General features: G+C 45.0%; 1 long non-coding RNA gene across 1 annotated transcript; it reads left to right on the top strand.

The window, feature by feature from the left end:
- Nucleotides 1–2,378: 2,378 nt before the first annotated feature.
- Nucleotides 2,379–123,288, top strand: LOC138249202 (uncharacterized). The gene is made up of 3 exons (XR_011194778.1): nucleotides 2,379–2,529; nucleotides 119,387–119,484; nucleotides 122,670–123,288. It is a non-coding gene; the product is annotated as an uncharacterized lncRNA (long non-coding RNA).
- The last annotated feature ends 165,070 nt before the right edge of the window (nucleotides 123,289–288,358 follow it).

Below are 288,358 nucleotides of genomic sequence, written 5' to 3' on the forward strand. Positions count from 1 at the left end.
GGTTGTTGAGGGCTGTCCCTTTCAGTGCAAAATGCAGGCCTTGCGTTGTTGGTCTTTGCCTATGGTCACTGTCAGTGCAAAGAGCAGATTAACCTGGAGTTTTTTGCGTTTGGGATTTGTGTTAATTTCTCAACATTAAGTGGTCACAATATGGTTGCACGGAGCCCAAAACAAAAACCTTTTCCTCAGGAGGAATCCACTCTCATGCCACCCAAGAATCAAAGGCCGGGGGGGTGCACCTCTTGGGATTAGGACTCACTCCACCCGGAGGCAGCAGTAGGGCGCAGGCAGGTCTATGCAGGTCCAGTTACCACTGATCAGCTGGACAGTTGCAGGGAGGCATCTGGAAGCTTGCTGTGTTACTGTATCTCAAATAGAAGGCCTGCGGACTGGCCCTTGGAGTCACTCTGGAGAGCCTAGGTACAAGGCAAGCAGGTCCAATCTTACTTCTGCAGACAACAGACAGTCATTTTTCTGAATCTTCCATTCATCCATGAGTGTTCTGATGATAGATTCTGAAGGTTCTGTTGTTATACCTGGTGCCAGCCTTTTTGTGGGAGGATCCCCTAACCTACTCCCAAAGCTGGTTCTGGTCAGTTCATCCCATTCTCCTGGTCCTGGTTCCAAACTGTCCAGGGTGACAAAGGCAAGGGAAGGCCTGGTGTCAGGTTACTTTATGTATACTGTAGGCAAGGCCCTTTGGAGTTCAATCAGGGAAGAGGACAACTTCTCTACAGACATCCTGCCAGGAAGACCCATTCCCCTCACGCCTAGAGCTTCCCAGTTTCCCATGTCTGGAAGCAATACACAACTCTCAACAGCAGAGACATTCATAGCCATGTTACCCAGGACACAGAGCGAAAGGTACAGTTGGTTTGTGCAGATAAATGCCAGCTTTCTAAAAGTGCCATTTTTAGAATAGTAGCATAAATCTGACTTTAATATTAAAGATAATGTTAAATTACAATTCATTTGGGTGTAAACAGCATTTTTCGATCTGGTCCCAAACTGAAGTTGGCACGTATTAGGTATAATGGGGTAACCCAGGTTAGTTCATTGAAGAGATTACAACTGTGAGAAGGGACTTTAGGAGTTTTTCACAGTCAAGATAAGTAAAACTTGAGTACACAAGTCCTACTTTTTAAATACTATGGACCCTGTCTTATGAGTGGTTAGGGCCATCCTTAGGGATGACTTAAAAGTATTAAAAAGAAAGATTTAGATCTAGCAAAAGGCCTATTTTGCCAGGTCAAAACAGCAGTTTAAACCTGCAATAATGGCTGACATGTTTTGAAAGGCTACTTTAGAGGGTGGCACAATGAGTGCTGCTGCTACTAGCATTAAATGTACAGGCCCTGGGTACATGTGCCATTTACTAGTGACCTATAAATAAACAAAATGTTCCTATTTGGTATATGCCAACATTGCTATGTTTAGAGAAGAAAACACAAGCACTTTGCCATTGGTTAGCAGAAGGGAAGTGCACAGAGTCCTAATGCCAACACATCCAGAATAATCCTCAGGGAATGAAGGCAAAAAGTCAAGGACAATACCACACCAAGGACATCAGCTTTAACAATAGGCTTTTCTGGATGCTTACTTCACTCACTCCTCCTAAGTACAAAACAGTTTTACAGGAATCAGTTTACAAAACTGGGCTTTATAAGTGGTGTTATTTATTGATTTGCTGTGTCTTGTAATTATCAGCCAGGTACACTGGACTCCATTCAAAAAGTTATTTTTCCAATCGTAAATGTGACTAATTGCTAATTTCATCAACAAATAAAAAGTCCAAGTTAGTCACATCCACTCACATAAGACGTTTTAAGGCCTACTAAGCCATTCAAGTTCACTTTTCAAAGTGTATCAAAAGCTATAGAAGTAGATGTTTTAAGTATCTACGAGGGCCTATGTTGTTGATGGATATCCAACTTACAGAACTGTTTTACCTTATGAGGAAAGTCTTGAGTGAGTGATGCATGAATTAATTACTATGTAGAATTAACATGAGTCCTAACTCACTTTCTTTTTACCAAGATCAGGAGTGAACAAAGTACAAAAAGGTATAAGACCAAAATGTTTGCTTTTCTCACAATCCAATAGGTTCACGGATAGTGAAGTCCATCATCTTGTATTTTTTTGTTGTTGTGCATTTTGGTATTATAGAATGTGCCTCTGGGCCTCCTCTGTTATTTGGAATGCAGAGGTGCCAAGGACTGGTTGGTCATATCAAGTAGAGCATTCCTTTCAATGCATATGAGAAAATGTATATTCCCTAACACAAATTCATATTACATAATTTAATCATGTTGTAAAACATTCTGGGCTACATTTTCCAATTAAATTACAGGATCTCTCCCTTTTTTGTGTGACAGCTAGCTTCTCTGAACCGCCGGTTTCCCGTCTTCCTAGTTGCCTGTGTCTCTCTTAGTTCTCATGTGCAACTCTGAGGGTTTCACTGAAGCATGAGATACTTTAATCTGTCCATGAACACCCTCCAGCATGCCACTGAGGTGTCAGCATAATGAGGTGAGAAGCCTGGAAGTCTTCCTACTTTTCTCGTTCCATGTTCCTTATTTCCCTTACCCTAACCCATTTTTTGAAATAATTAGCTTTTTTACTCAGATAATCCACGGATTGTGTTCCCGGATTGCCAAAGCCATTAACTGACCTGAGGAGCAGAATAATCTCAGAACAGTGCATGGTATAATTGAGGAACAGGAGCACATATATTAGTTGAATTAGGAAATCCAAGATTTTCCACGAATTTCTATACTTGCTTATGGGTGTCAATGTACCATCAATGTTTCTGTGGGTGGGTGTGTTGGGCAAATTAAAGAGTCATTGGTTGTATTAATAGATGAATTAGCATGGATTGATGAATAGGCAGATTTGGTACTAGATTTTTTAGAAAACTGTATACAGACTGGGGTTCCAACAGTATAACAACACATTAAAGCATATTAAACGTGGAAGGGAGCCTGTCTAGGGACAGAAAATGGGCTGAAAGACAAACCAGGCCATATGGCCATCGGTTTATAACATTGGTCAGTGGAGGCAAAATTAGTGGGATGCCCCGTTATGACTCATAATAAATAATGAATCAGAAAAGAAAGATGGGGTGGATTGGAATGAGGGCACGGTGTTGCCACAATGCCCTGCCTGGTGATGGAAATTGAGTCAAGGACATTACCTTGAAAGTAACATTGTTCATATTGGTGTTCAATAATTAGTTTGCTGTGTCCTGCTTTCCCCGATAACCCCTTCTCAGGTTGTGCAGACTGTTGGACAATATCAAGGTACAGTGCCTCATGAAATTCAGCTCTCACTCAAAAGAGAACCTAACCTGCGGTGTAGCACAGTGAAAAATAGCCTTCTCCCTCCACGCTTATATTCTTGGATCCCAAGTTCGTGCTGTTCCTGCCCAGTGATGGTAGCTAGTTATCCTTTTGTTAGTACCGCCGATTAGTGACATAACACTAGAGTCAATAAACGTTTAGGGAGACAGGCCAGTTCAATTTAGATCAGTGATTTTCGAAAAAGGATATTCTTAGCTTAATTAAAACACTTGCACACAGTAAGTCTTAATAAAGAGAGAGTGAGCTGTACGTGCTTTTGATTAGCTAAGAATCTCATTTTATGAAAGTTACTGATCCATATTAATATTTCCGTACATCTTAATCGGCAATTCGAAAATGTACCACCCCAAAATAGTCAAGATCTAAAGTAATTTCTGGGGTTTCTGTGTGTGGGCTGAAAATGAATCAAATCTCCACATGGCTTGCCATGTCTCCCCAATTAATTCATTTTGTTGTGAAGCCCAAAAAATCCACATAGTGATTAGTGACTTAACCAGAAATCTGTTTTGGTCGAATGCCACGTTTCTACTGTAAACAGCTTGTTGGCCCATATCTTCTGAATAGTCAAAAAGGATTCTTGTTTCACGCAGTGTTGGTGAACATGTGTGCCAGAAGCTCCTGAATCCAGAACCGGACGAAGGTGCAGGAACATACAGAATACAAGCTAAGCGAATGAGAATATGCAAATAAATAGGGTGCTAGAACCAGCAGAATAATTAATACTACATTGTTTAAAGTAGCCATTGCATGTTAACTTAAAATCTCTCTTTGAAGTGCTTTGTAGATGCAACCCCCATGCAACACATTTTGTTATTGCTTTATAAAAAGGAGATATAGCCTGCCAGAACCCCCACTTCAGGGTGTCACGAGGCACACATGGGATACTGGGCCCATCATGGAGGTTGAGGCCCTTTTCTCCTGATATCCTTGGGCTCACCTTTTAATGGATTCTGAGTAAATGGGCCAAGTACCCCTTCAACACTTGGCCCCATGGTTGCATGGTCCAACAAATCTAAGGCTCCCCTAAGGGGAAGTGTGTAGCCACATTAGCCAGCACTGGTTCATAACTCAAAATGTGTGCAGCAGCAGCCATAAATCATTGTCCAGGCAAATACTCACTTTTACAAGAAAAGAGAAGTATTTTATTCCTAATGCTTTCCACACAAAGGAAGAATATTACATACTCACACAGTTTACACAATCTTCCCCAGAGGTCAGGCTGTAGTGTCCCTCTGGCAGTTCCCTGTCCTACTCATTCCTCACATTAGAGATCGTGGTTATTCGCCGTTCACTACTAGCAACATCCAAGTTATGCCCTACTGGTAGTTTGAGTATCAAGAATCCATTACAACTTGGATTTAAAACTAATACTGTTCCAGGACACCAACAATCAATTTTAGCAGGAAGCTTCAGTCTCTGACTGAAGTGAAGTGTTTGGAGTCATGAAGTGGCCCCGTCCACGAGTGCCCTCAGCAGCTCCAGTCCCAATCACACGAGTAGCTTGCACACGGACGCAGCAGCGGCACTTGGCGGGCGCAGGCTCTCTCCTTTGTGGTAACCCTTCCAAATCGATTGAGGTTTCCTACAGCTTTTCCTGTGGGATAAGTGTTGATAAGCTCCAGATGGAGGGGGAGGGTATGAGCATTCTGTTCTTGGTCCCACTTGGGTGACGTTGCTCCCAAAGCATCCTCACTCATCCAACAGGGTCAAACCAATCACATACTGTTGTCACCCCTCTTTGTTTACAGGCTCCGGAGCAATCAACACAGCAGTTTTCCATGGAAGTAACTCCTGACATACGGTGTGGCTGAACCTCAAAAGGCTTCAGTCCTTACCACAGTGACCCCTCCTGGCATATGGGGTTGCTATACCTCTACTATGCAAAGCTTCAGCTCTTATCGCAAGGCAGTCTTTACCCCAGCAATCTTCACAGTGGCCCTCTCCCGGCATACGAGGGTCACCTTCTCAGTCTTGCACTGGGGTAACAACCCGATCAATTCAGCAGCTGTCTCCTGACCTTCGAACAGGGAGCCCACTTGGCAGGGCTCCCCACTAGACCTCGCTCCCTCCAAGGCTCTCCTCTGCCTCACAGGGCATCTGGTCTCAGCAAGTAGGTAGATGCTGTTTCTCCAGGCTCGGAGCAGGTGGTCTTGGATTCCCTGTGTGATGTCCCCTCACCAAGCAAGGAGACTAGCCAGCCTTGGCCCTCAGTCCTGGGCATAGGCAGAAGCCTTGCAGAGCATCCCCTCCTCACACAACTTCTTGGCAGATTAAATTCTTTGGGTTCTCAACCTCCCCGTTCTTATAGTCTGTATCCAGACACCCAATTTGATTTAGGGTCTGAGTCTCTCAAGTTTTATGTTGGGGTTCTTCTTCTTTTGAAATGCAAACTCCTCTACTCCATCTTCCTCTTGAAAAGCATTCTGTCACAGCAGAGTTGTCTCCAAAACTGATAGTCTCACAACACAGGCCATGGAAGTGACTAGATTTCACACCTGAAGTCAGCCACAGTGATGTACGCATCAAAAGGTTAGCTCAGGGCTCCCAGCCCTACTGTCTATGATTCTCTTATCAGCTCCATCTTCTTCCTGAGATGTGTGCAGGACCCTTCCTTGTTACCTGTCACTGAATCAAAGAGCACACTTTGAATTGTACAGGTGAGGCTTGGTCCTCCCCTCCCCAGTATTTGTTCAACCCAGCTTACAGGAATGCAGCAATTCACAAATCTGTCTGGTGGGATGTCTTTACTTCCACTCCATGTTTCATCATGCAGGCCCGGGTCTCCTATAATGGAATCGAAGGCCCTCCATGCATTGTACCATCCACAGGCACACAGACAGCCAGTGCATGTATACACCATACACACACTGTACAGTACTGTATCATCCATGTAGTGTACCATTCAGAGGCACACATTCATCCAGCGCTTGCATTTAACATGCACACACTGCATCGTATCTTTTATGTGCTGTACCACTCTAAGGCACATCCACCTCCAGCATATGCATGCACCATGCATTGACTACTCAGTATTGCATTGTCACTCTATGATACAGATACACCCAGTGCAGATACATTGCTTCTGCGCTGCACAGCACTTCACACCATTATGATGTAGCCAAGGATGAGATAAGCCGTCGGCAGTGAACCTTTAAAAAGTGAGTGACCCAGTCGGCCTTACTTCATTAGGACCTGTTCACTCCTAATGGTCACTACACGGTTACTGCCACTGCTGCGCTCGTGCTGCTCAGCTCTTGTTGAAAGCAGTAGCCTTCCACCACTAAGGGAGTAGTACGTTGGGAGCCCCTCCTGGTCCAACAAGACCACGGTCTGTGAAACAGACCTTTGTCATGGTGCATACGCAAGATCCTTGTTTGCCTATGACAACAAAATCAGCATAGTTTTAGGGACCCTGACATCAGCTCAGTTGGGGACTCAGGGCAGGAGTGCACGTCCATTACCATGCAGAGGTCTTTTTTGTCCCAACACAGCCTGACAGTTCCTGTATGTATAGGCATTTCATTAGAAACAGAGTCTGAAGCAATTGATGAGTTGAATGTCTGAGCAATTGCTGATTAGGATTGCATTATATTGGACTTGGCCCTTGCTGCAGGGTCGTGTTCAAACGTTTTCCCTTTACCCTCCACATTTGTGCTGAGTTCCTTTTTGCTGGACTTAGGACTCTGCCCACTTCACCACTGCTAACCAGTGCTAAAATGCTTCAACTCTTGCCTCTACACATGGTTGAATTAGCGTACACCTAATAAGCATATTTAATTTACTTACAAGTTCCTAGTAAAGAGGTTCTACATGTACCCAGGGCCTAGTAATTAAATACTACTGGTGGGCCTGCAGCACTTGTAGTGCCACTCACTTAAGTAGCCTTGCAAACCTGTCTAAGGCCTGCAATTACAGCCTGTGTGTGCTGTTTTATATTGCCATTTCAACCTGGCAAAATAAACACTTTGCAGGCTCAAACCTTACTTTTAATACATGTATGTCACCCCTGGAGTAGGCCCTAAGCTGCCCACACAGCAAGGTGCACTGTATTAAAGTGGTAGGCCATTTAATTGTAAGTTTTAAATGTCCTGATAGTGAAAAACTCTTAGTTGTTCACTGCTGCAAGGCATCCTTCTCCCATAGGATAACGCTGGAGTTATCTTATTACATTTAATAAGCTGTAAGTTCCAAATTAGAACAGGTATACAATTGATGTCTTTGGAATTGTAATGAAAAACCCTCTTTCATGGTGAAGTCTGATTTTTGAATACAGTTTTAAAAATGCCACTTTTAGAAAGTTGGAATTTAGTGCCATTTGTTGCTACATGAGAAGGACTACTGTGCTGCTTTGCTGCCAGAAAGACTGCCAGACTGCCAGACTGCTGCCCTGCTAATCTGCTGCCCTGTTTGCTGAGAAGGAAGATTGGACGTATACCCTTCATCCCAGACTGAAGTCAGTCAGTCAAAGATCTTTATTTGGCAATTGCCATAAAAGTACAGACAAAATCACATATCTTAAAAACAGGACTACAGGATGAAAAGCAATTTAAAAACACAACTCAGATACCATAACATATATAAATTACCTAAACAACCCAAATTCATCTAATCCAAATTCTCCTTTCACAAACAGGAAAGAGATATACTAAGTATGATTTTGATGCCACTTAGAAATGTACAAATTTACAATAATCCTTATCAAAATGTTACTAATATCATAAAACAATAAAATGTAATACCAACATTTTTGAATAACCTAAAAATGTAATAAAATCCTCACTCCATATAAAATCACAAAACTGTCAAACACAACATATAAAATTTAAACAAAAATATGGGAGATAACGTAAATAATTTACAGAGTGTTAATACCGATTCCTGATAGCAATAGAGGATCTAATCAAATTTAATACATGATAACAAATTTGAATTTCTGGCAATTTCTGAAAATATATTAGAGCTTCCTTATAGTGGATGGATCTTAATTTACGTAAATAGGTAATATAAAAACATTTCTAGGGGTAGCATAAAGAGAACAGAAAAGAAAAAAACGAGAAGTACTCGTACTCATACTTGTACTAATAGATCTTTTTGCCAAATACACTGATTAGGAAAGGCCACCTTCAAATGAATCAAATTCAATCTAAATAAAGTTAAAAGAAAATATATTTTTGGACATGAGAACCAAGTCAAATAGGGTTCCATGTATAAGGCCGTAACAATCTGAGTATAGGAATCAAAAGATTTCAATTTCAGAGAACTATGAAGTCTTAGATCTGAAATATACTCAGAGTGACCTAATTTCAACAGAGACCTTGCATTTGTGGTTAGCAATTGTGGTTCTTCAAACATATACCTAAGCCCCAGCTTTCAAAGGATGTTCGCAAATACGAAAGCCAGGGAATCCTATTTGAATTGGCCAACTGTAAACATTCAGTAATACATTCCTGCACAAGACTTGCCGCTGGATTAGTCCAACATCTAATCCACAGCAAGAGAGGGGCAATAGAGACCGTATCCTCTAAAAAGCATTGGCCCACCTCCTCATGTCTAATGATTTTTGCTATATACTTGGGTACCATCAATAACCTACGCATTAATTTATTTTCATCACGTTGGAGAGTGGGTACTTTGACGTAGCCCCAAACACCTGCCCCATATAGGGCTGCTGAAATACACTTGGAGTTATAGAGCATTATAATCTGAGAAGAAGGTCTATGGCCTAATTTATGAGTAAAACGGAAAATCGCTTCGCTATTCCTTGCCATTTGCTGGGTCTTAAAATTAAGGTGAGTATTCCATAACATGGAAGAGCTCACATGCATACCTAAATAACAACAATTCTTCACCTTATTAATAATATTGCCCCCATAGTAAATTGTTTAGGTTTAGCATTTCGAGGGCCACATGTCATAACAAATGTCTTAGAATAGTAAACTTTCAAATCAAGGTCCAGCATAAAATTTAAAAAAAGGTCCAACAGGCCTTGTAAACCATTTGCAGTGCGAGCAATTAGTACAGCATCATCTGCATATAATAAAACTGGAAGCAATCTCTGGCCCATCTTTGGTACATCCTTCCCATATTTTCTAAAAAAAATCATAAAGCCCATTTATATATATCAAAAAAAGAAAAGGGGCTAAAATAAAAATACATCCCTGTCTTACTCCCCTAGTTGAGGAAATGGGGGAGGATCTCTGACCAGATGGGCCAAACTGAACTGACACCTTTAAATCCGTGTGTAGGCGCTTTATGAGCTCAAGTAGGGTTGCATCACACCCCAGGGTTCCCATAATTTGCCATAACTTCTCTCTATTTACCAAATCAAATGCACTGGTTAAATCAATAAATGCCATATGAATGGACTTCTTTTTGGCAGTTACGTATTTACTAAGAATAAGGTGCAAGTTTAATACTTGCGCAACTGTGCCTAAACCAGGTCTAAAACCAAATTGCATTGGAGATAAAATCTGTGCCTCTGTCGCCCAATCCTCCAGTCGAGATAAAATCACACTGCCCAGAATCGTGGCAGTAGAATCAATAAGAGATATTGGTCTATAATAAGAAGGATCTTGTGTATTGCCCTTTTTGAATATAGAAATAATAGTAGCCAATTTCCATGAGGAGGGTATATTACTTTTAACAACGCTTCTCAGCACATTTGTGACTAAGGGGCCCCAAAGATCAGGCATAGATTTAAAGATATCAACAGGAACTCCATCAGGGCCAAGAGCTTCCCCTGCCTTGATCGATTAATGGCTCCAAGGACCTCGTGAAGATCAAATGAAATATCTAGGCTGAAGTCACTCCAAGGGTCAGACAGCTAACCTCCTGTTCTGAGCTACAGGGACATAACAAGCACCTGAGGTTCCCTGCAACTGCCCAGCTGACCTGCTGCATAGACCTGCAACTGGACCTGCCAGGGTGCTGCCGAATGCTGCTGGAGTATGCTCCTGACCCCCAAGTGGTGCGTCTCAGGTCCAGGACATTTGTTGTAGCCTCATCTGAGCTCCATTCAAGTTTTTGGATTCTTTGCAAACACAAAAGGCACTGATGGGGCCAAAAGCTTGCTATTGCGCCCACCGCCAACATGAAGTTGCAGAGAACCATCTCTTCGTGCTACAGCATCAACTACTCACGGGGATCACCAACGCAAAGCACCAGCAAGGACAGTCCACGATGCCAACAGGAATTTCATGCTATAGCAAAGACCATCGGTGATGGAAAGCCTGTTGTTGGTGTTCCTTCAATGGCTATCCGCGACGCTCTCCCTTCTCCTCAAGGCCCCTTCCACTGCAAACAGAACTCGTTGCACTGGACGTAGAGGTAACTCTTTCAGCCGGAGTAAACTGGTCTCTGTGTCCAGCCTGTGCTCCATCATTGTTGGCCTGAACGTTTGACTTTCACCCAGTCTCACAAGACCAGATAACCAAGAGTGGCCATGTGTGCCTTTTGGGCTCTATTTTCACTTAAATCTTTAAAACTGCATGTCTCTGGTTCTACTAGCTGGATTTTTTCATTTTGGTGTCAAGTTGTTTAATAATTTTCACTCTATTTTTGTAAATTGATGTGGGGTTTTTCTTGTGTTGTGTTTTTCGTTTATTGCTGTTTGCAGTGCCTCTAAATTAATCCTGACTGCTCTCTGCCAAGTTACCAGAAGGCTGAGCACAACGTAATAAAAAAAAAAGAGGATGGGACCACATTGCCTCACATCCCAGCATTCAGTTCACTCCAAAGCGTCATGGTAAATGCAGTGTATGATAACACTTACTTCAGTGACAGTCTTTAATTTTTCACCCTTGTTGGTACAGCCAGTGCTGTGTATCTCTAGACATGTTTCAGGATAGTTGCCCTTCTTCAGCATAGAGCGGCACATTATGTTGAAGGTGCTGGAAAAGCTGCCCAAAGTCTTCCCAGGACTCTGTAGCACTTACTGGGCACAGGTGCAGCAGCCAGAGCTTGTCAGCTGATTAGCTCAAGACACACACTGCCTCACATCCCAGCATGCTGGTTGCCCCAATGTCTCACGATAAATGCAGTGCATGATAACACTTTCTTCAGTGGTACCCTTTAGTTTGTACCCTTGTAGGTGCAGCCAGTGCTGTATATCTCTATATTCTTAGCACATCCATCCTGACTGAGGCTAGAAGTACTCAATAAAGGTTTTGGATTAGTACCCACCCCCTACTTGACACTTTTGAGCTCAGATACGATTTAGCACATTTTGTCAGAAGATCTGTTTGAGAGAGTTCTTTCAAACCAAGACAGACATATGAGTACTAACACTGACACAAACACAGGAGTGAGGACAAAATCCACCATCCTCCTCCATACCCACACAAGTATGTTTGAGAAGTCAGTTACCCAATAAATAGAGTCTATTGACATGAAGAGAGGAGAACATTTCAATAACGTCTCGAAGAATTAACAAAATGCTTTGAAAGACCTGAAAGATAACCAGACAATAGTAATAAAACCTGCTGCCAAGTAAGGGACAATTATAGTGATGGATAGAGATCTTTATGAAGCTAAATGCATCTGACTTCTATCTGAGGACAACAGCTATGACGTTTTTAGCATTGACCTCACTAGAAGACTGAAGAATATGAAATGTTAGCCTTAGTGTGGATCACAAAACATGACATTGATTTTTCGTTGCAAAAGAACCTCACTTAGCTCAATTCTACATTATCCCCCAAAAAGCACAAAAATAGATTTCTACCACATGGAAGAGCAATAGTATTTGGGATTAGCTCAATATTAGAAGCCCTTTCATAGTTTTGTGCTTGTTTTCTCTGACCATTGGACACAAAAATGCCACCATTCCTTAAGGACACTAAAGATGTTCTGATCCAACTCAGAGACCTAAACATTGACAGTATCATCACACTTCTTATTACTATGGACATTGAAATCCTCTACACCAGCATCCATTAGGAGCACACATTAGAGGTGATAGAGGCTATTGTAAGATCAGCAGAAACCCCTATTGAAATTATAATGGAACATGTGAGAATTTCTTTCAGTGCAATTACACTATCTACCACCAAATACAAGGGACGTCTGTGGGCGATACATTTTTTGGCCTGCCAATATGTACATCAGTACAAGAGCTACTGCTTTCATGGGTGATATGGCTTGAATTTAATACTGTACTTAAGGGATAACTGGACAGGTCTTTCCGACCCCTCTCCCGCACTGTGGACACCTCTAATGCTGAGGCACCAACAAACTGGCTACAACTATGGCATTGGACCGATGTTTGTTGCAGACACAACAGACAAATGGGGTGTACTCATTTCACTCTCATGCCCATGACTTACATGTACCAATACACTTCGTGGTCACCATGGTGGATATAGTACCCCATCTCATGCACATTGACTATCTGGGCAAGCCACACTTGGACCACAACCAACAACACTCACATTTCTTACGGGACCATGGACCTTACACCATCCCTACATGGCACCTTCAGGCAGCTGCCGTAGAAGACCCACCAGTTAGGGCTTCCCTTGTCAGTTGTATCTTCAAATACTTCAACGTCAACACAGACACCACCTCTTCCTGCTTCATGGAGTGGGAGACACTTAAGTTAACAATTAGGGGACATTGCTTGTGGAATGCCTTGAACATGTGACGTCAGATAGACAAAGAGGTCTCGAGGGTAGAACAGAGGTTGCTCCAACTCAAAGGGCAGGCACAGACGACCTTAGCTAGAAGGGAACATTTGGGACAGGCATGGAGTGATCATGCAAAACTACTTGAGCAACTGTTCTGCCTTAAATATGCAGCCCATACTACTAAGATGCACTCTGACTCTGACAAGGCAGGTGTGCTTCTCGCCTGTGGGATACATCAGGAGCAGCCACTGCACCCCATACTCTCCATACGCTTGGGCTTGAAACCCACATATACTTGCAGAGCGTCATACATGAGACGACCTGTGTTAAAATGGCCAGGGTTAAAAATGGATGGTTTATATCAATTCACAGGGGCATTCAGCAGGGTTGCCCGTTGTACCCACTGCTGTTCTCATTAGCAATAGAGCCACTGGACCATACCCTTAGGGGGCAAGACAAATGGTGCAGGATACCCCTGAGTGATGGGCAACATGCTGTGTCACTATACACAGATGACATGCTCTTGTATCTTTGGGACCTAAAGATGTTCCAGACATTATAGCACATACGTTGGACAGGTTTGCAGTCATCTCCGGTATTAGGGCAAAATCATACCTCTTCTCTTTTGTGGCTAGCACAGTAGACCCTGCCCTACAAATCAACAGAATTTTCCTACTGTGGCAATCAATCAATCAATCAATTTGTAAAGCGCGCTACATACCTGTGAGGGTTTCAAGGCGCTGGGGGGGGGAGGGTGCTGCTACTGCTCGAAGAGCCAAGTCTTGAGGAGTTTTCTGAAGGAAAGATGGTCCTGGATCTGTCGTAGATCTAGCGGGAGGGTGTTCCAGGTCTTGGCGGTGAGGTACAAGAATAATCTGCCGCCGGAAGATTTGCGTCGGATGCGGGGGATGGAGGCGAGGTTAGCGGAGCGGAGATGCCGGGTGGGGGTGTAGAAGCTGAGTCTGTTGTTCAGGTATGATGGTCTGGTGTTGTGGAGTGCCTTGTGTGCGTGGGTGTGGAGCTTGAAGGTGATCCTCTTGTTGACTGGGAGCCAGTGAAGGTCTCTTAGGTGAGGGGGGATGTGGCAGTGGCGAGGGATGTTGAGGATGTCGGGCGGAGGCGTTTTGGATGCGTTGGAGGCGTTGGAGGAGTTTGGATGAGATACCGGTGTAGAGGGTGTTGCCGTAGTCCAGTCTGCTGCTGACGAGGGCCTGGGTTACTGTTTTTCTTGTTTCTGTTGGGATCCATTTGTAGACTCTGCGAAGCATGCAGAGGGTGTTGTAGAAGGAGGAGGAGATGGCGCTGATCTGCTTTGACATGGAGAGTGAGGAGTCGAGGGTGAAGCTCTGTTTTGTCCGAGTTCAGTTTTAGCCGGCTGTATCTCATCCAGTCGGCAATGGCTTTTAGTCCCTCGTGGAGGTTGGCTTTGGTGGTGTGCGGGTCCTTGGTGAGGGAGAGGATGAGTTGGGTGTCGTCGGCGTAGGAGATGATGTTGAGGTTGTGCTGGCGGGCCACTTGTGCGAGGGGGGCCATGTAGATGTTGAACATCGTCAGGCTGAGGGATGAGCCCTTCGGTACGCCGCAGATGATGTTGAAGGCTTTGGGTTGGTATGGGGGGAGGCGGACTCTTTGGGTTCTGCCGGTGAGGAAGGAAGTGGTCCATTCGAGGGCTTGGTCCTGGATTCCTGCTGCGTGGAGGTGGGATTTTAGGGTGTGGTGACAGACGGTGTCAAAGGCGGCTGATAGGTCTAGGAGGATGAGGACTGATGTCTCTCCATTGTCGGGGTGGCTTCTGATGTCATCTGTGGCGGCGAGGAGGGTGGTTTTGGTGCTGTGGTTGCTTCTGAAGCCGGACTGGGGGGGGTCGAGGATGTTGTTGTCTTCGAGGTACCGAGTGAGCTGAGTGTTGACGATTTTTTCAATGACCTTCGCTGGGAAAGGGAGCTGAGAGATGGGCCGGAAGTGTTTCAGGTCCTTGGGGTCTGCCCTTAGTTTTTTGAGAAGGGCATTGATTTTGGCGTGTTTCCAGCTTTCCGGGAATCTTGCAGTTTCAAAGGAGATGTTGATGGCTTTCCGTTGGTGTGGTGCGATGGCTGTGTCTGCTTTGTTGAAGATGTGGTGTGGGCAGGGGTCTGATGGTGATCCGGAGTGGATGGAGTTCATGGTCTTGCGGGTATCGTCGTCGCTGATGTTGGTCCAGGAGGTCAGTCGGCTGGAGTGGGTGGAGTTCATGGTGGGTGGGGTAGGAGTGTCCGGAGTGTGAGGGGAGTTGAAGCTGTCGTGGATGTCCGTGATTTTTTGGTGGAAGGTGGTTGCTAGGGCGTCGCATAGTTCTTGGGAGGGGGTGATGTCGTTGACGGTGGCGTTTTGGTTGTTCCACTACCTGGTCATCTGCGTTTATCGCACCCTGTTGATCTCCTGCATGGTAATCTGGTCTGAGTGGTAACTTTTATATTGCCACAGATGGTGTTTTGATGGACTCTGCCACTTTGAGTAGCTGGCTGCGTAGCCCTCACCACAGTGGTTGTGCTGCTGTATCTCGTATACTACTTTGCCACTTGCCCCTATACATTACAAGCCCATCTTCCAATCCCTTGAGCAACTAACTGGGGATTTTATTTGTATTGCAGGGTGGCCCTTACTAAACCCTACCTCTCCCTGGATCAGGGTGGCCTGGGCATGCCAAACTTCAAACATTTCTTCCTGGCTCCCAGGTTCACTTGTTGGCCAGGCGGCTGGTGGGCCATCAACTAGAGAACACCATCTGCTAGAGGTTATTAAGTTTGGAAGAGACGTTGAGAATCTTGAGGGACTTGGCTTTCTCTTATTACTTGCATACAGACTGAGCACCATTTGGAATAAGGGTTTTCACCTTATCTGTGGTTGTTGTTAATGCGAACTAGGCTACCCGTGAAGTGTATGATATAGGGTCAGTGTTGTGCATAACCCATGCTTGCTACACTCAAGGGAGTTGTAGCTGTGATGGCATTAATTATGCTTTACATTATTATGAGCTATTTAGTACTTACTATCATGCCCCTAATGCCATACTAGTTTAGAGGCAATGTGTGCAAAGGAAGCTTAAATGATGTCATCAGTGATTTCATAAATGATGTCATAGACATGGCATGAGTAATGTAATATGTGAGGTCATAAGCAGTCCATGGCGGGGGGCAGGTTATAGTGAGCTGTGCTAACTATAACAGGCGAACTTCTGTGGTTTTTTTGTTCAAAATGTTAATGTGTTAATGTTGTCACTGACATATTCATCTGACAATAACGTTACTTTAACCTTTGTTTTTTTCAGTGTACTTATATATGTATATATTTTTATCACACTTAACTATAACGTTGTTTTTTTCAGTTAGTTAATATAGAATTGCCTTTATTGTTGGAAACTAGGGCAATTTTCACAATATGTATAAAGTTTGCGAAAATGATTTTGCTGCTCAACACCTAGACAGATTTGTTACCTTATATCATGTCTGGTATATAAATTAATCATAAGTGCCAATTGCACCATCATGTGCAACACCTGCATTCCAACCAAGACCACTTTGCATACAAGATGTTTTTAAATCCATATTTAAAATAGTGAAAATATGACTGGTGGTTAAAACGCCAGTTCTGAATGAATGTTTTAAAAATCAGAAGGATTCAGCTGGCATTCATGAAAACATAAAAAGCCAAGAAAAATTATATGATTGCAGAGATGTCACAGGCAACAACTCGCACACTCATCCTGCCACATTTGCATGAAATTGAAATGTTGGGCCAAATGTAATTTTCAATAACAGTGCACTGCACTAAATGAAAATGTTGGATCTCTGCTGTAAAATTTCATGCACATTCTCCAGGTTTCAGGTTCTGATAGAAGTGAGATAACCCAGTGGGTTGGACATTAGCTCAGTGGGCTGAGAGAGAGGTAGATAGAGGTAGATAGAGGAAGGGAGAAAAAGAGAGAGAGAGAGAGAGAGAGGGAGGGAGAGAGAGAGAGAGAGAGAGAGAGAGAGAGAGATGCCAGATAACCACAGCATTCTCACAAGTGAGAGCCACTTAAGAGCTATGTGGTTGTCTTCAATGCCTATTCAACATTTTATGTAAAAAAATGTTCACCCTACCTTTCAGGAACAGTGACCCTTAGATTCCACTTGCTCAATGTTCTTAAATCTTAACACTACATTTCCAAAAATAGACTTGTAGAAATATTTCCTAAGCCCCTTTGACTTAGTATTTCAATAATAGAAAGTTTTAACCCAGTGTTCTGATAAAACCACTTTGGGGCATATGCACGAGCTCTGTTGCATTGCTCTTGCACCACAAAATGTGGAGCAAGAGCAATGCTAGCCCGTAATGACATTTAGAAAGTCACGCATGGCTACCTTGCATGGCCCTGAGTGGCTTCATAAATCTTGAGTGAAGCAATGCAGCATAAAACGCTCTGTTGCTTTACTCTACCTACTCTCCTTACTCTCACACAACATCCATGATTTTGATGCATTCTCTGATTTACCAGAAGTTGTAGATCTAGGAGTGTGCCAAAAACCTACACCTCCCCAGGTGAGGCATAACGAGGAAGCATACCTTTATTTCTCCTCATTACTTTCGCATTACTTTCGCATTCTGCAGCACACACAGAAATAGGAATATGCCTCAGGGGATTGTTTTTGTGCAGGAAGGTGTCCCTTCCTGCCCAAACAAATCCTCCTTATAAGGAGGCAGCTCTGCACTGTGGTGCAAGAGTGCCTGCGTTGGTGCTAGGCAGCTCACTGTTCTCCAGTGCTGGGAACGGCCAGGAATGAGCCGCATTGATATCAATATTGTGCATTCCTGCCTTTGCCCTGTGATGCAGCATAGCACAGCAAGGTGACTTGCTGCACTGTGCCACTTGGCCATATATATGTTTCACTATGTACTTAAAATTTCTTCTGGAAGGACCCCCAGAAGCACTTGAGTGGTATGTCATATAACACTTAGTATTACACTTTTGCCATTCTTAGATTGTGTAAATAACAGATGTTGTGATTTCGAAACTTATTGTCACTGGGAGTTTCAAAGGCTAAGTTAGACTTGCAGGGTTCAAACTCAGGTCTAGTGGGTCACACAGATAAGTCAGCAGCACATGTTTAACACACTGAGCCATTTTGCCAGATTTGAAAAGCTTTAATTCTTTCATGAGTCATTCAACCATCTCCCACAGCTAGCTGTGCTTAGACTCTATTGAAAGTTCACGCTTTGGAAGAAGGCTCTGAGGAAATGCAAACAAAGTACCTCACCTTAGTGCCAAAATAACTGAAGATGACTGTGCAGAGTTAAATGAGATAAAGCAGGTAATGCAGTTATTCTGATATGGATCTTTGGCAGTCACCAGATAATGTGGCCACAAGCAAGTCAGTAGTAGTCAGGCTGCATATTAAATACATCACCTTTGCAAGGCCAGTAGTAAGTTGCACAAGGCAAAGGTAAACTGAAGCAGAAGTGAAATAAGACGTTTTCCCACCCACTGCACCTGGAACATGAGGACCAAACAAAGATAAGTCATAAGTTGTTTAGTCAGTGTGGGTAAAGATGACTTGAGGATGTGTTTATATATCTGGTATTTCTAATCTCTAGGTACACAAGTCTGTAGGTGTGTAATTCTGGATATGTTTCATTGTTCTGTGTTTGTTAATTGCTGGTTATTTATGATCCACAATTGTGTATTTATCTGTGTGTAGTGTGTGTGTGTGTGTGAGTGTACAAATGAAAGGATTTAAGAGCCAGATATATCAAGCTCCCGGTTTGCATTTCTTAAATAGCGAATTTTAAGAAATCACTATTTAAGAAATGCACAATGGGATGCATAAAAATTGCGAGTCGTAAATAGCGATTTCTTAAAATGTGCAAACGCAATTTGCGAGTTGCCAATACTGAATCACAAAAAATAGCGAATCGGTATTTGAAATTGCAAAAAACTGCAAACCGGAACAGTCTGATGACATCACAACCAGGAAGTGAGTCAGCCCATTTTGTTTCCAGGAGCCACACCCACAGGAGCAGGCAGAGAGACAAGCCCAGCACCAAGGAGGCAGCCTTGTGAGCCAGCCAGGACCAAACAGCAACATGGCCACTGTTGGTAATGTGAAGGAGAAAGGTGACAAGAAGCGCAAGCTCAAATTCAGTGAGCAGGAATTGGAGGTGCTCACTGAGGAGGTGGTCAGGGACCACAACAAACCTTTTGGGAAGAACTCACTCGAGGTACCTGAAAGTGAGAAGAGGAAACTGTGGTCAGACATCCAGACCAAAATATGCGCAGTGGGTGTTACGCAGCACTCCGTGGAGGAGATATGCAGGTGATGGTACGACTTGCATTCCCGGGCCAAAGAGAGGATAGCCAGCAGGCTAAAGGAGGCAAGGAGCACCAGAGGAGGACCACCCACCCAGACACCATCCACACCAATGGAAGGAATGATGGAGTCCACACTGCTTCCTGAAGCTGTCAGTGATGTCACTAACATTCACACCTCAGGGACACCCAGCACCAGCAAAGGTAAGGGCAGTAATGATGTGTTTCCCCATATGTGCATATACAAATGCCCCCTAGAAAATAGCTATTAGCATGATGCAGTGTGATAAGTAGTCCATGCCACGTCTTGCATACAACGCAACAATGCCTTATGGGAGTGGTATTCCACACCCCTAAAGTGCAACTACCACATAAATAGCAAGATAGTGTTCAGCCAAATAGAGAAACAACACAAAAGACTCGTAGTGATACCATGTCAATGTACATTTAATACTATTATGCAACTATTTGTGAAATTATTGAAAATGACATGCTGCACATTGTGTTATGCCGCGGCGCTCGCCGCGGCCGCGGGCTCAGGTTGCCGCGGCGCGCCACGTTAATTCTGCCGCAGCCGGCGCCCGGGTCTCGGAGAGCGCCGCGGCCGGCACTCGGGTCGCGGTAAGCGCCGCGGCCGACGCTCAGGTCGCGGGGGTTGCCGCGGCTCGAGCGAGAGCCATTGAGGCTCCAAGGAGCCGGTCTAGGGGTCGCGGCACTCGCTGCTTCCCTTATTTCACGTACTGCCATAAAGGCAGACGCGGCAGAGCCTGAGACCCCGAGGGGGTTTCAGGCATGGCCGCATACAGCGCATTATGCGCTTAACATTTATTTTTCTTGCATGTCCATTACCTGCCCACCACTTACCGATGTTCCTAGAAACAAACCGAACCCTTGCACTTGGGATCCTTTATACTTGCCTTTTTCTCTTCCCAGCATGCTGACTGCTTCCTCTCTGCCCAGCATGCATTGTTTAACGCACATACCTAATTCACTATTGTTTTCTTTTCCCCAATCCAAGATGGTGGTGTTCTACTTCCTGTTTCCTATTTCCTGTCCAGGGGTATATAAGGGGATTCCAACTGCTTGTCCATTGCGTTGCAACACTCCTTGGTGGTAGTCACGCTCTGATTGATTTCCTTCTGCGAATCTTGTGTGTTCCAGACCTGTCCTGTTTTCCAGCCTTCCTGATCTTCGGTCCTAACGCCCTGGTGTTCTCCTTTCGTTTCAGGGAGTTCTTGTGGAGGTTTTTTACCCTACTGGGGTTTTTCCTCTGGGACTCCTTCTGGAGGGCACGGACTGTAGTGGTTCGCTCATACCAAACAGCGCCGTGGCTACCGGAAGGGGTCGCCCCTACCTCGGCCAGAGCAGAACCCGCCGGAACAAGGGCCGTTCCCCTACACCTCTCAGCTGCGACGGTAAGACCATTGAAAACCGTGACAGATTGCAACGCCCAAAATTCCAGTTGCAGTCCGGTACTATGGATAACCCAGTGGCAAACACGGAACCTACTAACCAGGACCTGCTGGCGACGATACAACAACAGGCTCAAGAACTCCAGCAGTTACGTACTGAGAATACTGTTTATCGACAAGCCTTTGCCTCCAGGACCACCGATGTCCCCGCAGTAGCCGCCACTACACCTCGTTTTTCCGGAGATCCTACCAAATTAAAAGAATTCCTGGATGCCTTGACGGTGTACTTTGCCTTTCGTCCCTCGCAATTCGTACAAGAGAAGACTAAGGTGGGGTATTTGATTAGTGCCTTATCAGGGCCAGCCTTGGCTTGGGCCACACCTCTAGTAACCAGAAACGATCCCTGTCTATCTAATTATTCCACCTTTATCACTACTTTTAAACAGATGTTTGAACGCCCTGGACTCGAGGCGTCAGCAGAAGAGGCTCTTTGCGAAGTCCAACAAGGGAGTCAAGATGTATTACAATACATCACCCGTTTCAGACAATTAGCAGCAGAAACAACCTGGGTGGAACGTACCTTGGTGACACTCTTCCATAGAGGTCTCAGAGAGGACATTAAAGATGAATTTGTGCACTCTGCTAGAATAGAAAACCTCAAAGGATTGATGGACCAGGCACTAACGATAGAATATCGGTTGAATGAACGAAGAATGGAGAAAAAGAAGAGTTGTTTGCCATCTCACTCAGTACCATCTCGCTCCTTCGCCCATCGTACCGAGGAAATCCGTCCTGAACCCAAAGGGAATACCGAGGAAGAGCCCATGCAGATTGACACGGCTCGAGGACCTTTATCCGCCAGTGAAAGGGAACATAGACGAAGGAAGGGGCTTTGTCTATATTGTGGTGCAGCTGGTCACCTAATTCGCGCTTGCCCCATTCGTCCAACCAACCCCTTGGGAAACGCCAACTCCCGTCCTCAGTAAGAAGGGTGAGGACGGGATATCGTGATATACCTTCTATTTGCTCTTCCAGGGAGGAAGGAACTGCCCTTTTTCTCTTACCAGTTACCCTCCATTTAACTGATGGTCGGGAAGAAAGAACTTTGGCCTTATTAGACTGCGGAGCCAGTGGCCTCTATTTAGATGAAACCTGGGCCAAAGAACGACAGATAACACAAATACCCAAGGAAGTACCAGAACAGGTACATACCGTTGATGGGTCGCTCTTGGCCTCTGGACCTGTACAATATACCACCCCTACCTTCTGTTTACAGTTTGGAAAACACCAGGAAATTCTTTCATTTGACTTAATTTCATCACCACACCACGTCATGATCCTGGGAATTCCATGGCTTACACGGCACAATCCTTACATCAACTGGGAAACAAAAACCATTTCGTTGTCCTCCCATTTTTGTCAACACCACTGCTATCCCGCCGGGGATTATTGGTCCCCAAAAAGCCTCTCAACAGCACCTTCTCAGGTGGGAGGATCCATTAATGTCCTACAGGGAGTTCCCAGACATTACCAGGACTATGTCGATGTATTCCAGAAGCCAGAAAAGCCTGAACTGCCACCCCACAGAGAATACGACTGTGCCATCCCTTTAGAACCAGACACAGTGGTTCCTTTTGGGCGGATGTACTCTCTCACAGAACCAGAGAAACTAATTTTGAAGGAGTACCTAGATGAGAACCTACAAAGTGGGTTGATTACTCCCTCCTCTTCACCCGCCGGGGCTCCTCTTTTCTTTGTACCAAAGAAAACCAAAGATTTGCGTCCCTGTATCGATTTCAGAGGGTTAAACAGGATCACTATTAAAGACCGGTATCCGTTACCCCTCATAAAGGACATCTTAGAAGCAGTCAGAGGAGCCAAGAGATTCACCAAGCTGGATCTCCGAGGAGCCTATCATCTACTAAGAATAAGAGAAGGTGATGAGTGGAAGACTGCCTTTAGAACACCTTTTGGTCACTACGAATATAGAGTAATGCCATTCGGACTCGCTAATGCCCCGTCCATCTTTCAAAGATTCATGGACTCTATCTTCTCTGATCTTTTGCAACAGACAGTGGTGTTGTATCTTGACGATATCCTAATCTATTCGGTTCATCCAGAGGAACATTCCAAGCACGTTCGCCAAGTCTTAGAGAGACTCCGACAACATCATTTGTTCTGCAAGCCTGAAAAATGCGAGTTTGATCAGACAGAAGTAAAATACTTGGGATACTGTATAAACCAAACCGGAGTTGCCATGGACTCAGACAAAGTACAGGCTATATTGAATTGGCCATCTCCTTCTTCCATCAAGGAGACTCAATGTTTTCTGGGACTAGCCAACTTCTACCGACAGTTCATAGCAGACTTTGCCCAGAGAACCAGCTTCATTACTCAAACCCTCAAAAAGGAACATCTAAAGAAAGGTTTTTGTTGGACACCAGGCGCAGAGTCAGCCTTTCAGGATTTAAAGAAAGCCTTTATTCAAGCCCCTATTCTTCGACACCCAGACACCAGCAAACAATTCATTGTTGTCACAGACGCCTCAGAAAGAGCCATTGGGGCTGCCTTGTTACAAAAACAAGACGATGCTGACCTAGAACACCCTGTATTTTATCTATCACACATTCTATCTGATTCTGAGCGAAACTATTCCGTGCTAGAACGCGAATTACTCGCCTTAAAAGTCGCGTGCACCGAATGGAGACACTTTTTGATGGGATCAAAGGAACCCTTTGAAGCCCGGACCGATCACAGAAACCTACAGTGCTTAAGAAACTTTCAGTGCCAAAATAGCCGGCAGGCTCGATGGGCCTTCTTCTTCAGCCAATATGACTTCTATATCACCTACATCCCTGGTTCTCAGAACATCTTGGCGGATGCCCTGTCCCGACGTTATCCTGGGTGCGGTGATTCCGCTGTTCAAAACTTATTTGACAACAATAAAATTATAGGGGTAGCACAGACTTTTTTAGATCAAGTCAAATCCGAATATGCCCGTCTACACGAAACAGAACTAAAAAAGTTACGCCCGCAGCTGCACACAGATCATGACTATTATTATCATGATAAGGCCCTGTTTTTACCCACTAACGCAGTGCAAATCGAAGCTTTACGCATGTGCCATGATTCCCCCATCGCAGGTCATCGAGGAATGAAAGCTACTCAAGATCTTTTGCTTCGCTCTTTCTGGTGGCCAACTCTCAAGGCTGACACTGAGGCATATGTGTTATCCTGTCCTACATGTGCTCAAGCCAAGACACCCCGAACCAGACCTGTGGGGTTACTTCGCCCATTACCTGTTCCCCCAGGCCCATGGCATACCATATCCACCGATTTTATGTGCGCATTACCTTCCTCAATGGGAAACCACGTCATAATGGTAACTGTGGACTCCTTCACCAAGATGGCCCACTTCACGGCCTTAAGAAAGTTACCAACGGCAAAGGAGTTAAGTCAGATCTTTACTCAAGAAATCTTCAGGCTACATGGGTTACCCCAAGTCATCATATCGGACAGGGGTCCTCAATATATCTCCCGATTCTGGAATCAATTCTGTAAGACCTTGGGAATCAAGGTGGCCTTATCATCCGGGTTCCACCCTCAAACCAATGGACAAACAGAACGACTCAATCAGGGTCTCGAACAGTACTTACGTAGCTTCTGTAATGCTACACAAAGTAATTGGGCTCCCTACTTACTGCTTGCAGAATTCTCCTGTAACAATTCCCTACACAGTGCCTCTAAGGTCTCTCCTTTCTATGGATCCTACGGTTTCCATCCCAGGGCTTTCCCAACTCCCCTGACAGATAACTCCAATCTTCCTGCCATCTCCTCCTACGTTCGACAGCTACGGGGTATACAACGAATTATTCATTCCAACCTTGTATCCACCAAGTCCCGCATGAAGAAAATAGCAGATAGGAGACGCTGTGCGGCTCCTCCATATCAGGTCCATGATAAAGTCTGTCTCTCCTCTAGATTCCTACCTCTCCGACTCACCCAAAACAAATTTAAACCCCGCTTTTATGGTCCCTTTCTAATTCTCAAGAAAATCAACCCAGTGTCTGTGCGTCTTCGCCTACCTCGGACGTGGAAGATCCACCCGGTATTCCATGTCTCGCAACTGAAACCTTACCGTCCTGATCTTTTTCATAGGCAGTTGCCCTGTCCCCCTCCTCTGTTGGTTGACAATGTGCCTGAGTACGAAGTTCAGGAGGTCTGTGACTCTCGGATTTTCCATGGGCACCTCCAATACCTTATTCATTGGAAGGGATACCCTTTGAGTGAGTGTTCCTGGGAGGATGCCTCTTCGGTCCATGCTCCTCTTTTGATCCGCCGCTTTTTTCGTCTCTTCCCTCACAAACCCGGGGCCTCGGGGGGGGGCATACTGTTATGCCGCGGCACTTGCCGCGGCGCTCGCCGCGGTTGCGGGCTCAGGTTGCCGCGGCGTGGCACGTTAATTCTGCCGAAGCCGGCGCCCGGGTCGCGGAGAGCGCTGCGGCCGGCACTCGGGTCGCGGTAAGCACCGCAGCCGACGCTCAGGTCGCGGGGGTTGCCACGGCTCGAGCGAGAGCCATGGAGGCTCCAAGGAGCCGGTCTAGGGGTCGCGGCACTCGCCGCTTCCCTTATTTCACGTACTGCCATAAAGGCAGACGCGGCAGAGCCTGAGACCCCGAGGGGGTTTCAGGCATGGCCGCATACAGCGCATTATGCGCTTAACATTTATTTTTCTTGCATGTCCATTACCTGCCCACCACTTACCGATGTTCCTAGAAACAAACCGAACCCTTGCACTTGGGATCCTTTATACTTGCCTTTTTCTCTTCCCAACATGCTGACTGCTTCCTCTCTGCCCAGCATGCATTGTTTAACGCACATACCTAATTCACTATTGTTTTCTTTTCCCCAATCCAAGAGGGTCGTGTTCTACTTCCTGTTTCCTATTTCCTGTCCAGGGGTATATAAGGGGATTCCAACTGCTTGTCCATTGCGTTGCAACACTCCTTGGTGGTAGTAACGCTCTGATTGATTTCCTTCTGCGAATCTTGTGTGTTCCTGACCTGTCCTGTTTTCCAGCCTTCCTGATCTTCGGTCCTAACGCCCTGGTGTTCTCCTTTCGTTTCAGGGAGTTCCTGTGGAGGTTTTTTACCCTACTGGGGTTTTTCCTCTGGGACTCCTTCTGGAGGGCACGGACTGTAGTGGTTCGCTCATACCAAACAGCACCGTGGCTACCGGAAGGGGTCGCCCCTACCTCGGCTAGAGCAGAACCCGCCGGAACAAGGGCCGTTCCCCTACGCCTCTCAGCTGCGACGGTAAGACAATTGAAAACCATGACACATTGTCGTTGTAGATGTTCTGGGCCCTGACGCAGCAGAAGGTGGAAATGTGAGGGATAGCGAAACACAGCCACAGTCCGACTCAAACACCAGTGAGTCCTTCATTAATGCACCAACTAGACGCAGGGCAAGAGTGTTTCCTCTCCCAGAGTATAACCTGGACTCCGATGAAATGCCACATGAAGTACCCACACCACCCCCAGAGGCTAGAATCACAGTAAGACAGCAGTCCCTGCGTCAGTCCACTCCCCTCATGAGGCATCACGATGCAGGCAGACAGTGCACTGATGAAGGAGAGGGACCCTCACTCTTTGGCTGCCTTGAAGCTTCCATGCTGAAAGTGCAGTGCCTGTAATGTAAACACATGAGGTCAATGCACAGGCAGTTGGTGTCAATTGATCATAACATGGGCGCGACGCACAGGCAGTTTGAGTCTCACAATGACAACATGGGAGTAATGCACAAGCTGTTAGAGTCTCTTAATGAAAGCATGTCAGCCAGCACGTAAGAAGCATGTCAGCCACCGAAGATGCCATCACCAATTGATGGGCAGGTTGGATGGGTTCTGAAGATCTGTCAATCGCCTCTCTACCTCAACTGCCTTGATATCACGACGTGCTGTGGGCATACAAGTGGAGATGGCACATTGCAGTCGGGATGTTGCACAAGGATTGGTGCAAATAACCAATGTTTTTGAGACAATGCAGACAGCACGGAGTGCTACAAACAGCGAACAGGGTGGTGGGGATAGTGAGGAGCTCTCTAGCCTCAGCAGTCTCACAGCCCCTGTGATGGATCCTAGGCGTCGCAGTACCAGACACAGTACTGTCTTTTAACCCACTACAAGAGGCTCCACCGTGGCCACTGAGCACTCAAGTGGAGTGCTTGGACGTAGGAAGTAATGATGAGGGGTGTAGGGGACTAGCTTAACATGTAGCAAAACAGTTATACTATGATGCTAATAGTGTGACACTGTTACTCGCACCTGTTTGTGTATAGTGCATAGCTATGTCCTAATCACACAAATATTACCTGAAGTCAAGGCAATAAGGATGCTACATACAGCAATACATATAATAGACTTAGTATTATCATTACTTACATCAGAAATGGTTGCGCGTGATGTTAGCACATTTTTGTCTGCCCTCTGCTGCACTGCTTCTGTCTACTGGGTGAAGGGGTGGCAAGGGATCACCATCCTCATCTGAGTCCGGCTCAGTGGGTTCCACAGGTATGCCCCTTGTTGTAGCAATGTTGTGCAACATAGCACATGTAGCCACGATTTTGCACGTTGTTTCAGGGCTATATTGTAGTGCACCACCACTCTTGTGGGTGCATCTGAAGCAGCTCTTCAGCAGGCCAAAGGTCCTCTCCACAACATTGCGGGTTGTCCTGTGAGCAGCATTATACCTCCTTTCGGCCTGCGTTGCAGGACTCAGGTAGAGCGTCAGTACGAATGACCGCACGGCGTAGGCACTGTCTCCTGGAATGAAAGGAGAGTAAAATGAGTACTTGTTATACGTGACATCACATTTACATCAATGCGACATTGTCAACTATTGCATTACCCAGTAGATATACTTCGCCAAACTCCCCAGCTAGTTGTATCGTGTAAATTCCACTGGGCCAAAAGTTGTAGGAGTCATGTGTGCTACCTGGATATCTGGCCACGAGATTGGCTATAATGTTGAAGGCGTTGCTAATTACTTGTCTGTTCATGGAATGTGATTTTTTTCAGTTCCGAAAAGCATACTATGTGGCCGATGGTGGACAGATAGCTACATGTGTCCCATCAATGGTGTCTATTACATGTGGGAATCAGGCAATCCGGTAGAAATCAAATTTTGTCTGTAGTAATTCCTGTATGGTGTTGGGGAATCTTATGTACTGTTGAATTTTGCTCTGCATGGCATTGAGAAATGCATTGAAAAATCATGAGAGAGCACTCTGGGAGACCCCTCCAGCTGCTGCTATAACCCCTTGATAGCTCCCTGAGGCTAATAGGTGCAGGAGGAATAATGCCTACACATGGGTGGGTATACTTTTGGTCCTGTGTGTGGTGCTATCAGGTAAAGTATCATGGCTGAGCTTACCCTGTACTTCTCATATATTTCCTCCTTTGTCTGGTCAAAAAGAGTTATGCGCACTCTGAAAATGCGCTCCTGTCTCCTCCTCTCTCTCCTCAAACCTGCCAGGATCCTCATCCTCCTCGCCATCACGTAGAGTGCAGCTATTGTGGAAAAGGGGCTGAGTCATTCTGGGCCTCTTTATATAGGTTGCACCTGGTTACCACCTGATTTCACTTTGTGGTAAATTGCACATGCAAAAGGCCATTCTGCAAATAATCGCTATTTGTGAATTTTTTATGCATAGCATTGCGAGACGGTATTTGCGTATCACATGCTGCATATTGCAAAAAGCAACATGATTTTGTGGATCGCAATCCGCTATTCGCAAATCTAGTCACAATTTGCATTACGCAGATTGCGATTCGCTAAATCATGTCGCTATTTTCAATACACAGAATACGACACACAAATTTATGTCTCAGTTGCAAGGAATCGCTTTTTTAGCGATTCCTTATATTTGCACCGCGCATGCCTTTCATACATCGTGAAAGGCATTTTTGCATTCGCAAACAGCCGAATTTTGCGATTCACACAGTTTGGAAATGCAAAAAAGTTTGATGCATCTGGCCTCAAGTCTGAACAGAAATATGGAGAGGGATCTTTGCTTTTGTAGTCACGTATGTTGATTCCTTAGTGTGTTTTTAATAGTGTTAATTTGTTAATTTCTTAATTGTGAATGTCTCTATGTCTATGAATGTGTGTAGCGGTAAAGAGAAAATGACAAGGGATTGATGCATGTAATTATTTGTATGTTGAAGGTGTTTTTGTAAAATAACATGCTATTTTTGAAGCTGTGCTGTTTTGTTTGTTGAACTGAGCACACGTATGATATATCAATATGTTTACATTTTCACGTTGTTCCTTTTGTAGAAAGTGCTAGACTCCTCTATATGAATCTCAATGATAGGCCAAGATTGTGTAAATGACACACATAGACTGATCATCCCACACATAGACAAACAGACATGCACACAGACTCTCTCTTTCTCTCACTCTCACTCACACTCTATCACTATCTTTTTCTCTCTCTCTCTCTCTCTCTCTCTCTCTCTGTCTCTCTCTCACGGACACACACAAACACACACATTTTACTAATGTTTCTTTGAGGCCCACTGTTCATTGTGTGTGTGGAGGGATTGGGGTCTTGAATGTAAGCGTTGATTCCAGGATGATTTTGTAATTGTATGTGTCTGAGACATACAAGTAAATCCTCTAACAGTTTCACAGATCTTATCGTCTTAGAAATTAAGGTGCTCATTATGACATCGGCGGTAAAAAATGCCTACCGCTGTAGTGATGGCCCTCAAAATACCGCCACTGCGACTACCATCCATCCGCCATAATATGAGCACTGCTGGACTTCTGCCACAAGAAGAATGGAAATCCTGCAGTGTTCATGGTGGTGGACAGTAGCAAGGTGGCGCTGCTACCACCAGCACCTCCACACCAGTAGAACGCCGCCAGCAGTATTATGACAATTCATACGGCCTGGTGGTGTTCTGCTGGTGGGGTGCTTCTAGCGGTAGCAGCGCCCCTTCCTGTTCCCTGCTGGAAGACCTCCTCACTCAAGGTATGTCGGTAGGGTAGGGGTGTTGTGTGTGTGTGTCTGACTGTGTGCATGAATGAGTGAGTGAGTGTGTGAATGCGTCTGTGTGTGTTGTGTTGTTTGCGTGGTTGTACGCATGTGAGTGAATGCGTGTAAAAATAGTGAAGTGAGTGCATGTCTGCATGTCAGTGTGATCATTGTAAGAATGTGTGTGAGCATGTCTGGATGTATGCATGTATAAATGCGTGTATGCCAATTTGTGTATGAATGCGTGTATGCCGGTGTGAGTGATTGGGTGTATGCGTGGTGTGTGTCTGCGGGTATGTGCGTCTATGGGGGTGGGAGTGTGTGTCTGAGGATTGGAGGGGTGGGAGGGTGTTTGGATGGAGGGGGGTGGGGGTGTCAGGTGACTGTTGAGGGGGTGGGGGAGCCACCTACCGGTGACAGGGAAGGAATTCCCTGTCACCGGTAGGGCCTACCACCATGTTTTTTGTGGTGTTGCTAATGCCAAGAAAACCATGGTGGTAGGCAGGCTCATAATGCCGCCAGTGCTACTATGCCGGCCGCCTGGCTGGAGATACACATCTCCAGCCCGGCTGTATGAGTGGAGAAGTGGCGGATTGGCTGCAGCCAACCTGCCAATCTCATAATGTGGTGGTGTGTACCACCAGCCTGTTGGCGGTCATACCGCCACATTAACACTCACCGCCGGGATCATAATGAGCCCCTAAGTGTATTTTTTTCACTTACCTTTGGAAAGAGTGTGGAACAATTTGAGTGGAAAGAGACTGAGTCGTCTTCTGTGTCTGCAACAGACAAATTGACCAATCATCTTTGTAGTATGTATTTGTTGAGTTTTGGACTAAAATGGCAGTTGGTCATAATTTTCTGACTGAGCGTAACTGGTCATGATGAAAAACATGGTTGAAGTACGAATGGCTATATGGCAAATGGTAATAATGTTCTATCTGATCAAAATGGGAACTGTTTATGATGTGTTGTCTGTGAATACTGGAGACAAGCCATGATGTTCAAGGTGTGCATAATGGGAAAGTCAAATTTGTTCATGTTTTAGATTAGAACACACAAAAGTTGATATTGAAGCGCTTGTTGGGTATAGTGGGAAATAACCATGCTCTGCTAAACTAATTGGACATAATGGAAACACAATACTATGCTAACACTGTATAAAGGAAGATGGCTACCAAACAGGCTACAATTTGCTACAAAATTGCATAGTTATGATTGTATAATGAAACAACGCTTGCGTGAACCACGCATGCCTGAACAGCATGGTCGGAACAACTGCATTGTTACCACAAATTACTTTAGCAGGCATGCCTTTACAACAATTTTTCATTGTAAAAGCATGCCTAGTAAAGGCATGTGTGGGAATGGCATGCATGGTTCTAGCATGCCACCGCCTCCACCCGCCCTAAAAACAACTTCCCCGACCTCCACACCCGCCCTAAAAACAACTGAACCCCACCCCAAAAATAAAACTTCCCTCCCCTAAAACAAAATTACCTCCACCCCACCCCTAAAAACCAAACTACCCCGACCCCCACCACACCCTAAAAACAAAATTACCCCGACCCACCACCCCTAAAAACAAAACTACATCGACCTCCCCACCCCACCCCTAAAAACAAAACGACCCCAACCCCCCACCCCTGCCCTAAATACCAAACTACCTCGATCCCCCACCGCTAAAAATAAACCTACCCCAGCCCCCCTCCCTTGCCCCTAAAAACAACTTCCCGATACCCCGACCTACCCTGAGCCCTAAAACCTTCCCTAACCTCCCCCCGCCCTAAAAGCAACTGACCCCCACTCCCAAAAATAAAACTACCCCATCCCTCACCTTGCCCCTAAAAACAAAATTACCCCATCCCCCTACCCTTAAAAACCAAACTACCCCACCCTAAAAACAAAATGACCCGACCCCGCACCCCTAAAAAAATAAATAACCCAACCTCCCCCACCCCTAAAAACTGCCCCCAACCCTCCCCAGCCCAACTTACCTGAACAGTCCTCTCGCGATACACTCTCTTTTTCTCTGCCTTAACCACGCATATCTGTTGTTCAGCACATGCGTGGTTAAGGCAGAGAAAAAGGGAGTCGTTGTTTACGCAAGCGTGGTTACACTTGCGATGTCAACGTAATCGACGTTTCCCCATAGTACCGCCTTTTCTAATATTTGCTTATGATGGGCACTTTCATAATTGCTGTGCAATTGTAGATATTGTATGGGTTTTTTGAAACACTGGATTACTTGGCCATGCTTCAAGCTGGTGAGAAAAGTGCAGTTGCAACATGTTGAGAATGTTGTAACCTTACTTAGGCATGTTTGAATGAGGAGGGGGGAAGACATATTCCTTTTGGATTTTTTGAATATAATATAACATTTTGGGGTAGATTTAATAATGTTCTCTTTCATTTATATTGGTTTTCTGTGAAACGTGGTTTACAGGTTCACTACATTTCCCTCCAGTGATGGGCACAAGGCAGAAGAGAGTGTTTACCTACACATGAATATATTCTTAAGGAGTATTTCATCTTTTGCTCAGGTCTTTTGATAATGCTGAGGTCGGAGCCGCGGCAAGTATAGCACTGCAGCTCCTGGTTAGTTCTGGCACTCACATGGGATCTAGATAGTTTGTTGTTACCACGATGTATGCCGCTGCATTATTTATATTCACATAATAATAAACGTATGTTTAGAATCATAATAACACTATGCACATAGCGATTGCCACACCTCATTTTAGCACTAGTGTACATAACACTTTTTATGTAGATTATATTTTATAGTATTTTATATAGTTTATATTATGTATATTATACTTTATATTATTCTTAAAATGTACAGTATTATTAATTTACTATTGTAATCTTGTGTAATGATTGGAATGTGTGCTATGCATAAAAACAAGAACATTTAAACAGGTAATAAAATGAAAATAATCATAACAAGTTTTATGTACCAGGCAGCTTAAACCTACCTTTAGCAGCACAGCAGTAATTTACCTTTACCACTGCTTTGGTGTTTTTGGTTCAGTATCGTGGCTCTACTCTGCAGGTATGCTATTTCGACGGGTGGTCTTTTTCTGTCACCGAGCAGTGTTCTCGTCTGGTGAATGGGGAAGCTTTTGACGGGAAGTGCAAATTGACATTTTCCTGGCATCTATTACTACTTTTTCAAAATTCTAATCTGCAAAGGAGGCTATATCCCAGTGTAGACTGTTCCACTGCAGTGCAGTCTCTTCCGCCCTGAGTCAGGATCTGCCAACCCAACACAGGTTGAGTAAAGAGATGGGAATCACAAACTAGCTTCCGGGCAGATTTATTGTGGTTAAGAATGATTAAGAAAGTGTTCAATATATTTCTCCAATGCGCTGTCAGTAATGGGCGATTCAAAAGCAATTGCACCAATTAGGCCTTCTAATTGGCAGCGGTGCCTTTCTGACCTTCGCGTTGCAGCTATAAATTAACACAATTGTTTGTTTATAGTTTGGAAGAAAAGCAAGAGGCTAAAAAATTTTAGATTTTAGTTATTTATACTTTAGCTGCTACTGCTAATGTCTTAATACATTTTTTCTTTATTTCGGACCTATTTATAGCACTTGTGTGACCACATAAAGAGCAGAGCGTTTAACAAATAACACTAGGAATTACTGAAGCACATAGAAACAATATGCTCTGCAAACATGTGGCAAAAATGGGTGACTGAGAGGAGAAGCAGCAAAGGACGTAATATTTGAAAACATGGAGTTCGAGCACTTCTAAGAACAAGTACAGTGATGTAGGTCAGTTTTAAATTTCCTTCTCTGTATCTTTTCTGCTTTCCATTCATTTCTGACATAATTAAGCTTTCCCTCTGTGCCCTTTAATATGAAGGCGGACATTCAAACCAATACATATCTGACTCAATTGAAATGCAGTAATAGCTCATAACTAAATTCCAATAATGGGGCCTAGTAACAAACTGCATTTTGTAGTATGTTTAATAGCAGTACATGAGTACTACTCATGTACTACAAAATGCAGTTTACAAACCTACATGCAGAAGTCTCCACCTTCACTATGCCTACTTTTCTGTGCTGAGAACTCTGCCCGACTGCAGAGATTTCCACACATGTACACCTACGTTTTGGAAGTGAATAGGCGGAGTAGGTGGAAAATGGACAATACTTACTACTAAAAGGGCAGTGGTTTCGAGGGGAGTAATGTTTGGTTAAGGAAAAGCTAAAAAAAGAGTTTAGGGAGAGACAGGCACCCAACCACAGAAGAGTGAGACCAATGCTATTCCTAAATTGCTCTCCTAAATATATTACAGGTAAAAAGGACCCAAAATAGCAGTAAATGTAATCCAGCTCAGACCTGGAGAAAGCCCGGCACCACAGATGGCCAACCACGTGTATGGCAACACCCTCCCCCAGAAAATAATGGAAGCTGGCACTTGAAATAGTGCCCAATAGAAAATAATGTTAAAATACATTAATTTATTTTTACTTCTTATAAATATATATCCATTTTCCTAAAAATGCATGCATGAAAGTTAGTTATCATTCTATTTTGAATACATTGAATAATCATTTTTAAGTTAAAACTACATTTATATTTTTAAATGTATTACATTAATTTAAATAAATTTCATATGTGATTTTTCATACTTTTTAATATATAATAAATATAAACATTTCACTCAAGGCTGTTTTTGTTGATAAATACTTGACAATAGTTTTAATTTTACTTATTATATTTAAATATTTTAATTGTGTTAATCATTTAAATTAAATATATAACCTTAATGTACATTAAAAGTTATCTTAAAAATATTTTACTACTTTTTACAAAATGTAAGAAACCTTAAACATTTAGCCATACTTTTCCATAGGGAGTTCTTAGTCCAAATGGCAGAGATTCTGCCTACATGTGAAAGGTTACAACAGAGTAACTTTAAATTCTTACCTTTAGGCTCCAATCCCTGGTGAATAGCCTAAAGTAGTACATCTACTACAAAGTGTAAGAGTAAACTTACACATGCAGATTTATTCACATATAAGACTACCTTTGTGAATAGCTCCCTTAATATTTTATGGTGAGACCAGATGGTCATAGTACACTTTCCAATCTCGCTGCACTTTAACAACCACAGTAAAACAAAAAACGTAACTTCTCAGAGGTTTTTATATTACAGCTAAAAGACTGGAAAAACAAACATACCAGATTACACTCTATATTAGACTCCTTATCAACAATAAATTCCAGTGTTATTTAGAGTTTTGTGGATGCAGGGCATCTACCAAATATCCCTTTTGCCATATTTAGAGTGTATGCCCTTGTATACATGCTATGAAGGGTGGATGGGACATCTGCCAACTTCGGCAAATGTCTTGCAATCAACAAACTCTAAATAATACCCTTTTGGCAACTTGCATGTGTTTCCATTGCAATACATTCTGTGCATTTGACTAGCACTGATGAAGCTACATAGTGCTGCTTGAACAATTTTTCAGAGTGGTGGTGCTGGCCAGTGACACCACCTGACTACAGTTACAAATGAGCAAAAGTGGCATTACCAACCAAGCAAGCATAGCAAAAGCTCAACCCATCTGTTGCTTATCTCTTACATTTTTGAAAAATTCAATGTAATGTGCTTTTTAAAGCACATTTTCTCATAATATGAGAACAGTATGGTTTGGTATGCTCTTTGATAGTTACACATTCTTAATCTGAATGGCTACTTGAGGCTGTAAACTCAGCATAAACAACCTCTGGAAAATGATCTCAGACTTACTGAGTTAATTTTCAGATTCTAATTACGTCTCACAATTCAGATAAGATCTTGCTTCTTTTAAAGATAGGCCTGAAAGTTACTTATGAGGCCATCCAGACTCACCAAATGCTCTGTTCTAAATCTCTAGAGCATTCCAGAACTGTACTCCCGTTAATAACAGTCATGCCTATTAACTCTAGCCATGATAATGCCCTGCTTACTTATTGGTAATCCTCATTACTCTTTGTCCTACTTGTCCTCGACCTAGTCATAAAAACATGAGGTAGTATCTAGACATTGTTGGACCTTGCCCTTTTTGCAGGGTCATCCCCAAACTTGTTGCCTCCTTCCTCCTATTTTTTCTGACCAGTTTTGTTGGCTTTGGGACTCTGGGCACATTACCACTGCTAATCAGTGATAATGTGAATATGATCTCTGTCTAAATTGTATTGGTAATTAGTTTCCCATAACAGGCACATGTGATTTACTGGTAAGTCCCTAATAAAGTGCACTATGTGTGCCCAGGACCTGAAAATCAAATGGTACTAGTAGGCCTGCAGCACTGATTGTGCCATCCACATGAGTAGCCCTTTAAACATGTCTCAGACCTGCCACTGCAGTGTCTGTGTGTGCAGTTTTAAACTGCGAGTTCGACATGGCAAGTGTACTATCCCCCAAATCCTGCCTTAACCCCACTTTCTTAAATCCTACCCACCCCTAAAAAATAAACTACCCTGCCCTCACCCTAAAACAATCCCAACCCCCACCCCTCCCTAAAAAATAAACTACTCAGTCCTCCACCCACCCTAAGCCCTAAAAACTAAACCCCTGCCCCTAAAAAAAAAAACAACAACCCAAACCCCCCACCCCAAGCCCTTAATCCACCCCTCACCCCTAAAAACTACTCCCAAAATCATCATCCCCCCTCGGGCACTGGTGTCTGTTGACACCACCAGAGAAGGATGCAGATGGAGAAGACGCAGAGTCCAGCCCACCCCAGCAGGAAGCGAACAATGGCTAAAGACACCGGTATCACCACTGCCAAACTGGAACGGACACAACACAATAAGGCGAAGCTGCTACAGGAAGGGACGGAGGTACAACCTGGCCGATATTAACGTGACGACAGAGGCTGGCAGAGGACATAGAGACTACCGCAGGTATTGCAGATGCTGGACCATGGCAGGAACAAGTTCCAGGGAACAGAGCCAAATCTTGCACCCATGAAGGTCCTCTGTATTAAAGGTTGGAGATGGCAGTCTGGAACAAACAAGAGAAAACTCAGAGTCTATAAGTAAGGAGAAGGCCAAATGTAGCTGCATCACCGGTACAGATGAACCCGCAGCAACCAGTCATCCAGGCAAGGAAATATGGAGATCCCCAAAGAGGAAAGCAAGTCGACCCTAGAGGCACTATCACAGAGCTGTAGACACTGGCTAGGACTGTATGTTGAATGATGGTACATAATACTGTCAATGATGATCCCTCAGAAAGAATCGCAGACACTGTCGGAACCCCAGTGCCATGAGAACCAGGTGCTAGACGTGCATGCAACCCAATGTAGACATCACAAACCCTGCCTGAAGCAAGGGATTGATCTGGTACAGGGTCACCAGGTAGAAAAGTAATTGATCAGGGACTTGAGGGCGATCACAAATCTGAAACCCCATGTCATTACTGGAAGTAAGAACTTCATCAAAGAAACACTCTCCACCAAAGCCACTGGAAAGAACTGCTACCGTCAGGAGGAGCAAAGGAAATCCGTTCATCAGTGAGTACCCTGAGAGTGGACTATCGGAAAAGAGAGTCATGAAATGCAACTGATTATGGGGGAAAGAAAAGAACCTGATCAGGTAACCCCTTCCAGAAACCAACCCCCACTCTCCTAAAATGGTGTGACACCAATGTACCAAGAGAAGTAATGACACTTGCCAACCTATGGTATCTCGCCAACTGGGCCACTGTGGGGTATAGTCAGGAACGCTGAGTAAAGTACTCTGGGTGCCGCCGGGAAGCGCGCTTGATCTTGTCTTGAAAACCGTGTCCCTGGAATTCGGTCCACTCATCATAGTTCTTTGCCCACACAAAGGGAGATAAACAGACATTGCGGAGGAGAAGAGTATCTGCTCATTGTGCTGCTGTTCAGGAAAGGGAAAGAACGGTTCATTACAGAGTACCACATATGTATCAAGCCCACCAAGTCGACACAAAGAGAAATGGACCCATAATTGGCAACCTCAATGCCTTGGAAAGGTAATCAAAAGCCAACACTGAAAACATAATCAGTTCACCCCCTAAGTGAACCCAAGAACACCAGATAATGCTCAGCTTCTAGATTAGGAAACAACAAAGTCAGGCAACAATGATTATATCCACCAGAGTGAACTGCCAGGGGGAGCCTGCAAAAGTTTTTTTTTTTTTTTGCAAAACCACTTGTCCACCCACTTCAAAGATACAGCCTGCAGCCATTGATGGGTGCCCCACCAGACAAAGTCCCACAGAAGCCAGAGGGACAGACTCTGGGCGTGTATCCACCAGGTCTCCAAATGGATGGAAATGGCCCTGCAGCACGGAAGAAGAAAGCGGTCTGGCTCCACTCACCCAAACTGAAAAACATCCACACCAAACTGATGAAATGGGCATGGCTAAGACACATGCTTCCCCTGGTGAAAACACAATGCCAACAGAAGCACCCTCCAGGTCCGCACACCCAGAGCCCCACACCTGCTGGACGGGATGGGGGGTTGCATACTGTAGGAAAGTACCATCTTGCCTGGCATGTTACCCCCATTTTTCACTGTATATATGTTGTTTTAGTTGTATGTGTCACTGGGACCCTGGTAACCCAGGGCCCCAGTGCTCATAAGTGTGCCTGAATGTGTTACCTGTGTAGTGACTAACTGTCTCACTGAGGCTCTGCTAATCAGAACCTCAGTGGTTATGCTCTCTCATTTCTTTCCAAATTGTCACTAACAGGCTAGTGACCATTTTTACCAATTTACATTGGCTTACTGGAACACCCTTATAATTCCCTAGTATATGGTACTGAGGTACCCAGGGTATTGGGGTTCCAGGAGATCCCTAGGGGCTGCAGCATTTCTTTTGCCACCCATAGGGAGCTCTGACAATCCTTACACAGGCCTGCCACTGCAGCCTGAGTGAAATAACGTCCACGTTATTTCACAGCCATTTTACACTGCACTTAAGTAACTTATAAGTCACCTATATGTCTAACCTTTACCTGGTAAAGGTTAGGTGCAAAGTTACTTAGTGTGAGGGCACCCTGGCACTAGCCAAGGTGCCCCCACATTGTTCAGAGCCAATTCCCTGAACTTTGTGAGTGCGGGGACACCATTACACGCGTGCACTACATATAGGTCACTACCTATATGTAGCTTCACCATGGTAACTCCGAATATGGCCATGTAACATGTCTATGATCATGGAATTGCCCCCTCTATACCATCCTGGCATGGTTGGCACAATCCCATGATCCCAGTGGTCTGTAGCACAGACCCTGGTACTGCCAAACTGCCCTTCCTGGGGTTTCACTGCAGCTGCTGCTGCTGCCAACCCCTCAGACAGGCAGCTGCCCTCCTGGGGTCCAGCCAGGCCTGGCCCAGGATGGCAGAACAAAGAACTTCCTCTGAGAGAGGGTGTGACACCCTCTCCCTTTGGAAAATGGTGTGAAGGCAGGGGAGGAGTAGCCTCCCCCAGCCTCTGGAAATGCTTTGTTGGGCACAGATGTGCCCAATTCTGCATAAGCCAGTCTACACCGGTTCAGGGACCCCTTAGCCCCTGCTCTGGCGCGAAACTGGACAAAGGAAAGGGGAGTGACCACTCCCCTGACCTGCACCTCCCCTGGGAGGTGTCCAGAGCTCCTCCAGTGTGCTCCAGACCTCTGCCATCTTGGAAACAGAGGTGCTGCTGGCACACTGGACTGCTCTGAGTGGCCAGTGCCACCAGGTGACGTCAGAGACTCCTGCTGATAGGCTCCTTCAGGTGTTAGTAGCCTATCCTCTCTCCTAAGTAGCCAAACCCTCTTTTCTGGCTATTTAGGGTCTCTGTCTCTGGGGAAACTTTAGATAACGAATGCATGAGCTCAGCCGAGTTCCTCTGCATCTCTCTCTTCACCTTCTGATAAGGAATCGACTGCTGACCGCGCTGGAAGCCTGCAAACCTGCAACATAGTAGCAAAGACGACTACTGCAACTCTGTAACGCTGATCCTGCCGCCTTCTCGACTGTTTTCCTGCTTGTGCATGCTGTGGGGGTAGTCTGCCTCCTCTCTGCACCAGAAGCTCCGAAGAAATCTCCCGTGGGTCGATGGAATCTTCCCCCTGCAACCGCAGGCACCAAAAAGCTGCATTACCGGTCCCTTGGGTCTCCTCTCAGCATGACGAGCGAGGTCCCTCGAATCCAGCATCTCTGTCCAAGTGACCCCCACAGTCCAGTGACTCTTCAGTCCAAGTTTGGTGGAGGTAAGTCCTTGCCTCACCTCGCTGGGCTGCATTGCTGGGAACCGCGACTTTGCAGCTACTCCGGCCCCTATGCACTTCCGGCGGAAATCCTTTGTGCACAGCCAAGCCTGGGTCCACGGCACTCTAACCTGCATTGCACGACTTTCCAAGTTGGTCTCCGGCGACGTGGGACTCCTTTGTGCAACTTCGGCAAGCACCGTTTCACGCATCCTCGTAGTGCCTGTTTCTGGCACTTCTCCGGGTGCTACCTGCTTCAGTGAGGGCTCTTTGTCTTGCTCGACATCCCCTCTCTCTTCAGGTCCAATTGGCGACCTCCTGGTCCCTCCTGGGCCCCAGCAGCGTCCAAATACGCCAAACGCACGATTTGCGACTAGCAAGGCTTGTTGGCGTCCTTCCGGCGGGAAAACACCTCTGCACGACTCTCCAAGGCGAGAGGGATCCGTCCACCAAAGGGGAAGTCTCTAGCCCTTTTCGTTCCTGCAGAAACCTCAGCTTCTTCTGTCCAGTAGAAGCTTCTTTGCACCCGCAGCTGGCATTTCCTGGGCATCTGCCCATCTCCGACTTGCTTGTGACTTTTGGACTTGGTCCCCTTGTTCCACAGGTACCCTAGATTGGAAATCCACAGTTGTTGCATTGCTGGTTTGTGTCTTTCCTGCATTATTCCTCTAACACGACTCCTTTGTCCTTAGGGGAACTTTAGTGCACTTTGCACTCACTTTTCAGGGTCTTGGGGAGGGTTATTTTTCTAACTCTCACTATTTTCTAATAGTCCCAGCGACCCTCTACAAGGTCACATAGGTTTGGGGTCCATTCGTGGTTCGCATTCCACTTTTGGAGTATATGGTTTGTGTTGCCCCTGTCCCTATGTTTCCCCATTGCATCCTATTGTAACTATACATTGTTTGCACTGTTTTCTAAGACTATACTGCATATTTTTGCTATTGTGTATATATATCTTGTGTATATTTCCTATCCTCTCACTGAGGGTATACTCTAAGATACTTTGGCATATTGTCATAAAAATAAAGTACCTTTATTTTTAGTATAACTGTGTATTGTGTTTTCTTATGATATTGTGCATATGACACTAAGTGGTACTGTAGTAGCTTCACACGTCTCCTAGTTCAGCCTAAGCTGCTCTGCTAAGCTACCATTATCTATCAGCCTAAGCTGCTAGACACCCTATACACTAATAAGGGATAACTGGGCCTGGTGCAAGGTGCAAGTACCCCTTGGTACTCACCACAAGCCAGTCCAGCCTCCTACTTTGGTTGTGCAGTGGTGGGATAAGTGCTTGAGACTACTTACCACTCTTGTCATTGTACTTTTCATAAGAGAAAAATATACAAAACAAGGTCAGTGTATATACACATAGCCAAAAAGTTTTGCATTTCCTCTTTTCACTCTTTTCTAAGTGCTGAAAAGTACTGCTAAACTTTCAAAAAGTTCTTAAAAGTTTAAAAAGTTTTTTTTTCTGTCTTTCCAAAAAGTTCTGAAAACTTTTTTCTCTTTTTCTATCACTTTAACTCTCTCTAAAAATGTCTGGCACAGGCCAAAATGTTGATCTGTCCAAACTTGCATATGACAACCTTAGCTGGAAAAGAGCAAGGAGTCTCTGTATAGAGAGAGGTTTGAGTGTAGGGAAGAATCCTTCCTTGGAACTGTTACTTAACATGCTTAGAGAACAGGATAAGGCCATAGGTGCCTCATCTGTTGAAAAAGTACCTAATAGTTCTCAATCTGATTCAGGGACTCCTCCAGGAAAAGATTCAGGAAAGAAACTTCCTAGCCTGCCCATTACTAGACAATCTAGCATAGATGGTAATGATGATGAGCCACACCATATAAATAGTGTTGTCTCACATCATAGCAAAAGCATTTATTCTCACCATACTGGTAGTAATGTTTCTGTTAACCAAGCTGTTAGGGTGGCTTCTGTAAGGGACAGGTCTCCTTCTGTTCATTCCCATCATAGCTCTGTTTCTAGGAATGTCCCTCCCACCAACCCTGATGACAGAATGTTAGAGAGGGAACTCAATAAGTTGAGGGTGGAACAAACCAGACTGAAGCTTAAAAAGCAACAGCTGGATTTGGATAGACAGTCTTTTGAATTAGAGAAGGAAAGACAGAAGTTGGGTTTAGATACCCATGGTGGCAGCAGCAGTATTCCCCATAGTCATCCTGCAAAAGAGCATGATTCCAGGAATCTGCACAAGATAGATCCCCCTTATAAGGAGGGGGATGACATTAACAAGTGGTTTGCTGCACTTGAGAGGGCCTGTGTTGTACAGGATGTCCCTCAAAGGCAGTGGGCTGCTATCCTATGGCTATCATTTAGTGGAAAAGGTAGGGATAGGCTCCTTACTGTGAAAGAAAATGATGCTAATAATTTCCAAGTTCTTAAGAATGCACTCCTGGATGGTTATGGCTTAACCACTGAACAGTACAGGATAAAGTTCAGAGAGACCAAAAAGGAGTCTTCACAAGACTGGGTTGATTTTATTGACCATTCAGTGAAGGCCTTGGAGGGGTGGTTACATGGCAGTAAAGTTACTGATTATGACAGCCTGTATAACTTAATCCTGAGAGAGCATATTCTTAATAATTGTGTGTCTGATTTGTTGCACCAGTACTTGGTGGACTCTGATCTGACCTCTCCCCAAGAATTGGGAAAGAAGGCAGACAAATGGGTCAGAACAAGAGTGAACAGAAAAGTTCATACAGGGGGTGACAAAGATGGCAACAAAAAGAAGGATGGTAAGTCTTCTGACAAGGGTGGGGACAAATCTAAAAATGAGTCTTCATCAGGCCCACAAAAACACTCTGGTGGGGGTGGTGGGTCCAAATCCTCCTTTAATCAGAACAAGGAAAAGAAACCATGGTGCTATTTATGTAAAATAAAAGGCCATTGGACAACAGATCCCAGTTGTCCAAAGAAAGGCACCACTGCTCCTACCACTACAACCCCTACTGCTACACCTAGTGTCCCTACTAATAGCAGTGGTGGTGGGAGCAAACCTACTAATAGCCAATCCAAGGGAGTAGCTGGGCTCACTATTGGTAACTTAGTTGGGGTTGGTCTGATTAGGGAGACCACAGAGGCTACTTTAGTCTCTGAAGGGGCTATTGATTTAGCCACTTTGGTTGCTTGCCCCCATAACTTGGAGAAGTACAAGCAACTACCCCTAATAAATGGTGTTGAGGTCCAGGCCTACAGGGACACAGGTGCCAGTGTCACAATGGTGATTGAGAAACTGGTGTACCCTGAACAACACATACTTGGACACCAGTACCAAGTAACCGATGCTCACAACATAACACAAAGCCACCCCATGGCTGTTGTAAATCTCAACTGGGGGGGGGGGTAACTGGTCCAAAGAAAGTTGTGGTAGCTTCAGAATTACCTGTAGACTGTCTACTAGGGAATGATTTGGAGACATCAGCTTGGTCAGATGTGGAGTTGGAGGCCCATGCAGCAATGCTGGGCATCCCAGGGCATATTTTTGCTTTGACAAGGGCTCAGGCCAAAAAGCAAAAAGGACAGGGAAGCTTGGATCCTGGAACAATGGACCAAGTGCTCCCTAAAGCTAGGGCTAGTAGAAGCAAACCACTTCCTACTATCCCTCCCTCTACAGTGGATTCTACTTCTGAGGAAGAAGAATTCCCTCCCTGTGCAGAACCTACACCAGAGGAGCTGGAAGCAGACACTGCTGAGCTTTTGGGTGAAGGGGGGCCTGCCAGAGAGGAGCTGAGTGTGGCACAGCAAACCTGTCCCACATTAGAGGGTCTCAGACAGCAAGCTGTCAAACAGGCTAATGGGGATGTCAGTGACTCTCACCGAGTTTACTGGGAGGACAACCTCTTGTACACTGAGCATAGGGATCCTAAACCTGGAGCTGCCAGGAGATTAGTGATTCCTCAGGAGTACAGAAAGTTCCTCCTAACACTGGCACATGACATTCCCTTAGCTGGGCATCTAGGACAAATGAAAACTTGGGACAGGCTTGTTCCCCTGTTTCATTGGCCTAGGATGTCTGAGGACACAAAGGAATTTTGTAAGTCCTGTGAAACCTGTCAAGCCAGTGGCAAGACAGGTGGCACCCCAAAGGCACTCCTTATCCCACTGCCTGTGGTTGGGGTTCCCTTTGAAAGGGTAGGGGTTGACATAGTTGGCCCCCTTGACCCTCCTACTGCTTCAGGCAATAGGTTTATCTTAGTGGTAGTGGACCATGCCACAAGATATCCTGAAGCTATTCCTTTAAGGACCACTACAGCACCTGCAGTGGCAAAGGCCCTCCTGGGAATATTTTCCAGGGTGGGCTTCCCAAAGGAAGTGGTATCAGACAGGGGAAGCAATTTCATGTCTGCATACTTAAAGGCCATGTGGAAGGAGTGTGGTGTAACGTACAAGTTCACAACACCCTATCATCCACAAACAAATGGACTGGTGGAGAGATTTAATAAAACTCTCAAAGGCATGATTATGGGTCTCCCTGAAAAACTCCGCAGGAGATGGGATATCCTTCTACCATGCCTCCTTTTTGCCTACAGGGAGGTACCCCAGAAAGGAGTGGGCTTCAGCCCCTTTGAACTTCTTTTTGGACACCCTGTTAGGGGTCCACTCACACTTGTAAAGGAGGGTTGGGAACAACCTTTAAAAGCTCCTAAGCAGGATATTGTGGATTATGTACTTGGCCTCAGATCAAGGATGGCTGAGTACATGAAAAAGGCCAGTAAAAACCTTCAGGCCAGCCAAGAGCTCCAGAAGCAATGGCATGATCAGAAGGCTGTTTTGGTTCAGTACCAACCAGGGCAGAAAGTGTGGGTCTTGGAGCCTGTGGCCCCAAGAGCACTCCAAGATAAATGGAGTGGTCCCCACACAATTGTTGAAAAGAAGGGAGAAGTCACCTATTTAGTTGACTTAGGCACTGCCAGGAGTCCCCTTAGGGTGCTCCATGTCAACCGCCTGAAACCCTACTATGACAGGGCTGATCTCACCCTGCTCATGGCAACTGATGAGGGACAGGAAGAAGACAGTGATCCTCTACCTGATCTCTTCTCTTCCACAGAACAAGATGCTCTTGTGGAAGGTGTAGTTTTGGCTGATTGTCTTACTGCTGAGCAAAAAGACAATTGCATAAATCTCCTAGATCAATTCTCTGAACTCTTCTCTACTGTGCCAGGTACCACTTCTTGGTGTGAGCACACTATAGATACTGGAGACAGTTTACCTGTCAAAAGTAAGATCTATAGGCAGCCTGACCATGTCAGGGACTGCATAAAGCAAGAGGTCCAGAAAATGTTAGAACTAGGAGTGGTTGAGCACTCTGACAGTCCATGGGCTTCTCCTGTGGTACTGGTACCAAAACCCCATTCCAAAGATGGAAAGAAGGAAATGCGTTTTGTGTAGACTATAGAGGTCTCAACTTGGTAACCAAAACTGATGCTCACCCTATACCCAGGGCAGATGAGCTCATAGATACACTGGCATCTGCCAAGTATCTAAGCACTTTTGACTTGACTGCAGGGTATTGGCAGATCAAATTATCAGAAGATGCTAAACCTAAGACTGCATTTTCTACCATTGGAGGACATTACCAGTTTACTGTAATGCCTTTTGGTTTGAAAAATGCACCTGCCACTTTTCAGAGGTTGGTGAACACAGTCCTGCAAGGGCTGGAAGCTTTCAGTGCAGCATATTTGGACGATATAGCTGTCTTTAGCTCCAGCTGGGATGATCACCTGGTCCACCTATGGAAAGTTTTGGAGGCCCTGCAAAAGGCAGGCCTCACTATCAAGGCTTCAAAGTGCCAGATAGGGCAGGGTAAGGTGGTTTATCTGTTGGTGGGGAACAGATTGCACCACTTCAGGGGAAAATCCAAACAATTATTGATTGGGTTCCCCCTACCACTCAGACTCAGGTGAGAGCCTTCCTAGGCCTCACTGGGTATTACAGGAGGTTCATTAAGAACTATGGCTCCATTGCAGCCCCTCTTAATGACCTCACATCCAATAAAATGCCTAAAAAGGTATTATGGACAGCAAACTGTCAGAAAGCTTTTGAGGAGCTGAAGCAGGCCATGTGCTCTGCACCTGTCCTGAAAAGCCCTTGTTACTCTAAAAACTTCTATGTCCAGACTGATGCATCTGAATGAGGAGTAGGGGCAGTCCTATCACAACTTAATTCTGAGGGCCAGGATCAACCTGTTGCTTTTATTAGTAGGAGGTTGACCCCTAGAGAAAAGCGTTGGTCTGCCATTGAGAGGGAGGCCTTTGCTGTGGTCTGGGCTCTGAAGAAGTTGAGGCCATACCTGTTTGGCACTCACTTCATTGTTCAGACAGACCACAAACCTCTACTTTGGCTAAAACAAATGAAAGGTGAAAATCCTAAATTGTTAAGGTGGTCCATATCCCTACAGGGAATGGACTATACAGTGGAACATAGACCTGGGAGTAGCCACTCCAATGCAGATGGACTCTCCAGATATTTCCACTTAGACAATGAAGACTCATCAGGTCATAGCTAGTCTTATTGTCCTTCGTTTGGGGCGGGGGGTTGTGTAGGAAAGTACCATCTTGCCTTGCATGTTACCCCTATTTTTCACTGTATATATGTTGTTTTAGTTGTATGTGTCACTGGGACCCTGGTAACCCAGGGCCCCAGTGCTCATAAGTGTGCCTGAATGTGTTACCTGTGTAGTGACTAACTGTCTCACTGAGGCTCTGCTAATCAGAACCTCAGTGGTTATGCTCTCACATTTCTTTCCAAATTGTCACTAACAGGCTAGTGACCATTTTTACCAATTTGCATTGGCTTACTGGAACACCCTTATAATTCCCTAGTATATGGTACTGAGGTACCCAGGGTATTGGGGTTCCAGGAGATCCCTAGGGGCTGCAGCATTTCTTTTGCCACCCATAGGGAGCTCTGACAATCCTTACACAGGCCTGCCACTGCAGCCTGAGTGAAATAACGTCCACGTTATTTCACAGCCATTTTACACTGCACTTAAGTAACTTATAAGTCACCTATATGTCTAACCTTTACCTGGTAAAGGTTAGGTGCAAAGTTACTTAGTGTGAGGGCACCCTGGCACTAGCCAAGGTGCCCCCACATTGTTCAGAGCCAATTCCCTGAACTTTGTGAGTGCGGGGACACCATTACACGAGTGCACTACATATAGGTCACTACCTATATGTAGCTTCACCATGGTAACTCCGAATATGGCCATGTAACATGTCTATGATCATGGAATTGTCCCCTCTATACCATCCTGGCATGGTTGGCACAATCCCATGATCCCAGTGGTCTGTAGCACAGACCCTGGTACTGCCAAACTGCCCTTCCTGGGGTTTCACTGCAGCTGCTGCTGCTGCCAACCCCTCAGACAGGCAGCTGCCCTCCTGGGGTCCAGCCAGGCCTGGCCCAGGATGGCAGAACAAAGAACTTCCTCTGAGAGAGGGTGTGACACCCTCTCCCTTTGGAAAATGGTGTGAAGGCAGGGGAGGAGTAGCCTCCCCCAGCCTCTGGAAATGCTTTGTTGGGCACAGATGTGCCCAATTCTGCATAAGCCAGTCTACACCGGTTCAGGGACCCCTTAGCCCCTGCTCTGGCGCGAAACTGGACAAAGGAAAGGGGAGTGACCACTCCCCTGACCTGCACCTCCCCTGGGAGGTGTCCAGAGCTCCTCCAGTGTGCTCCCGACCTCTGCCATCTTGGAAACAGAGGTGCTGCTGGCACACTGGACTGCTCTGAGTGGCCAGTGCCACCAGGTGACGTCAGAGACTCCTGCTGATAGGCTCCTTCAGGTGTTAGTAGCCTATCCTCTCTCCTAAGTAGCCAAACCCTCTTTTCTGGCTATTTAGGGTCTCTGTCTCTGGGGAAACTTTAGATAACGAATGCATGAGCTCAGCCGAGTTCCTCTGCATCTCTCTCTTCACCTTCTGATAAGGAATCGACTGCTGACCGCGCTGGAAGCCTGCAAACCTGCAACATAGTAGCAAAGACGACTACTGCAACTCTGTAACGCTGATCCTGCCGCCTTCTCGACTGTTTTCCTGCTTGTGCATGCTGTGGGGGTAGTCTGCCTCCTCTCTGCACCAGAAGCTCCGAAGAAATCTCCCGTGGGTCGACGGAATCTTCCCCCTGCAACCGCAGGCACCAAAAAGCTGCATTACCGGTCCCTTGGGTCTTCTCTCAGCACGACGAGCGAGGTCCCTCGAATCCAGCAACTCTGTCCAAGTGACCCCCCCAGTCCAGTGACTCTTCAGTCCAAGTTTGGTGGAGGTAAGTCCTTGCCTCACCTCGCTGGGCTGCATTGCTGGGAACCGCGACTTTGCAGCTACTCCGGCCCCTGTGCACTTCCGGCGGAAATCCTTTGTGCACAGCCAAACCTGGGTCCACGGCACTCTAACCTGCATTGCACGACTTTCTAAGTTGGTCTCCGGCGACGTGGGACTCCTTTGTGCAACTTCGGCGAGCACCGTTTCACGCATCCTCGTAGTGCCTGTTTCTGGCACTTCTCCGGGTGCTACCTGCTTCAGTGAGGGCTCTTTGTCTTGCTCGACGTCCCCTCTCTCTTCAGGTCCAATTTGCGACCTCCTGGTCCCTCCTGGGCCCCAGCAGCGTCCAAATACGCCAAACGCACGATTTGCGACTAGCAAGGCTTGTTGGCGTCCTTCCGGTGGGAAAACACTTCTGCACGACTCTCCAAGGCGAGAGGGATCCGTCCACCAAAGGGGAAGTCTCTAGCCCTTTTTGTTCCTGCAGAAACCTCAGCTTCTTCTGTCCAGTAGAAGCTTCTTTGCACCCGCAGCTGGCATTTTTTGGGCATCTGCCCATCTCCGACTTGCTTGTGACTTTTGGACTTGGTCCCCTTGTTCCACAGGTACCCTAGATTGGAAATCCACAGTTGTTGCATTGCTGGTTTGTGTCTTTCCTGCATTATTCCTCTAACACGACTCCTTTGTCCTTAGGGGAACTTTAGTGCACTTTGCACTCACTTTTCAGGGTCTTGGGGAGGGTTATTTTTCTAACTCTCACTATTTTCTAATAGTCCCAGCGACCCTCTACAAGGTCACATAGGTTTGGGGTCCATTCGTGGTTCGCATTCCACTTTTGGAGTATATGGTTTGTGTTGCCCCTGTCCCTATGTTTCCCCATTGCATCCTATTGTAACTATACATTGTTTGCACTGTTTTCTAAGACTATACTGCATATTTTTGCTATTGTGTATATATATCTTGTGTATATTTCCTATCCTCTCACTGAGGGTATACTCTAAGATACTTTGGCATATTGTCATAAAAATAAAGTACCTTTATTTTTAGTATAACTGTGTATTGTGTTTTCTTATGATATTGTGCATATGACACTAAGTGGTACTGTAGTAGCTTCACACGTCTCCTAGTTCAGCCTAAGCTGCTCTGCTAAGCTACCATTATCTATCAGCCTAAGCTGCTAGACACCCTATACACTAATAAGGGATAACTGGGCCTGGTGCAAGGTGCAAGTACCCCTTGGTACTCACCACAAGCCAGTCCAGCCTCCTACACATACCCATCTCAGACGACCTTCGCATGATGGGAATTCCCTCATAGTGTCGCGTAGGCTCTCATTATCCTAATGAGACTACTGGATTTAGGTGGCAGAATCACCTGAGCTGTGGAAGACTGAGTTTGAACCCACTGCAGGTAACACCTGTCAGCCTAATCCGGGTTTTGCTCAGCTGACTAGCAGTGCCTCATCTCCACCCAAGAGCAGGGATGATTGGCCATCCAAGTGCATGACACAATTGACTCCTCAGGGAAATCGTGGTCACTCAGATCCCATCTGTTTCTCTCAGTTACATTAGTCTCACGTATACAAGGACAATCAGAGGCAGAGTATAGTTCAATTAGGTTTTATTGAAGTAACTGCATCTTAGATAATAAAGTATGTAATTCAATAACTGGGACGATGAAGCATGACGGGATTAAAATTATGACAAGGAGAGTGAAACATAAAAATAACGCTATCATATTGTCACTATGATCATTAAGAATAGCTCCTACTTAGGATATATTGGAGCACAGCACGTTAAGTTCTAATTCTGCCCTTCAGGTTACCCTGGGGAGACATCATCCCTCATACCTGAGCAAGAGGCATGTAGTCTACATAAGCAGCTGCAGTGAAGCACTCAGCAATCAGCATACAGTCGTGGTCATCTGGCTGGTGTCACCCTCTAACGTACAAGTGTCAAAGTAGTGTCTTTATGACAAAACATCTGATGTTCCAAGAAATGATCCCCACGTAAAAGTGTGTATGTTTCTGTGAACATTAGAGGCAAAGCATACCACGTTTGCTGGGAACCTATCTTACTTCAGCCTTGAAAAAATCACAGAGTGAAAGAAGTGTTTTGTTTAAGAACGCAGTGCTGGCCTAGGCAAAGAACAACTAGATAAAGAAAATATAACAAGACCTAAAATGTGGCTATTGTTAAAATAATAAAAACGAAGCGGAATAAAACATGTCAAGGTTAAAGTGCACAGCGGCAGGCCTAGGTTGCTAAAATTACGTGTATGCCTGTCCTGTACGTGTCCTGCCTAGAAAAACCATGGCACTTGCCAAGAGTACTAGGACCTGAACCTACAGCCCACTGAGTGACAGTCCAAGAGCTTTAGCAGTAGTTCACAAGTGATACTTTCCTCATGCAGCAAAGCACCAGTGCAGGACTCAAGGCGCTAATTAGTTTGGCACAGGTTGAATAAGTTGAGTTCTCCAGAAGCACAGGAGGTTGAGTTGAGGGTGAGACTTGAACCTGGTTCCCCTTCTCCAAAGTCAGCAGCTGATGCCGCTATGCCACATGTGCGTTCCTCGAAGGGGGCAGGCACAGGTTCAGAACTCCATTAAAGCTCACGGTGAAGATGATGGTGGTGGAACTAGGCCACCTCTTCCCAGTATGCAAACTCCAACCAGTAAAGCACCAGACACCACTGAAAAATAAACTGAAAGTGAGATTCAAACTGCAGTTCACCTGAACGGATATGTGAATGACAGCTCAGGAACTGACATTCACTGTGCGACCTGAATGGCATGTGGAGGTGAAGACCGGCAATGAAACATGCCTGCATGCATTAGTACAAGCTGTCCACACTTTCAATCCAATTCCTCTAGTTGACTACAGCAAACACGATGATTCAGCCACCACAGACGGAATGTGTAGCATCATCGCCATACGCAGTCATCAAATTCGACCCTCACACCCCCTGGCAAATGCCTGTAGTGCGGGGAGAATACCTTCCTGCTATGGGAGAATAAGCACCTCACTGAGCAGGAACACGGACACCCCCATGCTCCAAGACATAGCCAGAACTCACAGAACAGCGTGTTGTGGAGCTCCATTATCAATGAGGCACGCTGCATGTGGAACAATACGAGTCCGGCAGGCAGTTCTTCTGGAGGCACGTTGGCATGGAAAATACTCCACAGAGAATTTTGCCACATACCTTGAGACTCAGGACACTGACTCCCAGTGTTACCATGACGGTTACAGGTGCCCCAGAAGCCCAGCAGAAGGCGAAAGCCTGCAATAACATTGTTGGAGGTGAACGCCTGGCAGTCTCCTCAGTGTCCCCCGTATCCCATCGGAGACAGGAAACAAAACAGGAAGTGCTAGGTATGGATGGCTTGTTATAGCCCTTAGCAGGAGTGTGGGTGGGGTCAGTAAGCATACCCTATTTTGTTTCCTCTCTGTGATTGGATACTACTGCATGTTTTTATGACTGGGTCGAGGACGAGGGACATAGATGTAATGGATATATTCTTTCATCTGTAAGCATTTGATAAGACACAGAATCACACAAAGGTCACTCCTGACTGTAACCCACAACTCCAATAGAGCACTATTAGTGAAAACACTCAGAATTATTCACCCATATTGAACAACTTGATAGAGCATAGAATCACTTGGATGTTTCCTCTTGATAATTCCCAACTTGTTATTTTGTGATAGTTTCATATGACGCTCCACAATGACACAGAGTTCAGCAAATACCAATCTGCAAACTCAATGTCTATCAGAAACATTGTGCGGACACTTAGAGCATTGCACGTGCAATATAAGAATGTTGATTAACAGCAGAAATGAAGTAAAACTAAAACACTGAGCAAGAACAGGTGTAATATCCATCATACAAATTATGTAAGGAAAAATAGCAGCTACGAGGGACGATGCTACTCAGTAGCAGTGATGTCCATGGTAGGGTGTCCCTAAACATATTATTCAGTTGAACAGTAACCTCAAATTATCATCCACAGTCCATTTCTACTAAAAGCATGCTATATAATATGGCTTCAGAGGAATAAAGTACATTGCTGTATATTCAGCATTCTATTAACATGCTTTACAAATCACTCCAGCTCATCCCATTGGTCGGGAAGCATGTAGACTAATGTTTAAGACTGGCAGATGATGTTCAATAAAGAGTATTTTGAAACCCTTCCATAACATTTTTTTACACTCAGGGCCATTAAATGACTTTGAAATGATCTACATAGCATATATGGCCTCATTACGAGTGTCACGCTCTTCACACTGCCACACTCATGGTGGCGGTCTGGACTGCCGCTGTTGATTAAAAGACTGGCAGTTAGACTGCCAGGGAAGCACCAGCAATGCTAGGATCCATGATCGGTGGCAGTGATCGTATTCTGCCAGGGCAGCGCTGCATGCAGCTCTGCCTATCGGATTATGACCTTGTTCTCTGCCAGCCTTTTCATGGCGGTAACACCACCATGAACATGCTGGTGGAGAACAGGTGCAGGACGCCACAGGGGGGCCTCTGCACTGACCATGCACCTGGCATGGGCAGTGCAGGGGCCCTCCTGCCCAGCACCCTTGCAATGTTCTCTGTCTGCTATAGCATTGCCACCGGCTCGATTATGAGCCGGAGGCAATGCTGTAGCCTGTTTCCTGCTAGGCCAGCGGGTGGGAACTGAGGTTCTTACCCGCCAACCTAGCGAGAAACTCTTAATTACTTCAGCGGGGTGGTCGCCACGAAGGCAGCGGCCACCCTGTCGGGAGTTGGGTGGATGGGCTTTCCCATCTGCGAAACTCTTAAATAGGCACTATGGGGGTGATTCTAACTTCGGCGGGTGGCGGAGGCCGCCCGCCAAAGTTCCCCCACCAAAATACCGCTCCGCGGTCGAAAGACCGCTGAGGGTATTTTGGGATTTGCCCTGGGCTGGCGGGCAGCCGCCAAAAGGCCGCCCGCCAGCCCAGGGCAAATCAACCTTCCCACGAGGACGCCGGCTCAGAATTGAGCCGGCGTAGTGGGAAGGTGCGACGGGTGCAGTGGCACCCGTCGCGTATTTCAGTGTCTGCATAGCAGACACTGAAATACTTTGTGGGGCCCTCTTACGGGGGCCCCGCGGCACCCCCTACCGCCATCCTGTTCCTGGCGGGAGACCCGCCAGGAACAGGATGGTGGTAGGGGGTGTCAGAATCCCCATGGCGGCGGAGCGCGCTCCGCCGCCATGGAGGATTCTGCAGGGCAGCGGGAAACCGGCGGGAAACCGCCGGTTTCCCGCATCTGACCGCGGCCGAACCGCCGACCCTGGCCCCGGCGGTCTCTGACCGCCGGGGTCAGAATGACCCCCATAATGTTCTATAGTTCTTGTTTTAGTTGTTACAATGGTTCAATCATTAGAATATTTTGATATTCTCGGAACTCTGCTCTAGATAATGCAGCTACACATCCATCTTTTCTTGACCATAACAGGATAAACTCAGTGATGGCATTTTTACTTTGGGCATTGTTCCTGATAATATTCAGAGTTACCCAGAACTATGATCTTGAAAATTCACAGCTTCACTGAGAGATATGTTCCTAAAACTTAAAGTCACTAAAATTTGTGATCCCAAAAATATGAGAATCATTACCAATTCAGATCCTTGCAACATCTCAAAACACTCAGTGCATTTCTGTTGATAACGTGCAGATTGGCTCAGAGTCACTAATTAAGATACATAGGCCCTCATTACGAAGCCGCGAGAGCCAGCATGCCGCCAGTGCTGGCGGTATGGCTGGCCCCCTATTATGACTTTTCCTCTGGGCCAGCGGAAAAGTCACATCAACATTGAAGCCTGCTCATAATAGAGTTGGGGGCAATGTTGATGTGCAGTGGGTGCAGCAGCACCCGTCATTCATTTCACTGCTCGAAATTCGGGCAGTGAAATGGAGAAGGGGCTGTTCCTGGGGGCCCCTGCACTGCCCATGCCGAGTGCATGGGCAGTGCAGGGGCCCCCAGGGGCACCCCGAGTCCCCCTCACCACCAGCTTTTCCATGGCGGTGTTTACCACCATGGAAAGGCTGGCGGTTGGGGATTATGATCGCCTGGTGGAAGCCTGACGGTATAGTGGAGGGTGGTGGTATGGCCGTGGCTAATGCGCCATGGTCATAATACACTGGCGGAACACCGCCAGCCTGTTGGAGGTGTTATCGCCAGTGTTCTGCCGGCCGCCAGGGTCGTAATGAGGCCCATAATATTCATATATATATAGCTGCTCTGCAAATGTTTTCATAGAGTAAAATTATGCAGAGCTCTGCTTTTTGCCAATGCCCAGGATAAATCAGTGGCCTAAGGTTAACCTCTCATAGACTTACTAAAGCATCTTCACCTGATAATACACAGAGCCACAAGCTCTGTTTTTTTACAATATCTACATGCAATACAAGTAGGAATTAAATCACTGTTCTTTGTTTTTTTCATGTGTTAGATGATTCCCCATCATGTTACTTATGTACTTATGTTACTTTGCAAAACTCTATATTCTGATACTAACAGCATTCTCATGATTTATTCGGTAAAGGGGAGGATGTATAATTGAATTAAGCAATTGCATACTTGTTATCAAACAGGCTTATATGTGGTGATCTTTCAATACTTTCTTGAGATTTCGTGGCAATGTGGATATTCAAGCTTGATAGGTGAAAGCCAGCTTACAATTAGTGAGTGGTTGACTGGTTTAAGCCTAAGCCTTTCCTGGTCAGTACCATAAAATGAAAGTGACTAACGTTGTTATATTGATGGTTTATGAATAGTTGGAGACTGAGGTGTTAAATTGTCCCCTGGCAGCACTCAGTTTTTCGAGGCATGTGGTCCTCGCACCGGGACAAGGAGAAGAAAAGAAAAAACACCAGTGTGTGTGGGTGAATGAGAGGGGTTTGGAGGCAATAGGGGCACAGCTGCAGTGGTAAAAAGATGTGGATTACATGATTACCGCAGCCCTCTGAGAGAAGAACCAGGAGTCCTAAAATGCATTGGGGCTAGAGTTTTAAATATGTATTTTAAAATCAGTAGACATGTGTAAGGAATCAGGCTTTTTGCCCGTCTCCCCTCACTTTTTGCTCTCATTTGGATTATTAGCTGCTGGTGTTTCAACTCTGTGAGTGCACTGAGGCCTGATGTCCAGACCTCAGTGGCAGTGTTCAGTACCTTACAAAGGTTATGCTGAAGTGGGTGTCCTCAATGGGCAAGTACTGACTTACTTATAAGCCCATAGTATATGGTACCCAGGGCATATAAGGCAGTGTCCACACAAGGCTTCAGCACTGGTTGTGCCACCCTCTGTGTGAGAAAGTGAAAACTTGGCTCCTAGCCTGCCACTGCAGACTGGAAAGGCAATGTCACACTGTCAGTTCACCTTTGCCATTCTCATTAATGGCAAAGTAACCAAGTCCCTTAATAGTTTTTGGGTCGCGGCCACTCACTTGAAAACCAGGCTGTCTGCAAGCGAGATGACTATTCTCCCAACCTCCTGAGGCACCTCTCGGTGCTGCTGATTGCACCAGGAGCCCCGGCGGGTGCCCCAAAAATGAAGGGGATTTGGAAAAAGAGAGAAAGAAACACTGCACTCTTTTTCACCAGGTCCAGCCTGGTGTGGTTCTTTATGTTATGGAGGACTGTCAGTGGAGCCCATGGAAGTTGCCTTTCTGTGACAAATTATGGTATTGGTGAAGCTATGTGCTATTAAGAGACAGTTTCACAACATTCAATAAAGCATGCACTGGTCTCAATAAAAAGCATTCAAAAAGTCATGCACTGACCTCATTACATTTTTCTAATTTGGTTATCACAGCACATTCACCTAGTAGTAGCAGCAACTTGGCTCTCTCTCTCTTCTCACGGATTAATATATACAAAAGGTGACGAAATCTGAATGTCTCTAAACAAATTAGGAAGTTCTGCAAGTCTCCTTCATGGATCTGCACTTTCACATTAGGTATTCTATTGTAAAACGACAACATAAAACGAGTTGCAATACCAAAAGCAAGAAAACTCACATATAGAGTATTCCTAGCTCTGAATTGCATAATCACTATTAACATAAAATGAATTGCAAAACCAAACGCAAGTAAACTGACACATAAAGTAATCCTAGCACTCAGGCTCAGTTTTCAGATTTCACCAAAAAACAAAGCAACCATAATAAAATTCTACACAGATTCCAGACAGCTTGCTCCACTTAGCTGACAGCAGTATGTTCTTTTCAGAAGATCTCTGCTGAGGCTCTTTGCTGCCAGCCAAGTCAAGAATTCCAGAGTGCAGAGAGCTTTCCTTGCCAGACAGGAAGAAAGCCAAGCAGAGTCATGTGCACAGCAAGAGTATTTATAGCCAGCATGACTCATGTCTTTGGAAACAGGAGGCAGCTGCTCCCTTGAGACCTTGAGGGTTTGGTGGTTGCCTGGCAACCAATGAACAAGTGAACCTGACACATTTAGAAGCACAGGGACTTGGCACTGTCACATGTGTTCAACAAGCATTGGTGACAACAACTATATAGTGGAACAAGCATTGGTAACATCAAGTACATGTCAAACATTGGCAATATCTATCCTGAAATGCAGACAGTACAATGACTTTACAAGCAACCCAGTGATGATACACGCACATGATTAAAACAACACCCCTGAGGATGTTGACAAATTAGGCAGAGTTGTTGGGTGCTGACAATAGTATATGTACGTCTCCTCTGATAAAGGCATAGCAAGTCCTATGGCAAGGAAGTATATATTATTAAGCAAGACATATACCTTCCCACATGTGTTAACAGCAAACCCTAAAAAATTGTTGTTTTTCTGAGGAAAGTTAATATCCCCATTGACTAACACAGGGTTATTGGCTGGCATCCCAGTCTAGCAAATGCCTGAATAGAACGACCTAACGGGGTACTGTAAGGTATTAAATTAATCATGGCAGTAAATGCAACTCGATGGTCAAGTTGATATTTATGCCACTTTTAAAGCTAAGAAAGTTTTAGAAAGTTGCCACTCTGTGCCCTAGCCAGTCCAGTGGCCTCACAAAGTTCTGGCACTCAGACAGCTTTCTGCTCACTTGGGGAGACATGTGAATGACTCCTAGGCTCAGGAACAAAGGCAGTTGCCGCAGTGTGAGGTGTGACCTACTCCCTCAGGATGGCCATTCGGGTGTTAGCTCATAAGGCGAGCTTCAAAGGGGAAGCTGCCTTTGAAGGGCAAATGGTGATAGCACTCCTGAGCAGATTGACTTTTGTTCCTGTAGACAAGGTGAGGAAAGGGACAGAGAGTGCAACCCAGTGCCAGAACTGGTTTTTCCATGGGAATGTATCCCTTAGGTAGCCACACCACTTGAGTGAGCTACCAAGCTCCTGATGACCGAGGAAGGATCAGGCCATCTTGAAAGGAGAAGAAAATTGCACTTTGGGATAGCCAGATGCCACACATAACAAGCACTTCATTACTCAAGAGGCGGTGACTTACTAGCCCATTGGCTAGTGATCGCATTGTCCCCTCAGGACCCTTTCCTGGGATAAATATGGCTCCCCGGCCAGCCTACCCCCGGGTATACCATGGATTTTGAGAAAGGACAGAAGGAGGACCATCCTAGAGGTGCAGAAAGTGCACAAAGAAAGACTGCATCATTGAAAGGACTGCACCTGCTGCACTTTGGGCTAGTAAAGTTTGGATCATGTTCATGCTCCTGGGTCAGGGAAAAGTTGATTCTCAGACCCCAGACCTAAGAAGTGACTCCAATGGTCAGTCAGCTGACCCCCTGGAACAGCACCAGGAACATTAAAGCTGGAGAGCACAAAACACCAAATAGGTAGTCACAGTAGAAGTTTTGACTCTTCCCACCTTAGGGCACTTCAAGACACTTATCCAAGATAGCCAAAAGTTGCACCCATGTCTGCTGGATCCATGGGTGTGGCCTGCCCTCAGATTCATCACCCAAGAGGGACTTTAGCTACTAACCAAAGGTTTGCAGTCTGACCGCTGTGTCGTGAGAACCAAAGATCTGCTACAGCTGCCCTTCTTCCATCAAAATATGACTTTGTGGGACCCTAAGTTCAGTGGACAATGTCACAACACCTCACGTGTGGACCAAAAAATCACCTGGAATGTACTACCCATCGACTGCACAGCATCAGGACTATCTTTAAACATTCATCAGGATCACTCCATTGTCGCTGATGGTGCTTGTTTCCAAAAGGCTACAACTGGACTAGAAAAAGCTCTGGTGGCCATGTAACTGTCCAAAGTATCCTTACTGACCTCCCTCTGTCCTGTCGGAATTAGTTGCCCAATTTGGGTCAAAGTTGCCAAACAAACTTTTTCAAACATTCCAAAAGTTTACTAACTTTTAGTTGACCAATGCTTGTTTGCGGTTGAATTAAAAAGTTATTTAGTGATCAGGGACTCTAAAAATTCATAAAAATATGCTTTATGTCTATAAATTGATGTGGTGCGCCTTTCATGTTGGGTGACTTTCTTTTTTCCTTGTTTGATGCTGTTAAATGCTTTACAATAAATTATTTTGGCAAACCTTACCTCTCATTGCCACAGCTGCCCAGGGTTGAGCCTAAGGTTGAGTAAACCAGCCTGACTGGACCTAAGATGGTATTTGAAAGCGTAGTGCACAATGAGGCCCCGCAGCGATATCATATAGAACACAAAAATCCTCGCAACATGCATTGATGAATTTAAAGAGGTTATTACAAGAAACCATTAATAAAGAAGATGCTATTCTACACCCTGTGATAATTTTTTTACAAAAATATAACCCAAGTAAATAAGCTTGTAAGACAATATGGCCCTCATTCTGACCTTGGCGGGCGGCGGAGGCCGCCCGCCAAAGTCCCGCCGTCAGGTTACCGTTCCGCGGTCGAAAGACCGCGGCGGTAATTCTGACATTCCCGCTGGGCTGGCGGGCGGCCGCCTTCAGGCCGCCCGCCAGCCCAGCGGGAAAGAGGCTTCCACGATGAAGCCGGCTCGGAATCGAGCCGGCGGAGTGGAAGCTGTGCGACGGGTGCAGTTGCACCCGTCGCGTATTTCACTGTCTGCACACCAGACAGTGAAATACATTTAGGGGCCCTCTTACGGGGGCCCCTGCAGTGCCCATGCCAGTGGCATGGGCACTGCAGGGGCCCCCAGGGGCCCCGCGACCCCCCCTACCGCCATCCGGTTCCCGGCGGTCGGACCGCCGGGATCTGGATGGCGGTAGGGGGGTCGGAATCCCCTCGGCGGCGCAGCAAGCTGCGCCGCCTTGGAGGATTCAATGGGGCGGCGGGACACTGGCGGGAGACCGCCAGTGTTGCCGGTCCGACCGCGGCTTTACCGCCGCGGTCGGAATCCCCATTGGAGCACCGCCGGCCTGTCGGCGGTGCTCCCGCGGTCCTCCGCCCTGGCGGTCTTTGACCGCCAGGGTCAGAATGACCGCCTATATCTGTGCTCTAGGATTTACTCCAGAAGTTGCTTGAGAGCTTTGTTTGATGCTTCACCTGATCATTGGTTGGGCTCCTACTCATGGTATGCATTAGTGGATAAATCTAAACAAACTGTATACACTGTAAGTGGGGCGCTTTCCATGTGGCCTTTTAAATGAATCTATTAGCACTGATGATGCCTTTTCATCATTCAAACTCATGATGTGCAGATCACATTAATGTTAGTAATGAGTGCTTAACCTGGAGAGCCATATTACATGCTAGCTGTGAAATATGTCTGGCAATTGACTTGTGGCATTAGTACATTTACAGTATGATTGGGAACTTATAAACATCCAATACCTGTGTGGTGGCAGAGCTTCCTCAGCAAGAGTATATTTTAAAACAGCAGTTCTTTGAATGTTCTATAACTACATATGAAATTTGAGGTAATCATTTTTCTAATTAGGTGTCCCCCAACAACATGCCATATCAGATAACTCTGGTTGTCTAAATTCAATTGAAGCCTATAAAAATAAGGACATGTGTGCTTACGTTTTAAATATCCTGAAAGTGAAAACCTCCGGAAAGGTGTTTTCACTAAAGCAAGGCTAGCTCACCCATAGACTAACATTGGGTTAACTTATTACATTTAATTACTGAGAACATCAGTTTGGGTACAGAAATGTTTCTTACACTCATTTGAATTGTAATTTAAACTCAGATTTTAAATTATTATTCTGCAAGTGCCACTTTTCAGAAAGCTGGCATTTTTCTGCCTAAATCAAATGTGCCATTTTGCCAGTGTCAACAGTCACATGAATGGTAAAGGCTCTCCTTTGGTATGGTATGTATACCTTCCAGATGGGACAAAAGGGCTTTGGGTTAGGGGAGAGTGTTCATCACCTGAACAGGATAGTCTGTGAGGTTTATGCATAGCCCCTTCACTTCTTCTGAAGATTATTGCAAATGTAGCCTACACCTGGGCCCGTCTGCACTTTGTTCCCCAAGACAGATTGGGGCCAAACCTAGGGAAAAGGGAAGAACTGACCAAAACCAGTATAGGATTATGAAAGGGGGTGTCCTCCACACACAGGATGGCACTGGGTATAAATATGGCACCCTCAGAACTTCTCATCAGAACACTCCTGGACCAGGGGAGACTCAGAAGAAGGACTGCCCTGCTTTTGAAGCCTGAAGGAAGGCTGGACCAGCTTGCCTAGACACAACAAGCTTCTAGAGGCCTTTCACTGCAGCTGCCCAGCTGACCAGTACCAACTGGACCTGCGTGAGCCCTGAGGATAGCCCCAGGTTGTGGACTCTTGGCTAGTGTTAGAGTATACCATTCCAACCCTAAAACTGCAAGAACTATACCCCAGGTGAAAAAACAGAGTTTCTGGCCACTTTGCAATGAAAACAACCAAATCTAGTCTCCATGCGAATGTGAGTGGACTTTACTGAGACCAATTTATTTTCCTGCTTCCAACTGCTGGCGTGGCCTTCCTGGACACAGATCCCAGACTTTACCTCCTGGAGCTCTTCACGTTGACAACAACTGACCCCCGTTTCCCATCAATGTGAAGTTCCAATCATTGACCAGCTCTTCATTCTGCTGACAACAGCACCACCAATGAAAAGTTCTGACTGAGGCCTAGAACTTCAGCAATGCGCCGTCAACAAACCCTCTCCAGAACCAGCCTGTAGCCCGACTGACAGCCTAACACCTCGATGAAGAGGGCTTATAACATGACGCTGGACTAAGTTATAAGATAAACATTCCACCAGGAGGAAGCTAGTTCCTGTATCCGACCCATGCTTGAATATGGTCAGGTTTAGCTTTTGACATTGACCCATTCTAGCGCGACCAGATAACAGTGATTGCTGCTTTGTGCTTTTATGTGCTATTTTAAAGGAAAATTATAAAAATTCATATTTCTGGTTCCACTTATACATTTTGTATTGTTTTTATGTTTTTTTTTAAACACATTTTTATTAGTTTGAATTATGATACATTCCAATTGAAACATCCTTTAACAATACCACAACAGTTAAATCATACTTATTAAGAAGACTCCCAATATTTGGCAGTCTTGGTATATACAGGCCCCCAACATATCTTAAAGCTTGTCAATAGCCCTATTCTCAGTACTCCTCCTCTTCTCACATATTAATTTTCAAATGCTAATGGCTGAAATTGTGAGCTAGGATGGTGGGGTGCTGCCTTGTGTTAGTTATGGCTGTTGTGTCCCTTATCTAAACCCCCCCTATTTCCTCCCTGTCTTCCCCTCCCTGCGCCTGACCAAGTATAGTTTGCAATCCTTCCTTTATCCTCCCCGCTGTCTCATCTGTCCACCATGGTAGAACAATCTGGTGTATCTCTTGTTTTGATCAGTGATCCTCTCAGGTCCATTGGTGGGCCACGTCCTATCAATCAATGGGTGTGTGTCCTAGTCCCGCCTCTCCTGTTGACGCGGGGTCCGGCTCCCCCGTAGCTTGTTGAGAAGCCGATCCCACGCCTCCTTCAATTCTGGGGACCCCCCACTCCTCCTGAGGTCTATGTGCATGGTCATACTCTCACTCACTGACCACCTCTGAAGCTCCCTCCTCCAGCTAGGAAGGCGGGGTCCAGCCCCGCTCTTCCAGTTCTTTGTCAATTCCTGTTTGGCCAATATGAATGTTAGATCTTGGAACCTACTTGTTGCTCGATTTTTTGGGGTATGGGGAAACCAGTGCAAAAGGCAGTGCGTGGCGTCGATAGGGATCTCACGGTCTATGACCGCTGCTACTTCGTTCACCACTGAACTCCAGTATGTCCCCAACTTGGGGCAAGACCAAAGCATATGGAAGAATTCAGTTGCCTCTGCCCCGGAGCGAGGACACCTTGCATCTAAGATCTGAAAGTGGTCTCGGAGTCTTCTCGGGGTGAGGTACGCTCTGTGTATGATGTAAAATTGGATGAGTTGAAATCGTGAGTTCCTAGATATCTTTGGGACCCTCCAGAGGAACCGCTCCCAGTCGTCATCTGAGATCTGGGTCTCCCCTTGCCCCAGATAAATGCCGTAAGCATGGAATCCAGATCCCTAAACATTGCCACTGTGATCCAGACCGGCAGGGATGCAAAATAATAGAGCAGGCGGGGGAGTGCCACCATCTTAAGGACTGCCACTCTTCCAGCTACCAAGATCGGGAGCGTGCTCCACAAAGCCATACTGGATCTCAAGGCTCTTATGGCGCTGCCAATATTACCATCCAATAGGTCGGATCTGGAGTGGTATATTTTAACCCCCAGGTATGCCATACATCGGGGCTCCCACGGCACACTTCCCAGCCCTTCCGGTGGGTCGACTCTTGCAGTCAAGGGAAACAGGAACAACTTCTGCCAGTTTACCTTTAATCCTGTCAACCGGCTGAATAATGTTAATAGAGATTGGGCTCCCGTCAATTCTCCACCAGTATTCTGTAGGAAGAGCAGTAGGTCATCTGCATATAGTGCAATAGTATGTCTCCTTGTGCCCTGCTGTAGTCCTTGATACCAGGCCCCAGTCCTAGCTTGGGCCGCCAATGTCTACATCACCAGCGCGAATGACAGCGAGAAAGGGGACATCCCTGCCTAGTACCCCTCTCCACTGGGTATTGCTCTGATATAGTAACCCCCGTTCTAACTCTTGCCTTTGGGTTTGTGTATAGTAGCCTTGTCCAACAGACAAAGCCTTCACCCAACCCCATACGGAGAAGGACTGCATAAAGGTACTCCCACTCAAGACTGTCAAATGTCTTCTTGATGTCCACTGTCAACACAGCAGACTCTGGCATCAGCGGGGCGATGGTGTCCATGAGATCTATGACTCTCCTGATGTTCTGAGCTGTGTTCCTGGAAGGGATAAATCCTGCCTGATCGGGATGTACTATGCGGGTCATGTATGGGAGCAACCTGGCTGCTAGAACTTTACTCAATATCTTGTGATCAGTGTTTAACATAGATATGGGTCTACAGGGAGTGCAGAATTATTAGGCAAATGAGTATTTTGACCACATCATCCTCTTTATGCATGTTGTCTTACTCCAAGCTGTATAGGCTCGAAAGCCTACTACCAATTAAGCATATTAGGTGATGTGCATCTCTGTAATGAGAAGGGGTGTGGTCTAATGACATCAACACCCTATATCAGGTGTGCATAATTATTAGGCAACTTCCTTTCCTTTGGCAAAATGGGTCAAAAGAAGGACTTGACAGGCTCAGAAAAGTCAAAAATAGTGAGATATCTTGCAGAGGGATGCAGCACTCTTAAAATTGCAAAGCTTCTGAAGCGTGATCATCGAACAATCAAGCATTTCATTCAAAATAGTCAACAGGGTCGCAAGAAGCGTGTGGAAAAACCAAGGCGCAAAATAACTGCCCATGAACTGAGAAAAGTCAAGCGTGCAGCTGCCACGATGCCACTTGCCACCAGTTTGGCCATATTTCAGAGCTGCAACATCACTGGAGTGCCCAAAAGCACAAGGTGTGCAATACTCAGAGACATGGCCAAGGTAAGAAAGGCTGAAAGACGACCACCACTGAACAAGACACACAAGCTGAAACGTCAAGACTGGGCCAATAAATATCTCAAGACTGATTTTTCTAAGGTTTTATGGACTGATGAAATGAGAGTGAGTCTTGATGGGCCAGATGGATGGGCCCGTGGCTGGATTGGTAAAGGGCAGAGAGCTCCAGTCCGACTCAGACGCCAGCAAGGTGGAGGTGGAGTACTGGTTTGGGCTGGTATCATCAAAGATGAGCTTGTGGGGCCTTTTCGGGTTGAGGATGGAGTCAAGCTCAACTCCCAGTCCTACTGCCAGTTCCTGGAAGACACCTTCTTCAAGCAGTGGTACAGGAAGAAGTCTGCATCCTTCAAGAAAAACATGATTTTCATGCAGGACAATGCTCCATCACACGCGTCCAAGTACTCCACAGCGTGGCTGGCAAGAAAGGGTATAAAAGAAGGAAATCTAATGACATGGCCTCCTTGTTCACCTGATCTGAACCCCATTGAGAACCTGTGGTCCATCATCAAATGTGAGATTTACAAGGAGGGAAAACAGTACACCTCTCTGAACAGTGTCTGGGAGGCTGTGGTTGCTGCTGCACGCAATGTTGATGGTGAACAGATCAAAACACTGACAGAATCCATGGATGGCAGGCTTTTGAGTGTCCTTGCAAAGAAAGGTGGCTATATTGGTCACTGATTTGTTTTTGTTTTGTTTTTGAATGTCAGAAATGTATATTTGTGAATGTTGAGATGTTATATTGGTTTCACTGGTAATAATAAATAATTGAAATGGGTATATATTTTTTTTTTGTTAAGTTGCCTAATAATTATGCACAGTAATAGTCACCTGCACACACAGATATCCCCCTAACATAGCTAAAACTAAAAACAAACTAAAAACTACTTCCAAAAATATTCAGCTTTGATATTAATGAGTTTTTTGGGTTCATTGAGAACATGGTTGTTGTTCAATAATAAAATTAATCCTCAAAAATACAACTTGCCTAATAATTCTGCACTCCCTGTATATGCCCTGCTGTCAATGGGGGTCTTGCCGGGCTTAAGTAGTGGGACGATCATGGCTTCCCCGGTGGACTGTGGGAGGCACTCTGCTGCCAGCGCAGCACTAAACAGCCGCTCCAGTCTGGGAGTCAATTCTCACTCATATGTGGCATAGAACTCAGTCGGTAGGCTGTTTGTCCCAGGCGTTTTCCCCCGGGCTAGACCTCTTATGGCCACACTGATTTCCAGGGCTCTTATTTCGCCCCCAGCACCTCTCTCTCTTCTACGCTTACAGTTGGGCACGGGAGTGCATCCAAAAAGGTCGCCAGTTCTTCCCCCCTCCTCTCAGAGTGCTAGCATACAAAGTGCTATAGTACTCAAGAAAGCGTCGATTAATATCATCTTGTCGGTGGAGCCTAACATCTCCTTGGACTCTAATTTCCGTGATAAGGGAGCCCCGTCGAGCCAGATTAATTATCCACGCCAAAAGAGCTCCTGACTTGTCTCTCTCCGCGTGAGCCCTGGCCATATTTCGTTTGTAATCAAAGCAAAGAAGTTTCTCCGTATTCTCGGCCACTAGCTCTCTGGTTGCTCGGAGCTCATCCCATAATCTGGGGTCCCCGGGGACCTGTGCTTCCAGTCCGCGTAGTTCATCCTCAGTCCTCTCTACTTCCCTTAGTAGGGTTTTCCTAACCCCCGAAGATTCAGCTATGCAACGCCCACAAATCACTACCTTGAATGCCTCCCAAAGTGTGTGAGGGGATGGTGCCGTTGGTTCATTATTCTCAAAGAATTGCATGATGTGCTCTCTAATTTGGTTGCGATATGCTGGGTCTTCGAGTGAATCTGGTTTAAATCGCCATGTCAGAATGCTAGTGATAGCTCTTGTCCATGCTATTTTGTGCATCACGCGGGGCAATGGTCCGAGAGGGTCCTCCCTAGGTATTCTATACTACGTATCTGAGCATGCATGTCTGGTGTACTTAGGAAAGTGTTGAGCCTTACATGCAGGTTGTGTACTACCGAGTAGTAGGAGTATTCCCGGGTTCGTGGGTTGAGGGTCCTCCAAGAATTCAACAACTGCCACCTTGTCTGCCACTCAAGGAACCTCTTAGCCAGAGTGTTCACCACAGAGTCGATAATTGATCTAGAAAGGCGCCCTGTTCTACATTATGTGCATATGCATTTACCAGGGTGACATCACGCCCTCCCAGCCTGCCAGTAACCTATACATAGCACCCCTTTGGGTCTACCAGTGTGTGAGTCATCTGAAATGGAATTCCTGCACGTATCCAAATAAGGGTAACCCTAGCAAATGCCGAGTAGGCTGTATAATAAGTTTGACCTGTCCACGTTTTCTGCAGCGCCACCCCCTCTGCGTCTGTAAGGTGAGTCTCCTGCAATAGCGCTATGTGAGTCCCTCTTCCTCATAAGTATGAATGACCTTTATATCGTTTGGCCATAGTATGCATCCCCTTACATTCCAGGAAATCATTCTATATTCTTGGTGGTCACCCATTGAGATAATGTCGAAACTAATTGTCTCTGCACCCCCTCAAAGGGTGGGGAAACACCAGGGTAGCGGCGGGTAGAAGGGCGCTTCCTTTCATTGTCAGGGGTAGGGCAGGGTCCCAAAACTCGAAGTAGATCTAAAACTTCCCCAACTCCCCAACCCCAGGACTGGTATCCATACAATTTCCCATCCAAACTTGATCAAAACTAAAAGTCAATGCCTGTGCAGCGGTTAATCGAAAAGTACAAAGGCTTCAACTGATTAAGTCCACCGATCCCAGGTGCCCCCAGTCTAATATTTTTCACCTTACCAGTTTACATCTGGCCAGGGCATGATAGGTCAGTTTCCCCAGAGCCTTTATTCGTGTTCATATGGTTGAGCCCTGAAATGGATTCAGATGATGTCCTCGGAGGTACCCGGTGTCACCACTGGCATCTCAATGCTCGGGGCCATGGAACTTTCCGACCCCGCATCGGTGTTGGATCCTTGGTCCTCTCCGCGTGGTCCCAAGGGTCTTGGGCTTGATTCCCCTCCCCTCAGGGCCGCGACTGCCACTGTTGCCCGCTGTCTTTCCGCTCTGATCTCATCTGCTGTGGGTGCTGCTTTCCTTCACCTCGATCTCCGCAACCCTGGCCGCCCATCTCTGGGCCCCGCTCCCCGGCAGGCCCCATAATGTGTAGAGCCTTCTCGAAGATCCAGCCAGTCCCTGGCTTCCTGGGACGTCCGGAAGAATTTGGGGCCAGATGTATCATCACGGCCCTTTGAGATTCAGAAATAGCGATTTTTAAGAAAACGCTATTTCCAAATCGCAAAGTGCCATGTATCACATTTGCGATTCTGTAATAACGATTTCTTAAAAATCGCAAATGCTATTACCGAATCGCAAATTGAGATACCGGCCCCATTCGCATACCTGCAACTTTTAGCATTTCCAAAATTGCGATTTCTGAACCAGAAATCACAATTTTGGAAATGCAAAACCCCAGGGTGCTGGGGGCTAAGGCCCCCTCTGCTGCACCCCAAAGAATGTTTTGGGGACATGTAAGGTGCATACATGCCAAAAGGGCATGTGTGCTTTACATGTACAATTTAAAAATGCATTTTAAATGCATTTTTTAATTTTGCACATGGTTACCACCAAGTTCAACGTGGTGGTAATTAGCGATTCCTAAATGCCAAAATCGCATTTAGGAATTGCTTCATACATGTGCTCAGAAATCGCAAATAAGGAATCCTTATTTGCGATTTCTAATTTAGAGAGTCGCAATTTGCGACTCTCTAAACAGGATCGCAATTTTAAGGAATCGCTATTTTAGCGATTCCTTAAAATTGCATTCAGAATGTGTTTTATACATTCTGAACTGGCATTTTGCATTCGCAAATGGGCATTCGCACCGTTTGCGAATGCAAAATGCTTTCATACATCTGGCCCCTAGTTCCTCCGTCATCTGTCACTCGAAGCATGGATGGAAATTGCATTGCGTACTGGATATTTAAGGTTCGTACGATGCCCTTTGGCGCTGGACCTCGTAAAAAATCCAGGAAAATTCAGACCTGTGCATTCTCTATTTTCAGTTCTCCAGCTTTCCTGGCCTGCGCTAATATATGATTGCGGTCTTTAAAGTGTAATAATCTGGCTACTATCGGCCTAGGAGGTGCTCCCGGGGGGCCTCCTCGCCGGCATCCTGTGAGCTCTTTTAAACGTGAAGAATCGTGTGAGGCCTTCAGGACCTACCTCCTCTCAAATCCACTTTTTCAGATATTCCGGTAAGTTCTGTTGTTCAACTGTTTCAGGGAGTCCAACTATCCGGTTGTTATTTCTCCGGGACCTGTTTTCAGCATCTTCAGCGCGGGCCACCAGAGTGCCCACTTGTTTCTCGAGGGCCGCCAGCCGATCATCGGTCAACTTCATCTCTGGTCTTATTTCTGCGACAGTCTTTTCCGTTGTTGCTACTGTTTCAGCAAGGCGGTGTTGATCCTCCCAGAGTAAGCCCAGGTCCAGTGCGAGAGTGTCTATCTTGAGCTCCAGGCTTTCCCTAGAGGAGGTGAAGGCCTGCGTTATGTCCCCCAGAGACGGGCCCTCACCGTCTCCCTCCGGCCCGCGGCCCTGCGGCCTAATGAGAAGGGACAGGGTCCTTGGAGTGGCCCCCGGCATCCTGGGCCATTTCTCTCTGCTTGGTAGATTTGCCCATCACTGCAGGATCAGCCGCGGGCCCCCCAGCGGTGACAGGTCTCCCCTAGGCCCCGACAGGGCACGAACACAGGTCAGCTTCCACCCTTCTCCTCACAGTCCGCAGAGTCCTCCGTCTCCTCCTCCCCCGCTCCCCTCACCTCAAGCGTCCGAGAGCGGTGGGGGCGGGCAATAATCTTTATTCAGTGGGTCCGCCGTACCAGGCCGTTTGATGCACTCCAATCGTGGGCCCCTCTCTCCAAGACATGTACGTCGTTTCAGGTAGGCGCAGGGTGGTATCTCGTCCCAGGCACTTCCCCTCCGGGCACAAGTTCGATCTGGTGGCCTGGGCTGCCCCCCCAGTCCGCTTTACTCCCAAGTCGTGCTCGTTTTGTTTGCTGCGATCTCGAGCGTGACTGCCATCTTAGGGTCAGGCAGGCCGTGTAATCTTCACCTCCGAGTCAGCACCTCGGAGGTCCCGGGTCGGGGTTATAATGAGGGTCGTCTCCCTCTGCACCTACCACCTGGTCCGTGCCCCTGGGCGCCCCTCTGCAAGGGATCTTCAGGTCTTTCGTACTCAGTGGCTTGTCACTCGAGTTGCGGCCGCCATTTTAAGGACAGGCGGCCCGCTCCGACCTCCCGCAGCAATCAGCCCTGAAGCCCCAGGGCAGCCCCCGTCTCAATCAGTTTGCCCCCAGCCTCCCAGCCCCCAGTCTCGGGGGGGGGATTCCAGGGGCGTCAACCTGGCTTGTCAGGATGGCTGTAGACGGAGGCCCTGGTCGGAGCTCTTCCTTGGCACGGCTCACTCCATGAGCACGTTGTTGTTGTTTTTATGTTATTTGATTGATTACAACGTGCCATATTTTTCTAAGTAGGTTTAAGGTTCTTCTTGTGTTGTGTTTTCACTTTAGTACTCTTTCAGTGCTTCATAAATACTTCACACATTACCTCTAAATTAAGCCTGACTGCTTTTGTGGTAAGCTACCAGAGGGCTAAGCACAGGTATATTTAGTGACTTTTATGGCTCACCCTAACAAGGGCTGTTTTTGATATTTGAGTGGGGCTCTCACCCCTCTAAGCTTATAGCCCAATTTATTACAGGATATCAGTGAGTTCATGTGCCTTATACTCAGACCACAAAGCCTCTGAAAGAGGGAAAATATTAATAGCATGGGTGAAAGCTTTTAAAATATCATAACATTCCACATTTCTGTGGAAACTTTTTTCAGCTAAATTCTTTGAAGAGGGCTCCAAGAGCCCTCATACATTGTCCTATGAAGCATTTGCTGTTCCTTCCCTGTGCAAAGGAGCTGTGTGTAGTGAGACACATCTTGCTCATCTCACAAAAATCAATCAAGTAGTAATTAGGTGTATGTCTCATTGTTTACAGTAGCAAATGCTTAGAATCAGGTCTGCATGTCACAGCAGACTTCGATCTCAGCATCTGAATTTGCAATGCCTCTGTATTGTGAATCTTGAACTAAGAAGGAACTCAAATTGCAATTAAATAAAAAGAGACCCAACGCGAAAGGTACATTGGTGTAGCATGAATGATTGCTGAGACCAGGGCCTACTTTTCATGATACCCATAGTCTTGGGCTGCAGAATTCCAGGCTGGCAGAAGTTGACTCTTACACTTTTCAAATGGTGCCTAAGTGCCATTGAAAGGCTGAAACCACTGCATGCCTTTTACCTCCAATACTAAAGTGTTTGTGTACTCCTTTTAGCATAATACATAAAACATTACATGTTGGGTGGCAGGTCTCAATCTGAGTCTTGGGAAAAATGTCAAATCAAAAGCAGACAATTGTTTGTGCCCAGTTTGACATTCGAAGTATTGAACAAATAGCATTTGGACTCTGGTGAAAAAGGTCCCAATATGCAGTTTTTTACCACTGAACAAAGAGAAACATGCAGCTTAACTATGCAGTACAACTAAAACTGGTTATTTTCCCTCACTCCAGCCTGCTTTGGAAGTAAATTTGCCCCGTTAAAAAATGGCCACGTGTAATAACGCACCCTCGGACCCATGCCCCCACCAAATTGTCAACCGAGCCAGCACCACCATCACCCCTGAACTATGCCGCACCATCAACTGCTCCATCGAGTCCGCCACCTTCCCGGAAGACTGGAAACACGCAGAAATCAACCCCCTGCTGAAAAAACCCCCTGCCACCCTGACGGACCTCAAAAACTACAAACTCATCTCACTGTTCCCCTTCCCAGCCAAAGTCATCAAAAAGGCCATCAATGCCCAACTCACCAAGTTCATGGAAATCAACCACACCCTGGACCCTTCCCAATCAGGCTTCAGAAGCAGCACAGTGCCGAGACCGCACTCCTCGCAGCAGCGGATGACATCCTCACTCTCCTCGACCGAGGCGAATCTCCAGCCCTCATCCTCCTGAACCTCTCTGCTGCCTTCGGCACCATCTGCCACCACACCTTCTGCACTAGACTCCATGACACCGGCATCTGCGAGAAAGCCTTTGAGTGAGTCTGCTCCTTCCTCACTGGCCGAACCCAGAGAGTCAAGTTCCTACCTTTCTCCTCAAAACCAACAAAGATCAGCTGCAGAGTTCCTCAGGGCTCCTCTCTGAGCCCCACTCTCTTCAACATCTACATGGCTCCACTTGCAAACATTGTCAGAAACCTCAGACTCATCATTGTCTCCTACGCTGATGACACTCAGCTGATCCTCCCCCTCACTGACGAGCCCACAACTGCCAAAAGCAACTTCCACAACGGAATGAAGGCAGTCACCACCTGGATGAAGGACAGCTGCCTGAAACTCAACTCCAACAAAATTGAGGTCCTCAACCTAGGTTACACCCCCTCCCCATGGGACGGCTCCTGGTGGCCCTCAGCGCTTGAATCCCACCCAGACCCAAAAACCACGCATGCAACCTCAGCATCATCCTCGACTCTTTGCCCTGAATGAACCACCATATCAATGCCGTCTCATCCTCCTGTTTGCACACGCTCCGGCTACTCCGAAAGATTTTCAAATGGATCCCCATCGAGTCCAGGAAAACAGTCACCCTGGAGCTCGTCAGCAGCAAGTTAGACTATGGCAATGCACTCTATGCGGGTACCACCTAAAAACTCCAAAAGGAATTGCAGAGAATTCATAATGCCTTGACCAGACTCATCCTGGGCATCCCTTGCTGCAGCCACATCACCACTTACCTGAGAGACCTTCACTAGCTCTCAATCAACAAAAGAATCACCTTCAAGCTCCTCACACACACCTATAGGGCCTCCACAACACAGATCTGCATACCTCAATCACCGCCTGTCCTTCTACATGCCCACCAGACACCTCTCCTCCGCCCAACTGGCCCTTGCCACTACCCTAAGGATTAGCAGGAACTCAGCTGGAAGAAGATCCTTCTCTACCTCACTGCACAGACTTAGAATGCTCTTCCACTACACCTCAGGCAATCACCCTCACTGCCTCACTTCAAGAACAACCTGAAGGCCTGGCTCTTGGACTGAACTGCAGCTGCCTCCCATAGTGCCTTGAGACCCTTATGGGTGATTAGCCATGCTCTAGAAGAACCTGATTGAATAACATGTATTCCTCCAGGCAATTTTACATCTTAATATTTTCATGCCTTACAGAATGAGAGCCATACTGTATATTATTATTATTATCATACATTGAGTCAGATCTACTAATTTATAATGCAGCTCAGCAACAGAAGTTGCTACGCTGTATTGTGTGAAACTAATTTTTGCTACCTTGCCATAGCTCACACAGCTTTGCTCCATAGCACATGTGTGTGTCTGATGCCGAGCTTACAATTTGTAATAGAAGGTTCCTTTCCAGTGCTAAATAGTATGACTAGACATAGTTTAATAAGTTTCACAATTTGTATGTGTGCTACTCAGTGTAGTACACATGCAAAGTTGGAAATGTTTTGAGAACGGTAAACGTTTCTCTAACTTTCAACTGGAAGTGTTGGTGCAAAGTCCTGTGTTCCTTTCTAGTAGATAGTTCTTTGCATCAAAACACCTATGTAACACCGATGGGATGCCTCATTGAAGAGTTAGTAGGAGAGGAAGACTTTCAACAACTTACCCTTCTTTCTGGGTAATTCACTTTCTACCACCATACAAAAGCAGTGTAATTTTCTTTTACATTGGTAGCAAAGGATATTGGAACTTCAGTTGCTCTAGGTATTGTTAGTAATTTAATGTCTCTTGCTGGCATGTTTTACTGCATTAGCTCACTTTTCAACCATTGCACAGTTCATCTGATCCAGGAATTACATCTACCAAAGTGCCATTAATATGCACATTTAGTAAACATTCTGCAAAGACTAAACATGGGCAACCTTCAAATATCTCTAATCAATCACATACATTACAATGGATTTCTGTTTCTAATGCAATTGTGGCTAGCAATGCCCCATGACACCATGATTAAGGCCTCCAGTCATACAAGAGACCCTCACAGGTTGAGGTAGAGCAAAGGTGCATAAACCGCTGTTAGACTTTTCATCCTTGGTGTGGTCTCCCTTAACTTTTTGCCTCTGCTTCACAGGTTGTTGATTTGTGCTGGACTCTGTTTTTGCTGTTTTTGTTACTCTGGGCACTCCACCACTACTATTCAGTGCTAAAGTGCAAGCTCTCCTGTACAAAATGTGTATGTAATTGGTTCATCCAAGATTGGCATATTTGATTTACTGGTAAGTCCGTAGTACAGTGCACTAGAGGTGCCCAGGGCCTGTAAGTCAAATGCTACTATTGGGCCTGCATCACTGGTTGTGCCACCCGCTTTAGTAGCTCGGTAAACATGGCTCAGACCTGCCACTGTAGTGTCTGTGTGTGCAGTTTTAAACTGCCAATTCAACTTGCCAAGTGTACCCACTTGCCAGGTCTAAACCTTCTCTTTTTCTACATGTAAGACACCCCTAAGGTAGGCCCTAGGTAGCCCCATGGGCAGGATGCAGTATCTGTTTAAGGTAGGACATATACTAATGTGTTTTATATGTCCGACAGTGAAATACTGCAAAATTCAGTTTTCACTTTTGCAAGGCCTATCCCTCTCATAGGTTAATATGGGGGCTGCCTTTAAATATGATTAAAGTATAGATTCCCTTTGGGAGCGGATAGACATGTGGAGTTTGGGGTCTCTGAGCTCACAATTTAAAAATACATCTTTTAGTAAAGCTGATTTTTTAAGAATGTGTGTTTGAAAATGCCACTTTTAGAAAGTGAGCATTTTCTTGCTTAAACTATTCTGTGACTCTGCCTGTTTGTGGATTCCCTGTCTGGGTCAGTTTGACAGTTGGGCTGGTTGCTCCTCTCTCTAGACAGTGACACAAAGGGAGCTGGGGTGTAGCCTGCATATCCTGATGAGCCATCTGTGCTAGGAGGGAGGGGAGGAGTGGTCACTCACATCTGAAAGGGCTGTGCCTGCCCTCACAAAATGCAATCTCCAACCCCCTCGTGTGTGTCTGGGGCCTGGCCTGGGCAAGGCAGGATTTCACAAACAAGAGAGACTTTTCTTTGAAGTGAGCCTCTACTTCAAAGGGCAAAACAGGTATAAGAAGGGAACCCAAAACCAGACTTTAGATCACTTCTGAAAACCAAGAGGGACATCTGCCTGGAGAATAGCTGAAGAGCTGAGGAAGAAGAGCTACCCTGCCTGTGACTGTGCTTTGTGGAGCTATTCTGCAGTTGCTGCTTCTGCCTGTGCAAGAGGACAACGACTGGACTTTGTGTGCCTTCCTGCTTGTGAAGAACTCTCCAAGGGCTTGAAACTGAGCTTGCCTCCTGCTGTTGAAGTCTCAGGGACAGTAAAGATTTCTCTCTGCCAGCACGTGGAGCCTCTGCTGAGTCTCCTGCCCTGCCAAGTGGTGCCCTATCCAGTTCCTGGGGCCTTGTCAGGTGAAGTTGGTGGACCAAGGTTGGAAATCCATGCACAGATCGCTGTGCGGGGAAATTTCCGATGCAACTTCTGAGAGCGGCTAAAAGAACGACGCGCCGCTGGCTCCGTGGCTGAAATCGATGCAGCGCTTGCAGCTCAGCTGTGAAATCAACGCAAGTGGCTGGGGAAACGACGCTTGGCATCGCTGATGGAGGCTGCAACAATGCAACATCGCTGGGCACGGAAAAACAACACAAGTCTGCCCAGACCCGAGGTGCTTTGTCCGGATCAACGCATCTCTCTCCTGCGGGGAAAGAAACGACACACGCCGATCGGACCGGAGAAGGAGAAACAATACACGACCTCGCTTGTGCGTGAGAAATCAACGCACTCCTTACCTTTTTCAACGCACACTCGCCAGTGTGGGTTATTTTGATGCGATCCAGGTACATTTTCACACTAACACAGTTAACGTTGTGTTTAAAAGGACACGAACACTCTTTTTGCATTTAATTAATAACTTGACTTGTGTATGGTGGATTTTTTTTGTTTTGGTCTTTTTTTGTTTAGATAAATATTTTCTATTTTTCTAAACCTGTGTTGTGTCATTTTTTAGTGTTTTCATTAAGTTACTATGTGTGTTGATACAAATACTTTACACCAAGCATTCTGAAGTTAAGCCTGCCTGCTCGTGCCAAGCTACCAAGGGGGTGAGCGGGGGTTAGCTGAGGGTAATTCTCTTTTACCCTGACTAGAGTGAGGGTCCTTGCTTGGACAGGGGGTAACCTGACTGCCTACCAAAGACCCCATTTCTAACAACCGTTTAGTGCTGTTTTATGAAATGGAAGAGGGTACATCACACCTAATACAGAGAATGCCACAGCGGATGATTCCACCATTTTTATTTGGATAATCCTAAAATGAAAAAGCTCAAAATTTCAACCTCAACTTCAATGATGTTCTTGATGGAAATGTGGATCCCACCTCGGACCGTTCTTTCCTTTAAGATCCTAAATCTCCTATGTGGGCTCCTTTGCACTTTATGATGAAATATGTTTTCCCCAGGATCAGTGTTTCTGTGGGCAAGACTCTTTGTAATTCGTTTAAGGCAGAGTGCTTTAGGCATTCTACACTCAACAAGGTAGTCATGCCTCTATTTCTTGATCCCAAAATATGCCATGATGTGTTAAGAGTGCATAGTTATTAAAATGAATAGATTGGTATACACGGATCCAAGGGCCAGAGTAAAGAATGCTAGAGCGAGTTCAGAATCGTGCTCCACCCATCACGGTGCCAGACAGGATTTCCCTCTTTCCCTGCTCCTCTCTGCCCTAGCCATGGAGGCCAAGGCCGTAACGCTCCACTAATGCACCACAAAGTGATGTGGCTTTATTGACCATGCTGATTAAGCAAGATGGAGACTAATCTAGTCTATAGCCTTCAAGGCAAGAACATTTTTACAAGGATTCTATATAATGTGATTTTCTAAACGTATTGTTGATCCTCATTTTTCAAGGGAAGGCAGGCAGGAGACCTACAACCTCATTTCAGAAACTACAGCTGCGTATGACAGAACGTTGGTTGAAGCTTATAAATTCAAGATGTACCATTTGGCAGCCCAATTCCAATGGATATTCAACTGGGTACAAAGAAAAACTGATAATCCAAAAGAGTGATACATATTCAAAACACACAGAGACAATGAGATCTTGGAACAATTATTGAAATTTATGGAGATGGCTAGGTATTGTTGTTGCAGGAATTTGACCAGGATGAACACAAAGATGGCTTATGCATCAGACCTTCCACTGTGGTGCATACCCAAATTTGAGAGTGCCACCAGGCGGACAGATTGGGGTGAGAACAGACATGTTCACAAAAGGTTATGTAATAAACAGCAATTAATTACACTTGTTTTACAAATTACAGCAGGCGTTCAATGTTCCACTACAATAGTTCTTGACATTCTGGCCCGAGTCACAAACAACTTCTGCATCTGTGCCAGTATCTCCACAATGAGAATTATTATTGCTGAGATTCCTCCACGAGTGCAGCGATGTCGCCACAACTGTGGAACCTCCATCAAGAGGGCAGAGACGGTTTGTGAATCGAGCCCATAGTGAGGCTGTTCAGAAACAGTTGGGATGCTGTTAATGGCCCACCACAAACACATATGGTATTGCTGTGGCTGTTGATGTTGGGTACTGGTAGGAAAGCGGTGACACAAATGTACTCGACATTACTGCACCTAGCTGAGAGGTACCAGACAGCAATAAAAAGGGAAGGGCAGGTTATATAGGCAGTAAGCAGATTTAAAGGGAATGGTTGAAAGTGGTGGAACATCAGGTAGTGTCTAGGAATGCTATGTTTCAACTGATTAAACATAACATACTACATAGATTGTATTTTCACAAAATGCATGCATCTCTGTCACACATGTCCAAGAAAGGTGCAGACATGAAACATGTTTTGTGATCATGCAATTCCATTTCATCCTAATTAACTAATAGCCTCACTTTCATGGGGAGTATGACAGAAACCACAAAGGCTCGGCACACTAAAACATGCTTACTTTGTTGATGGGGAGGTTGAAGACAAAGTGGCTTGTAGGTTTTTAGCCCTTGCCCTACTTCTGGCAAAAAGTCAACTAGCAATGTTAGTTGCCAGAGAAGTGGCAGTGCTCCATAGATTTTGCAGTGGGAGAGGGAGCACACCAAATGTCAGAGAATGAATGAGTGACCTGGGTCCGTGAGCGAAAAAGCAAGGTAACTTAGCAGTGGTGATGGAATTGGACCTGTTTTTGCTGAAATAGGTGAGAAAGTATACCAGGAAAAATTTAATTAATGTAAGGTAATGTATTAAAGTGTTCAGTGACCAAGACATTCTTACAAGTAATAACTGTAGGACACGTAAATGATCACAATGTAGTGCACTACTTTTTTAGGTGAAAAGAGAAGTGACAAAGTATGTAGCACTGAGTACAGGGTAGTGGTTGGAACATAATGTGAGTCCTGCATTATGTACATTACGTCATTTGTGTACCTGTATCTGCTTAATACAATTATGTAATCGTATGATTTATAAGCTTATCTGATATATTCTGCTCTATTACATACTGCAATGAACAAGGTTAATGGTTTGTTATCTTGAGAAACTGAAAAAATCAAATATGTATGACATTTGAAAATATAGGTGGTCATTATGACATTGCCGGTGAGTGATGAAGTGGCGGAAATACCGCCAACAGGCCGCTGGTAATTACTGCCAAATTATGACCATGGCGGTGAGAACTCTCATAGACAGCCAATGTACCACACCATCCGCCAGGGCGTTAACACTGCGCAAGACGGCGGTAGCCATCAACAGCCAGACGGAAGACAAACTACCGCCCACCATGTCATGACACAGCACACCGCCATGTTTTCCGGGATGGAACCAACGCCACCAAAAGCCTGGCGGAAACACTGCAGAGAAGACGAAAGACTCATCATCAGAGACACAGAGAAACCATGGAACCTGAACTGCAAGTCTTCCTGATGCTCTTCTATGCCATGCTCCACCTGCAACACCAATGCCGACGAAGACGACAACGGTAAGTACAGCCGCCTAGCACACAAGGGAGGGAGGGAGGAAAAGGAGAGTGACACACACATGCACAACACACAACAGACACACACACACACACCATACACACAACCAGCTGCAGACAAAAAACAATGGCACACGACACACAGCATAATAATACAAGGACAATAAGAAGGCAGTAATGAGAATGTATTGAATGGGGACAGCCACTAAATGAACCAATTTGATAACAAAGAGATATGTACAAATGTTCACAAAGGGCCAATGCCCAGTCCAATTTACTAAGGACCCACATGGCCACAGGGCACAGTCCAAGGCCCAACTTATTTCCTGACATCATCTGCACAGAACTCTGCAGGGGCATCATTTTTCAAGTGGGCAGGCACCTCTGTGGGATGGGGGGGGCACCTCAGCTGAAGTCGGGAACTTGCCCACTGGTTCTGGATAGGAGACCATGCCCATTATGTTTGCTGGGGAGTGCAAGGTCACAGTCTCGCAAGTAGGTGACTTGCCCACTGGTTCTGGAGGGGGCTCCATGCCCATTATCTTTGCTGGGGAGAAAAAGGTCACAGTCTATCAGGTGGGTGACCTGCCCACTGGTTCTATAGGGGGCTCCATGCCCATTATCTTTGCTGGGGAGTGCAAGGTCACAGTCTCTCAGGTGGGTGACTTGCCCACCGGTTCTGGAGGGGGCTCCATGCCCATTATCTTTGATGGAGAGTGCAAGGTTACAGTCTCTCAGGTGGATGACTTGCCCACTGGTTCTGGAGGGGGGCTCCTTGTACAGCAGTCCCTGGAGGGTGGCCTACATGCCCTCTGCTGGAGGTGGGGGCTGCACTGTCTCAGCTGGAGGTGAGGGCTTTACTGTGTCAGCAGGTGAAGGTGCCTCCTGGGGAGCCTCTGCTGGAGGTGAGGGCTGCACTGTCTCAGCAGGTGAAGGTGCAGCCTCTGCAGGAGGAGTGGGCTGCACCGCCTCAGCTGGAAGTGAGGGCTCCATGACCACTAGTTGTGGTGGTGGTGGTAGTGGTGTCACCCTGCCAGCCACTACTGGAGGTGAGTGCTGCCCTGTGTCAGCAGGTGAAGGTGCCTCCTGGGCAGCCTCTGCTGGAGGTCAGAGCTGCACTGTCTCATCTGGAGTTGAGGGCTGCACTGTCTCAGCAGGTGAAGGTGCAGCCTCTGCAGGAGGAGTGGGCTGCACTGCCTCCGCTGGAGGTGAGGGCTCCATGACCACTGGTGGTGGTGGTGATGGTGTCACCCTGCCAGCCTCTGCTGAGGTGAGGGCTCCTTCACCTTCATGGCAGGAGTCGAGGGCTCCTTCCCCTTCATGGCAGGCATGGAGGGCTTTGTCCCCTTCATGGCAGGAGTCGAGGGCTTCTTACCGTTCATGGCAGGAAGTGAGGGCTTCTTCCCCTTCATGGCAGGAGGTGAGGGCTTCTTCCCCTTCATGGCAGGCGGTGCAGGCTCCTTCCCCTTCATGGCAGGAGCTGAGGGCTTCTTCCCCTTCATGGTAGGAGTTGAGGGCTCCTTTCCCTTCATGGCAGGATCTAAGGGCTTCTTCCCCTTCATGGAAGGAGGTGTGGGATCCCTACATTTCCTAGTTGGTGGAGTGGGATCCTTCACTGTCTTGCCTCCATGACTAGGAGGTGCCTCCACTATCCCTGTGGACTGTTTGGCTGAGGTACTGGGCTGTGTCGTTGGGACCCTGCTCTTACGGGCAGGACGGGAGAGCGAGGAGAAGGGAAGAGGTCAAGTTGGGCAAGGAAAAGCTTCTTAGGGACAGTGGGACGGGAAGAGGGAGGAGGGATGAGAGTGGAGGTTGAGGGAGTGGTTGTTGGAGGTGTATGTCTGCTGGACTTGGGTGCAGGTGCATGGCCAGTGTGCGTGTGTGAGGTAGATGGCTGTTGTGTGTCTGAGTGCTTGCGTTTGTGTCCTTTAGGAGGGGGGACAGAAAGGGTGGGAGAGGACGCAGGGGATGCGTGGATGGGTGTTGTGGAGGTGTCTGCTAGTGAGGTATGTGTGCTGCTTGGTGTGGTGATGCTAGTGGTGGATGCTGAAGCAGTGCATGCAGGTGTGAGTGTGGACGTGACTGTTAGGGAAGTGGAGGAGGAGGAGGGGAAGACAGTAGAGGCAGTGGATGTGATTGTGTGTGCAACTTTGTGTGAGTGCTTGTGGGCTGATTTGTGGTGCCTGTGTTTGACTGTGTCACTCTTGTGTGATGTCTTATGTGCATGCTCGTCTGGATGTGTGCATGGGATGGGTTGGGGTTGAGGAGACTGGGACTGGGAAGTGGTAGTTAGAGGGGGGACAGTAGGTACAGGGACAATGGCTGCCATCAGAGAGGAGGCCAGAGCCTGAATCGATCTCTGTTGGGCCGCCAATCCACCGAGGATGCCCTACAGGGATGCATTGCTGCATCTGGGATGCCAGATCCTAGATGCATTCACAATGGTTGACTGCCCTACATAGATGGATCTCACGATTTCAATAGCCGCCTCACTGAGGGCAGCAGGGCCTGACTCTTGACTCCTCACTCTGGGGCAGGGCCTGAGGTGCCTGGGGCGAAGGAGATGCCCACCCTCCTGGGTGAGCGGGCACGGGCAACTCGCTAAGGGGCTACTGGAAGGGCGGTGCTGGTACGGGGGTTGCGGCTGAACCGCAGCTGGGGTGGTCACAGAGGTGTCCGCCACCACCAGGGAGCTTCCATCGGAGGAGGTATCTACGTCTGTGGTGTCACCTCCTGTCTCCACCGTGGTGCTCCCCTCGCCCTCCGTCCCACTGGTTCCCTCGGCGTCGGTGGACTCCTGGGTCCTGTGGGATGCAGACCCCTCTGTCACCGGTGCCCCTGCTCCTCTGCCAGATGATGCTAATGCACACATGGACAGGATGACAGAAGAAAAAAGGGGAGGAAGAGAGAAAGGGAGCACTAGGTCAATTTCTGCATCAACACCATAGAAGGCATTCACAATATTGCCACACACAGGGATCAGGATTGAGCACTATGCATTGCACTGCCAAACAAAGATGTGGGCCAACCACCACCAAATGCAGCCCTCGTGGGACCCACTAAGCCATGTCTGACATGAAATGCAACCTCGCTAGGCTACTTTGATTTCCCTTTCAACCATTACCCTTGAGCTGGATCAAGCTGCAATGTCTGGCCTGGCATTAAGGGGCACACACTAACTGACACCCACCACTCGAATCCCATGCCACCTAACAATTATTGTTGTAACGGCCACTGTACTCAACCCCTTGTGGCTGCTGTGATGCCCTCAAGCGCCTATCCAGCTCTGGGTAGGCCACCACCAGTATGCAGGCCATCAGGGGTTCAGGTTCCGACGGCACCCCTTCCTCGTTGGGAGGCCATTCCCAGCTGGACCTCCACGGTCTTCCATGCCCAGTGTCTCAGGTCCTCCCACTGTGGGGTGCTCCACCTGCCCTAGACCCCCAGGGTCCGCACGTCCTTGGCGATGGCACGCCATAATCCCTTCTTTTGATGAGCGCTGACCTGCAGAGGCTATACAGACGGAAGGACTCCAATACGCATACAATCCAGCCTGTCACACAAATGGCCCACCAATCCCTTTTCCATCACCATTGGCACACACATCGCCCACCACCCACCATGTACACCACCACAAGACATTCCCCCCGATGATGTGATGCTTGCACACACATCTCCATGCATCCTTCCCACATGCATTGTGCCCAAGGTGTACTCACCTGTTGTTCTGGAGGCCCATACAGCAGTCCGTACTGGGGTGGGACCCATCCACCAATCGCTCCAACTCCTCTGCAGTGAAGGCCGGGGCCCTTTCCATGGTCACACGGGCCATGGTTGGTTCCAGACACAGGTCACAGCAGCACACACAATGTAGGTGGTCTCCTGTTGAAGGTCAGGAAACGAGGATTGAAATAGAAAATGGAGGTCATGTCCGAGGCAGTGTACACCGTCACCACCGGCGCTGATCCCCATTGGCCGCTGTACTCCATAGAGCCCCATATTATCCAATGAGGAACTGCACAGCGGTGCAAGACCGCCTTCCGCCACAACACTCAGGGCCTCATTCTGAGGCCGGCGGGCGGCGGAGGCCGCCCGCCAGACTTCCCCCCTCCGAAATACTGCTCCGCTGTCGAAAGACAGCGGAGGGTATTCTAAGTTTTTCCCTGGGCTGGCGGGCGGTCGCCAAAAGACCGCCCGCCAGCCCAGGGAAAAACTCCCTTCCCACGAGGATGCCGGCTCGTAAACGAGCCGGCGGAGTGGGAAGGTGCGACGGGTGCTGTTGCACCCGTCGCGTATTTCACTGTCTGCCAAGCAGACAGTGAAATACTTGTAGGGGCCCTCTTACGGGGGCCCCTGCAGTGCCCATGCCAGAGGCATGGGCACTGCAGGGGCCCCCAGGGGCCCCGCGACCCCCCCTACCGCCATCCGGTTCCCGGCGGGCGGACCGCAGGGAACTGGATGGCGGTAGGGGGGGTCGGAATCCCCTCGGCGGCGCAGCTAGCTGCGCCGCCTTGGAGGATTCCAAAGGGCGGCGGTACACTGGCGGGAGACCGCCAGTGTTGCCGGTCCGACCGTGGCTTTACCGCCGCGGTCGGAATGCCCTTGGGAGCACCGCCGGCCTGTCGGCGGTGCTCCCGCGGTCCTCCAACCCGGCGGTCATTGACCGCCAGGGTTGGAATGACCCCCTCAGTGTGGACGGAGTTACCTCACTTCCACCTGTCCCTACATACAGGACAGGCGGTCGCCATTTCATGGTGGTGGAAAATGATCAGATAAACCTTAACTGCGTCACTGCCTAGATTTACACATAACTTGCCATTCCCACTGTCCCATCACTTAAATGCACTATGTACACTGATATGGGGTTCCATTGTTCAAATTGTGACAGCCTACTCACTCTTCTGTCCCTTAGATACCTACCGCTGTGGATGTATGGGAGGAGAAGACAAACCCCCGTGTACAGACCCCTTGTGGACTTGTCTTCACTGGAGGACAGGCACATTATACTGACTTATAGACTGGAAAGAGCCACAATCACAGAGCTGTGTGCCCAATTGGAGCCTGACCTGATATCAGCTATCCGTCATCCCAGTGGGAACCCCCTCTTGTGCAAGTGCTATCAGTGCTCCATTTCCTGGCAACTGGTTCTTTCCAGGTGACAGTGGGCTTGGCAGTAGGAATGTAACAGCCAATGTACTCAATTGGGCTGGCAAGGGTTTTGTCTGCCCTGGTGAAACACATGTGTAGCTACATTGCTTTACCCCAGGTGGACGATTTGGCCACTGTGAAGGCAGGATTCTATGCAATGGGGCATATCCCCAATATTATTGGGGTGATTGATGGAACTCATATTGCATTTATCCCTCCCCCGCCAGAATGAACAGGCATTCAGGAATCATAAGAGTTTTGACTCACTGAATGTGCAAATGGTGTGCCTGGCGGACCAGTACATCTCCCACGTCACTGCCAAGTGTCCTGGGTCGGTGCATGACGCCTTTGTCCTGAGGACTAGCAGCATCCCAAACGTGATGGCCCAACTACAGAGGCACACGGTTTGGCTAAGAGGTGAGCCAGAGTTCCCACCCACTGTATGTCAGTGTATGCCTTCAGGTGTTATCCCCATAGCATTGTTTAAGGCTAAATGTTGTCCCTCAATACTTGCAGGTGACTCTGGGTACCCAAACCTATTGTGGATCCTGACCCCTGTGAGGAATGCCAGGACAGGGGCTGAGGACCGTTATAATGAGGCACATGGGCGAACAAGAAAAATAATGGAGAGGACCATCGGCCTCCTGAAGGCCAGGTTCAGGTGCCTCCATCTGACAGGTGGATCCCTGTGCTACTCACCCGGAAATGTCTGCCAGATAGTAGTGGCATGCTGCACAACCTGGCCCTCAGACGACATGTGACTTTTCTGCTGGAGGAAGAGACTGGAGATGCCCCTGTGGCAGCAGTGGACCCACAGGACAGTGAGGAGGAGGAAGCAGAGAATGAGTCTGTGGACAAGACAACATCAGTTATACGTCAATACTTCCAATGACACGCAGATGAGACAGTGGAACTGATCGTTGCTCTCACTACTGATTTAATCTGTGTGACTGTAGCATAATGGCATTCACTTCCTTTGCATCTCAACTTACTGTCACCTATGGCTTCTCATTTTCAATAAGTTGGTGCTATGACAACAATGTCCTGATGTGATCACTACAGACAGTTACTGCTCATTAATTGTATGCTATCACAGTGTTCAGATCATTTGCACTAGATGTGACTGTTCCCAAAAATGCAGATTTTAAACACATAAAACAGTGTCACTCAAATTGTGTTCCAGGGTGTTTATTGTAATGCAAATAATTGACTGAAAAGTACAATGGAATGGGGTGATGGTGGAGAAAAGTCCAGGGTATTGTTCCAGTCTGTTTGTAGCACAGGTCCAGTGTCCAAGGGGCCATAGGAAAGAGAGCAAAGGCAGTTCAAAGTGGACAAGGTGACAGGGTGGGACACAAGGGGGACAATCAGGAGAGTCTAATTTCCTGGCGGTGGTCTTGGTCTTGGCAAGTGTCTCTGGCGTCTGTCTGGGTCGCAGGGAACATTTGCAGGGTGTTTCACCTTCTGGAGGGGGAGGGGTGCTAGTGCCCTGTGGGTCCTATGGTGGGACCTCCTGTCCACTAGCTGCAGCAGAAGTTGTGGGCTGGTCAATAGACTGGCTAGTGGTAGGGGCCCGCTGGGGTGCTGTCCATTCCCTCATGATGTTCGCCATATCTGCCAGCATTCCTGCTATGGAGATCATGGTGGTGTTGAGGGCCTGCAATTCCTCCCTAATCTCCTGATGGTGATCCTCCTGCAGCTGCTTGTTCTCCTGCATGTTGTTCAGTATCTCGTCCATCGTGTCCTGGGATTGTTGGTAAGCCCCCAGGACATTAGTGAATGCCTCCTGGAGAGTTGGTTCTCTGGGCCTGTCCTCCCCCTGGTGCACAGCGGTCCTCCCAGTATCCTTGTTGCCCTGTGCCCCGGTGTAGGAAAGTACCATCTTGCCTGGCATGTTACCCCCATATTTCACTGTATATATGTTGTTTTAGTCTATGTGTCACTGGGACCCTGCCAGGCAGGGCCCCAGTGCTCATAAATATGTGCCCTGTATGTGTTCCCTGTGTGATGCCTAACTGTCTCACTGAGGCTCTGCTAACCAGAACCTCAGTGGTTATGCTCTCTCTGCTTTCCAAATTTGTCACTAACAGGCTAGTGACTAAATTTACCAATTCACATTGGCATACTGGTACACCCATATAATTACCTAGTATATCGTACTGAGGTACCCAGGGTATTGGGGTTCCAGGAGATCCCTATGGGCTGCAGCATTTCTTTTGCCACCCATAGGGAGCTCTGACAATTCTTACACAGGCCTGCCAGTGCAGCCTGCGTGAAAAAACGTCCACGTTATTTCACAGCCATTTACCACTGCACTTAAGTAACTTATAAGTCACCTATATGTCAAACCTTCACCTGGTGAAGATTGGGTGCAAAGTTACTTAGTGTGTGGGCACCCTGGCACTAGCCAAGGTGCCCCCACAATGTTCAGGGCAAATTCCCCGGACTTTGTGAGTGCGGGGACACCATTACACGCGTGCACTATACATAGGTCACTACCTATGTATGGCGTTACAATAGTAGCTCCGAACATTGCCATGTAACATGTCTAAGATCATGGAATTGTCACCCCAATACCATTCTGGTATTGGGGGGACAATTCCATGATCCCCTGGGTCTCTAGCACAGTACCCGGGTACTGTCAAACTGCCTTTCCGGGGTCTCCACTGCAGCTGCTGCCAACCCCTCAGACAGGTTTCTGCCCTCCTGGGGTCCAGGCAGCCCTGGCCCAGGAAGGCAGAACAAAGGATTTCCTCTGAGAGAGGGTGTTACACCTTCTCCCTTTGGAAATAGGTGTGAAGGCTGGGGAGGAGTAGCCTCCCCCAGCCTCTGGAAATGCTTTGATGGGCACAGATGGTGCCCATCTGTGCATAAGCCAGTCTACACCGGTTCAGGGATACCCCAGCCCTGCTCTGGCGCGAAACTGGACAAAGGAAAGGGGAGTGACCACTCCCCTGACCTGCACCTCCCAGGGGAGGTTCCCAGAGCTCCTCCAGTGTGTCCCAGATCTCTGCCATCTTGGAAACAGATGTGTTGGGGGCACACTGGACTGCTCTGAGTGGCCAGTGCCATCAGGTGATGTCAGAGGCTCCTTCTGATAGGCTCTTACCTCTCTTTGTAGCCAATCCTCCTAACCTGGTAGCCAAACCTCCTTTTCTGGCTATTTAGGGTCTCTGCTTTGGGGAATTCTTTAGATAACGAATGCAAGAGCTCATCAGAGTTCCTCTGCATCTCCCTCTTTACCTTCTACCAAAGGATCGACCGCTGACTGCTCAGGATGCCTGCAAAACCGCAACAAAGTAGCAAGACGACTACTAGCAACCTTGTATCGCCTCATCCTGCCGGCTTTCTCGACTGTTTCCAGGTGGTGCATGCTCTGGGGGTAGCCTGCCTTCACCCTGCACCAGAAGCTCCAAAGAAATCTCCTGTGGGTCGACGGAATCTTCCCCCTGCTAACGCAGGCACCAAAAGACTGCAACACTGGTCCTCTGGGTCCCCTCTCATCCTGACGAGCGTGGTCCCTGGAACTCAGCAGCTCTGTCCAAGTGACTCCCACAGTCCAGTGACTCTTCAGTCCAAGTTTGGTGGAGGTAAGTCCTTGCCCCCCCACGCTAGACTGCATTGCTGGGTACTGCGTGATTTGCAGCTGCTCTGGCTCCTGTGCACTCTTCCAGGATTTCCTTTGTGCACAGCCAAGCCTGGGTCCCCGGCACTCCTTCCTGCAATGCACAACCTTCTGAGTTGTCCTCCGGCGTCGTGGGACTCCCTTTTGTGACTTCGCATGGACTCCGGTTCACTCTTCTTCCAAGTGCTGGTTAGGGTGCTGCCTGCTTCTGTGAGGGCTCCCTGAGTTGCTGAGCACCCTCTCTGTCTCCTCTTCCAAGTGGCGACATCCTGGTCCCTCCTGGGCCACAGCAGCACCCAAAAACCTCTACCACAACCCTTGCAGCTAGCAAGGCTTGTTTGCAGTTTTTCTGTGTGGGAATACCTCTGGAAGCTTCATCGCGAAGTGGGACATCCGTTTTCCAAAGGAGAAGTTCCTAGTCCTCTTCTTTCTTGCAGAACTCCAAGCTTCTTCCAACCAGTGGCAGCTTCCTTGCACCCTCATCTGGCATTTCCTGGGCTCCTGCCCACTCTCGACACTGTCGCGACTATTGTACTTGGTCCCCTTGTCTTACAGGTACTCAGGTCCAGAAATCCACTGATGTTTCATTGCTGGTGTTTGTTCTTCCTGCAGAATCCCCCTATCACGACTTCTGTGCTCTCTGGGGGTAGTAGGTGCACTTTACACCTACTTTTCAGTATCTTGGGGTGGGCTATTTTCCTAACCCTCACTGTTTGCTTACAGTCCCAGCGACCCTCTACAAGCTCACATAGGTCTGGGGTCCATTCGTGGTTCGCATTCCACTTTTGGAGTATATGGTTTGTGTTGCCCCTATACCTATGTGCTCCCATTGCAATCTATTGTAATTCTACTGTTTGCATTACTTTTCTTGCTATTACTTACCTAATTTTGGTTTGTGTACATATATCTTGTGCATTTAACTTATCCTCATACTGAGGGTACTCACTGAGATACTTTTGGCATATTGTCATAAAAATAAAGTACCTTTATTTTTAGTAACTCTGTGTATTGTGTTTTCTTATGATATTGTGCATCTGACACCAGCGGTATAGTAGGAGCTTTACATGTCTCCTAGTTCAGCCTAAGCTGCTTTGCCATAGCTACCTTCTATCAGTCTAAGCTGCTAGAAACACCTCTTCTACACTAATAAGGGATAACTGGACCTGGCACAAGGTGTAAGTACCTCTGGTACCCACTACAAGCCAGGCCAGCCTCCTACACTCGGTACCCTGAATGGTGTGCCCACTGCCATTAACCCCAGGTCCCTGATTGTCTTGGGGGAGAGTTGTGGACTCTGGTCCATGTACAGGTAGGCAACCTGTTGATTGACTTGTCCTGGGGACAAAGGTGTGGGTAAGCTGGGTGGGTGTTATGGTGTTGGATACTGATGGGGGAGGCTCTGTGGTGGATTGTGAGTGGGCAGTGGTGACCGATTGTCCAGTGGTCCCCGATGGACCTGTTTGTTGATCTAGATCCTGAAGTCCAGAGTTACTGTCATCACTGGGGGCATCTTCTGCTGGGGGACTGGTTTGTCGTGGCACTTCCTCTCCGCTGATATTGGCCGGGGTACCTGTGGGGATGTAAGTGATGTATTATGCTTCATGCCTGTGACATATTGTACATCCCTAGCTTCCCCTTTATCGTTGCTGTTTCCTTGCCACCTTTGAATGTGTATGGTGATGTACTGTGGGATTGTTAGTGCCATTATGCTGTGCATGCTTTGGTGATGGGTGTCCATGCAGGGCTGGGAGGGCTGTCCATGCATTGGTATGGCATGTAGGGCTTGGCATTGGGGTTAGTCATCTGCGTTGGTGCAGTGTGTGGGAAGGAGTGGAGTGATAGGAGTGAGTTTGAGGGTGTGAGATAGCAAGCAGGTTTGGGAGTTGATAAGTGATAAATGTTGACTTTCCAGTGTCCAGTCCTCCGGCTACTCCAGTGAGTCCCTCTTGATTCAGTAATGCCAATACTTACTCCTCCCATGCTGTGAGCTGTGGGGAAGGAGGTGGGGCTCCACCACCAGTCTTCTGTATGGTGAGCTGGTGCCTTGCTGTCACGGAACACACCTTCCCCCGCATTCACCCTGTCCACGATTCTCCGCCATAGCTCCATCTTCCTTGCAAGGGATATCTGCTGTACTTGTGCTCCAAAGAGCTGTGGCTCTACCTTGACTATTTCCTCCACCATGACCCGCAACTCCTCATCTGTGAAATGGGGCTGCCTTTGTGGGACCATGGGTGTTGTGTGGTGTGTGTAAGTGTGTGTGTGTTGGGTAGTGTGTCTGGGTGTGCGTAGTGGAGTGCGTGAGAGATTTATGGGTGTGTGTGTAGTTGTTGCAGTGGTCTTGATGTCTGTCTGGTGGCAATGATTTGTTTTCATAAGGGGTTGTGGGTAATGTGGGTGTGTGTTTTATAGTGGTGTGGGTTGGTATGTGTGGTGTGTGTATGAGTGTCAGGTTTGTGTTTTTGAATTGGCCAATGAGGTGTAGTTTAGTATTTGGGTGTCCTTTCTGAGCGCAGCGGTGTGTACCGTCAATGGTTTACCTCAGTTGAATGTCTGCCGTGGTTATTCGTGGGTCATGATGTGGTGAGCGTTGTTTTGTTGGCGTAATGGTATGGGTGTTGATACTGCCACTTTAGCACTGACCTTTGGGCTGGCGGATTTGTGTATGTGGCTGTATTCTGTTGGTTTGGTGTGTGTGTCATAATATGGCCAACGGATATCCACCACCGCAGCGGTATGTTGGCGGCCGTCACCGTGGAGGTAAGCAGGATTTACCGCCAATGTCATAATGAGGGCCATAGTGTGCTGATCACTACAAATGAGCAGAATAGAGTCAAGGATTGACATATTGGAAATAGACCATGATGTACAAGCATTGTATAATAGCCACTGATCATGATATACTAATTATGTATAATGGATATTGTCTTTACTCTACTAATTTAGCTAAATTTAAATATAATGCAATGCTAACAGCCCGTCGAACACCACACTCGCATTGACGGTCAGACCACCCCAATCCTGGTGGTCCAACCACCCAATTACAACACTTGCGGGAGGACCCGCCAGTGGACTGCTGTCCCTGCCGGGAACATGGTTCCTGACAGCATGACAGTGGTCAGAGCTTTGCAAACAGTACACATTCCGTGGGTGATGGTTGGCCCCCTCTGTGCTGCGAGATAACACTCAGCTCCTATAAAGGAGACGAGTGCTATCTTTTAGCAATGCCCCTGCTGGTCTGACCAGCGGGAACGCTCTATTGCAATATTCACGCAGATTAGACTGGCGGGACAGGGCAGGGGGGGACTTCAATGGCGGTGGCATCTTCCCAGTGAGTTTGGCGGTCCCATGGTGGGACTGCCAAACTCATAATGAGGCCGTAAGTCAAAGGGTCTTCGAATTAGGTATAGCTTCATGTGTGTCACCTATGGACTCCTATACTGTGATCGCTAAGCTATCCAGAGATTAGGTGCATTTTTTGGGGCAGTTCTTTTCCTTTGAACTTCCTATTAATAATATTGGAAGGCCTAATGCTCCACAAATAAATATGCATTTCTTAAATTTCAACTACATTTTGCATGTTTGATGTGAGTTATTAGCAAAAGATTTTTAAAAATTCTGGGGAAAAATTTGTAGTGTCCATATTCTACTTTATGGGGAATGCAGATCAAACCACTTGTGAGTGTTTGGCTCTGATCACTGGGAGGACAGAGGAGTGGGCAGTGTAGAGGAATTTTGCGCAACATTCCCATTTTCAAGGCACTGAAAAGGAAATGCGCAACCCAGCCTTCGGCGTTTGTATTTTAAAAAATAAATAAATAAATATATATATATATATATATATATATATATTTAAAGACTCATTCTTGCTTTTTACTATAAACAGATTCATACCCATTTCCATACTGAACCGCAATCTTTTCACATAGACATCCACAGAACCTTCCACAGCAATCAAATTCACCACAGAGGAACCACATAGAGATTCCCTAATGCCATGTGTAGAAAAACCTCACTCCTTTAGTGGAAGATAGAGACTCTCAATCTAGAAATTGATTGTCTCACTGTTTCATCTTTAATGTGTGTCATAAAAGAGTGGAAGCAGGAAAACTTTGGAGTTTCATAAGAGGCATCTACTCAAAGACGTGTGAGATACTTGGATTGTCAAACCCTCGCCCTGATTTTGGCCTATCCTTTAGGATGCAGACTGATTACAATCCTGGCTGATTCCATTATCTTAAAATAGCTTTTTGTGTTACATTTTTGACTCATTCCTGCACGCAGCTTATCCTTATAGATTAATGTGCCTTTTCCTGAATTTGATTTGACTTTATTGGTGCAAGTTCCTATTTTGTTGTCCTGCGGTCACGCCTAACCTATATTTCTGGTGTGCCTTGATACCTCTGGAGGTCCAAATCATGTTATGGTCAGTGCATTTCCTCCTAGTGCTCTGTGTTTTGTTTCCAGTCCTAGGGTTAAGCATTTAATTGCATACTTTGATCTTACCCATTGCGACAAATGCCCAAACAGAATGGTTCAGCTTTTACAGAAAGCTTACATGAAACACTCTTGAAAAAATATTTCGAAGAAAACTCAAAGGAAGCAATATTAAACCCAACAACTGCATTTAAGCAACATACATGACTCTCAGCTTTGTCAGGAAACTGCCTCAACCTTCTCTTAACCCCTTCGCTGCCATGCCTTTTCCCCCTCAAGTACAAGGACTTTTTTTCGCTATTTGGGGCAGTTCGCACTTCGGCCCTCATAACATTTTGTCCACATAAGCTACCCATGCCAAATTTGTGTCCTTTTTTTCCAACATCCTAGGGATTCTAGAGGTACCCAGAGTTTGTGGGTTCCCCTGGAGAAGACGAAGAAATTAGCCAAAATACAACTAAAATTTCGTTTTTTTTCCAATAAATGGGAAAAAAGTGATGCAGAAGATAGTGTGTATTTTTTTCCCATGAAAATGGCAACAGCAAAGGGTTTGCTGTGATACAATCACCATCTTCCCAGCTTTCAGGAACAGGCAAACCACAGAAAACCACATTTTTTAACACAGTTTTGGCATTTTACTGGGACATACGCCATTTTTACTATTTTTTGTGCTTTTAGCCACCTTCCAATTAGTGACAGAAATAGGTGTGAAACCAATGCTGGATCCCGAACAGATAAACATTTCTGAAAAGTAGACAAAATTCTGAACTCAGCAACGTTTCATTTGTGTAGATCCTACTTAGTTTTCCTACAGAAAATAACAGCTAAAATAAAGAAATATTGAAACTGAGGTGAAAAAAACAGCCATTTCTCTCCACGTATTAACTGTAACTTTTCCTGAAATATCAGATTTTGAAAAGTAATATACCGTTACGTCTGCTGAACGCTTATGATTGCGGGGATATATAGGGCTTGTAGGTTCATCAAGAACCCTAGGTACCCAGAGTCACTAAAAAGGTGCACCTTGCAATTGATTTTCATTGTATGCTGGGTATACAGCAATTTATTTGGTAAAATATAAAGAGTCAAAAATAAGCATCAAGGAAACCTTTGTACTTCCAAAATGGTCACAAGATAAGGTATTGAGAAGCAGTGGGTAGTTGCACATCTCTGAATTCCAGGGTCCCCATACTAGCATGTGAATTACAGGGCATTTCTCAAACAGACGTCTTACATTTGGAAGGAAAAAATGTAGAGAAAGACAAGAGGCAATAACAGTTGTTCTTCTATTTTGTATTTCCCCAAGTCTCTGGATAAAAATGGTACCTCACTTGTGTGGGTAGGCCTAATGCTTGAGTCAGGAAACCCAACATGGGCACATCACATTTTTACATTGAAATCTGACATGTTTTTTGGAAAGTGCCTAGCTGTGGATTTGGGCCTCTAGCTCAGCCGGCACCTAAGGAAACCTACCAAACCTGTGCATTTTTGAAGAATAGACACCTAGGGGAATCTAGGTTGGGGTGACTTGTGGGGCTCTCACCAGGTTCTGTACCCAGAATCCTTTGCAAACCTCAAAATGTGCCAAACAACACTTTTCCCTTACATTTTGGTGATAGAAAGTTCAGGAATCTGAGAGGAGCCACAATTTCCCTTCCACCAGCATTCCCCCAAGTCTCCCAATAAAAAAGGTACCTCACTTGTGTGGGTAGACCGAATGCTCACAACAGGGAATGCCCCAAAAACAATGTGGACACATCGCATTTTCCCAAAGAAAACTGACATGTTTTTTGCAAAGTGCATAGCTGTGGATTTTGGCCTCTAGCTCAGCCGGCACATAGGGAAACCAACCAAACCTGTGCATTTTTAAAAACTAGACACATGGATGGATCCAGGATGGGGTGACTTGTGGGGCTCTCACCAGGTTCTATTACCCAGAATCCTTTGCAAAACTCAAAATTTGGCAAAAAACACTTTTTGCTCATATTTCGGTGATGGAGAGTTCTGGAATCTGAGGGGAGCCACAAACTTCCTTCAACTCTGCATTCCCCCAAGTCTCCTCATGAAAATGGTACCTCACTTGTGTGGGTAGGCCTACTGCCCCGGACAGGCAATGTACCAAAACACAGCATGGACACATCACATTTTCCCAAAGAAAACTGACCTGTTTTTTGCAAAGTGCATAGCTATGGATTTTGGACTCTAGCTCAGCCGGCAACTAGGAAAACCTAGCAAACCTAGACATTTCTAAAAACTAGATACCTAGGGGAACCCAGGATAGGATAACGTGTGTCGCTCTCGCCAGGTTAAGTTACCCAGAATCCTTTGTAAACCTCAAAATGTGGCAAAAAACACTTTTTCCTCACATTTTGGTGATGGAAAGTTCTGGAATGTGAGGGGAGCCACAAACTTCGTTGTACTCAGCATTCCCCCAGGTCTCCTGATAAAAATGGTACCCCACTTGTGTGGGTAGATCCAGTGCCTACGTCAGGAAATGCCCCAAAACACAACGTGGAGACATCAAAATGATCTATTACAAAACTACCTGTTTTTGCAGGGGGGGGCACCTGTGTTTTTGGTCCCAGGTGCAGCAGTCATCTAGGGGAAACCTACCAAACCCAGACATTTTTGAAAACTAGACACCTGGAGGAGTACATAGAGGTGTGGCTTGCGTGAATCCCCTAACATTTTCTTACCCAGACTCCTCTGCAAACCTTAAATATAGCTAAAAAAATCACATTTTCCACACTTTTCTTCTTAGGATGACTGTGCCGGTACAAATTTCCTACTACCCAGTGTTCCCCTCGGTCTGCTGATAAAAATGATACCTCACTTGTGTGGGTGGCCAAAATGTGTAGATATTGAGGGTATAGCACAGCGAGTTGATAATTTTTTTAATACATTTTTAGGCTGACTCTGCCTTGGGGACCCACACAGGTGTGGTCTCATTTTACTTGGGAGACTGAGGGGAACGCTGGGTGGTAGGAAATTTGTGCCGGCGCAGTGATCCTACAAAGAAAAGTGAGGACAAAATGCTTTTTTAAGCAAATTTTGAGGTTTGCAGGGAGTATGGGAAAGAACATTTAGGGGGATCCACGCAAGCCGCACCTCCCTGGACTCCTCCGGGTGTCTAGTTTTCAAAAATTTCTGGGTTTGGTAGGTTTCCCTAGATGACTGCCGCACCAGGGACCAAAAACGCAGGTGTCCCCCACCTGGAAAAACACGTAGTTTTGTAATAGATCATTTTGATGTGTCCACATCCTTCTGTGATGTTCCAAACACTAAAATTGTGAAAAGAAACGCACTTAGGTTATGGTAAAAAGACCCCTCACCCACCAACCCAGTTGGTGGCATGCTTCACCATTGGGGTCCCACCCGAGACACCTAGCATGTCACGGGTGTGCTTCGACGCCTGATTACAGCGGAGCAGGTTTTTTCATTTTTCCACATATATTGGTTGGATTTGGCAGGAGGGTGACTGATGGTTCAGTAGATCAAATTTTATTAACAAGAGATTTCACAAAAAAGAAATGCACTGTTAATAACCCTAAAGGCCAAAAAACTGAACCAATGACGCACAGCTTGTGAGCTGTAAAGCTGCGACAAGGCACTAAGGCATCAACGGCTTTACAGTCCATTCACACACTTTCCATACATGACATGCACAAGATCTTTCATACCACCAGCTGCGGACCCAGCACATTACAACACTTGTATCAACAGACAGCGCTATTCAAGGGCCCATCACTTTTATGCACCCACATGCCTGACACAGCAATCACACCAGCTGATGGGAGTCTGTGGACTGGCGTTTGGCTAGCAGTGTGTTGCAGTGGCCAACACCAAGTCACTATTTACACCGCCAGCCACGTGCCACTCCATGCACACCACCATCCAAGCGCCACTCCACACACACCGCCAGCCGAGTACCACTCCACGCACACTGCCAGCCAGGCACCACTCCACGCACACCACCAGCCAAGCGCCACTCCATGCAGACTGCCAGCCATGCGCCACTCCATGCACACCGCTATCACTTTTTTTAAAAACAACAATGAAACTACTAACTAATTATAAAAGAGTACAAAACTACAAAGGCTCTAACTAAATGCATGACAGTAATGCCAACGTGAAATAGAATATAAGACAATATAAAACAGGCGGTTTACGCTGCCAGTAGTTCCCAAAACTTCTTTTGGGTGTGGTAACTCCTGAAACAGCCGGCCACATACAGCCAAGGCTTTGAAGGACAATCAGGGCAGTACATACGAGTCTCCCTCCACATACCTCTTCGGGCACAAACTTTACATTTCTTAGCAGGAAAATCTTTTTTAGGAGTGGGAGTAATCTGCTCAGGAAAGTGGCAATCTTTCAATCTAGCCACATCCTCCACCACTAGCTACTCTAGGAACTCTTACATGTTCCACCACAACAAGGCTCTCTATCACTGACTCCTGAAATTTAACAATTTTCATCCTTGACTCAGGGGAACAATCCTTGAACACAATAAAAGCATTAAAAGTTGCAAAATTAAACAAAAGGATTGCCAACTTTTTATACCAAATGTAAGACTTACGAACAGCAGTGTAAGGTTCCAACCTCTGATCTACTCTATCAACACCACCCATGTGCTTATTGTAGTCTAGAATGCACACAGGTTCGTGCACTTCAGCAACCTGACCCCAAACAGCAACAGATGAAGTACTCTCATCAAGGATGGTAGTTAGCATGTAGACATCCCTCCTGTCTGCAAATTCTAGAGCTAGCAGCTCATCATTCCGCAAGGCACTGCACTGTCCCTTCTCAATTTTTTTACAGACAAGCTCCCTTGGATAGCCTTTCCGGTTAGCGCGGATTGTGCCACAAGCACCAGTGTTCACTCTGAAAAATTCCTTGAACAACTGCACTCCAGTGTAGAAGTTTTCTACATACAAATGGTGACCTTTGTTAAACAGTTGTTCCCACACAATTTTCTCACTAACTCCAAAGGTGGGCGGACAAGCAGGGGGTTCAATACTGGAATCCCTACCAGTGTTGACCTGCAAATTATAAATATATCATGTACTACTTTCAGACAGCGTATACATTTTAATTCTATACAGTGCCCTCTTGCTAGGAATGTACTGCTTAAAACTAAAGGACTCTTGAACAGGACCAAAGACTCGTCCACAGATATTTCTTTTCCTGGAACTCAAACCTCTGAAAACCGATCTACAAAGTGATCAAGGATAGGCTTAATCTTAAAAAGATGGTCATAATGAGGGTGATCTTGTGGCGAGGCTAAAGCATTGCCAACAAAATGCAGCATCTGAAGAAGAAGCAGATACTGATTACTAGTCATAGTTGCAGGAAATATGGCCATTGCCATCAAGGGACTAGTAGACCAATAAGAAGCCAGTGATGGCTTCCTTGTCAACCCCATCAAAAAAGTCAAACCCAATAACTTTTTCATCTCTTCCAGATTTGTGGGAATCCACTGGGTAGCTCTAGACTGGGGCCTAAGTCTGGCAGCGTTGTCCCTCAAATACCGCTCCGCATACAAATTAGTATGCTTAACAATCTCTTCCAAAAATACATCGTCCATAAACAACTCAAATAAATTGACATGCAAAAAGTTTTCCGTATTCACTATACACCCTGGGAGACCAGTAAAGGCATGCAACTCTGGCTGCTCCATGTTTGGGGCAACCCAGAGTTCAGGTATTCCAATGGGAAACCTTTCAGCCCCAAGCTGCTGCAATATTGGCACATCAGTGTCCTCCTCTAAAACAGGCCCTTCATCTGCACTGAGAGTGGCTTCCTCATAAGAAGATTCCTCTCGGACAGAAAATTCACTGCCATAATCTCTCTCTTCCTCCTCTGCCTCAGATGCAGAGTCAGTCTCATAATCATGATCAGAAGACGACTCATAAAGCATACGAAAAACCTGCTGAGCAGTCACCCTGCGGCTAGCCATGATCCTTTCTAACAACAAATGGATTGCCAACAACAACCAGCACTGTCTAAAATAAGTAATAAACAAAGTGTGGCTTTATCACAAAGAGTTATGTACTCAAAAACTATACCACTCCCTTGCCTGAAAAATCTAGACACACCAGCAACTACTATGCACAGACACCGCAATCACCAATGACATCCCACTAAAAAGAAAAAAAGAAAAGAAAATTAGACATAAGACAAAACAAATATCATTGTGCACAAATCAAAGGACAGTTTCACACACAATCCTGCATTTTGTACACCATTTACAAAATGTCATTCATGCATGGCAACAATACTCCTTTGAGGTAAATTGTTTTTTCCTACATAAAACATGCAACTATGCAAACTGCAGATCATCCACTGACAAAACCACAAGGAGTCACAGCAAAGGAAGCAAAAGCCTTGAACTAGAACAAAAAAGGAGAAATAAACTGTTATAATCACTGTTATAATCACAAATGTAAATAGTTTGCCAGTTGACAAACACCCTGCCACCAAACATTTAGAAATTTTCCCTGGTGTCTAGTGGTCTCTGCCCCCCTTTTTTTAGATGGGCCTAAAAAAACTAGGCCAACCTGCCCCCATGGTGGCAGAGATGGCCATCAGTTGTGTGCCCCCTTTGGGGGTCCATCCTTGCCCAAGGTGCCGCTCCCCACACAAAAAAATACATAAAAAAAAAAAAAATCCCTGATGCCTTTCGCCGATAGGCCCCCAAGGGGGGCAGAAATGGCATAAAATATATTGCCCTCTTTGGGGGGCAACCCTTGCCCAAGGGGCCACACCCCCCACACAAAACACCCACGCACACAAGATCCCTGGTGCTAAGTGGTTTTTGCCCCCCTTGGGGGCAGATGGGCCTAAAAAAAATAGGCTGATCTGCCCCCAAACAGGGCAGAACTGCCCAACAGTGCTTTGCCCCCTTTGGGGAGTGACCCTCGCTCAAGGGGCCACTCCCCACGACATGAAAGTGTTTAATATTAAATCCTTGGTGTCTAGTGGGCAGTGCAATCGGGAAGCAGGAATGCAGAAAGAGACATCGAGGGAAAGGAAAAGCCTTTCCTTTCCCCCGATGCCCCTTTCACAAACAATCCCCCCGGCTGCAGGAGAATCTTACCTGTTTCCTCCTGAATGCGCTGGAAGCAAATGGGTTCTAGTGTGATGAAGGCCTCTAATGATGTCAGCGCACAATCGCACACTGACGTCATTAGATGGGGCGGGTGGAAGGGGAAGCGATTCCCCTTCCGTCCCTGCCCATGGGATGGGGATGGAAGGCCTTCAGGGGGAGCGCTAGCGCTTCCCCCGAGGGCTGGGTGCAGGACGTAACAGTTAAGTCCTCGGCCCCCGAGCAGTGCTGCCGAGGACGTAACTGTTCGGTCCCGGGCACCCATGGGGTTAAACCATCCAGATTCATATTTTCTAGTCCCTAAAACAGAGGAGTTAACTACATCCCCAAGCAAGCTGCCATTTCACGTTTTCGACTTTTGTTATAGATTTCTACTATATAAAATGTACAATTTCCCTTTTTGACACATTGCTGAAACAAGTCCCTGTTATGAGCAATAATTAAGGAGGCAGTGGCAAATGCGACTGTGCATCTGTAAGAGTGTGGTGCCTGTCAGAGAATGTGTAGGAACAATTAGCAAATGGAAGGAACTGGGGATATTGGTTGAAAGTGTTGGACAAGGAATATGGCTGGGAAGTGGCTGGACTTCTCAAGACAGGGGACAGAAAAGTTCAATCAAGTAGGGAGAATGACCAATTGTCAGAGACCTGTTCAGAGCGCCACAGGGCAAGCAGGAGCTACTGGGCAGAGCCCTGAGGGTTGAGGCCCGAGGCCTTTTACTCCTCACATCCTGGGGACCAGGCTACAGTAGGACCTGAGCAACTAGACCAAGTACCCTTTTAGCACTTGACGCTCAGTAGTAGAGTGGGTCGAGCAGTCCAAGGGTTCTCAGGGGCGAGGTAGACACGTGGGGACAATCACAGGCTTACAACTCAAACTACACACAGTTGTAATGATAAATAATTGTCCAGTCAAATATTAGCTTTTAGGAAAAAACAAGTATTTATACACTGCTTTATCACCACAGAGGAAAATACAACATTCTTAAACAACTCAGAAAGTTCTATGAGGTCAGGGCTCTAGTGTTTCTTAGGCAGTTCCCTAAGTCCCAATCCCTCCCTGCACTGATGGTTGATTATTCCCTATTCACTGTAGGCATCATTCAGGTAAAACTCCACTAGTAGTTTGAGTCTCAGGAGTAGGGGAAAGTTGGCAGTGTTATCAAGCTGTGGCCAGAAAAGCATTGGATGAGTGGGGAGGTACTAAGAACTGAGCCACCAGCAGCTAGTGAGGGACACGATTAAATATTATCTGATCTATTGGAGTTTGCCAGGCTGAAAATTAGACATGGTGATTCCTCATTGTGTGTAAATCTACAGTATGCTTTGACATTGCCAAGACACCACCTAACTTAATGGGATTAAACATTTACTCTATTACTACCAACCGAATGTAATCTGGGAACATTTTGAAAACAAGGGAAAAATAACCATTGCAAGCAAGTGGGGAAATCTGATGTCAATAAGATTTAATTTATGGTATGGTTTATGTATTTTTCCCCAGAACTACAACTTGAAATTGTAAGAAACTAATAGATACTTTATTGATAATGTAATATTTGTCAATTGCTGTTGGATGCTGCTGGAGTCCAAATGGTGTTCGCTCTTAGAAAATCAAGAGCCTGATTAAGAGATTGGTAGACGGGTACACCCTTGCAAATGTGATTGGTATCCCAGCCAACTTATTACAATTGCTGATGTAACTGAATGACTCTATTATAGGTTTTGGACTTGAAGGGTACCCTTCCAGTATAAAATACTATGCCTAGATAAACTGTGAAACTTATTTTATTTTGTATATGTGATGCAGAGTGCAGCAGATATGCAAAATCAGAAAAGAAAGGAGAAATAAACCATTTCTCTTTTTAACGCCTGCTTCAAAGTAGCATTATTTTTTGGTGCAACACTCTATATGCTATTGTTGATAGATAGAGGTTTGCATCAAAAAGCATTGGTGGTTACATGGGAATGCAAAGGTATCACCCATGTAACGCTCCCTGATGCAGAGTAATGTAAAGCAGCTGTTCACGCTGCTTTACGTTACTTTTAGGCAACTTTCCAGCGCACACAAGTTTTGTAAATCTTTTCCGAAGTCTGTAGCTGCCCCTTCCTTGCCCAGTTGAACATTTACACACGTTTCAGTATGAAGTACCTCAACTAAAGAGACACGTGAATGTCAAATTCACAGAGCATGCATTTTATTTCATTAGATACCACATTGAATGACGTGGAATAAAAACCAGGCATACAAAATTGCCAACTACTGTGAGGAAAAACCTTGGTTCCATATTACAAGTATCCGATGGTGTAATGGGTATTTTAATCTGCTTCTTGCACCCAGGTGGCACTTTGGTATTAAAGAAGGGGTCCCTTCTCTAATATGGATCAGGCCAGCACACATTTTACGGTCTTGCGATCATGGGTGGGCATTCCCTCATTTTCATGGGGGCTTGGTCCAAATAAGGAAATAGGTGAGCCACAGAACAGGTGCGGCAGTGCATCCTATGTATACTACTTGACATGATATGCTATACTAATCTTGAACTAAAAGTCAGCTTGTTCTAGATTGAGCATGCCGTCCTTCCCGCCAAGACTTTTCAATAATACCTGCACAGACATCTTACCCAAGGACTCTAACAAAGATATTAAACGAAATACCACTGGAACCTGGCTATTGCCTTTCTTTGACTTAGGCTTTGGATGAGCCCCATTGAGTGAGAGAAATGTAATCGTTAAATGCTATGAATGGAAAGATGGAAGGTACAATAAGTTATTATGGTTAAGAGTCAGAGGGTCTAAGCTATTTATAATTTCAGTGGTGGATCCTACTCCTCAGTCACACCTACCTCTGTAGGCAATTCGGTTTCACTTAATTTTATTTAGGATTTACTGATTAACTTCTTATGTATTTTACTATGAGCCATACTGACATCAAACAGAGAGCAAGACACGTCCACAGAACACAGTAGCAACAGTCACACACCCCTCTGAATGGGGTCCACTCAATTAATCAAAGTCCCTCCAAACTGCAAAAAAGAGCAGAGGTAAAACATTTTTGAGGAATTCTCAGAAAAGTCAAACATGGTCTGCGGCAGTGTGCAGAGCTTTAGCAAGGCAATAGAAGGGGTGGATACAGGCTAGGAAGGCTGCCAGTGAATAGGGAGCAAAACAGACTCCTGTAACTAAACACTGTACAGCAGTCACAAGCCACAGCCACTCAAAAGACTCCACTCAACCAGTCTAAGGGCCTGATTACGAGTCTGGCGGTCAACATACTCACAGTGGTGTTCCTGACCGTCAACAGTTTGGTGGTCCGACTGCCAAAATAAGAGTCTGGTGATCCAACTGCCAATCTACCCCCATCTCCACCAGGAACAATATTCCCGACAGGCTGACAGCAGAACAGGTTGGAATCAGCCAGGACTGCTCTAAACTTAGCGCTGCCCTACTGGATACAACTCGGTTCTCCACCAGCCTTTTCATAGCAGTTACACCGCCATGAAAAGGTCGGCAGAGGACAGGTGCAGGGGGCCACAGGTCTATGCCAAGTGCATGGGCAGTGCAGGGGTCCCCCTGCCCAAAACCCTTGGAATGTTCACTGTCTGCTGTGCAGACAAATGAGCATTATGAAGGTGCTGATACACCCTGCGAGCAGCGACACTGATGCTGCCACTTTCCCGCTGGGCCGACGGACAGAAACCTTGGTTTTCTCCCAGAAGCCCAGCCTGAAAGTTGTAAGTGGCCCGGCAGGGAGGTAGCTAGTAAGGCAGCAACCTCTCCATCGGAAGTTTGGCGGACGGGTCATCCCGTCCACCGAACTCGTAATCAAGCCCTAAGTCATTCCAAAGTAAAATGCAGAACAAACATTCAATTATCTTTAAAGGTTCAGGTGAATTTAAATTGGCTCAACCTGATACTGGTATATTTACGAGTGAAGATTTTTAAGTACACACATGCCAAAAAAGGTTGATTCTTAAAAGTCAGCATCAAAGTGGATCGAGACCCGGCCTCCCTCCTGTAAATTAATAATCTGTCTTAGAAATTGAGTTACTGGTTGACAGAGGTTTGACCCTGGTCAAGCAGCAACCACAATCCTAGTCAGGTTAAGGCACAAGCAAACCCTAAGTTAACCTGTGCTCACCCCCTGATAGCTTGATAGCCAGTCTTAACTTAGAGGCAATGTGTAAAGCATTTGTGCAACACTTCAAACAGTAAAACAATAACAACATCAGAAAAAACGAATACAATTTAATAAATAAGACCAAAACAATGAAAATCCAATCAGTAGAACCAGAGTTATGAATTTTTAAAGAATAAACTGCAATATAGCACCTAAAAGCATAAAGTGCCAGACGCAGCTATCTGGTCATGCTGGACAGGGTCAAAGTCAAAAGTTCAGCCCAACCATGATGTAGTGCAGGTCGGATATAGTCCCAATTTAGTCCCACTGAAGGTTTATCTTTGCAAGTTTTTTGTCAAGAGTCCTGTTTGTTCCCGTCACAGCTGGCGGTCAGATGGGCACGAAGAGCAGGATGGAGCTTTATGGTGGTTATACTCCACAGGTGATCAATGTTTGCTGTGTGAAAAGACAGGCTTGTAGCAGCTTGTGCTGAACTTCCGTGTGAGTGTTGCGGTTCTGGTGAGAACTGACCCGTTTGTGGTCATGAAAAAAGCCCAAACGCTTGATTGAAAGAGCCCATGAGCCACACAGGTAGGATCCAGGACCTGAAGGGGAACCACTTGGGGGTCAGGAACTCACAGCAGATGGGTCCAGGAACTAGTTGGGGAACTGTTTGTGCTCCTACGGGTCAGCTCAGGAGGCCAGGAGACAAGCCCTTTGAGATACTCTGGGGTCCTGGGTTCAAGATGAAGTTGCAGGTATAGTTATCTTTCCCCAGGCAAGAGGACAACAGACAGCAGGTCAGCAGAGCATCAGTTCCCTTGAAACAGCACTCCAGCAGTGTTGTAGTCCTTTTAGCAGCACAGCAGGCCTGCTTCATGGCAGAGTATCATCAGTTCCAAGTTGGTATCTGAGATCTCTATTTTACACAGTGGTGCTTTGGTTCTGGAAGGTGGAATAAGCTTCTAGACATTGACTTTCAAGTCCATGGAATTTCCTGTCTCCCTTGCCCTGTCTCCAACCTGGCTGAAGTGACAATACAGGTTCATCAGGCCCTTTGGGTGAAGACAGAGCACAGGTTAGTCAGTGCAAGTGGGCCCATGACAGGAGCATATAGGTCATTGAACCGAGGTGACACTTTGGAGTTAGTGTGACTACAAGCCTCCCTCACCACATCATGCAAGAATGTTGCACTATGTTTATTATTAAAGAATAATACCAAGTGTAGGAGGCTGGCCTGGCTTATAGTGGGTACCTTATGGTACTTACACCTTGTGCCAAGTCCAGTTATCCCTTATTAGTAGAATTGAGGTGTTTCTAGTAGCTTAGGCTGATAGAGGTAGCTATGGCAAAGCAGCTTAGGCTGAGCTCTGGGCACCTCCCCTGGGAAGTGCTGGTCAGGGGAGTGGTCACTCCCCTTTCCTTTGTTCAGTTTTGCGCCAGAGCAGGGCTGGGGGATCCCTGAACCGGTGCAGACTGGCTTATGCAGAGATGGGCACCATCTGTGCCCATCAAAGCATTTCCAGAGGCTCGGGGAGGCTACTCCTCCCCAGCCCTTCACACCTATTTCCAAAGGGAGAGGGTGTAACGCCCTCTCTCAGAGGAAATCCTTTGTTCTGCCTTCCTGGGACTGGGCTGCCCAGGCCCCAGGGGGGCAGAAACCTGTCTGAGGGGTTGGCAGCAGCAGCTGCAGTGGAGACTCCGGAAAGGCAGTTTGGCAGTTCCCGGGTTCTGTGCCAGAGACCCGGGGATACATGAAATTGTCCCCCCAATACCAGAATGGTATTGGGGGGACAATTCGATGATCCTAGACATGTTACATGGCCCTGTTTGGAGTTACCATTGTGACGCTACATATAGGTAGTGACCTATATGTAGTGCACGCGTGTAATGGTGTCCCCGCACTCACAAAGTTCGGGGAATTTGCCCTGAACTATGTGGGGGCACCTTGGCTAGTGCCAGGGTGCCCACACACTAAGGGGGTCATTTTCCGCCGCCCGCCAAAGTAACCCCGTCGAAAGACCGCTCCGCGGTCAAAAGACCGCGGGGGTCATTTCGACTCTCCCGCTGGGCCGGCGGGCGACCGCCAAAAGGGCGCCCGCCGGCCCAGTGGGAAAGACCCTGCAACAATGAAGGAGGATTCTCCGCCATGGAGGATTCTCCGGGCCAGGGGAAATCCGGCGGGAAACCGCCGGATCCCCTTTTCTGACCGCGGCTTTACCGCCGCTGTCAGAATGGCCCTGGAAGCACCGCCAGCCTGTTGGCGGTGCTTCCGTGTCCCTCCACCCTGGCGGTCCATGACCGCCAGGGTTGGAATGAGGGCCTAAGTAACTTTGCACCTAACCTTCACCAAGTGAGGGTTAGACATATAGGTGACTTATAAGTTACTTCTGTGCAGTGAAAAATGGCTGTGAAATAACGTAGACGTTATTTCACTCAGGCTGCAGTGACAGTCCTGTGTAAGAATTGTCTGGGCTCCCTATGGGTGGCAAAAGAAATGCTGCAGCCCATAGCGATCTCCTGGAACCCCAATACCCTGGGTACCTAGGTACCATATTCAAGGGAATTATAAGGGTGTTACAGTGTGCCAATGAGAATTGGTAAAATTAGTCACTAGCCTGCAGTGACAATTTTAAAAAGCAGAGAGAGCATAAACACTGAGGTTCTGGTTAGCAGAGCCTCAGTGATACAGTTAGACACCACACAGGGAACACATATAGTCCACAAACTTATGAGCACTGGGGTCCTGGCTAGCATGATCCCAGTGACACATATCAAACACACTGACAACATAGGGTTTTCACTATGAGCACTGGGCCCTGGCTAGCAGGATCCCAGTGAGACAGTAAAAACACCCTGACATATACTCACAAACAGGCCAAAAGTGGGGGTAACAAGGCTAGAAAGAGGCTACCTTCCTACACAACCCCCCCAAACGAAGGACAGTAAGGCTAACCTTGGCCAGTTGAGTCCTTATTGTCCAAGTGGTGATAAGTAGAGAGTAGCTCTGTAATAGATTGGTTACTCCCTTTATCATCCACTATATGGTGACTTCCCTGTGGGGATGTGAACCACCCTGTTTGAAGTTTCTTAGCTAGCCAACAATGTGAAGTTATATTCTCAGAGTTCCTATTAGTATGTTTAAGTTTAGAGCAGCGGGAATTGTCCACTGGACCTATATCAAATGATGAGAATGCCATACAGGGATGCTGTCTCAGTAAAGCCATAGCTGGGCAAACACTTTGTCCATATGGCTGTAAGAGAGAACAGGGATGCTGTTTCTCTTGAGTTGGAGCAGGGCAGGGATGCTGTCCTATGAGATCCACACTAGGGCAGGGCTGCTGTCCTAAGTGTTGTGAGGCAGTGCAGGGTTGCTGCACTAAAGTTTCTCTTTGGGGGTTGGAGGGATGCTCCATGTTAACTAAAATTGTGTACTTTTTCTCACCAATATTAGTTATCCCACAGAGAGGAACTTCTACCTCAGGGAGTTCAGCTGTGCTAGCTGATGGTTCCCTTGGTACAGGTGCCACCCCAGGAGAGGTTTCTCCCACCACAGGAATGGTATCCTGAATGGCAGGGTGGGTAGGGAATACTTTGATGCCCTTTTTACCTATTGTTGGAGAAGGATCCTGAGTTTTCAGGCCTTTTTCTCTCCTTTGCTTTTTCATTTCAGCTGAAATGAGAGGAAGCAATTCCTCAGGGATACCCAGCATGGATGCATGGGTATTAAACTCTACCTCAGCCCAACCTGAGGCCTCTAGGTCATTACCTAAGAGACAGTCTACAGGTAAACTAGGTGATACTACCGCCTGCTTAGGGCCAGTAACTCCACCCCAACTAAACTGAATTATAGCTAAGGGAAGGAACTTACTGGAGTTATGGACATCAATAATCTTGTACTGTTGTCCAATGATGTGTTGTGCAGGAGACACTAGGTTTTCAGTCACCAAAGTGATACTGGCACCTGTGTCCCTGTAGGCCTGGCCTCAACACCATTTATTGAAACTGTCTGCCTGTACTTATCCATTGTAAGGGGACAAGCAGCCAGTGTGGCAAGGCCAATGCCACCAGGTGTGATAGAAACTGACTACCCCAGTTTCTATGATGGACCCAAAAGTGAACCCAACTACACCCTTATTTTGACTGTTGCCAGCAGTCCCACCACTATTACCACTACTGCTAGGGACACTAGAGTTTGATGCATTAGTGGTGGTAGGCTCAGGGGGTTTACCTGGGCAGGACTTATCCCCCGGCCTTTATTTTTACACACATAGCACCAAGGCTTTTTAATGTGTGCGGGTGGTGAAGAAGAGGAAGAAGTTAATTTATCCCCACCCCCTGAAGAGTGTTTAGGATTTGAAGAAGGATCTTTAGTTTTACCCTTATCCCCATGCTTATCCTGAGATTTCTCACCATCTTTCTTCTTGCCATCCTTGTCATCTCCTGTTTGAACGTTTCTGTTCACTCTTGTTCTGACCCATTTGTCTGCCTTCTTTCCCAATTCTTGGGGAGAGGTCAGATCTGAGTCTACAAGTACTGGTGCAACAAATCAGACACACAATTGTTAAGAATATGCTCTCTCAGCATCAGATTATACAGGCTTTCACTGAACAGTCAAAATCTGTCCCGTCTTGAGAGGACTCTTTTCTGGTGTCTCTGAACTTAATCCTGTATTGTGCAGTGGTTAAGCCAAATCCATCCAAGAGTGCATCCTTCAAAACGTTGTAGTTATTGGCATCACTTTCTCTGACAGCAAGGAGCCTATCCCTACCCTTTCCAGTGAAAGATAGCCACAAGATAGCAGCCCACTGCCTTTGAGGGACCAACTGTACCATACAGGCCCTCTCAAGTGCAACAAACCACTTGTTAATGTCATCCCCCTCCTTGTAAGGGTGGACTATCTTATGCAGGTTTCTGGAATCTTGCTCTCTAACAGGATTACTATATGAAACACTGCTGCTGCCACCATGGGGAACTAACCCCATTCTCTGTCTTTCCCTCTCTATATAAAGGGATTCCCTGTCTAAGGCCAGCTGCTGCTGTTTAAGCTTCAGTCTGGTATTTTCCAACCTCAGCTTTCTGAGTTCCCTTTTCAATAAGTTATCCTCAGGATGGGAGACTTGGGAATGTTTGGACACAGAGGAAATGTGGGAATTGGCAAAGAGAGACATGTCCCTAACTGGCTGGACCCTAGTAACCTGGCCTCTAGGAGTGAAAGATGCCCTACTAATGTGTGACCCTCTAACACTACCAGTGTCACTAGGTGGCCTGCTAGTTGGCAGGTCTTTGTAAGAACCCTCCCCAGCATCTTCAGGGAACTCCTCTGAGTCTGACTGGGAAGCCTCCCCTCCTACCTCTTTCTCCTGAGATGGGCCAGACTGGTTCTGGTCACTTTCTAAGAGCAGGTTGAAGAGAATCTCTTTTGTAGGATTCTTACCTACGCTTAAACCTCTTTCTAAGCAGAGACCCCTCAAGCTTTTGTAGTTTAAACTCTCATAAGCTGCCTGAACAACTTTGGGAGTGAGCTCTACTGAAGACATGATAGAAAAGGTTTAAGGACAGTGAGAGAAAAAGTTTTAGAACTTTAGAAAGCACAGAGAAAAAACATTTTCAAACTTATGGAAAACTTTTAAAACTTTTCAGAACTTTTCAGAAACTTAGTAAAACGTTTTAGAGCAGAAAAGTAAACTGTTTTGGTTCAATGTACATATATTGAAATATTTGGTATATGTTTTTCTTATGAAAAGCACCAAATGACAAAGTGGTAAAGCAGTTACAAGTACTTGTCCCACCGCTGCACCACCAATGTAGGAGGCTGGCCTGGCTTATAGTGGGTACCTTATGGTACTTGCACCTTGTGCCAGGTCCAGTTATCCCTTATTAGTAGAATAGAGGTGTTTCTAGCAGCTTAGGCTGATAGAGGTAGCTATGGCAAAGCAGCTTAGGCTGAACTAGGAGACATGCAAAGCTCCTACTATACCACTTATATCATATAGCACAATATCATCAGAAAACACAATACTCAGAGTTACTAAAAATAAAGGTACTTTATTTTAGTGACAATATGCCAAAAATATCTCAGAGGATACCCTCACGTAGGAGGTAAGTAATATACACAAATTATATGTACACAAACCCAAAACAGGTAAGTAACAGTAAGAAAAGTAGAGCAAACAATGTAGAATCACAATAGGATACAATAGGTAGACATAGGTCGAAGGGCAACACAAACCATATACTCCAAAAGTGGAATGCGAACCATGAATGGACCCAGACCTATGGGAGGTTGTTGAGGGTTGCTGGGACTGTGAGGAAACAGTAAGGGTGTCCAAGATACCCCACCCCAAGACCCTGAAATGTAGGAGTAAAATTACCCTACTACCCCAGAAAGACAGTATAGTCGAGCTAGGGGATTCTGCAAGAACCACAACCACCAGCAAAATACTGAAGATGGATTCCTGGACCTGAGGACCTGTAAAGGAAGGGGACCAAGTCCAAGAGTCACGCAAGTGTCCAGGGGGGGCAGGAGTCCACTAAACCCCGGATGAATGTGAAAAAAAAAATGCCTCCTGGTGGAAGAAGCCAAAGATTCTGCAACAACGAAAGGTGCCAGGAACTTCTCCTTTGGTCAGAAGATGTCACACGGCAAGCTGGAGGATGCTGAAGTGTTCCCACACAGAAATACCACAAACAAGCCTTGCTTGATGCAAGAGTTGCGGTTGAGGATTTTGGGTGCTGCTGGGGACCAGAAAGGACCAGAATGTTGCCCCTTGGAGGAGGAGACAGAGGGGGCGCTCAGCAACTCAAAGAGCCCTGGCAAAAGCAGGCAGCACCCGCAGAAGTACCGGAACAGGCACTTAGAAGATCTGAGGACAGCGGTCAACTCAGAGTCACAAAGGAAGGTCCCACGACGTCGGAGTCCAACTCAGCGAGTTGGGCAATGCAGGACAGAGTGCTGGGGACCCAGGCTAGGCCGTGCACAAAGGAATCCTTGGAAAAGTGCACAGAAGCCGGAGAAGCTGCAGATCACGCAGTACACAGGATTACTGCCTGGCGTGGGGAGGCAAGGACTTACCTCCACCAAATTTAGACAGAAGGGCCACTGGACTGTGGGAGACACTTGGACCCAGCTCCTGTGTTCCAGGGACCACGCTCGTCAGGATGAGAGGGGACCCAGAGGACCAGTGATGCAGAAGTTTGGTGCCTGCATGGCAGGGGGAAGATTCCGTCGACCCACAGGAGATTTCTTCTTGGCTTCCAGTGCAGGGGGAAGGCAGACAGCCCTCAGAGCATGCACCACCAGGAAACAGTCAAGAAAGTCAGCATGATGAGGCGCTACAATGTTGCTGGTAGTCGTCTTGCTACTTTGTTACGGTTTTGCAGGCGTCCTGGAGCAGTCAGCGGTCGATCCTTGGCAGAAGTCGAAGAGGGAAGTGCAGATGAACTCTGGTGAGCTCTTGAATTCGTTATCTGAGGAATAGCCCAGAGGAGAGACCCTAAATAGCCCAAAAAGGAGGTTTGGCTCCTGAGAAAGGAGGCTTGGCTACTGAAAGAGGTAAGCACCTATCAGGAGGGGTCTCTGATGTCACCTGCTGGCACTGGCCACTCAGAGCTGTCCATTGTGCCCCAGCACCTCTGAATCCAAGATGGCAGAGGTCTGGGACACAATGGAGGAGCTCTGGGCACCTCCCCTAGGAGGTGCTGGTCAGGGGAGTGGTCACTCCCCTTTCCTTTGTCCAGTTTCGCACCAGAGCAGGGCTGGGGGATCCCTGAACCGGTGTAGACTGGCTTATGCAGAGATGGGCACCATCTGTGCCCATCAAAGCATTTCCAGAGGCTCGGGGAGGCTACTCCTCCCCAGCCCTTCACACATATTTCCAAAGGGAGAGGGTGTACACTCTCTCTCAGAGGAAATCCTTTGTTCTGCCTTCCTGGGACTGGGCTGCCCAAGCCCCTGGGGGGGCAGAAACCTGTCTAAGGGGTTGGGAGCAGTAGCAGCTGCAGTGGAGACCCCGGAAAGGTAGTTTGGCAGTACCCGGGTTCTGTGCTAGAGACCTGAGGATGCATGGAATTGTCACCCCAATACCAGATTGGTATTGGGGTGACAATTCCATGATCCTAGACATGTTACATGCCCATGTTCGGAGTTACCATTGTGACGCTACATATGGGTAGTGATCTATATGTAGTGCACGTGTGTAATAGTGTCCCCGCACTCACAAAGTTCGGGGAATTTGTCCTGAACAATATGGGGGCACCTTGGCTAGTGCCAGGGTGCGCACACACTAAGTAACTTTGCACCTAACCTTCACCAAGTGAGGGTTAGACATATAGGTGACTTATAAGTTACTTATGTGCAGTGAAAAATGGCTGTGAAATAACGTGGATGTTATTTCACTCAGGCTGCAGTGGCAGTCCTGTGTCAGAATTGTCTGAGCTCCCTATGGGTGGCAAAAGAAATGCTGCAGCCCATAGAGATCTCCTGGAACCCCAATACCCTGGGTACCTAGGTACCATATACAAGGGAATTATAAGGGTGTTCCAGTGTGCCAATGAGAATTGGTAAAATTAGTCACTAGCCTGCAATGCCAATTTTAAAAGCAGAGGGAGCATAAACATTGAGGTTCTGGTTAGCAGAGCCTCAGTGATACAGTTAGACATCACACAGGGAACACATATAGTCCACAAACTTATGAGCACTGGGGTGCTGGCTAGCAAGATCCCAGTGACACATATCAAACACACTGACAACATAGGGTTTTCACTATGAGCACTGGGCCCTGGCTAGCAGGATCCCAGTGAGACAGTAAAAACACCCTGGCATATACTCACAAACAGGCCAACAGTGGGGGTAACAAGGCTAGAAAGAGGCTACCTTCCTACACCAAGTAAGTGCAGTATACATTTTGATATCCTTAGCATGCAGAGGGTGTTCAGCTATATGTCACTTCGAAAGGAGTGGTACAAGGGAGTCAGAACTATGATCCTGACGTAAAGCTGAGGGGTGGCTTGAAACATTTTGACCAAACATTAAAAAGGCAGGTACATTAACCCCTATACTTTCCTTTAGCCCCTTTTTAATCATACTGCCGGGAGGTTGGAATTACTTGGCAGGTATTTTTAACTATCACTATCCACACAAGACCCCCCTCAAGTCTTATCTTTCATCAGTAGAACACCTTGATTAGTGCTCCCACATATCTCACAGGTCACAGCATAGCCTGTTCAATACTGGAATGGGATGGATCCAATGAGGAAGCATGCCACAAGGGGAAATCGTAGTGGGTGAGGGTTATATAAGAAAACCAAGGGTTTTCTTTGTAGTGTAGAGGGTTAGTTCGCTAAATACAGACAGGCTATTTTTTGATATGCAGTTTACACTTGTAGGAGGACGAGCCTAGGTTTGGTTTCTCTCCTCTTAATGCTCCCTTTTTTATTGAGTAAGTGGGTCTATGCTCAACTCCACTCCCCCCTTATTCTGCCAACAGGTGACCCACTCAAGCACACCTAATCCCTCTATTGTGTAACTGTCTGACAGGAATTCACAAAGTCTAACTGTCAGTTACACCCAGTCATGTGACCCAAGCCAGGCTGTAGGCAAGAAAGAGCTAAGGGAAGAAAAATGAAAAGTGGCATGTTTAAAATTGTGATCAGAACCCGACTTCACTACTAAATAAGGCTTTTCACCCCAATTCCAAAGACACCAAACATGGGCTGACAATCTCTTCTGATTTGGAAATTACTCTTATAAAATGTAATATGGCAAAACCAATGTTATTCTAGGGGAGAGACAGGCCTTGCAGTAGTGAAAAAGAAATGTCAGAGTTTCTCACTACCAGGACATGTAAAAGTACATATCCAACTTTTTAAATATGTTGCACCCTGCCCCCTGGATTGTCTAAAGTCTACTTTAGGGGTCACATATATGTTTTAAAAAGGAACGTTTAAGCCTGGCGAAAGATTTACACTGCCTGGTCGAATTGGCAGTTTAAAACTGCACACACAGGCTATGCAATGGCAGGCTTGAGACATGCCTAAAGAGCTAATTTTGTAGATGGTACAAGCAGTGCTACAGGCCCACTAGTAGCATTTCATTTACATGTCCTGGGTACATGTAGTACCCCTTTACTAGGGACTTACAAGTACATTAAATATGTAATTGGGCATAAGCCACCTAACATATTTTAGGTAGAGAGCACGAGCACTCTAGCACTGGTTAGCAGTGGTAAAGTGCCCAGAGTCCTAAGATCAACAAGAATACATTCAGCAAAAGAAGAGGCAAAAAAATCTGGAGGAAGACCACCCTAAGGCTGACAGATCTAACAAGGTAGGACACAAATTTCGACTCACTGTGATTGGAGGAAATCACATTGATGGTGGCCTGCTGGGATAAACAGACTACCATGTCTGTGACTGCTTTTTAATAAAGCAAACTTTTTGCTCTTAAATGCAGCCCATATTCTTTAAAGGAGCATTGCTGCATTTTGAAAGAAATCTTACTTTTTATTTGATTAAGAGTTGGTGGTGGTCCACTACTCCATTGCCTACTTTTCATCAGCCTTTTTCTATTCTCCATTCACATAGGAGGTAACGCAATTGCATTACCACCTCCTTTTGGGTGTTGGTAAAAATATCAATGTTCTGTGAATGAATTTTGGTTGGAAAACATTGATACATAGCATACTGATTTGCTCTTTAAAAGTCACAGATTCAATAACCCCTTCCAGATACCGATCCAGTATCCATTTGGAATCAAATTTTAGGAGACAGAAAAACTTTTCTGGTTCACAAAATGGGATTAGCACACAATAAAAAGCATTTTAACGGTTGCAAACACCAAATTAGAGCATTTGTGACTGTTACAATGCTTTGAACATCTCGTCCTATGCCCCCATACATTTGCTTGTTAGTTTGTGAAAGTGTGCATTTTATTTTTGTTATCAAATACAATTTATTTTCCTTTTGGAAACTAAAAACTGTCCCAAGCAAAATATTTTCATGAAATAATTTATTTTTTGCCCTGAAACAGCAGTTTGGTTTCATTTTCATTTTTGTCAAATGGATGTTTGGTTTCCAAACATCAATTTTCATTAAGTGCTCACAGCACTACTGTCACAAATGGATAGAGTCTGCCTTGCATGCCATTATATGACTATAGAACTGACTGCAATTTCTCAAGAAGTAGCATTATGCCACATCCAGCTTTACTCTTTGGGTGGGTACCTTCACACCATAGGAAACTAACAGTAAACCAGAACTTACCACATTTATGCCAGTGCTAGAAGTACACAAAGAGAGGGCATTATCATCTCATAATGGCTATAAAAAGCCAGAATAACCAAAGTAATTCCAGTGCTAGCATTATACCAAGGCCAGCCATCATCATTCACTGGATGCTAACAATTTGCCAAGAATTATTACTAATATGTCAGGATCAGAATTAAAACAGCAATAGGAATGGGCAACATTATACCACGAAAACCCGCAATATGGCAGAAATTTCTACAGTTATACCAGTGGACACCATCCTGCCACAAATGTATTACATGTACATTATGAAAGCACAGGACCTGTTTGGGATCAGCACTCTCAGTTACACTGTAATTGTGATGCAGGGACTCCCATTGGTTTTACAAAGCTGGCATACCCCACTCAGATGAGAGCTTCAGATCTTGATTCTAGACCCCACTTTTCTAACTGAGCATGGAACATAGGTGCCCTGAGAAATAAAAACTATGCATGTTAGTTTACAATTTTTTTCTCTCATTCTGATATGGCCACAACCTACATGGCAGATGCAATGATGTAAAGTTTAGGACCCTCAAAGAATGCTTCTGTTGAAAGAATTAGCATCACTTCACAGTATGGCCTGTATATATTTTATGGAGAATACCAACACTTTTCATTATGGGGGCCATAGTTTTCATGGACTGACTAATAATTTTCAGGGGGATTGCAAAGCCTTCATTAGATAAGACTAAGGACCTGTTTACGACTTTGGCAGTCCGACTGTCGGACCGCCAAAGCCCTCTGGAGGAGGCTGCCGTCAAGCCGGCAGCCTCCACACGTCGTATTACGATGTTTCCTCTGGGCTGATCGATTTAGCCTGTCAGCACAGTGCAAACAGTGTGGCAGTATTGGCCTCGGCTGCCTCAGGGTGCCGTAGCAGACAGTGCGCATTCCGACGGTGCTGGCAGCAGGGCCCCTGCACTGACCACAACATTGTCCTGGGCAGTACAGGGGCCTCCCTGTAGCCCCCGGTACTGCCTTTCTGCCAGCCATGACAAGCTGGTGGAAAGCAAAGTCATGATCAGCACAGCGGTGCCAAACTCAGGGCTGCCATGGCTCACCATGAGTTTAACCACCCCCAACCCGTTGGATCCCTGATCCTGGCAGTGGCAGCGGTTTCCTGGCAGTCCGACCACCAGGATCGTTATCTGGCAGTCAGACCACCAGGAGTACAGTGGTCTGATCACCACTGTGAGTTTGGTGGTCTCAGACTGCCAAACTCGTAAACAGGCCCTAATTGCATTGTGTGAACAAAGAGAGGCAACATGAGAAAACATACAAACTGTGGAATGCAGCATGACCAAACTTGTAGATGGTGTTTTACAATAATAATGATTAATTGTTCAATGATGAGTAAAACTGAGACGGGCCTAAATGAAGTGTTGGTTAGGAGATAAAACATGACAATGCAGGCTGAACAAGGCAGACTTTTGGCAAATTTGCTCGACCAATGGAGTGCCCAGCACTGAAATTCTGTCAAAGTCAGTTAGCAGTAGTAGAAAGAAGACCTTTGCGGCAGAGCTCGCTGGGTGAACAGACATTCAAGTATACGGTGCCAGAAGTAAGATACAGAGAAAGTAGAGGTGATGAGGAGTCTCTGGCATCTCCATGAAACAAATAAATATTTATACATCACCAATGAAAAATATGTAATTATTTAATTGGTCTAATTAATAGGAATCCATTCATAGTGTGGTAGCCCCAGAGGCTGGGGTGGTGCACATAAAAATTATTGTTGTGTTAATCACTCGTTCTTCAGCATCGGCAATAAATCGTTACCCCATACACAAGCTCACATGAAAAGTATAGCAGTCCTACTATCACAGTGTCCTTTCCTCTGGATCTACACGTTGCTGAACAAAAGGCCCACCTCCCGGCGTCACCAACTCAGAAAGCTATTATAACACAGAGTTATGATGAAGCCAGTCGGGGGGGAAAGGAATTAGGGTAGGGAACAGCAGGGAGAGAGATCTGAAAAGAAAAGTTTAGAACAAATATGCACTTAATCATTCATAGCGGTATAACTCATCAATAGACTCTTGACTAAATGCGTCTCCGTGATATCAGATGGAGACCCCTTTTGAACTGAGGGCAAAGCCCCTTCTTTGAATCCTGGAACAAGAACAAACTACAACCTCAGAACCAAGAGATGGCAAGAGCTTTGGACTATGATCATACTCTGAATATCAATACTGTAACATCTATGCATTCATAACATAAACCTTTGATCATGACCTAGAAAATCTCAAATAATTAAATATGCTTTTCACATATTATGCTTTCCAAAAAAACAATGAAAACTATGGTTTGCTTATCTCCAAAAATACTTTCACATTCACAACTATAAAGGCCGGAAAGTTTTTACTCATTGAACTTGAAGCGCTTTGTTCCTTATGCCAAATAGCGCTTTCATTTGTTTCATCTGACACGCTACGCTACGCTCGTTATGCTAAGGGGCGCCTTACTCGTGTGGCCTGGATTACTTTGATTGTTGTGCCAAGGGCTTTTTATGCATGTGGATTGAAGCGCTTTGATTGCTGTGCCAAGAGTGCTTTCCTCATGTGCACTGAAGTGCTTTGATTACTGTGCCAAGGGCGCTTTACTCATGTGGACTGAAGCGCTTTAACTGTTGTTCCAAGGGCGCTTTACTCATGGGGACTGAAGCGCTTTGATTGTTGTGCCAAGGATGCTTTACTCATGTGGACTGAAGTGCTTTAATTGTTGTGCCAAGGGCGCTTTACTCATGTGGACTGAAGCGCTTTGATTGTTGTGCCAAGGGTGCTTTACTCATGTGGACTGAAGCGCTTTGATTGTTGTGCCAAGGGCGCTTTACTCATGTGGACTGAAGCGCTTTGATTGTTGTGCCAAGGGCGCTTTACTCATGTGGACTGAAGCGCTTTAATTACCGTGCCAAGGACGCTTTACTCATGTTGACTGAAGCGCTATAATTACCGTGCCAAGGCCACTTTCCTCATGTGGACTGAAGCACTTTAATTACCGTGCCTAGGACGCTTTACTCATGTGGTCTGAAGCACTGTAATTACCATGCCAAGGATGCTTTCCTCATGTGGACTGAAGCGCTTCGCTCGTTGTACTAAGGGGCGCTTTACTTCTGTGCTCTGAAGCACTTTAATTGTCGCGCCAAGGCTGTTTTACTCTGAAAGCTGAAAACGCTTTGCTCGTTGTGCTAAGGGGCGCTTTATCTTTTGGAAATACAACTCCCTTCAAGATTTGGCTCAGCGAGACCTTACCGCTACGAGTACGACCTACTTGTATCTGAATTCACCATGGAAACAAAGGTACTCCGATTTGCCGTCCATCTGCCATGCAGGAAATCTGCTCTTCTTCAGAGGAACCCCCACGAGGTCTGACTGCATCGAAGTGTTCAAAATAGTGAGCAACGTGCTTGGGTGTGGCTGGGCTTTTATAGGCCTGCCACACCCCAAGATGGCTGCTGCCTCTAAAAACATGGGAATTGTAGTCCCTTCATGGAATAGCACTGATAAGTGCATCTTGTCCACCAATGTCCTGGACCTGCAGCTCCATGAGCTTTGCCACAGGGCAGACGGCGCTGATGTCTACCTTTGGAACAAGAGGGAATGACAAGTGGTGTGCATAAAGCGCCTCAGAGCCGCGCAGCGAAGTTTCAGGCAGGACCTGGACCGCGCATGGCCGTATTCCTGACACCTACTCACAGATGTTGAAAGTAGAGCAGGTATACAAATAGTTCTCCATGAGAAACACTTTGAGTGCTTGACTCTGCCTGGCAATAATCCTTCCCCATTGTACACCCACCATCGCTGCCCTTGCCCATTTTTAGAGTTCGAATTCTTAAAAGTAGAAATGTTCAAGTTTGTTGACTTAAATGAAAGCCACTTGAACCTCAGTAGCTCTGCTGAGTATGTATAATGGAACAACACATGCCTTTACCACGAATGCCTATACCACACAGTCTTCAACATGCATATACCTTTACCGCCCATGTCTTTGCCACAAACAAGCATAGGGGTGCATTATAATTACCATTACCATGCATACCTTTACCATGTATAATATTACCACACAAACCTTTACTATGCTATTTTTTTCTATATGAAAATGCTAATAAATGGTAATACATATACATAGTAAAATATTAAAAATATGTATCTGAAACAACACAATTATGATGTTACTTATTGAATTATCAAAACATTTCTATAAATAAAACAATTTTTGTGTGGAGCTTCTCTACGCAACATAACACAACACAACACAACACAATACATCACAAAAATGTGCAATGCATCACAGCCATACGCAAAGATTTACAACCGAATACTGCCATGCAAACCAAGCCAAAACAACGTGACACTATGCAAGTTTCTAAAACACCACTATAAATCGACGCAACAGATCGCAAAATATGGCAACCCATCACCGTTTTTTTAAAACATTTTCCAAGAATAAATAAAAACAAAAACACCCACCTCAACATAGTAGAAAAGTTTTATAGAGCCGGTTAAGAGTTTTAACATGTATACATTTGTTTTTCTTCCACTTCAACATACGTAATGACTCTTGCCCCAACCAAAATGGCTGTCGTGTACTATCTAGAAGGTCCAAAAAAATGCGTTACTTTTCACAAACAATTTAAATTACAGAAAAATCCTTTCAATGCTTATTTTATTGTGAATTATTGAATACTCCTTAAAAACATAAAAAAGCAGGCATCCACCATTTTGCATTCAGTGGTACACAGCGTTCTGTCATGACCACATGCACAACTGAGAGCAGGAGAGTACAGCACAGCCATTTTCAAATACTGCCATCTATCTACACAAGTATAACTTTAACATTAATTACCCTTTTAAATATGACCGATACAATCAGAACAAATATTTATACAAAATATTTTTAATTTACAGATATATTCAAGGTTACCTTCAAAACACAGTTTGGGTACATTTACTGCTCTTAAGTTAAAAGTCAACTTTGTTTCTGAATAAAAATAATAGCAAAATTATAATTTATTTAGAACCTAAAATTACTATTCTAACTCCCCAAGTACTTACCTCAGGGAAGGTGCTGGGCAGTGATTGAGGCAAAATTACTATTCTAACTCCGCCGACTACTTACCTCAGGGAAGGTGATGGACAGTGACTGGGGGCAAAATCACTATCCTAACTCTGCTAAGTACTTACCTCAGGGAAGGTGCTGGACAGTGACTGGGGGCAAAACTACAATTCTAACTCCCCTGACTGCTTCTTTTTCTTTCACTTAGACCTTAAAAGAACAAAAGAGTGAAGAATTTCCATATCCAAAAAGCAGGAACATTGGAAAATCAACAACCAATATTGGAGGAAAATCAGCACTTCAAAAGTAAGTAAACTTCTAACAAAGTACTAAGAGAGCAATAAGGCAAAAAAGCAGCAAATATAATATTTTACCAGTTTTCTTTCTAACCTTAAATAGATCTCTAAGAAAGAAGAAGTTCAACACACCAGAAAACCTATACAATCACTTCAGAATGTTTGAGACCACACAGGCACAGAAAAAAACTCAATACCTTTTTCCAAAAGTACAAACCGCCAATCCTACCAGCTTTCTTTCAACAGAATAAAACCCTAATAAAAACCTAGAGCCTCATTATGAGTTTGGCGGCCTGAGGACTGCCAAATCCGCAGTGGCGGTTGGACCACTGCACTCCTAGTGGTCCGGTTGCCAGATTACGACCCTGGTGGTCAGACCACCAGAGGACCACCACCACCGACAGGATCATGGATCCCAATGGGGTGGCGGTGGCTGGAGTTGTAGTCAACCACGGTGGGGGTGAGTTCAGCACTGCCGTGCTGATCACAAGTTCTCTTTCTGCCAGACCTTTTATTGCAAGGTTCCTGCCATGAAAAGGCTGACACAAAGCCAGTGATGGGGGCCACAGAGGGGCCCTGCACTGCCATGCCCATGGCAGTTCAGGGCCCCCTTGCCAGCACCCTCGGAATGTGCATTGTCTGCTGTGCAGGCAGTGTGCATTCCGAGGGTGCTGTTGTGCAATGACAATGACCTGTGTCACGGTTTACGCAAGGCTGACTGGCGGAAACATCATAATACGATGTTTCTGCTGGTCAGCCAAGTGGAAACCTTGTAATAGGAGGGCCGCCTCCTCCCTGCGGCTTTGGCAGTCAACTTGTCCAACTGCCAAAGTTGTAATAAGGCCCTTAGGGCCTGATGTATCAAGCATTTTTGCATTCGCAAACGGTGCGAATGGCCGTTTGCGAATGCAAAAATGCCTTTTCCGATGTATGAAAATGCGAAAATAAGGAATCGCAAAAATAAAGATTTTTTTGCGAATGAGACTTGAATTAGCCTGTCGCAAGCAGCGTATCACAAATAGCGATATGAATTACCGAATCGCAATTTGCGAAACGCAAATTGCAACACAGTTTAGCGAATCGCAGGTAGCGATCTGATAAATCGTGATGCTATTTGCGATACGCAGATTGCGACACGCAAAAATGGATTCGCAATGCGATGCATCAAAAAAATCACAATTTGCGATTATTCGCAAAATGGCCGTTTGCACATGCAATTTACCACGAACTGAAACCAGGTGGTAACCAGGTGCAACCTATATAAAGAGGCCCAGAATGCCTCAACTCCTCTTCCACAATGGTTGCAATCTATGTCATGACGAGGAGAATGAGGATCTGGGTAGGTTTGAGGAGAGGGAGGAGGAGAAAGGAGCGCATATTTAGAGTGTGCATCACCCTTTTTGACCATACTGAGGAGGAAATTTATGAGAAGTACAGGTTAAGCTCAGCCATGATACTTGACCTGATAGCTGAGCTACAACCCATGCTGCAGCGCACAACACACAGGACCAATAGCATACCCACCCATGTGCAGGTATTATGCTCACTGCACCTACTAGCCTCAGGGAGCTATCAAGGAGTTATAGCAGCAGCTGGAGGGGTATCACAGAGTGCCCTCTCTAGATTTTTCAACCATTTCTCAATGCCATGCTGAGCAGAATACAACTGTACATACAATTCCCCAACACCCCACACGCATTACAACAAACTAAAATTAATTTCTACCAGATAGCACAGTTCCCACATGTCCTAGGTGCCATCGATGAGACACATGTAGCAATCTGCCCACCTTCGGCCAGCGAGTATGTCTATCGCAACCGTAAAATAAATCATTCTATGAACATACAGGTGATATGCAATGCCTCCTACATCATTACCGATCTCATGGCCAGATACCCAGGGAGCACACATGACTCCTACATCTTTCGCCACAGCGGGATACACACCAGACTGCTAGCTGGGGAGTTTGGTGAAGGATATCTGCTAGGTAATTTGATAGTTTAGAATAATGCATTAATGTAAGCGTGACGTCAGACAGCACATGTACTCATTTTACTCTCTGTGCATTCAGGAGACAGTGCCTACGCTGTGCGCACCCATATGCTGACGCCCTACCTGAGCCCTGCAACTCCAGCAGAGAGGGGGTACAATGCTGCACATAGGGCAAACCGCAATATAGTGGAGTGCACTTTTGGGCCGCCGAAGAGCCACTTCAGGTGCATCCATAAGAGTGGAGGTGCACTACAGTACAGCCCAGAGACGACATGCAAAATTGTGGCCACATGTGCTATCTTGCACAACGTAGCAACCACCAGGGGCATACCAGTGGAACTCACGGAGCCAGACTCAGATGAGGATGATGATCCCTTACCACCCCTTCAACCAGCAGACAGGGCCAGTGCAGCAGAGGGCAGGCAAAGACGTGCTGACATCACGCACAACCATTTCTGATGTATGTAATGATAAATCCACTTAAATAAAATCTATTTCTGTAGTTAGCATCTTTATTACCTTTACTTCAAGTAACCAATGTGTCAATAGGACATAGCTATTCACAGTGGGCAGACATGAACAATTAACAGTGTCACACTATTAGCATCATAGCATAACTGTATTGCTACATGCTTAGGTAGTCCCCTGTTGCCCTCAACATCACTTCTTACATCCACGCACTCCACTTGAGTGCTCAGTGCCCTCGCTGCAACTCTTGTCGCAGGTTTACATGCAGAACTGTGTCTGGCACTGCAACGCCTCAGATCAATCACAGGGACTATCAGACTGCTGAGGCTACAGGATACCTCACTGTCCCCAACACCCAATTTGCATAGCATTCAGTACATTAGCATTGGTTATTTGCACCAATCCCTGTGCAATGTCCCGACTGCAATGTGCCATCTCCACCTTTGTGGCAATGGCACGCCGTGATATCAGGGCTGTTGAACTTGCGAGCCAATTGGCGGATCTACAGAAGCTATCAAACCTTCCCAAATATTGGTGATGGCGCCTGCGCAGGCTGACACGCTCCTGCCGTATCTCAGTGCAGAGTTCCCCAATGGCCTGTGTCAACTCCTTGGTGTTTTCAGCAGCTGTTTGCAGTCCCTCAATCAGAGTTTCCAACTGCTTGTGTAGTAACCCCATATTGCTATTGTGAGACACAAACTGTCTGTGCAGTGACTTCAATTGTTTGCATTGCAGGCGCTGCACCTTCAGCATGGAAGCTTCAAGGCTGCCAAAGGTTTATGGACCCACTCCTTCATCTGTGCACTGTCTGCCTGCATCATGGCGCCTCCTGAGGGGAGTTGACTGGCGCTGGCGCTGGGACTGCTGTCTTCCTGTGTGACTAGCCTCTGGTGGTGGTGTGGGTTCGTGTTCTGGCATCTCATCTGAGTCCAGGTTATACTCTGGCAGTGGTAACACCCTTGCCCTCCTCTAGTTGGAGCAACACTGTAGGACTCACTGGTATTTGAGTCAGACTGTGGCTGTGTTTCTGCTTCTCCCACTTTTTCTGATCCTGCAGCAGCAGGGACCGGGTCACCTGCAAGGACAATGTGCAGCATGTCAGTTCTAGCATTTTTCACAGATTTCCGCAGTGTTGCTTTAAATGTACAATTAAATTGTGTCACCCTGAGTCGTTTGTGGTGTTTTTCTATGTGGATGACCACTATCTTACTATTTATGTTGTGTATTCACCTTAGGGTTGTGTACTACCACTCCCATAAGGCACTGTTGTTTTGTATGTAAGATGTGACATGGACTACTTTTCACTGTGCATCAAGCTATTTTCTATTTCCTAAGGGGCATTTGTACATGCACATGTGGGGATACACACAATTACTGGCCTTACCTTTGCTGGTGCTGGGTGTCCCTGAGGTGTCAATGTCAGCAACACCACTGACAGCTTCTGGAAGCAATGTGGACTCCACCAGGTCTTCCATAGGGGTGGACGGTGCCTGGGTTGATGGTCTGCCTCCGGTGCTCCTTGCCTCCATAAGCCTGCTGGCCACCCTCTCTTTGGCATGGGACTGCAAGTCGTACCACCGCTTATGTATCTCCTCCACAGAGCACTGCGCAACACCCACTGCGCATATTTTTGTCTGGATGTCAGACCAGAGTCTCTGCTTCTCACTCTCAGGCACTTGGAGTGAGTTTTTGCCAAATAGTCTATCATGGTTCATAACAATCTCCTCAATGAGTGCTTCCAATTCTGGCTCACTGTATTTGAGCTTCCTGTCTCCCTTCTCCTTCCCATTTCCAACATTGGCCATGTTGCAGTATGATCCTGGCTTACTCACAATGCTGACTCCCTGGTGCTGGGCTGTGTCTCTCTCCCTGCTCATGTGGGTGTGGCTCCTGGAAACAGCATGGGCTGACTCACTTCCTGGTTGTGATGTCATCAGGCTGTTCCGGTTTGCCGTTTTTCGCTAATTGCGATTTTCAATTACAGAATCGCAATTTTTTTGCGATTCAGTATTTGCATCTCGCAAATTGCGTTTGCGAATTTTAAGAAATCGCTATTAGTGATTTTCAAATGTGATACATCACTTTTTGCATTTCTTAAATTGCGATTATTTAAAAATTGCAATCTGAGAATCGCTAACTGGAATCTTGATACACCTGGTCCTTAATTTTCTCTGTTCCAACAGGATTAATACATATTTTCTTCCCTCAACTGAGTGCAGTTATTAAACATACAATTTTTTCTCTTAGCAAACTGAATTTCCTCAACAAAAGTAAATTACACTTTTAGTGCATTGAACTCATACCTTTTTCCTCTTTTTTCAAACAGATCAGTGAAGCATGGATAATGTAAAACAAGCAAGCTATATTCAGTCAAGACATGGAAACAGAAAGTAACTAAAGCAACAAACTATGGTGGCAACACTTATTGTAAGGAGAGATTAACTAAGCCCAGGAGTCATTGAAGGTGTGTTGAGTATTTTACATCCCATTGCAAAGGCAGAGTGGCTACTTGGGTAACACTGCTGAAAGGACCATATAGCATAACCCCTCTGCCTCTTCAATGGAGATAGACGTTAGGGAGAACATCCAAAAAATAGAACTACTAGCAGCCATCTCCAATGAGGCCTGTCCCTCAGTTTGGAGGGAGGCAGCCCAAAACATCCCCATGAATGTTGCTAGTAGTATGCCAACAATACCTAATTCAAGGAGAATGTTTAAAAGACATAAACAGGCAAGTAATCCGGAAAGAATAACACCATAATCCTACTGTGACATTAACATCCCCCCTGAACTCAGAGTTTCCTTTTCTAAGGAACCTTTCTTACTGTTTCTGCCTGTCAGCCCATGGGGAAAGTCATAATGGGGCCAGCAGGGAGGTCACAAGTAAGGTGGCAAACTCCCCATTGGAAGTTCGGCAAATGGGTCTTTCCATCCTCCAAACCCATAATCAGCCCTTTGGATTGGCCATCTAAGCAGATAGGGTCACAGGAGGAAGCCAAGGTTTACCATTGACTTGTGGAACTGTTACTCAACCTGGTTAGAGGGTAGTGCAGAAACAAACAATGTCATAGAGGGTTGGCATAGTTCATTAATCAATTCCATAGGAAAATCTCACCCCAACCTTGATCATTTCCTGGAAAATGTAAAAAAAAACAGAATTTCCAGGAAATGAGAATAGTGCAATCATTGTCAGGTAGTCTGAAACGTCATATATCAAAAAAGTTAAGAAATGTCTGAGGAGTATTGGAAAAAATCCATCCAGTTCCATTGTAGGGGGCTTCAGACTATCAAGACAATATTGCATAATCTTATACTTATACTACTAACATTAACAAATACCCTCTAAAATTACTCCCCTGTTTTTACAACATTTTCAAATCAATTTGGCATTTTTGCAAAAAAAGTTTTACTAAATTAAAGAGTAGTTTGCATTCCTACCTACAGTTGACTTCTTTTTTTCAACTCTTGGTGATATTTAATAGAAACTACCACCAAAAGTCCTGAGCACTCCAATAATCCAAAGATTAAAATCAAAATTTCCATAAAGTCCTAAACTTTATTAAAAAAAAAAAAAAAACTCCTATTTTTCATTTTTGTGGTATTGCACAGAAAATCAAAAATAATCTAAAATACTAATTCTTAAAAAAGTCCAGTTAGGAAAAAAACTGTAAAAGAGCATCCAGTTCCCAAACTGATTTCACAGAAAAATATCCAGCAGCAATCCCTCCACAAATCCGGAGTTTTTCCATCAACGACATGCAAAAAACAGTAGCATTTTGTTTTTATTTCTAATAGGTTTAAAAAAGTTGTAACCATTACTGTTTTAAACCTGAAATGAAAAAAACCCAACCGTCCCGAAGTGCGCATATGAATACAACTTGTATGGGGTTGTAAAAGTGGTTAAAACAGCAATGAAATATATTTCCTTACTATACACCACATATCTACCTCCCCCATCTCTACTTATGCTTAGTCACAAGTATGTGCAAAATAGTAAAGTTAATTTTCTTACCTGACTGCAGCTCTTCCCTTCATCCGATCTTGACCATTGCACTCTACTGGCTGTAGATCAGAAGGAAAACCATTCACATCAAGCCAGACAGTATAAAAAGGGCAATTCTTCCCATTCAAACCAGGGGAAACCGTGGAATTTTTTTTTTTAAATTGTAAAAAAAACCTATGTTATTAACTACTTAAATTATATGTTGTGTTTTGAAAAAAAAGTTATGTTTTTTGCTACTTATGATTCTTTTCTCAGATTTTTAAAATGTATTTCAATGAATATTGTAAATATTAAACGTAGTGTGTTTTTTTATCTTTTACAATACAATTATTGGCAATGCTTTTACGTTTGTAAAAATGATTGTTGATGGTGTTTGATTTTTTTAAAAATGTTTAATATATTCTACATGTGCCTTCCTCTTTTACTTAAAGTATGCATGATACCAAATAGGAACTATTGTTGGTTTAAAATCAATACCCAGGTATTAATATTAATACCCGAGTATTAATACACTTCCCCATATAGTAGCCCTATATCTCTTGCACCCTGTCCTAAAGTTTAATTTTCAAGTAGAATTTTTTAAAAAACAATTCGAATATTAAAAACCCTACGAATTCATGTTTTAACAGTTAATAATCAGGTAGTTAAGTTAAAACCTGAGTATTAACACACTTCCCCACCCAATACCCCTATATCCGTGGCATCCCATTCCTAAAGGTTTGTTTTCTAGTTGTAAAAATATTTTTAAAAGATAATTATAGTATTAAAATCATGTTTTAAAATGTAATACTCAGGTATTAAAGTTTATAAATGAGTATTAATAAACTTCCCCATCCAAATCCCATCCAAATGGTTTGGTTTCTAGTCTTAAACACATTTTTGACATTACTTATAGAGTTAAAAACCCTATACATTCATTTTTTTTAATTAATACTGAAGGTATTAAAGTTAATACCTGAGTATTCATACACTTCCTCATCTAATACCCCTATATCACTTGCACTGTGACCCTAAAACTTTATTTTGTTACTCTTAAAATGAATTTCATAAAAATATTGAAGAGCATAAGATATATACCTAGTAATAAAATATATTATATATAACTATTTATTTACCACCTGTTCATACGTACATATACTTCTTTTATACTTACCAAATATTAAGTGGCAAAGGTATGCGTGGTGAAGGCATGCATGGTAAGGGTTTTTGTGGAGAAAGTATATCCATGTTAATGGCATGCGTGGTAAAGACATCTGCATCGTAATGACTGTGGTAAGTGTAATGCGTGATAAAGACTGTGTGATAATTTTTGCTTTCAAGTTTTGTTTTATCAGTTAAGGCCAGTAACGCAGTTTAGAGAGTTATGTGCTTAATGACATTTCTGTGTGTGCTTTGCAGGTTGCAGTTAAGGCTTCTGTAAGTTGACTTAGGGCCTTATTACAACTTTGGCGGTCGGACGAGCTGCGGGGAGGTGGCTGCCATCATTCCTGTGTACTCCCGCCTGTGGTATTATGATGTTTCCAATGGGCTGGCCTGCGGAAATATCGTATTACGGCATTTCCGCTGGTCAGCCTGGTGGAAACAGGGCCACAGCACTGGCCTCGGTTCCCTTAAGGGAGCCAAGGCTAATGCTGTCGCACAACAGCACCCTTGGAATGCCGGGGGCCCACAGCACTGGCTTTCCGCCAGCCTTTGAAAACATTGGTGGAAAGAAGACTCAAGATCAGCACAGCGGCACTGAAGTCAGCCCCACCCTGGCTGACAACAAGTCTGACCACCGTCACCACATCAGGATCCATGATCCTGAAGGTGGTAACAGTCCCCTGGCGGTCCGACCACCAGGGTTGTAATCTGGCAGTCAGATCGCCAGGAGTGCGGTGGTCCGACTGCCACTGCAGGTTTGGTGGTCCAAGGACCACCAAACTCATAAAGAGGGCCTTAGCCTTTCATTCTTCTGTTGTTGATAAACTAAATACTGCTTTAGATTAGGTAATAATTAATATTTGTTATATTGTGCTATGTGGTAGTTTTAAAGTACTACATTAGTAATGCATTATGTTCTTCTTGATGAGAGCTATCTGTTTATGTTGGGGTTTTGAGCACTGTGTCCTGTTTTTGTTGTTCTGTAATAATGTTCATGTTTCTTTTTAGCATTGGCTGGCAGAGCTAATGAGTTCTACATGAGTATAAGATGTTTACATAATGCACAAGTCACGTCGATACAGTTCCTTTCTGCTACATAATTTGCGTGAAATAATGGTGCCACCCTATGTTTATTTTGTTTGTTACCAGCAACCCAGATAGGTAGACTTTGGCAAATGAGTGTTTACTGTATTGAAATGTGTACACTCATGTTCCTTTGTTGGTATTCATGTCTATTAGTCACAATGCTCCTGTTTGCAATTGCAAGTTACATTTTTGTATCTTATTTGCCATCGTGTTCAGGAGATTCAACTCCCATGTTTATGTCTCCCATTACTTGTTTCTGTACCTACCTATCCCTCCACCTACAAATCTGAGTCCTGTTGCCCATGTCGCTGTGCCCCATTATTTGTGCCTTTATGTTTCAATGTTTATGACTCATCAAATCAGCGTGTAAGCATCCTGTTTTGGTCTCATTTTAGCTCTGTTGCTGCCTTGCAATACCAATCTAACCATATGTCCCAGTGTAAGAGTATTTGTACTACTAAGAAGTTCACTCTCCCTCATAGCTTTAGATCTTTGTCAACATGTTTGTGTCTCAACATCTGTTGTATCTGTGCAAACCTGTGTCTCCTTTTCCACTTTCTCATTCTACTTATATTTCCTGGTTTGTCTGTGTCACTGTCTCCTCCTGTCTTCCTGTCTCTCCCTATTTCCCTGACTGACTTCCCTAGATCCGAATACCCCTGTCACATTTTCCCACCATACATGTTTGCGATTTTCTCCCTGTGTTTATGCTTCCAAGTGTCCATGATTCCTCATCTGTGTGTCACTTAAGGTACGTCACTCATATCTTGCAGACATTACTTCCAAAAACAGACTATAGCATGTACTACATCAGCTTTCCCACACCATCACAAAGTGCATCAAGGTAAGTAGATCTGGAGATAATAGTAACAATATATTCTTACTTTGATGAGGTAGTGGTATGTAATTGCATGGATGCAATATTATTGTAGGTGAATATTATCAACCTAGATATAGGGGGTCATTCCGACCCTGGCGGTCCAAGACCGCCAGGGCCGGGGACCACGGAAGCACCGCCAACAGGCTGGCGGTGCTTCCCAGCCCATTCTGACCACGGCGGTAAAGCCGCGGTCTGAAAAGGGAATCCGGCGGTTTCCCACCGGATTTCCCCTGCATGGGCTGAATCTCCATGGCGGCGCCGACCCCCTTCCCGCCAACCTGTTTCTGGCGGTTTTTACCGCCAGGAACAGGATGGCGGGAACGGGTGTCGGGGGACCCTGGGGGCCCCTGCACTGCCCATGCCACTGGCATGGGCAGTGCAGGGGCCCCCTAACAGGGCCCCATAAAGATTTTCACTGTCTGCATTGCAGACAGTGAAAATTGCGACGGGTGCAACTGCACCCGTCGCACCCCTGCAACTCCGCCGGCTTCATTGTTGCAGGGCCTTTCCCGCTGGGCCGGCGGGCGCCCGCCCGCCAAAGTCAGAATGAGGGCCATAGTGTCTTACAAACCCTCCTAGCATCCTATGGTCCAGCTATGCCAAATCTTCTGCAGAACTCTGTTTGCTCAGGGATCGGAATTACAAGTGAGGCAAAGTTTATCACTCTGGGTAAATACTCAGTAGAAGGAAGTTAGCATACCTTGTTTCATTTCGATAGGTCAAATATGCTAGAATTTAACAGGGCAAAAATGCCAGTGAATTATTGGAACATGTGTACTGTGGTGCAGAAAACATTAAAATCCACATGTCATGCACCATCAACTGGGAAAACAAATCCAAGGTGCAATTCATCGTATCACATCAATTTTGACCCCTGGGGAGACAGATGACATTGGGTGTGATTAATATTGCTTCTAACGCCAGAACATTCATAATGAGGACTATGGGTCTCATTAGGAGTTTGGCGGTCTGACGGTAAGACTGCCACGGTTGCCGCCGACAAGCCAAGTTGGTGATCATACTACCCCCATATTACGAGTCACGCTATGAGCCCCGCCAAAAAACTGCCAAATTTCAGAAACCGCCAGGACACTCGAGGATGGAAAAGAGGCTGTTCAACCACAAGCGCCGCCAGCCAGACAAAATCCTCCCATCAAATTATGATCGATAAATCACAACAGTGGTCCTACTATGGCAGAAAACCATAAGCGGTGCGAACCACGGCGGACTCAACTCACTTCAGTAAAGAACACAACACCACATTGGATAGTTTAAATACCCCACACCTGACACACATCCACACACCTGACACCTTCTCACTGCACTACATAACACATCCCTACACAATCCTTTACATCCAGAATGCCATTCACATGCACCAAGAAGTCAAAAAAGAAAGATTTTGGCCTTCTACACCATAGGCACACATACACATTTCACTCAGCACTCACCCCACATCAGCAAAACATTCACATTACACATATCACTAGCACACACAATCCGCTACCACCATCACCCACTCACATCACATCACAGCACCTACACCTCACCATTTACCATAACTGCCCCTTTGACTTACAATACCCCCACACACCGTTCCCACAACCACCACCATGTCCCCACAAAAACACCCATGTTTCACTGACGACGAGTTGAGGGTCATGGTGGATGAAATTACAAGGGAAGAGCCACACCTGTTCGGAGCACAGGTCCAACAAGCATTCATTGCTAGGAAAATGGAGTTGTGGCAGAGAATAGTTGACATGGTCAATTCTGTAGGCAGTCATCCACGCACAAGGGAGGACATCAGGAAGAGGTGGAATGACTTACAGGGGAAGGTGTGTTCCATGACATCAAGGCACCAGCTAGCCGTACAGAAGGATGACAGTGGGCCCCCACCTCCTTGAACATCCTGCATCCCGAGGACCTGACAGGAATACCTGGGGGAGTGGAGCCTGGTAAGTACCCCCAACATTCATGTCACACAATTTTCCTGTCCTGTATGCTCCCTCACCACTTAGACCCACCCAATTAACATTCACCCACTACACCTCTGTCCAAATCACCTAATACACCTCTATGGCATGCCACTATGGCACATGAGCTACTGACTAATTATATCACTACAACTCCCAGAATGCACCATCCCATCATTATGAAAACCTGAAATGTGCAGAAATATCACGCCAAGCATGTATAACTAATTTATCATCTACACCATCTTGATTGTACTAGTGTGGAACTGTGCATGGCAACGACAGCAAGGCAATGGCTCACTTGCACCTGCATCCCAGGCAAAACACAACATTAATAATGGCCAGAGATTAAAGATCCCAAACTATAAATGTACTCACCTGGTTTGGAAAGTCAGATGGCTCAGTCAATGCACATGCACTACATCCATATACAGGTCAATGTCCCTTGCTTACTCACATACTGTGTTCCTACAAGGACACCATTGTGCATTGCACAGCTATAATGTGTGCCATCTAGCATGCCTGATTGTTCACTAGGTAACAGAGGTGAACAGTCACGTCCATAATCAGACAATATCAGATGCCATCAGCAATACAATCACTACCATCCTAGTCTTAAAACTTTACATGGAGTATGGGAATCAAGTCACAGAGTTGTATATACAACTAAAGTATACTGTGCAGCAGCTGTCAATGTCATTGCTGGGAATCATGTTAAGGCACTGTCTGCATCTCACACAAATTCAACAATACACCCATTTCAACCTGAACTCTGTGTCTCGCTCCCTCCACAGGTAACCTTTCCATTGCCACCATGGAGAGGAGACCATATACTGCCACCCCCTCTACATGAAGGCTACAGTGAGGACAACAGCCTTGGATGTCTGGACACTGAAGAACAATCTGGCCCATCTGGGACATCTTGTCAGTCAACGACTCTCAGCCTCACCCTGCCCACATCCACTCCTCCTAGCCCTGTTGCATTGACATCACAGGCAACCATTCGCCCCAAACCTGTGTCCCAGTACAGGTACCTGAGTCTAACATTGCCACCCCTGACAATGATGGACCTGCAGCCAATGGGAGTGCATACACTGTACGTAAGTGGGAGGGAATCTGTGGGCCAGAGGATGGGGCCTCCACAGGACACAACTGACCAGGAAACCATCTCCCAAGTCTTCAGAGCCTACCAAAGTTCCCAAGGCCTGATGTGCCAAGTCATCACCGTGTTGGGGGAAATTCAAACGCTGCAGAGGGACCACTACAAGGAAGTCATGGTGCAGTGGCTGGCACAAATGCCCACCTGGCTTCCATTGCAGGGCTGCTGAGGGACCTGAATACCACCCTGAGTAGGGGTACAAGGGCACTGGACTTGTGTTTCCAACTGGTGTAGCAGCTACCTTGATGATATCATTCACCATGACTTCACCCATTACAAATTTTTCATTCCATTCCTTTTATAGTCACAGATATTCTTTTGAAATGCACAATAAATCAAACTTAAACACAGGTCCTGTGTATGTGTCTTCTATTGTCCATGTATAATGTTCATTCATGCCAACTCTGGTCTGATTATGTGCCTCTGTATTGTACACCCATTGGATGTGTGCTGGACTCTGGTTTTGCTGTTTGTGTTACTCTGGGCACTTTACCACTGCTAACCAGTGCTAAAGTGCAAGTGCTCCTTTACAAAATGTGTATGTAATTAGCTTATCCATGATTAGCATATTTGATTTATTAGTAAGCCCCTAGTACAGTGCACTAGAGGTGCCCAGGGCCTGTAAATCAAATGCTACTAGTGGGCCTGCAGCACTGGTTGTGCCACCAACATAAGTAGCACTGTAATCATGTCTCAGACCTGTCATTGCAGTGTCTGTGTGTGCAGTTTTTACTGTAAATTTGACTTGGCAAGTGCACCCACTTTCCAGGCCTAAACCTTCCCTTTTCTTACATGTAAGGCACCCCTAAGGTAGGCCCTAGGTAGCCCCAAGTGTAGGGTGCAGTGTATGGTTAAGGTAGGACATATAGGCGGTCATTCTGACCGCGGCGGTCGGCAGTCGCCGCCCGCCAAGCGGTTCCCGCCGAAAGACCGCGGCGGCCATTCCGGCTTTCCCGCTGGGCCGGCGGGCGACCGCCAGAAGACCGCCGGCCGGCCCAGCGGGACAGCCCCTTCAACAATGAAGCCGGCTCGGAATGGAGCCGGCGGAGTTGAAGGGGTGCGACGGGTGCAGTGGCACCCGTCGCGATTTTCACTGTTTGCACAGCAGACAGTGAAAATCTTTGTGGGGCCCTGTTAGGGGGCCCCTGCACTGCCCATGCCAGTGGCGTGGGCAGTGCAGGGGCCCCCAGGGGCCCCACGGCACCCGTTCCCGCCATCCTGGTTCTGGCGGTGGACACCGCCAGAAACAGGCTGGCGGGAAGGGGGTCGGAATCCCCATGGCGGTGCTGCAAGCTTTACCGCCGCGGTCAGAATCGCCCAGGAAGCACCGCCAGCCTGTTGGCGGTGCTTCCGCCGCACTCCGCCATGGCGGTCATGGACCGCCAAGTTCAGAATGACCCCCATAGTAATGTGTTTTAAACGTCCTGACAGTGAAATATTGCTACATTTGTTTTTCACTGTTGCAAGCCCTGTCCCTCTCATAGGTTAACATTGGGGCTACGTTTAAGTATGATTAAAGTGAAGATTCCCTTTGGAAGAGGATGGACATGTTGAGTTTGGGGTCTCTGAACTCACAATTTACGAATACATCTTTTAGTAAACTTGATTTTAAGCTTGTGTGTTTGAAAATGCCACTTTTAGAAAGTGAACATTTTCTTGCTTATACTATTTCTGTGACTCTGCCTGTTTGTGGATTCCCTATCTGGGCCAGTTTGACAGTTGGGCTGGTTTCACCTCACACTAGACAGTGACACAAAGGGAGCTGGGGTGTAGTCTGCATTTCCTGATGATCTGTGGTAAGAGGGAGGGGAGGAGTGGTCACTTACACCTAAAAGGGCTGTGCCTGTCCTGACACAATGCAGTTTACAACCCCCTGGTGAGTGTCTGGGGCCTCGCCTGAGCAAGGCAGGATTTCACATTTAAGAGAGACTTTGCTTTGAAGTCAAAGGAGAAATTGGGTATATGAAGGGCACCCAAATCTGCAGATTTTGTAACACTTCTGGAAACCAAGATGAACCTCTGCCTGGAGAAGAGCTGAAGCATTGAGGAAGAAGAGCTGCCCTGCCTGTGACTGTGCTTTGTGGAGCTAGCCTGCAGTTGCTGCTTCTGCCAGAGTAAGAGGGCAAAGACTGGACTTTGTGTGCCTTCCATCTTGTGAAGATCTCCAAGGGCTTGATTTAGAGCTTGCTTCCTGTTGTTCGAAGTCTCCGGGACAGCAAAGACTTCTCTCTGCCAGCACCTGGAGTCTCTGGAGAGACTCCTACTCTGCCCTGTGGTGCCCATCCAGTTCCTAGGACCCTGAAAGGAGAAGCTGGCAGCCTAAAAGGAAGAACGCCACGCACAGAACGCTGTGCGGGGAAAAGATCGACGCAACTCTGATCTGCGGCTGGGAAATCAACACGCCGAGGGCTTCGCAGCTGAAAACCGATGCTCGTCTGTAACACGACCGAAGAATCGATGCACGGAGCTGGGGAAACAACCTGCAGCATCACTGATGGAGGCTGGTGAGATCGCAACCCGCACTGCGTGGTTTTCGGATCATCGTGCAGCTGGATTTCCGACGCAAGAACCTCTGGGCATGTAAAAACAACGCATGGTCTCGCTCGTGAGTGAAATTGATGCATCACAAGCCCTTTTTGACGCACACTCACATGTGCGGGGTTATTTTTGATGCACCCAAGGTACATTTTGAGCCTAAAAGTGTTAGTGTGTGTTTTAAACTACCTAAAGACTCTTTTTGCATTTCTATTGATAACTTGACTTGTGTGTTGTGGTTTTTTGTCATTTTGGTCTTGTTTTGTTTAAAAAAATAATTTCTATTTTTCTAAACCTGTGTTGTGTCAGTTTGTAGTGTTTTCATGGAGTTACTGTGTATGTTGGTACAAATACTCTACATCTAGCACTCTGAAGTTAAGTCTACTGCTCTGCCAAGCTACCAAGGGGGTAAGCAGGGGTTAGCTGAGGGTGATTCTCTTTTACCCTGACTAGAGTGAGGGGCCTTGCTTGAACGGGGGGTAACTTGACTGTCAACCAAAGACCCCATTTCTAACACCATGGAACATACATAGATGTTTACTGAAGTACCCAGTCCTGAAACTTTCATTTATATTGGTCCCATACCTGTAGGATTGTAACTCACCTATTTCAGTCTACAGTGAGATGCACCTTGCTCTGCAAAGTATGAAAACAATGATAGCTAGGTCCAATGTAGCTCACAAACAACTAAACCTATTGTGATGCGAGAGCCTATGTTCCAACATTTACACATGAGGCAGACACATCGGCAGGCACAATACACACCATTTGACAAACTCCTCTACCCAACGGGTGAAGGAAACAGGAAAACACTTTTTCACCCCAGTGTCTGGATGGTCCAACAATCTCAGTTACCCCCCACTTATACAACACTTATATAAACTGGTTTCAGACATGCCCACTTCTCATGTCTGTCAGCAATTTCCATCTGCTTCTGACACTGTCTAACATTAACCAAGGTTGCAGAGCCAAACAAGATCTAGGGCTATCAATGAGTGAAAGGGAAAAGGGATAGGATATAACACAATGCAATCCTCACATCAGAGAAGGCATGTCCAGAAGTGTACATTTACTTCTGCTGTTACAATACATGATACTGTAGACCACTCTGTCCTGTACACAATGCAAACTTTCATTCTGCATTCACAACTCAGTCATAGACATTGGAGTTCACTACACTCCCACAGGTAATGCAAGAAAGGAGGTGACATGCTACCCATCAACATCTGCTTGCACAATTACATCAGAACAATATGTCAACTTCACATACCTATTAGTTAGTTGAAGTACTGATTGATGAGATCTGCCCCAGAGTCTCCTGCTTCATCTTCCTCTGACTCTTTATCACTTGGCATTTCTGCATTTCCACCCACAGGTACTGCTGCCTCCCCCTCAACTGGTATTAAGGGGATCTGACGTCTCTGGGCAAGATTGTGGAGAATGCAGCAGGCAACTATAATTTGTCATACTTTGGTGGGTGAGTAGAAAAGGGCTCCTCCTGATAAGTCCAAGCACCAAAATCGTGCCTTCAGGAACCCAAAAGTCTGCTCAACTACACGCTTTGTCCTCCTGTGGGTCTCATTATGTCGGACTTCCTCTGGCATGGTTGGGTACCTCACTGGTGTCAACAACCAAGGACAGTTGGGATAGCCAGTCACCTGTGAACAAAATGGTACGACAACACAAAAATATATGTGGGACATGCAACATTGTGATGGCAGGAAACATACATTACAAACCCACATTTCAATTGTAACTTACCAAACAGCCAGGCCCTCTCTGTGTAGAGTAGTGTCATTAGCAGTGGGACATTGCTGTTTTGCATGATGAAGGAATCATAGACTGATCAATGTACTGGTCTGCCAGACACACCACCTGAACATTGATGGAGTAGTAGTTTTTACTGTTCCAATACACTTGTTCATTGGCACTGGGGTACCAAGGCTAAATGGCAAGGGTGCCATCAATTACTCCAGTCCCATGTAGAATGTGTCCCATTGCAAAAATGTTTGCCTTCATATAGGCCAAATCAGTTCTTTGGGTAAACCTGATGTAGGTATCCAGGTGTTTTAACAATGCACACAGTCACTGTATTCTGAAAGGAGCCAGTGGCCAGGAAGTGTAGCAATGACAGGACTTGAATGATGGAAGGTATGCTATAGGGATTGCGAATGGCAGGCAACAGATCTGGCTCCAACTGTTTACAAAGATCCATGATAGTAGGACAATTCAGATGATATGTCAGAATACAATGTCTTTCCTCCATGGTGTGCAGATCTACTACTGGATGGTACACTGGTATTCGTCTTCCTCTCCTCATGGCAGTGTAACTATGTGAAAACATGTAAACATACTATGTGACATGCAGCATGCACACATCAAGTACAGTTTAATAAATTACTCACACAGAACAGCTGACGAGGATGGCTACTACCTCTGACATATACAGTGCAGCACATAGCTATGCATCTGATGACACCCTCCTTGGTCCACATTGCCTCAACTAAATATGGGATTACACCTAATAATTCACTTGTTACTGTGCATGTTTGTAAGGTGAATCGTTTATTCATTTTTCACTTATATATTGGGACATTTGTGACTATTTCAAAACACATAAGAACCTCTGAGTAGTTGAACATCACTGTCACCACATGTCCTCCACCAACACTGCATTGACAGCACAGATGCACAAAAAATCACCTAGACATTAGGGCAGAACCAACAGATGTACTGAACAATATGGAGCGTAGTTAATGACGTAGATCATTTTACACTTCCATATATGAAATGTGTTCAAAATGGCAGCCGTCTGACCTACTGTACTGGACCTGTGGAAGTGACCTAAGTCCGCCAGCGGAAGTCGTCATGGCGGTAGGCAGTCACAACTGCCATGTAATTTACCATTGGAACACATTGCTGCCTTTGGCGGACTTGAGCCAATGGCAATGTCCACCGGCGGTGACGGTCATATATGTGGCGGGCGTGCCCACCATCTTCTGCAGGATTGGTCACTTGACTCCTGACACTGCTGCCAGCAAGACCTCCAGGACCTGAGTTGCTGTGTATTGCCTCTGGGAGCTATCATGCCACATTCTGAAGGTGATAGGGCCCCTGCCTTCACCCCTGAAGAGCTGAAGAAGCTAGTGTAGGAGGTCCTACCCCTGGATGAACAGCTACATGGTGCACCAGAGGAGCAGATGAGTCCAATGTCATACCAATGTGTATGGTGAATGAAGGTGTACCGTTTATGTACCGTTTATGTAAACTAGAGAAGGTGTTGATGCATGCAGATGGTATTTTGTGAAGAGAATGAGTTGAGAGGATGGGATTGTGTTCCTTCTTGCTGTTACTGATGTGTTCTGTCCACTACTATTGGTATGGTGCATGTGGACATGACTTTCTCCTTTTGTGTGTGTCATCCATGCATGTCAACGCCCATCAGAAGAAGGGAATCTGGTGTGCCATCGCCAAGCAAGTGCGGGCCCTGGGGGTCCACAGCCAGCAGAGCACCCACTGTAGGAAGCAGTGGGAGGACCTGAGAGGCTGGGCCTAGAAAACTGCAGAGGCCCAGCTGGGGATGTCAGTTGGACCTTGACTCCCCTAATGGCCCACATTTTGGTGGTGGCCTACCCTCAGGTGGATGGGCATTTGAGGGCAGCACAGCACCCACAAGGGGGTAAGTGCTGACAGAACCCATGTACTTTCCTCTGATAGTTTACTGTATGCTGTCTAAGTATTTCAGCTGTGAAGATGTTGTAGGTACTACAAGTATGTTGACTACTGGGAATACATGGTACTCGAGTAGCCAATATGCAGACAGAGATGTAGCCATTGTAATGACCATGGAAACATGTTGATCACCTGTATGTAGCAAATAGTATGACAGCATGTGGAGAAGCACATGTGACTGAGTCATATGTGTGACTCTACTCAGCCATATGTAATTCTTCCCTGCTGTTTCATCCTTCCCACCTAGTGTACCGAAGCCCATTCATCCAAATGGTGAGTCATGTTGGTTTAAGGTGTGTGACCATCTATTTCACAGGGTCTCCTCTATGTGCAACATTGAGGCTGACAAATGAGTTACAGGACCAAGTGATCCTGTGTCCTGAAATATGTGTACACTGCATGTGAGGAGGTATCCCCATCTCCATGTCACATTCATACAGTGGGAATTGTGAAGTTTGATAAGGGTGGTCGTCCTACAATGTGGAACTCATGTAGTCCTATAGACCTTCATGTTTTATGGTATATCATTGACATGTTTAAAAATTACCTTGTATACCAATGTGTTTGTTGCAGAGAAGGCAAGTGGCTAGGCTGCTTAACCCTTAGCCTGTGTGTATTGTCCATTCTAGATAGGCCAATGCCATACCTATATGAGTGCAATACATTCTATTTGCTGCCTGCATCATCTGTCAATTGATACTTCGTGTCTGATTATATTTTGCTGCATTATTTTTCCCAGACTTACCTTAGTTGATCTGAGGCTGTTTGGACAGTTATGGTTATGCTAATTTCTGCCCGCCTTTATGGTGTAGCAGATGTTCCATATCACATACACATGTAGGTGTTGTGGGATATGTTGTAAGTGCCATAGCTTTCCTCTAGGTGGATGTGTCATTCATGGATGCACTGGTTATCAGTTGTGTAAGTGTTAACTCTGTACTTAGGTAGTGAGGATCACATGTCAGGACAGCTGTTAGTGATGTAGGTGTTGTTATGTTATTATGTAGAGGCTTCTATTCAGCATATCTGGTGGAATGATATAAGCCTTTCAAGCACAATGTATGTTGTCCATAGTTTTGTTGCTGTAACTAGGTTCCCTGTGGTTGTCTGTGGATGTATCCTATGTGCACTGACGAGTGGGGAAGCTGCCAGCCACAGAACCCGGAGTGCTGAGACCACCGACAGTGAGGGACCCAGTGGCCCATAGGGTGAGGGGAGTGCCACAGGGGAGACAGGATTGCCATCATCAACCTCGTAATCCTCCTCCAGTGGACACTCCCTGGTGGTGGAGGACCCATCTGCGACCACCCCACCACCATCTTTGTCCACCACCCCTTTTCTACCACCGCCCTCCCTGTAGCTCCCCACCCAAGTGGCTGTGCCCACTCACCCAAGAGGGTGGGTGTCTCCTTTGCCGCAGGCCCCTCTGCCCGTGCCCCTGTCAGCCCTGCTTCCCTCAGTGAGGAGGCCATTGAACTCCTGAGGTCAATCTCTGTGGGTCAGTCGACCATCATGAATGCCATCCAGGGACTTGCAACTCAAGTCCAACAAGGTAATGTGATCCTGGAGGGCATTCACAGTGCACTGGCTGGCCTACAGAGAACTTTTCAGGCTTTGGCCTCCACAATGACGGCAACCAGTCACCCTTTGTCTTCTGTCCCCCCTCCACCTTCCTCTTCCAAATCCCAAACCCCTTTTTCTCAGCCCAGTCAAAGCACACAGACAGACAAGCATGCATCTACCTCAACATCCAAGGTTAGCTCAGACAAACACAAGCACCACAAGACACACCACCGGCATGCACACAAACAACATATACCTACAGACATAGCAACAGTCACAACCTGCCCTGACACCCCCACTATGCCTAGGTTCACAGACAGTACACCAGTCACACAGGCAGACACCACAGCATCATTCACAGATCAGACCACTACACCTATCTTACCCACAGACAGAACAACAGCAGACCCTCAGACATCCAGCCCTGTCACCACATCCGCAGACACCACAACCACTGACATGCCTACATGCAGCATCCTGCAGTCACCACCCCAACAGTCACCCACCCACCACAGCATCCCCTGGGACTTCCACCCCTCAGTCCCGTACACATAAACACTGTCACTTACCCACCCAACAGACACCCACCACCCAGAAGCATACCTCCCAAACACACATACCCATGACACCCACCTCGACATGTCCGACAATCGCTCCCTCACGCTCCACTCCCAAACCCTCTTCTGATGAGCATCCTCGTGTGTCTAAAAAAGTGTTCCTTTCATGTTTTGACCTTTTCCTTACTCCCCTTCCCATTTCTTGAGGTCCCTAAATGCTCCATTTCCCTCCCCAGTCCCGTCCCTTCCACCTCCAAGACCTTCCCTGCCCCCCTGTTAGTACCTATGCCCATCCCCCGTCAAGAAGTCTACCCCTTCCAAAAGTACCCAACCCTCCCCTAAGCCTAGGCCTAAACCCCCCTCCCAAGCCCAAACCCAAAGTTCCCCCTCCCAAGCCAAAGCCCAAAGCCTGTCCTCCTGCCCCCCAATCCCTGAGGTGCCTCCCTGCCCCTGTGATGCCCCTACCTCTGGAGGTTACATGGCAGTCAGGAATCAAGTTGGGGGCACACACATGTGCATTCTGTGCATGTTACACATTGTAGTTTTGGACTGGATTCTGGCCTTGGACATTTTAAAATTATTTATTCCTCAATAATATAATTGGGCCAACCAATTGCTGGTTTAGAAGTTACATCTTTGTCCTGCATTTCTTTTGTTAGGACATATGTGTTCCTATCTGACATTGTTTGTGTGTGAGTATTTATGTTTAAGTGGTGGCTACCTGTTTTGTCTGGGCAGCATGTGAGGTTGTGTGCAGTGCATTTGTCCCCCAGTGATGGGTGTGTGTTGTGTGATGGGCATGTGTATGTGTATGTTGGAGACATGTTGTGATGGTACTGAGTGGTGATTGTGTTGCTTGGACTGTGTGCGTGTCTTTGTCAGAGTATGTCGAATGCTGTGTTGTATGGTTGTGTGACTGTGTGTTTGTTCCCTGTTGGTGGTACGTTGTGTTGTATGTGTGATTTGCCAATTGGTAGTGTTTGTTGTGGGTGCTTGTCAATGCTTTGATGGTGTTGTGGTGCTGTGGTGTCATTTGGTGGTGCTGTGTGTTGTTGTGTGTGACTGTGCCGGTGCTGTGTTTCTTGGGGGTAGGTGTGTATCATTGACCTGTGCATGTGTGTGTGATGGCCGTAGTGTGCGTACTGTGTGCGTGTGTGTATGTGGCTATCTGTGATTGTGCGAGTCTGTGTGTGGTTACGTGTGTGTGTGTCGCCCTCGTTCCCGATTGGGTTGTGGTGTGTGAGTAGGTACTTTGACATTTTACAATAGTGACAGGTAAGTGTGTGCACTCACTGTAGCTGTCATCGTCGTCGTTGCTGATTCTGTAGTCGTTGGGCAAGCAGGAGCAGCGGGAAGACGTGTAGTTCTGGTTCCATGGTGGCTCCAGATGAGTATGGCCTCCTGAAGGTGAGTGTCTCCTCATATACAGTTGGTTTCCGTCTGGGTTTCTGTGGTAGTGCGACTGCAGTAGAAACCTTGGCAGTGTGCAACAGTGTAATCTGTCTGGCAGAAACATGGTTTCTGCCAGCCTGAAGGTGGCTACCGTAGTCCGTGGCAGCCTGACCGCACTGGCAGTGCTGGCAGTGGTTTGGCTGTATTCTATTGTGAATACTGCCATGGTCATTATTTGGTGGACTTCACCGTCAGCCTGTTGGCGATACGACCGCCACCGCCAAAATGGCAGTCCTCAGACCGCCAGACTTGTACGGAGACCCTATGTATTCAAGTATTCCCATGCATCAGTTGCCCTTGTGCAGTCCAATCCATGATTACTGCTTGTATGTACTTCCATGTATCTTTGCCCTAGTTTGCTCTGTCTAATGTTTCTGTCTCTGTTCATGTTATCCTATATTTATGACTGTTTTTTCTCATGTTTATGTTGCCCCATTTTCTTGACTGCCTGGTCTGTTTTCCTGTGTCTATGCCATCTGGGTTGTCCTGTGAACATGCAGTTTTGTGCTTGTATTTTTCTGTGTTCATGGCTCCATAGGTTTTGTACCTCTGTATCCATTCATATTTATGTAAATTTTATAGCCAAACAAAAATGCTACAGTGATAACAGTTGGAATTTGGGATAAATTACCTCTTATTGAATGTTGTGAAGATATTGTAGGTAACAGAAGGGCTCTGTGACCAACTAGAAGAACAAGGCTGAAAAGGAACTTTCTTTATTAGGTTACAGAACTCTGAAATACAGTGGCGGCCGGCAGCTTTAGGAGAGAGGGGGCGGGTGGGAAGCACACACACACACACTCATTCTTTCACACACACACGCACGCACTCACATCCATTAACAACACTCATAACATTCAAACATGCACGCATGCACCATTAATTTTAAAACATCACACACCACACACTCATTCTTTCACACATGCATGCACATCCATTAACACTCATAACATTCAAACATGCATGACCTTAGGTCAGCCAATGAGGGAAGGCAGGAGTCCCAGCCTCGTCACAGAGTGGGATGGGGTCAGTGAGACTGCTGACCCCACCCAACTCTGTGACGAAGTGTCACTGATTGACACTCACCCTGGTCGCTTCAGAGTTTAAACCTGAAGCACCGAGGTCGAAGTCAATGGGTGAGGCTTTCCTTGTCACCCAGGGGAGGGCCTCGAGACACCTTTGCTGAGCCGAGGAGGTCACCCCCGTAGGAGCTGTGACCTCCTCAGCCCAGCAAAGTTCAGGTCAGGCAGCCAGGAGTCTGCACAAATCGCGCATGTCTGCTCCTGGCTGACCTTTGTTCAACCTGGCAGACCCTCTTCATGAGGGGCAAAAGGTGAGGGAGCATGCTGCCTCCACCCTAAAGGACGGGCCGCGCCTACTGAAATATTTATGGCATCATGCAGATTTTTTCCAAGGCTTTAGTTCATTAGAGAATAACAGAAATCACTCTCCATGTTACCATACATCATGAGCTATCAATATTTTTTAAAGGGGTTTACATTGAGATGCATGTCATATGTTTTGCAATATTTTACTAATTGGAGCGTTGAATTTCATCCTACAGGTTCTGCATGTATTCTAAATATTTGCAACCATGCTCATTGATATGATAGAGCTAGATACCATGCATTTAAGCTTTTTAGAGCACTGATAGTGATGTAATCATGCGTTATAAGGAATAAAATACTTTCTGCCAGTATGTCAAAAGAAAATTGCAAGTCATCTAGGTGATCAATGACCTTATAAAGGAACACAGCCTTCAGCCTCATTAACCTTGCTTCCAACATTGTGACCCCCGACATTTTATAACCTAGAGCTAGACACAAAAGAGAATGCGGCTGCATTGCTCCATCATGTTCGAGATGTCTTTGTTGTTTTATGCAAACACAGTATAATTTAAGCAGAAAAAGATCCTGACTGTCTACTGGATAAGGCCTCTTTTTCCAGGCTCTGTGATCAGTGGGATAAGGTAGAAACAAGGAAGGCTACATTATTCGCCTGCTTCTTCATTTACCTCCAAATCTCGTTTACCGCTAGACCCCGTTTACCGCCATTCCGTGAGAGAAACATTGGATCTGTCACAAAGACCAGGAGTGTAAAGTAAATTCATTATTTGAATCGCTACAAATATTGTAGGGAAAATACTAATCCTTTAGTGGCTAGCAAAACAAATCTTAGCGATGGCTACTGATGTTATTTTATCCAACTGTCCCTTTTTATGAGCCTTTTGCCATTTCAGTTTATACCTCTCTGCAGCTGAAGATGCTTCACTGCAAACATTTAATTGAAAGAGGGCATAATTTATATGTATGCAAGCGCAAGTCATTAACACTCCTTCACACACTTAACCACCGAGAAGATGGTGAAATTAGAGCCAGGTTCAACCGGAATACTCATGGGACTTTTCAGCTAAATATTTACAAGCTCTGTCTTTTCTATGCTCTAATCATTTTTCAGATTAAGGCCCATATTTAAAAGAAAATGACGGAGTGCGACGTCAAAAATTGGCAGCGCTGCGCTCCATCATTTCACAACGCAAGGATGCGCCTTATTTAATTGAATACACACACCCCTGTGTTGTCCCCTGCTCTGGCGCTAAATGAAGCTGCCTGCACCAACACAGGCATCCTTGCACCATCGTGCAAGGATGTCTGCGTTGAGGGATTTGATTGTTTATATGTGGTAAGGTGTCCCTTCCTGCACATAAACAATCACTAATGGCGATTTGTCACTTCTGTGTGTGCTGCACAGCACACACAGAAGTGCCAAAGCGTCATTTTGATATGATTTTTTATGTGCATGAAGGGACACCTTCCTGTACATAAACAATCATGTCTGGCATTTTGCTCTTTCTATTGTGCTGCAGAATGCAGCATGCATTCAAAAAGCAAAAAACTAGGAGGAATAAAAGTATTCCTCCTCGCTGCTGTGACACACAGCTTCCTGAGTGGTTCTCCAGCGGTGTGGGAGCCTTTGTTGTAGTGCTGCATGGGCCTCTTTTGCAACTTCCTTGTCCCCGTGCTGTGGGACTTCTGTGTGCACTGCCTGGTCTTCTGTGAGCTCTCTGAATTGCTGAGGGCCCCCTCTGACTCCCTCTCCTGGGTAGAGTCCACTTGGTCTTTCCTGGTCCCAGGCAGTGCCATTTTCCGCTAACCGCAAGCTTTGCGTGTGCCAAGGCTTGTTGGCAGATTCCGAAGACGCAAACCCGGCTGCAATCCTCCATCCGGCGTGGGACATCACCTGCACCCTCCAGAAACCCAACCTCGTCGTCTTGGGTGAAGTGCTGACTTTTCTTCTTCACCGGTGGTTCTCCTTTTTCATCTTCATCCGGGTTTGCAGGGTCTCCTGTTCTTCCTGGACTCTTCTGTGCTTCTTGGACTTGGTCCTCTTCTTTCACAAGTCTTCTTGTCTAGGAATCCACTGTTGATGCCTTGCAGTCTCTTCTGGATTTTGCATAATTCTTCTTCTCATTTCTGTGTGTGTCCTAGGAAACGTACTGTGATTTACTCCTGCTTTCCTGGTCACTGGATTGGGTTCTAGTCTTACCTTGGGGTTTTCTAGTACTCTCAGCTCCCCTCTACACACTACGCTTGCCTCAATGGGAGACCGACCTTCGCATTCCACATTCTTAGTATATGGTTTGTGCTCCCCCTAGGCCCATTTCTAACTATTGTGATTTTCACTAATTGCACTGTTTTCTAACAGTTTTTATGTCTATTTCTGCATACTAGTGTATATAATTTGTGTATTACTTACCTCCTAAGGGAGTATAGTTTCTATGGTATCTTTAGCATTTGTGTCACCAAAATAACGTACTTTTATTTTTGTAACACTGAGGCCCATATTTATACATTTTTAGCGCCGCAGTTGCGTCATTTTTTGATGCAAAACCGGTGCAAAGTTACAAAATGCAATTGTATTTTGTACATTTTTGTCGCTTTTGCATCAAAAAGCGGCGCAAATGCGGCGCTAAAAACATCAAAATATGGGCCAGAGTATTTTCTTTCATGTGTCTGAGTACTGTATGACCGCAGTGATATTGCATGAGCTTAGCATGTCTCCAAGATAAGCCTTCGCTGCTCATCCACAGCTACCTCTAGAGAGCCTGGCTTCTAGACACTGCTTATATTTCACTATAAGGGACAACAGGGCCTAGTATAAGGTGTAAGTACCATAGGTACCCACTACACACCAGGCCAACCTCCTACACACTGTTCCTGTTACTCCACTAACCAGCCCAGTGTACTCTTCTCCAAATATCATTGTTTGGTAAACCGCAAATGAAGTGTACTCACCTGGGGTCATCATATTTGTGTAGTGTGTGTCGTACCGGGAGTGACATGACTGCTGAGGCCAGGAGTCTCTGTTACTGGTTCTCCACTCACCAGCACAGTGTTCTCTTATCCGATTACCATTGTTTAGTAAACCACAAATGAAGTGTACTCACCTGGGGAAATCACATCTGTACGGGTATGTGTAGTACAAATCAAATCACATCAGAGTTTATAAAGTGTAACTACTCACCGGTAAGAGTGTCAAGTAGCTAGGGGGGTTTGTCCTGTCAGCTTCAGTTGCAGAGCTAGGTTTTAAGGTCCTTCCTGAATTGAGTGAGTGATGATGACTGCCTGAGGTGCAGGGGCAGGGTGTTCCAGCTTTTTGCCGCGAGGTAGGTGAAGGATCTTCCACCAGCCGAGGCCTTCCATATGCAGGCCATGGTGGCTAGTGCTTTTTGAGCGGAGGGGTGAGGTCTGGTTGGGGAGTAGAAGGTGATGCTGTGGTTGAGGTAGGCGGGTCCTAGGTCATGGACGGCCTTGTAAGCATGGACAAGTAGCTTGAAGTTAATTATTTTCTTGATAGGAAGCCAGTGGAGGTCTCTTAGGTGATTGAAGATATGTTTGCGATGGGGAATGTCCAGGATGAGTCTGGCAGAGGTATTTTGGATGTGCTGTAATTTCTTCAGGTTCTTCTGGGTGGTACTGGTATAGAGGGCATTGCCATAGTCGAATCTAATGGTACCCAGGGCATGGGTTACGGTTTTGCAGCAGTACTTTGGGATCCATTTGTAGATCTTCCGGAGAAGTTGGAGCGTGTGAAAGCAGGAGGTTTTAACTAAGTTGACTTGGCAGATCATGGTGAGCGATGTGTCCAGGATGAAGCTGAGTTTGCATGCATGTATGTTGGGGGGAGGAGGGTGCTGAGGGTCGATGGACACCAGGAGTTGTCCCACGCTGATGTGGATGTTGTCAGGATGAGGATCTCGGTCTTGTTGGAGTTGAGCTTCAGGCAGCTGTCCTTTATCCAGGCAGCGACGGCTTCCATCCCATTGTGGAAATTCTTCTTGGCAGTCGTGGGGTTTTCAGTCAGTGAGATGATCAGCTGGGTATTGTCGGCGTAGGAGACGATGTTCAGCCTGTGGTCCCTGATGATGGATGCAAGCGGGCCATGTAGATGTTGAAGAGTGTGGGGCTCAGTGAGGATCCCAGTGGAACTCTGCAGCTGATCTCTGTAGGTTCTTACAGGTAAGGCGGGAGCCTGACTCCCCGTATTCTGCCAGACAGGAAGGAGCATATCCAGTGTAGGGTCTTCCTGCAGATGCTGCCTGCATGGAGCCTGGAGCAGAGGGTGAGGTGTGAGACTGTGTCGAAAGTGGCCGATAGGTCCAGTAGGGTGAGGGCTGCTGTATGGCAGTGGTTGAAGAGCGAGCAGATATCATCTGTGGTGGCGAGGAGGGCGGTCTCTGTGCTGTGATTGCTCCTGAAGCCTGATTGGGAGGTGTCTAGGATGTTGTTGTCCTTTATGTGCTTACGAAGCAGAGCGTTGATGGCTTTTTTGATGACATTGGCTGGAAAGGCAGTAGAGGAATGGGGTGGTAAGGTCCTGGGGGTCCACCGTGGGTTTCTTCAAGAGCGGGCAGATCTTTGCATGCTTCCAGTCCTCTGAGAAGGTGGCTGTCTCTAGGGAACAATTGAGGGTGTGTCGTAGCTCAGGTGTGATGGATGTGTTGGCCTTGTTGAAAATGTGGTAAGGGTAGGGATCTGTAGGGGCTCCGGAGTGGATGTTGCTCATGATTGTGCGAGTCTCATCTGTGGTGAGGGTGGTCCAGCAGTGCAGGGTCTGTGGTGGTTCGATGAGTCAGATCTGGGTAGTTGTTGGAGGGCTCGGAGGGTCTTATGATCCAAAGCTGTTGTATATGTCTTTGATTTTCCAGTGGAAGAAGTTGGCTAGCCTGTCACAGAGGTCTTGAGACGGAGGGATGCTTGCTGTTAATGATTGGGGTTTGCCAAACTCTTTGACCACAGCAAAGAGCTCTTTGGTGTTTTGAGTGGTGGTGCTGATATGGTCCTGCAGAGCAGCCTACCTAGTGGCTCTGATGAGGTGGTGGTGGGATTTGGTGGCAGCTTTGAAGGCCTTGAAGTCTTCCGGGGACTTGCTGTTCCTCCATCTTTTCTCTAGCCTTCTGCATGTGCGCCTGGAGTTGTGGAGTGTGAGGGAGAACCAGCTGGCCTTGCTGAGGTTATGTTTCACTGAGGTCTTATGGAGAGGTGCTAGGTTGTTGGTGCATTCGGAGATCCATTGGTGGAAGTTCCATGCTAAGATGTTGGTGTCTTCAGTGGGGAGCGGGGGGACTTGCTGAGGGTGTTGGAGAGCTGTTCCTTGGTGATCCAGTTCCATTTTTTGCTTGGGGCTCAGATCATGTGGAGGTGGATGGTCGGTGAGGTGATGGTGAAATGGATGGAGTGGTGGTCAGTCCAGTGAAGTGTGGAGGTGTTGTCTACAGTAATGTTGTTGCTGGTGGAGAAGCCGGCGAGGTGTGTTAATGAGGTGACCAGTTGCTTTAGTTCTATTGTGGCGAGGTTGTCGAGCAGGGAGGCGGTGTTGGTGTCATTGCCGTTGTCAATGTGGTATTTGAGGTCACTGAGAAGGAAGTAGTTCGAGGAGGAGAGAGCGTGAGGAGAGATGATGTTGGCGATGGAGTCGCTGAAGGCTGGAAGGGGGCCGGGTGGCCTGTAGATGAGGGTGCCATGGAAGGTTGACTTGGGTGTAGCGTTTATCTGGAAGTGGAGGTGCTCCATAAGGGGGAGGGTTGTCAAGCAGAGAGGGGATTTGTGTATGATGGCCAGGCCGCAAGGGTGAGAAGGCCGGTCTTTGCAGAGCAGTTTGTAGTCATTGGGGATGGCAATGTCCGGTGCAGATGCTGGGTTTGTCCAAGTTTCAGTGAGGAAGGAGATGTCCGGGCAGGTGGAGTCCATTAGGTCCCAGAGTTCTGTGGCATGTTTGTGGAGGGAGCGAATGTTGAGGAGGATGCAGCTGAGACGTTCCGGGTTGGTGTTCAATGGCTCAGTGGTTGGAGGGTCCGGTGTTTGCTGTAGGGTGAGGGTGTGGTGGCATTGGAGGCAGGAGAATGGTCCATGGGTATCTCTGGGTGATGCATGATGGCAGGCGGCGGATCATCCTGGTTCAGTGTGAAGAGGGTCTCCGTGTTGTAGTGATGGAAGGTCAAAGGACCAGGGTTCGTAGCACTGGCGCGGTCCAGGTGCGAATGGGCGCAGAAAGGCTTGCCTTTGGTGCACCAGCCGTGCAGCCACACAGCAGCTGCCATTAAAAAGAGGAGGGAAAGGAAGGTCCGGTCAGCTGGGAGGGTGGAAAAGCGCTTTGCAGAGAGGGAGGAGGGCGGGGCCGCAGGGGCAGCAGCGTTGCAAACACGGGGGGAGTGAAAGGCTGAAGGAGAGAGAAAGAGACAAGAAAGAAAGAAAAGAGAAATAGAAATAAAAATAAAAATGACCGAAAAAATAAGCAGAAGTAAAAAGAGACAGCAAGATACTTCCATACAGATGGCCACTAGGCAACTACGGATGAGGCAAAGGCAGGAACCTGTGGGTGGAGGTGGGCCTCGAACTGAGAGGCAGGCAGGCTTTCAGTTTGAACACGGCAGAGGCAGCAGCAACAGGTGGAGATGCACAGAGGAGAGCGAGAAGACGCTGAACAAGAGGTACAGGGACTGACATGACTGCTAAGGCCAGGAGGCTCTGTTATTGTTACTCCACTCACCTGCCCAGTGTTTTCTTCTCCAAATACCATTGTTTGGTAAACCACAAATGAGGTATACTCACCTGTGGAGATCACATTTGTATAGTGTGTGTAGTACAGGGAGTGACATGACTGTTATGGCCAGGAAGCTCTGTTACTCCGCTCACCAGCCCACTGTTCTCTTGTCCAAATATCGTCGTTTGATAAACCACAAATGAAGTGTACTCAGCTAGGAGAATACCATTTGCGAACACTGTACATTTCACATCAACAGGTGGAGCTGCCCCTGGGCACACAGAGGCCACAGAACAGACTGTCACTACCCCTCTAAATGAAGTCCTCAGTGATGACACTCCTGAATGGCTGAACGTGGTTGACAGTTCTGGCCCATCTGGGCAAGCAGGTCAGATGTCAACAGTGAGACACACTTTGGTCACTACATCATCTCTCAGCCAGGTTGCCTCAACATTACAGGCAGCTGCACACCCCCCAACCTGTGTCCTGAGCACAGTGTCTACAAACTAGTGCCCCCAGTCCTGGATCCTGAGTTGCAGCGCAACACTTTTGACAATGAGGGTCCAGGAACAAGTTGGAAAGGGCACCCTGTGGCAAGGGCACAGGACCGTGGGAGTACGGTGCATGGAAGAGATGCTGTGGGCCACCAGGGTGAGGCCACTTGGGCTGGTATTCGCCAGGACACCATCAGCTATATCTTGTGGCCCATCACCAGTACCAAGGCATGATGGGACGGGTCTTGACTGAACTCCAGGAAATCAAGCGGCTACAGAGGGACATCCACAGAGACATGGGGGAACAGATGGAGGCCCACAATGCCAACATGGCCTCCCTAACACGAGTGCTGAGGGACATTCACACCACCCTGAGCAGGGCTTTTTAACAAGAGTCTACCCCATCCTTTGGCTCATCAATACCAGGCACATCAACATCAATGCCAGCCTCTGGAAGGGAAGCCATGCTTGATGGATGAAATAACCCCAGACACTGTAGCAGCAGATCCCCCTCTCTGTAGCAGCAGATCCCCTCCACATGCAAGCGGGGATGTCCAGCAAAGAATCCAGGGACTGCAGATGGCAAGACACCCACCACTGCCAGCAAGTGACCTCTTCCTAAAGGACCTGCTTTGTGTGCCACACATTCACTCTGTTGACTGATCCTCAACCACCTATCATTTCCAATGGGCGTATTACTCTGGACTTTGGATTCCCAATGGTGTGACATCTACTCCAATGATTTAATTCACCATGACTGACCCCTTCCATTGACATATTTTGTTTATTTTCTGTCCAAATTTTAGTTTTAGAATTTGCGTTGTAATAAATTCACCCATCACAAACTTGTTTCTGCTTTCTTAATTTTCACTTTTCGTGATGTAGAAAGATAAGATCATGTGAACAATACGACTAATACACAATCTACTTGTGAAGGTAGGGATATGTTACAGGTACACAGTGTCCATCTCAGGAGTACATACATTACACACCAACACATTAGTACAAGTGTCTGGTCCAACCAGAAATTTTGTTACAGTGTACAGCACATAAGCTGTCAGTATGTCTGGACGCTTAGGTACAAGAATGTGTGACTCATACTGAGTCAAAGTACATATTTTAAGGTAGAGATCCCCAGACCACAATAAGAAGAGCTTTGTCAGACATTGTCCTTTTGAGTAGGCAAACATTAAAGGGGTTGATGTCAGCAGCTTGAGTATTATCACATACCACACTAAAGAAATCCAACATCACAACATCTAAGATACAGACAGATGGCAGCACAGAAGCCCCTGATCACAGGCCCATCATAATCCAATTTCCATGCATCTGGTGGTATGTCACAAACATTTGTCAGTTTTGTGGCAGAGGCATTGTGACCTGCAATGATGAAACACATCTACAGCTAGATACAGGTCATACAAAAAGAGTGTTCAGCTGATGTGAAGGAAAAATGACAATCAAAAGCTAGGACTGCTTATTTTAAGACCATATGATGACACAAATGATGAATCAGACCCACCACATGACACAAAACAAGTACAATGTGCACTTCTGTACCTCCACCCAAACACTGTGCAAACTGTCTTGGTACAGGTCTCATACTTCGAACCTCTGCAACCTACATTACCTAGAACAGTCCATGCCCACTTTGTGTCTCAGAACAGCATACGATACCTGCCAATGTCACAACTGTGAAATGCCCACATGAAGATGCTATGGTGAACGTACCTGTACAAAGCACAAAACAAGGAGTATAGGCTTGAAACCATTCCTACAACACAAGACACATAGGAAGCAAATGGACACTAATGTACATTGCAAGGAAACTGACAAAAACAAAGCTATATCATTAAGGTGGGGATGTGTCAAAAGCTATCTCATCAAGCAGCCTTTGTCTGAATATTGCAGAGTGTCAGCTCCTAGCTGTTTCTAAAGCACTCAACTCCACACATTCTCACAACTACAGTTCATCGCACAGTCACAGTCATGACATCACATGACAAATTTATACTCACGAAAAGTAGCTGTTGATGAGATCTTCCCCCAAGTCAGCTGTTTCTTCTTCACCACTGTCATCCTAACTTGGCATTTCAGGAGTTTCACCCAGTGACACTAAAGGCTACCCCTCCTCTGGGATGTACGGGACATTCCTCCTCAGGAGCATGCAGCATGCCACAGTGATCTGACACACTTTTCTGGGTGAATAGAGGAGGCCTCCACCAGTCCGGTCCAGACAGCTAAATCTGGCCTTCAGGAGCCTAAAAGCCCGCTCCACTGGCCGCTGTTTTCTTCTTTGGGCCTCATTGAAGAGGACTTCTCTTGGCATAGTTGGATTCCTCAGCGACATCAACAACCATGGACGGTTTGGATATGCGGAGTCTCCTGTCAAGAATGGGACATAAGTGAAACAATTAGTCCCTCACTTCATGATTGTAGCACATGACATTGCACACACACGATCAGGACAGACATGACTTACCAAACTGCCAGGCCCTCTCTGGGTGCAGTTGTGACATCAGCTGGGGTATGGTGCTGTTCTGCATTATGAAGGAATCATGGGCTGAACCCGGGTAACGGGCACAGACATGTGAGATGTAGAGATCTGGCAAACGGACAACTCGCATATTGATGGAATGAAAGTTCTTTCTGTTGCAATAGACGTGTGGCCTGCTTTGGCACCAGGCCAACATGTGTGCCATCAATGGTCCCCACCACATGTGAGAGGTGGGGAAAACCATAAATGTCAGCCTTCACATTGGCTAAATCTTCATGTCAGGGGAACCTGATATAGCTACCAATGTGTTTCACCATTGCAGAGGAGAAATCATTCAACACCAAACTGAACATAGTTTGGAACATACTAGCAGAAAGGGCCACTGTATGTTGTAGGGACCCAGTGGCAGGAAGTGCAATACTGACATGGCATACAATGGGTGCTATGCTGGTTGGATAACTAATAGCTAGCATCAGATCTGGCTCCAACTGATGGCATAGGTCCACTATTGTTTGCCTATTCACATGGTATAGCTGTATGGTGTGGCATTCTTTCAAGGTCTGAAGGTCTGGCAGTGGACAGTAGACAGGAGGTTGTCACATCCTCCCTTTCCCAGGGAACCTATGTGTGACAAGACATGTTTTGTAACATTAGTCAGTGTGTCCCCAGCAACATACATGATGCATGCTAACAATATCATGTGACAAAGCAGTTGTGACTGGATAGACATGACATCCAGTACACATCCCAGCTGACAACTACACAAGGGTCACATGTGACCCCCAAGGTTTTCAATACACGTGTCCACAAAATGGATTTGGACGAAGCTCAAAGATGTGCTACACAATTGCCACTCGAAATGTGGCTGTATATTCCAATCACCAAAAAGACTATCGGCCGGTGTGGCCCATGCAACACGGTTAAATGTCATCCGTGCCCTGCAACAAACTATAATGGTGGTTGAGTAGAAGGGCCTACATGAGAAGACAAAATAAGGATGTTTGTGATGCATCTAAGCATATATCATAGTTGTGACATAGTATATATAGAGCCAAATACAGCATTTCATGGCACCCAAATGGCAGATGCCTAATCTATTTAACTAGATATAGGGACCACCCGTGACTGCAGGAAGTCGTCAGGGTGGTAGGCGGTTGCTACTGCGGTGGACACAGCCATAGGCTAATGTTGTTGCCTGTGGCAGTTGTGGCCCAAGGGCTGTGTTCATCGGCAGTGACGACTGTGGATGTGACCGCCATGTTGTGCAGATTCACAAATTTGACTTCTGACACTGCTGCCAGCAACCCCTCCATGGCCTGAGCTCCAGTGTGTTGCCTCTGAAGCCATCATGACACATCTAGCAGGTGATAAGGCCTCTGCCTTCTCTCCAGAGGAGCTGTAGAGGTTTATCAATGAGGTCATATCCCTGTATGGACAGCTCTATGGCTCGCCAGAGGAGCAGGTAAGATTCTCATAAGAACAATTGATACTGTTCGACACCATCCTTTTCCTTCTCACAGGCTACATTGTGTCCCTGTGTGACTTCTTGAGTGCCTGTTGTTGCAGTTTGTGTGGCATCAATGGGTAGTACATGTTGCAGGTAATGGTGGCCAGTAACATATGTTGAGATCAGTCACATTATGTTATGTGAGGTTTTGGGGTCCTAGAACCTCTTTGAGTTGGATGCACTTAACTAGGTATGGAGACTTTACTTCCATCCGCTGACATCTTTTTTCTTTCTTTATGATGTTTGTAAATGTTAGACAACATGTATGTGCATACATTGTGTATGCATTTGTATGAGTCATTTGAGGATCTTGTAAGCAAAGTGTATAGTGTCACATATCTTTCACTCATTTCTAGCCTTGCCAAAATCTAGTGTGGAAGGCATATCCTGATACACACTGCCCTTGAAGTTGCCACACACTCCACACGCCAAACTGTTGATGTACTGTCATGCATAGAAGTGATGGGAATGGAGTGCCATGTAGGTTCTCTATACTCAGCCTGCAGAGACAGGGCCTGTCAAATGTATCTCCCAGTATGGAACATAGTCCAGGCTGTGGTAGAGTCACTGTGGCTATGCAACTGTGGCACTGGGCCCACTCCCTGTACACCACTAGATCCTATCATGTGGCCAATATGATGCTCTAGTGGCAACACTTGCACTGAATGCCTCAGTCCGTTGACTAGATTAGGAATGGGTACTGAGGTTAATCCATGAACTAGTCCATATGTGCATTTTGCATCATTGGAAGATATTTTCTGTGCCCACCATGCCAGCACCTTCATTGTAAATCAAGTGTATGAGTGAAGTCTGTACTATGTCAGTTGCTTGTGGGGACTGTATGCAGTGAGTCAATCTCACAGAGTGTAAATGTGTTGGTCCAGTCAGGCCTCAGGAGTTCACACTTCAGAAGCCACATATGTGTGTAGTGTTTCATTGTGGCTCACATCACAGTACATGCTTCTGGAGCATGGGCTACCTGATTAGGTTGCTTATTCATTGTAGAACATGAGCAGGGCAGTGGCTAGTCTGCAGATGGATACAAAAGTGTATAGTCATGTCCATGTATTTATTGCCATGTCTGCTTTACACTTGTGGTGTGTTAACAAATTGAACATTTCTAGCTTATTTTTTTCTGACATATGTGTGACTCAACCATTTGTGTGAAAACTCATGATTGTAATCTCTTCATTTGTCTCTTGCATCCATGCAGGTCAATGTCCATCAGAAGAAGGAGATATGAATAGTCATCGCCCAGAAGGTGCAGACCCTGGGGTTCCATAGCCAGCAGAGATCCCGCTGCCACAGGAGGTGGGAGGATCTGAGACGCTGGGACCGGAAGATTGGGGAGGACCAGCTGGGGCTGTCCTCCCAATGTGGTTGGGACGCACGTTGGATCATGACCCCCCTTAGACCTACATCCTGGCAGTGGTGTACCCTAACTTTGATAGGTGTTTGAGGGGAGCACAGCAGCCACAACGGGGTGAGTAAAGGGCATAATCCTGCCTGTCGCATTGCAATGTTAATGTGTTAGGTTTTGGCATCTCCCCCAGACGATTAGGGATGTGTCAGGTGTGACACTGTGGATGAGTTACTGTTTGTGTAGATATAATGTGGTGCATACTGATGTGCTTTTCCTGTTGGCCTGAGGACCTAGGACACAACTAGAGACAGTGATGTTGCTTCCCACTGGGCAACATGTTGAGGACCTTCTACAGGTACTTGCAAATCTCTATGCCTCTCCAACATACAAAGGTCCAGATTTACAAGGACTTTGCTCTGTATTAGCGCCACTTTTTTGGCACAAAGATGGTGCAAACCGAGTGCCATATTTACAAAGTGGCCCTGGACATGTCTAGTGCCACATTTAGAAGGCCTGCATCATTTTTTGAGCGCGCTGCCTCACCTTGCGTCGTTTACTGACAATGATATGCAAGGTAGGCGTTCCCTCGTAAAAAATGACAATAGCCTTCTAGTGTCAGATTTACAAGCCTCACAAAAAAGATGTGTGCTACGGAAAAATTATGCTTGCCTGCATTAGCGTCAAAATGTTAACGCCTTGTCTGAACAGGCATTAAAATGACTCACAGGTACATAAGGAGAACACTCCTAAAACACTCTGGCAACCCAAAGGACACCGTGGACTTGCTGCTGATCCAACTTGGAACCCGCAGACGACTCCAGTGACAATGCCAGGCACCGCCAGCACCACCGCATCACTCACAATCACCACCACATCAACCAAAAAGCCAGCGCAGGAGGAGAGATCCCACATATCGATAAAGGGCAACAATTATTGAAGAAGACATCATAAGGTATTACTGTTTGAAGCAGGAGTCAATCATCCGACTGTTCCAAGGAATTGCACCCTCCATTACGGCAAGAGCAGGAAGGCAAACCAATATTCCCCTCTTCACGAAGCTCCTGGCTGTGCTGCACATGTTGACCTCTTACTCCTTCCAAACAACTGCTGCACGAGTAGGTGGAATATCCAGTCCTCCTTTTCAAAATCCCTGCCTACTGTTCTGGATACCATCATCAGCCTAACTCCCCACCACATCCTCTTCCCCAACACCCAACAACTCCAGCAGGAGATTAAAAAACGGTTCTATGCCATTGCTGGGTTTCCTCGCGTTTTGGGTGTCATGGACTGCACACATGTGTAACTTGTCCCTCCTGCTGTTAAAGAAAATGTGTACCTCAACAGGAAGCATATACATTCAATAAATATGCAGGCCATTGTGGACCGTCTGAGCCTCTTTCTAAATGTCCTAGCAAAATATCCTGGAAGCGTTCATGATGCCTTCATCTTCAGGCACCCTATCATCAGTCAGCGTTTCCAGGATGGACTATATGGAATGTAAATGGATTAAAGAGGCCTGAGATGGCTTTAGGATTATGCTGCCTCAGTATTCTCTGCTTAAACATTTAATTACAGCAGCCAGGATTTTCAGGGGGAGCACGTTTTTATTTCAAATTAAGCACCGTCATCAAGACATATGCAACATGCATCACTCCACACTTCCAATGCTCACCACCCACGTTAGGGTCTATGTACAAGACCCTTGCACCACTAGAGCATCACTTGTATTGATGCTCTGATGATGCAATGCCCACTCTGCATTTACAAGGTGGTTTAAAGCCATTTTTTGTTGCTTAATGCTGTCTTTTCAATGCCACACCTTCACACACAACTCTTAGGGGCGTTTTGTGATGCCCGTGGGGCTATCTTACTGCCACCTTAGTGTCATGTCTATGATGCACAGGTGGCAGTAAGGTGCCTATACACCTTTGTCATGTAACAAAGTAGCAATATTGCAACATATTATGGCTGCGTCAGGCACAGTGAATACAAGGGTGGCATTCCCATGCAGGGATGATGCAACAAATTGGCACAGGGAATATCACTAAATTTTACTGTGGTATTGTTTAACCTTAGTACAAATGCCTGCTCAGGGTAGGCATAAACGTAAAGCCCCAACTAAAATCTATGGGTCTCCCTGACCATAGCTGCACTAGCACATTCATAATAATTTACATAAGTCCAGCTTAAGCACCATAACCTGTGTCAAACAAATTGACTTTTTGGTAATGACATCCATGTAGTGCCAGACAGTGAATACAGCACAACCCTGGTGTTGTTAGGAGAGGCAAGGGGTATGCATCATAGCAGGCACATTGGGAGAAATTCACAACGTCCCAAGAATGTGGCCCTTGCGGACAGATTTACAAGGCCCTATCGCCACTGGAGCATCACTTTTTGCAATGCTGTGGTGGTGCTAACCACTTCTCCATAGTTATAAGGAGGTGTAATGCCACTTTTTGTGGCTTTATGCCTCCTTTTAAATCTGGGCCCTTCTGATGCAGTTTTCTGCTTCAGAGGAGCCTGCAATAGGTGTTGAAGTGGGTGTTTCATCACAACACCCATTGCTTTTGAAGCTGCCCCAGATTTACGAGAAATCATAAATCTGTGACTGCCTCAAAAACATATGCCACCCCAGTGGTGGTGTTAGCATAGCAAAACTGGGAGGAATACTTTAATTCCTCCTCGTTTTTTTCTGTGTTCCATGTGTGCTGCTGAATGCAGCACACATTGAAGAAGAAAAATGCCATGGATGATTGTTTATGGCCAGGAAGGTATCCTTTCCTGCACGTAATCAATCATTCAAAAATTATGCTTTGGTACTTCTATGTGTGCTGAATTCTGCACTCTAGTCATTGCCAAATATCACATGGAAAAGATACAGTGACATTTATTAAGGGCTGGACAGCGAGAATCAAGAAGATGGGTGCTTCTTACTACTTGTCAAAACTGCCAGCTATTTGGCAATTGAGGCCTAAAACACTATTCGGCTTCTACAGGTGGGAATGTTTACACAATATATCAATCATGAATACAGCGTTATACAGACCATAAATATAACCACACATATTGTGTAGGCTACTTGATATCCCAGTCACACTGTCTGAAACTCCACCTGTGTGTATGTCCAGCAAAACCAATTATGAGTGATGCATGTTGAAACTCACAACATTTGTACCCTGGGTCTACTGACATGTCCCAGTACCGCTATCTACCAATAGAGTGCCAAAATGCAGAAGGCTAAAATAGAAATGTTAATCACCGTTACCTGTAATACCAAGTAAATAAGAGTCCAGTCCTACAGAAAATCCTGTGAGTCCCTAGTAGATAATAGGGCATGGATTACATAAATCCAATGTAAATCCCTAGAAGATAATTGGGCAAGGCTTACCTCTACATCCTGTAAGAACCTAGTAGATAATAGGGCAGGAGGGTGTAGATGGACATTTGGAAACCAGCATTTGTATGTGCACTGATGTATAGCCACCCATCCCTGTGCAACTCTGTCATACATAGTGTGTGCTACAAGGCAAATCTGGATTAAATTATGTGGTGAGGATTTGCTGAAAAAACATTGTCACAAATTGTGACCTTACTACCCCACCTAGGTGCCCCTGGCTTTGTGTGGCCCGTAATTGTGAGCATGGCCAAAATCGACGATGGATCATAACTCATGGTGTGGGGAAACCACCTGTAACACCTACAAACAAAAGCAATGTTTCTACAGAGTGTAACATGTTAGTCACTCATATGAGCAAAAATATTGTTCTGAAGGAGCATTATGAGTCATAAATGTATCAGGAAGATTGGAGCACTGTTATCACAGACATACCACTGTGGTAAGCGAAAGACATCACAAATGAAGGACACAAACCAAGCACATGGATGGCATGACTTAGCCTTCCATGGCACATGTCTGGCATAAACATCACCACACTTGCCTACATGGGGAACTGTACATTATCCATCTTGCGTGACAGACTGATGTCATAGGGGTGGGTTAGGTGACCACGATCTAGGTAAAGTCAAATGCATTCCAGGATAAAAATTTAGCAAGGGTATCATGTGAGTGAACATGTTGAACACATGGGCTATCTATCATAAGATGTGTGGCTACATTAATAGTATAAATGTCCTATATGTGTAGTTCAATCCCAAAAATGCATGCACCTCCACTTACAGACACCTACAGAAAACATATTGTAGACATGGTAAGACAGGTAGGTGTGAAATAGTGAAGCTCCAGTCATGCAAGTGACTCGACAATTTAATCACCACACTTGATAAAACAATACAATTCAAATAACACCACTCCTTGCTTGACAGCTTGCTGTCTGTACATTGTGATCAAGCACATTTTGTCAGACATTTGTCCTCCTACATGTTGTACCGTGAGTCTCTGCAAACCCTGGTTGTGAACTAATCAATGGTCTAAGTCACCAACATTGGGGAGTATTTACAAGGAACTGGTGCATCAGTGCCGAATACACCAGTTTTCTTGTGTCACCCCTGCCCTACCTAAAGACACCATGGGTGGGCCATATTTGCAATACGGCACACCATGGTGCATATTAGGACAATAGCCTCAACATTTTTTATGCCATTGTGGCGCTTTGCTGCACTATTGTCAAAACTTTTGACGCTAGTGCAGCAAAGCGCAAGGAACCCAATGATTAAAATGGGTGATTCACTTTAAAGCCTTTTTTGAGCATTTCGCATGCATAGAGTGCATCCTATGTGCGTCCCCTTGTGCTATTAATTTTCTTAGTTTTCAAACATATTCCCCCTTCACTGCAACTTATGTTGCTCATCATTTGCCACAGTGTCCTGTCCTGGGATTCTGGTGACCACCTCCTCTAGGATGACTTCTGCCACCATCTCCTCCAGCTCATCCCACTCCTCCTCGAGTGCCGGACTTCCATCTCGGTCTGCAGTGCTGCCTTTTGGTTGCTGGCCAGTTTCTCTTTAGTTCTGCACTTACAATCGTGCCATCGCTTCTTACAATTGGTGACAGTCCTCTTCACCTCTGTCATACTGTTGACTTTATTGACTATTGATTGCCATATGGTCTCCTTCTAACTTATTGGCACTTTAGAGGTGACAAAGAGCTGGCGTAGATGCTCCATCACCTCTCTAACCAAGATGTTGTTCTCCTCACTGAAGCAACACTTCCTCTTCCTCATCCCCTTCTCCTGTGAGTCTGTCTGTCCATCTTGGCTTGTACTGGGCTGATTGGGGTCTGTCTGGGGTCTCTCCTGTCCTGATTTCTCAATTTGTTTACCTCATGGCTTCTGTTTGCCGTTTTTGCCAGGGGTCGGAGGGTGTAGGAGGGTTGATGCTTTTAAGGAAAAAGTGACACTATCATGATTAGTGTAGAAAAACATGCCGCTAATCATGTTAGCATCACTTTTCCGTCAGTACTGTCATTTTTTTTGCAGCATGTTGCAAGAGTTAGCATCATTTTTTAACACTAACCATTTATTTCTGCAATGTTGTACAGTTTTGTAAATATGACACAAACATGCAGTAAGAAGTGACGTTGGCTGGTATTAAAATATTTGGCGCACAACTGCGCTGGCACAGTTGTGAGTCATTTCTTGTAAATCTGGGCCAAAGGACTAATGTCTTCTACTGATGCAATCAGCGTATGTAATTGCAAGGAGTGCTAGACATTAGTGGTGATTTCTCTGGGGCTTGCTGATTCAGTGTGTTGTGGTTTTTAGGGACATATCTCCTTGACAATTTGCACATGATGTTTATAGTGTACATTTCTATGTCAAATGTGTGGCCTATCAGAGCAACACTGGTATTACTTCCATGGCTTCATTGGGACAAATTTCACTTGGTGAAGCCTGCATTGTGGATATGTTTCAAGTGTGACATAAGTATTTCCGTGTCACCTTCTCCAGGCTACTGTACTGTTGTCAGAAACATGGCATGTTCTGGGAGCATCATTTACTATTGTTGTGTTATTGTGTATGTGACAAATAAATATCTGCCTCACTTTGTGTAGGATCTTTGGAAATGCAATTGGCATTGGTCTACTATTGTATGACAGCAGGTAAGTGATGTATGCTCCATCAGGCAAAGCATTGAAGGTGTCACAGTCTCCTACTTGTTCAATGGTTACTGTGATTGTACAACTTCAGCCATGCCATAGTAGTTGTCTGAGATCCTGATTTTCCTTTTGGCATCTGTTGACAGTTCAGATGGCATGCATGCATATGGTATAGTACATGTAGGTGTCACTCAGGTGGAGTTTGTTGCTGGGCCTTACTTGACATCATGGTAATGTTTGCTAATCATGGCTACTGTTTAAGTGTGATGAGGGATGTGTGGTGACCCCATTTCTCTTTGTATTTGCAGCATCAGCCAGGGCAAGGAGACATGGCAGAGGCGAGTGGGGAAGCATCTGGCTACTGGACCACAGGCAAGACACCACTGACACAGGGGGTCCTAGTGGCCCGAGGGTGAGGGGAGTGCCACAGAGGAGACCGGATCTACATTATCATCATTGGTTTCTTCCTCCAGTGGCCACTCCCTAGTTGTTGTAGACCCATTGGGACATACTCCAGAACCATCTTTGTCTGACACCTACCAGTTCTATCGCCACCCTCCCTGTTGCTCCCCACCCAGTTGCCCATGCCCGCTCACCCAAGGGGGAGGGCATCTCCTTTGCTGCAGACACCGCCACCCCAGCCCCTGTTACCCCTGCTGCCCTGGGTGAGGAGGCTATTGACTTCCTGAGGCGTATCTCTATGGGTCAGACTGCGATTGTGAATGCCATGCAGGGTTTGGCCTGCCATCTTCAGCAGACCAATGCTTTCACGGAAGGCATTCATTTTTTTATATGCTTTTATTAGTTTTTATTTGACATTTGAAATAGCTGCTACAGCCATCGCAGCAATAGGTGACATGCTGCCACATGCAGCTCGTGCAGATGTACAGTAGAGTTTTACTTGCTCAGTGGTTGTCTGGCTGTGGCTGCCAGGGCAGTCACACAGGTACTATCAATAAACACTGTAAAATCAGGTAAAATAATCAAACGGAAATAGACATGCTCATGGAACTGTATGTGTTGTGAGACAAGTCATATTGTGCCTAAGGAGGGAGCAGGAGTGTCCGGTGGGAGTAATCAGGAAGTGTGGCCGGTGGTTGTAGGTGTGTGAAGGGGCCGTGAGCGCAATATAATATATTAATGACCATGTATCTTGGGTCAGCGCAGTGAACTGGGTGGGCGAGAGCCGTTCTTATCTTCCACATTTAGTAAGGTCTCTGAGCCTTCTCCAGATGATTACGCGTATTTGGAGCTACTGAATAGTATTAGCTTCTGCGCGTGTCCATGTCAGCAGATCGCGAAGCCACTGGTGGGACAGGTAATGTCTATGCCATAGCCACTCTGCACTTATAGAGGACAAAGGTGAGGTCAATTAATCTGTGGTGGTACTTATTGCCCTTTCTGTTGGGGCGCAGGCCTAGTAGGCAAGAAGAAGGTGTGGGGAGAAGGCCATGTGTTGCCAGTTCCGTCACAATCTCAGTCACCTTGTGCCAAGTTGGTTGCAGCATCGGACATTCCCACACCATGTGATAGAATTCTGTCAGTTGCAGTTTACAGAGGGGGCATACAGGGAAAAGCAGTAGGAACATGCGCTTGATGGGATGGGACTCTAAATAGCCTGATAGACATAGTTAAATTGTGTGATCCTGAACGTGGGGTTTCGGGACTCTCCTTTCACTAGCTGGAGCACTCTAATCCAATCTTTATCTGATAGTGGTTGTTGCAGCACCGCATCCCATTTGGTGCGCGCGTTTGCCATTAGACTCGACCTGGACACATGTAACACCATATAAAGAGTGGTGATAGCTTTTCGCTCGCCCCTAGCTGAAAGTATAGCATGTAACACGGGGATGTGGGAGGCTCCTCGTCCGTGATATCGTAGGAATTTTGCAATGAATGTTGTAGTGAGTGAGAAATTGTCCAAATGGTATAGTGTATGTCTCCGCAATGTCTTGGAATGTCATGAGGGTGCCCTCTAGGTATAAATCCCCAGCAATGGGGACACCTGCAGCCTTCTAGAGGTCTCAGTCTGCAGCCCGTATCATTCCTCTCAATTTAGGTAATTCCCATACAGGAATTTCCGATGAGAATGGAAAGTGGGAGCCCTTGGGATGACTAAAATGGCACCAGCACATGTGTCCTACCTTCATCTGGTGCGAGACATGCTGGTAATATCTGGGTGAGTTGGACAGCCAAGTATAAACACTCAGGCCATCCAGCATTACTTGAATTGGTGGCAATTCCGAGCAGTTTGTGGAGCACAACCAGGCCATTGGCCACTGCAACTGCACTGCTGTGTAATAGAGTTCAAAGTTGGGCGCTCCAATTCCGCCTTCCGACAATGGTCTCTGAAGTTTGGTCAGAGCCACCCGGTGGCGGCCGTCGCTCCAGATGAGCTTGAGCAGGAGGCCATTAAGCGTCCAAAAGAAGGCTTGTGGGATCACTATGGGCAATGCCCCAAAGAAGTATAACAATCTTGGCAATATCAGCATCTTTGAAATGGCAACACGACCCAGTGAGGACAAGGGATCAGCAGATATTTTCCACTGATCTATCCAGGTTGCCCTCCCAGATGTTCCTCACTGTGTGATAAATATGAACTCCCAGGTATGTAAAGGAGTCATAGCAGCACTGACAGCGCACGTCTGCCATTACAGCCCGTTAGGAGTTGGGTGCGGTACCAGAGGGAATAGACATGATTTGGGCCACTTCACCCGCAGACCCAAATCAGCTCAAAATGCCGATAAGAGCTGCATAAGGCCAAGGAGAGCAGCCTTAACATCTCGAAGACAGACCAGGGTGTCATCAGCATAAAGTGATATAATATGATGGGAACATAATTCAGGAGCACCCCAATTGCGCAGGTGACAAGCAAGAAGCTCCATAGCTAAAGCAAAAATAAGCAGTGATAATGGGCAGCCCTTGTGGGTTCCCTGTTGGATAGCAAAACATTCTTATATCACCTGGCCAGTCTTTACCCTGGCCACCGGGTCCGATTAAGGGGTGTGCATCAATCCCAAAAACTGAGGCCCAAATCCCATATTTGTAAGAGCCGAGAAGAGGAAATCCCATCTTAAGGTGTTGAAGGCGTTCTCAATATCAAGCGACACAGCCACCTCATTAAAAGTCTCTGGGTGGGTGTTCTAAATAAACCACAGCTATCGGCGTAGGTTAAGGAAGGTGCTACGGCCCGGTATAAAACCTGATTGATCTGCGTGGACTAGCATATGAATAACGGGGAGCAAGCGGTTCGCCAAGACCCAGAATCTTACAGTCAAGATTTAATAGTGAGAGGGAATGATATGACTTGACATTCACTGGATCTCGGCCCGGTTTGGGAAGGACCACTATCAGGGCCTCAAGGAGAGAGTTCGGTAGTCGGCCCCAGTTGTTAGCTTCCTTGAACATCTCAAGAAGGCGCTGCATGGTGTAGGTAGAGAAAGTAGCATAATACTCGATCTGCTGACCGTCTGGGCCCGGGGTCTTATTACAGGCAATCTGGGATAAAAGAAGCACAGATATCATCTAATTGTAGGGCCTCCTCAAGGGCGTCCCATTGAGAGACAGAGAGTCTGGGAAGGGAAGTTCCTAATGAGGACTCAGATATGCAATTATGGGTTGGGGGAGCGGGCTTTGTGTACAATTCCAGATAGCAAGCGCGGAAGGTGGCATTTATAGCTTGGTGGGAGGGGTCATTGTTAAGGTGAAGTGCCACAATAGGGGCTCTATGTGGTTCTTCATGGACAAGCCAAGCTAAAAGTTTGCCAGATCGGTCCCCTTGGACATGTTGCATAGCCATCCGTTTCCGGTAATCATGGTGACACGGGATGAGTCTGCTTCATTGCATCATTCTCATAGTTGGCGCAATTGTGAAGTTCGGGCCGCGACCTGGGTTTCCACCAACCAGAGATCACGTTCGATGGCGGTAAGGTCCACAGCCAATTGCCATCAGATACCCCAAGAAGAAGCCATACAATGTTCACCGATCACTACTTTATGCGCATCGCATTCCAGGGTACTGGAGGAAGCAGATCTATCATTCTCTTCAAAATAACGAGCAAGGAATTGTGACAAGACTTTGCAGAAAGGAGGGTCAGAGAGCTATTCGGGTTGGAGGCGTAGGTAGGTATGGGGGGGCACTGTTTGTCCCATCACAGGGTTAGTAACAAAGGGCAGTGGTCAGAAAGTGACCAAGAAAGATATTCTGATCGGACTATTAAGGGGCCAATCTGTGCAGAGGAGGAGATTGATCCTGGTATGTAAGTCATGGACCGGCGAGTAGTACGAGCACTCATGTTCATGTGGGTGGCCATTGCACCATATGTCATGTAAGCGCATGCGTGTGCGCCAATTAGTGAAGTGTTGAATGATGCAAATGGTAGTGGCTGTGGGTAAAGGGGGATAAGAACAATCAAGCTGCAAGTCTGGTACACAGTTAAAGTCCCCACCCCATAGTGCCGGATATTACGGATCTTTGAGGGGCACTAGGGTAAGGGCATCCAGGAATCCTGCCTGGTTGGTGTTAGCGGCACATAGCGGCACCAGACTTATGGGGGTGTCCGGACCATCTATGTCTATGGGTTAGACATTCAAGACGAAGGGGGCCCCAGGGGCAATCCAAACGAGCACCCCCCTTACATATGCAGATGAAGTTGTGCCATATGTTTGTCCCCGCCACTTGGTGCAAAGACGGTCCAACTAAGAAGTCATGAGGTGTGTTTCTTGAAGCATGGTCACATGTAAATGTCGATGTCTGAGGTATGTATACACTCTGTGTTTCTCAGTTGGAGTGGCCATGCCAGGGCCCCTTAGTATGAAACAGTTGAAGGATTAAGTCCCGGTTGCGGAAATTTAGCAATGACAGGGTGTAGGAGGCTGGCCTGGCTTATAGTGGGTACCTTGTGGTACTTACACCCTGTGCCAGGTCCAGTTATCCCTTATTGATAGAATAGAGGTGTTTCTAGCAGCTTAGGCTGAACTAAGAGACATGCAAAGCTCCTACTATACCACTTATATCATATAGCACAATATCATAAGAAAACACAATACTCAGAGTTACTAAAAATATAGGTACTTTATTTTAGTGACAATATGCCAAAAGTTTCTCAGAGAATGCCCTCACTTAGGAGGTAAGTAATATACACAAGTTATATGTACACAAACCCAAAACAGGTAAGTAACAGTAAGAAAAGTAGTGCAAACAATGTAGAATCACAATAGGATGCAATAGGTGAACAAAGATCTAGGGGCAACACAAACCATATACTCCAAAAGTGGAATGCGAATCACGAATGGACCCCAGACCTATGGGAACTTGTAGAGGGTCGCTGGGACTGTAAGAAAACAGTAAGGGTGTCCAAAATACCCCACCCTAAGACCCTAGAAAGTAGGAGTTAAGTTACCCTACTACCCCAGAAAGACACAATAGTCTTGATAGGGGGATTCTGCAAGAATCACAAGCACCAGCAAAACACTGAAGACGGATTCCTGGACGTGAGGACCTGTAAAGGAAGGGGACCAAGTCCAAGAGTCGCGATAGTGTCCAGGGGGGGCAGGAGCCCAGGAAACCCCGGATGAAGGGGCAAAAGGGCTGCCTCTGGGTGGAAGAAGATGAAGATTCTGCAACAACGAAAAGGGCTAGGAACTTCTCCTTTGGATGCAAGATGTCCCACGGCGTGCTGGATGTTGCAGAAGTGTTTCCACACAGAAATAGCGCAAACAAGCCTTGCTAGCTGCAAGGGTCGCGGTAAAGGTTTTTGGGTGCTGCTGGGGACCAGGAAGGACCAGGATGTTGCCCCTTGGAGGAGGAGACAGAGGAGGCACTCAGCAACTCAGAGAGCCCCCGCAGAAGCAGGCAGCACCCGCAGAAGTACCAGGGCAGGCACTTAGAAGATCTGTGAACTCAGAGTCACAAAAGGAGGGTCCCACGACGTCGGAGTCCAACTCAGAGGGTTGAGCACTGCAGGACGGAGTACTAGGGACCCAGGCTAGGCTGTGCACAAAGGAATCCTTGGAGAAGTGCACAGAAGCCGGAGCAACTGCAAATCACGCAGTACACAGGTTTGCTGTCTGGCGTGGGGAGGCAAGGACTTACCTCCACCAAATTTGGACAGAAGGGCCACAGGACTGTGGGAGACACTTGGACCCTGCTCCTGTGTTCCAGGGACCACGCTCGTCAGGATGAGAGGGGACCCAGAGGACCAGTGATGCAGTCTTTTGGTGCCTGCATTAGCAGGGGGAAGATTCCGTCGACCCACAGGAGATTTCTTCTTGGCTTCCAGTGCAGGGTGAAGGCAGACAGCCCTCAGAGCATGCACCACCAGGAAACAGTCGGCAGGATGAGGTGCTACAATGTTGCTGGTAGTCATCTTGCTACTTTGTTGCGGTTTTGCCGGCGTCCTGGAGCAGTCAGCGGTCGATCCTTGGAAGAAGTCGAAGAGGGAAGTGCAGAGGAACTCTGGTGAGCTCTTGCATTCGTTATCTGAGGAATAGCCCAGAGAAGAGACCCTAAATAGCCAGAAAAGGAGGTTTGGCTACTAAGAAAGGAGGCTTGGCTACTAAAAGAGGTAAGCACCTATCAGGAGGGGTCTCTGACGTCACCTGTTGGCACTGCCCACTTAGAGCCGACCATTGTGCCCCAACACCTCTGAATCCAAGATGGCAGAGATCTGGGACACACTGGAGGAGCTCTGGGCACCTCCCCTAGGAGGTACTGGTCAGGGGAGTGGTCATTTCCCTTTCCTTTGTCCAGTTTTGCGCCAGAGCAGGGCTGGGGGATCCCTGAACCAGTCTAGACTGGCTTATGCAGAGATGGGCACCATCTGTGCCCATCTAAGCATTTTCAGAGGCTGGGGGAGGCTACTCCTCCCCAGCCCTTCACACCTATTTCCAAAGGCAGAGGGTGTAACACCCTCTCTCAGAGGAAATCCTTTGTTCTGCCTTCCTGGGCCTGGGCTGCCCAGACCCCAGGGGGGCAGAAACCTGTCTGAAGGGTTGGCAGCAGCAGCAGCTGCAGTGGAAATCCCGGAAAGGCAGTTTGGCAGTACCCGGGTTCTGTGCTAGAGGCCCGGGGGATCATGGAATTGTCCCCCCAATACCAGAATGGTATTGGGGTGACAATTCTATGATCTTAGACATGTTACATGGCCATGTTCGGAGTTACCATGGTGACGCTACACGTAGGTAGTGACCTATGGATAATAATAACTGTTGGCACAATTACTAACACTGCATTACCAAAAACCCAAACTGAGTACCATAACAATAAGAACTGTGACACTAGGGCTGTCTTCACAGAGATTCACTGTTGCACACTACAATTAGAACTGTGGTTGCACTTATCATGCACAAGAAAGACAAACAAGGGCATTAATTATATCACGTATAACTTTCCTGCATGCATAGGGTTAAACTAAAAGGAACAAAAACAATGCAAGAAATACAAATGTCCACTCTGGGTTTCAACAGTTAGGGTGGCACAGTTTGATTTGGTTTCACTGTGTGTGTGAAAAACCCTTGAAAAGCAAATTCCTCAAACCTGAAACACAGGCATGAATGACACAATTTAAATCCAAGAAATATGCTATTAGAGAAAGAAAAGTCATGTAAATGCTCTTTTAAAATTGCACTGTCACTTTTTGTAGTACTTGAGCTCAAGCAGATTTCCTGGAGCACATTTAGGCAAGTAACTACAATAATAATGGAGAATGTTGAGAAATGCATTTGTATCTTCAAGATAAGCACTCTGCCAAAGTACGAGGTCTGAAATTCACCTGCTGTTCTATGAAAGCACGTCGCTCAAAGAACAAACTCCCTGGAGAATACTAGTCACTTAGCTGCAGTCTTTTACGGAGTGCTGGAGGAATGCCTGGTGTCAGCTGGTACAGGAACAAAGAAAAGAATTGCCTCAAAAGTCCTGAATATGAGGATGACAGCAGAGGCTGGACTGCCAAATCAGATGCTGAGATGGGGAAAACAAAGCCAAGCAGGGAGGCATGCTTCACTCTGCTATTTATTGCCGATCAGGAGAGCAGTTGAGTTTCCACATGTGGATGAGTCACCACACCCAATTAGAAGCACCTGTGTACACCTGCTCACATTAGCAAACATGCATTGGTAAAACAAGCATTGATAAAACCAATTGTGTAACACAGCACATTATGTTTACTTAGAAACATGAAGGTTTAACCAAGAACAGAGATATGATTTAACCCTAATCCCAGGGGATGCTGACAGATAACGCAGGAGGCAACTTGGGCATTCCGGATAGAAACAAGCTGATGGGAGGGAGGCACTCATGAATATGAAACGACCATTGATTAGGATCCAAGGCCAAGGTGATATGTGTGTAGTGAGGTGCACAGTCCAGCAGGTAATAAGGCAGGGTCTGACAGTTTGGGGCTGCTTCAGATGGGATATCCTCAAACACATCTGATATGCACACAGGAGAGCCCCAGAGATCTTACGTTATTGTACTTACTGGCCCCAAGTGAGCAGTCCCTCAAGGCCCTCCTCATGCCCGAGTGCCAGGGAAGAAACAACAAAATCAGTGCACAAAGTGATAAATATTGTAAATGCCCCCCCAGATATGTAGCAGCCCACCAGGCCCAAGCGCAGCACAATGGGACAAAGCTGCATGGGTCTGCTGTGAGCTCCTTGATGTAAGACTCAGGACTGTGCTGCCACCAGTCTCATTGTGGTCCCACTTGGGTTGTAGAACCTGCCTAGGGAGCACTCACATGGCAGCGGTTTGGTGGTAGTAGCCCCCCAGTGCTCTTCAGGTCTTCAGAGCACCAAGGGAGGGGCTCACAGCAGGGCAGGAGAAAGCCCCTGTGCACTGCACTCAATAGTCAGCAAACAATGTAAGGTTGGTGAGTCCTCAGTGGTGTCGGATCTCCGGATCTGGTTAAGGTGATGCAGGTTTCTGTGCAGGAGTGGAGCCTCTTTCAGTGATGGTGGCAGTGATTTCAGCAGCCCGATGTTGAGAAGGCGGTCCCACAAAGTGAGGCCGATAGCAAAGGGCATGCGGCCAGGAGGACGGTGATCAGGCCCTACCATGCTCACCAGCTCATCAGGTTCCATATTTGACGTGGCTTCTCCAGCGTCGTAGACAGTGTCACGCTAGCCACATGCCTCACCTGCGGCCTACATCAGTCGGGGCTCTCCCTTGTGGTGCCCTCAGCCTCTGCCGTGGCCCAGGGGTTGGATGTCACTTTCCAGATATCACCGGGACCCTCGTGTTCGGGCAGCAATTACTGGAGAAGGTCACGGTCGTGTTGGCTGCACGATAATGGATGGGCCTTGAGCGGAGCTCTTTAGCAAGCATCCATCACGGTTGCCATCTTGGCCATGCCCCTCCTGGAAAGCAGTCATACTGCCATGTTTGCCTTACAGAGACCTCTTCAGGCTCTGACCTCCTCACTGATGGTAGACAGTCACCCCACACATTCCATTCCCCCTCCAACTCCCTCTTCCCAATCCAAATCCCCATCCCCCTACCTATCCCAAGCACACAGACAGATCCGTACACCCCCGCAACACACACAAGCAGCACACAGAAACACAAACACCACAAAACACACAGGCACGAAGCACTCAACATACACCCACACACACAACATCAGCCACCACTTCCCCACACACCCCCAGAACGCCCACCGGCCCACACACCACATCAAGTATACACACAGGCAGTACCACAACAGACACACAGACATCCACCACATCCAGAATAGCTGCTGACAACACCCCAACAAACACACACACCCGCCACTACAACCATACCTGCAAACACCACCCCAAACAGACACACACACATCCACCACTCCCACATCACCCAGCACCTCCACCTCAAAGCCCACCAAGACATGCAAATGCCCACACACACAACAGACACCACCCAAACATAAGTATATCTCACACACACACACCCAAGGCATCAACACCGACACACCAGCAACCACTCCCTCAACTTCCAAATCCCCAACCCCTTCTGATGACCGTCCCCATGTTCTTAAGGAGAGATTTTTTTAACTTGCTCTTTCCCCTGTTCCCTCCACCCACCATCCCAAATCCAGGAGGCCCGACCCACATCTCAACTCATTCCTTCCACCTCCAAGTCTCCCCTGTCACATCTGCCCCCCTTCAAGCACCCATATTCCCCAAAAAGAGGCCAGCCCTTCCTAAGAAAGAGTCCACCCCTCTGAAACCCAAAATCACCCACCCCAAATCTATCCCTCCCCCAGGATGATCCCTGAGGTGCCTGCCTGCTCACGTGATGCCCCTTCCTGTGGATGTTCCTTGGCAGCAATAGGAGTCAAGTGTGGGCACAGTACTGTGTACTGAAAGACTGCTGGAATGACAAATTGGCCTTGGCCATTTTGCATCTGTTTAAAAATAAACCCAAACAGTTGTTTATTGGGTACTCATTTGTACTGATATTCCTTTTCTACTTGTATGTTGTTCCTGAGTAACTTGTCTTGTCTGCCTATGGTTGTGTGTGTTTCAGCCTGCTTGCTGATACATTTGCTGTTCTTTGCAATATCTGACTTTGTGGGCAGTGCTGGTGTCACCCACGACAAAGGGAGATGTTAACTGTGTGGATATGTGGGAGTTAATGCAATTGTGGTGTCACTGCATTGTGTTCTGTTTGATATGGTAAGTATTTCATCTTGTGTTGTCCAATTTCGGCAAGTGTAGTGGTAGACTTGCCCTCCTTATATGGATTGTACTTTCGTCTCATGTGTGGGAGTACAGGTTTTGTTAGTGCAGACATTGAGGGTGCTCACTTGTGCTACCTTTGTTTGCATTTGAATGTGCATGTGTCCATTATGCTGTGTGTGCCTTGCAGCCACTTCATCTAGATGCCTGACCCATGCTTTTGCTATTGTTCGTGCTTTCTTGACTTTCACTTCCACATTGTTCAGATAGGCATGCCACTTGGCTCTACTATTGTTTGTCCATAAGATACCTGAAGGGTCACTTCCTGTGCAGATTTTTTTGAGGGGCATGTGCAAAGTGTAATGTGTCCTAGTGCAGCATCCTTCCCTGAGTGCTCCGGATTTCGCCAACCCCTATTGTGCAGGTATTGTTTGCATAGTGAGCTGTGTATAATTGTCTCTCTTTCTATTATGCACCCCCTTGACCTTCCATTGTGTTGCAATGTGGGTGATGTGTGGGTCCATTGCAGGGCTGGCTCAAGGGAGGGGTGTTTGTGTTCCATAACACATCCATATATATGTGTGTGTTGAATCCGATGGCAGTCCATGGCATGGTTGCAATGTGAGGGTGTGAATTGTATTTGTAGATGAAATGTTGCTGTGTAGTTGGTGTTGTGTGACACAATGTTGTGTACACTTCACTGTCCCTGTGCCTAAGATGTGCAGATGTGTGTTTTTGTGTAGTTTTGTATTGCAGTGTGAGTGACCTGCCCAAAGGAGGTATTTTGTGGCTGTGAATGTGTCCTTCTTTGTGAATGACTCGAACTGGGTGTACGATGACAAGTGTACTTGGTGCCTGCAGCATGACCCCCATCTCATGTGAATAGCAGCATGATAATCTGTTGTTGAGCAAAATGACACAGTTAGGTGTGTGTACTTATGGTCAATTGCGTCCACTGCAGCGTAGTTTTTGTGCTCCATCAATAAGCAGCTGCAGAACGTGTGTGATGGGCTCCATGTGGCTGCACCGGACACGTAATGCTGCCTGCAGGTGAGTTACTCACTTTATACTCTCCGTTTCTGCCAGCTGAGACGTGGTGGTTAGATCGCCACGGTCACATTGGCGGTGTGCAACCTCACAATATGACAACTCTACCAGTGCTTAGAGAGCAGCAGCTAATTACCTTACAGAGATGTCACCACCACCCTTTCCACTCCAAGAACAAGGTTAATCCCTTATGATGGATGCGTGTATGTATGTAAGTGGTATTTATGTAGTGCTAACCTAACCAAAAGGCAACAAAAAGACATTCAGAGTGTATTGTTCAAGAGAAGCTTAGATTTGTCTGCTGACTAGCAAAGTAATCAAATTGGTCCAAGAGAGTAACTCAAAGACTGAACTCTGTTAAGGCTAGCTCAGAGAAATATGTCCAACCTTAAAGTGAATGCATATAGAAGGCTGTAGGTGAAAGCTAACTCTAGACATGCCTTTATGACCCACATTTTGGTAGGGAACGAAACATCGATTGCCTTTCTTCCTTGTGCCAATCAAAATCTGTAATTTAGGCATATTTTACTTAAAGTGTAAACATTTAAACATAATAGAATGTAAACTTCTGCCAAAAAGAAAGGCAAGATCTCTTTTTGTATTCATAACTGAATTATAAGGGCCTTGACAGAGCTTACCTAATTTATTCTCGGTTCCATTTGCCACAGTGCTACCTATGTGCAGATCCGAGGCTGAGTCAGACAACAGTCAACCACATTCAACTGGAACACATGCTCTTGCACATGTTAACTCAACTGTCTGCATAATCTGGCCAGACCCTCTTACCTCAGCTGTGTACAGCAGACCTTATTGTATATGATGGCTACTGACAGTTACAGCTCGCAACCATTTTAAACACAAGCTTAGAGTGAGCAAGTCTCGAGCAGCAGATGTCCAAAAGCAGAAACACTGAGTTTTTTTACGTTTGTACTGGTGCTCGCTCTCCTGTAATTGTTCTTTGTGCGAGGGAAGTTTGCTCTGCTGCAGCTCATGTAATTAATGTTCTGTGTGTCTTTCTAGAGGTTAGGACAACCTTTTCTGTAGAAAAAAAGCCTACTGCTTTTACAATGCTTGCAAAGGCTTTAATAATTGGGCCTAGCAATGTTTTTTTGTTTTATCTTTAGCACTCCTCCAGTGGTTTTTCGATCAGATGAACTTTCACTGCCACCACTGAATCCCCTAACATATCCCTACTAAATAGTATCAGCAATCCATGAGAATAAACTATCACAAAAAACTGCTTTACAGCATGTGGACAATGCACCATCAATTGCCTTCCAAATTCCATGAACTCTGCTTTGCTTGTGACTTGAGAGTCTCTCACATTTGTAGAAAAAAAACATCCTCATGAATAGGGTCCTCTCCTTCCCCCAGTGTACACTAAAGGGAGTTCACACCCCCAATACGACTTGTTGTATGTCTCTCTATTGAAGAGACATGATATTTGATCTCTGGATTCGCCAGGGTCATGTTGATATGTGGAACTTGGCACTTGGCTTAACTTTATGTTAGTCAGATTTCTACAAAAGTGCCCTGGGGTACCAACTCATCTAGTTTCCCAGTGAGTTATTTTTTGCTCTGTGCAGTGCAAGAAGGTTGGGCCACGTGGCAGGCAGGCAGCAGTTCGCTCTTTTGTAGTCCAAAAAAACTGTATGTTCCCATGGACGTCAATTCACCAAAATGCCAGGGGTAGCGGGAGTGACATCACATGCCCTTTGACCTCCACTTTCAATCAGACTTACACATACACATGAATTCACACTTACCCTCTCTCACATAAACACACTCTCACGGACACAACATACACTTAAAAGTATTTTTTACTTACCTCAGCCGCCATGGAAGGGCATATTCCAGCTAACTGTAGTCTGCTCTTATTACACTAATAGTTTATAATATCTTATGATTCACCATTTGTGTAATAAAAAATTGACAGAAGACAAAGAATCTGGAGCCCCATGAGCGGTGACTGTGTTCCTAGCACTGAATTTGCCACCTCTGAGACCAGGGATCGCAAAGGCAGTGCCAGGGATGGCATGCGACCTCTAGTGACCCCTAAATGATGTCCATGTATGCCCTAGAGTAGCAGAACTGCGTTTTTTATTCCCTCACCGATGGCTTAACTGAAGCAAAGCAGTGGGGGTTGAATTGAAATGCTCCTGCCCCTGGTTGCCATCCTTGAGCTGGACAACGGGCTAGGTAACAGGAATTCTACAGCTGGAAAATATGGTGTGTGGCAAAGAAGGCACATGTTCCTCCCCCCTTCATTCTCCCCCCCCCCCTCAGCGCCTTGAGACCCTCACGGGTGAGTAGTGCGCTTTACAAATTCCTGATTGATTGATTGATTGATTTTCTTGCCTCACCCTTGGGTACGTTAAGGGCACAGACACCGGGTAGATGGTTACATTGCCATGAGGTCCGCATTTTTATTTATTTGTATCCCTATGTCATGGCCTGGACTAAAGGGATCATGGCTGGAAGATTTCACTCTCGGAACACCCTTCCCATTCCAGTGCACAGTGGGCTCACCCACTGACAAAACAAGAGTTTTCAACTGCACCCCTGGGAAAGGCAGGAGCTGGGCAAAGTCCCACCCACACTTAGAGACTGGTGGAAATGGCGTGGGGTCAGCAGTAAGCTGGCACGTACTTTATCTTTTTTGCCCGCCACCACGCTTGAGCAGTGCATGCACGAGTTGCAGATCTTCCTCCTGAGTTACAGTGCAAGTCCAAGGAGGCTTATGCAGCTGCACTGGATGTATCTGGGACGTCCTCTAACCTGGTCATGACAAGGTCAATAGTGATGGGGACAAAGGCAATTTTCAAATTCCATATAGGCGCTGTGGGGAGATCTGCATAATCGGTATGCATATTGCAGCATCAGCTTCCGTGCTGTTCTTCCTTTGTAATTTATGTTTCTTTATTTTCAGAGAGATATTAAAGGTTCTACAAAGTGGAGGGGAGGGGGGCAATAAATAGCTACTGCATGAGAGGCTATGCGGCACATGTGCATTTTCTTTTGTTCACTGTCCTTGATAACTTTCTTCATTTCTATCTGACGATTGTGAGCAAATATGAAACTTACAGCACTTGGACATGTGCATTAGTTACTCACTTTTTGCCTAAATTTTTGAGAATGACTAGGCAAAACTAACAGAACCAAAGGAAGATACCACGTGATAGAAAGAATGCGTGCCATTAACAGTGTGTTGACTTTCATCCAGTGGTGTCTGAGTTTTCCTCAATAAACTTTAAATACAGGACAACACGAGTTACATTCAAAAGTGACTAATTTTGAGGCCCCTTTACAACATTTTTATTCATTTGAGCAATCTGCACCACATTTAGCAGATCCATGGTTTGAAATCTGAATTATGCTACACCCTTATATGGTGGAAATCAGTCAAGAAACAGCAAAGTTATTAAAAACACAAAAACGAAATTTCCTAAGGAGTGAGTTGTCTATCTTTACTCTAACCCATGAAAGATAAGAACTATCCTGGCCTAGCTCTGATAGTACATGGACATGATACATTTTCATTCACATTCTCAGCTTGCTCCACAGGAAAGTAAAATATTTTAAAATTGTTTTATAGAGTAGCATTTCTCAAATTGTTGGCACATTCCATGAGCCAGCTTTGCATTACCAGAACTCTATGTTATTCCTATACATATGTTTTAGAAACAAGGTATAGTGATATGTGATTTGTAACTTTAGTGAGACTTGTCTCAGCTTCTTATTATGAATCTGCTGGTAGACATCAACTGATTAGGTGAGATAAAATTCAATATTTAACAGCAGCTTGATTTTAATAGTTAATAATTCGATGACCCCCTCCACAAATGCATAGAAATAGAACCATAATGTAAGCAAATTATGAGTTACACTAATTAATGTGTATACATTAATCATGTTTAAATGTTTACATAATACATTGATATGCAACATATATTCAATTTATGCATGCATACCTATGGTATTTTCATAATATGATTACTTGGGCAAATGTTTCTTACATGACAGCTATATGGTTGATGTATACATTGCTTGTAAAATTCATGCATGACGTTAAGAATGTTATTGAATTTTAGATTTTGTATGTGTATTGTTTTATACAGCATCAAGGACTGGTTGTGCATACCTGGTACTACTTCCTGCAAACATGTTTATACATTACCAAAATGGTACATCGTTGTGAGCAGTCTCCATGTTTGAAAATTCCCAAATCTGCAAAAACATACCATGAACCCTGCAATGATGCTGCTCTTAAGCCTAGTTGTTAAATACCAGTGTAATGATATAAATATGTAATGCGTGCATGCTATATAAGACACATAAACACAACTTGAATTATATTATATTACAACTTTTCTTGAGCACAATTTATTTTTCACTGGGAAAGAAAATTATGAGCTAAACCAAGATCTCCAGGCATCTGTAAGTTGATGAAAATGCCCCCTGTCTCCTGCTATTGCTGAACCTCTCAGCTGCCTTTGACACAGTCAACCATCCAACCCTCATACATACCCTTGAGTCACAAATGAGATTCAGCAGTTATGCCTCCACTGGTTCTACTCCTGCTTTTCCAACTGACATCATTTTGTTCACTTGGGCAGCTCCAAGTCACATAAGGTCCCTATCACATATGGGTTCCATACTGTCTCCAGTCATCTTCAACCTTTATGTGGAGCCACTTGGTCCTCTACTCACAGATAGTCGCAATGTACATGCAGAAAAGATAGAAGAGGAGAAAGCGGACGTCTCCACCTGCACGTTAGTAAATAGCAGGACAAAATAGTACTACTGTAGTTCTACTTTATGTACTACAAAATGCATAGTGGAAATTGCACACAGGGAGTTGTTTTTTCCTACCTAAGGGACTGAAGACGAGTTTGGTGGTCAGATGAGCCAACCGCCAAACTCGCGGGGATGAGGCCGTCGCCAACCCAGCAGCCTCACCTACAGTCGTATTACAATGTTGCCATCGGGCTGACCGGCGGTAACATTGTATTACAATGTTCCTAACGGTCAGCCCTGGCAGGAACAGTGTTACTTATTGGTCTCGGCTCCCTTAAGGCCAATACGTAGCACAAAAGCACCCTCGGAATGCGTAAAGCAGACAGTGCGCATTCTGAGAGTTCTGGGCAGGGGAGGCCCTGTAATGCACGCAACATGGTCGTGGGCAGTGCTGAGCAACCCTGTGCCCCCCCCAGCACTTTCTTTCCACCAACCTTTTCATGGCGGTTAGACCACCATGAAAAGGGTGGCGGAAAGGGGACTTGTGATGAGCATAGCAGTGCTGAATTCAGCACCGCCGTGACTGACCACAAGACCGCCGTCAGTCCATCGGGAACCATGTTCCTGGTGGGGATGGTGGACCCCTGGTGGTTTGAACATCAGGGACGTAGTGTGGAGTTCATACTGCCAGGAGTGCGACTATCCGACCACCACCACCATCAAGACCGCCAACCTCATAATGAGGCCATAAGTCTTTACTTTTTACTCTTTACACACAAGGCATGATGAAGGAGAGCATTTACAAATGGACCCTGCTGTCACACAGCAGCTCTTAACGTCTGTGACCAGCACCTTCACTCTTTCTGTGCTTCAGAAAGAGGCTAAAATGCCCCAAATGAAAATAAATAAATTAAGACTGACTTCATCTGCTTCATGATATAAACTGTGGCAAGGGACGAGCCCTCACATTTGACAGTGCCACTTCAGTCTCTATTTTATCACTTGCTTTCCTTTTTCTTTGAGTCTTTCTCTCAAATACAGTGCAGTGCAGGCTGCCACATTATGGCACCACCACAAATGAGATCAAAAGGGCCCCCGTTTGCAATAAATGGCCTTAAAATGCGTTTGTTGCTAGTTGAAATGGAGCACCTGAATGGCAAAATGTAATTGTGCATGGAGTCCTTGAATTGTTTAACCCACAGCTGCCTGCCAGATTTCTCACATTCAGTCATTGAGAGAAAGCATCATGGACCAGTGAGACAATGTTGTTATGCTCTTATAGTTATTGAAATCTTGAACCTATTTTGACATCACTAATGACCAATACTCATTTATTATTATTCATAGAAACAAGGGAATTCTGTGTGAAAATCTGTATGAAAATCTGAATCTAAGGTCCTTATTTTAGCCAATTTGTAACACTGTTATTCCGCTGTGATAAAAAATGATATTAGTAGTATTGTAATGCATTATGGTTGGGTTGTGATATCACACTGTCTGCAGCTGAAGCCAACAACCTGACAATGTGGATCATTCACTGAGTTGAGCAGCAACCTTTTTTATTAAGAATGAAAGGGATAACTAGCTTTTCATCTCTCTTTAATTTAAGAAAGTCCTGGATGTATGACACTACAATGAGAAAAATAATGTAGACTCTCAAAAATATTTCTAGAAAAACATTGACAACCATAATATAGATAACCTATAAAGCAAATGTATCGAAAATATCTAACATACAACATTAAAAACAAAGCCAAAGAAATAACACTTATTGTCACTGCATTAACATTAATTAAAAATAGCAATAACCACAAAAATAACAAACCAAAAAATGTACTTATTTAGAATATAAACATTCAAAATGACACACAAACATATTTATACATATATGGATATAAATGTAGTATACACACATATTTATATACAGAAAACATAAATATACATTACAATAACAATGAAAACAATAATTAGCATTACCATAAATGTAAAAAAAATCAAAAATCAAACTAGTTCTAACTCCAAACACCCATTCAAATTATTTTAAAAACATCAAACAAAATGTTTTTTCAATTAAAAAAAATAGTATATAAAGGACACAAAAACATATGACAAAATGTGTCCTCAAAAGCTACTACAGAAGTACAGTATCAATGAGCCAGCAAAACGAATTTAACTCTTCCTTTCAACAAACTGTAACAGATGCCAAGTGGCACCAAGATCAGAAGCAAAGAGTCCTTCAAACCAAAAATCTACAGAATAATCAAAGTAGAGAAAAAATGCATAATATACATAGAAATATGCAGCTATATGGTAAAAATGTACATAAAAATTTGAAAACTAGTGATATATTTTACAACAATTAACATATCATTTAAAAATTCTAAACACCCAGATACAATGTCAGGAACAGCACCTTACATCATGTCCCAAAAATGTAAACTCACATTAAGTCATAGGCCCATATTTATACTTTTGACGCAAAACTGCGTCAAACAAATTAGCGCTGGCTAACGCCATTCTGAAGCGCCATGCGGGCGGCGTATTTATTGAATGACGTTCTGGTGTGCGTTAAAAAAAACGACGTACACCAGGCAGCGCCGGCGTAGGGGGATATGGAGCTTGGGCGTCAAGAAATGGGGCAAGTCAGGTTGAGGCAATTTTTTCGCCTCAACCCGATTTGCGCCATTTTTTGTTCACTCCCAACCCCCATAGAAATGACTCCTGTCTTAGCAAAGACAGGAGTCATGCCCCCTTGCCCAATGACCATGCCCAGGGCATAGTGGCATGTAGGGGGGCACAAATCAGGCCCCCCTATGCCACAAAAAAAATAAAAATAAAACACTTACCTGAACTTACCTTAATGTCCCTGGGATGGGTCCCTCCAGCCTTGGGTGTCCTCCTGGGGTGGGCATGGGTGACAGGGGGTGTCCCTGGGGGCATGGGGGGGCTCCTCTGGGCTCCTTCAGAGCCCACAGGTCCCTTAACGCCTGCCTTTTGCAGGTGCTAAAAAACGGCGCAAAAGCGGCCGTACGTCATTTTTTTTGACCCGCCCACTCCCGGGCGTGATTTTTGCCCGGGAGTATAAATCCCACGCACATGCCTCGGAGTCGATTTTTTAGACGGGAACGCCTACCTTGCATATAATTAACGCAAAGTAGGTGTCCACGCTAAAAAATGACGCTAACTCCATGGACTTTGGCGCTAGACGCGTCTAACGCCAAAGTATAAATATGGAGTTAGTTTTGCGTCGAAATTGCGTAAAAAAAAACGACGCAATTTCGGCGCAAACGGAGTATAAATATGCCCCATAGAGAATATAATTCCACACTGGAAATGCACCAAATATTATTTAAATCAATATTGTGGAGGGCTACCCCTAAAATTGACTTGGTTAAAAGTGTTGGGGAACATAATCATCCTCCAACCATTTCAGAAATAAAGTGAGAATTGTCCTATGGAAGATGAAAGAGGCCAGTTCAAGCTTGCTAGAGCAGCAGAAACAATACTAAAAAAATATTATTCAAAACATTACTGAACAAGCCAACATAATGCTCTTAATAAAGATTAATTGCCAGAACATATAGAACATCAGGAGAAACACCAGTAGCTTCTAAAACATTTGGAGAAACAGGCATATCCCAACATTTAGGCCCTCATTATGAGTTTGGAGGTCCACCAGTAGCTTCTAAAACATATTGAGAAACAGGCATATCCCAAAACTTAGGTCCTCATTATGAGTTTGGCAGTCGGAAGAGCCGACCGCCAAACTCGTGGGGATGAGACCACCGTTAACGGCCTCAGCCACAGTCGTATCTTGTATTACAACATTCCTGCTGGTCAGCCCTGGAGGGAACAGCGCTACCATATTGGCCTCGGCTCCCTTAAGGGAGCCAAGGCCAATACGTAGCACAAAACATGGTTGTGGGCAGTGCTGGAGCCCTCCCCCCTGTAGGCCCCAGCACTTCCTTTCCACCTGCCTTTTCATGGTAGTTAAACCGCCATGAAAAGGCTGGTGGAAAGGTGACTCGTGATCAGCACAGCAGTGCTGAACTCAGCGCCGCTGTGGCTGACCACGAGTCTGACTGCTGTCAGCCCGCCGGGAACCATTTTCCTGGTGGAGACGGAGGTCCGACCACCAGGGTCGGAAAGTGGTGGTTGGACCCAGTGCTTAATTTGTAAATGAAAATGTGCCGGTGCTTAAAGCCCTAATCGGAAACATGCTGCTGCTGCAATGAAATGTGGGAACACGGAATACTGATGCAGTGTAATCTTGAAGCCACCTTCTTACAATATAATAACCAAAATTATGATTAAATAATTATATTTTATGCTTCTAACAACGATTCACTAACCTTAGCACAATTTCACAAATGGATGATGGATGGCACATTTATGTTGTGCCCTCCACAACTCAGTCCATTATACACAATATATGATAGGTACCAAAATACAAACACCCCACTGGTGTATGCTTTGTTAACTATGAAACAGAGTGTAACTTACAATGAAATGCTAATGCACATAAAACAACAAACTAAAAACTACATCCCTTAAAAAGTAATAGATTTTGAACAAGCAGTAATTATTCCCAGAATACTGAAAATATACCCACATACTGAATTTTAGGGTGCTCTAGCCCTCCAACCAAACATATAGTGGCACCTACAGAAATTTGCCCTAAGTGTAGAGTAAAGAACTAACCTGGAACTTCCATATGAATTTTAAAAAATGTGTAGCTTTAGCATATGTCCCTTTAACAGAAGTGACCAAACATGGCAATCGAATTGAATCCCGCATAAACAGATCTAGACCTATTAATGGATTATTTTGAAGATCCTTGTATTCAAGTATCATATCCCATGGAGAAATATCTAGGACAGCACCATTTCCCAAGAAGCAAAGGCAGTTAACACAGTGGTATGGTGGCACAGTTCATTCCAAGGAACACTTGACCACATTAGACCAATTCAAAAATAATTCTCAAAAAAGAACAAAGCAACCAGGAACTAAAAATGGAGCAATCTCAAAGCCAAATAAAGCCAAAATTATCTAAGAAATGCATGAAATCTTAGCATGCAACAATGTAGGGCCCCACTATGAGTCTGGAGGTCACTAGACCGCCAAACTTATGGTGGAAAACAGACCACCACCAAAGTAGCAGTCCGAGCGCCATATCATGACCACAGTGGTCGTGCCATGGTCAGACCACCAGCACTACCAGGAACTGAGATCCCGGCAGTCTGGTGGTTGTGGTGGTCCTAATCCGCCAAGGCAGGGCTGCAAGCAGCCCTGCCTTGAAGATTACAACCTCATTTTCTGCCAGCGATTTAATGGTGGTAGCACCGTCATGAAAAGGCTGGTGGAGAACCGGTGCAGGGAGCCCCTGGCCACTTGGCATGGGCAGTGCAGGGGTCCCCCTGGCCAGCACCATCGCTTTGCAGACAGTGAACATTGCAAGGGTGCTGGTGAGCCCTGCATCTTACAGCATTGCGGCAGGCTCGATTACGAGCCAGGGACAATGCTGGAGGGTGTTTCCTGTTAGGCTATTGAGCAGAAACTCAAGTTTCCGCCCGCTGACCTAGCAGGAAACTCTTGATGGGACCGGCAGGGAGGTAGCCACTATCGGCAACCTCCCCGTCGGAAGTTTGGCAGATGGCCTAAACCGTCCGCAGAGCTCGTAACGATGTCCTTAATGTTTGCTAACAGTCAAGGCCTACCACATCTAGATTCAATGGCACGAACCTAACTTGAAAACCAACAACTCAAGTGAAACCTTACAAGTAACCAAAAGCACACATTTTATTATTTATTTATAAATATTTAAACCAAATTTAAATGTCAATATGAAAAGTAAAATAGTTATGCAATTCAGAATATTGCAGCCTGATAAGTAAAATTGCAGTAAGAAAGGAATAAAAGCGATGCCTGTCCATTCATTGTGTTGTGTAAGGTGAGACTGAGGAGAGGGAACATTTTTGATTACAGGATGCCTGGTTGTCTGCCTACCTCCATCCCGGTGGATGTGGGATATGATCCTAGAACCAGTTTGGTGTAGCTGTTCTCTAAGCACACCCCAGACTGCAACACAGGATGCCCTCAAAAGCAGGAGGGCTGTGAGATCTTAGATTTCCCTTAGCATAGTGCACTCTGGCATAGTTTGCAGTAAGGCAAACAGGATAATCTGTAAAAGTGGCTAGGGATGCCTTGCCATTGGTTGGGAAATGTACTGGAATCAGCCTCACCCAATGGATACCGAATGATATAAAAATGGACCTCACTGTCAACTCATCAGCACGCTTTCTGAACCTGTGAAATAAGTGACCAGTTATACTGGACCCTGCTGGTGGCCTCTACTGGAGTGAGTCCTAACCCCTAAGTTCTGTTCCTGAGTTCTTTGGTACCTTAGTGGTGTCCAGAAGGACTTATTCTTACATCTCTGAAACCTTTGGACATAGAAATGTTTTTGAACTTCCAAAGGACCTGGACCGACCAGTCAAGTGAACTCACCTGAGGCACTACCTCACTGGGATTGAAAATCAGGGAGGTCCTGCTCCGAACATTTTTCTGTTTCACCATCCAGTTCAGCAGACACATGAGGCAAGCCTGTCTGCTGAGAAATGTTAAGGCATGAGCAAAGGGGTCTCTGGCCCCGAGCCCCATCTTTCAAATGGGCCCCTCATTTACAGAGCAAGTACTTTCAGCCAATATAAAAAATCTTTACTTGGATGCCTATTATGCTTGTTGAAAAGACCTTCTTTCCTAGGAAGAAGGACAACTGAATAAAACAAGTGCACAGCAATTGATGGTGAGTGAATGGCAGACTCTCCCTGCCTTTCAGCAGCTTATCCAAGTCATAATGCCAGTGGATACCTGGATTATAAAGGTGGATATTTAGTTGTTGAGAGTAAAAAGTGCAGATTGCTCAAAAAATGTCTAGATGCAGCAATCTATTTAAATAAGTCTTATCACAGATGGTGTCTCAAAGTGTATAACTGCAGCATAGGCCATTGATTTGTGTTATTTATTGTGTGAGAGCCTCAGAGATACTACCAATGTTGGGATGCTTGACCAATACATTTGTGATGGGAAAATGGTGTGTGCTGCAGACCTGAGTGACAGTGAGACTGAGTTTACCACTATTGCATACAAAAAGACAAGATGACAAGAAAATGATGAATTGGCATATAGTTTAAAAGAAAGTATTGCCAAAAGTCTCAATATGTTGATAGGACAGGTGTTGCTGCATATCATTCTATTATGAATTTGCTTTTTTAAGCACACTGAGAAAGCATTTTCACAATTTGAGTACTTTAGCATTCTTGAAGTATGGAGAAGAAAATCTTCAATGACACCATACAGTGTCAAAACGTGTAGAGTGCCTGCTGGTAGTGAAGGCCTGCCATGCACAGAAACAGCATTTTCCAAACCTTTCATTGCAGAGCAACAGATAGAGATTCTGTCATGCTAGCACATTATAATCAAATTTATCATAAGGCAACATTAAAATACAAAGGTCCTCTTTCAAAATGTGTCGGATTGGAGTGGGGGTAATTCCCCATACTCAGTAAATACCATTAATACAGGGTTAGGTTTTTACCACATGTGAAAAATGCCTCATATTCTGAGTTTTTATAAGGAAAGTGGAGCATAGCATGCAGAATTTTTAACACACAACATTATGAATGTCTGCCTTTTTTCAGGGAAGTTTGACCTGCCAGAATTTGTGAGGGGAAACTTGCAAAGGTGTCATAATGATCGCACCTCATAATTCCAATCCCTTTGCAAACACGTTTGCAATATCTAAATCAGGCCCTAAGTATGAAGTTAGAAATGTTGACCTGGCAAAGGCGCCAAAAGCATCCATCTGATGACCGGTCTTCCCTGGCATACATTTTCACTTTTCCTGCATGAAGTTATCCCGCCAAAAAAGATTACTTCACCAAATGCTTATTAAAGTAGGTGGTGCATTTTAACTTCCGTGTTAGAGACTTAGAGCCTCATTACGACTTTGGCGGTGACACCACAGGACCGCCAAAGCCAAGGGCAGGACGCCATCGTCATACCGGTGGCATTCCCCGGTCGCATAACAATGTTCCCGCTGGGCTGTCCAGTGGGAACATTGTATTATGACGTTCCTGCCGGGATGACAGGCAGGAACAGTGCTATGATATTGGCCTCGGCTTCTTTAAGGCAGCCAAGGCCAATGTGCTAAAATATTGGCATGGGCTCTTTTAAGGGAGCCAAGGCCAATATCGTAGCACACAGCACCGTTGGAATGAGCACTGGCTGCACAGCAGACAGTGCACATTCCAAGGGTGCTGGGCATGGGGACCCCTCCACTACCCATGCCAGGCTATGTCATGGGTGCGCCCGGCAGGGTTGCAATGTGTTTGTCGGACCATCACCGTGAGGCTGGCGTTCCTTGGGCCGCTAGCCATATAATGACGCCCTAGGTCTCTGCTTGGCGTATCCAACCCATGCTCTGTCGTGATAGGCCTGGATTTATGCCTAGGTCCTGGTCACACATGACCAGTATCTTCAATTGGCCCTTACCTTTTCTTAGTTCTTTTTCTCCTAAGTTTTAAAAAAATTAATTTCTACTGTTCTCTTCATTTGATTTTTGTTGTTTTGATGTCATTTTGTTTAGTGAAATCTTCTCAATTTTTATAAATTAGAATGGGTTTTTTATTGTGATGAGATTTTCGTTTTTTTACTGTTTTGGTACTAATAAATAGTTTCACATCTTCTCTATTATAAGCCTGTCTTCTCTGCGCCATAGCTACTAAGGTTTGAGCTCAAGTTTAAATTATTGAAACGTTTGTCTGGCCCTAAATGTTCAGTGACTTTATTATTTGTCGTTGACTTCTGCCCATCCCGATTAATAATTCACTTTCTTACAGTTTGTAAAATGTTAATTTTGGCACTACGACCAGACCATAATTTCGTGTTACATATGTTATATTTTAAAATAATAACACAATGTAATAAATATCACAAATACACATAAAACAAGTATATACATTACAACATTAAACACAAAAATATATTTTTTAAACTTCTAAAAAATACCTAGAAACGATATTTAAACCTGAGATATTGTAGCCCATGATAGTCTTTAAATCATACTATTTTGTGGCACGATTTTGTGGCCTAAGATATTTTTGAACCAATATTATGGTAGAACACCTATTATCTTACTAGAAGTTAATCGTAAAAATAGTCATTTGCTGAAAAGGAGACATTTATGGAAGTGTGTTTATTTTTTTTAACTGATGACGTTTATTACAAAATAGAAGCAATATACTTGTATGGAACCATAAAGGTTGAACAACAGTAGTTGTAAATTAAATAAAGACATCCTTTTGTATCCATTTACAAGCTGCACTTTGACATATTTATTTCACAATACGGATTCCACATTTATTTTACTTAACTGCAGCCACCTTTCTATTGAAGGAGCATGAAACCAATGACTAAAACAAAACATATGAAAGCGTAATGGTCTGAGCTCTTCTGTGACTAACAGTAGTAGCCTCTTAAAATACGAAATAGTGATGTATTTTGTCACTCGAAGCAAACTATAGCATCTGCACTTCATTGTAATACGAAAATTTGTAATACGAAAATAAACAAAAGTCCTTTATAGAGCTATTACAGTATTCCAAGCATTATATATTTATGTAATTCGAGATGCTTTATATCCTTGAAAATTGCTTCTGGGTGTCTTATGAGTATAATTTGTTTTTCTTATGCATTTGTTTTATTCTTATTGTTAATTGTAATGATAGTAATATCAGTAGTAACCGCAGTGGTTGACCTTATGCACAGCTATTATATTTCTCCAACATTTTGGCGCTAAGTAAGCATATTCTCACATTTCCTCTTAACCAATGTGTATATTTTATGTGAACACATTTCACCTCATATTCATGGCCTCTAATTTTTACAATGAAATAAACCAACCTTGTCTGAGACGAGTAGCGTGCTGGGAAGTTTCGAACATTTCTAATGAACCTCCCCTTTACCTGACCTCTCGCTGCAGCCATATTTTTTTTATCGCTTTGCCTTTTACAACATACCATCAAACCTTTCAGTTTTCCATCTGATTACTATGCTATCCACCTCGCCATTTTTATTTATTCCATTGCTGCCCTTGGCCCATCTACCTTTCACCCCTCTGTATGTTAATCAAATGCTGGAAAGTGTTCCTCTGTTTCCATTTGCATTTCTCCTTTCTGTCAGTCACCTCTACCCAGGGCTCCCAGGCGAAGCTTCTGCCTGCTTGTCCTGCGCTCTGCACTTCATCCACGGCACTTGGCGTCTCCTTGTGTGATATGCGGTGCAGACTAATGAGACAGTCTTGTATTTATATTAAATGGCTGCTTTTGATTCCTTCCAAGTGGCAGCTACATCAGCCTCAAACAGACGACTTTGGAAATGGATGCGACACTAGATGCATAGACTGTTTTTCATCTCTCCTTCAAGTACAGAGTGAATTTGAAATACAATGTCTCATTTATAGAAAATAGAAAAAAATAACAGCAACCCTCAAACAACAGCTGTTACCTTTATCAGGGTCAATGCCACCTAACATTAAAGCAAACATTTTGACATGGGACAGGAGCTATCTTTACATACTATTTGGCAGATGTATATGATCTTCCAAGTGGTCCTTCCTAACACAATATGCTAAAAAATCATATGAAAACATATGTCACTATAAACTATAGCATATCTATAAATATTTTTCCTGTAACTCTAGATGCACTACATATTTAGCTCAGCATATGGTGGCCACATTCATCCAACTGCAATAGTTCTTTGAGCTACTTTACCAAGTATAACTTTATTAAAGTCACAGCAACACTAAAATATTGTGTAAAATTGCTTGTACACATGTACTGCTATGTCCAACGTTACTGTAAATATCATGTGTTAAATGAGTCTCCTTGTTCGCATTTGTAGTCTGCACACAGTCACACACAAGTGTAGGTTTTGTGTCCTATTCAGGGTGCACGGACCTTCACGAATATATTAATAAACCTTTTTCATATTCTTAATAAAAAGTAAAATTTCTAAATTGATTGCACCCGCTCAGGCTCCACTGCACATACTGAACTGGTTTACTATAAGTTGTACTGCAAGCAACAGACTTTGGGTAAATTACACACTTTACCTACTACACACAAAACATTAGTAGAGTGTGTCACCCAGGCGATGTGTTATATTTTGCAAACGTTGGTATGGGTAACTTTTGTTTATATAACACCTAACTAGCAATGCAAATTTACTGTTTTCAGGGTTGCTGCTTATTTAGAAGTGTCCAACTGTAGGAAGAATCATGTGTCACAGGCAGTACTTCGAATATTAAAAATATACATTGGATGAGGTGGTCGCACCAACGTAAAGTGGCAAGCTTCATCATTGATCATCTCATTCCACCCTAGTAAGTTGGTACTACCTGGGGCTTTGAAGGGGGGCTCAACCTTAATACTGTTTAAGGGAGATATCTTAAGATATACCACAAACAATTTAATTATTAAGTTGTACCTCTGGTATGAATAAAAAACTTCAGGCTTCAATGTCCTCGGTATCCTAATATTCTGCCAACTTGTTTCTGAACTTTTTAGTTAGCCTGTATGGGCATTCTTCAGGGCTCTAGAGGATCCCTATTACATATAGTGTGAGGATGAATAACCAGCAATATGAGAAGAAAGTCCTGCCTTCTCTGTTAGTTACTACTTTACCCTTTTTAGGATTTTCTAATGCTTCATGGTCTGTGGTGAGGAATCAAATCCTGTAGTCACACAGTCATCGAGAAGATGAGCCACAGTGCTCCTACTTTGCATCTACTTTGCCTTGCACATAGCTGAAATCTCTGTCTTCAAAAAAATGGCAGCACCGGGAGGGAGCTGACAATTGTTTCCTTGACAGAGTTCTTGCGGCAGGGCACATCAGATTAACACCTGTTCCTACCAGGTCTATCTATCTATCTATCTATCTATCTATCTATGTGCGCACCTAGTGGCGGTCGCCACTAGCAACTTATTATTAGGTCTGCTTTTCCATAGAAAGAGTTTTTTGGTTTGTTAATGCCCTCTTTCCTGTACCGATTCGGGTGATCTATCAAGCCGAAGCTGAGGAGAAAGGGAATCTCAAAACTCCCATACATTTTCCATAGACATTTTTAAGACAGGCTACAGCAAAAACTGCTCAATGGAATTAAACCAAATTTGGCAAGAAGCTAGATCTTTGTCCAGAGTCGTGATTGTAAGCGTCAAAAATAATTTTATATTTTGGCACTTGGGCTCGCAAGAGTCTCCAAGACTCTTGCAGGATTGCCAGTTTAAAAATAGAGCATTCTGTTTGGCCCAGGGAGCTTTATTTCCTTTGGGCCATCTTACTCGCATGGGAGTCACACTCCTGCAAGAGTGTGCACTCTGATTGGCTGCCAGGAACATGAGAAAAATGTTACTGGCAGCCATTACAGGACTCAAGGACTTAATCCCCTGTCCTGAGGTTGTAATAAGAAAAAAATAGATGTATGTGTGCTGGGCAGGGCTAGATCTCCTATGTCACATGGGGGACCCAGATGGACATCACCCCTGTGGCCAAAAAAAGAAAAACAAATAGCAAAAATGCTGCAATCTGGTGAGACTCTCGCACAATCAAAAAAATGTCAGCTGCATGCATTTCAATGGATAATGCACCAGGAAGCCTATCCATGGGACTGTGTTTATGAAGGAAAGGGGCAAGCATGGCTCCCCTCCCCGAGCATCCAGAGGCCCCAATATGATTTTACTGGTTTGCAAGCATTTGTGTTGCTCTCAACAGTAGGCCTGGTGGTATGTACTATTCTTGTATGTATGCACATCAAACTGAGAAAGTATTTGGGCCAGTTAATGCAGACACGGTGTTGATTGTTGACTATTGAGTCTACAAGAATAGTACATACCACCAGGTCACTGGGCCAAAAAGTATTTTTATGGGGAGAGAGATTGCAAGGCCCACCTCCCCCAGCCAGTAGAGGGCCCAGGTAGCCCACACTGTAGCCGATCTTATTATCTAAGGTGAAGGGGGCCATGTACACAAATGTGAGTTCAAGTCAACTGTCACTTGCATACAGGATTACTCTTGAATGCAAGCATTTATAACGTGTCCAATACCTCTACACAGCTATGGTGCTTTAGGAGCACATGCTTTTTGTAAAAACTTACACCCATGAGCTGGAACCAAGATGTACAAAATTACATAGAAATGTAATTTGTAGTTATCCTCCACTATGTAAACTGTAAAACAAACTTGCACACTCATTGGATAATGTCATTAGTGATGTCTTCAATTATGTCATTTGAGATGTCACCAGTGATGTCATAGACCATGTCATTAGTGAAGTCATATGTGAGGTCATAAGCAGTGCATGGCAGGGACACAAGTTATAGGTAGCACTGCTAACTATAACTGGTGAGTTCTTGTGTTTTTTTAGTTCATAATTTAATGTTGACTCTGATAAATTCACCTAACTGTGACATTACTACTTTTTTAAAATTTCCACTTATTAAAGGGTTGACAAGTATACATTACGCATTATGGTTTACTCAGCACAGAGCAGTATAAACAAGACATTGGGCCTCATTATGACATTGGCGGCAAATGCCACCTTCCCCCACGGCGACGGCCGCCAACATACCGTCGCCGTGGCTACCGACCATCCATGGAATTATGACTGTAGCCGGAATTCCTCCAGAAGGCTGGATGATACAGCCTGTCGATTTTTTGCTGGCGGACGCTGCTGCTGACAGCAGCGCCTTGTCCCGTCTCCTGCCAGAAGACCCCCTGCAAGCAGGTAAGTCGGGTTCTCCGACAGGAGAGGGGGGTGTTGTGTGCATGTGTGAGGGTGTGTGTGACTGTGTTTGAATGCATGCATGCGTGTGTAATGCGTGTGTGCATGAGTGGGTGTATGTGTACATGCATGTTGTGTCGTGTGATTGCTTGTGTGCCTAGATGTATGTTCGTGAGTGTTGCTGTGTATGAATGTATGCATGCATTGGTGAATGTGTGTAGGCGTGTGTGTATGGGTGTGTATGTATGTGCGTGTATGTGTGTATATGTGGGGGAGGTTGGAGGGGAACCGTGAGGGAGGACTCTGGGGAGGGGGGCAGGGGAGACCCGTATCAGTGCCAGGGAAGGAATTCCCTGGCACTGATAGTGCCTACCGCCATGGTTTCCGTGGTGGTACAGAAACCACAGAAACCATGTCGGTGGGAGGGGTCAAAATGCCATCAGCAGCCTAGTGACGGCCGCCGGGCTGGAGACTGTAGTCTCCAGCCTGGCGGTCGTTACGGCTGTGGAGGTTGGTGTGTTAACTTAGCGGTTTGGCTATGGCCAAACCGCCAATGCCATAATAGTGGAGGTATGTACTGCCAGCCTGTTGGCGGTAATACCTCCACTATTACACCGACCGCCGGGGTCATAATGACCCCCATTATCCCAATAACTATCCCAATCTCCATCTCCATTGGGCCTAGGCCCATCCCTCAGTCATTACAAGGTTCCCTCTGTGGCATTCTGTCTGTCCCAGATGGGTGCTTTATGCGGCTGCAGGGGGGGTGGGGTACACATTCCTCCTATGTATTCATTCCATTTCCCCCACACCTTCCCCCATTTTGATGGGCATCCTCGATTCATATAGGTAGCCTTCACCGCAATCATACACCAATTCATGTCTCTCTTCCAATCTTGCAGCCCTGGCACTTCTGCTGATCCCCACAATCTGGCAATATTGCTCTTTGCGACCATCATGCCCAGTATTACCAGCAGTCTCACAGACCTACCCAGGTCCATGGGTCCCCATATGTTTAGCAGGCATCTCTTCATTGATAAAGACAGTTCCTCAGTTAGGAGACCACTAAGGCACACTTTTATTGTGGACCAGTATTGTCTAATTTCTGAACACTCCCAAAGAAAATGTATGAAGGACCTCTCCATCCCGCATCCCCTAAAGCATAGGCCATCCGGACCCCTGTCCATTCTAAATCTGAGTGTACATTGTAAGTATGTTCTATGGAGTATTTTCAACTGAATCAGGTGAAACCTGGAGCGAACTCCCACTTCCCTCGGGGATGCCAATGCTTCCTCCTATTCCCCATCCTCCATCTCCCTCAAGTTTAATTCCGACTGCTGTTTGAGATGTTGAAGCAGGTTTTGCGAGTTGTTAAGTATGGTTTTGTAGGTGAGGGAGATGGGTATTTTATGAAAGAATTTCTCTAGCAATCTGCGCTCAAGGGAAGAAGCCTTGGGAAGCTCCATCCACTTAGTGAGTGCTGAGTGTAGTGCGTGTGGCACTTGTAGGTAACAGAAATATTCTGAAGTAGCCAGTTCATGTCCTATTGCAGTTCGCCAAAGGTCTTGATGGCATTGCAAGGCCAAAGGTCACCAATCTTTGATATGCCAATAAGATCGCACTTAGCAAAGCAAGGGAGATTGCCCAGAGTGCCCAGTGCCTCAGAGTCCCAAAGCGGGGTGGCTTGGGTAAGGCTTCTGCTCCAACCCAGGCCTCGGTGTGTGGTGTGCCAGTTCTCAATGGCCACTGACATGGGACCAAGCTTGTGTGACAACTGGGGGGAGGAGTATAGGTCCTGCAGGTAACCCCCCAGTTGTAGCAGCTTTCTGTCCATTCAATAGGTGGGTTCATCTTGTGGTGCGTGCATCTAACATTTGATCAATGTTAACTGTGTGGCCCATTGGTATTTCCTTATGCTGGGAAGGGTCAGCTTGGTCAAGGATATTCTGGTTTGACCTCCCCCCTTCCACATAAGGGCCAGTAATTTACTGTCTACCTCTCTATAATAGTGCGGGGGGATCTTATATGGGGTATTGTAGAGGATACACAAGAAGCCTGGCAAAGTCATCATTTTAAAGAGGGCAGCCCTTCCCAGTAGTGACAGTGGCAATGCCCTCCAATTTTGTATATCTACCTTAAGTCACCCCAGGAGGGGAGACAGGTTGTGAGTGTAGTAGCTAGCAGGATCTTGTGTTACATATATGCCTAAGTATTTAAAGCTGTCAGTTTTGGTTTCGACAAGGAACTCTCTGGGTAGGCCGGAAGTATTCCCTTTGAGGGTATAGAGTATGGACTTTGTCCAGTTGATTGCATACCCCGAATGCTGCCCGAATAGGGTCATTATATGCAGTATATGATCCAGGGAGGTGGATGGCTTCATGATGTACAGTAGTATATCATCTGCGTCGAATGATATTCTATCCTCCCACTGGCCGTCCCAGGCAATCCCTGTAGCTAGGGGGTCTATCCACACCGCTAGGGCTCGAGGGCCAGTGTGAACAGCAAGGGTGAAAGTGAGCAACCCTGCTCGTTTGCAGTGTGAACGTCTTTGACCATGCTACGTTCACCAATACTTAAGCTTGTGGGGAGTATTAGAGGAGTCGCACCCATGCTCTAAATTGGGGGCCAAACCCATTTGTTCTAATACTGTGAATAGATATGGCCATTCAACAGAGTCGAAGGCCATTTGGGTGTCCAGTGAAAGAATTGCAGCATCATCCTGAAGAAATTGAACCTGGGCTAGTACTCCATGTACTCTCCTGTGATTTAAGGCTGTGCTTAGTTGCTGCATAAATCCCAACTGATTGGGGTGAATCAGTGTGGATATGATCGGGACAAGGCAGGAGGCCAATATCTTAACCTCAGCGTTAAGCTTAGAGACTGGATGATACAAACCACAATCGTCTGCCGGTTTTCTTTCCTTTCAGATGACCACTATTGAGGCCAAGTGTTGGTCTGGAGGGAGTTCCCCCTTTGTCAAGTTCTCATCATACATTCTTTTGAGGTGGGGTTCGAGGGTAGTAGCTGTCATCTTATACAGTTCAATGGGGATCCCGCTAAGGCCCAAGGCCTTCTCTGACTGCAAGTTACAGTTGGTCCCAGTATCTCCTCCGGAGTAAGCTCACTATCTAAGTTCTCTTTGTCCTCTACTGCTAAGGTAGGGAGAAGAATATCTGCTAGTAGGTCGTGTGAGTCATCTTCGGTGGTGGTCACTTCTGGGGTATAGAGCTCTGCATAGTAGATCCTGAAGGTATTTGGATCCCCTCACAGTCACTAATAGGGGAGCCAGACTTTGTACGGATGGTACTCACCCAGCGGCATGCCATGTCTCGTCTATCTAATCAGGCAAGCAACTTCCCAGACTTGTCCCCCATTTTGAACAACTTCCACGGGGTCACCCTGTACTGGGTTTTAGCTTCTTCATGCGCTACATCCTGGTATTCGTGTTGTTTGAGCATTAGCTTATGGGTTGTGTCAGCCTCTCCTTGATCAGGATCTATTAGTTCTATTGTAAAGATCTCCCACTCGAGGATTTCCATTTGCACCCATTTTTCTCTTTTTTGCCCCGCCATCTCAGAAAGTCCGACCCCTTTGATCACTGTTTTATATGCTTCCCACACTGTTTGTGCTGAAGCTACGGAATGGGCATTTTCCTCAAAAAAGTGCTTAGTTGCGGTCAACAGGACCGTTTTAACTTTCAGCAAGGTACCATGGACTTATTACGATCTGTCTTTGACTCTTGGACTGAAATTGCCATAGACCATGCATGAGGGGAATGGTCGAATATTCCTTGTGCCAGGTGCCAGACCTCTTGTATTCACAGCATTTGCTGGGATGTCATGAGTAGGTCGCCAATACGGGAGAGACTGCTATAGGCTGCTGAGTAGAATGTAAATTGAAGCTCATTTGGATGGCAAATTCGCCACATGTGTATGAGGCCCTGCGTGGCCAGGAAGTCAGGCAATGGTTGCTTATTGGGGGTTGCCTGTTTGGGTGGTTGCCAGTCAGTGGCTTCATTTAGTGTGGCGTAACAGTCTCCTTTCAGTATAAGTTCTCCCTGGAGGAGTCCTAGTAAAAGTGTGTTCGATGCGGAGAGTGTACCCTTGTGGAGCCACAATGGTATATATACTGATAGGATCTTGATTACTGCTCCTTTTCAGGTCCCAGAGAGGGCCACATATCTACCCTGGTCATCTGACCAAGTGTGTCCAATGTGGAGGGGGAGCAACTTTTTCACCAGGATGCCTGTTCTCCTGGAGGCAGCAGTGTAGCCTGCGTGTACCACCCTCCTGTATCCCCACCTGTCTAGTGCCCAATAGTTATTCCCAAGAAGGTCAGTTTCATGTAGAAATTTCACATCTGGGGAATGTTGTTTGAGGTACTGGAGGATCACTCCCTTTTTGATTTTATTCTCACAACCGTTAACGTTCCAGGAGAGAATGTGCAGTGTTCACGTCTCCATGTGGCTTTGTGTTTTTGAGGAGTGTACGTCCCAGTGTGTGTTGCCATGCCTGAGTGTATGAGCCACCAGGACCCTGGGGTTTGTCATGTACTTTCACCTCTTCTCTAAGCCCTGTGCATAGCATTGACTTATCTGAAACATAACAACTGCAATAAACCACTAACAGTTCCCAACCGAATTAACCCCCTCCCTGCTGAACGTGCCTTGAACTGCCTGCCTTCCCAGACAATTCAGAGTGCCTATCATCCATATAAAACATAATGAAATACCGGAAGAATGGGGGGTGGCCAGCGAGCTCTGGTCTTCCCCCAGTCCCCTAAATTAAGCTGTATTACCAAGGTGCTGTCTGTTATAAGTTCTGGCTTCCAGTCTGCTGCTGTTGGGACACATCTATGCCTCTGACCAGAGGGGCACACCGCGTCTGTCTCTGACCATGATATTTTAGCAATGGCTCCAGTCTATAAATGCCATTCAGTTTGAGTCTTGTGTCTTGGTCGCCTCTTGCCAGGTATCTCCATTCGGTGAAGTGGAATTTTCAGTGTTTCTAGCTGAGCCCCTGGACTCGACCCTCTTTGTTCTCATTGCTGCTTTTTTTGTCGCCCTTGGTGCCCCTGACTGCTGACTTTTTGCCAGCCCTCCAGCCAGTACCAGGTGTCCTCTGAGGAGGAGAAGTATTGGGATTTGGCCTTTGCAATCACTCAGAGCAGTGCAGGATAGAGCATTGAATATTTGAGTTCTCGTTCACTTAGGGCTTGTATGACCTCCAGGAAGCTGTGGTGGAAATTTTACACTTGAATTGTAAAGTCAGGAAAGAGTGCTATGTGCGCATTATCTATCTGTGGGGGAGGGCACATCTTGCTGTCTAAAGGATTACATAACAGTCTCTGTGGTTGAAAATCCTTGCAAAAATGGGTTGTAGGAGGGTGCCCGGTTTGGGGGGTGCACCCGGGGTGGGGGTGTGCCCTCTCTACCGAGAAATACTTAGAGAGTCCTCGTGGCTGAAAATGTTTAAGGATCAAATCTTCCACTAATAGGTCTACTGCCTGTCTTTTGGTTTCCTTGGGTACCCCAATTATCTGAATATTATTGCGGTGGGATCATCCTTCGAGGTCCTCGATCTTAGATTCCAGTAATGCTGTAGTGGCCCTAAATTTGAGTACTTGCGCCTTGAGTGTAGTCAAGACATCTTTGATTTCCTGTATGGAACCTTCCTCTTCCTTCATTCGGGCTCTGAGGTTGTGGAAATCCACCCTTTTTAGTGCCGCCTCCAATATGACTAAGTCGACCTTGGATTTGAGGGCTTCCCGCACTCCCTGTATTGCTCCCATGATGTTTTTCAGCAAAATTGCTTAGTCTTCTGGGGTCATGACCCTCTTTTTGGCTTTTTGTTATTCTGCTCCTTGGGTCCCAGCTGCCTCTCTGGGGTGGGTAAATGTGTCAAGCTTTAGCTGGTGACCTGCCTTCGCCCCCTACCTCTTGTCATGGCGTCAGGTGGTGGAATCTGTATCCGTATTTGGACGTTTGCTGTTGCAGATGGTACCAGGCTTGATTTAGACCACTTGACTTTTCAGCATTTAACTGCGTGGGTAGACCACTGCTCCAAGATCACTGTACTGGTGCTATGTCTCTCTGAGTCACCTGCCCACCGCAGTGGAGCTTATACAAATTGCAGACTCCGTTCAGAGTCTCTTATCTGCAGCTATTACAGCATCCCGGTGCCCATTCCAGTGGTCACTGAGTGTGTGTATCCCCCTTCTCTGGGAGCCCAGGGACCTCACTCTCTTCTTCTGGGTGTGTGGAAAGACAGATTAGCAATTTCTGCTAGTAGGGGGGGCTCTGTGTTCCTTCTGCAGCCAGGACGAGCTCCTGTCTGTCCCCCCCTTCCCATGTCTGCATGGGGCTCATACTCTTGCTTTCGGAGGGGGGCACTTCCACACCCCAGCCTGGCTTGCTGCTCACGTCCCCACTGGGTACAGGGTCAGGCTGACATATACTCTCCTTTCCTATCTTCTTTTGGCAATGGCCAGGGTACTCTCAGTTTTGCACTGTAATGGGGGCTTGGCCCACTGTTGTTGCCTTCGTGGATCTGTGGTGCTGTTGTGAACGACGGATCAGGCACACCATTCACCTCCTCTCACTTCTTTGCAGCCCCAAGTGGTGTGTGCATCCACATCTGGGCACCTGCTGGGGGTCGCCTCATGGTCAATTTGCCCAGAGCGCCACCTGTCCCCCTGGGGAGGAGGCCGGGTCTCATCACCCGACACCCCCACACCATGCGGCTGCTGCCCTCCCTCAGGTACAGAGCCGCGTTCACTGCTCCATCGCCAGAGTCCTCCCTCTCGGTCATGCTATTTCTGTGGGGTGGGGGCCCCGCTCCACTTCTGCGTTGCGGATTATGTTCCGTTTAATGGGGAAGCAGGTTGAAGCCCAGGGACCGCCCCCCTACTGTCTCACCTGAAGTCCCCGATCCAGCGCAGGCCAAAGCCGCCACCTTGGTTGCCCACCCATCCTCATCTCACTTCCAGCAGGGGGGTCGCTTGCACCATGATTAGGGCACCACTCACTGCCGTGGCCTGGTGGGGCTTGTCAGGTTCCATTGCTTGCCAACCAGCTGTCCTCAGCGTGCAGTCTCACACTCCACGTGAGGCCACGCCCCGGCGGCCCTCACAGGGCCCTCTCTGCTTTACAATTGTCAATGTTTGGGGGGATTGTGTGTGCAGCAGCTTGGGTGCCTCAAAGCCACCTCATGAGCGGTATGCCGTGGGCTCTGAGGCCAGATTTTGTCAGATTTATAGGGGTTGTTTCTGTGGCTCTCAGGAGCTCTGCTACTTGGCAGACATTTGCTCAGCAGCTAGCTCTGCCCGACATTGCAACTTTGCTGTTTTCAGTGAATATATATATGTATCCATACACATATATGTGTGTATGCACACGTATATATGTATCATATATATATATATATATATACACACATAATACCTACTGGCGTTCACCAGTAGGTAGTTATAGTTACATAGGAAAAATAATATTTTGTTTTGCCAACAACTTTGGTGCCGTTTGAAGAATCTTCACAAAATTTTCAAAACTAGTTTGCCACTCACTTCAGCTGGTGTTTCAAGGTGGTTTGCCAAGCGGCGGCCGAGAAAAAACAGAGGGTCCAAAACACATTTTCCTCATACAATTTACCATAGGGAGTTTAGACATGACTACAGCTCGAACCACTGAGTGGAATTACACCAGATTTGATAGAAAACTAGATCTTGGTCTAGATCATTTGGTGTCATCTTGGTCATTTGGTGTAAATCTGTTCAGTAGTTTGAATTTATTAAAGAAAAAAGATGTATTTATATCTAGAGATGTGAAGAGTCCGTGGATCAGAGAGATCTAATGATGAGATCTGATTGACTGCTACCACTTCAGTCAGGAAGTGATGGCAGCCATCTTGGAACTGGGACACGGCAGAGTCTCAAGCAAAAACGTAAAATAACCAAAAGGGGGCAAGTTAGGCCCCTTAAGCCTGGTGGTGGGGTCCCACAAGTAGAAAAACGTTTTTTTAATTTTGTCATCGATCTGCAGAGGATCTGTGGATATCAGCAAAAATTTTTTTTTAAACAAGTGGGGTTTCCTGTGCTTGTTTTTTTAATGCCCCCGGGTGGGCAGTTACTGGGGGTAACCCCATACTTGGGGGGTGTGGAGCACATATGGCCCCCCTTCCCAATCTGGTTTCAGCCCTGGGGACCCCATCACCTTGGGCCTGGCCTTATAGATAAGTGGGGGCACACTACTACGCTCCTGGGCCAATTTTTACCCCGGGGGCCCATGGCCCGCCATAGTTAAGACGGGGAGGGGGGCTGCTGCCCTCCTCCCTCTGCTGATTTCAGCCCTGGGTCCCATCCCTTGGGGCGGGCCTGCAATTCGAAAGGGGATGGGGCCACACACTCAGCAGCTGGGAAACCTGTGTTTACTCTCACTTGACAGGAGCAATTTCAAAGCTCCCTCCAAGTGAGAACAAACATGAATAACCCACCTCTGGGAGTGGATTTCAGATCTATTTCTCTGCCTGCTGTGATGCAAGCAAGTAAACAGATCTAAATATTGCTCCTGCCCACAGGGAGAGACATTTTTATTTGCTCCCTGGAGGAGAGAACAATGCCAGCTTCCACTTGATGTGGGGAGCTGGCTGGGGCCATGGGGTCCATGGAGCTCCCCCGCAGCCCTCAGCGTGGTCCTGGGTAGGCATTGGGGCATCCACTCTTAGTTGGCAAGGTTCTGGTGAATGTGGTACCCAGGGCCAAAATTGGCCGAGGGTGGGGACCAGGAGGCCCCCTCCCTCTTTAGAAATCAGGTGGGCCCTGGGGGATGGGGTTCCCGGTCTGAAATCAGACTGGGTAGGAGGCTGTGTGTGCCCCTCCCCCATCTTGGCTGTGGTCCTTGGGGCTAAAAGTGGCCTGGGGAGGGGGCCAGCAGATTGGGTGCCTTTGGAGGGTTGGTCACAGGATTGGCTACAGGCCAGGCCTGGCATCCCACTCCCTGCCCCACACAGCAATAGGCTTTGCAGGGCATGGGATTGACTGCGTGCAGGGTTTGGCTGCAAGGGGGAGGTGGCTGCTGAGCCTGGCTGCAGGCCATGTCCCGCGGCCAACCCCCCACTGAACACAGTCGAAGGCTGTGTACGGTGGCGGTTGGATCAACGTATAGAAATTAATTATTACTTTATGTTTAAAAAAATAGAATTTCACTGGAAAGAAAAGTTACAGCGACGTTTTAGTTAGGAAATAAACTTTAAAAAACACTAGAAATTCACTATAAACACCAAAGGTTACAGGGTTGTTATAGTTTCAGATTTTACACACACAAATCCATAGAAATTCTGCAGTTATATGTATCTCAAGTAACTATAATTTTTCTGCAAATACTACATTGATATTATCAATGATGTTATCAAAGATGCCATGAGTGCTGTAATTTAAGGGTTAATTAGTAGTGAATGGCAACGGCGCGAGTTATAGTTACCTTAGGGCATGAGTTATAGTCACTTGAGGTAACTCTGACTATAACTGGTGAATTTCTATGGTTTTGTACATTGAAAATGTGAGCCTAACTATAACGTCCTTGTAACTTTTTCAGACAGCAGCTCAGATGACTGTTGCATTTTTTGGGAAATTTTTGTGACGATTCATCATGCGGCGCCAAAGATATAGGCAAGCAAAAAACAACTTATTCTATAGAAACTAGGACCTATCTATAACTACCCAGTGGGACTATTTTGTCACAGTTTGCTGAACCTCCACAAGCATTTGCAGAGCTATTCTTTTTTCTACATGGCTGATAATGCAAAGTTTCATAGTGATTAGTTAAGGGGATGGAAAGAAAAAAGGGAGGTCCTAAAAAATGGTTTTTCACCAATGCATTTTCCATTGACTTTTTAGACAGATGTAGTGACAAAATAGCCAAACAGACCTACATGAGATTATGGTGTAGAAATAGTCCTGTTTATTATTGATGTGACTTGTTTCAGTAGGTTTTCAATCATAAGGGAGAAAAACATTATATATTGGAATACTTCGGTACATTTAAAGTATACTACAGTACATGGCAATGACAAAACACAATATGATTGGTTAATTACAGCCCTTATAAAATGAAAAGTCAGCCACTCCTCTCTAACACACGGTAACACCTAATCTCTGACACACCACTCCACTCTACTGCACGATACACTACTCCACTTTCTGTCATTACACTCTACAACACTCTACTCAACTCTATGCTCCTCCACTCTGCGTCACTCAACTCCACTTGATGACATGCCTCCCCACTGTATAACGTGCCTCTCAACTTTACGAAACTCCACTCCACTCCATGATATGCCACTCCACTCTGCAGCATGCCACTCAACTCTGCGACATTCTACTTCACTGTACACAACTCCACTCTACGGCACCCCACTCCACTCTACAAAATGCCACTCCACTGTATGACATGCCACTACACTCAAGGCCACTCCACACTATCCCCCTCCAATCTAAGACACTCTATGACATGCCACTCTATAACACACCACTCCTTTCTATTCTATGACACACCACTCTACATACACCACCACAATCTATGTCACAACACTGTATGGCACACCACTCCACTCTATGAAATGCCGCTCCATTCAACGCCATTTCACTCTACTACCGTCCACTCTAAGACACTCTATGGCATGTGAATGCATGATATGCTACTCTGCTCTACAACATGACCATGCCACTCCATTCTACATGACTCCACTCCACACCCTTCCTTTCTAAGATACTCTACTCTAAGGCATGCCACACCACTCTATGCCGCTCTACTCTACAACAATCTACTCCACTCGATGCCCCTTCACTCTTTGTCACTGTACTCCACTAAGCGACACTCTATGAAATGCCACTCTATTCCATTGCATACCACTTTACTCTAGGACATGCAACTGCACTGTACAACATGTCATTCTGCTCTACAATACTCCACTCTGCTGTACAACACTCCGCGCCACCCCACTGTATGACATGCCACTCCACTCTACGGGATACCACTACACTCTACACCACTCTACTCTATGCCCCTCCACTGTACGGCACTCAATGACGTGCTGCCTTATGATACACCACCCAACTCTACTCTACGACATGCCACTCCACTGTGCGAAACTACAATTTACTGTATGACACACCACTCCACTCCAATGCACTGCATCAATGCCATTTAATGCCACTCTACTATACAACACTCCACTCCATGGTACAACAGACCATGCCACTCTAAAACAGGCCACTCCACTCTATGACATACCACTCCAATCTAAGTGACTCCACTGTACGCCCCTCCACTCTAAGACACTCTACGACATACTACTCTATGACATGCCACTCCATTTTATGCAACTCTACTCTAGAACACTATACTCCACTCTGTACCACTCCACTCTATGCTACTTTACTACACTGTGCAACACTCTACAAACACCACTCTCCACGCCATGACAATCCACTCTGCTCTGCAACATGCTTTACCACTCTATATCACTTACCTCTATGCCCCTCCACTCTTCAAAACTCCACTCCATCACACACTGGTCCACTCCACTCTATGAGACGCCACTCCACTCACCTCAGTACCTTTCACACTTCTATGCTAAATAATGTAATTTCAGATGGCATGAGTCTTGTGAATGCTTTTATTTAACATGCTATAAGTGGTGTAAAATGAAAGGGTATAAGCAGTCCATGGTGAAGGCACAAGTTATAGTTTATTTAGTCTGGCTAGCGAGATGACAGCACTCTGTATGAAGGGGTATGAGTTATAGTTTGTTGTGGGTCGGGCTAAAATTAAAACTTTGAGCAATAATTCTAACTTTTGGGTTTCTATTGTTTGTGTAGATAAAGTTGGTTTTGTATAGAGATATTAAGGTACGACAGGATGCTAGATCTTGGTCCACAGATTGTGCTTTTTTTATTTGGTACAAATCTTTTCAGCAATTATTTTTAAAATAAGGGGAAAACATAATTGTATATTTGGATGGTTGGGCTAGTGAGAGTCCCGCAGGAGTCCTGCAGGAATGTAAATTTAAAAATGGAGGCCTGTAATTGGTGGAGAGGCCTGTTTTTCATATGAGCCTTTAAGCTCTTTTGGGAGCAAGAGGCTTCCATGAGTCTTGTGACAGTGATCTTGTGGATTGGCTTACTGTTGGAATGTTAGAAATGAAATGGCAGCCATTACTGTATACTGTAAAAAATGTGAGGTATTGTGGAAATGAAATAAAAAACTATATAAGGGGGCAGAAAAAAGGCATACTGTCCCCCTATGTTTAAATGATAGATGTCTGTGGGATAACTACTGTGAAGCAAATGAACATATATTGTTTTTAACTAATTGTTACAATCTTGCAGGACTCTTCCGATATTGTGAATTGTAAAAAGGGGTAGATGAATTCTGAATACACTCCATTACTAAGAATGTATATTGTGGTCATTGTTATTGACAGGAAGTGTGTGAGAGATAATTGTGATGAGTAGATGGTTAATTCAGATTTTCCAAAAAGAGTTATGATCTTGCAAGACTCTTGCTGGATCGTGAACAGTAGAAAGGAGTAGTTGATCTTTTAATAGACAGTAGTAGACACACTTTGTACTGTAAGGAGTATTACTTGAGATGGTGTTTGTCAGAGTGTACTATTTAAGTCTATCAGCTTTGTAAGAGTTGTGAGTAGAGTATAGTCTCTTCCCACACCCTAGTATGCACATCCATTATCAGAGAGAGGGGTGTTAGCAGGGAGGACAGTCCCTGGACAGAGCATACTATGCACACCTGTCATTTAAGAGAGAGGTCTTAGTGTATAGGCCAGTCTCTCTCCACACATCCTACCATAAAACCTCGTCATCTGAGACCAAGTTGTGACAGACAAGGCCAGTCAATGTACACAGTATAATACGCACACATGTCATTTGACAGAGAAGTCCGTCAAGAGAGGCTAGTCTATGTGCAAGCCCTACTATGCTCAGCCATCATCTAAGACAGAGGTCTGACAGAAGAGGCTTGTCCGTGTATAAACACTAATAACCGCACCTGTCATCTGAGGCAGAGTTTCACTGTAGATGCCAGACTTTCTCCACACAGCCTACTACGTACACCTGGCATCTGAGACAGAGGTCTGATAGAAGAGGCCAGTCCATGTACACACCCTAATATGTACACCCATCATTGGGAGAGAGGAGTTAGTGGAGAGGCAGTCTCTCTCCATACACCCTACTATGCAAACCCGTAATCTGAGAGAGAGGTCTGGAAGGAGAGGGCATGTACACACCATACTCTACACTCCCGTTATGTGAGAAAAAGGTGTGAAAAGAGAGGGCAGTCCATGCAGACACCCTACTATGAACACCTTTCATGTAAGAGAAAGATGTGAGGGAAGAGGTCAGTCCTTCATCACACCATACTATGCATGCAAATCATTCAAGAGAGAGGTCTCATCAGAGAGGCCAGTCCTTTCATGCAAACTACTACCTACACCTCTACATGTCAATAGATCTGATTTAGGCCGGAGACTCCCAATTTTATAAGTCAAAAATGCTTTATTCTGTCTGTCTTCCACCTGAAATTGTCTCTCTTTTAATAGAAGTGAATAGGGGAAATATATTCTCCTAATTTGTTTTATAATCTCCCTCTAAAATGTTGGCATGTATGTACACCTGTAATCTGAGACAGGGGTCTGTACGGAGATGCTAGTCTTTCCCCACACCCTACTATACACACCTGTCATGTCAGAGATAGGTGAGAGGATACTCTGTGCTACATACTGCTTTTTCCCTACAATTATGTTGCTATTCTGCAAGGCTCTCGCAGGAGTAGCTCACAAGCTTCAGGGAGTGAGGCTTGCTGCATGGAGATGTGCAATCTCGCGAGAGGCTCATAAGCCAGAGAGGAAATTACTGAACATGCAATGAGGTCTTTTACAATCCTTTGAGCCTCTCGCAAGAACCACATAAAAAAGTACTGGGCCTGCCAAGAGGTGTTTTACAATCCTGTAAGAGTCTCACAAGATTGCCTGGGGAAGTAAAAAAAAAGAAAAAGGGCCAAGGCTCATCTAATATTGCTTTGGAAGAAAGATGAAACAGTAACTGTGGAAAGTCAGGAAAAAAATTCATTGCACAACTGATGTTGTTCTTAGTGCCTACTGTGGCATTTACACCGTTACAGAAGCTTGCTTTGTGTAGCTCTACTCTACATGTTTTTGATGACAACATGATCTGGTCAATAAAGCATTATAAAAGCTCAGCAGCATGCGTTAACTTAGCCCGAGCAAGGAATTGAGGGTGCATAGCCCTCAAATGTCAAGTGCCAGTGGTGCTCATGCTGTATTGGTTGTTCTTGCTGCCCCTGATGAACTCCTTTTTGTATATTTTACAAATCAGACAAACAATAATTTGTAAAGTTGTTGTTTTTTCTCTTGTTATTGTAGTTTGTTAACCATTTCGTTCCTATGCCTTTTCCCCACCGATTAGGCGCACATTACATTTTGTACACATAAAGTATCTGTGCCAAATTTGCAACCTTTTTTCCAACATCATGGGAATTCGAAAGGTACCCAGGGTTTGTGGATTCTCATGGAAGAAACCGAGAACTTAGCCAAAATACAGATACATTTTGGATTTTTGGGGGGAAAATAGGAAAAAAGTGCTGCAGAAGAAAAAATCTTTTTTTTTTTTTTAACCTGCAAATTACATCAATAAAGGGTTTGCAGTGCTAAAATCACTGCTAAAATCATTTTAGGAATCCTAAAATCTGAGGTATATCATAAACCTACAGACAAGAAAAGCTTACTTAGGTTTGATAGTTTCCACCCTACATCCCTCAAGGAGGGTCTACCTATTGGGCAATTCCTAAGGTTACGCCGTAATTGCACAGAGGTGTCTTTGTGTAAGAAACATGCAAACAAGTTGACCACCAAACATAGAGAGAAGAATAATCCTGGAACCATAATATCAAGGGCAAACAAGCGGGCCAAGAACACAGACAGAGAAGCCCTCCTGGGCACCTACTATAGACTTTGGACTACAAGACCCATCTGGGTAACCACCTTTAGTCCCAGTTCGAATCGGGTCAAAAAGCTTATTGTAAAACATTGGAATATTCTAAATTTGGGTAAACTAAATATAGAACATCCTATATTTTCATTTAGAAGAAGTCAGAATTTGGGTGATCTATTAGTTCACACACACCCCCAAAAGACAGATGAAAAATAATCAAACCAGATTGTGGGATGTACCAGCACCCAAAGGGCACTAACCATGTGGGAATTGTGGTATATGTCATTTCACAAGGAAATAAAAAATGATTGATTTAGGACTAATTACACCATGGATATTGAAACATCTGATCACATGCCCCTCAGAGCTTGTTGTCTATGTCTTGAAATGCCTGTACAATCTAATGTATGTCAGTATGACAACAAGAAAGGTACGGACGAGGATCATAGAACACAGAAGCACATTAAGGTGTAGGAAGGACAACACAAAACCAACAAGACATTTTACTGGGAAGAACCACATGGCTGATGACATAGAATGGTATGTAATTGAGAAACGCTGAGTAAGCAATGAGACATGAATAGAGCCTTATTTAAATATGAAAAATATGGGTGTTTAGATTGCAAACAGACATTGTAAGTCTGAACAATGAAATTCCATGAGGTCTTGTAGGACAGCACTAGTTCACCCCTTGTAGAATATGTATAAAGCACAAAAGACCCTCTTTTACCACCATGTGAGGTTTTTTTCTTGTTTTTTTCTTGCCCTTATATTAGACTCACAGACACGGGTCGTTTAACCATGTTCTGGGACATGTTGGTGACTGCTCCTAATTATTATTATTTTTTACAGTACGTGTAGCGACTTCTAGTTCTCCACATAAAGGGAATGTGTATTTTTTCAAAATTATTGGGTTTACCCATGTGAGAGATGTGGGTCGATGATGACCCATGTGAAAAAGGGATAGCTGTAGCACCCTCAGTAAAATATAAGAAGGGGTCTCTGGTGGATATGACGAGGACATTCTGCCCTTCGCTTCATTTCCTATAGAAATGGGTTGATGGTTCTACACATGTAGTGGACTGGAAAAGTTTCAGTCATTTGATTTCAATTGCACTGGCGAAGAGTATCCAATGTTCACTCTTGTGTTGATCTCCAATAAGGGCCATCAAATGAATTTTATTTACTATTTGAGTAAGAGTTAGCCCATGCACCACATACTGTTTCCGACGGGAGCATATTAAATCACCTGCGGTCTCTGAAGTGAGTAACTACAAGGGTATGCATAATGTCTTCAGAATTTGGATTACAGGCATCGCCCACAGACTGGCTATTCCTGTAAACATACATCAGAGGTACGATACTATAGGTTGGCAACCTGGAGCTACACGCCTTAGCGTGAGGGATGTGGCCACTGACATTTTGAGAAATGAGAAAGTGGTGATGACAAAGGTATACCGTAAACAGGGAAAATCACAATAGGTGGTCTCAGACGTGGTACACCCTGAATTAGGTATTAATACATATGCACAAGGCAGGGCCAGCCCCAGTGAATGAGCAGCACACCTGTGATTCATTTTGAAATAGTGAGATAGGGGAGTGTCTTTTAATATTTAAACCACCTCCTGAACCTCCAGAGTTTCAGTTCATGTCGGTTGGATGACGGGCCATGTCACATTCTGTGTGGGCAGCCATCCTTGATGAAGTGCTTCAGAAGCCGGACAGGGGTCAATATTTAGAGGTGGAATGTGTCTGAACGTCATGTGTACCTAGCGGGGTTTTCCCTCTCGAATAGACTACTCACTTTAGCATTCCCCTGACATAAATAAACAGTCCACCTTGACTATGAAGAATTGAAGTGAGGGAGGATACAGGGCAATGGAGATTCTCTTTAAAATCTCTCACTGTGGTTCTTCGTTTGTCCCCTCACACTCTAGTCTGTGACTACAGGAGGCGCCCACGTCCATCCAACCATGAGGCAGAGGTACTTGACTGATTAGTTAAAAGAAGAGGACATTTTTGCGAACTTGCAATATGTGTTGGTTTCCACATGTGCAGTGCAACACATTTATAAAAGCATGATATGCGTGTACTATCGCGTGTGCCACTGGTATTTTTTCTGTCATAAGATATACTCTTTAGTAACTGGGACATAGCAAGATGCTGTTGCAATTCATTCACCTTGAGTATTGTGCTTTCTGATAGATTACGCTCTATCTTTTTTATTAGGTTGGTTGACCTTTTTGAGGGAAGGGAAGTCCTTTCCTTCATTATCATAAGTTGAGGTGCATGCGGGATTCGCTACAGCCTTGATGAATGCCCCGCACCTGGTTGGGCCTTAAGATGGGCAGAAACATGTTGGCATAAGTGAGGCATAGAAGGGCCATTGCACCCAACGTTGTCCTCCATTTTGTAGTTTGAGATTTTTAATCATAACAAGGACAGCACTTCATAAAGAGATATTGTGTGGCCTACCATCAGGTACTTTTAGTAATTGCTATCTGTATCCCGGGTAATTGTCCAGAAGATTTAATATCTAAGAACTCCCTCAAGTAGAAACCCCCCCTAGAGATTGAGTTCACCCTAGTAGTGCTATCTTACCAGGGTGGGATGAGTTTGGCTATGATGAAGCATGTCAAAATGCGTGAGTGAGCCTTCCTCATCCAATTTTTGGAATTGTCCAAATCTGTGGTGGAGAAGATGAGAGACCGTGAGTAATTTCCTCTCCTCACATAGGTCTTGAAGTAATGTTTCCAGTACCATACATAGTGGGGATCACACCTCTTATGTGTATGTGATAGATTATGAGGCAGGTGCATCTTTCTAATAATAGCCTACCCTGGTATATCTCTCTCTTTCTGATGGTTTAAAATCATCATCTTCCCAGCTTTTAGGACCAGACAGACTTGAATAAGAAAACCACATTTCTCAACACAGTTTTGGCGTTTTACTGGAACATAGCCCATTTTTCCTATTTTGTGTGCTTTTGACCTCCTTCCAGTTAGGTGAAACCTGGAGAGTTATACATTTCTGAAAAGTAGACAAAAATCTGAATTCAGCAAGGGGTCATTTGTGTAGATCCTTTAAGATTTTCCCTAAGAATGCAACAGCCAATTTTGTCTACATTTTCATCTGTAACTTCTTCTAACTATGGCAGATTTTCAAAAACAATATACTGTTACGTCTGCTGGACTCTTCTGGTTGTGGGGATATATAGGGCTTGTAGGTTCACCAAGAACTCAAGGTATCCAGAGCCAATATCTGAACAGCACCTTGCAATGGTTTTTCATTGTTTTTATGGGGGCGGGTGGGGGCACTGGCATGCCCATTTTGGGAATCTCCCACCTCTATGTATAAAAAAACTAACCAGTGGGTCTACTGGCCTTTCTACCCCCCCGGGGGGGGGGTAGAGCAGGGGATATTGCCCCCATATACCTCCTTTACCTCCGGGGTGGGGGCAGAAAGACGGCTTGTGCCACAAACTTAAGGGGGGAGGAAAATCCCTTGCCCAACGGGCCGCTCCCCCTCCTTGGTGTCTAGTGGGTGGATCATGCTTGGGGATTGCCATCCCTGGGTGATCTCAAAGCAGGGATCCACTAGGGAGGGGTACCATTAGATCGAGGAGATTCTCCCCTTTACAATGATACCGCTCCCATCTGCCTCGGTGCTCACAGATAGCCCCCTGAGCACCAAGGCTTTGAAAGTCTAATGAGCAGATTGGCTATCAGCACTTTTGTTTTCAGTGAAATGATGTGAGTGCGCTGTGCGTGAATCTCTCCCCCAGCTCCTGAGGCTGTTTTGGAAAAAAGGAAATCCCATAGATGCCCGCACCAGAGGGATTTCCAGTGCCATGTGCGTGGACGGCCGGAAGTCGCATGGCGCACACAAGCACCAATGTGTTGGACAGCTCCCGGCCATGGTACGCATTGAAGGGGTTAACACAACATTCCAACAACAAAGGTCATCCATCTTATTTTAGTGATTTCTAAATAATTCCTAACTATAAAATTCCTGTAACCTTTGTTTTCTTTCTGTGAATTTCTATTTATTATTTTTTTTCTTTTTTTTACCACAGAGAGAGTTTGATCGTGGGGCCTGGCCTGTGGCCAGGCCCTGAGGCCAGCCCTCCATGTGGATCCAACCCCCACCGTGCACAGCCTTGAAACGAAAAGCAAGAAGATGGCATGAGAAAATGGGGGGAAAAGCCAGGTGAAAGCAATAATAATGAGGGAAAAGCAAGGAGAGGGGACACAAGAAATAGATGAAAAAGCAAGGAGAAAGCAGTGAGAATGAAAGAAAAACAAGGAGAACACACTCAAAAAACAGTGAAAAAAGCAAAGAAAAAGTAGTGAAAACAAGGGGAGAGCAAGGAAAAGGCACAAAAAATACAGGGGAAAAATCAAGGAGAAAGCAGTGAAAATGAGGGAAAAGCAAGAAGCAGGCACACAAAAACGGGTGAAAAAGCAAGGAGAAAGAGATGATAACAAGGGAAAAAGACGAATGCGTGAAAAAGAAGGTGAAAGAAGTAAAGACGAGGTAAAAGCAATAAGAAGGCACTAAAAAACTGGGAGGAATGAAAGGAGAAAGCAGTGAAAATTAGTTCAAAAGCAAAGAGAAGGCACACAGAATACAGGGGGAAAAACAAGGAGACAGCAGTAAAAAAAGAGCAGGAAGACAAAAAAACAGGTGAAAAAGCAAGGCGAAAGCAGTGAAAATAAGAGAACAACAAGGAGTGGACTCACAAAAAACAGATGAAAAAGCAAGGTGAAAGCAGTGAGAATGTGGGAAAAGCAATGAGCAGGCACTCAAACAACAGGGAAAAAAGAAAGGCAAAAACATTGGAAACAAGGTAAAAGAAAGGAGAAGGCAGTCAAATAACTGGGAAAAAGCAAGGAGAAAGCAGTGGCAATGAGGGAAAAGCAAGGAAAAGGCACTCAAAAACAGGGAAAAAGCAAGGAGAAGCAGTGAAAACGAGAGAAAAGCAAGGAGTGGGAACAAATAAAATGGGTAAAAAAGCAAGAATAAAACAGTAAAAAAAAGGAAAAAGCAAGGAGCAGGCATGCATAAAACAATTGAAAAAGCAGTGAGAATTAGGGAAAAACAAGGAAAGGGCACAGAAAAAATGGGGGAAAAACAGGAGCAAGAGTGATGCAATAGGATGACGAGAGATAAGCCTTTTTTTTTTTTAATTGCCACAGATTTTTGGCTTACCACGATTTCATAGCAAAACCTTTAAAAACAAATATGTTTTTCCCCATGTGGGTTCCCTGTGGAACCCCACTACCAGATCTAGGGGTTCATGGTATTCCTACCTTGCCCCCATCTGTGTTTTTGTTTTACTTTCTCAGCTGAGTCTGAGTCCCAAGATGGCTTCCAACACCTGGTTGAAGGCAGCCAATCAGATCTCAGCATTAGATCTGTCAGATCCGTAGAAGATCTTCTTCTCTTGATATCTACATTTCTTTTTAATTAAATAACTCAACAGCTACTGAACTGATTCACACCACATAACAAAAAGGGCTCTTTCTGGGCCTAGAGCTATCTTTCTGTCAAATTTGATGTAATTCCATCCAGCCGTTTGGGCTGGAGTCATCTTCAAAATCCCTATGGGAAATTGTGTGGGGAAAAAGCATTTTGGGGCCCCCCTTTTCCTCAGCCCCTGCTTGATGAATCACCTTGAAACTATCAAGACAGCAGCTGAAGTGAGTGGTGTACTAATTTAAAACATTTCGTCAAGATTCGTCAAACTGCGTCAAAGTTATTGGCAAATAAATGCTTTAGATTTGTTTGATTAGCAAGAGAGGTTTGGCTGTGTGCTGTATATTAATATAAAAAATAGAGAGGTTATAAATATACTGTAAGTAGGTTTCAGAAATCCCACATAAGGTAGAAATGGTAGCCATATGCCGTGTAACATGTGTATATATTTTTACAGCATACCACAGCAGTACCACAGTAGTTTCTAAGGAGTACTGCGGTATCAACAGTTTAAAAAAATAAATCACAATATTAAATTATATTAGACATAATATGGTTTGCACTAGCTAGTAAAACCAACCCCAACACTTTGTGTCAGGCTTGTGCCATTTTTGTTAGTAGAATCTATAATTAAATAAATTGGAAGGTGACTCAAGCCAGAGAGAATAACAACTCATCATTAACATCCATTAGGTATGGAATGTGTGATAACTGGGGTCGAGCTGTCAACAGTATCAACTGCATATGACCATATAATGGTAGTGGGGAGATATAAATTTGTAAATTTAAAAAAGTCAAGTATACAGTATATTTACACATGATACCAAAAGTACCCAACCACTACAAAAAGAGCATAAGCAATAGTACCTCAAAGATTAGAATGCAAAATGACTTACAGTTGTCAAAACAGGGTGACTCTTACAAAAGCTTTGTGTTGTTTGGAAAAGAAAATAAACTTAGATATGTTAGACAAACCAATGTTTCAAGTTTAAAAGAAAGACATGTTTTCCATAGGTGGAAAAATGGACACAGTCTATGAAACTCCACTCTACGCCATTCCACTCTACACCGCTATACTCTATCCCACTCCACTCTGTGCCACTCCAGTATATGACACTCTACTCCGCCATACTCTACTCTATTCCACTCCACTCTACACTATTACCCAATTCCACTGCACACCACTCCATGGTACTCTGCTCAGGAACTCTGTACTCCACTAAATAGCAGTCTACACCCCTCCACTCTACAATACTATACTTCACTGTATAGCGCTCCACTGTACAACAATGTACTCCTGTCAATGTCAGTCTAGAGCACTCAGGTTTAGTGTATGGCACTGCATGACACTCTATCCATTGTCTGACACTCTACTTAATTCCCTCTATGCCACTCCACCCCACTTCATTGCACTGAACTCTCTGACACACGATTCCACTTTACTCTACTCTACTATACTATACTACTCCACTCTATGTTACGCAATGCCACTTAACTCTACTCTACTCTGCTCTACTCTACTTTATGCCTGTAAAGTAGAGTAGAGCAGAGCTGTACTGCACTCTACTCTACTCAACATTACTCCACTCTGTAACATTGTAATCCACTCTAGGACTCTTTACAATACTGCTTGACATGCCAGATTACTCCACTTTATGACACACTACTCCACTGTATGACACTTCACTTACTCAACTTACAACCACTGTATACTATGCGAGGCCACTCTAATCCACTACACGCCACTCTACATCATAACACTCCATTCAAGGAAAGCTAACTCGACTCTATCCTACGTGACTCCACTTAAATCCACTTCATTCTACTCCACTATTCAATACTTGAACCCCTTCTACACCACTGCTCAACACTCCACTCTACACTACTTCACTCTTCGTACTGCACTCTCCTCCTCTCTATGTAAACCACTATACAAAATTGTACTACCCTCTATGCTACTCTACAAGACTCTACTCTACTCTATCCCCATATATTCCACTGTACAATTCTGTACTCCACTCTATCCAGGGACACTCCACTGTACAACACCATACTCCACTCTATGAGACTTTCCAGCATGTTACAACACAGCGCTCCACTGTACTCTACGAGACCCCACTCCAGTTTATGACAATTTACTCAACTCTACACTATGCCACTGCATTCTACTATGCTCCACACTACTGTACTCTAGGAGTCACCTCTCCACTGCACAGCACTTCACTTCAAAATACACTATGCTACTGAATTCGACTCCATTACTCTCTACTCCAGTCTATGACACCACAGTCTGTGACTCTATACTGTATGATACTGTCCTCACTGTACTGTACAGGATTCCATATAGCAGCACTCCACGCAACAACACTGGACTCTACGATTTGAAACACATTTTTCTTAAAAGTTTAACATTTTTTAATTCAATGAAAAAATCAAAAGTTACAACTTGGTTATAGCTTGAAAAACTTTTTTTATTCCTTCTATGCAAACTTAAATTAAATGACACAAACATTAGAATTTCTAAATTCATGGTTATACCTTAGAATTCTAAAGTGCGCATCACATTTAAATGACTATACCTTTATTTCTTCATCCTATACAAACCAAACTTAAAGTACACAAAAAATAATAATTTAAAAGTTACATTTAAACATTAAGGCCCTCATTACAACCCTGGCGGTCGGTGTTAAAGCGGCGGTAAGACCGCCAACAGTCCGGCGGTAAAAAAAATCGAATCACGACCATGGCGGGAACCGCCAATATAGACTGCCACTTTAATACTCCGACCGCCACGGCGGTAGAAACAAACACTGCGGCGGCCACCGCCAACAGACAGGCGGAAGACAATGTACCGCCCACACTATTATGAGAGGCCAATCCGCCACCTTTTCTGGGGCGGAACGAACGTGAACAAAAACACGGCAGAAACAGGACTTGGAAGGGAAAAGACTCACCTCTCCATACCCCACAAGGAACCAGGACGCCATGGAGCCAGAACCCCAAATACTCCCTGCAATGGTATTCCTGCTCCTCTACCAGGAGCACGAAAGACGGTGCCGATGACCACAGTGAGTACTGCACCTACAACACAGGGGAGGGGGGAGGGAAAAGACAGTGACACACACACACAACACACAAAACCCCCACCCCCACCCTCACCCACAACAACATACACACAAATACATGCTGCAACATTACAGTTATCCCCTCACCCCCCGGAAGAACGCAAGGACAAAAGTAAATGAGTTGAACGAGTGTAATAAATAAAAATCCATTAGTAAAAACTTTAAATACAGTATATACAATTATGTACACCAACTACACAAGTCCGGATAGTGCACCATTCATAGTCCATGGACCACTGGGCCCAAAAAGCATGGGCGAGGCCCACACTCGATAACAGACTTCAAACAGAGAGAACACTGCAGGGGCATCAGATCAAAATGAAACAGGCACCTCAGGGGGAAGGGAAAGGAAGGGGGGTACCTCAGCCGGATGAGTGCACGATGCCAGCTCCACGAGGGGGCTCCATGCCCACTGCTGTATCCTGGGGAGTGCAAAGCCACAGTCTCACAAGTCTTTACAGTGGGTGGTTTGCCCACTGCTCTGTCCTGGGGAGTGCAAAGCCACAGTCTCACTAGTCTTTGCAGTGGATGGTTTGATCACTGCTCTATCCTGGGGAGTGCAAAGCCACAGTCTCACAAGTCTTTACAGTGGGTGGTTTGTCCACTGCTCTATCCTGAGGAGTGCCAAGCCACAGTCTCACAAGTCTTTACAGTGGGTGGTTTGCCCACTGCTGTATCCTGGGGAGTGCAAAGCCACAGTCTCACAAGTGTTTACTGAGGTAGTGGATGCCTTTCTCCACTGGTTCTGGAGGGGGCTTTGTGCCCAGAGTGCTTCATCCTGTCAAGGACTGAGGTAGTGGACGCCTTTCTCCACTGGTTCTGGAGGGGGCTTTGTGCCCACAGTGCTTCATCCTGCCAAGGACTGAGGTAGTGGATGTATCTCTCCACTGGTTCTGTAGGGGGCTTTGTGCCCAGAGTGCTTCATCATGCCAAGGACTGAGGTAGTGGATGCCTTTCGCCGCTGGTTCTGGAGGGGGCTTTGTGCCCAGAGTGCTTCATCCTGCCAAGGATAGGGTGAGTGGATGCCTTTTTCCACTGGTTCTGGAGTGGGCTTTGTGCCCAGAGTGCTTCATCCTGTGAAGGACTGAGGTAGTGGATGTGATACTCCACTGACGGTGGTGCAACATGCAAGCTGCCCAGACTTCTAGAACTGACCACCAGCCTTGTACGACTGACCACTGGGGATGGCAGCCATGTCTGCGTTGGTGCCACTGGCTCAGGATGTTGCGGGGCCGCTGGCGGTGCTGGCAGCGGTGTCAGTGGCTTCGGTGCTGGCGGCGGTCTCAGTGGCAACGGTACTGGAAGTGGTCTCAGTGGCATCGGTGCTGGCTGCGGGCTCTGTGGCATCGGTGCTGGTGGCGGTCTTTGTGGCGGCGGTGCTGGTGCCGGTCTTTGTGGTGGCGGTTCTGGTGGCGGGCTCAGTGACTGCGGTGCTGGTGACGGTACAGGTGGTGGTGCAGTTGAAGGATATCCCATCCGCGGCAATCCAAATCTCATTAAATCCTATGGGATTTCGATTGCATGCAGGGCTTGGTATTGGGATGTATGGGTTGTGATAGTGGGGCATATGTGAGGTGTTGGAGTGATGGGGTGAGGGTGAGGGTGGGGTATGTGATAGCATGCAGGTAGGGTGGGGGATGTAATAGTTAAGATTTGACTTACCAGAGTCCATTCCTCCTGCTACTCCTGCGAGGCCCTGAGGATGCATTATAGCCAAGACCTGCTCCTCCCATGTTGTTAGTTGTGGGGGAGGAGATGGGGGTCCGCCGCCAGTCCTCTGAACTGCAATCTGGTGTCTTGAGACCACGGAACGCACCTTCCCCCGTAGGTCGTTCCAACTCTTCCTGATTTGATCCCGTGTTCTTGGGTGCTGTCCCAATGCATTGACCCTGTTTACGATTCTGCACCATAGCTCCATCTTCCTAGCTATAGAGGTGTGCTGCACCCGTGATCCGAATAGCTGTGGCTCTACCCGGACAATTTCCTCCAACATGACCCTGAGCTCCTCCTCAGAGAACCTGGGGTGTCTTTGCGGTGCCATGATGTGGTGTGGGTGATGTGTAGGGTGGTGTGTGTTGTGATGTATGAGGGGATGTGTTTGTGTGTGTTGTCTGAGGTGCGTGGATGTTGTGTGAGTGACGATGGTGTGTGCCTGTGGATGCTAGTATAGTTGATAGTGGTGTCTCTCTGTGCTTCTTTCTCTATTTTTGTCATAGGGGGATGTGGGTGATGTGGGTGTGTGTTTTATATTGTATTGGGTGTGTGGGAGTGGTGTGTGTATGTGTATCAGGTGTGCGTATTTTGAATTGTCCAATGTGGTTGTGTTTTGTTAAAGTGTGTCTATTTTGAGCGCAGTGGTGTTTACCGCCAATGGAATACCGCGGTTGAAAGAACGCTGCGTGGATGCGTGGGTCGTGATAGTATGGTCGTATTACTGTTGGCATGACGGTGGAGGTTTTGTTATCGCCAGTTTATCACTGACCTTTGGGGTGGCGGACTTGTGTGGGTGTCTGGATTTTGGCGGATTCCGGCCTGTGGGTCGTAATAGCTGTAGCCACCGCAGCGGTGTGTTGGCAGTCTTCTGCACGGCGGTAAGCGGCATTTACCACCAATGTTGTAATGAGGGCCTAAATTTATAATTTATGCACCACTGTTACATTATTATAACTAGCACTCCTCCGTAGACACTGTTTTCAGCTGCTAACCACACAACAATAACTATAACTCGTCACTCTACCCTGCACTGTGTTCTCATAAATTAGGAGATTTGAGATGTCATAAGTGTTGTCATAAATGCTATGATTTCAGAAGGTATAGGAGATGTAACATGAAAGGGTATAATCAGCACAATGTAGATTGGCGAGTCATAGTTTTTGTTATGTGGTTAGCGAGCGGGAAACAGTGTGTATGGAGGAGCACAAAAGCTACTTGCACTGACTTAATGTGCAAAATATTATGTATACTCTGCCTCCCCCCTGCATCCGTTGCACCTAGTGTTGATAAGAGTCAAAGATGTGCATAACCCCCAAATAAAAGTGGCATGCAGTTATATTTCCTTATCTGCTGCTTCACTAGACTTGTGTAAACATTAATATAATTATCAGCATTTATATTCATCATTCATTTATTTTCCTAGGTATCAATTCTCTTGACTCACATATGCATTTCATTTAGGTGTATGTTGCAAACATAAATGCACATTTATTCATTATTACATTATCATTGAGTTTGCGCAAACATATTAATGTTTTACTCTATAGATTGCATTTTCTTTTTCAGTGATTTTTATAACTAATGAACAAAGCTTAATCCCAATTGACATCTTGATTTCTCCCGTATTGTTTTTAAACAATGGGCAAAGATTTTTTTCAGTTTTTAATAGTGAAAACTTGACTCGAAGGTATTGGAGTGTTTACAATATATTTTTTTATTTTATTTTTTGCACATGGAGATGATCTGCCCAGAATCACAGGATGTTGAGCTGACACTGAGACTTGAACTTGGTATTGCAGTTCCTAAATCCACAGCTCTGGCCGCAACGGGCTCCCAGAATCTAAGTAAGTGAAAAGCTGCAAGGGCTTTGCTAGGAATTGTTTATCCTGAAAATGTTCGCTACTGTTTAGATACAATATATAAATTAGAAAGAGTGTAATAGGATAGAGAGGAACTTCACACCTGGGACTTGTGACTCACTGTCATACAGATCTGTAGCCACCTTCCTTTGCTGATGGCTAGAGGGAATGCACATCCAGCTTTCAGATGCAGATGAGCCTAGCAGATGTTGTTTCTTTGCTGAATATTGGTTCTATTGTTCAGAAAATATATGCAGATATGTACCATCTTTTAATTTTGAAGAAGGCCTTTTTGTGTTTAGCTTAGTTAACTGAGAGGAAAGTGGGGATGGGGACATTGATAACATGACGTTTTATAATACCATCTTAATGTTAAAGTATGTTTTTATTCACTCACTGTCCTGATATGTATCTTTGCCTCTATTGTTTTTATTTTTATTTTTTCAGTTTTGTGTAACTTTTATTTATTTCCAAAGTTTCATAGAATACAACATCATTAAAGCATAGCAAGAGTCTATTAATATACAGAAGTGTTACATCGACTTTGCTCACCATTGTCACATTGGCACGTTACATCAAAACCCCATAGGATTACAATTGCAATGTGTGTCCAAAAATACAATGTATACTGACCCTGCTATTGAATTTGTATGCACAAAAGACATTTAAAACAACACCTATGGGGCAAAACTGTGGGGATGTACGAGCATTAGCAGTTTGTCAACAGTCAAGCATAGGTTTATGAGATCTCTATTGAATCTCCCTATGAATAATTATTTGACCCCTGTTTATTTGGACTTGGCCCAAAGGAGGATTTCCTAAAAAGTTTAATGTATACTCGTAACTCATTACCAACAACATTTACTATTCATATTGTGTGCGCGAGGACAGGATTTTGATTTTATATACATTTTGAAAATGTATTTCTGGTTATGTAGTGTTCTTGAGTGTGTTTATCCATTATAAAAGAGGGTTTGGATTCCGATAACTATCTCTGTGACATCTCACAGGACTGATCATAATTTAGAACGCTCTTCACTTAGGTAGTGCTCAGTGGATTATAAGGTGACTGCACCTCACTGGATTCTCTGCCTGAGGTTGGTATATGATGAAACCCTTAGTGCCAGAGGGTCTAGAAAACCTATTTTTAAATATATCAGTGGCATATGCAAAATATAAACAAAACAACACCAGTATGTAAAACATGACTTCCAATGCCTTCCATAGAGCATCTTTGACTGTGTCCTGTGGCTGCATCCTGTCATTATGATATGGGTTGCAGTCATTGATGTATGTAAATCTAGTGCTGCTTGCTAATGGATATGGATTTTGCTGTCACTTTGTCTTCATTGTGGTTGCTGCTGAGTTATGTTGCTGGGCATATGAGTCCTGTACAATAGAAGAAGTTTTGGGCAAGTCCACCCCTCTATCGTTAGCTTTCTTTTTTAAGCCTTTTCTTTTACTTTGTTCCTGCCTGTTTCACCTGTTTCCTGCTTGCGATAGTTGCTTTTTCATCATTTCTTATTGTAAAAGGTATTGTTAGTGATGTATAACCCATCATTATCTCGGTCCGGGCATGGTGCCTGATATACTACAGCTAACACATCTGTGACTCTTGGAGGACTCAACTGGGCCTTTTCCACTAAAAAGGGTAGATGGTGTTATTAGTGTGCTTATCAAAGTATGCTTATTGAAGATGTTTATCGAAGTATAGTAATAAGCATTCAAAAGAGTGGTGGTTGGAATGCTTGAAATAATCTCAGCCAGCGGTAATCACTTGGGATGCATCCCAATCCATTGTTATCTTGCATACCATGCCACATCAGTTTGAACCCAGCTACACACAAATCAGGGACACTGTTATCCTAGTTCTGGGCTCATCAGCCAGGTACAGCTTGGTTCCAGTGACAGATTGTGCATGGGACCCATGTGTGGGCATGCCCGTCCCAGTTAGGGTGCAACTATAAGTATACAAAACAGTGATGGATGGAATGCCTGAATTATTCTAAGCCACTGGTACTCACTTGGGCAGCATATCTGCACACAATGCCACCTCTGTTTGGGCCGAGCTAGATTCAAATCAGTCTTGACCCCTAAGCTTTGTAGGTGTGAATCAGCATCTTAAATTGACTCATTTGAGCATTCCATTCATCACCTTGTTATTTTTGTGTCATCATTGTCTGGGAATTTTCATTGGTCTGTGCCATCTGCACATGTATCTTCTATATCATTTGCATCAGTTCTTTCTCAAATTCATCTGAACCCAGCACAAACTCTTTTCCCATAGTGGTGTGAGGTTATCCAGAACAGGCATGTACCCAACCCACAGCTAAAACACTTTGCTCGCAACTGGTATGGCACTGTCCCACCAGGGATACAACTTAAGAAGTTAACCGAACAGTAACATGTTTGCCTTCCATCAGATGTATTATCATCACCATTGAGTCTGTTGTTGAAATTGGACACAGTTAACAGGGAAGCTCAGGGTTTGAGCTGACTAATGCTGCAACCTGCAGACAGCATTGACAACCAGGTCTTCTTCTTACGCGCATGTCTTTGAACATAATAACTCATGCAGTGATTTATCATAGCATTTAAACAAAGTGTGATAGGTCTTGAAAAACCCAGTATCGTTAATTTAGCATGTGTTTGATAGGGTTTTCTACAGCATGCTTTCCTTGTAGCACTCATCAATTAGATCTGTTGTGGTATAAGAAATGGCCACTTACTGGACCTTATGGGGGTAATATTCACCAGCAAAGTGGTCCATGACAGTCTCTGAGGGAGTTGAAGGATTTGGCACCAGACATTCTTTTTAACTTTCTCAATTTATTCTCTCATTTTCTTGGAGGTTCATAGCTCTGTTCCATATACATCCCTGGCCCATGGAGAGGTATACCTTATACATGAGCACTGAGAACAATGGCCTTCTGGCTAAATGTATTATGGCCTACTCAATTTCTAAAATACATTATTACACTAGCAGCATTCTCAACCCTTTTTGAGAGTTTCAAATAGTTGAACACAGTTGTTCGTTGTTTTTTAAGCCAAGGTAAGACCAAGATTAACCAATCTTCTAATTTTTTGGTGTAAATGAAAATCAAGATCAGCAGAGACATGACCATTGATTGGTTTTATTTTCATCGATGATTAATTAATTCTGCATTAATAATTCTCAGCAACTACAGTAGATCAATCACAACTTTTTTGAGATGGAGTGCTTGCCAATAGAGCAACTGGTTTGCAGATGATATTATCAGAATTTTGACTTTTCTCATTCTCAAGACTTCATAAGTTGCTTCATTATGGCCTGGTTATTGTACTAACTATACAAGGCAGGGGCAAATAGGAATGACTGTAAGCAGTTACACCTCGGTTTCTCAACATCTGACCATTCAGACAAATTTTAACTTGTGAAACGTTTGGTTATAAAGATGCAAGATTGTTGAACTCATGATAGGATCTATTACTAGGTTTTCCAATGGTTAACACAGCTCAGCAGCCATTTTCAAAACATTGTGTGAAATATGCAGGCACAAAACTGTCTTTTTAAATACTGATTTAGTGTGGAGAAATTGCACACACATACTATTTTGTTGCACCCTGTGAAATCACAATTTAGCACGTCACATCAAAACCCCATGTGAAAGAAATTGCAATTTTTATCCAAAAGTACGATGTATACTGACCCTGCTATTGACCTTGTATGCACAAAATACATTGAAAACAACATCTATGGGACAGATTTGTGGGGATGTATGAACATTAAGGTTGTCAACAGTCGAGCATAGGTTTATTAGATCTCTATTGAATCGCCTTATGAGTACTCCTTTGACCCCTGTTTATTTGGACTTGGAGCAACTGAGGTTTTTCCAAAAAAATGAATGTAGACTCCTAACTTTCAACAATTTCTGAAATTGTGCCTGCCCTTCCATGAAAATGGTATCTTTAATTTAGACATAGAAGTTTACCCACTAAAAAGTTCTGTAGCAAATGACAAGTGAAGAATTCACCAGACAACCTGAGTCCAGCATGTCTAGATGGGCCTGAAACACTGATCGTTATCCTATTTTTTACGCCCTTGTCATCACAGTCTATGAGCAAAGTGGATTTTCCCTCTTTGCAGGAACATTGACAGTATGTGGCGCTTAGAAAAATACACTATACTTAGGGCCTGATTTAGAAATCGGTCGATGGGTTACTCCGTCACAACGGTGATGGAAATCCTGTCCGCCAAAATCGAAATCCCATAGGATTGCCGCAGATGGGATATCCTTCACCGTTGTAATGGAGTAACCCATTCGCCAAGTTCTAAATCAGGCCCTTAATACTGATACAGGTAGAGTACTGTTTTTTGTTATAGCTAAATATTTGATGGCTGTTTGGATTAGGCGTTCTAAATATACCCTAAGGGAGTGGATAATTAAGGTGGGGACTGTGAATGTATTAGTTCACCTTCTTAGCTTAATAACTGCTAAGAAGGGTCACCTTATGTAGAGAAAACTTAGTGTGGCTGCTATTCCTTTTTTTTGGATTAAGTTTTATTTCCAGGTATGTGCCCGTCCTTATCCCATGAGCAAGAGGGAAGTAATACACTGCTCAGGGCTAGTGAGTCAACTGAATGACCATTCCACAGCGAGATCATTTTTATGTTTGTTTTATTGTTTTTTTCCTTTGTTAGTAGTACTGATTTATTGAAACATTGACATGGGGGTTGCAAAACTACCCTTTTCCTAGCTGATTCACTTAGCGAATTAAGCTGAAATTGTATGGGTTATTTTGTCGTGACTTAAGTTTATTGTATGTGGTTAATGTCTATTTCAGTCCTTATATATAGTCTGACCAAGAGGTGTGTGTGAATGATCAACACAAGTTTTAATTGCATAGGTCTCTTAAAATTGTGATTGTATATTGTTGCTGCTGAAACGACCTGTGGTATTAATCAATACCAGTTACAATTGCCCAGGACACTCTATTTAGAGACAGGTTATGGTATGCTGCTATTGATCTATAGTCCTATAACGGATTTTGAAGGGTGTGCCCATTAAAACCATGAGCACGATTAACATATGGCATAGGACCGGGATCAAATGTAGTTATTTTACATTTATCCTGCTTTAAGGTGTTTTGACTTTTATCTTTTGATGTGTTTGCACTGAGACCTTTCTGTATTGTACATCTATACCTGCGATCCATTTTTAGCATGATTGTATGGAGACTCATGTAAGTGGGATATTTATATGATGTACTTTTATGATCTTACTGACCGAAGAATAAAGTTTATGATGATGATGAAAACAATATTTTGAGACCCCTAAAGGCAGTCACATGTCAAGCTGCCAGACAATCAGGAATAACCAGGACTACACATCTGCACACTTCAGCATCTGCGTAAAGGGCAAGACTAAAGCAAGGAGGAAGCCTTTTGGGAGGAGAACTTTGAACTGAGGTCACCAGACAGGGGCAGTGCCATCCTGACAAACCTTCATAGTTATGTAATGCTTTGCCTATTTGTGTAGCGTGCTATTCACATGTGAGAGTATTCAGACACTTTCACTGGTGGGTCAGCAGGCGCCCCCCAGGAGAGATTTTTCGAAGAGCCAGTTCTTCATTTTCTTGCTGAACTCAAGAAAGAAAGAGGAGGCTCTGATGTGATGTGGTAGGTTGTTCTATACGTTGATGCATATGTACGAAAAAGCGCGACCTTCACTTCTGTGCAGATGGGACAAATGTAATAGTGAGAGTCTGGCTGAGCGTAGGTACGTGGCAGGTAGGTAGAAGCGTAGGCGCGTATATGCGCCTGTCGAGATAGGCAGCCCAGTATTGTTTAAGTCGTTATGTATGTATGTGTGTGTGTGTGTGTGTGTGTGAGGAGTTTGAACCAAGTTTGTTTAAGTATGGGTAGCCCATAAAGTTCTTTGAGGTGTGGGGTGATGTGGGTGCAGCGAGGTATTTTGAGAATGAGTCTTGCAGTGGCATTTTGGATGGTTTGGAGCCAGTTCACGAGCTGTTTTGTGATTTGTGCATACAGTACATTGCCGTAGAAAAGCATGCTGGTTTTCAGGGCCTGTGTGGCCATTCTCCTATTGTTTTCAGGTAACCACTTGAAGATTTTTTGCAAGATCCTCAGAAGGTGGAAATAGGTGGCGATTGCGGCATTGCCTTGGGCTGTCATATCGAGCTTGGCATCTAGGATGATTCTGAAGTTTCTGGTGTGGGTATAGGGGCTCCATGTGTCATCAAGGTCTGCTGGCCACCAGGTGGAATCCCAAGAAGAGGTTATCCTACCAAAGAACACTACTTCCATTTTGTTTGATTTGAGTTTGAGGCAGTTGGAGCTTATCCATGTGCTACCAAGATTATGCACGTGGCAAACTTGCTTTTTTGGCAGGGAGTTTGTCCAACAGTGAGAGTATCAGTTGGGTTCCTTCTTTGTAGGGACAGTGTGTTGATGCCATACGAGCTGATAAAGTCAGCCAGCGGCATAGATGTTAAACAGAGTCAGACTGAGAGATGATCCTTGAGGGACTCCAAAGATGAGGTTCTAGGCTTCCAATGTGTAGGGTGCAATGATGATGTTTTGTGTTCTTCCTGTGAGGAAGGAGCAGATCCAATTGAGTGTGGTTCCTTGGATACCTGTTTAATGTGGTCTTCTGATCAGGGTGGAGTGGGAGACCACATTGAAGGATGCTGAAAGGTTGAGCAGGATGAGGGCTAATGTTTCTCCTCAGTCAAAGGTTCCTGATGTCACCTGTTGCAGCTATGAGGGCAGCCTTGGTGCTGTGACTGGGTCTGTAATCTGATTGAGTTGTATCTAGGAGTTAATGTGCGTTGAGTTACTGGGCAGTTTGCTTGTTGATGGCTTTCTCCATGACCCTGGCTGGCTAGGGCAGCAGGGAGATCAGACAGTAGTTTGTTAACTGGGTGAGGTCTGCTGTCGTTTTTTTTTAAAGTGCGCTGACTGCTGCGTGTTTCCAGGCCTCTAGGAATGTTGCGGCATTGATCAATGTGTTCAGGATGGGGATGAGCACTTTGCTGATTGGGGAGGTGACCATGTTGTAGATGTGGGGGAAACATGGGTCTGTTGGTGCGCAGGAGTGGATGTTTCCTATGATGTTGTCTGTCTCGTCCGTGGATTGTGATTAGTTGGAGGGTGTGTCCGGCAGAGTATGTGAGTCTGATGATGTGTTCAGTCAGTTGAGTCTGAGGTTTCCTAGGTTTACGTGCATTGAGATAGAGTTGAAGGGTCATTCTGGTCTTCCAGGTGGAATTTGAGGTATCCTAGCAGTATGTAGGTTTTGGAGTCAATGGGGAGGGGGATGACAAAATCTGCAACGTTATTGGTGAAAGTGGTTCGAGGTGCAGGAGGTCGGTAGATGAAGTTTCCATACACCCTGTATGTTGCTGAGATTCACAGTTTGAAATGTAGATACTCCACAAATGGGGTCACATTCTCTGTGGTAGTAGTGCAACTAAGGGTTTCCTTGAAGATTATTGTGACTCCTCTTCATGGTTTGTCCTGGCAGTTCTGTCTTGTAATCTTGTATCCTGCCACGATGGCCATGGCAATGCGGAGTGCTGACTCAAAGGTCAGACATGTTTTTGTAATAAAGAGGAAAACCTGGGTGTCATTGTTCAGGATGTCCTAGAACTCTGTGACGTGTTTGCTGGGTGAGCGGTTGGTTATTGAGGAACATGCATGATAGATTATCTCAGAGTGCATGTTGGCTAGTGGGAAAGGGAGGTGTGCTGTGAGTGTGGGTAGTGTAGGTGTGGTAAGTGGAATGTTGCACATGAGGCAACAGTGTTTACAAGCGAAGGCTCCTTCTGTGTTGGGTGGTGTGGAAGCAGCGTAGGCATGGGTGTCCATGGCAACCAGTGAAAAGGACAAAAAAGCACAAAGAGCCAAAGGTGAAAAAAAGCAAAAAGATCAAAGAGTGAATAGCAAGAGCAAAGAGAGATAAAAGAGCAAAGAGGGAATGGCAAAACAGCAGAAAGAGAGGCCGAAGAGCAAAGAGTGAAAAGGCCCAAAAGACCTAAGAGTGAAAAGAGAAAAAAGATGCAAAAGGCACGAGTGAGAAAGAGTCAACATGAGTGAAAAAGTCCCAAAAGCGAAAAGACCAAGGGGTAAAAGGTAAAAAGAGTGAAGAACAAAGCGAGAAAAGCAAAAAGAGGCAAGAGGTGGAAGGCACAGAGGCACAAGAGGGCGTGGGAGTGAAAGAGGAAGCACAAGCCTCAGTTGCAAGAGGCGGGTCTGTAGGGGCCTTGACCGGTCAGAGACCTGGGTGTGATGAATCCAGGGTGGACAGGGGCTGGGACCTGCTTAATGGCTGGTCTGCATAGTGGCCATCCTTAGGTAGGTCCTGGGACAGGGAAGGAGCACAGATGTTGGTGGGTGGCGCTGCGCTAATGCACAGAAAGGAATGGAGGCATAGGAAGATATGGGTAAGGAATGGGGAGGAGAGAGGTGGGAGGCGGGAAAAGGGAAACTGGAAACAGAGCGCTAGAAGGTGGCACCACGAGATGTCAAAGAGCTAAGGGTGAAAAAGCAAAAGAGCAAAAAGCACAAGGTAAAAGGGCAACAAGTGAAAAAGGCAACTACTACCAATGTAGATATTCCAATATGCCCTCTCGGCCCACTCATTTAGTACCTTTGTAGGTCAATGAACAGTTAGTATCTCAACTGCCACTTTAAGACATCATTACTTTGAATATTAAGGATGTGAAAGATGACTCAATGATGTCCATGCACCAACCATCTCACATGGATGATTTGAACCCACCTCAGCCTCTGACTAAGAACGAGACAGTTGGCCCATTTTGGACCCTGTGGATCCACCGGTCAATAGCTCAGAGATGCTGGTAGAGTTATGGCAGAGATTTACTACCATGGAGGATAGTCAGGCATCTCTGTTGGCTAAATATGGACAGATTGCAGAAACCCTGCCCTCCCTCTGACCAGAAATAATGAGAGGGAGCAGTTTTACTCCTCAAGCACATGGTCCACACAGTGCTCATGGAACAGGGTGTACAGAAGTGCCAGAAAAGATTTCACAGCTTCACTCTCAAAAGACTAAGGGCCTGATTTAGAGTTTGGTGGATGGGGTTACTCCATCACAAATGTATCAGATATTCTGTCCAGTGTATTATGATCCCATTATATCCTAATAAACTGGCCACAGTGCATCAGTGAAAGACAGGCTGACAGTTTGATGCAACCGGTTTGCCTTTCAACGTGCAGCTGGCAACCTGGAAAGTGTTTGAATTGGGGGGGAGGGATCATCTTGCAGGTGAGCACAGTGAGCAACGTCACCTGCCTGCATGGGGATTCTGTGTGTGACTCTGGGACCCTGTTTCTCCCCTTCCCAGTGGTAGTCTCCGGGGGGCACAAATACTGTGTACCACGTCTATGTGCCTCAATCACCCGCTTTGCCTCTGCAGACCCATCTATAATAGTGCATTGGTGCAAAATCAAAGGATTCGCTTTTTTGCATTAGGCCATACCCCTGTGTAAATAAGGGAAAGTCCCCTTCATATGAGCACCAACATGATCTGAATTAATGAAGTAGCCGGACAAGCATGTGGGACCCCGACTGGAATATCACAGGAGCCATTTTGATAACACATCCCCAGATGACAAAACGTCAAAGGGCAATAAGCTCAGCTTCTAAATATTGTGGAGATTTTTTGTCACACGTAACACAATTTTCTGCCAGGGATATCACTACTCTGACCTTTATTCCATCCACCTAATTCTTCGCCTTCGTTCATTACAAGTGTCATTTTCAAGGTCAGGAGGAAATATAGAGGATGGCACTACTGTATGGTGTTGGCAGTTGAATTCCATCATCCCCCCAAAACCCAATTTTGTTTTTCATATTCACATTTGTTTTTGGTCATGTGGGTGTGAGGGTTATTGTGGTAAATAAAATGTTTACAGCTCAGAGCCATGTACCATGTATTCATCACGTCTTATTATGAGTGTATGTGTCAATTCAAAATTAATTCACAAAGATCATTTACTGAAGGCTTTGCCATTCATCTTTGGTTGTATGAGATGTCACACTTGTACCTCTTCATCATACTGTTGTCTCCCCCTCCTCCACCTGACTAGGCATAGGTAGGGCTCTCCCTACAGATATGCCATGGAGCATGCCACAAAGAAACATGAAGAACCATACCTTATCTGACTCCTGAGGCACCACCTCTGTGAGGCAGAAATCTATCTGGACTGTACAATTGCTTCTGCACTATCCTAGATCTTCACAGAGGGACCACGAACCAGAGCCTCAAGGGGTATCTTGCATCACCTTCAGGGATGCATAGATGAGTGTCAGTATTAATAGCAATTATAGGTATCCACATAGCCAAGTACATATTTATTTTGTAAAAAACTGAACACAATTCTCAATGGTTGGATTTGCAATGAGGTATATAAGCATGTACCCTAGCATGGATGAACATATTGTGTCATGTCGTCATGAACATTGTGAATCTTCACTTGATTCCTACATTGTAATAATAACAGTCAGATCAGAAGGATTGAAGGAAGCATGCAATGACACTATATCATTCAGCATGCTTTATATTGGAGAGTGTCACATACATAATGACAAATCAGGGGGCCATTGCACTTATGCTACATATACAATGTACTCTATCTATAACGTGTATATGCTAATGTTAAATGCGAATAATTTGTCAGTTAGGTTTCAATTTCTATTGAGTTGTAATTGTACAGCAATTGCACTAGGCATACTCGACATGATTTTAAGAACAACTCTCGTATACCTACTCTCCTGCTAGCCATCTCCCAACCGTGGACTGACACCCCCTTCTAGGGTCAAGTTAGTCTGGCCTGCGCACAAATCCTCTCCCTCAGGTCCAGCTGCACATAGAACTCAGTTAACAGGTATCTCTATTCATCTAAAAGACCCACGTTCCTCTGTTATCAGAATTAAGAAATGTCAAAACTGGATTCCACAATCTAATAAAATTATGTGCTTCTCCCTTCAAGTCAGAAGCTAAATTTGTTATTGTAAATGAGGAAGAATGTCAGGAACTAACAAGCAGCAATGCCCTCTACAGGTGATGGGATCTCCATTGGACGAGGAATGTAACTTCTCTTTAGAATCATTCAGTTGTGTGAGAAACCGGGCAATTTTGCACAGAAATATATGAAGCAGAGAATTTCAGTGCACATCATATGATCATTTATTGTGTGTAGCATCTTTAGGCTGCGGAATGCATGTCTGTGAAGCTGACAATGATTTGGTGAACCACATTGACCATGGCATCCATGACCTGTGTGAGAATCTTGAAGAACTTAGGGTGTGACATTCCATGCACCAAGCTCATTCTGTGCTGTGTGCAGTCAGTTGCAAGAAATTCCAACATGGCAAGCAATTTGAGAAGAGGGGTTGCGGCCAGGATGCATATGCAGAGTTGCACAGCATCCTGAATGTAATGCATCTGTTGAGTATTATACACATATCTAGCATTTACCTTTTTAGGACCTGGACTGCAGTAAGCGTTATGGCGAGTAGACTTTTCTTTTCGATTCTGTTTTTTCTCCTGTGTGTTTTTACTGCTATTTGACTTTTCCACTTGTCAGTAGTAGGAAGGGATACCTTTAATCACCATATTAAAAGTGACAGTTATCCCGCCCCCGGAAGTGACGTCACTTCCGGGGGCGGGACTTCCGGTGTCCCTGAAAGCCCTCCCCAGAAGTGGCATGGGTGCATGGGGGTGTCACGTGGTCTGTGAACACGTGGCGTTGCCTGGTAGAGCCCCCCCTTTTTTTTTTTTTTTTTTTAAATGTTGCATATAAGGAGCTGGTTAGAACCGGCTGTCAAACCGTGAACCAGGGCTGAAACAGTTTGGCAAGGTGCCATGAAGAGATACAATCCGATCGCAAGAAAAGCCGCCTCCTCAGGGGCCCTGAACACTATTGGTAGGTATTACCGGACCCTAGCCCCTCTTGCGATGAATGAGAATGCACAACAGGGTGTCCCTGCCACCCAGGATACCGATGTTACCGGTTTTGAAGAGGAACTTTGCCATCGGCTTGAAAAGCTCAACCTCAAGGATGTGTCGCCCCTGATATCCCCTATTAAGGGGGCCGACAGCGACAGCAATGCCTCGAAAGATGAATTAAGTGTTGCATCTAACTTCATAGACATTGAAGATGTTGAAGAATGTGTAGCACCACCGAATTCGCCCATCTATGAAGACATGGGCTTCCAGGAGGACCCCGAGTCAGAGGCCGTTATTGTACAGCCATCAGGTGTAAGCTCCGGCGATGTTTCTACCCCAATGGACCTCTGCGACTCCCAAGATTTCAGAGGAGCCTCTGAGCGTGAGGCGAATATGGAGGTTGGTAATGACATTTTCTTTTTTTTTTCTTTTTTTATGCCTGTCTACTCTAATGTCATACTTTTAACTAATAATGTGTCTTGTGCTTTCTGTTTGAACCCTAGAACGTAGCTGAAGAAAGAGAGCCTCTAGAAGGGTCAACTCCAAAGGTTAACGCCGTAAATTTTTACTGCTTATGCTGTTCCAGACAGTCTGAAAGTATTACAAGCCAGAACAAAGAGCCTCGTAAGAAATGTGTTTGCACCTTCACTAGCCGCGATTTTGAAAAGGAAGCTCCGGGCGTACCCTGGGCCACCATATGGCCAGTTAAAGGTTTTGCAGCGGCCGTTGTGAACGCTTGTGTTAAACGGGATTATTATGATCTTTGTTACGGGCATAAAATTAATGAACCTCAACAGGAGGCTCATGAATGTTTATACGATGCATACACAGCAAGAATAATTCGCCACATTTGTAGCCGGATAGACCCTTACCGGGTATATAAGTTGTAAAGGGTTGTGTATGGGCTGTCTGCTGTGAAGAAAGGTGTCCACAGTGATATGATTAAGGTCTTGGCTGCGGCTATCAATGAGATCCGATACGCTGCTGAGCCCTGCTCAAAACTCGACCGTATGCACAGGATGTGTCCCCACTTTGACATAAGTATGTTAGAACGGGTTATAGAAAGACGAATGTGTGACATTTATTATAAAAACAGAAGAATGATGTCTTTAGCCCCACGAAAGCTGTTTTAAAAAATAAAATAAATAAATAAATAAATTTAAAAAAAAAAAAAAAGTAGACCATAAATGTGTTACTTAACGCTCCATACTTACTCACTTTTAGGCGGGGAATCCGGGTATCGAGATGCATGATGTGTATGAGTTACACCCGGGCTACATCTGTATCGGGAGATTGATTTTTGTGCTGGTTAAAGAAAGAATAGCTGAAATACATCCTGTGACTCTGCGGTATCTGAACATTTCGGAACCTTCGGCCTTGTTGCAATGTAGCAGTCATGTGTGTGTCGCCAAGTGGTGTATCAATGGACGGCTAAACGCCTCTGTTAAATGCCGGACCTCGGACAAAGATCACAATCGCGAGTTAAGACTTTCACCTGAGACGGGGATACACGCGGCTTTGGAGAACATGACTGAAGATTATCTCACAAATAAAGGTTCTGCATGGTCCTGGCTAGAACTGTATGAACTGTTGAATTCTGTCAGTATCCTGAGCGTTCAGAGTTATAGGCGTGGGGAGCGGGAAGTCATGTCTAGAGCTATTGAGAGTATAGCTATAAAAATATCAAAGCTTGTGGCGCTTAGGGTTTGTAAAAGGACATGCTCTGAGTAACAGGTGTAGTGGGTGTTGTACTATGTATACGATTGTAAAAAGACCACAGCGGTCCAGCGTTATGACATCTATAAGCTATGTAGCACAAAATGTCAAATACACGCTGGTTGTGTAACCCAGCCGCACTTTTTTGTTTTTCATGTTTAATAAAATGACACAAAACAGGCGTCTTTCATTTCGTGTTGTTGGTGGTAGACAGCATGACGGAGGCGGATTTAAGGAAGCTTTATTACGATAAACATGGGGTTGGAAGTTTCGGAGGCTCCGAAGCTCTATTTAGAAGGGCTCGAGCTGAAAATGAATCTGTAAAACGTGCCAGTGTGAAGACTTGGTTAGCTGGGGAAGAGGCTTATTCGCTGCACAAACCTGCCAGGAGATGCTTTAAGAGGAGGACCACCATTGTTAACGCACAGCTCGATTATCAGTGGCAGGCCGACATAATCAGTCTTCAAGATCTAGCAAAACATAACGATGGCGCCATGTATATATTAACAGTCATAGATGTCTTGTCCAAGTACGCCTATGCAGAGTCATTAAACTATAAAAGTGGTACCAGCGTTACATCTGCTTTTAAAGACATCTTCGCTAGCGGGCGTGTGCCCCAGAAACTACAGACGCCGGAAAGGAATTTTTAAACAAACATTTCCAAAAATTATTAGACCAGCACGCTGTTCAACATTTTGTAACGCACACAGAGGTAAAGGCTGCTGTTGTAGAGCGTTTTAACCGTACTTTAAAGTCGAAGATGTGGCGATATTTCACCGCCAACAACACCTACAGATATGTGGATGTTCTAAAGGCTTTTATAGATGTTTATAACGCCACCTACCACAGGACAATCAAAATGGCCCCTGTAAAGGTAACAAGGAATAATTTGTTAACGGTGTACGGTGGACGTCTCACGCCGAAGGTCAAGAAACCGAATTTAAAAGAAGGGGATCATGTCAGGGTTTCAAAGTTGAAGGGGGTCTTCACCAAAGGCTACCAGCAAACATTCAGCGATGAGATATTCATAGTGGAAAGTGTGCAGCTTAAAGAAGGGATATATATTTACAGGTTAAAAGACTACGCTGGGGAAGAGGTATCGGGTGTCTTTTACACCGAAGAGTTGCAAAAGGTGCCCTACGATCCGAACAGGGTGTACAGGGTTGAAAAGGTTCTGAAAAGGAAAGGGAGCGGTGACCGGAGACAGGCGTTGGTCAACTGGCGCGGGTGGCCCGAGAAATTTAACAGTTGGGTCCTGGCCAGCTCGTTGCAAGGTGTGTGAGGTCAAGCTGTAAGCGCCATGATGGAGAACTCCCCTTTTTATATCACGCTGCCATCCAATGCTTCAAAGGACATGTTCCCAGACAATCAGATTTCGAGTTATACAGTGAAACTTGCAAAGCCAGTGGATTTGAAAGGCTCGTGGGAGGTGGCACTAACGGAAATACAGTACCCTAGAACTTGGAATACCTTTACAAAGGCCGATGTTAAATTTCATATAAAGCGCCCTCAGGATGCCCTGACCTATCACCTGTCTTTCCCACACGGCTATTACCCTACCGTAGCGACGGTGGTCGAGGCCATCAACAAATCTATAGGCAGCATCGAGACGTATGCGGATATATATCTGGTATTGGATTACGTTAGAAGAAAAGTGTTTCTTAAAGCCCCAGAGCTCAGTACTGTGTTTAAATGTAGTGGTAAATTACAAAGGGTTTTAGGGACCGTACAACATCAGCAATGGCAGGTGGATCCAGACCCTACATGTCCCGATATTAACGGAGGACTTTATACACTCTACGTTTATAGCGACATTGTAGAGCCGCAGAGGGTCGGGGACAGTTATTCACCTTTGTTGAGGTGGGTCCCTGTGCAGGGCAAAAATAACACGATGGTTAATATACAACATCACAAGCTCGACTATGTTGCAATTTCTAAAAACCATTTTGACACTATAACCATCATGGTGTACAACGATCAGTCGGAGCCGGTTGCCTTTAAATACGGGAAAGTTATTGTCAAGCTTCATTTAAGGCCACGGCGCGAAGGTGACTATTAGACAGCTGCAATGGTCATCATGAAAACCTACGGGGATCCCTCTATGTACAGGGACTATTATAGAGTTCAGGCTGGGTATGGAGGCCCCCAGCCCTACTTTCAAGGGGCTCCGGTTATGTATGGGGCGGGATTGGGTGGTTTCTTCCGGAGCATGTTTAGGAGAGCCATGCCCTTTTTGAGAAGAGGGTTAGAAATTGCAAAACCTCATGTTAAAGCGGCTGCTACAAACATCACCCAGGATGTCGTGGGTAGTGTAACGTCTGCGGTAGCCGAACGCATGAATAGACATCCCCAAGAAAGAGCGGGGTTGCTGTATAAAGCGCATGTTGGTGTTAAAAGGAAGCGCAGGGCTTCGAGGCGTAGGGGTCCACCAAGGCCCTATAAGAAGCGCTGGACTACTTCAAAAGGCCCTCACAAAAGAAGAGCCGTAAGACGGAAGAGATCGACCAGGAAGAAGAGAACTCGTTCTAGTGCGAATATTTTTTAAAACATCGATCATGGCTTTCGTACACTGTGCATCGGGTGAATGCGCCAAATCTGAGTTAGATCTGTTTTCTCTCAAACCCACACAGACCAGCATTGAAAACTGTTTTTTCATGGAAGTGTCGCCGATGGCAGCTCTGACACCCCTTGCACCGATAGAGTTTTATGTGTCGGGGTCCACGGATAGGTATCTTGATCTCAACAACACTCTCCTGCACCTCGTCTGTAAAATAACCAAAGCGAACGGTGACAACATCGAGGCTGATGCTAGAGTGGCCCCGATAGCCTACCCCATCGCAACAATGTTTAATCAAGTGGACATTAACCTAGGCGATCGCCTCGTCACACAGAGTGATAACATGTATGCCTACAGAGCCTACATAGAGAGTATTCTAAATTATAGTCGCGATGCGCTGGACACACATCTTTCAGCGGGGCTCTTCTACCGAGATACCGAAGCGCATTTGGAGAACACGGCTTTGGACGGGGACAATGAGGGATTTAAAAAAAGAGCCTGCTTCATCGCTGGCAGTAGGCATTTTGACCTCCTGGGGCGCGTAGATTCAGACCTTTTCTTCCAAGACAAACTGTTAGTCAACGGTATCGATCTTAAGATCAAACTCAATCGTAACAAGGACGCTTTCTGTCTCATCAGCGGTGATGCAGAGCAGTATAAACTGGTTATATTGTCAGCGAGCCTGTTTGTAAAGAGAGTGAAAGTGTCCCCAAGTGTCAGACTGGCCCATGCTGAAGCTTTACAATTATCGAACGCCAAGTATGCCATTGAAAGAGTTGCTCTGAAGATATTCAGCATCCCCGCCGGAACCCGATTAACGCAGCAGCAGAATCTATTTCTGGGACAATTACCGAAACTCATCATCATAGGGTTTGTGGACAATACCGCTTTTAGTGGCGTCTACAACTCAAACCCTTTCAACTTCAAACACTATGATATCAACTATGCTGCTCTGGTTCATGAGGGCGCCGTGATCCCCGCAAAACCTTTCACGCCGAATTTTGGAACATCAAATTTTGTCCGGGAATATCTAGGACTGGCCTCGATAACGGGGAAACAGCTGAGGGACTCTGGAGTAGTTGTTTCAAGAGAAGGGTATGCTGCCGGCTACACTCTGTTTGCGTTCGACCTGACGCCTGACATGGAAGACGGCGACCATTACAACCTGATCAAAAACGGAAATCTAAAAGCAGAAATACGTTTTACACAGGCGCTGGCGGCCAATGTGAACATGGTTGTGTTCTCGGTATTCAACAGCGTTATCCAGGTCAACCACGCCCGTCAGCTTATGTTTGACTACCATTGAAAGAGTGTAAAATACATTTTTTTTTTTTTTTTTTTTTTTTTTACAAATATATAAAATGGACACTACGGAGATACGGGACTTCTTAAGTAGACATAAACATGCTAAGAAATACTTTCTAGGGGTATACCCTAGCGATGGACTACCTGAAAAGATAGGTCCCGAAAGGCCCCGCACCCTCGTCTTTAACACCGATCCCCATTACAGGGGTGGTGCACATTGGGCGGCTCTGTTTCTGGATGTGGACAAGGTTATAGTGTTTGATAGTTTAGCCGAATTCCCTGAGCATAGTATTTATACAAAGCCGATATTCAAATATGTAAAAAAAGCATCACCCACTGTTGTGTATAATAAACTTCGGGTACAGGATCCTATGGCCATCACATGTGGGGAACATTGTATATACTTTGTTAGTAAAATGTCTGAAGGTATAACGTTTAGAATTTTTTTTAATCTATACTCAGATGATCTAGTAAACAACGATGGTGTTGTTATGAAATATGTGAATGAAAACTCCAGGACAATGTCGCACGTTGTTAAAGCAGAATATGGTCTTTGTCAAAAGTGTAAGGTACTGTAAAGCTGTTATTTGTACTTATGTGTGCCTAAAATAAAAAACATCTTAAACATGCTTTCAGCCTTGGCATATTTTTTTTTTTTTTTTTATTCACACTGCGCACATTTTCAAACCATTTATAAACAAAAAGATGGCAGACTACTGATGAAAATTTAAAAGTGTTTATTACAAGCATGTTTCAACACTAACATTTACAAGGTTAAACATATAAAATGAAGCACAATTTTTCGAACCGTAAAAACTTTTAACAAAAACTGTACAGGTGTGCAAAATTAGAGCGGTAGCCAGGTGTTCATTTTGAATAGTCTCTTTTTAGGCTCCATAGGAAGAGCAGCACTGTTCCGAACGGGTGTTAGTTGTGGAAAGAAAGGTGATGTCGATATAGCGGGGCTCCTTGTAAAAACAATGGGGCCGGATCTTTTAATCTTTCAAGCTTACGGCGATTCTCTGCATTACCGATAATCGTGGAGGGAATGTTGAGTTCCGCAGCTGCACTTAGGAACTGCTCCCAGCCTCTAGGAGCGTCTTGTGTCGATAGGGTTTTACCGTGTGTGAGACCCCGGACCAGATCATACATATGGGAACCAGCAACCGGCTGCCCTTTGTAAACGAATTCACCCCGGTCGTTCCAAGTGGTCAAATCTTTAGTAGTAGTCATTTTACTGAGCAACATTTGAGCAGCCCCTCTATATTTCTGACTGATATTTTTTAAAAGGTCTAAGACAAAGGCATCAGTTGTGGGTGTGGGGCCTATGTCTTGAGACGCCGTAGAGGGTCCTGGCTGCTGTTCAGCATCTGGGGTATACAGCGTCAGTTTGTTTTTTTCAGAGGTTAGTTGCTTGTAGTATTGTAGAAAGTTTTGAAGGGCTCCTGAGTAAAGCCCTGCTTTGTCGTGGGGTTTTAAATCAGTTCGGTTCAAAATGGCTTTGATTTCAGCATCGAGACGCTGCGTTTCGTTTTTGCGTATGTCCCAGACATCCGTGTTAGAAGGGCCAAGATGTTCCAGCTGTTGCCGTGGTACGAGGTACATTTTGTGGGCGTGCTCCATCAGGACCTCGACAGTAACCCTGTGATTAGGGGTATAGCTATACCTAACAGCGACCCTATAAAGCCTCCTGACTGTTTGAACAGTTTTCTTTTGGAAAGGAGCGATGCCCTCTTATTGCTGAGCTTCTTAATAATGTGGCGCTTCTTCTTCAGAACGCGGAACTGGCTCGTTGATATCGGGACATTACCTTTTAGGGTGTTTAGGGCTATTTCTGAAATGGCGGCCACTAAGTCGTCCGAGGCAGCGCAAAGGATTGCTTTTCTTTTAGAGGGGCTGGCTGTGATCAACATTTTTAGAAGGCCTAAATTACGCTGCAACCTCGCAGACATTGTGGGGTCCTTATATTACAAGGTTTAGAGTGTAAATGTTATAAACATCTTTTTACTTGTTCTTTTTATAGGTTTTGGGCATTGTTTTAGGCGTGTAGGCGACAGGGAGGTCAGGTGGTAGTATGCCGGCTCGTAGTCTGTAGGTTTCAAATCCACCAGTAAGTAACCATGGGGTTTTGCTGTAGCATCGTTAAAGGCCTCCATGAAAAACGGGGTGTTTCCGGGGTACATTTGTTTAGCTATAATTGAGATCTGAAGTTTGTCTCTGGGGTTTTTAAATAAGACCAGGTATGAGGCGTTGAGAGTTATGGACCGGCTGCTCTTGCCCTTGTAAAACAGGTTCTGCACTATATAGCATATGCTCAGATTACGGTGGTGTGAATATTGCGTAAAAGCCCGTTCAATCTCGGGGTGGTCCCCGCCTTCACGCATGAGGTCATCCACCACGACCATGTTTACAAGTTGTTTTGGTAGCAAGTCATCGTCGTTGAGATTATCGGGGATACCCTCTATAAACCGAATGTGGGGGAACTTTAGGGTGAGCTCCGTGTAAAGATCCTGCCAGCATGAATAAAGCCACACAATGTTGTTAGGGGTCTGAGATAAAACACCGGGAGCGTTTTCTAGCAGTTTCTTTAAAAAAAACTTTTACCGCTATTGGAGGGACCTGCTAAAACGCAGGAGAATGGGTGTTGTAGTCTGGTGTCCATATCTGGGTGGAGTTCGAGCCTCTAATGTCTTTTAGTAACCGTAAGGCAGTGTTTTGTAGTCCGATGTGAGGACCCGTTTGTCAAACACTACTCTTAAGGTTTTATACATAGGTTGGGTTGTAATTTCCCATTTTTTCTTGGACCTGACAATGCTCGGTTGGTTTACAACAATGGCTTTGCTATTTTTGTGATCGCTCGAGGCGGAGTATTCGTGCACCAGACCCTTCAGACTGTCAAAGTTTATTTTAATCGTATTGTTGACGTTTAAAGTGATACCTTTGACTTTCATGCAAACCTTGTTGTTTGAGGTCTTATAACTGTACGTCTTAGGGCCTGATGAGGTAAATTCCTGTATATACTCCCCCTTTTCGAGCTCGCTGGTCAAATCCCCTAGATAATCACCCAGCGGAGGATCTTCATCACCCTCTTTACTCACAAAGATAACCGAGTCAGTGTCATGGTACAAACACCGTTCCTGAAGCTTGTCCAGCAACCCGTAAAGCTCTAGCCTGGCGTGAGCGGTTGTGAAGCAGGCTATAAAGATGTTTATATTGTTACACGTTGTGGGGTACTCTTTGGCGTATTTCCAGCATAGAACGGCCGTCTCGTCGTCAATAAATTCACAACTGGATATGTCATAAACCGGTGTGAATATATACTTAAAAAGCTCATCTGGATCTGTGATGATGGATGTGTTTGACAAATTGGTACGCTGTGCGAACTTTCCCCACAAGGAATTGAGACAGAGTTTAGCTAGCTGACGGCGGGCGGGGTTAACCTTAATGAACGCAGGTCTCAGTTTAATACCCTCGCGAGCTTAGTAATCAGCGATATACTTTTTCTTTGAGGGCTCATCGACACACCATTCTGGATACCCCGAGGCCTCCTGCTTGTCTCTGAGAAACAAGTTGATGTACTCAGAAAAGAGCTGGGTTGTTGTGTTTGGAAAGTGCCAGACTTCCAGGATTTTACCTAGGCGATACCCTTTCTCTAGGGCCGTCTGCACCTCGATGGTACACCATGTCCCTTCCAGCAGCCTCTGCTCATCACTATGCAGGCATTCGCTAAGCTGTTTACTTTCAGCGCAGGTACGGCATAGTGGGAACATTAGCTTACCCTCGACTCTATAAGGGAGCACCGGAAAGTAAAGTTTCCGCGGTGGGTGAATCTGACACTTGATGATTCCAAAGTACTCTTTGAGAGGTTTAAAGTTCCGGTATATGATTGTAGGATGGCCCATAGGGTACAACTTCACCTTGTTCACAAACGGATACAGACTTGTGAAGTCGTAGTAATGTATTTTCTCACCAGGGCCAGCTTCACGGTACAATTGAATGGCGTTTGTACGACCACCGAGGTTCCAGCGGTGAAGGTAACTGCTGGCTCTTAATAAAAGTGCTCAGTTCACCATCTTTCGATAGCTCAGTTACCCAATCATGTTCCCAGAGAGTTCTCAGAACAAACCCACAGTTCTCAATATACTGCGCCTTAGCCATAGTCCTGCGGTGCAGATGTTCAAACGTGGTTCCCTGCAGTCTATTAAACTCATGGGGCTTGTAACACTGAGGGCATCCATGGTAAAAACACCCGTTGAACTCAAAGGCCGTTGGTACACCGTTAATTAATGCATACCCGTCTAGATAGTAGCGACCCAACCGGTATTCGCCGCCCTGCAAAGCGTGCTGAATGAAGATGCTCTCATTCGCAGAGACGTACATGAGCCACTGAATAGAGGGGGTGGAGTAACGTTTCTGCTTGCCGTTATAGAGGTCAGGTGGTACTAAGGCGATAGTTCCATACAATAAAAACATGTGTTTATAAATAGACATGCACATTGAAGCCAGAGTAATGTTTTGAAATGGGTCCAGGTATACTGTTATTTTTTTTTTACTCTTGCGGGATTTGGTTTTAATAAACCGGACCCGCTTCGTCATCGCCACCACAACATCTCTGAAAAGGTTGCATGCTTTTCGCAATATCATAACATCCGCCTGACAGTATGCTTTCAATTCAGTTTGAAAATGAAACCATTTTTCACGGTTTTCATCGTACCACTGTAGAAAACTCTCTTTTTCAGAGGGCATCATGTACTCGCAACCATAACTGTCGGGCGGAGGCATAGGTCCGCTGTAATTCTGATTAGCCCAGGTGTTAAAAAAGTGAGGGAAATAACCTTTACAGCCTTCAAACCCAAAGGCTTTTGGCAGTTTGCTGAACTTCATGGGCAGAAAATTCAAGGTGTCTATGAACCTAATGTCAAAAGGCACAACCTTAAGCGGCATTAGTTTGGAACCTTGGGTTATGAGACTAATGGGCAGCTTTTCATGTATCAGGTCACGGATAATGAAGAATGAGTCATATGCTTTGGAGTTGTGAGCCAGAAATGTATAATCCTGGTATCGAGGTTGCATGAACGTGATGAGGAAATCATTCTTGCATGACTGTCCTTCAAACTCCCAGCTCTCATCACCTGTTAGATGGTGGGCGTAAATATAGTTTGGCTGGTGCACACCCGTCTCTTGCGTACACTCTATATCAAATACGATATAGTCTTCTGTTTTTTTCTGGTGGTGACTTCTGACCATGTAACACTCATGTGTTGTTCCGGCTATAAAAGCCTCGGTACACCTAGGGCATTGCATGCCTTTACATTTGTGGTCGACAGGTTTATAGCGACCGCATGTCCCACAGTCGGCTTTAAGAACACATTGGGCTAGGCCGATGTGCATGTTTAAGCAGTCTGGCGACCGACAAAACAGCTTACACTTTGCGCAGTTCACTTTCTGAGCATTGTCATTGACACAACCATCCCTCTGACACATTTTACAGTGTAATTCACACTGGTGTTTGGTCCGATTGTTGTATATATGATCGCAATGCTCGCACACATATTTGGCCCCTAGAAAACCCTTCAGGTTCAAGACCCCGTAAAAGTGGTTTTCATGATGCAGCACATACACGGTCTTGTTTTTCACACCATCATTGGTAGTGAAGTACTTCCAAGAACCGGCATGGTATAGAACTTTAACCGTCACGGCAAAGTGATTCTCAAAAAGTCCCAGGTCCCCAAAACCTACCATTTTGTCAGCCGGTATCTGAAGCGTTTCATGTTCTGCTACAGCCATCGACATAATGACGGCGTCTGGGGTAGAGCGGTCCATCAATAAGCCCGCAATGCTTGCGGCCAGACACATGTTGGTAGCTCCGGTATTAAAATCGAGCAACCACCGAGATTTCTTGCCAATGATTTTACTGTACATAACGCTCTTTAAGGCTCTGGAAGCACCACCCTCGCGACCCCTAACAACGAGGGCGATGATTCTAAAGGACCCGTACGCCAATAATTCAGCCTTGCTCTGTAAAAGTTTAGATAGGTTTTCTAAAAACGTTACAGCGTCAAACACATCCCGAGATGACCGTCTGGTGAACAGGGGACTATTGAGACCCTGTCCCTGAAAACGCATCTGAAAGAAATCATTAGGACCCACATCGTGTAACAATCGTTCGATTAGCGTTTGCACAGCCTGATGTATAGCTATGATGCCATGATCTGAGGAGTGTAGGCGATCTAGGTTAACAAACCTAAACTCCTCATAGTGCTCTGTAGCGTTAAACCGCTCTACAACTCGACTATACCGTCTCACACTTTCCATAAATACTGGTTCTGAAGCCTCAGTTTGAGAATTACTGGTTGTTGGAGAGCTCACAGGGGTATGGTTAGATGTAGGTGTGTTTTTAGACCTTCTGGTAACGCAGAGTCTGGCTTTCTTTAACTTTTTTATTACAAGCTTGCGTTTTCTAGAGCTACCAAGCCACTTTGGCTTCTTATTGGCCCATCTGGTTTTTGGTAACTTACCCCCGCCGATCTGAACAATATTTGTGATGTTTACAAATGGTGACACTGACACTACACCTACTTCGGATGGGTCTCCTTCAGACTGCTTAAGGCTGAGACTGCTCGGGCCATCACCCCCAGAGGGCCTGTAAAGACCATTAGCACCTCCTAACTCTATATTTTGAGATCTTATGGGTATTGGTTTTGGGGGTTGACATGACCTCTGACTATTGAGCGCTCGTAAAACTCTTAGAGCTCTACTAAGCAGGTGCTGTGGCTTCTTTTCATATTTAGACCTACGGCCCATTGTACTGGTAAATGTAGCTCTAACATTCCCCGTGTATGTACGCGCGCCTAGTCATGATGGTATGTTACCCATGGCTATAACTGTTGAAGCGCAAGTTTGGGCCATTGTGTTTCTACACCGAGCCATCAGCTGTTTTAAAGCCTTTATGCTAGCTCTGGATGCCCCTCTATTACAGTCGTTCTTACACAGTTTTAAAGTTTTTAGACGGAGTTGGCATTTTAATTGTCTGAACGACTGATGGATTTCTTTAATGTAGCTGTCTAGAACTCTAGTACGGTTTGAAAGGTTGGTTTCAAGGCCAGTACTTATGACATTAGAGGTATGATTGCCAACTCCCTGAGCCACCCCGGTTATAGGACAGTAGCTGGCGTTATCACCCCCACTCACTGTTGATGGACCAGAGCGGGACGTAAAAACAGGGTTCCAGTGTGAACATCCAGGAGTTTGAGAGTCCTGATCATCGCTCGAGGGTGTTCCAAAACTCTGATTTTGTGTTCCGCTACACCCTATACTGCTGTCGGGGTATATTGATGAGGATGATGAAGACCACTGCGCACAGGCACTTGGCGTAGGACTGGTGGGGTCGTATGCCCCGGGGGTGTATCGGGGGACATCAGACATTGGGAGGTTAAATGTTTATCGCAATAGCGGATGGCCGCTGATGTAGAGGCAGTGCTGTGGCTGGGCGCTGCTGATTGAGACCCTACTGATTGTAACCCTGAGGGGATCACCTTAGAAGTGTCACAAGTGGATGCCGGGGCTTCAGAACTCTGAGTAGTACCAGCTAGAGCCTTAAGAAGTCCTATACAGTGGGAATAAGGATCCTATACAGGGTGATCATTTTCCAAGGACGGGTCATATAACACGGAGGGGATAGTTGTACAACCTTGAGGGGCTAGGGTGAGGCCAGACACCCCTGTATTAGAACTCTGGGCCCTAGGTGGAACTGGCTGTACCTTAACAGAATTTTTAAAAGACAGGTCTAAAGGGCCAGATTGCAGCTCAGGGGTCTGGAACTTCTTCCTACGACTCTTTAAGGACAGCCGATTTATTTTAGGACTACTACACTGTTTTGGGGACCCTCCAGAGGCCACACATGGTGCAAACCGTTGGGCGTTTGGTGCTGTAAGATCGATAATGTCCGTTTGTCCATGCCCCATCCCCGGGATAGTTGTTGCAGAAGTGTTCGCTGTACTAGGCATTCCCTTTATGACGGTTGGTGTGGTGCCGTTAAGAGTTGTACCTGGACCATGATCGGTGGCTGTAGAGAGGTTGCAGGGTGGGTCTTGGTGTTCGGGTTGGTTCACGTGTACCGATGACGCTGTGGGGTTTTGAGCAGTCCCAGTGCAGACCTTTAAAGACGACATCCGCTGCTTAGGCTGAGGGCCAGCGTCTCCGGAGCTCTGGTGTGATGATTCTAGGATGTAAAGATAGCAAAATACATATTAGGGCTAGTTATAGCTGCTATACCGATGGGTGTGAAAGACGTTTAGACACACTAAGGACAGTATACACCAGACTCTACATTTTCTAAAAATCACCTTGGGTTTTTCGGCTTGAGGGGCCCTTCTTAATAGGCGGGCCGTCCTTAGAACCAGGGGACTTCCTTTTGCGGGGCTGGCTTTTAAGCTTTGCATCCAAATTCAGGATCGCTTCATCCATAGGGACCCCTCGGGATAAACAACATAAAAAATAATGTTACACATACAAGATAATACATAGACTATACGAACTCACTAAGATGACCAAATATAGGTCTGATTGTAGGGCTTGTTAGGTTTTCAGAGGGGTTACAAAAAGAACCCTAATATTTACCTGCAGAAACGTTATCCTGTGACAAGGTGCTTGACCCATCTTGAACATGAAGGATTTGTTGGAGAGAGGCAATCGCACACCTGAGTTCGGCATCATAACCTATGCAAACACATGGGTTCCCATTAGCAGTAAAATAAAAAAATAACATTCCTGACAACGTAGTTTAGAACGCCCTATGGCCTGTAACTCACCTTGCTGCACGGTCTCCATTTCCACATGGGATTCCCCCGACTCTTGACAGTCCTGTGTACAAGAGAGACAGATTTGCCTTTAAGCACTCCACAATTCATCTTCTAGGTCAGAACCCTTCATAAAAGCACAACGATTGTTGAATTTTTTTTTTTTTTTGTTTTTAAATTTTGAAAAAAAAAAAAAAAAGTAATTAAAAAAATAATAATAATAATATATATATATATATATATATATATATATATATATATATATCGAAATTCAAATTGTTGAATCCCTATGTTCTGTAAGTATAAATACATATTGACAACTGTAAAACTTTTCTCAAAAACTATACACGGTTTAATAAACAAATTCCACATGGTGGCGCTCTTGCATAATACGAGCTCTAAGATTGTCTCTATAAGACATAGCCTGGAAAACGGATCCTAGGAGCCATGCCTGGTTTTCACCTTAGCTGAACAAGGCTGTGAACCATATGTGGGGGCGGAGCTCAGTCTAAACTCCAAGCTGAGCCAGTTCCAACACCACACAGTCTTTGTTTTAAAAAAAAAAAGAAAATGGGCGGATGTGGATGCAACATGTGTGAGGTCCTGGGTTTTTCAGGGCAACAACATCAGATCCAATGCCATCCTGAACTACGGTGAGTGGTGTGGGGTACTTGAGGGGTCTGAGGCTCCTTACCAGGGATAGTTTTTTTTAAATCATTATTATTTTTTATTTATTTTAACATCTTTTATTTTTTTTTTATTTATGTGATTTTCTATTTTTAAAACGTTCTAGACTTCAGGGTCTCCTAAACCCCTGATCACACTTGCCATATATATATATATATATATATATATATATATATATATATATATATATTTTTTTTTTTAAAAGCCTGCCCCATGGAGACCTGGGGTCTCTGAGCCTGGTGCTCAGGGCCCTCATGGCCACCCGAACTTTATTTGTATTTTAAAAAAAAATGCTGCCCTAAGGGACCTTGGGGGCCCCAATCCCAAGGCCCCCAAAACTCTGTTCATTTATTTTTTAATTTATATATATGTACGGGCCCTAGGACCCTAGCGCGCGTGGTCAGGGCCCCACAGACAATGGCCACGCGCCATTACTCCTCCTTTGTTTAAAAAAAAAAAAAAAATGCATTTAAAAATGCTTAGTAATGGCGCCCACGCGCTATTACTAAACATTTTTAAACTATTGCCGCACTTTGACGGCTAGGGATCGGCTCTCAGAGACCCCAGGGAACACCCCGAGTTCTCTGTGAGCCGGTCAGAAAGTTTAATTAGAGAGAATGCCGCGCTGAAACACGCACGGCATTCTCTCTAATTAAACTTTCAACACGGCTCTCACCCAGCGGCTTCTGAGAACCGCTGTGTTAATGCTGCCAATGGAGGTCTCCGAGGCTGTAAGCGCTCGGAGACCTCGTTATCAAGTTAGCAGATCTCTTCTCGGAGGCAGCGCGACCTCCGAGAAGAGAACTGCTAACTTGATAACGCCTCGGGGACCAGCGTTATTAACTTAACAAAGCTGCTTTCAGAGACCTCGAGGTCTCTGGGAACAGTTTTGCTAAGTTAATAACGCTGGTCCCCAGAGCTCAGGACGGCTTTGGGGACCCGTGTTATTAACTTAACAAAGCTGCTTTCAGAGACCTAGCGGCCTCTGAGAACAGTTTTGGCTAAGTTAATAACGTGGGCTCCAGAGCTCAGGCCGGCTCTGGGGACCAGCGTTATTAACTTAACAAAGCTGCTTTCAGAGACCTAGAGGTCTCTGGGAGCAGTTTTGCTAAGTTAATAACGCGGGCCCCAGAGCTCAGGCCGGCTCTGGGGACCCACTTGATTAACTTAGCAAAACTGCTCTCAGAGACCTCGAGGCCTCTGAGAACAGTTTCGCTAAGTTAATCAAGAGGGTTCCCAGAGCGCAGTATGGCTCTGGGGGGGGGCCCTTGCTATGAACATTTTGGCGCGGCTCTCTAGAGGCATTGCGGTCTCTTGAGAGTCGCGCCGAAAAGTTCATAGCATGGGCCCCCCAGAGCGCTGGTTGACTCCTTGGAGCATAGTTATTAATTTTAGAGCTCTGCACCGCGGAACTCATGGCGCTGAGCTCTAAAATTAATAACTATGCCCCCCAAAAGCTCACCACTTAAACACACTACTGCGGCCATTAGTTGTGGGAGTATATAATGCTGGCCCATACAATAAAATGCACATAAAAAAAAAATATATACAGACTTCTCCCCACAGCAGACCTTTACAAATTAAATACAGCCCCACCACTAATACCATTAGCTACACAACCCCTGAACCATGATGTACACTATAAGCCCACCATACAGCCATCAAAATAAGTGCAACCCCACAAAAATACACGACCATACACAACCCCTGAAACATCAAGTACAATTTAAACCATGGCACCACCCCAACAAAACAAGTGCAGCCCATCAAAACTACATACAGATGCATAACCCCAGAACCCTTAAGAACAAATTAAACATGGCCAGCAGCCCCCAAAATAAGTGCAGACCCTCAAAAATACATGTCCATACATAGCCCCAGAACCACCATGTACATATTAAGCAGTCCCAATACACCCCACATCGTAAGTGCGCTCGCGCTGAAATACATGCCTATACATAGCACATTACCCCACAAGTACCAATTAAACAACCCCGACCCACAAAACAAGTGCAGACTTTAAAAAATACCTACAGATACACAGCCCCAGAACCACCATGTACAAATTAAGCAGTACCAATACACCCCACAGAGTCCGAGCGCTCACGCTAATAAAATACAGACAAATACAGAGCACATGACTCCACTAGAGACAATTAAACAATACCAACCCACAAAATAAGTGCAGACCTTCAAAAATACAGGTCCCATACATAGGCCCAGAAGCTGCAGGTACAATTTAAGCAGTACCAATACAATCCCCAAAATAATTGCGCCCCCCCGTAAAAATACCTACAAAGACATAGCACAAGACCCTACAAGTACCAAATAAAGAAAAGCATCCCATAAAGTAATTACAGTATCTCAAAAATACACTAATAGCTTTTAAATTATTATTATTATTATTTTTTTTTTAAAGCATGCATTTTACATATCTATGTATAGTTAAACAGGTTGGGGCTTATGTCATTGTTAAACTTTAGTAAAACACATACACACACACCACACTGTTACAGACCTTAAGTAGAAGATGTTCAGCATCACCAGTCTGAGCTCTGCCCTTCATGTTTCCAGCCATGATGTCCTGATGCAGCCCTGCTTGCCACAAATGTCAGTATGGAGGTCTGTGAAGGTGGGGGGTTCTTATACCAGGCTCACAGTGGTAATTATGCCTGTGCTCTATGATTGGTGGGACCTGGAAATAGACATCTGTTATAGGTTAGCAATACTTGGACTTTGTTGTGTTTCAACTTTTAATTACTGGGTCAGTGTTCTAATTTAAACCCCACTGTGACCCCTGGAAAGAATGTAGGCACACCTCTGTTTTAGATTAGCCATGCCACATCAGCCTCTGTTGTGTTTCAAACGTTTAATTACTGGGTCAGTTTTCTAATCTAAACCCCTCTGTGACCCCTGGAAAGAATGTAGGCACACCTCTGTTTTAGATTAGCCATGCCACAACAACATCTGTCGTGTTTCAAACTTTTAATTACTGGGTCAGTTTTCTAATCTAAACCCATCTGTGACCCCTGGAAAGAATGTAGGCCCACCTCTGTTTTAGATTAGCCATGCCACATCAGCCTCTGTTGTGTTTCAAACTTTTATTTACTGGGTCAGTTTTCTAATCTAAACCCCTCTGTGACCCCTGGAAAGAATGTAGGCACACCTCTGTTTTAGATTAGCCATGCCACAACAACATCTGTCATGTTTCAAACTTTTAATTACTGGGTCAGTTTTCTAATCTAAACCCATCTGTGACCCCTGGAAAGAATGTAGGCCCACCTCTGTTTTAGATTAGCCATGCCACAACAACCTCTGTTGTGTTTCAAACTTTTAATTACTGGGTCAGTTTTCTAATCTAAACCCATCTGTGACCCCTGGAAAGAATGTAGGCACACCTCTGTTTTAGATCTACCTCTCTAAATTGATAGGCTGGCTCTAACAAAAGCAACATTTGTCCATTCCCACTTTTTTTTTTTTTTTTCTTTGGATTAGCCAGCATTGTGGAGGTTTGGCCAGACCGCCCACTTTGCAGCCCTATGCAGAGGCCTCCTAACAGCCACTTGGGCATGAATGTCTGACATGTCCAGACCTGTCCCTCTCAAGCTCTGAAACCACTTGCACATCACTAAGTCATACTTTTTACACAGCCCATAGGCCAATACCCAGGGGCTAGGACCCAGACACAGGGCTAACACGTGACACCATGAAGTCACAAACCACGTGACACCCCCATGCACCCACGTCACTTCCGGGGAGGGCTTTCAGGGACACTGGAAGTCCCAGCCACCGGAAATGACGTCACTTCCGGTGGGCGGGATAACTGTCACTTTCAATATGGTGATTAAAGGTATCCCTTCCTACTACTCTTGTCAACCTGGTCCTTTTTCTTCCCGTTTTATGCCATGCCGGATCAGCACAAGAATGTGTGACAGGAGAATAAAACTGTCAAGAATGGGTCCATCCATGTTGGTGAGTATGAGGGTGGTTGAATTATGTAGGTTTGTGTTGTTTTAGTGACCTGGGTCTTGATTGTGTTCAGTTATATCTCATCTGGCTCTCAATGTGAAGTGCTTTACTACTGATGTGCTTAGTGGCCTTGCCTTTATTTTCGGAAAGTAGAGTGTACATACGTTGACCCATTTGATGGCATTGTTGTGCAGTAGTTTGTAATGTTGAGATTGATTGATGTATTTTGACTGGGTTTTTTAATGGATAGTTATAATTTACCACCAGCATTTGGGTGGAGGAGGGTTTTAATGGAAATTCGCCAGTTTCTCAGAGAGGCTGATGGTTTGTAATTGCCATACTAAATTCTGCATGTGCTCCTTTATTATAATGGCTAGTTTAGCTTTTCTATTTTTAACTCCTCATCTAGGTGCCTAGAAGGTATATGTCTACACCTACTGTCAGTATATTATGGTAGTCGATATTCGAGTCAATATTTTTGCGTGACGGCATTTCTGCCCTTGATATTGTGTAACAAAACCGCTGAAGCTAGCATTCCGAGTCTTACAAAAAGAGTTGTGTAGACCATGAAATTACACCATAAGACACCAGAATTCACCTACTATTGTTGAATAGAAGAGAAGGGTTAATCGGGGAGGCAAGTGGAAATGGATTTAGGCATAAGTGATAGAAATGTTGAGCTAAATATGACAAGAGTAGCATTTTTAAATTTGTGCCTTGCTGGTGTCAAACAAAAACAATGGAAGCAGTTTAAGTCTACTTTCATCCCATTGTTTTAACCTGAAAGGTAACTCTTTACTTCAATTAGGGTGAAAAATATCTGGAGAGGAAATCTTAGACGGAAATATACCTTCCCATACAAACTGTAGGGGGCTAGGTTGTCTGGGATCAAAAGGAAAGTATTAACTTGCATCGAAGGAGAAGGCTGGCACAATGGTTAGAGTGGCAGACCGTAATACAGATATCTAGCCTGGGACCAGAGTTCAATCCCCTTCATTGCGTCTTGGGCTCAATTCCCTTGGACCAAATAATTTTCGCCTTGGTGCCTCATCTAATTAATGGGTCCCACTGGTTTGGATGCCTGACTTCACCCTGCGGATTGCCCAGGAGTGGGTGCCTCACAGGGAAAAGCCAGGAGGGGTGCTATAGCGGTATGCGTACAGCGCCTTGAGGCCCTAACAGGTGAGTAGTGCGCTATACAAGTGCAAAGTTTAAGGGTGAAGACAGGGAGTTAACAAAAGGTGGGCTGACACAGTCTTTTCAAGTCAGCAACTTACCAGGTGTTTCATGCTCCACCCTCATAATTGGTGGGCACCAGCTTGGCAAAGGTTTGAGATGTAACCTCACTAAGGCTTACTCAAATAGTTCTCACCTGCTCAAGAGAGCCTTTGAGAGGTTGAAGGGGTTTAAGGCATAAACCCCTGCTCTAAATTTGGCCTCTAGTCGCTTAACATGAGTATGTGAAATCTAGACCTTCGAAAGTTGTGCAGTTCCTGCTCAGGTTTGCCATCTTTGATTGCTTTCTACTTCTTACCTTGCTCGGGAGTTGTGTACATACAGCAATAGACACTATCCCAGTGTTTCAAAAGCTGCTTGGCTTCTGCTTATGTCACAAACTTTCATTGCTAATCCAACTCTGATAATTTGCCCATGTGGCATCCTTTTACTCATGTGGCTGTACCTTGCCTTACATTTATTGCACTATAGATTGATATGCATTCTGTAAATATTCCCTTTTGTTGTAAAGACACCCATTGCCTGTCTCGATGACCCCTCTGAATAGGTTAGATAAAGATGCTTTAATGCAGCCCTGGACCCCAAACATAACTACCAATATGGTAGCTTGTTAAAAGTACCTTCAGTGTTTGTGGGTGAATTCACACAGTAGTCTGGCTGTGTAGTGTGCATCCAAGGGTTTGGTCTGTTCCTTCTAGGTATACTCTATATAACATAGTCCGTGGGATGGTGAGTTTCATAATTGAATGACAAAAATATCACATCTGCTTCATAACCCACCTCTACATTGAAAGGTAAAGGATATAAGTAGTCTTTCTAACTCCACTTGTACTTAACTTCCCAAGGTATGTACAGGTAAGCTAAGAATAGCAAATGCATACATATGTGTAGTGGTAAGATAACCCTCCTTTGTATAATCCATTTATCCACACACTATGCACTTCCTGATTGTTGCAAAATTTAGGAAGATGATCACTACTAAATAGGTTGGTATACACAGCTGAGTCTAGTTACACAATCTCTGCAATACTTCATGTGTACCTGCAGGAACACTTGGCGCACCATGTTGGAAGTATGTCTTTGAACCTCACTCACATCACTCAATACCTCCCATACATGTCACAGTTCCAGGCGGGTCTGTCAGTACTCTGGCCGGAGCACCCTTTGAGGTCACAGAATATCTCCCTATAGAGATATTGAGCCAAAGCAGAAGAGCAGCTAAAGGCATACACCAGGAATGAACAGCTATGGTAAGGCACAGAAACAGGATAGTGTAGGCAGAGCTACCTTAGTGTGAACAAATAGGGAATGGATCAGTAATGGACAACCACAGCGTGGTTACCACTAAGGCTGTACACAGGTAAGGCTCTGAACTTCCCACAGCAACAGGGAACATCAATGCCTCTGTGCAGATTACTCTTACAGATGGTGACCCCGCAAGCCCCATAGAAAGGAGGCAGCAGAAGTGATTCTGTCTCTGGACCCTTAGGGCACAAATAAGGATATTACTTACATACGCAAGACAAGCACTTGTGGGTCCAGCTGGAGACACAGTGGCAATTCCTGAACAATAGCAATAGCACATTGTCACAGTTAGGCACTTAAGACTACATATAACATTAGGAAAGTATGGGGCAGGAATTGCCTCCTGGAAACCAGGAGCCAACTCCAGTACAGAGGAAAACACTTATACACAGATGAGGGCTGATAGTACACTTACCAGTCACAATAACCCAAAAGGAAACAGAAACAGAAGGAACAAACTAGGAGGCTAAATCAGGAACAGGAAACAGGCTCAGGGTGAAGCAAAGCAGGAACAGGACTGGAACACAGGGAGCTGTAACAAGCAGGAACAGGACTGGGAAACAGAGAGCAGGTTCAGGCTGAAGCAAAGCAGGAACAGGACTGAAGCACAAGCCAACAAGACGTCTGGTACACAAAGGAAATTAACTCCAATGCATGACAAGGAGCTTCAGGAAATGGCAGCTTATAAGCAGTTCCAGGCAGCAGCAAGCCCAGGGCAGAGTCACATGGCTAGGCTGCACAAGAGTGATCACAGGTGTGTGCAGTTCCAGTCTCACACAAGTCCTGGAGGAGAGAATCCAGTACAAAGGAACAACATGACTATTCTCATAGGAAACAATGGATAGCAGCATCCAGGTCTTACTGACTACCAGGCATTGTATTATGGGACCTAAAGTCCATGGAAGCAAATGTAGTTCTACAATAGCATGCCATATAGACATGGGAAGCAAGCAGGGGTTAGAAAGGGACTCTGGATGAGTATTAATGGTGAATCCCAGGCTGCAGATAGTCCGTTTACAGTGTCCCCCTAGAGATGAGATGACAGAGTCGTAACAATCCAAGCCAAATGACAGCTAATAACCTATCATGCACTCAGAAGGGGATACAGAAATCCAATGTAAATTAAATCTCTATGGCTTCATCAGGCAGTTTCGAATAAAAGCCACAATGTTATACAATGCAACATTGCTATAAAACTGAGGAAATGGTGCTTTAACATCACAGATAAAGGTAACAGGGTCAAATCCTGTTTGTCAATCCATATACCTTTCTGTGATTCTGGGGACTGCTTTAACTAACTATCTCCCGGATTTGGGTATTCCTATTTTCTTTATTGACAACCCACCCTCCTGATTAACCATGGCTGTGGCCAGGCCTTTACATTTAAAGCCTCAAAACTGGAGACAAACGTCCTCTCTATCAAAGATGGTTGCATTGTTACTGACAGTTCTGTAAACAATTAGAAATCCTGTTGCTTACGTAGTGATTACTTACCCACCTTACATCTGTAGCAGACTGGACTCTTTATCCTCTACTCCCACAAGATTCTACTGTGGTGGAAATGTTTCAACAAATAAACCAGAACTTAACTTATATTGAGCTTGCCAGCATCATGTCAAAACTGACCTGCACACAGACTCGAGTCAGAGGATCTGTTTGTGTCAGGAGGAAACCATGTTTTCTATTTTTATATACTGGTAATCTTAATTGTTCCTAGTCCTTTTGAGTAAGGTGCCTTCAGACATGAAAATCAAAACAAGATTTGCTGTGTATTGAGTCCTGCTCTGGTCTCTGGGATCCATAAAGGAATTGGCCAGACCGTACACAAGCCAGACCAGAATATGGGGAGAGAAAAGTGGTTTGTAATGACTGAAAAGGAAACTAGTAGTAATGAAAATGACTACTAAGTAATCCTAAACATTACCTTTACATCCTACTTCCTCGTCCTATTAATTAGTTATGAGGAATACTCAACTTGTCCGGTTTGGGAGTTGTAGACAGAGAAAAAAAGACCCTGTTACCCCTTAATACTTACACTGGCGAGTAGAAGTGGAAAGCACAATGAGACAGGAATCTGGGGATGAATAGAGAAAGAGATTAAGAGAGAGGACCTGGACTCCCATTTACACCCCTTCAGAGTCTGTCTTTTTCAGAGGACAGCACCACTTTGTCTATATGTGCCAATTTCTGGTAGATTTGAATAACCTGGCAGGGTCATCTTAAGAATTTTTGGGGCCCAAGGCAAGACATATTTTGAGGCCTCCATTCTAATTTCACTGCCTATTTTCTGTTAATTGAAGTGCGCATGATGCCAAAACGGGTTCACACAAAAATAGTTGAAATATATCTTTCCAGGGCCCCAAAAATTTGAAAAAATGAGACTGGGAATAGTGAGAGAGACTCAGAGGTAAAAGTAGACAGAGAGGAAAGATAAATAGACAGCAGTGAGCTACATAAATAGAAAGCTGACATTCCCATTGAGCCCCTTGGAGGGTGGGGACTCTAGGCAATTGCCCACTTTGCCCATGGCTTAAAAAGTCTCTGTTAGCTGGACAATTGGTTCAGAACCCACAGTTGGTGATAATGAATCCTGCCGGTAACCAAACAACACAGAACAATTGAAAGTAGGCTCACCGGTTCCAGCAGGAGAGAGAGCTGTTACGACCTGAAAGCTAACCAGAAGAAAAGCTCAAAGCCCAGGGACACTGTAAGTAGACCATTACCCGGAATCTTGACACAAACAAAAACTCTGGATTTTTCCAGAGAAAAAATATAGACTGAACACTAAGAATCTGCTACACACATTGAATCTTAACACAGTTATGTAGGATAAGCGGAATTTGTGTCATTGCAATATTTTACTTGGCTCATTCTCATGTATGTATTTATGTTCCAAATAGTGCAGCATTTGCAATTTTCATTTTGTTAGTGGCTGTTGTCATGAGCCCACCAAACCAGGCCCAACTTGTATCTTTGAATGTACCTTCTTGTAGGGGCAAGTTCATCACTCAATATGAGTGGCTTAAGGAAGCTTTCGATATCCTAATCCCATAGAAAAATACAAAACAGGACAAAAGAAAACAAGCACTTTGGAGAAACACAGAACTAAAAAAGATAAAACAACAAATCAGAAGGCTGCAACAAACCTGGCTCAAAACAAACAAACTTCAAGACAAACTTCACCTATGCAAACTTATCAAAATATACAAATCATCAACCAAAAAAGCTAAAAAAAAAGGTACTACTCAAACAGAATTCAAAACACTACATCTGCAAATAAAGAATTTTATAAAATTCTCAACAAATTTCAAAAACCTAAATGCATGTAAGGAGCTCATCCCATTACTCAAGAATTCCCAGACAAACTGGCAAATCATTACACAACCAGGACAGACACATTGGACTCCTATTTAAAACAAAGGAATCCACCAGCACCAACCCTCCTAGAGTAAGAAAACCCAACCTCTGCAATCCTTCAAACAAATATCACAAAGTGAATTTGTTGATCTGGTCAAAGCAAGCAGGCCTTCCGGCTCCTTACCCTTATCCACCACACATCTTCAAGAACATTCATTTGTCTACCTCTGCTGCCACACTAGTCAGAAGAATCATCAATAATTATTTAACTACCTGAATCTTTCCTGAAGAACTTAAAAAGGCATACATGTGCCCATTGCTAAATAAAACAAACCTGAACCTGCATAACCCCAGCACCTACAGACCGATTACAAATGGACCTTTCCTGGGCAAACTGATAGAAAGAGCATCTTTCGCCCAGATGCCACAATGATTGAAGATAACTCCATACTTTAAGGCTACCAAACTGGATTCCACCCAGGAAGAGGCTCTGAGTCTGCCCTTTTTGCTGTTTGGGCTGATCTTAAAAACACAATGGACCACAATGGAGTTGCTGCACTACTTCTCCTGTACCTCTCAGCTCTCTTTGACACAGTTGATCATGATACCCTAATACAAAGACTCTATGAAGCCAGCATAAAGGGGACTGCTCGTGACTGCATCACACCCTACCTTCCAAAGAATAAATGTCATCCACCCCCCCCCCTTTCTCCTCCAAACCCTACTTCACAAAAGCAGGGACCTCTCAAGGTTCAATCATCTCACCCATGCTTTTCTACATATACATGTTGTCATTACCAGAAATGATCAATGAATTGCAACTCACATGCTACAACTATACAGATGACACACAAACACTCCTTCAACTGGAATGCCCCAAATACATTGGAAACCCACACATTTCCAGTTGCCTCAGAGCCATTGATCAGTGGATGACATTGAGCCATCTCAGACTGAATGCTTCCAAAACAGAAATACTCACATGTGGCAACTGGAAAGATTATGACCCACTCTGCTCCAGGCCTGATGATCTGGGACCACCTCCTAAAGTATCTAACCTTGGAATTACCATGGACTCCAAGTTAACAATGAATGCACAAGTGGACAATTTGCAAGCTCAAGCTTCATCACCATGACAACCCTGCGACACATCTTGCCCCACTTTGGATTTCCACACAAAGTGCAGGCTACTATCTCTCTTGTACTATATAAACTGGATTACGCGAAAGTCCTCTACTATGTATCATGTCTATCTACTATGAAAAAACTACAAAGCATTCAGAACTCCTACACGTTAAGCCACAAGACCACATCTCCCCTAGCTTGAGGGCCCTACATTGGTTACCAGTTGCCAGAAGATCCACCTTCAGGCTGCTTTCTATCACACGTAAAACAATACATGGAACAGGACCACTTTCACCAGGAATAAAATCACAAAGTACATTTAAACAAGAAACCTCTGCTCAAGATTGACACCCCGCCTCAAAACACCACCATATGAAAAAAAAAAGAATAGGCAGTAAATTTTTCTCTGTTCAAGTGGCCAAACTATGGAATTCATTACCCTCAAATATAAGATCCATGGATAGCTATTTTATCTTCAGAAGACTACTCAAGAGTTGGCTCTTTCCTACATAACCACCATACTCAAACAGCCATGGACTGCATGTCCCTGTATATGTAAACATTTATAATTCCATTATATGTAAATATCTAGATATGTGTATTTCTTTGTGCAAGTAGGTATAATAACTATATTTTCTAAAAGTCTATACATACTCTTTGCACCTGTTTTTACAAATGTATATTTTACTTACAGTTAAATGTATATATGTATGTATGTGTAGATGCATATATGAGTAAATACATTTTGTATATGTGTATGTATTCATTTATATGTGTATATTATTCTACGCTTAACATGTTCATAAGTCACTGCATATGTTGTTTGATCAGATGCTTAAAAGTCTCTGTTGTTATTTCATCCATCACAATAGGCAAATATTATATTGACTATTTATCTACAAGCATTTCACTATTGAAATATGGAGGAAAGATACATTTTTGTTATAAAAGCACACAAATAAATTAACTTCAAATACTGCAACTCTTAAAAGTCTATGTGTATATGATACAACTTAACTCTCAATATATTATATTCCTTGCACATATGTTCCCTTACTATATAATTATGTATCTATATATTTATTAATTTAGTCCTACTGTACAAAAGGAAAACAAATACTCTCTTGAAAGCTTTACTTTGTCACACCATCACCCAATACCTCTATCAATCTATCCTCTATCTCCACTTCCTGACTCATCCCAAAGTCATTCTACTACTTTTATCTCCAAAATAAGCCTTCCTAGACGTCCCTCCTCGCTCACCCCAAACCTCTGTTTACAACTATGATCTCCAAAACAACCCTATTAATCCTCCTCATTTATCTCTCCTTTAACTCATCCTAAGCCCCGTTTTATCACTGTGATCCCCAATCCCTTTCTACAGACTCTTCCATCTCCTCCATCTCCTCCATCTCTCCTTTACTCATCCCAAACCTAATTTGGCTACTATGATCTCCCAATTAACACTTCTGTATTCTTCCTTTCTCTATACCTCCATTGTTCTATTTAATCCAACTAACAGACTCACGTCCTCCGCTCAATGAAATCATATCTCCCTATACTAACTGTACTCACATTCCCCTATAGTAATCCACCACTAATCCTTTTCACTTCCACAGTAGCGTGCTACTCGCCAAAAAGTGCTTTGATGCCCCGTCAGGGGTAGTAACGCTACATAAATACAATTACAATCACAATTACAAATAATAAAGCCTTGTGACTTATGATTTAATTGAACCAAGAACCACAAGACCAGAGTGCTTTTCTTCACTCAATAACCATCAGCCTATAATGTATCTGGCGAGGTGCATGTTGCTGCCCTATGATTCTCAGCCAAAAGTACGCCCTTCAGTTAGGCCCAATAGGTAGCCCATTTCCTTGGCGATCTGCCTGGAATGCTTTCCAATAGAGGGTGACCCAAGACTGCATAGGTCAATGCAATTTTAAACTAGCCCACCTGCTAGTTGTCATAGAGGGGCTTTGTTCCCTTGCCAAGTATCTCCATAAATCACCAGGAGATGATCTGATTGCCTAAAAGATCCGCCAACCTGTAGGTAAATTAAAAGACCGCTCCTAACATCTAACAAGTACAACTGTTCTTCCTCCAGAGAGGAGGGGGAGGTAAAGAATCAGGTAATACTGCTTCATGAGTTGTAACAAAAGGAGTAGAACCTTTTGACAGAAAACCAGCATCTGGTTTTAAATCACCCATTTCATCAGAGAAAATGAGGGTTTACATACCAAAGAACCTACCTCTTTTATTCTTCTGGCTAAGATAACTGCTCTCAGAAAAGTTATCTTCATTGTCAATAATGTAGTGTCTACTACAGACCAAAGATGTTCAAAAAGGTGACCTTAAAAAGCATGAAGAGATAGTGGTAAGTCCAAAGAGGGAGTTAAAAATCTTGACCTTGGACAGGATAAAGAAAACTTTTTAACAAGTGGGACACTAAAGTTTCAGAATTCCCCAAGTACCCCCCGGAGCTCTCAATAAGCATAAATAACAACTAAGTCCTAGGAGCAGAGGTAGACAGTTGTTATTAAAAAACCCACAAACAAGAATTACAAGATGTAATAAATTTACAATTCAAAGGAGACCACCCCACTCCATTTCTGGAAATATTCACAATGTTTGGAATATGATTTTAAGGTAGATTGTCTGTGTGAATTCAGAATGGCATAGGCTAAAAATATGGGAACCCCTTTTCTTTGCACCTTTTCCCTTTCAACTCCAAACCCTAAATAGTCAGGTGTTTTGGAAGTGGAATTGAACTGGACTGAAGAGGGAATAGTTCCTGAGCCAATTTCCAACGGGGCCCCAGAGTAAGGGACTTCGAGAGAGGAAACCAAGACCTATGCAGCTAAAAAGAAACAACCAGTATTCCTTTCTGGACCCCTGACCTGATCCTTTCCAACACCAAGGTAGGTGCATGACATTAATATCATGTACTATGTTCTTATTTTTTTGTTTTGATTTATTTAATTTTTAATTTCACTTTTTTGTGGGTTGTCAGGATTGTAGGGGAGTAGAGTGGGAAGTGTTTTTGATTGAGATAATAATGTTGTTTTTTTTTTTTTTAATTTGTCAGTTTTTACTAGCGTCTTTACTATTTATTGAATATTTACTAAAAATTTAACTTTTTAATGGTTTTGTGATTTTTTTGTGAATTGATTTTAAATACCGATAATTTTTTACATTTATTTTAGAACAATTAGTAATTAGGTGTCTTCCTGGGAGGAGTCTGTGTTGTTGCAGGAGACAATATGCTGTAGCAGGGGGCAAATCTGAGAGCAAGAATGTATGCAATACCTTTTGCATCAGAATTAATAAGAGAGCTCGGTCAATACGATCCCCTCTCTTCAGGAAGCTTATCCTTCCTATTAAAGGTTATAATAACTTCCAGGAGTGTGGGGCCTCACCCCCACCATCAATATAGGATATCAAGCTCATAAAAAGGAGAAGAAGTGTCTCGCTAAGTATTTTGTAAAATTCCAAAGGGATGGTATCTTCTCCTGCTGCTTTATCAGAAGGCAGGGATTTAATTGCAGACTCAAGTTCTTGAAGAGTCATGTTCCCCTCCAATCCTAGCATCTCATGATACTCCAAACAGGACAGACTTGCCTTCTGTATGTACTTTTCAATCAAGGACTGTATAGTTTGTGCTGGCTGGCCATAAATATCTTTATAATAGTGCAGGGTGCCATCCTTATCTTTGACACATTTGATAACATTCCTCTTCCTCTTTTTGGTGATGTGGAAGGCCAAAAGACAACCAATCTGTTCCCCATATACACATTGAAGGGCCTCATAGTTATGAAACTTGACTGCAACAATATCCCGAAGGCCGCAATGCAGAGTGCATCAAAGATTCACTAAATCAAGGTGAATCAGATGCTCACTCGAGTCTTTATCCCTGATAGCCTGAGCGTGTTGAACTTCTACCTCCAACAGTTGCAAACAGAGTTTAAAGGCCTCATCTCTCGCATGTTTATTTGTCTCTAGGACAAACTGAAAACTGTCCCCTCCCAACCGGAAAAAGGCCTTTGTTGTATCCCATACAACATGCGGTCAAGCAGAATCTTGATTAGTCACTATAAATCCCCTCAACTGATCGTTCAAGTGATCTCTGTAAGCCGGGTTAGAAAGGAGTGAGTGGGGCAAAGTAAAATGGCACCATTCCACACTATAACAGGATAACTGAACTGTTAGCAGAACTGGGTCATGATTCGAGGTAATTTTGATGCATAACTCCTCGAAGCAGATGCTGGGTCAAAAAGATCATGTCAATTCTCGAGTATTGTCTATGTGGTGGGGGAAAAAATGTAAACCCCGGGTTTGCCAGATAAAGAGTCCTCCATACATCAACCAAACCATGCATCTGCAATACTTCTAAGATGAAGACCCTCATTTTAACCGTGGAGGACAGGCTTTTCAATAGGTAGTATCAATAGCGTTGTCAAGGACATAGCTGAAATTGCCCAAGAGTAACAAATCCCCAGCCCAATCCAAAAGATCAAGGTTTAGCTGATCTAACAACTCGGGGTCATCAATAGTCAGGCTATATACGGCACAGTAGTACGTGTTCTAGAAAAGACCAGCATCTGTGCAATCGCCCACTGACATCTGGAATCAATGGCAGCCACACAAATTCAGCAGTCACTGTGTTTGATATGGTAAGAGTAATGGGTAGCAGGGTCGGCGTGATATAATTGGATGCTGAGAAGGCCTTTTACCAGGTCACTTGATCCTTTCTCTCGTCAGTTATTACTGCGGTTGCCATTGGCCCTTGATTTCTCTTCAGGTCAGGTCTCTCTACAAGAACCCTGTGGCTAGGATGATTTTACAGTTCATCACCTTTTTTTATTTGTAGGAGCCTGCATCAAGGCAGCTGATTATCTCCATTATTGTTCGCCCTTTACATTGAACCCTATCTTCTATTACTCATTTCTAATCCTCTGATCCAGCCGATTAGTGGAGCAGAATTGAAAATTAGTGCATACACAGATGACGTTGCACTATACTCGTTTGACCCTCTTGAAGCTATTGGCCAAATTTCAGCAGAGGCAGAGCCATATCTGACTATGAACTCAATCTCCTGAAGACCCTGGTTTTGCTTTGTTTCTATGCTGAACCCCACAATCCCCAGAACTGTAGGTTCCAGTAGCTACCTAACTTGGGGTTAGGATCTGCGCCAATGTGGCCAGCATTGTAGATTTAAACTTTGGACCAGATTCACAAAGGTTTAGCATCAGGTTAGATTTACTTTTTTAATGCTAAACCAACGATAAAACGTTTTGAGGATTAACAAACCAACGCAAATTGGTATTTGTGTTGGTTTGTAAGGAAAAGTAATGAAAAGCAGAGCAAAATGCTGCTTTGCATTACTTTGTGTCAATTGGGCATTACATGGGTGGTACATGGGCATTCCCATGCTCCCCCTCATGCTTTTTGACCCTAATCTCAGACTACCATCATTAGTAGACAGGATTTAGTGCCAAAAATTAAAGGCACTGACAAGGCAGATGTTAAAAGGAGAAATGTATTTATTTCTCCTTGCTTTTCTAACTTAGCATGTGTGCTGCACAGTACAGCACATGTACAAAGTTCATTGTCAGGAGATCGGATGGCGTTCTGCCGTGGAGCGCGTTACATACTGCAAATATGAGCCCTGAAGTAGTCCGTTTGGATGAAACGCGTTGGCTATGATGGATTAGATATTGTCATTGTGGATAAATAAAGAACAAAAAGTTTTCATAAGAACTCTATTGAATTATGTGATTTTTTGAAGAAATGTGATCATTTTGTGGATATCAATGGACACTTCGATGTGCTGGGTCTCCTTTTCAATGTTATGAGCCCATGGCTATTTGAGGTCTAGGGGGTTGGCCCTCACGACCCGTGCACCGAAAAGTGCCATAAATTGCATATATATAATAAAGGAAGAAGGTGCGGTTTCAATTCACCTTGATCCCCATTTATTTTTAGAAAGTAGGAAAAGGTTTTAAACTTGTCTAACCATAGTATTTTGTACAGGATAGGGTACCCTTCTTGTACAAAACCTATGGTAGACGCACCCTGGCACTATGGCGCTAAGGTTTATGCCTGGCACACAGCAGCATAAATCTGCGCCGGTGCTCGGGAGAGGGTAGGAGATTGCCATATCGCTGCAAACATGGTGCGCTCCAGCTCTGACAATGCATTGCAGCATCTTTGGGTGCTGTGCTGCATTGCTTGACAGCTTTGAGAATCGGGGCCTGTGAGTCTCTACTACAGTCTGTTAGCACCAGATTGCCGTCATGGAGCTGTCTCCCCTTAAGCTTAATCGGTCGATTTATCATCATCAAGATGAACATCCTCCCAACATTTCTTTATCACTTTTGGGCTATTACACCGAGAGTTCCAGACTAATTTTTTAAGTGTATTGAGGGGGTAATAGGCTCCTTCATTTTGGGCTACAAGAGAGTCAGGTGGGCAACATGTTAAATGAAACCTCTTCCAAATCAAGGGGGCTTTCAACTCCCTGATTTTAAGTTATACTTTTGGACGGCTTTTGGTTTGCGTATTCGGAATTTATTTACGTACCATGACCACTATTCTTTAGTGTCCAGTTATCAACTGGCCTTGGGATTGATTTTAGGCTCTATCAGTGCAGATGGTCTGATCTGAATTACGTTAAACTCATTCAGTTTAAGGTTGTTAAGGACATTAGTCGGATTTGTAGGGAAATTCATTGTAAATATGTCATTCCCTCTGTACACTCATTCACACTATTGTGGGGTTACCCTGATTTTCCACCCATATTTCATGATACGGTGGTGCTGGAGCCTAAATTTTAGTAATGCTTTTAGTGACCCAGACATCAGCAGAAGTTGACAAATTATTTCTTATGTTTACAGCCCAACGTAGAAAGCTGCACTGACACGTATTTTAAAACTGCTCATGTTTTCATTTTGGTGGTCACAATTGTGCCTACCAGATTTAACAATGTGCTAGTAAGATTTAAATAATGCCAAAGTGTGTTTTGAACTCTAAACTAACTGCTAGTATTAAAACTAATTTTATTCTAATGTTTAATGTGTGATTTATGAATTTAAATAGACGTGCACATACAAATTGATTGCACTTCTCTGTTTTATCTAATGTGATGCATTAACAAGCTTTTCAGCTTATAACAAAATGTTTTGCTTATTCTGATGGTATAGTATTAATGCTGAAGTTAAAAGCTTCATATTATGGTCCTCATTCCAACCCTGGCGGTCTATGACCGCCAGGGTGGAGGCCATGGTCAGAAAAGGGGAACCGGCGGTTTCCCGCTGGTTTTCCCCTGGCACAGGGAATCCTCCATGGGGATTCCGACCACCTTCCCGCCAGCCTGTTTCTGGCGGTTTCCACCGCCAGAACCAGGATGGCGGGAACGGGTGTCGTGGGGCCCCTGGGGGCCCCTTCACTGCCCATGACACTGGCATGGGCAGTGCAGGGGCCCCCTAACAGGGCCCCATGAAGATTTTCACTGTCTGCTTTGCAGACAGTGAAAATCGCGACGGGTGCTACTGCACCCGTCGCACCCCTGCAACACCGCCGGCTCCATTCGGAGCCGGCTTCTATGTTGCAGGGGCTTTCCCGCTGGGCCGGCGGGCGGCCTTTTGGCGGTCGCCCGCCGGCCCAGCGGGAAAGCCAGAATGGCATCCGCGGTCTCCTGACCGCGGAGCGGCCATTTGGCGGTGACCGCATGGTGGGCGGCGACCGCCGCCCGCCCCGGTCAGAATGACCACCTATGTGTCTTTTTCTTATTAACAGATATATTAATGTATTTATATGTTTTGTTTTAGCATAACTAGGCCTGCAGAGCTTGTATTTTGCAGTCAGATAAAGCAGTGAATCATTATTCTTTCTAACTTGTAACTGAACTTTTTGGATTCACACGGGAAGAGGAGATGATCCCAGACCGAACCTGAGAAAATACCGGACTGTTGCAGCCTGACATTTTATTGACTTTTTGATAGGATGATGCTTCTTTTGCGTGATGGGAGGCCACTGAACTGACAAATAAGAGTCGTTAGTGTGCTTTTCTATAGGGATGGACTTCGTAAGTTTCAGTCGTCAATTCTTCATTAGCTCTTGAGAACTCTTGACTCTGCACATTTCTCTCTCTGCATTTTACTGATGATACCTGACTGGACTTTGTTGCTGATCTGATGCTTTGCTGATGAAGAATGTTTGAATGCTGTCCCTTGGAGAGGTATATCACCCTGCTGTGTGCCATTTCCTTTGACATGTATTTCTTTTTCTAGATCAGAAGCTAGCATGCTGACATTCACTCTTTTTATTTTTTTTAGTTAGTAATCTACAGCCCTAGTTATATTTTTTTCTAATTATTTTTTCTACCTTTTTGTATTTTTTCTGCATGTGTTTGTCCCCACACAAGCATTTAATAATTTGGTTAGCTGTAGGGACAACCTATGTTGAGCCCACAATTTGCATACACTGCTTAATTGACTTGACTAATGTTGATACAATCTAACTTGAGAAAAACTACGGTGCTTCAAATTAATATGTATTGTTCTCCTTGAATGCTTAATTGTGTTAATGCTAATTTGATTAAATTTGTTTTGCTGCTTTGGGCAGCCGATGGTAATGATATAGCTCTATGATCTGATTTTGCGCACTCTTCATGACAATAAATTTGTGGTTATAAAATAAAACTTTGAAACTTTTAATTGATTAGAGTCTCCTTCCATGGATACATTGGTCATGGTGTCTAAGTTGTTTGTGTGGTGTAAATTTGTGCATGGTTCACCACACTCTTTCTGGGTCAAAAGGTCCGTCTACCTAGGTCAAGCGTTTAATTCCTACCAAGGATGACACATGCACTTGCAGTGGTCAGGCAGTGGTTCCAATTAGGCTTAAAAAACCTTGGGTCGGCTCTTCAATATTTCTGGATTCTGCACTTTTTCTGGTCTTCAAGCTTGCTATGGCCTCCCACAACAGTCGTTTTTTTAAATACCTACAATATCGGGATTTTCTTTTATGTGAGCAGTTTTGTTTAACTGTTGGGGAGAACTCAGACGTATTTAAGTATTTCTTCGCAACCGCTGGCACGTTTTCTATTAGAATAATTTACAAGCTCTTGTGTGCTTACAGGGATGATGACTGGCCAATGCTTGCAGCTAAGGGGGGTAGCCAGCTGCAAATGGCTATTTCAGCTGATGATATCACTGAGACATTTGAAATTATGAACTGCTCAGCTTTTTCAGTCAATCTCAATCTGCAGCAATTCAAAACTATTTGCATGCTTTATTATACTCTGGAAAAATTTGGCAAATGGGTGGGGAATCACTCTGATGACAAGGCAAGCTGCCCCATGTGGTTTGTATTCAGCCAACATTGTCCATATGTTTGCCAGTTGCCTTATACTAAAAGATTTTTTAGTTGGAATTGTGTGTCATCTCTTTTCCCATTTGGTGTATGTTCTGCATTTGTCTGTTAGAGATTTGATGCTGGTCTATAAATGTGCTATTCACCCCAGATATTCGGCGGTGATTGCAAGTGTGATAGTTACTGCCCAATTATGCATTGCTAGAGCTTGACTGATTTAAAAACCCCATCTGCTTCTGACTGTGGTCAAATTTATGAACCTGAAGCGGCTATACTTTTTTCGCTGATGTTTGACATTTTAGTACTTAGTATTTGTTTTTTAGGTCGAGCCTGCAGGCTCACTAAGATGACAATCCTTTGTATCTGAAGATAAAAAAAAAAACTCTCCAAAAAGGGGCTTTTAGCCTGCCCTTAATTACCATTCGTGCCTACTGTTATCAGAATTGTTTGCCCTTTTCTAGCTACTAAAGCGACACAGGCTCGACCCTAAAAAGCATGTCAAGGACCAGATGTAGTCCCTTGAATGACACGCTGTTCTCAGGCAGTGTGCATGTGCTGCATTTCTGGCGCAGGAGCCTTTTTCATGGTTCCGCTCTGCTGTGAAAACACAACTTGGCTGTTTGTTCGCTTTTTTACTTTCAACGCACTCCAAAAACAATTAGAAATTAGAAAAACAGACCAAATCAGACAGACCACGTGAAAATTGTTTAAAATACCTCCACTAGCACATGTATGAATTTGGGTTGCATACATGTAGATGATGTCTTACTATAAAGTTGATGCCAACCATGCATACTCCTTCAGCAGAATCATGGCTAAGCTGCCATTTCTAACTAAATAAGGACTCTGACTGCGGCACATAGCTACTTTTTTTTTTTTTTGTGTAATGCTACGATGTGATTTTGCATACGTCGATTGTGTTTTCATTGGTTTGAGCTGCACCAATAAGGCACATGCAAAAAGAGTTATTTTCTGCTGTGTTGAGAAGCCTGGTTTTCATTTCCTTGATTTCTGCGAGGTACGTTTTCTTGCTTATTACCATTTTCCATGGAGAAAAGCAACATTTGCCAGACAGCTGTTTGGCATAGAAGCCCCCCACCCCCATCCTTGTTTCACCTAACCCCCACCCACCCTGTCACTGTTTATTCTCCTCCCCACACCCACCCTGTCCATTTCTTCTTCCCCTCCCTGAAGACAAAAGAAAACAATTCTATGACACAGCCATCATCAAAGCTTCATAGTTTTTTGTCTTTTTTAACCATCCTGCTCTCCACCAATTTACCCACCTTCCCATTCACCACCCCCACCGGACTGACCGAGCTAATTATTCGCCCATTGGTGAGCCCGATTAGCTTTGCCAATGCTTGTCCTTTTTTGGTTAAAAAAAAGTGTTTCTGCTATGTTACTGCATGACCTGTTGAGTATTACTGTACAAAGGTATCAAGTACGGATTTATTGTGAGCATCTGTAACTCAGTTTAGAAAAATATAAAATATTTTTTTAAATAAAGAATAACTATTAGAATTTTTGCGGCACTTCACCTAATGTCCCTACTGTTGCTTAAGTTGGAGTGATAATAGTAAATCTGCTCCCCCCAAAGTCCAATGTTTTCCCTGCTGCTGCTTAGATTGGAGTGGGACTAATAAAGGTGACCCTCTAATGCCAAATGCTTTCCCTGCTGTTGCTTAAATTTGAGTGGCAATAGTAAATCTGACACCTCTAAAACGTTGATCACATTGGATTGGGAATTGTAAATCTGACTGCTCTAACTCCAACACTTTCCCTACTGTTGCTCATGTTAGAGCAAGAATAGTAAATGAGTTTCATTTAGGTTGTAGCGGAATGTACATCTGCATTCCTCTTCTCATACCATTGCTTAAATTGGAATAGTAAATCTTTGCTTGCTGTTTTGATTGGAGTGGGAATAATAAATGTAACCGCTCCAAAGTCCAACAGTTTCCTTACTGTCATTCAAATTGGAGTGGGAATAGTAGATTGACACCTTCAAAGTGCAACACTTTCTCTACTGTTACTTATGTTGTAGTGGGAATTGTAAAGCTAACCCCTTCAAGGTCCAGTGCTTTCCTTTATGGATGGAGTGGAAATACTTAATTTTATCTTTTTGAAGTGCAATATTTTTCCTACTGTTGTTAGGTTGAAGAGGGACTTATACTTTTTATTTTTAGAAATGTATTTTAAAAATTTTGTTTATTTATGCTTTTGTGTTTTTTAACCCTTTTGTTGCTAAGCCCCACCCCTGCTCTAAGCCTTTTTTTGGCGTAGTTTGCTCTTAGGCCCCATAACATTTTTTGTCCACGTGAGCTATCCATGCCAAATTTGCCCCCTTTTTCCCAATATCCTGGGGATTCTAAAGGTATCTAGGGCTTGAGGATTCCCCTAGAGGAAACTAAGACATTAGCCAAAATACACCTAAGTGTTGTTTTGTTTGGGAAAAATTGAATAAAATGCTGCAGATGAGTGTTTGGTTTTACCCCTGCAAAAGACATCAATGAAGGGTTTGTGGAGCTACAATCAACATCTTTCCAGCTTTCAGGAATAGGTAGACTTGAACCAGAAAACCACATTTTCAACACAGTTTTAGCATTTTACTGGGACATAGCCCATTTTTCCTATTCATTAGGCTATCAACCTCTTTCCATTTAGTGGTAGAAATGGGTGTAAAACCAATGGTGGATTCCACAAAGCTTTACATTTTTGAAGAGAAGACACAATTATGAATATAGCAAGGGGTGATTTGTGTAGAACCTTCAAGGTTTTTCTATAGAAAGTAACAGTTGAAATGAAAAATTATTGAAAAAACAGCCACTTGTGCCCATATTTTCATCTGTAACTTCGTCTAACTGTGGCAAATTTTTGAAAGAAATATACTGTTACTTCTGCTGGATCCTTCTGGTTGTGGGGATTTATAGGGCTTGTAGATTCACCAAGAACCCAAGGTACCCCGAGCCAATAACTGAGCTGCACCTTACAATGGTTTTTCATTGTGTACCAGGTATACAGCAATTGATTTGGTAGAGGTAAACAGTAAAAAATAGGTATGAAGGAAACCTATGTTATCTGAAATGAGCACAAGATATGGAGTTTAGAAGCAGTGGTTATTTGAATATCTCTGAAATTGTGGGTACCCAAACTAGTATGTGAATCAGAGGGCATTTCTCAAAATTACTTCGTTTTTTCACACTGTCATATATTTGGAAGGTGGGAAATGCACAGAAAGACAATTGGCAATAGCACCTGTTCTACTATTCTGCGTTCCTCTGAGTTTCCTGATAAAAATGGTACCTCACGTTTGTGGTTAGACCTAGTGCCCACAACAGGAAATGGCCCAAAATGCAAAGTGGACACATCACATTTGCCCACTGAAAACTAACCCTTTATTTGCAATGTTCCTATCTGTGGCACCTAGAGGAATCCAGGATGGGGAGACTTGTGTGGCTCTCACCAGGTTCTGTTACTCAGAATTCCTTACAAACCTCAAAATGTGCCTTAAAAACACATTTTCCTCACTTTTCTCTGATGGAAAGTTCTGGAATCTGAGAAAAGCCACAAATTTCCTTCCACCCAGCATTCCCACAAGCCTCATGATAAAAACCGTACCTCACTTGTGTGGGTAGTGCCTGCGACAGGAAATAGCCCAAAACATATTGTGGAGACATCAACATTATCTATCTTGAAACAACCTGGTTTTGCAAGGAGGTAACCAACGTAATTTACCCTGGGCTTCGCGGCCATATAGGGAAAACTACCAAACCCAGATACTTCTGAAAACTAGACACCCAGGGGATTCAAGGAAGGTGTGGCTTGTGTAGATCCTCAAATTTTTTCTGACCTACAATCCCCTGCAACCTCAGACTTAGCTAAAAAAAGCAAGTGCTTCCTCATATTTCTGTGTGGGATCACCGCACCAACACAAATTTCCTACCACCCAGCATTCCCCTCTGTCTCCCAATACAAATGATACCACACTAACATTTTCTTACCCAGAAACCTCGGCAAACCTCAAATTTAGCTAAAAAGTTGCACTTTTCTCACTTGTCTATGCGGTAAAGTTGCAGGATCACCACACAACACAAATGTCCTACCACCCAGCATAATCCTCAGTCTCCCGATAAAAATAATGCTTCACTTCAGCTAAATTTGAGGTTTGCAGGGGATTCTGGATAAGAAAATGCTGGGGGATCCACGCAAGCCAAACCACCAGCCAAGCGTCAGTCCACACACACCACCAGCAAAATGGCACTACACACATAGCCAGCAAAACGTCAAGACATGCAGACCATCAGCCGACCTCCACACAGAAACCTTTCCCGGTATCTAGTGGTTTTCTGCCCCCCTTGGGGCCATATGAGCCTACAAATACCATTGGTCTGCCCCCAAGAGGAGTAGAAACAGTCAAAAAGTGTGCACAAAAAAAAGTAGAGTGACCCTTGCATCCGTGGAACACTCCATGACCTTCCCATAAACATATCCCAGGTGCCTAGTGGGCTTTCCAGCCCCCTTGGGGAGTCAGATCGGGTGTAATAACAAAACACTTTTTGGTTGGGGTGGGGGGCATCAGCATGGCCTTTCTGGGCAGCCGCTACCCCTACACAAAGAAAATAATTGTCCCTGGTGCCTAGTGGGCTTTCTGCCCTCACCAAGGGGCAGATCAGGGTCTATTGCCCCCATCTGCCCCCCAAGGGGGCAGAAAGACTGTGCTGATTTTTCTTTTGGGGAGGGGGGAAATTGCAATGGCTGTTATGGGCAGCCCCCATCCCTAGATGAATGAAAAAAATCCCTGGTCCCTGGTTGGCTTTCTGCCCAGCTGGGGGGGCAGATCAGGGGCTATTGCTTCATCTGCCCTCCCAGGGGAACAGATAGACTGTGCCACTTTTCTGGAGGGGTAGGGACATTACAATGCCCATTTATGGCAGCCCCCACTTAGATGTATATAACCATAAATTCATGGTTTCCAGTTGTGTCTTCTACCCCTCCAGGGGGGCAGATCGGGTGCTACTGCTCCCATTTGCTACCCCCAAAATCTAGTGTCTAGTGGGTGGATCCCTCCTCGGGGATTGCCCTCCTGCATTGCTCCCCAAGCAGGGATCCACTAGAGAGGGGAGATTCTCCCCTTTCCGCTGATACCTCTCGTGTCTGCCTCAGTGCTCGGCGTGCTGAGACCGAGCACTGAGGCTGTAAAAGTGAAATGAGCAGCTCATTTCACTTTCTGTGGAATTATGTCAGTGCGCCATGTGTGCTGATCATCATTTAACTGAAACAAAAGAAATAGGCTAAGGAGATGGGGAAGCTCTTCCCCATCTCCCGAGGCTGTTTCTTTCTAAAAGAAATTCCTCTGGTGCCCGCACCAGAGGGATTTCAATTGGCATATGTGTGGACGGCTGGGAGGTGGTGGAGGCCCATGAGCACTGTAGTGTCGGACAGCTCCTGGCTGTCCAACGCACCAAAGTTGTTCATGCATATTAATTGATTGATATTTATTTTCACTTTTTATGTTTGTTATTTTGGATGTAGCATTTAAATATTTTTCTTTCCCTTTTTGTTGGAGATATATTTATTGTTATTAATTGCTATCGTTTTTATATTAATATTTCTGAATTCTGTATTATATTTGTTTGCTTATTGTTGTTCTATTACTTGTTGGGTTTTTTAAAATATATTTTTGTTATTTTATTTTACAGTGTATTGCTGTAATGTAATTCCTTTATTTTATCGAGTAACATTAACGTTAATAATATGTTTGCAAAATTATTTTTAACACTTTAGTTATAATGTTGAATTTTACATATGTATCAATGTTGAATACTATACAGTTTGTGATTTTACATGTCTTTAGATATTATTATTATTTTTTAAATGTTTGTGAAAATAAGGTTATTTTCTTATATATTAACAATTTTAGTTCAATTTATTAATTCAAATACATCAACTATTATTTTCCTTGAAAAATCTTTTACGTAAATTTTTACATTTTAATCTATCTATCTATCTATCTATCTACTGAAAAAAACAAAGGTTACATGGACTTTATAGTTCGATACAGAATTTACTCGCCCAAAACTAGGGATGGGTGAAGAATTCCACTCCGCTAGCGGAGATCGCTAAGTTTTCTGGGTGGAGTTCTGAAAAACTCTGCAATACGGCATGGAGTGCAGTGTATTCTCTCGAGTGTCTTACCAATGTTAAGTTGATGAGTGAGAGAAATCACTAAGTCGTCGAGCAAGATTTCTGAACGCAGGTGGTTGCAACAGGTCGCTACTGCTTGCATTGAGAAAGCTGCTGTTTGCGTTGAGGAAACTGCTGCTTGAGTAGAAAATCTACTCGAGCAGCAGAAAGAAGTTAGTGCCCTGTGGTGCTCCGCATGATGCAGTTCGCTTTGATTTTACAGAGTGGGAGAAATTCCTGCTGCTGAAAATCAGCGCAAACAGAACTCTGCTGCTCTTGGCACTCTCTGTAGTGCGGCAGAGTTTTTTCGACACTTTGTGGAGTTCAGTGTTTTCTCTCGGGTGAGTTGCCAATGTTAAGTTGGCGAGTGAGAGAAATCACTAAGTTGGTGAGCGAGATTTCTGAACACAGGCGGTTGCAGCAGGTTGCTACACCTCGCATTGAGAAAGCTGTTGCTTGCGTTGAGGAAGCTGCTGCTCAAGTAGAAAATCTACTCGAGCAGCAGAAAGAAATTAGTGCCCTCTGGTGCTCCACATGGTGCTGTTTGCACTGATTTTATAGAGCGGGAGAAACTCCTGCTGCTGAAAATTAGCACGAACAGTGCGACTCACCCAAACTCTGCTGCTTATGGAACTCTGCATAGCACGGCAGAGCTTTTTCATCACTTTGCGGGGCTCAGTGTAGCAGAACTCTGCAAACTCTGTCCAGGCCTACACAAAACCATTGAAATTCAGCAGTTACAGTTACCAGTGCTAACTATGACTTACTACCCCGCAATGCATTGCTTATGACCTCACATATTACATCACTCATCACATGGTCAGTGACATCACTGATGATATCTCAAATGACATCACTGATGATATCACAGATTACATCATCCAGTCTGTGTAATTGTGTAGGAAATGTTTGTGTGAGTTAAAGATGCATACTAAGGTTTTGCATAAGTTGCATTAGTATTCTTAAAGAGCTACTGATCAGTGATAATATTTGTAATGTATGTCATCTAAGTGGATATGTGTGTGTCTGCTTTTGTATGTGAGTGGTTGCGTGAGTGGCTATACAATTGGGTGACTTGCTGTATGAGTAGATTTTTTGCTGAGTGAGTGGGTTTCTGTGTAGCTGTATAGGCAAACAAGTGGATGTGCGAGCAGTTCTATATGTGTGAGCGAATGGTTTTCTCAGTAGTTGTAGTGGTAAGTAAGTTATTCAGTGATTTTATGGCTGAGTGAGTGGCTGTGTGAGTGGCTGTTTGAGTGAGGTAGAGGCCCTGTCAGTATATGTTTGGGTGAGTTAGTGGGTGTGTCAGTGACGGTTTTTATGAATGAGTGTGTCAATGAAGGTATAGGTCAGTGTGTACTTGTATCAGTGACTGCATAGGAGAGTGGGTATATGTGTCAGTATCTATATGACTATCTCTATGACTATATGACTAAGTGAGTGAATGTGTGAGTAATTGAGTGGGTGAGTGACTGGTTGTGTTATTTGTTGTACAAGTGAGTGAGTGGGTGTACTAGTAGTTGTATGGGTGAGTGGCTTATTGTCTGGATGACTGTATGACTGCATGACTGGGTGACTGTGTTTTTTGTATTGCTGAGTTATTGGGTGTATGGGTGTTTGTATGGGTGTGTGGGTGGCTCAGTCTGTGGCTGCACATGAGAATAAATGGCAATTGTATTAGCTGTGTAGGTGGCTCTGTAGATTCCCGAATGGCTGTATAGGGTATAAGTCAGTGTGTGAGTAATTGCATGGCAAAGTGAGTGGTTGTGTGACTAGCTATATGAGTAGGCGTATGGGTGTGAGTGCATTTTACAATGAGTGAGTGTTAGGTGTGTGAATGGGTATGTGAGTAGTTGTGTGAGGGTGTGAGCGGGTTTATTAGAGGCTTGTATGGGTGTGTGAGGGGGTGTGAGAGTCTTTAGGTGGATGATGTCATCAGTGATGTCATTTGAGATGTCATCAGTGATGTAACTGACTATGTCATCAGTGATGTAATATGTGAGGTCATAAGCAGTGCATTGTGGGGGTCAGTATTTTAGTTAGGGCTGGTAACTACAACTGCTGAATTTTGAAAGTGTTCTGCGAGTAAATTCAGTACCTAACTCTAATGTCCCTGTAACCTTTGTTTTTTTCAGTGAATTTAAATGTTTTTTAGATACAGTGGGAGGTTGGCCACAAAGCCGGGCCTTCGATCAGGCCCAGTGGCCAACCTTCTGTATAGGTCTTAGTTCACACTACAAGTACTAAAAAACAGAGAAAAGCAATGAGAAAATGCTCAAATTGCAAAAAAGCAAGGAGAAAGCAGTTAGAATGAGGGAAAAGCAAGGAGGTAATACATTAAATAGAGGAAAAAAGCTAAGAGAAAGCAGTGAGAATGAGGGAAAATATGAACAAGGACAACAAAAATAACTTGGATAAAACAATAAGAAAGTATTGTAAATTTAAACGTTGATATAATTGCACTATTATTTCCTTTAAAAAAAAAAAAAAAATTGAATGTGCGGATCCTCCACTGTGCCATAGAATGTGAACGGGTCGTATTCTATGGTTTTTGTTCCAATCACGTGATTGGAATGAATGCAGTTTTTCTGAATTTTTTGAAAATTATTTTAGGTGTATAGGAGCCTCTCAATTAAATTATAACATAAGGGTGGACATATTTGAAACCCATTAAATGATTATCTTTAGTTTTTCCCACAGAAATTAGTTGACTTACAGAGAATCCGTGGATTTGTGGCAAAAATGGCAGATCAGCTCGTTGTCAAAAACAAAAGCTTCCTTTTTGTTGGTTAATGTTCAACCACACCCAACTTTCTGAAAAGACCACACCCAAAACAGTTATTTCTGAACTATTTCTTGTTGGAGAAAGGTGCAAACCTTTTTGCTTGAGAGAAAGTTTGGCAGGAGGCAATCCTCCACCTGCTTCCCTGGAACCAGAGGAACTGATGTGCAGGAAAGGCAGGTTCTTCCAGAAAGGAGAGTGATGTGTGGCTCTGGTTTGTGGGACCATCATGGAAAAAGAAGGTGTCTGTGTGGTTTGTGCAATGTAAGGTGTGTGGAAAACAGCTTTCAAGAAGTACAATGAAACAGTACATTTACGGAACATCATTGATGTGGAAGCACATTAAAACCAGGCATGAACGTGCTTCCATGAAAATGCTGAAGAAGAGAGCAACATCAGCAAGTGATCATGGTGCATCAACGTCTGCACAGGGGCAACCACCTGCTCAAATAACAATACCAGCTACCTGCAATGTGCTAGGGGACATGGTAGTTCACTGTGAGAAGTGTCAAGAACTTGTTACAATGAAAACTGAAGATATTATAACGTTTTTGGAAAAGCTGAAGAATCTTCGGTGGTGATTTGTATTCTTTTATTTTGCTATGAGTGTTGGAAACCATTATTATTTTCCACTATGCAACTGTTTTGCACTGAATTTCCTTATTTGCACTTTTTGCATTCATATCAGTTCCTTCTTTTAAAATCATAAATAAATAAAAAAATAAGAAAAAGTTGGTTCTGAAAAAAACTTTAAAAGGTTTATTGTAAGAACCTCCATGCTATCCATGAAAGAGCTGTGTCTGTCTCATTATTATTGTGTGCCTGTGTATTTCAATGTGCATTAGTGAGTGCATGTATGTGTAAGTGTACACATTAGTGTATGCCGGGGTGCATCAGTGTATGTATCAGTATATGGATGAGTGTATTAGTGTATTAATGATTGTGTGCCTGGCTGTGTTAGTCCATACACCAGTGTGTGCATGTGTGTTTCACTGTATGTATCAGTGTGTGTCTGGGTCTTTGAGTGCATACATCAGTATGTGTCTGGGTGGGTCAGTGTATGTATTAGTGTGTGTCTGGGTGTGTCACTGTATGTATCAGTGTGTGTCTGAGTGTGTTAGTATATGCATCAGTATCTGTCTGGGTGTTTCAGTGTATGTATTAGTGTGTGCCTGGGTCTGTCAGTATATGTATCAGTGTGTGCCTGGGTGTGCAAGTGTATTTATCAGTGTGTGTCTGGGTGTGTTAGTCTATGCATCAGTGTGTGTCTGGGTGTGTTAGTGCATGCATGAATGTGTGTCTGGGTCTGTCAGTGTATGCATCAGGGTGTGCCTGGGTGTGTCAGTGTATATATTAGTGTGTGCCAGGGTGTGTTAGCTTATGCATGAGTGTGTCCGAGTGTATCAGTGTATGAATGAGTGTGTGCATGGGTGTGTTAGTGTATGCATTAGTGTGTGCATCAGTATGTTAATGTATGCATCAGTGTATGCATCAGTGTGTGCCTGGGTGTGGTAATGTATGTATCAGCGTGTGCCTGAGTTAATGCATGAGTGTGTACCAGGTTGTGTTAGTGAATGCATAAGTGTGTATCTGGGTGTGTCAGTGTATGCATCACTGTGTGCCTAGGTGTGTCTGTGTATGCCTGGGTGTGTGCCTTGGACTGTTAGTGTATGTAAGAATGTGTGTCTGGGTGTGTCAATGTATGCATCAGTGTGTCCATGGGAGTGTTAGCATATGTGTCAGTATATGACAGGGCGTGTCAGTGTATGCATCAGAGACTAGCTGGATTTGTCAGTGTATGTATCAGTGTTCCTGGGTATTTTACTGTATGGATGAATGTATGCCTGCCTATATCAGTGTTTGTATCAGTGTATGGCTTAGCGCATTAGTGTATGCATGAGTGTGCCTGGGTTTGTTAGTCTATGCATGAGTTTGTGTCTGGGTGTGTCAGTGTATGCAACCGTGTGTGTCTGGATGTGTCAGTGTATGCATCAGTTTGTGTCTGGGTGTGTTAGTGCATGCATCAGAGTGTGCTTGGGTGTGTCAGTGTATGTACCAGTGTGTGCCTGGGTGTGTCTGTGTATGTATCAGTGTTTGCCTGGGTGTGTCAGTGTATGAATCAGTGTTTGCCTGAGTGTGTCAGTGTATGGATGAGTGTGTGTCTCAGTATATCAGTGTATGCAACAGTGTGTGCCTGGGTGTGTCAGTGTATGCATGAGTGTTTGTTTGGGTGTGTTGAGTGTGAGTCTGGGTGCATTAGTGTGTGCATGAGTTTGTGTGTGTGTGTGTGTGTGTACTGTATGCATCAGTGTGTGCTTGAGTGTATTAGGGATGTATCAGTGTGTGCTTGTGTGTGTTAGCGTATGTATCAGTTTGTGACTGGATGTCTTAGTGAATGCATCAGTGTCTGCCCAGGTGTGTTAGTGTATGCATCATTGTGGGGTTGGATGTATCAGAGTATGGATGAGTATATTATTGTATGCATGAGTGGGTGTGCCTGGTTGTGTCAGTGTATTCATGGGTGTGTACCTGGGTGTGACAGTGTATGCATTAGTGTGCGCCTGGGTGTGTCAGTGCATACATACATGAGTGTCTGGGTGTGCTAGTATATGCATGAGTGTGTACCAGGTTGTGTAAGTGAATGCATGAGTGTGTATCTGGGTGTGTCAGTGTATGCATGAGTGTGTACCTGGGTGTGTTAGTGTATGCATGAGTGTGTGCCTGGGTCTATTAGTGTATGTTTGAGTGTGTGCCTGGATATGTTACTGTATTTGTGTGTGTCTCTGCTTGTGTTAGTATATGTATCAGTGTAGGCCTGGGTGTGCCAGTGAATATATATGTGTATGGATGAGTGTATTAGTGTATGCATGTGTGTGTGCCTGGGTGTGTTAGTCTATGCATCAGGGTGTGCTTTGGTGTATTAGTGTACATGTTATTGTATGCCAGTGTGTCTCAGAATATGCAATAGTGTGTGCCTGGTCATGTTACTTTATGTATGGGAGTGTGTCTGGGTGAGTTAGTCTATGCATGAGTGTGTGCCTGGGCATGTTAGTGTCTGTATCAGTGAGTGCCTGGGTGTGTTGGTGTATGTATCAGTATGTGCCTGGGTGTCTTAGTGTATGCATCAGTGTCCGCCTTGGTGTGTTAGTGTATGCATCATTGTGTAGTTGGATGTATCAGTGTAGAGATGAGTGTATTAGTGTATGCATGAGTGTTTACCTGGGAGTGTGGGTGCATGCATGAATGTGTGCCTGGGAGTGTGGGTGCAGGCATGAGTGTGTGCCTGGGCATGTCAGTGTATGCATGAATGTGTGCCTGGGAGTGTGGGTGCATGCATGAATGTGTGCCTGGACGTGACAGTGTATGCATGAATGTGTGCCTGGAAGTGTCAATGTATGCATGAGTATATGTGTGTGTATGTCAGTGTATACATGAGTGTGTGCCTGGCTGTGCCAGAGAATGCATGAGTGTGTGCCTGTGTATGTTATTCTATGCATCTGTGTGTTTCTGCATGTCTTAGTGTATTTGTCAGTGTGTGCCTGGGTTTGCCAGTATATGGGTGGGTGTGTGTCTGGGTTTGTCATTGGATGCATTCGTGTGTGCCTGTGTGTCAGTGTATTCATGAGTGCATGCCTGGGACTGTTAGTCGATGCATAAGTGTGTGTCTAGGGGCCAGATGTAAGAAGGCTTTTGCACCTCGCAAACGGCGAAAAACACCGTTTGCGAGGCGCAAAAGCCCCTACGTGATGCTGAAACACATTTTGCGAGTCGGTACCGACTCGCAAAATGTGTTTCAGACTCGCAAATAGGAAGGGGTGTTCCCTACCTATTTGCGAGTCGCACCGCGATGTAGAGTTGATTTGTTGTTGAAAGGTTTCGGTATTTTTTCTATTTGCAGCTCGTTTTCCTGTAAGGGTATGCATGAGGATGTGCCTTGGGTGTGTCAGTGTATGTATCAGTGTGTTCCTGGGTGGGTTAGTACATGCATTAGTGTGTGCCCTGGTGTATCGGTGTATGTAACAGTGTGTGCGTAGCTGTGTTAGTGTATGCATGAGTGTATGCCTGGGTGTGTTAGTTTATGCAAGAGTGTGTGCCTGGGTGTGTTAGTGTATGCATTAGTTTGTGCCAGTGTGTGTAGTTTCTGCATGAGTGTGTGCATTGGTGTGTCAGTGTATGCAAATGTGTATGTCTGGCACTGTTTTCATTAGTGTGTATGAGTGAACCACTATAGTTACCTATGTCTAGTTGGGTATATTTATAGATGTTCTATGCATGGAGAAAGATGTAATTAGTTACCTACATTACTGCAATAAATAGGTCCCTGTAAAAAAAAGAGAAAAATAAAATTAAAGTTTCATATTATAGATTTGTCCATTAAAATGTCACAATCTGTAACGAAAAGGCTATTGTTAATAATGAAACACAAGAAATTTATTTTATTGAATAGCAATTATACATATTATTTAAGCATTTCAATTTCCCTTTTTCAACTGTTCTCAGCTTCCACACTTTTACACAATAAATGAAGTGCTGTATAGATACTCATCACTGAACACTGAGGGAAAAAACAGCCATATAATCTGTAAAAAAACCTTAAGTGCATAGTACATCATTTTAAATTAACATTTCTATGTGTCACACTCAGTACAAATAATTACCTAACTGTTTTATTCATACATATTAAATAATGTAAGAGATCTGAGCTTAATGTATTTTTCTATATTAAGAGTGTTATAATACAATTAATATGTATGAACAAAAGCAGTTGATGAAAAGCTTTACAAAAATCTCACCATTAGTAGGCCTCATGATGTTGTAAAATCTGGTAGTCCATGAACAATGAGCAGAGTATATCAGTGTTCCAATTCTAATTATTTTTATAATTTCGCAACTGTTTTTGAAACATCTGTATGATTGTAACATTCTTCATATGATATTCTGTCCATCTGCTTTAACTTTTTAAAAACACGTAGAATATTCAAAAATATGTTTAACTTTAACAACTTAGCAGTATTTCTTTCTCCATAAAATAGTAGTTTGTCCTGGTTTGTAGTTTGCAATGTCTGTTTTCAATTTAGTGGTACCTCTTTTGCTTTGTTCCAAAAGTAAGGGAATTTCAAGATTTGGAATGCCTTATGAAGACATCAACTTTTCTAGGCCTTATGATATCTTAAAGTATTGTATTACAAGTCCCAGAAGTGTCCAGGTGGATCCCTGGTGTCTCTGCCCAATGAGTTCATATTTTATAACACTTTTGGGAGCATCCCCTTGCTACATATATGGGCTTTTCCAATCCCATGCAAAAATCCATACCTCGGGCCCACCCCTCAACTGAGGGGGCATGTGCCTCGTTCCATGCCTTTGGCAAGCACCAAGTCCAACCGTAAGAGTGTCTCCTAGCCCGTCGATGATGTAGAGAAGGATCAATTTGGGATCCCTTGGAATTTTCCACCCCAAAACCACCTCCAGCTGTCCCAGAACAGTCTCCCAGAAACTGGGGATAACAGAGCAGTGCCAAAACGTGTGAATTAAATTTGCTGGTGTATCTCCACAGCGTAAGCAAGCGCTGGTGGCCAGAAAGCCCATGGGTTGAAGACGCGCCCTGGTATAATGAGTGTGATGGACCAAATTAAACTGAATATGCCTGAAATCTGAAGCTATGGCTGTCTCTTTGGGTGCCTCCAGTGACTCCCTCCAAATCGTCATCGTCCAGGTCTTTCAGATCTGTTTCCCAGGCCCTATGCACCATCTCCACAGGGTCCAGTAGATTCCTGAGGAGCATTTTATATGTCTGTGATAGCTTATGTTCTTTCATATTTGTCAATAGGTGCTTGGCCTCTAGGGACGAGAACTCCAGTGCCCCCAGGAGCACCCGAAGAATGGGTGTCAGGGCATGCCGGAGCTGTAGGTATTTTAAAAACTGCAAGCAACGTAATGCAAAGTCCCTCTGTGAGTCTTGAAAGGATTTCAAAATGCCATTATCCAGTATGTCACCAAGGGTTGAAATCCCCACGAGGTCCCAGGCTGTGAAAACCTGCAGGGCCGCGACACACGGGAAGTAAGTACCCTGCCATAATGGTGTTTCTAAAGTCAATCTATTTTTCCAGCCTGTAGCCTTTTTTGCTTCTTCCCACGTCTCCCGCACCACCTGAGTCTCTGGAGGCAGCCCCCCTCATGGCCCTCCGTATAACAGATATGGGAGACCCCGCACTCCAATGACGGTTCCCTCATGAGCATAAGCCAGCTCTGTGAACCCTCCAAACCACCAATCATTAATTATAAAGAGGTGTGCTACTCAGTAGTACAGCCGGATATCTGGTTTGGCTATACCTCCCTCAAACAATAGTAAACAGCATTTGTTTAAGGAGATACATGTGGTCCCACTCCCCCATAGCAATATACACAATTGGGTGTTCACTTTCTGAAAAAATGACATAGCAATGGGAAATGGGTGATTCTGTAAATGGTATAAAAAGTGCGGTAGTGCCACCATCTTGAATGTACCCGAGCGCACCATTAGGGATAATGGGAGGGCCTTCCAAACTGAAAGTCTTTAGACAATCTTTCTAGCTGAGGCGTCAAATTCCTCTCAAAGGAACCGTGTGCAGTCCCAGTAACAACACCCTCAGTTATTTAAACCCTACTGGTTGAATCCCGAGGCCATTCGCCCACATCATTTTAGTCGGGTAGCGGGATATTGTATAAATTACAGACTTTTGCAGGTTGATAAGAAGCCCCGCGTTTTCTCCAAATATTTCTAGTATTTCCAATGCCCTCAGTCCAGATACATCCAGATCTCACAAGTACAGAAGCACACTGTTGCATATAACGATATTCTCTCACATACTGCATCCTTCCATTGGAAGCCCCTATATAATGGATCCACTCTCACCCAGGCTGCCAGTGGCTCTACTATGACCACAAATAACAAGGGAGAAAGGGGGTAACCTTGGTCCGTACCCCTCTCTACTGAAAACCACTTCGAAACCTGTCCCCATGTGCACCCTGGCTCTAAGATCAGTGTAGAAGAGTCTTACATAGCTGCGAAACCTGGGTCCACAACCAATTTGCTTAAACATATATACCCAGTCAACCGAATCAAAGGCTCTCTGAAAATCAATAGAGAGCAGGACCTTGCGTTCCCCCACTGATTCGCTGAGGGTAATAGCGTTATGCACTCATCTCAGATTGTGCCTTGTAGTTTGTGTCTGCATAAACCCAGAATGGTCTGGATGTACCAGATGATCAATGATATTTCCAAAACTGTTGGTCAGCGTCCTCGCCCACACCTTAAATTCTGTATTTAATAGTGAAATAGGGAGAAAGTCTTTGCAGAATTGGCCAGCGGAACCCGGCTTAGGCAGCGCTACAATATCTGCCGTCCGAAGATCCGCGGGTAGTTTGATCATTTCCAAGGCCTCTTTGAACATTTCCAGCATAGGCTGTCCTGCCTGCCACCACACCAGACACCAGTACTCAGATGGGAAGCCATTCGGTCCAGGGATTAGCTGAGTCAAGGCTTCCCTTAGCTCCTCAACTGAAATATCCACCTCCAAGGAGGCTCTATCTTCCGCTGAGAGGCTTGGGGCAGGCAGATCCTGTACAAACTGGGGGCGATACGGATGTGGGCCCTCCCAGTCTGCTCAATAGAGGTCCTGATAATAATTTGCAAAAGTCTGAGCCATCTGCCCATGACCCATCACCCTTGAGCTATCCCTCAGCTGCAAATATAGTATGGCAGCCAGTCCTGCCCGAGGCGTGCACAGCCAGTGTAAGGTTTTACTAGCTTTATCACCCCATTGGTAGATTCTGCTGTGGGTGGCCTTCCAAGCTTCCTGTGCTTCTTGTATAAGTTCCTGCCTCAAAATAAACAGTGTTTGCATATGTGTTAGATCACACAGGAGGTGATCCTGAGGTGAGGAGGCAATGCAGCCCTCCATGTTCAAAATGCACCCCTCAAGGTCCCAGATCATCTGTCTACTCTATTCTCTGTGACCTTTCACATAGCTGATGATCTGGCCCCTCAAGAAGGCCTTCTGTGCCTCCCATACCACCTCCTGCGAGGTCACAGGTTCCTGATTCTCTATAAAATATTGCTCTCTACTTCGCTAGCACATGTCTCTGAAGTCATCTTGCTGAAGGTACCTATCCATCCAGCCCACATCCCACCGTCCCAGGTCAAGCACATCTCTATCAGAGAGCGGTCCGATAGACCCCTCGCTAGTGTCTCACCTCTGTTACCCTATGGCACTCCTCTGCGGGCCTGATAAAATAATCTAACCTAGAAAAGATTTGATGGGCCCCTGAATAGAAGGTATAACCCATCCCTGTTGGATGTTACACCCTCCATACATCTACAAGACTCAGATTACGCAGAAAGGTTGCTAACTGTGTGGACCAGTCCCGCCCGTCCCAGCTGAGGATCGGTCCACATGGAAATTCCACGCCTCTGGTATATCCTTAAATGGCCCTCCCAAATGAGCCAGAAACCCCATGGTGAGCAGAGGTGGTGGGTATACACTTATAATTGTTATGGGCTGGCCCTGAAGAGTCCCGGTGACAGCCACATACTGACAGATGTCATCTGTCCAGGTGCGTGCAACTACCAGTTTAGTACACTTTCTAATCAATATGGCTGTGCCCCAGGAGCCTCTGTGAAATCCTACATGGTAAGCCTGCCGCTAATCGTTGCCAACCAGGAAAGGGCAATTATTGCCCAATAAGTGCGTTTCTTGAAGAAGTACAATATCCACTTCAGTTCTCAGTGCTGAGAGGAGGACTGCTCCCTGTTCAATTTTATCTAGAATTCCGTTCACATTTCCAGAAAGTATTTTACGTGTGCATACCCTGAAGGGGGTTAGGTCAGTGTTCCCCATCACGATTATGACCGCCATTGAGAAATATACCTGAACCCTGTGCACGCCATTCTTTGGTGTATACTATAGTGTCATGCTGCCATCTCCTCATGAACTTACAAAAACAAGGCAAAAAACTCCCACCGCTCTATCCTAACTCCTGCCGAATACTTCCCAAACTAGTAGTACCTGCCGTGTTGGGTCAAGGGACCTAGCCAACTGTGCTAAACTGTGACCTGTAGCACTCCCTGTACCAAATCCCCCCTCCCCAACATAAATGAACCATACCCCAACAAGAAAAACAGTCATATACATTCTGTCCCCCACTGCCCCTAATCCCTGGTTACCATTCACCAAATGGTCAGTATTTCTGCCGTGCAGTCGGCAGTGACCTCTGCGTCAGGTTCATCTCATCAGCCGAGGTACCTACGCTCGCCGGAGAGATAGCCTTGTCCTTTCTTTCTCTGGCTACCCCATTGCCTAGCGAGTGGTTGTGACACCCCCTTCTCCGCGTCTGCTGTCCCAGTGCTGTGCTTCATTCCCTTACTGACGTCATAGGGCAGTCACCTTGTATAGTAGACTGAGAGGACAATGTCTTATGTGGTCATTCCTCAATCCAGTGCCAGACTGCCTCTTGTGTGTCGAAGAGGAGAGATTTTTCCTGATAGATAATTTTAAGTCTTGCCAAAATAAGAGCATATATTTGAACTCCATTGGTCTCAGCTTAGCTTTGGCTTCTAGATATGATTAGTGTTGCTGCTGTACTTTTAAAGTATAGTCCAGAAAAATCATGAGTGTGCTAGACTGGCAAGTCAGGGGCTCTACTCTTCTTGCTGCCCTAAGGGCCGCATCCCTGTCTGCATAGTTGAGCAGCTGCACTATGAACGGTCTTGGCGGGGCACCCACTGGGGGCCTAGCTGTAAGTGCCCTGTGGGCACTCTTCACTCTGATACACATCAAGACTTCGCCCTTGGGGACTCAGCTCATCAGCCAATCCCACATGAATTTAGCAGGAGTGGCTCCTTCTGTACCTTTGGGGATTCCTACCACTCTTAGGTTGTTCCTTCTGGATCTGGCTTCTGCATCTTCTGTCTTGGCCTCTAGTTGATTCACCAACTGTTGCAGGTGCACCAGACATTCCCCCTGTAATTTAGCCGTAACCTTCAGCTCCGATATGCGCCCCTCCACCTCTGTAACCCTATGCGTGGTATTTCGGAGATCCTGTCTGATGAAAGCCAGATCCACCCTTAGTTCCCCCATTTGCCCTTCCATAGTGACCTTCAAGTCACCAATGGCCTGCAGGATAGTCGCTGTCTGGGTGATGCTCCCTATCTCATGGGTCCCGCCAGCCACTCCTGCCTCGCTCCCTGACACATTCTGCTTGGCATATTTGTAGATTTTTTTGTACTTGTTGTACTGGAGTGCCCACTGCTTTGTCATACACCATTGTGGCTGCAAATGTGACGCGAGCCCCCCTGCCATGCAGCGTACCATCTGATATGTCTACCTCTCTACATCCCAAAGGGTCTTCGCCTACCCCTGGGTGCATTTCTCCAAGATGACACCAGCTTGACGGATTTCCTGGCTTTGAGCGGCACACCAGCACCCAACTCCAGGTAGCGATACTGATGATTCTGTGCAGTCTCCTACAAGGGAATCATTCCCTTGCTGCTTTATGGCCTGTTCTCCACCTTTTACTTAGGGCAGCTGTGAAGTTCCTGCAGAGGATCTTAATGGTCCTGGGCCCAAAGCATACACTCCACCTACGACAAGGGTCCCACCAGTACCATCTCTGTGTTAGGCAACCCCTGTCCTCTGCATTTCTTGGATCATGGCCTCAGGGCCCTGTAAATCACCCAGAGCCAGATGTGAGGGGAGGGGTCCATAGGGATCATCTTGAGGCTCCAACGCAGCAACTCACTTGGACACGGGGGCCCGCCACTCCAGATGCTACACAGACTTGTGCAAGAGAATTGGCTTAGGAAAGTTCTCAATTTATCAATTGATTCCTCATGGATAGTACAAATACTGCTACACTTCCTCTTATACACAGGGGCCTGTTTACGTCTTCCTTATACCAGTTCAGCTATTGTTTCTTCTATATTCCAAGGAACTAGCCCTTCTTTTTCTATGGAAGTACAGTCTTTTACTTTATAGCAATGACCAGTTGCATCAACTGCATGCATTAATCTGTTCTCTTCTAAGTAACTCTTTTCATTAAAAAAGCCTCTGTACTTGATCTGTGCATCCATTCACCTTTAAACATTTGACAAAAATTACTTTTATATATAAGCCTTTTCCTTAATGTTCTTTTCCTCTTGCACAATACTGTTTTATTAGTGTCTTCATTCTGTTCAATATTAGGATAAAACCTTTTCTCTTTACAGCAAATGCTTTTTCAATTACACTCTCAATATGTTGCTTTTGTTTTAGAACAGCACCTCTCCTCCCATACTTCTTCATCTTCTTCAATAAATGTTTACTCTTAACTCCTTTAACTGTTTCTGTCTCCAGGTCAAAGTATCTGTTTTCTTATTAGATTTCCTTTCAACACCATACACTTCTTTCCCTTTGTCAGTACACTTCAAACTTTTCTTTATAATTGATGTTTTTCCCTTATTTTGCATTATACAGCATCTTTAAAAAAAAAGTCTTTAGTACTCCTACCAGCAACTGTTTTCTTTCTCAGCACATTTTCCACCTTATCTTTCTTTTTACTGTCAGTTTAACAGGTAGTACTATTATTTTCTGTTTCTTTCTTCTTTGTGTTTTTGTTACGCATTGTCAATTTTCTTGAAATGAAAGTAGATAGCTGGAAAACAAATACATAATACATTTACCTCTATAGAATATAGTATACAAATAGATACAACAAGTAACTAAATAGGTACATAAGTGGTCTTTTAAGTGTCTAAATAGTTGAAGAAATATCTCAGTATAGATCTAGAACTGTATATAGTACTTAATGTATACATAGCACACAATATCTTCCTCCCTTTCTCTCTAACTGTTGTCTATTTTACTGTCTTAGTGCTTGCATCAGTGTGTGTTTGGGAATGTCAGTGTATGCATGAATGTATGTTTGGATGTGAATGTCTATATTACTCCATGCCTGCGTATGTCAGTCTGTGCATCCAGCCCATCAGTAGTACGCCGGAGACATATTTAAAGGGCGATTACTCTGGATGGGATGCTAGTTTGTGTAGTAGTTCCCTAGATATGTGAGTGAATTTATGAGTTCCTCTGTGGGTGTGCTCTAATACTGCTGGATACATAACTGGTGTTTGACAATGTCAGAGTCACCAGATCCTCGGGGTCTGTGCACGTTCCCAACACTTCCACCACAAGACGGCTCCAATACTCTGATTAGAATTGTCACAGAGTCTAAGAGAGTCCAAGTGGGGAAAAGAGGATTAGGAAGGGAACAGCTGGGAAGGAGACCTGTAGGAAGCAAAAAGGTTAAAACACACAACATCAAGATTATATCATATTAATCAATACTAGGCTATGACTTTAAGCATTGTCAAAACATGGACAACCTAAGCATAGACTTAAAAGGACTAGGCTTCACGATGACTGGATACCTGTGAGGGAATCAAGAAAGGTTAAATGCAACTTTCAAATTCAAGTATTATCTTTTGCATGAGGATCAGGAAATAATCTGAAT

The sequence above is a fragment of the Pleurodeles waltl genome, chromosome 8, assembly GCF_031143425.1.
Source record: "Pleurodeles waltl isolate 20211129_DDA chromosome 8, aPleWal1.hap1.20221129, whole genome shotgun sequence".
Taxonomy (NCBI): Eukaryota; Metazoa; Chordata; class Amphibia; order Caudata; family Salamandridae; genus Pleurodeles; species Pleurodeles waltl.